The sequence below is a fragment of the Ovis aries genome, chromosome 3 (assembly GCF_016772045.2).
Source record: "Ovis aries strain OAR_USU_Benz2616 breed Rambouillet chromosome 3, ARS-UI_Ramb_v3.0, whole genome shotgun sequence".
NCBI lineage: Eukaryota > Metazoa > Chordata > Mammalia > Artiodactyla > Bovidae > Ovis > Ovis aries.
In genome coordinates, this window is record NC_056056.1 from 128,434,291 (window position 1) to 128,722,648 (window position 288,358).

The 288,358-nt window shown below is 41.1% G+C and overlaps 1 protein-coding gene and 3 long non-coding RNA genes across 14 annotated transcripts; 2 read left to right on the forward strand and 2 right to left on the reverse strand.

Annotated features, from left to right (window-relative positions):
- The first annotated feature begins 17,161 nt into the window (after positions 1-17,161).
- Positions 17,162-25,812, forward strand: LOC132659617 (uncharacterized). Its single transcript, XR_009600217.1, has 2 exons — positions 17,162-20,079; positions 24,858-25,812. It is a non-coding gene; the product is annotated as an uncharacterized LOC132659617 (long non-coding RNA).
- Positions 23,352-101,554, reverse strand: LOC121819090 (uncharacterized). 11 transcript variants are annotated; one of them, XR_009600211.1, is made up of 8 exons: positions 101,459-101,554; positions 88,510-88,586; positions 79,985-87,896; positions 79,500-79,651; positions 75,775-75,880; positions 73,484-73,540; positions 73,275-73,349; positions 32,904-62,415 (listed from the first exon to the last, which is right to left on the reverse strand). It is a non-coding gene; the product is annotated as an uncharacterized LOC121819090 (long non-coding RNA). The 11 variants fall into 11 exon arrangements; XR_009600210.1 differs by having other exon boundaries at positions 73,275-73,397; XR_009600205.1 differs by having other exon boundaries at positions 73,275-73,540.
- Positions 101,555-102,046: 492 nt separating this feature from the next.
- BTG1 (BTG anti-proliferation factor 1) lies at positions 102,047-104,378 on the reverse strand. The gene is given in 2 exon segments (NM_001142887.1): positions 102,047-103,280; positions 104,229-104,378. Coding segments are annotated over 2 exon segments (516 nt in total). The 5' UTR covers positions 104,377-104,378; the 3' UTR covers positions 102,047-102,912.
- Positions 104,379-105,048: 670 nt separating this feature from the next.
- LOC121819091 (uncharacterized) lies at positions 105,049-140,622 on the forward strand. The gene is made up of 2 exons (XR_009600216.1): positions 105,049-105,431; positions 111,971-140,622. It is a non-coding gene; the product is annotated as an uncharacterized LOC121819091 (long non-coding RNA).
- The last annotated feature ends 147,736 nt before the right edge of the window (positions 140,623-288,358 follow it).

The following is a 288,358-nucleotide window of genomic DNA, read 5'->3' on the forward strand; positions in this document are numbered from 1 at the left end:
CCCCTCCGACCTCATTTCCTCTCTCACTCCCTCAAAGTATCTTCTTCCTGAGTCTTTTTTTTTTTAATATAAGCAAATTTATATTCAGACTACCTTATTCTCAGAGCAGCATACCATAAACACTTCTTGCACCATGATTTTTTTTAATTAACAATAAATCGTAGAGATCATTCCATAAGCTTACTAATTTTTGAAAAGTGTGTTATTTTGTAGCCCACGTGAAAAGTTTGGCTATAAAATAGGAGCATTAGTGGCCAGCTGCTGGGAAAAAGAAGATTTAATCCAAATGCTTAAAAATATATATATATGCAGATTTTTGGAGCTTTGTAGTAAACCTTTAAAAAATGACTCACCAGATTCACAGCATCGTGCTGGGAAAAATTAGAGTAGGTGGCTTTGCTTCTGAGAGGCATACACAGTGTACGATTTTACCATGTAAAATGCTTCTGCTACTACAATTTTCCTTTGCTTTGCCTTTTTGAAAAGTAATGTTCCTTCCTATTTTAGCAGCACCATTTGCATGCCTATTATTCACATTGAGCTGGGATTTCCATTTTTATCTTCCTTTTGTTACTTGTTTTCATTCCAGCACTTTCTCTTCTTGCTCTTTGCCTTTCCTTTATCTTGCCCTTAAATGGAGGCCCCATGCTATGGGAAAAGTGCCATGACCTTATCCTCCATCAAGCCAGGCCTTGTCCCAATTTAATAAGATAAGTTCCCCTGAACCACTGCCAGCAAAGCTAGGATGTCCCACACACGTTTGCTATGGAAACACCTTCATGACTAACAGTCTCTCAAATTAAGGTATTTTAAAATCAAAGCAAGAAGTGGTTTTCATTTTTTTAAAAAACATATCCTGCAGCTAAGGAAAAAATATACTAATTTTCTAAAAGTTGAGAGTTGCTATACTAATATATCCAGCTTCTCTGAGAAGTAGAATCTTAAACAACCCTGATTCCAAGGTACATACATAGTAAAAGCAAGAGTTCACGAATACTCCCCTGTGTCTTTGAACAGCCTCTGTTCTCTTCTGTTGTGTGTTCATGCAGTCACATGTTTGAGTTGTGCCAAGGTCTTTCCTTGAACAGAAGTGTGGACATTGAAGACCCTGCGTGATCTGGATGCCGCCAAATCACCAGACGTCCACTTTCCATCTCACACTATAATGGCACGTTATTGATTCGTAGACTTCTGTAGACCCACAGGCCATTTTGCCTTTGTTCAAGCTCTGGGAAGACTGGGTCTATTTCCCAGGTGACTCTCCCTTTCATTCTTATACACCTTCGTCAGGCACTTCCTTCTCTAAGATTTCTCTGGCATACCCTTTTCTCCTGCCCAGGGACAGCTGATCATTTCCTCTTAATTTCTTACATGCCCTTTGAACTGGGGCCATTTAGAGGGAAGAAGAGACTGTGTTTTGTTTATTAAGTTCCCCAACCCCTGCCCCCATACCCATGGGTTCTGCTCAATAAAAGATGCTGAGTTAAATGACTGAATGAGTAAATGGGCATGTGATGTCCTTTGTTTTATTGTTTAGTTGCTAAAGTGAAAGTGAAAGTCACTCAGTCTTGTCTGACTCTTTGTGACCCCATGGACTGTATAGTCCATGGAATTCTCCAGGCCAGAATACTGGAGTGGGTGGCCAGACAGCCAACCATCTCAAGAATCCTCCATGTCCATCTGGGGCCTTCATATGTGATTCTACCATGCTGCTAACATCAGTCCAGTCTTGCTTCTGCCATGTCCCTCTCATCTTCACTTTTCATACCCTGCCCTCCACCCCTAACTGAAAGCTGGCCTGTCCAATAGATGATGCCTACAGATCTCAAATGGCAAGTTTCTAATCTGATTAATTTATCTATCCCAAGGAGGGAAGACCAGAACGGTGGCTCCCTGGCTGATTAAAAGAATCACCCAGAAGAAATTATGAATGGCTTTGTTCTTACCTGGTGCTATTCAGTAGGTCTCAGTTTGACAAGGGATCTCTCTGTCCTTTTTAAAGCATCTTCCTGATTCCAGTGATGAGGCAAATTTTTGAACTGCCCCATGAGACGCACAATCACAAGAATGGATACCATCTTGCTCTCTAATAAAAGCCATTCAGAAAACACACCCACTGTGTTGTCCATCTCCTGGATGGCAAAGCAGTGACTCTGCAACTCAGTGAAGACAGAAGGGGAACAATTTCATTTGTAACTGACTAGCAGAAGTCATTCCTATTCTAGTTATGCCTTCAGAATCTCCAAATACAATGAATGAATTTTGGGTCAGCTCCCTGACCGCAGAAGTGAGATTCTATTCCTTATTCCATTTGTGTCTTTGTAATAGATGTGATTTTTAGGCCCAAGGTCATTTGGAAACTGATAAGTATATTGTGTAAAAAAAAGTCAGCTCTAAGCCCTCCAGTCCCCTACCGAAGAGATGGATCCAAAGGCAGAAATCCCAGTCCCTAGGATGATTGCTCTTACTCTGCTTTTTCTCAGTATCAGGTGGCATCACACCTTTCCCCAGCAGCCACTCTTCCTCTCCTGACTCCATAGCTGCAGGTTTTGACAGAGCAGACTTCTCCTATGCTAAACAAATGACTTTTTTGAGGCACATTTCCCACTCACTAATACTCTGTGGGCTTCCAGTAAAATTTTAAGATTGCCACATATCCCAGAGGCATTAAAGACCTAATTTTAGAGAAGATGGCAAGGGCCACTGGGAAAACCCATCCTTAACCGTAAGAGTAACGGAGGAGGAGGTGGCTGTGGCCCACTTCCTCGGTCTCACAGGGCAGCATCTTTATGAAAAATGAGCTCAGCTGTTAACAGCCCAGGGAGGGACTGCTATCTACCACATCACAGCCAGCAGAGAAGAACAGGATGTTATGAGTACAGCGTGAACCTCACAGCCAGAGTCAAAACCATACTCGGCGCTTCCCAGGCACATGTTTCCCTTGTTTTCTTCAAACTTCAAGAGAAAACTCTTCCGTTCTGTAAAAGCGTAAGAAAACGGTACCCGGGGAATGGGGCAGCGCACAACTGATCCATCTCCTTGTTTTCGTGTCATGATTGAAAAGAAAGCCCACTCTGGTTCATAACGCCGTAGCACCAAAGTGGCCGGTAGCTCCTCCGTGACTCTTAAAGGACTTCGTCTCCAGGTCACTTGTCTGCGGCCCAAGGAGCCCCAAAGCCCTTTTTGCAGACGCACCTGCAGGTCAGTTCATTTCTGCCAGACTCTTTGACTAAAACATGAAGACAGCTAAGAGCCTTCCGTTAAACATTGTTCGGTTTCAGAAAACAAAACGAAGTGATAGCAAGGGGGCACTGACCACCCCACTGAAGGTGAAGAAAGGTTAACCCCCCCACAACTGGCCGTGCTGATTAAATACTCATTTGCTCTCCTCGGTACCTCCCTTTGTAAAAATTGAACAGCCCACTAGCTGTCAGGTCTAACTCATCCAGTGTCCCTGCAAAGTTCAGAGTATGCTCGTTAGGAATGCAAGGCTTTAGAGGAATCTGGGTTTGAATCCCTCTACTACTTGCTGAGGGATCTTGTGCTAGTTACATAACCTTTCTGAGCCTCAGTTTCTTTTCTTAAAAAGACAAAAATCTATCATAAGAATTAAATAGGAGAATCTATATAAAGGATTTACATGAGATCTGCTCTTTGGGGAATTCTAAACAGGAATTATTGCTTCCCAGATGGCATAGTGGTAAAGAATCTGCTGGGCAATGCAAGAGACACAGGTTCAATCCCTGGGTTGGGAAGATCTCCTGGAGTAGGAAATGGCAACCCACTCGAGTATTCTTCCCTGGAAAATCCCATGCACAGAAGAGACTGGTGGGCTACAGTCCACTGAGTCACAGAGTCAGACACAACTGAACACACACACAGTCGATAGGTATTAGTATTATCACACTAGTATGCTGCTGCTGCTGCTAAGTCGCTTCAGTCGTGTCCGACTCTGTGCGACCCCAGAGATGGCAGCCCACCAGGCCCCCCCGTCCCTGGGATTCTCCAGGCAAGAACACTGGAGTGGGTTGCCATTTCCTTCTCCAATGCATGAAAGTGAAAAGGGAAAGTGAAGTTGCTCAGTCGGTCTGACTCTTAGCGACCTCATGGACTGCAGCCTACCAGGCTCCTCCATCCATGGGATTTTCCAGGCAAGAGTACTGGAGTGGGGTGCCATTGCCTTCTCCGATCACACTAGTATATGAATTCACAAGAGGCTGCAAGCGAAATAGCTCTAATACAAGCTGACTTAAACAAAGAAAAAACAAAACAAAATAATTCCCACACACAGTGGCCTCTTTGGTTCAAGTACACGCTGATCTAATGAAGCCCTAAGACTTGATTTCCTACCCTGACCCCTCCCTGCCTTCTATCTGCCCTGCTCTTTGGCCTTGACTCTTCTGCAGGATCATTCCAGGATTCCAGGTTTCCATAAAGAAGCCACAGTGTAGAAATCTCCATCAAGAGCTGCTAATTTGTAATCTCATTGACGGGATGGATCATTTGGGCATCCTTGAAGCCATCAGCCTGAGAGACAGAGAATGCGCTAATTACTCAGGCCTGGGTCACATGCTTGTCTAGGAGAGGAGGGTGATACCCACCCTCCAGCCTCACAGAATCTGCAGCCATTGAGGCTGGGAGAAGGTGCTTCTCCGAAGGAAGATGAAGTCACCCTATCACCCAAGAAAAGGGGCATGGATGTCGAGTAGATACCACTGCAGTCCCCAGACTAATTTCTCTTTCATTAAAGACTCTAGCCTGTGAAGAGGGGATGTGTGAACTTAACCTTCAAATTGTGACAGCAAGGCCAGAGGTAGTAGAACAAGTTCTCTCAGCTGCCTTCTAAGATGCAAGACAAGAACATCAGACCCGTAATCTCTCAAGATATTGACTTGTCCTAGGTCCTCAGGGAGGGCAGATCCTTCATTTGGGGGCTTCCCTGGTAGCGAAGACGATAAAGAATCTGCCTGCAATGAGGGAGACCAGGGTTCGATCCCTGGGTTGGGAAGATCCCCTGGAGAAGGGAATGGCAACTCACTCCAGCATTCTTGCCTGGAGAATCCCGTGGACAGAGGAGCCTGGCGGGCTACAGTCCATGGGGTCGCAGAGTCAGATATGACTCAGTGACTAAGCACAGACCCAGAACAGGTCCCCAAAGGCTACTCTGGGAGTGGAAATGCTGTTGGTGACAAGTTAAAGGTTACCTATAAACTGGCTTTTCTTGCGCACTCTGTGTAAGATTGGAATTTTTTAATTGGTTCTGATTTAAATTTGTTTTATCTGTGGATTTCGTACTGAAAAGAAATTTGTCAATGTGGTATCTTCTTATTTGGCCCTAATTAAATGTCACTTGGAAATTGTGTCCCTTCATCCTAATGTCCCTTCATTCTAGCATTTCATCATTTGCTGAATAAAGAGCAGTGCTAAAAATGTCCCCAGGTTTTTAACACACTTGCCAAAAAAGATTACAGCTTCTTAAAGAAAATTTAAACAAACTTATTATGCCCACAATGCGGGAGACTTGGGTTTGATCCCTAGGTTGGGAAGATCCCCAGGGGAAAGGAAAGGCTACACACTCCAGTATTCTGGCCTGGAGAATTTCATGAACCGTATAGTCCACGGAGTCACAAAGAGTCAGACAAGACTGAGCAAATTTCACTTTCACTTTCACGCAACATATTTCTTCTTATGAAAGCAATTCTGTGGATAATTCTAGAAAGGCAGAAGTTACAAAGAAGCGCACAGAGACCGTATTATCATCCTCCAGAGAAGCTGTGGTTAAGCATCTTTCTGTTTAGCCTGTCAAAGCCTCTGTGATGACACCTTGGCTTCTGGAATAGTTTAAGCTGAAGGAGTTTGCAAACAAATAGCAGAAACTGGAAGGTCACCCTGACCTCTTCCTCCTTCACTTTTCTTCCCCAAAGAGGCCATAAAACCCTCTAGTGAAAGGGCTCCCCCGACACCCAAAGGGAGGGAGCATCCTTATCTCTGGAGGCAAGGGAACACCATGAGGAATCCTAGCAAACTGGCTTTGCTAAGTTTCCCTACTTCATTGCAGGTACCTCATACTCGCTAACTAATCTTGTCCTCCTTATTGAAGCTAGGATAAAATATTCAAGTTTGTTTTTTGCTTGGGTGTTCATTTCCTTATAAAGGCTGCCGTAACATGTAAAGCTTATGTTAAATAAATGTGTTTATTTTTAATAAATGTATTAATAAGTGTGTTAAATAATGTGTTTGCTTTTCTTCTGTTACTCTTTGTCAGTTGAATTTTCAGGCCCAGCAAGGGATCCTAAGAGCGCTGAGAAAAACTTGTTTCTCCCAACACATATGTAGGTGAGTTTTTTTTTTTAATGACAGTTTAGTCTTTTATAAGCTGCTTGTTCCATGACTCCATATATGAATATTACTTCTACTAAATTCTTCATATTGAGTGCTCTTAACCTTCGAGATAGAGAAGTTTATGCTGAAATCCCCTGAAAATATTGAGCATATAGACATTGTTGTCTGAGGAGGTGGTTGATCACTTTTATCAAGCTCTCCAAGCTCATCAGAAATTTAAAATTAAAAACCCACTCTTTTACATCTTCATTTTATATGGTAAAAACAAAAATATCTGCAGGGAAATATACACATAGATATTGTGATCTGTTTAACCCAATTATTCTTGTAAGACATTTAGGTCCATTTCAGGTTTTGGCTGATATAAACAATACACAGTGAATGCAACTATTGCTTTAAAGTTTAACCGCATAACTCTGTATTTTTCCTGTAAGACTGCAAGATATGAAATGGCTGAGAATTTGTTAAGTGTGGAGTAACACAGATGGACAAATTGTCAGAGCTCTTAAGAGATGACTGTCTACCTTAGGGACCCGTCACTGCTAGACCACCACCACCCAATGCCCCAGAACTCTTACAGAGAAAAGCCATCTTCCTGCAAGTACCAGCTACTCGGGGAAAGGAACGTTTCCTGTCTTTGTCTCACTTTGTTTCTTGACTTGAAGTCCTTCCCCTCACCCCAGGGCAGAGCTGCAGCAGCTCTGTTTACATTTTTTTGCGAGGACACGTGGGCAAGCCCAGGCAAAGCCAAATAGCATACTGCTCATTGATCACAGACTGCAGCGTCTGGTGATCCCCTTTGGGGAAAATAGAATGATTCTAAGAGTTGGGTCACCGCCAATGGAAAATTCACACAGAAGGGAGCCACAGGAACCTCGCTCCTAGTAGTTTCAGAGGCGGGGAGGAGGGAGGAGGCGGGGAGGAGGGAGGAGGCGGAGAGCAGGTGAACAAGATGGTGACAGAAAATCAGGGTTTCTGCTGAGTTTGCTCCTAAGCATGGAAAAGTCCCTCCAAAGCAGTGCTCCTAAGCATGGAAAAGTCCCTCCAAAGCAGTGCTCCTAAGCATGGAAAAGTCCCTCCAAAGCAGTGAAACTGCCCAGATGTTAGTGGTGGTTTATAATCTGAAGCTGAGCACACAGGAATCTGCCTTTTCTCATTGTGGAAAGGTTTAGTTCAGCCTCTCAAATGGTATCCTCACAACAAAACAACAGCATGAGCAAGCAAGCCCTCGTCAAAGCCCCTGTCAAAGACTTTCTAATGACCTTCTCTAAGGAATTACCAGGAGTGCCCCCTCCCTTCCTTCAGATCTGAAATTTCCTTGGCAAAGACTTTGGCTCAAACTTGCCATAAAGCTACTGTGCCACCTCCAGATTACAATCACTGGTAAACAGTGATCCAGAGTTTTTGTAAAAGCCTCTCAAGTAACACACCTTCTATATCCTTCCTAAGAGCTCTATCTTTAGAAGCCCACTGTGCGTTATCATGCTTTCACAGATGGGAGAAGCGAAAACACAAAAAGATTAAACGGCCTATCTAAGATGACCTAGCAAGTCATCCACCAAACGCATGACTCCTGATGGCTTGTGACAGACAAAGGCTTCCACTGGCAACTCAACCTCTCCCTTGGGTCTGTGCAGAAAAATAAGGGGAATCGTTTACTGGCCCCAAAAGACCTCACGATGTTCTGTGAGGATGGCAGATTCAATCAGACCCTCATTAACTGGATCCAAATCGGGCCTGACAGAGAGGCTTCATTAGACCCAAAAATCCTGTCTGTTGTAGCTCCGAGTCTCCCAACTTGTTCATATTATGACTGTTCTAGAGTCAGGGAGAGCTCTCCACCAAGTGCTTGCAGATGACAGTCATCCTGGATGACATAAAAAGCTCAAGTTCCAAAGGGGGTGGGAGTGGGGAAAGACAGTGCAGCAATGGCAAGGCCGGTCCAAAGAAAGGGCCTCCCAACCGGCCTGGAGATGGGGAGAGGAAAACCCAGCCATTTAAATGAACGCACAATAATAACAAAAATCACAAAGACACTGTCCTGTCATGGAAACTAAGCTTCTCTTCCGGAGCTGAATTTCACGTCAGCTAAGTTCCATTTCACATGTGTTATATTCCCAGGTCAGAGAAATGGCACCTTCTACATCTGAAAGAGTTCAGCTCACCTCAAATGAGCCATTTTCTTCTTTTCTTCGCCATGGAATCAAATCCATCGTTTTTTTTTCTAACGTGGTGCCAGTGAGACCAGCCTTTCAGATAAGCAGAGTCCATGGCCATTGAGTTAATGCGACTTGAGAGGAGCCAAAAAAACTTGGCTGCCAAGGTGCCTAAGGCTTCCACCATTAAAGTCACCCCAATGAATGGGGCATTGCATTTCCAAAATGCTCCTGTCACAAATACTAATGTAGGTCTCACACAGTGCCCAGACCATCTCAGTCACTCAGTGTTTATGGACGAATAGAAGAATGATTGTTGCCTGCAAAGGATAATAAGCTGTGATTATATTGGTTAGATTCTATGCCAAATATATGTGAGTCTCTGAAACGTATTAACTCATTTGCTCCCACTACCGCGGTCTCCCCTTTACCCCAGGGCATCCATTCCCAAGACCCGCCGTGAATGCATACAACCGTGGATGGTACTGAATCTTCTCCATATTATGTTTTATGTTTTTTCCTTTACATACTCAAAGTTCAATTTACAAATCAAGCACAGTGAGAGGTTAACAACAACAATAATAAATGGAACAATGATAACAATATACTGCGATAAAATTTATGTAAATGTGGTCTCTTTCTCAGAATATCTTATTGGACTAATATAAGGCCTTTTTCCATCTTAACTAAGCACTTATCACACTGTGGCCGTGGCTTTTGCAGTTTAAGATGCTACAGCAAAACCAACACAAATTTCTTTCTCTTTGTCATGATTGCACAGAAAGAAGATAGATCTGAGCAACCTTGGCATAGGATTTTTTTTTTCTTTCCCTATTAAGTGGAGAACTTTCACCCTTTTTCTTAATGGAAGCACTTTACCCACTTTTCTTTGGCATATCCGAATGACATCACTGGTCTTGTGCTTTGGGGCTGTTATTAAGTGGAATAAAAGTGACTTGAACACAACAGTAGATCTGATAACCAAGATGCCTACTAAGTGACTAAGCTGTGGGATGGGCTGGACAAAGGGATGATTCTCATCCTGGGCAGGATGGAGCAAGCCGAGATATGAGGTTGCATCATGCCACTGAGAATGATGGCATGCAATTTAAAACTCATGGTTTATTTCTGGAAACTTCTAATTAATGTGTTCAAACTATGGAGTTTTCCAGGTGGCTGAGTGGGCAAAGAATCTATCCGCTTGCAATGCAGGAGATACAGAAGATGCAGGTTCAATCCCGGGGTGAGGAAGACTCCCTGGAGGAGGGCATGGCAACCCACTCCAGTACTCTTGCCTGGAGAACCCCATGGGCAGAGGAGCCTGGCAGGGTACAGTCCATGAGGTCGCAAAGAGTCGACACAACTGACGCGCCTGAGCACGCACGCACGCCGTGTTTAAACTGCGGTTGACCACAGGTAACTCACACTGTAGAAAGTGAATCTGGATACAGGAGAGACCACCATATATGTAGTTATGAAGCAGATTCTCAAATGGGCCACAGGCTAACAAGCCAGAGGATGCGCTTAGAGACATAGAACATCAGGAAGGAAAGTGGGTGATTGTGGCAATGAGATGTGAGAACAAGGGGCTGGAATGGTCCTGAGGTTCGGTAGAGGGAGAAGAAACCCAACAGATAAGCCCAGTAGCCCAGTGTCTTTGCAACCAGCAGAGCCAGAGGCCCACAGCATTCTCCTGGCCACCAAGCTGAAGAGTTTGTCCAGGCAGAGACACTACTGATCAATGGTTATCACATAAGCTTGGGAGGTCAAACCCGTACTCTCTTATTCCCAAGATTTAGAATAAAGTCCTTAACTTTTGTTGCTCTGAAATGAACATAAGAACTCTCTCCTTGGGCTGTTGTAGGAATTAAATTATATATATAATAAAGCCCTTAGAAAAGTGCCTGGCTTAACCCAGGAAATACTCATTTCATGGTTGTTATTATTGTTTTCATTAACATCTCTATGATGTACTCTTGGTGTAGTATAAGATATTGGGAATGAGCAGTTTATTTCCTACCGTTACAACGTCTATAAATACACAATAGAGAAATTAACCAACTACCGTGGTGGCCTCCAGATCAGATCTGTATGTCACATGAAAGTGATAGATGTGTGATTTTACCTCTATACACCTGCCATAGACCTCCTCCTGCCTCAGCTGCTCAACAGAATACATGAACAATAACAATATATGTCTCATTGTGTTGATGAGGAAAGAAGTTTGATGAGTTACTGTTCAAACAGGTCTGGAACAGTGTTAGTCACTCTTTGTGACTGCATGGATTGCAGCCCATCGGGCTCCTCTGTCCATGGAATTCTCCAGGCAAGAATTCTGAAGTGCATAACCTTTCCCTTCTCGAGGGGATCTTCCCAACCCAGGGTTCAAACCTGGGTCTCCTGCATTCCGGACAGATTCTTTACCATCTGAGCCACCAGGGAAGGGGTTAGAACAGTGTCAAGCATATGATAAATATGAGTATTATGTCACGTGTGCATCTCACGTTTTTCTAGAGATGAGGATGATGTTGATAACCCACTTTCAATTTTAAAAAAATCTACTATCACATGGATATTTCCCATACTTGATTCTTTCATTGTATAAAGTGCAGCCGCAACTATTCTGATAATGTTAGGCAGGCTCTGTATCTTCAGCTTGGCATTCTCACAGAACTGGTCTGAGTAATACGTCCTCATTCAAAGTGTAGCTCTGGTTTGAAACTGCTGTTTAATGCTGCTGTGATGATTACGGTCACTGAAATATATATATAATGCATTATGCTAGGGGGGCTTCCCTGGCAGTCCAGTGGCTTAGACTCTGCACTTCTACTGTGAGGAGGGCAGGTTTGATTTCTGGTGGGGAGCTAAGCACCCACATGCCATGCAGCCAAAAATAAAAGCAATAAATTTCACACACACACACATACACAAACAGTTTGCCAGGGCTTGTCAAAGAGGGTTAGAGATGATCACTCAATTACTTGGTGGTCCTCACTTTCTGGGCATCCATCTAGAATCAGGAAACTGTATCCAACCGCATCGCCCACAGTGACCCTTAGGCAGGAGACTGATGTGCCCATTTATTTCCAAATGGGTAAAATGGAAGGATTCTTTCCAACTCTGGGAAAATGCTTAGGCAGGAACAGGGTGATAAGCAAAGGAAACAAGTTTGGGGTTTTTCCCCCCCACTGAGTTTTAAAGTCAGAGAGTTTCCTGTGTAAATAGCGAGTATTTTAAAAAAAATTATGTAAACCTACCTCATCTAATGTAAACAACTTAAAAAGCCCCCAGTGCTTATTCTGAGCATACTTCTATAAAAGAAATGTACACACGCATGTCCATAAGACAGTGGGGATGGGCTATCTATTTCTAACCCTTACAACTTCTACACACACACAATAGATTAGTTGTGTTAACTCCTTGGCAGCTGCTGCCTGTGCTTAGTGGATGCACGTCTGTATGAAAGAGACAGACGTGTGCATTTCACATTTAAATCCCTCAGTGCAGTTCCCAAGTTAGGGAAACGGCAGGGCTGCGTAATAGCTACAGCAGAGAGACGTCTGCTCATTGATAACGCAGATGACAATAGCAGGCATTCTGCTGTGTTGAAGGAACCCCATGACTGGTTTCACCACAAGCAGGTTATTACAGTGAAACAAGGCTATTTTGTCCATTATGAAAAGCACTATCCTGTCCCAGTGAGTGACACATTCAGGGCTATTTACATTTCTGCAGACAACCAACAATAAATCAATATGAATACTCCTTCAAATCCATTTTCTTTTTTGAACAACAATGGCTGTTCAGAATCACGGGGTTAAACAAGAATCTGAATCAAGCAGAAATAATAAAATATCCAGCATTTGGCCAATCCTATGTATATTAAATCATTCATAAGTAAAGCATCTCAAAGCCCTGGCATAGAGTTCAAAGTAATTTCATTTTGAGGCCCTAGAAATTAAGATTCAACTCTAAGTAATAACAATAACTGCAAGTAGCTACAGTTATCATGTAATATGTTTATAAGTATTTACTACATGATGGAAAATACTGTGTGTACCTACTTATTCTTGTTGTTCAGTCACTCAGTTGTGTCCAACTTTTAACAACCCCATGGACTGCAGGACACCAGGCTTCCCTGTCTTTCACTATCTCCCAGAGTTTGCTCAAACTCATGTCCACTGAGTCGGTGATATCATCCAACCATCTCATCCTCTGTCACCCCCTTCTCCTCTTGCCCTCAATCTTTTCCCAAATCGGGGTCTTTTCCAATGAGTTGGTTCTTCGCACCAGGTGGCAAAAGTATCAGAGTTTCAGCTTCAGCATCAGTCCTTTCAATGAAGATTCAGACTTGATTATTTTTAGGATTGCCTGGCTTGATCTTCTTGCTGTCCGAGGGACTCTCAAGAGTCTTCTCCAGTACCACAGTTTGGAAGCATCAATTCTCTGCTGATCAGCCTTCTCTATGGTCCAGCTCTCACATCCATCCATGACTACTGGAAAAACTGTAGCTTTGACTATTCAGACCTTTGTCAGCAAAGCAATGTCTCTGCTTTTTAATATGCTGTCTAGATTTGTCACTGAATCTTCACAATAACTCTGTGAGGCAGATACCATAATAATCTTCATATTAAAGGTAAACTAAGACTTAAGGAAGTTCAGTAACTTGTCCAAGACCAGAAACTAGTGTATGAAAGACCCAGGTTTCTAATCCAAGATTCCTATCTGCACTAGAATGGAACTCTTTACTATCACCTACACATCCTCTCTACAGAGACTCAGTGATGGGAATCAGATTACAGCTAGTAAAATATCCTGGGGACTCAGAATATTTTGCCTGAGTTGGATCAAAGATTAAAATATATATATATATATAGTTCAATTTATGGGACTATTACTAACTTCAATTTCAAAATCATTGTGAATGATCAAGTTATCTATAATAAATTATATTATTCATTTACGTTTGCAACAAATATTTACTGAACAGTTAATAAAGCTCGGGTACATGCTAGGACCTGGAACTGCAAGCAGTAATGAGACAGACATAGCCCAGATTTTACATGATTTACAGTCCTCTAAATGAAAAAGATAATGGCATGAGACAAGGCTGCACAATCAGGAAGGGCCAGATCATGCAGGGACTTGAGGACCATGTTAAAAATTTTGAACATTTTCCTAAAGTTAATGTAGAGTTTCTGGTGTCTGTCATGAAAAAATTTACATATAAAAATATTCATGTGTAAAAGAAAAAATCATCAAAAATATATGCCTATATATCTTATACATATGTGTATATGCATAGACTATCTCTGCAAAATAAACAGTAAGTTGATGAGTGTGATTGCTTCTTAGGAAGCTAATGGAGTAGAGAGACTGATGAATGCATGCAAATTTGAATTTTTCTCTATGTTTTCTTATCTACATTTATACACTGTATTTAACTTTTTAAAAAAGGCAAATTGTTCTGAGTTATTAGTCTGTCCATTGAATAGAAAGAGACATTGAAGGTGGGAGATAGTACAAGGGGACAAATTAAGAAGCTACTGCAACTGACCAGGCAGGAGACATTGATCACTAGGCTTCTGATGGTACAGAAATAGAATTTGAATCTTGTCTCCTAAGACTGAGGCTCCTGCCCTTTTCCACCACCACAGCAAAGCTTTGTGTTTTTAAGGGAGGCACACAGGGCAGGGCAGAGTGAAATGGCTACAGAGCCCAAGTCATTTCTGAGCATGAGATGCAATGTGGGGAGGTTTGAGAAAGAGCCAGAACCGAAGGAATGGTTATAAGAGGATGATGGGGGCCTGGGGAAAGGGAGCTAGTTTTTATTTGTGCAGAGGCACAAACTTATTTGATTTACCTGAGCTACTGATATCCCCAGATGTAAAATTATGCAAATGTAACACCTTTGAAAATGAGACTCTGCCTCTGAGTTGAACTCTCGAGACCCCAGATTGTGGTGTGGAATGGGAGCCTTGAAACCTTCTGGCAGGCAGCCCACAGCAAGCAAGAAGATGGGAAGCTGCAGCCTACTCTTCCTTTGCAGGCTGACTTTGCATTTGTGCTCTTGAACTGAATACTAGAGAATGTGTCCACATCGCTGGCACAAGTGAAAAAAGAAATCATTATTTAAAAAATGAATGAATGTCAGCAGCAAGAGCTCTCTGAGATGCTTCCCGGGCTGCAGTCCTCATTTTTCCCCAAATAAAACTTAACCCACAACTCTCAAACTGTACATCTTTTTTAGTCGAAAGTTATGGCGACCAACGAAGCCACCCAGTGTGGACTTCCTTCCTGCGACTGGACCCCACGAGGAACCGGAGCTTTGGTAACAGCAGCGGCCCCTTGTGCCCATCTGCCTCCTCGAGGAGTGCAGACGGATTTGGACCAAGAAGAGGTAGCTGCCCGGGCACAGGAGGGCCAAGAGGAGCTACTCCAAGTTCAAGGTCAGGAGGGGCGGCCATGAGGAGATACCCCTCATCCAAGGTAAGGAGCAGCGGTTGCGCTTTGATGGAGCAGCTGTGAAGATACCCCACATCCAAGGTAAGAGAAACTGAAGTAAGATGGTAGGTATTGCCGGAGGGCATCAAGGGCAGACACACTGAACCATAATCACAGATACCTACCCATCTGATCACACGGACCACAGCCTTGTCTAACTCACTGAAACTAAGCCATGCCTGGGGAGCCACCCAAGACAGGTGGGTCATGGTGGAGAGGTCTGACAGAATGCGGTCCACCAGAGAAGGGAATGGAAAACCCCTTCAGTATTCTTGCCTTGAGAACCCCATGAACAGTATGAAAAGGCAAAATGATAGGATACTGAAAGAGGAACTCCCCAGGTCAGTAGGCGCCCAATATGCTACTGGAGATCAATGGAGAAGTAATTCTAGAAAGAATGAAGGGATGGAGCCAAATCAAAAACAATACCCAGCTGTGGATGTGACTGGTGATAGAAGCAAGGTCCGATGCTGTAAAGAACAATATTGCATAGGAACCTGGAATGTCAAGTCCATTAATCAAGGCAAATTGGAAGTGGTCAAACAGGCGACAGCAAGAGTGAACATAAACATTCTAGGAATCAGCAAACTAAAATGGACTGGAATGGGTGAGTTTAACTCAGATGACCATTATATCTACTACTGTGGGCAGGAATCCCTCAGAAGAAATGGAGTAGCCGTCAGGGTCAACAAACGAGTCCAAAATGCAGTACTTGGATGCAATCTCAAAAAAGATAGAATGATCTCTGTTCATCTCCAAGGCAAACCATTCGATATCACGGTAATCCAAGCCTATGCCCCAACCAGTAACACTGAAAAAGCTGAAGCTGAATGGTTCTATGAAGACTTACAAGACCTTTTAGAACTAACACCCAAAAAGATGTCCTTTTCATTATAGAGGACTGGAATGCAAAAATAAGAAGTCAAGAGCTACCTGGAGTAACAGGCAAATTTGGCCGTGGAATACGGAATGGAGCATGGCAAAGGCAAAAAGAGTTTTGCCAAGAGAATGCACTGGTCATAGCAAACACCCTCTTCCAACAACACAAGAGAAGACTCTACACATGGACATCACCAGATGGTCAACACCGAAATCAGATTGATTATATTCTTTGCAGCCAAAGATGGAGAAGCTCTATACAGTTAGCAAAAACAAGATTGGGAGCTGACTGTGGCTCAGATCATGAACTTCCTATTGCCAAATTCAAACTTAAATTGAAGAAAGTAGGGAAAACCACTAGACCATTCAGGTATGACCTAAATCAAATCCCTTAGGATTACACAGTGGAAGTGAGAAATAGATTTAAGGACTTAGATCTGATAGACAGAATACCTGATGAACTATGGATGGAGGTCCGTGACATTGTACAGGAGACAGAGATCAAGACCATCCCCATGGAAAAGAAATGCAAAAAAGCAAAATGGTTGTCTGATGAGGCCTTACAAATAGCTGTGAAAAGAAGAGAACCAAAAAGCAAAGGAGAAAAGGAAAGATATAAGCATCTGAATGCAGAGTTCCAAAGAATAGCAAGAAGAGATAAGAAGGCCTTCTTCAGCGATCAATGCAAAGAAATAGAGGAAAACAACAGAATGGGAAAGACTAGAGATCTCCAAAAAAATTAGAGATATCAAGGGAACATTTCATGCAAAGATGGGCTCAATAAAGGGCAGAAATGGTATGGAACTTGCAGAAGCAGAAGATATTAAGAAGAGGTGGCAAGAATACACAGAACTATACAAAAAAGATCTCCATGACCCAGATAATCACGATGGTGTGATCACTCACCTAGAGCCAGACCTCCTGGAATATGAAGTCAAGTGAGCCTTAGAAAGCATCACTACAAACAAAGCTAGTGGAGGTGATGGAATTCCAGTTGAGCTGTTTCAAATCCTGAAAGATGGTGCTGTGAAAGCGCTGCACTCAATATGCCAGCACGTTTGGAAAACTCAGCAGTGGCCAGAGGACTGGAAGAGGTCAGTTTTCATTCCAATCCCAAAGAAAGGCAATGCCAAAGAATGCTGAAACTACTGCACAATTACACTCATTTCACACACTAGCAAAGTAATGCTCAAAATTCTCCAAACCAGGCTTCAGCAATATGTGAACCGTGAACTTCCTGATGTTCAAGCTGGTTTTAGAAAAGGCAGAGGAACCAGAGATCAAATTGCCAACATCCGCTGGATCATGGAAAAGCAAGAGAGTTCCAGAAAAACATCTATTTCTGCTTTATTGACTATGCAAAGCCTTTGACTGTGTGGATCACAATCAACTGTGGAAAATTCTGAAAGAGATGGGAATACAGACCACCTGACCTGCCTCTTGAGAAACCTAGATGCAGGTCAGGAAACAATAGTTAGAACTGGACATGGGACAACAGACTGGTTCCAAATAGGAAAAGGAGTACGTCAAGGCTGTATATTGTCACCCTGCTTATTTAACTTACATGCAGAGTACATCATGAGAAACGCTGGGCTGGAACAAGCGCAAGCTGGAATCAAGATTGCTGGGAGAAATATCAATAACCTCAGATATGCAGATGACACCACCCTTATGGCAGAAAGTGAAGAGGAACTCAAAAGTCTCTGGATGAAAGTGGAAGAGGAGAGTGAAAAAGCTGGCTTAAAGCTCAACATTCAGAAAACAAAGATCATGGCATCCGGTCCCATCACTTCATGGGAAATAGATGGGAAAACAGTGGAAACAGTGTCAGACTTTATTGTTTTGGGCTCCAAAATCACTGCAGATGGTGACTGCAGCCATGAAATTAAAAGACGCTTACTCCTTGGAAGAAAATTTATGACCACCCTAGATAGCATATTCAAAAGCAGAGACATTACTTTGCCAACTACGGTCCATCTAGTCAAGGCTATGGTTTTTCCTGTGGTCATGTATGGATGTGACAGTTGGACTGTGAAGAAAGCTGAGTGCCAAAGAATTGATGCTTTTGAACTGTGGTGTTGGAGAAGACTCTTCAGAGTCCCTTGGACTGCAAGGAGATCCAACCAGTCCATCCTAAAAGAGATCAGTCCTGGGTGTTCACTGAAAGGACTGATGCTAAACCTGAAACTCCAATACTTTGGCCACCTCATGCAAAGAGTTGACTCATTGGAATAGACTCTGATGCTTGGAGGGACTGGGGGCAGGAGGAGAAGGGGATGACAGAGGATGAGATGGCTGGATGGCATCACTGACTCGATGGACATGAGTTTGGGTGAACTCCGGGAGTGATGGGCAGGGAGGCCTGGTGTGCTGTGATTCATGGGGTCACAAAGACTTGGACACGACTGAGCGACTGAACTGAACTGACTGAGTATTACAATTGTACATAAAACTTAAAGGTGTATTTGCTATATCCCTTATTTGGATTAATGCACTTTAAAATATCTGAGATTCTTTTTGTAGCATAGTGTATTAGTCATCAATTGCTGTGTAACAAACTACCTCAAAACTTATCCATTTAAAATAACAAGCATTTATTATCTCAGTTTCTGTGAGTCAGAAGTCTGGGCATGGCTCAGAGTCTCTGGCAAGGAATGCAGCTGAGACATTTGCCAGGGCTGCAGCCCTTTTAGGGCTCAATTAGGGAGGGATCCACTTCCAAGTTCACACATATGACTCTCGGAGTCCCAGGTCTGCTTGGGGTTATCTGGCAACACTTGTTCTCTGCCACGTGGGCCTCTCCAAAGGATAGCTCACAATTTGGCAGCTGATTTTCCCCCAGAGCAGAGATTCTCAGAGAGAGAGAAAACAAAACAGAAGTTAGGGGGTTTTTTGTAACCTAACTTCAGAAGTGAGCACCCATCACTTCTGCTGTATTCTGCTTGTTAAAGGCAAGTCAATATATCCAGCCTCTGCCAGAGGAAGGAATGACACAGGACTTGGACCCTAGAAGGTAGGGGGTCTCCAGAGTCCGTCTTAGAAGCTGTTTCCACACATAGCAAGAAATCAGGGAAATGTGTGTTTATTAAATATGGGTTAAGGATAACCCTTGTCATTCTTAAATCCAGCCATCCAACTAACTGAACAAGAGACTTGCATAGGCAATTATACCTAGGAGAAACACGCATTTGTTTTTTTCAGTCAGTTTTTTCAGTTTAATAAACACAGGTTGATCCCCAGGGTCATGTCAGACACTGTGTGAACAATTAAGGACACTAAGATTTTTTAAAATGGATTTTAGAGCTGGATAGGATCTGACCCAACTTTCTCATTTAAGGAATAAGGAACATGAGCCTGAGAGAAGAAAAACCAGTTGTCCCAAGTCACACAGTAGCAAAATTGATGTCGAGACACATGTCTCCTGATCTGGGCTTTCCTTTCCTCTGATGGAAATGTGGAGGTCCCCTGCCACACTGTCCTGTGTAACCAGTTCCCCCACTTCTATTTCCATGAATTAAACCAGAAAGAACTGGATCAATGAGACATCGCTTCTCTGTAGATGCTTGTTGCTTAACTGCTGTCACGTTCGATTCTTTGTGACTCCATGGACGGTCAGCAGGTCAGGTCCCTCTGCCCTTCACCATCTCCCAGAGTTTGTTTAGATGCTCATAGTTTCACTCAATTTAGTCATTCATACTAAGACAGTCTTTAAATAAAGACAAACTATAATCCCTGGAGTTCCTACATTCTTAACATAGATCTTCACTGATGCCATTCTTACCCATCTTCCCTTGTGCTGGCATTTCTCTGAAGCTTCACTCCATCACCTGACAGAGATAATGAGGGAGACATTACCTGAGTCAGACAACCTCATGGGAAGGACCAGGTGCCACTCTGCCGGAAACACAAACAGACTGCCCCCCAAACCATCCGAGCTACAGCTCCCGCCTTTCACTTCCTTATTAAGGCTGATGTTCATTTTTTGCTTTGTTTTGCTTCCTTCCATCCAGAAAGCAAAGCTTACATGTGTCAGATTCAATAATGGCAGATCCCCTTGCTGGAAAAAAAATGAAATAACCCCCACCCTCCTCATGCCTGAGAATGGAATTCACTTCAAGAAGCAAATACAAGAATTTCATGTGATATAAATAGGCTCCATCAATTCAAGGAGCGGGAGTTGAAACAGGAACACTGACAGGTAATTATCAAAAGCACCTTAGAAAAGCAAGTTTCTGTGGACAATAGCTGCAATTTATTATTATTATTGTTGCTAGCCTCCCCAATGCTCTCCATTTATGATTCGAGTAATCTTGTCTCTTTTGATGAATATACCTTTTGTTTTTCATTAAGATGTCAATGCATTAGACAAAAGGCCTGCTGAATACGACAAAATCCATGGTCACCTGACAGAGGAAAACAGAGCTTTATACCTGTAAGCTAAAACGCAATTGTCCCTGCAGGGTGGACATGTATGAACCCACAAGCACACAGGCACATACACACGCACACACACGCAAACACACACACACACACACACACACACACACGCACACAAATTGTTCTTGACAGTCCCGGAGATGCCACTGGGAATCTTTTAGCCAGGTTGAAGTGGAATATGTCAGGTCTGAAAGTCTAGACCACATATAGCTGAAATCTGCCACCTCCCACTCCTTTTTTGTGTGTGATTTTGCTAAAACTCTACACTGATCTGAAAAGAGTAAGAATCTCTGTCCTTCAAATCTCAGGCCCCTTCACCCAGCTGGAGATCCTGAGCTACACACGATGTTCCTCCAAGTGTTATTTATTCCTAAAGTGTCTGCCCCAATTCTTGAGCAGCTACTTTTCAAAACCTCCCCATCTTCTTTGGGGTGGGGAGAGGTGGGGCCAGTCAATAGGGGTATGAGGCAGTCCTGTGGTCTGAGCAAAACCAGATCCAGCATTGGGTGTTTAGGGAATCATTTCAATAGGTTCTTAATAAGTCAATCCATGGACTTCCCTGGCAGTGCAGTGGTTAAGATTCTGCCTTTCCAACACAGGGGGCGTGGGTTTGATCTCTGATCAGGGAACTGAGATCCCACATTCTGTGCAGTACAGTCAAAACAAAAAATAGTCAGTCCACTGAGATATGTGAATTTTTTTTTTCTATCAATCTAGTATCATGGGCCAGTGACACTATCTCAGAGAGTTGTCAAAACTAATAAATTTTCACAATAATATCCTGGATGGTGAAGGGGAAACGAGATTTTCCCTGGGCTCAGGGATGAATAACTCAAAAGAATTAACAAATAATAATTTAAAAAACACTTAAAATTGGAAGAAAAGATAGATGTAAATCAAACTACTCCCACCCTCAACCTAGGAAAAATGTTACATTTATGTGTCCCAGAAAGGAAACTTTCAAAAGAAAAGCTCATATTTTAAAATATATGCAAAGTATTAATTTTAAGGTAATTAGGAAAAGCTATTTTCTATTTGTCAGAAATCAAAGGTATGTGCATTCTGAATAAAAATTTTGCTACTAAGCCCTAAATAGCCATGAAGTATTAAGCATGCTGTCCATATTATATAGCACTTTGAATTCTAATTGATCCTAAGAAAAAATGTAAAAGTGGAAAACTGGATTTTTTTAAAGAAGCTATTTTCCCTCTATGTAACCTCCATTCCTCTAGGTATTTTCATTCAGGAAAAGGAAATATTTTAAAACAAAGAGCAAACCTAGAAATCGCATCCACTGTCATATTCTAGCTTTCTTTCTGTTCATTCACTAGCTCATTCATTCACTCCACAAGCATTCACAGCGCTTCCCTTCTGACTAGGCACTATGCTGCTGCTGCTGCTGCTGCTGCTGCTGCTAAGTTGCTTCAGTCGTATCTGACTCTGTGCGACGCCATAGATGGCAGCCCACCAGGCTCCCCCGTCCCTGGGATTCTCCAGGCAAGAACACTGGGGTGGGTTGCCATTTCCTTCTCCAGTGCATGAAAGTGAAAAGTGAAAGTGAAGTCACTCAGTCATGTCCGACTCTTAGCAACCCCATGGACTGCAGCCTACCAGGCTCCTCCATCCATGGGGTTTTCCAGGCAAGAGTACTGGAGTGGGGTGACTAGGCGGTATAGTAGGAAGTAAAAGATAAGTGAGTTACACAGAGCCCCCACTAAGAGCTGCTCATCTGTTCGTGAGAGTGGCACACAGGTAAACAAATGATTATGTTCTATTTGGGAAGGTCATGGACACATTTCTATATTCAAATGGATAACCAATACAGACCTACTGAATAGCACATGGAACTCTACTCAGTGATATATGCCAGCTTGGATAGGAGTGGAGTTTAGGGAAAGAATGGATTCATGCATATTCTTGCTGAGTCCCTTCACTGTTCATCTGAAACTACCACAACATTGTTAATTGGCTATACCCCAACACAAAATAAAAAGTTTAAAGTTTGAAAAAAAAATTATGCTCTAAGTGCTACATAAAGACACAGCATTATTGAAGTTCAAAATCCTGAGTGTCCAACCCAGTGGGACTGAAAACAGGCTTTACAGAGGTGACATTTTAACCTGAGTTTTAAAATACAAGTAAGAGTCGGCCAGCTGGCAGAATGGGAGCTTCAGGTATATTTCAGAGAGGATGAGACATCTCATATGATTAAAGCAGAGTATGTCTGGGATGGATGGAGGAGGTGGTGGGGGAAGAAGCAAAGTGGGAGTCAGATCTCCATGGACTCGTATGTCATGCTGAGGTCTTCAGACCCTACCACACACATAACAGAAAGTCCCCATGGACCCCTAACAAGGAAAGATCTCACTGTTTACAAAGATGTTGAATTTGATTTGCTTGTGTTATTTTTGGCTGCACCGGGTCTTTGTTGCTGCGTGAAGGCTTTCTCTAGTTGCAGTGAGCAGGGGCTGCTCTCTCATTGTGATGTGCGGGCTTCTCATTGTGGTGGCTTCTCTTGTCCCAGAGGCTCTGGGACACACGGGCTCAGTAGCTGTGGCACTCGAGGTTAGCTGCCTGGCAGCACATGGGATCCTCCCCGACCAGGGATCAAACCTGTGTCTCCTGCACTGGCAGGAGGACTCTTAACCGCTGGACCACCAGGGAAGTCCAAGATTTCACTTTTATTCAGATAATTCAGGTGTAGACTTCCCTGGCAGTCCAGCGATTTAGACTCTGCACTTCCAAAGCGGGGGCGGATATTGATTCAACCCCTGGTCGGGAACCAAGATCCCACATGCCATGTGGCCAAAAAATTAAAAAAAAAAAAAAAAAAAGTCAGGTGTTGTCACATTGGAAAGAGAGAAGGTTCAGTGAGAATCAGTATTTTACATGGCGGCTCTCAACATCCCCCCAACCCAGGCCAAAGCCAGTTTCTGTGCAAGCTGGATCCCATGTGTTGCATCTTCCTCTTTTTGTAATCACTATCCCACTCACCCTTATTTATCTGCTGTTAGTCATTCAGTCAGTCAATCATTTCATCATTCAACAAGTATTTATTGAGCCCTTCTAAAATTTCAGGCACCGTGTAGGGGCTGGTGGTTAGTAACACATCAGAAGGACAGCGTCTGCACCCTGGCAAAGCTTATAGTCTAGCAGGGCTGACAGATCTGTTTATTTATTTATTTTATTTGGCTGTGCTGGGTCTTAGTTATGGTCCTCGGGATCATTGATCTTCATTGCGGCATGCATGATCTTTAGTCGAGGCATGTGGGATCTAGTTCTCCAACCAGGGATTGAACCGAGGCCCTCTTCATTGGGAGCAGAGTCTCAGCCACTGGACCACCAGGGAAATCCCCTGACAGATCTGGTTAAACATAAGCAATTGCAATGACGTGTAATGAGTAAGATTGTTGGGAAGCAATGGGGGCTTCCCCGAGGAAGTGATGGGTAACTTGTAACCTGAGGATGAGTAAGCTTTAGCCGAAGTGCATGTTTTGGAAGTAGGAGGAGGAAGAGGCAGACAGAACCCAGCAAATGGGAAACAGCCAAATGCAGGAGGAAGCACAGCACCGGAGAGGAAGTGAAAGGCAGCTCCATGTCTGGAGTGTGCAACCAGCTGGAGCGATGGGCAGGCCTCAAACCTCACCATGCACATGCTCGACCACTCTGTGTGGCCCATGGGCACGGAGGAACACGCGTGCGTGAGGAGGTCTGAAGGAAGATTAGCACTTCCTGTTACCATATTCATCCTGTGCTCAGGCAGGAGCTCTGACATACATTTGTTGCTCATCTACATTCTTAGAATTGGAAAAGGGGAGGGCAGAGCAGGACCTTAGGAACTATCCAGAACAGCTTTGCTCAAGGCATGCCATGTGCACTGACTAGGAATCCCTGAAGACAGGGACAGAAACCTGCCTTTTTAAACAAGCATCTCAGGGGATTCTTCAGCAGTCTCACGATGGAAAACCACTTGTTCCCGTTTCAAAGTGAGGATATTGAGAACTGAAGAAAATCACTAATTTGTCCAAAATGGTATCTTTTCTTTACTGACTTTATTTCATTGGAATATAATTGCTTTATGAGGTTGTGTTACTTTCTTCTGTCAATGAAATAAATCAGCTGTGAGTGTGCATGTAGCTCCTCCCTCACGAGCCTCTTCCTCTATCCCATCAGCGGCACTGGCATTTTGGATTGAGTAGCCCTTTGTTGCTGGGGGGCTGTCCTGTGCACTCTGGGACGTTTAGGAGTGTCCCCAACCATTTCCAGACATGGACAAATATTCCCTGGAGGACAAAGTCACCCCTGATTGAGAACCACTCTGTAAAGTCACACCAATAATCAGAAGCAAAGGCACGACAGCACTCAGGAGTCCTAATTCACAGCTCAGCAATGCCCCCGGCCCCCCATACCTGCTGAATCCTCTTTGGCCGTGGGAAGCAGGGGTAGAGAGAGGGGTGGAGGGGTGCAGTGAGTTAGAACAGGACTCGAGGCTGGTACAGGCTTCAGCAATGTTTGTTTGTTTGTTTGTTTGTTTTGCAGGAACTCGAGACATCCCTACCGGCTTTTTCTATGACTTATTGTGCAGTTAGTCATCCCTATTTCTGTTTCTCCACCTGTTTCAACCTTGATCTTCCAGGAGAACTGGCAAGATTCAGCTTGGCAACATCTTGGAAACCCACACAGAAAGGTGCCATCCAAAAAAACTTTTTAAACTGAGACTGATTTCAAAGTGGGCCTGTGTAAGAACCAAGAGCCTTGTGTTCTAAATTTAGCCAGCAAGAGGAGTGTGGTGGGGAGCGAGGCAAAAGGAATCAGGAAATGCAGCTGCTGGCTCCAGCTCTTTCCGAACTACCTTTGTGGCAAATCACTTGGGCTTTCTGGTCTAGGAGCAGTTTCTCATCAGATGAAGGGATTAAAATACACTGGTCCAAGGTCACTACATCCAGGCTTGGACTCACGCGGCATTTCCTACCCAAGAAGACCTACCACTGGTCATCAAAAACCCAACTCTATCTTTCCTCCAAAATCCAGCTCCATCATGACTCATCCCTTTCTTCAGTGATAGTGATGTTGTGGTTATACCAGAGAAGGTCCTTGTTTTTAAGAGACGCACAGTGATTATTCAGGAATGTTAGCTGCAACTTACTCTCAAATGCTTCTGAAAAATATGTAATATGTATATTATACGTATGTATATAGAGAGACAGCAAACATATCAAAGCAAGACTAAATGTTGAATCTCCCTGAAGGGTACACAGCTATTCATTTTACAATTCTTTCCCTTTTTCTGCCTGTTTTAAAGTTTTCAAGATCCAATTTTGGAGTGAAAAACAACTCCAATTCTATCTCCTCCACAAAGCCTTCCCTGAATTCGCTGAAATAATTCCTCCAAATTCCCAGAGCACTTATGTACTCTATGTGTATCAGTTTCTACCTTGCATTATATTATTTAAGTACTCACATAGTGGGCCATAAAACTGCTAACATAACGCTCAGCTATGCAGAGAACATTTGTTCTAAAACTGATCTTTATTTTGTCTACAACTTAGACTCCATGCTGCTGCAAGCAGTGGGAAAAAATCAAAGTAAATTCTAGTCCAATCTTGTTATCTCAGATTGATCACAGAATTGAAACACTTGCCTTAGATACGTCAGGAACATTTGGATAAAGGCCAGACCTTAGATCTCCCGACTCCTTTTCTTTCTTTTCCCCAGGATGGCATTTGGGTGCAGGAGAGAAACTAACTGTGTTTGGGAGAAGTCACAGGAAGGGGTCCCAAAGATCAGCTTACAAAACTGGCTTGTGACAATATACCTGTTATGCAGACATAAACTCTACACCCGGCAGTAAAGTCCTTGAGGGACGTTTCAGTGTTTCGAGAATCAGCAGGAGGAAGGTTTTTCCTCTGTGTGCCCAGCAGGCCTGGCTCATGCTTTACACTTACAGGTTCTCCACACTCCCTCTGGCCTGTGGCCTCCACCTCCACAGTGGCCTCTGTTAGCATCACTAGCTGAAACATCACAAAGTTAAAAACAACAATTTGATGTGAATAACAACTAATGAACTGAGTGCCTGATATGGGCCAGGCACCAGGCCAAGCTCCTTACAAGTAATACTTCATTTAATCTTCACAACACTCAGATGAGTTAGCACTCTAATTATCCTCAAATAGGGACAATGATCGGTCTCTTCATTGCCCGATGACTAAATTAGCCTTTCTTCAAACTCTCTGCAGGATTCGATCCTACTGAGTATCATGTTATATTTCAAACTCCAATTTTTTGCAATCTCTTATTTTATCCAGCTGTATCACCTTCCTTTTTTGTCTTTGATAAATGCTGAAGGTTTTCTGACCCACCTACCTTTTAAAATCACCTTTTGCTTTCCCCTCCAGTCTCTTTCAGGCTTCCCTGGTAGCTCAGTTGGTAAAGAATCCGCCTGCAATGCAGGAGACTCCAATTTGATTCCTGGGTTGGGAAAATCCCCTGGAGAAGGGAAAGGCTACCTATTCCAGTATTCCGGCCTGTAGAATTCCATGGACTGTATAGTCCATGGGGTCTCAAAGAGTCGGACACAACTGAGTGACTTTCACTTCACTGCCCCTTCAAAATCCATTATCAAGGATCAACTTTCATTCAATCATTCAATACATTTTAAAGGAGTATCCACTTAGTGCTCAAACCTGTTGTCCTCAGCCCTAGAGAAATACTGTGAAGGAAAAGAAAGGCAGGCACAATTTCTACCATTGTGGAATCTGCACTCCTGTGACTGTCTAGGCTTCACTCTTGGACAGTTCTTCAAGCAAGAAATAATCTCTCTTGCACAACCTTTCAAATCTGCATCGTATCTATACCACCCGCTGAACACTCACCCAGTACAGCTTTGTAGAGTGAATCATCCTATTCAGGGCTTCGTTTAAGGACAATAATGGCACCAGTAGCTTTCATTGACGGAAGGGCCTCTATGCCAGGCACTCGGTCTGCTTACACTGTGTCTAGTTTTCTCGCTGACATTGCCAGAAAGGGATGACTTTTCTCTCTTGAGCAATGAAGCCCTTGAGATACAGAGTTGATAAGTAAACTGCTCAAGAGTTCATAGGTAGTAAATGACTTTATCAGCGTGAGAAGCCAGGTTCTCTAGCTCAGATGGCTCTCTCCACAACACACCGTGCTTTCTGAACGTCTTCGTTGCACCATGCATAGAGGTAGGGAGATGTCAGTAAAGAGTGAGGCAAGGTAATGGCCAGGAAAGAACATGATTTTGGAACTAAACAGATTTGTGTTCAATTTTGAGCCATACCACTTACCGACTGTATGACTTTGGGCAGATTCCTGAACCTCTTTGTACTTTGAGGTCCTTGCTTTTAAATCACCATTGAAATACATAAATAAAGCCATTGACTGCAAAGAGCTGCTACCAGGATTACTTGAGTGCTAAATACCTAGGAAGTCATCATGTATGTCGTTGGCTCCTCCTCTCCTCCCTTTTGGTTGATGCGGATCCTTTAAAAGTTTGCCTCGCACCCTATGTTTGCCGATGGAAGTTCCTAAGGACATCTACAGAAGGGCCCTTCAGGGACCTGCAAGTGTGTTAAAGAGGCAGATACCAGGCCCTGAGAGATAAAGGCGGTGCCATAAAGAGATGGAAAACCAATCCAGAAACCAGGCAATAGGAGGCAGTGTGGTTCCTTTTGTTAGGAGAGCTTTTCCAAAGCAGTGCCCTGCAAGCCTTTGCATGTCAAAAGCATTTTAAATGCTTTCCTCAGGTGCACACATATGGTACTGCTTCTGTGGCAAAGAAAGCGTGGTCTTATCAAAATGGAATTGATTTTTTCAAAAGGAATCTCAAGACTTCGTTAATGGAACATAGCAAACAATATCAAAAGCCCACTCTTTTTTCTACAAGCTGGCTACGCACTCTAGGACATAGCATAGCTAATCAACTTAACTTTCATGCTTATTAAATTTTTACTGAGCACTTTGAGAGATCTCATACGTCAACCACTTCATTAATCCTTTAAAAAAAAAAAAGCCCTATAAGGAGATTATTATTTTGTAGGTTGCAAGTGAACAATTGGAAACTCAGAGAGGTTAAATGTCTTGCATAAAATCACATAGCCAGAAATTGCTGATGAGATTTGAACTGATTTGGTCATTTAGTCAATAAATATTTACTGAATGACTACCAAGTGCCAGGTCTATGTTTCTAAAGCTAATGTTCTTTCCACCAATTCTTCCTAGTAAAATAAATATAATAGTGTTCTTATCATTAATAATGTTTTCTCCAAAAGTGAAGCAGTTTGGCCTTGTAATCGGGCTGATCATCTTGGCCAAGCAAGTATCCCCATGGCTCAACATTACTTCAAGTGCGCTCTTTTCAAAGCTGGGCGCTTAAAAAGAATGGTCTTCTATAGTCAGAAGTGCCTTTCTCAGACAGGTATATGGAAGTGTCTGCACTTAATGGTTTATAAAGCCTTGGGTGGATGATACATTTGAGAATGTTTACTTATTTCAAAGTTGGAAAAAAGCTAAGATAATGGACTTCTCTGGTGGTCCAGTGGTTAAGAATCTGCCAGCTAGTGCAGGAGACACAGGTTTGACCCCTGGTCCAGGAAGATCCCACGTGCTTTGGAGCAACTAAGCTCACGCACCACAACTACTGAAGCCCGAGTGCCATAGGGCCCTTGCTTCACAACAAGAAAAGCTACAGCAGCGAGAAGCCCTTGAATCGCAATGAAGAGCCGTCCCAGCTCAAACTAGAGAAAGCCTGCACACAGCATTGAAGACCCACTGTAGCCGTAAATAAACAAAGCAGCAAAGATTAGTACATGCCACTCACGAAAACATGGAAAATCCAGCACTCCGAGTGCCTTGCATTTACAAAGGGCATCATTCTTTTCAGTGTATGATAACATGAACAGTGTCATTTTAGCTTCATATCAATCTCCTGTGAGATCCACAAGGTGATGGTCATTGTACCCACTCCTGAGGAAACTGACGTTCACGTTATGAAGGTCACCGGGGTTTTAGAAATGTTCAGTTCACCTCACTATTTAAAGGCAGAACCAGGATTTGAACCTAGGTTCTCTTCACTCTTTCTGGTATGCAGTCTGCGTGAGTCAGGAGGACCAAGATTACGTTGCAGGAAGAAATAAATGGAAGATCTCAAGGGCTCACAGTATTATGGCTTGGTTTCTTACTCATGTCCCATGTCACCTGGGGCTTTGGTCTACTTTTTGTTTACAGGTGGGTCCAGATGACAGAGCAGCCTCTACCTGGAACACAGGCAGTTATGGGCAGAGTGAACAGCAAGAGTAATGGACCTCACGCTAGCTGGGAAAACCTCTGATAGAAAGTGGCCATCAGTCTCCGTTCATTGGCCAAATCAAGTCACATGCACTTATCCCATATAATAGAGCAGAGATGGTTTCTCTTTCCACAGGGTGGGGCCCCAATCAGGAGTAAAAATGTTCCAATTTATGTTAGGGTAGTGATAGATAAAGTCATTTTATCCATCATCTTCTTGTACCATGAAGGTATTCACTAATCGATACAGTACCGATTAAGGCTCAGCCAAGAAGTCATCTTATAAAATTTTTAAATAAAATAACTAAATAAATTTAATATTTTAAAAAATAAGTTCTAAAATATGCCTATGTGCATGAAACCTCCTGCATTTTCAAATAAAGCAACTTTAGCTCTGGGAATAAACTTCCCATTGCTGGCAGAAAAATTGTATACTAACACTGACATGATCCTGTGAATGGTCATCAGAATGTCATATTTGAATGTGCAATGAATAAACATTGACAGAAATCCCCTTTGCCATGTGACTTCAAAACAGAAACCAGTCAGCAGGGAACTACCGTTGTGCTGAGTAGGGAAAAAAAAAAAAAGTGCTCATACACTCTCCCTCCATGGAGCAAAAATCCCCTGCCAAAAATCACCTTTCCAGAAAACGCAGGGCACAAGTGGATTCTCACATGTGTTTGAGCACACAACCCCACCCCCTGGAAAGTCCTCCTGGCAGAGCCATTCAAACAAAGATCAGAGGAAGACAGAAGTAGAACATGAAACAGAGTCCAGGCATTCACAGAATCTTGCCTTTCCTTGAATCAACTGGGGGCTTTAAAAAAAAAAAAAAGGAAAAGAATCATTCAGCAAGAGTTTAAAGAAGACAATTTCTAAGGTTGCCTGGCTTATAATATCCCTGACAACTCTAACACCCTATGATTCTGTACATTTCTGGGATGAGAAGAAGCAAATCTATTTTCTCATTTAAGTACAAAAAAGAAAGAGGAAAAGGACTGCTTTACATAATAAAATTTAACAAGGAACAACACTGAAAAAGCATGTTCTAGGAACTATAAAGTTGTCTTGGGTTAGACAATCTGCATACAAAATCCTGTTCCTTAAAATTGCTTTGGCATTGAGTCCAGACTTGATTTGTAGAAGTGACACTTCTCTAATACTTGTTTGAGAGAAGTGAGGGGGAGGAGGAATGCCCTGACTTAGAACTTTACCTTAGACTTTTTATAAAGGTCACCGAAGGGAAAACTCATAAAGAATCATTGCCCTTTAGTCACTTTCAAGTATGAGACGCGGTGTCCTTGGATAAAGGAGAACTGTTACAGCGTGTTACATTTTAGGCTAAATAATTAAATTGCCATGTCTTTTCTTTCCCCTGTGACTTTATATAGAATTTATGTTGAAATAAACCTAGATTATTAGGAAATATTTCTAAGTACATCTAATTGTGCTTTTCTGAAATGCTTGGATGTAGCTCTTTGATTTTACTGGCATAACTGTCGCCAGCAAATCTCCAAAATGAATATTCACATTTTAATGTAGCTATAAGCAAAATGGGGTTTCAGGTACCAAAACACCAAAATAGGTTATGTGATGAAAGATGTTAAGGAGGAAAACTATACATTAACTATTTCTTCTCTAACAACCAATCTGAGAGTCTATTGCTTCTCTAGCTGCTTTCTATAGAAAGAATGAGAGGACAGGGGTTGTGTTGGCTCTTTTGAGTCTAACTGGACATGAACAAACTCATTTGATGGCTAACAGAGGTAAGCAGTGGGCTTCCCTGGTGGCTCAGAGGTTAAAGCGTCTGCCTCCAATGCAGAGAGGTAAGTAGTACAAGAATGACATTCATGAAAAAAGAGAGGATGAATTATAGTGTCACAGGGTCAAAAGATTTAAAAGGAAATGTTGGGGTTCTGGGGGGCTTAAACGTAGCTTTCTTCCTTTTCAAACTAATTCAGATTTCTCTTCAAATCCTTAATCAAATGTTTTATGAGGCCTACAGGTAGTAGTAGAATTCAGTGAAACTATACAGAGAATCAAAACATTTTTGTATACGTATACATACCAATATGTGTATACATTTACACACGTATATTTTGAGATATAGTATATATGGATAATGGGCTTCTCAGGAGGTATAGTGGTAAAGAATCCATCTGCCAATGCAGGAGATGCAAGAGATATGGGTTCTATCCCTGGGTCGGGAACATTCCCTGGAGTAATACCCCACTCCAGTATTCTTGCCTGGAAAATCCCATGGACAGAGGACACCACTGAGCACACACACCCACACACCATGGATATATATCTATTGATATACCTATATGGAGATACACACACACACACAATACATACTTATACATATATGGACATAAATATATATATATGTACACACATACATAATGATTTTCCTCAATTTATGATTGGATTACATCCTGAAAAACCCATCATTAGTTGAAAATGCCATAAAAGTCAGAGATGCATTTAATGCACTAAATCTACCAAACATCACAGTTAAGCCTAACCAACCTTAAACGTGCTCAGAACACTTACATTAGCCTTCAGTTGGCAAAATCATCTAACACAAAGCCTGTTTTGTAATAAGGTGTTGGATATCTCATGTGATTTATTGAATACTGTACTGAAAGTGAAAAACAGAATGGTCGTGTGGGTCCAGAATGGCTGTAAGGGTATCGATTGTTCACAGCTGTGTTCACAGAGCTGACTGGGAGCTGCCGTCGCTGCCCAGCATCTTGAGAAAATATCAGATCACATATCACCAGCCCAAGAAAAGATCAAAATTCGAAGTCCAGAGTCTATTGAATGCATATCACTTTTGCACCATCATAAAATCAAACTCTTGTAAGTCAGGACCGTTTGTATATGAATATATATATATGTGCAAATGCATTCATATATGCATTTAACTGGTTATGGCACAGCTATTCAACTGCATTTAAAAAAAATTGAACCCCAGTCTTATATCAACTCCAAAAATAAATGACCAAATTAAAGCCAACTGTACAAAAAAATACTTTCAAGAGAATCTAGCACATTATATGTGCTTATATGTACAAACCACCAGTGAAAGCCAACTTTCTTGACTGACGCATTTCTTGATCTAATACAGAAGCTATAAAGAAAAGATCAGGAAGTTCCCTTGGGGAAGGAAATAGCAACCCACTTCAGTATTCTTGCCTGGAAAATCCCATTGACAGCCTATGGGGTCGTAAAAGAGTCGGACACAGCTTAGCAACATAACAACAACAAATTTGATCATATAAGGATTTAAAATATTTTTTTGACAAAAGAAAGTTTCCCTTACCAGATAAATAGACAAAGGATAGTTTCGGAAATATTTGTACCACAGATGACAACAGTTCTTGTTTTGTTTTTACAAATTGACAAAAGTAGACAAACTCATAGGAAAATGAATAAAGAAATAAGACATTCACAGAGGAATAAACCCACATGGAAAACGAAAACATGCTCCCATTAAATTAGTCAGGGAAATGCACATTAAAATACCAACAATGTATATTTATACCCATCAGACTGGCAAAAAATGAAATGATCAATAAGCTCTACTTGTGATAGCTATATGGAAAAATTGCTGCTTATACATTGCTGTGAAAAATTTACGTTATAACTTTTTGACAAGCCATTTAGCAGCATATATAAAAAATTAAACACATACCTATATGTGCCATTCAACACTGCAATCTCCTCTTGACACTTCAAGATTATCAGAGCACAGGGACAAATGTAAGAAGACACTTATACTATTCATAGCAAGAAAAGGAGAGGGGGACAGGGATCCCAGTAAATGTTCAGCAGTGAGAACATCGAAATAGATTACAGCTCATCCATACCATGAGTTATTACGTAGCCACTCCCAAAAAAAAAGAGTTACAACTGAGCAGTCACTTTGGAGGGAATTTCTACACATACATCATAAATGAGAAAAATGATACTAACAGGATGGTCCAGTGGCTAAGAATCTGTGCTCTCAATGCGGTGGGGGCGGGGGGGTGCGGGGGGCAGGCGGGCGCTGGTTTCAATCTCTGGTCAGGGATCTAGGTCCCACATGCCACAACAAAGATCAAAGATCCCGTGTGCCACAACTAAGACTCAGAGCAGCCAAAGAAATAGTAAAAAATAGCAAGAGAAAGAAAATGTGCATTATTCAATGGTCATGAAACAAAAAATAGACAGATCACCCCCACAAACACATGTAAGTATAATATGCATAGATGTGATCGTATGGGCGAGGGGGAAAATGTGAAGCATGCATCAGGTCACTAACAATAGCTACACGCCAGAGAGGGGTGCAGAGGGGATGCAAAGGAGAAAAGAGACGGAAGACGAGGCTAAACATCAAGAATAAAACAAAACTAACTATACTCAATATATATTTTGTAATAGCCTATAAAAGAAAACAATTTGAAAAAGTATGTAATGATTCAGTTATATATAACTGAAACATTTTGTTGTAGATCTGAAATGAACACAACTTTGTGAATCAACTGTGTTTCAATTAAAAAAGAAAGAAACAAGACTTCTCTAAGTAAGAGATAAATATATGTGTGAAATAATGGATGTATTTATGCAAAACTACACAATGTGTGCACATGAAAAATTATAACCAGAAAAGAAAAACTATTTCAAAAGCAAGATCAAACATGGTAATATAAAACCTAATGCTTACTGAGCCCTCACTATTGACAGTGTCCTAAGCATGTATTGACTTATTAATCCTCACAGCAACCCTACAGTGAAGATATTAATATCTTTCTTTTCAACAAGAGAGGAGTCCCACTTAAACTTCTGTAACGTGAGAGCTGAACATTTGAAAAATTCAAATGAAATCATCCATCTCATTTGCTTCTTAGTGATAGTGCTTTGTTTTCTTTAGTGTCTGGATTTAAAAGTGGAATTCAACAAGTTACCATCAATAAAAGGATAGTTGCCCAACAAGTCAAGGTTGGTGTGAGTCATCTAAATCAAGGGCAACGGCCTTCATCATTAGCCTCTTCCGTCACTTATTTGCTCAACAAGGAACCATTGAGCAACTGTTGCACGGTGGTGGCCCGGACAGCCTCTGAGTGTTTGATAACTTGGGGTGGCTATCAATTCACATCACCTGGAGCACTTTGACCTCTCATTCTGAAACTGGGTGGGAAAACGATCTGGCCTTACTTTGACATTGTTGGACAAGCGTCTGATCATTCCTGAGAAAAGACAGCTTCCAGTGACATAGCCATGTTACCAACTGCTCAGTGGAACTAAACAGTGAAAGTGAGCAAAGTTAGGGACACAGGCTTCACCTGGCAGCCCACCACTGGCACTGAACAATTTCTTCACTGGTGTTTTAGAGAGAAGTCAGGGGTCCTCGGTTCTTCTTCTATTTTTGTATCTAGCTTAAGCATTCTTTGACCTCCGGTCTCGATGCAGCATTGCCAAGCACCAGAGCATGGACAACAATGCCTGATGCTCAAACACACTCCTTCTCTCCTGCTCCCTCCATTCGTCCCCATTCTCTTCCAAAACCCACTGTATGTGATCCCTTACTAAGGTCACAGCATCAAAACAGTGACTGGGATTCAGATAAAGCTGCAGAAAGTCACTAATCAGTTTTATCTATCGAGTAAGTAAACACCACTGAGAAAACCGAGAGCCTTGGTCCACTCTTCTGGATCTGAAATGAGGTCCTGAACCCGTAAACACACAAATGGAGAAAGTGCTTCTGTGTCTCACGGCTCCATCTGTCCAAGAGCCAGGACGTTCGATCACACACGTGTTTTCACAGGCCCCTGGCTTTCTCCTCTCATCCTTCTTTTGGCTGCCTCTCACGCCGTTTCTGGCAAACAACACGTTGGAGAGGCCTGGATAAGTTTCCATCCAGTCACTCCCCTTGGTTAATTATTAACAGCTCTGGCGAAAGTTGCTGGTGGAGCCGCTGGAAACAACTATTTGGAAAGAGCTTTTTCATTTAACCGTAGAGCTCATTCTTCTGGGGATTTCCAAAATCATGTGCTTCTTAGCTGAGGTAACACAGGCAAAGGTAAAACATCCAGCTAAGAAATGATGTCAAGTCCCTCTTCTGGGACTAATTAGCTGAGTAATCCCGGCCTAAGGAGGAAAGGTAGCTCACAAGGTGACACATTAGGAACGCAGACCGTGCTCTCTCATTAAAGGCCCATAACAACCCATCACCTACAGTGTTCACCTATTAGTATCTCCATTTACAAAGTTAGAGACACCGACCCAAGGTCCCAAAACTTTGCGTTAAAGCATACAGCCCCATGCATTTAATTTACCCGAGTGTCAGTTTCCTCGCCTAAGTAAGGCAAGATGGTTGAAGTGGTTGCTCTAATAATAAAGTCCTTCTAACTCTGTAAGCCCAGCAGGCAACGGACAATTTCTCTCTTAAAATTTCCACATACCTTCTCCCCTCTCAGCCTTAATTTCCTAGTAAGTTTTGTGGGCAAGTTAACAAAATGGTATTCCAAGCATAAGGATGCTAAAGCAGCCAATTCACCCACTAGTCGTCAATAGATCTCGGCCCCTTTTGCTCCTGAAGCTATTGCTTCACCCTTGTTTACATTGCTCAGTTCTGTCAGTTTAGAGCACATTAAAAAGCAGAACTGGGCTGGCTGGTTTACGTTGGTGGTGAACTTTGTGCCTCAACTGTATCGTAACCCCAGAGTTTACTCAACCCCACCTGGCAGCTCGGCTCCTTGAGATAAAGCAGGTTTTCTCTGGGGGAAACCAGTAGGGGTTTATCTTTTTCCTCTACTGCCGGCAGACAGCTGGTTGGGCATCTAAGAGACGATCACCTACCAGTGGAGGGTAATAAAACACACGTGCACACGCGCACGTACACACAAAACCAAACAGACAACAGAAAAAAAAAAAGATAAAAGAAATCTTTTACATCAGAGGAATGAAAATGAATACCTTGTTTGGGTAGCCTTGTTTCAGACCAAAGCAAGGTCTTCTTTTGGGAAACCATACTTTCTGTGTGTGTGTGTCTGTCTGTCTGTCTGCACGCAGATGCATGCGTGTGCTTTAGAATTATGTGAATGCCTGCATGGGACGGAGATGGGGAATTGTGAGTGAAAGAACAGCTAGCAAGAATCTAAAAGCAGTTCTTACTTGCTGAAGTACTATATGGTTTGGATCAATTTCTCATACTTGAAATGGAAAATTTCATTCCATTCATCTTTTCCAAAACCATACACAGTCGTTCCCTTGGAGAAAGTTACACTGCTAGTAACAAAGCAATATGCAATCTTATTTAGGAGAACATAAACACAAGACAGGTGGAAAAGAACAGCCTTTGCACTGGTGAGTTGTGACGGTGAGCAACAGGCAACGTTCACGCACAGCCCCGAAACTTCCGTATCGAAGTTCGGTACAGAAGAAGAAAATGGATTTTTCCACCTCCAGTCAATCCAAGTGTTATAAGCTGAATGGTTCTCTCCCAAAGATGTTGAGGTCCTAACCTCCAATACCTGTGAATGTAACCTTATTTGGAAACATGGGGCCGCAGATGATCACGTTAAGGTGAGGTCATGAGGTGGGGCCCTACTCCAATATGACTGTGCCCTCGTGAAAGAGGAGAAATGTGGATACAGAGACAAGGCGGCCCACAGGGCGACAGTTATGTGACTATGAAGGCAGAATTCAGGATGAAGCATGCCTAAGCCCAGGAAGACTATATATGACCAGCAAATCCTCAGAAACCAGGAGGCAGGAGGGGAACAGATTCTCTCACACAGCCTTTGCTGCTGTTGTTGTTTAGTTGCTAAATCATGTCCAACTCTGCGACCCCATGGACTGTGGCCCGCCAGGCTCTTCTGTCCATGGGATTTATTAGGCAAGAATACTGGAGTAAGTTGTCATTTCCTTCTCCAGGGGATCTTCCCAACCCGAGGATCAAACCAGCATCTCCTGCATTGGCAGGCAGATTCTTTACTCAGCCACCGGAGAAGCCCCACCGCTCTTAGAAGAAGTCAACCCTGTTGGCACCTTCAGCTTGGACTCTAGTCTCCAGGTCTGTTGTTTAAACCAACTACTCTCTTATGGCAGTCCTAGCAAATAAATACACTTGGATTTTCTCAAGGTCACCTCCTGCAACCACACATCTTTCCTCTCACTCCTTTATTCACATGGCATCTTCAAAGGATAGAGAAATATTTGAGAATAGGTTTTCCCTCCATCTTCTCCTCCTCCTTGAACCCTGCTGCTGCTGCTAAGTCGCTTCAGTCATGTCCGACCCTGTGCGACCGCAAAAACGGCAGCCCACCAGGCTCCCCCATCCCTGGGATTCTCCAGGCAAGAATACTGGAGTGGGTTGCCATTTCCTTCTCCATCCTTGAATCCAGTCTTTCCTAATTTCCAAAGAGGTGTTCACAAGAAACTTCCAACATAACAGTAAGTGGCTAATTCTACCCAAGAGCCAAGTAGAAAGAAAGTTAAAGAAGAACTATTTTAACTATTTAAAAATAAAGAATAACTTTATTTTTTGATTAATTTTGTTGGAGTATAGTTGCTCTACAATGTTGAGTTAGTTTCTACAAGAATAACTATTGACCTAGGAGCGTTTCTCCCCCAAAGGCTTGCACTAAGGACTTTTATGCCTGGATGATCCAGCAGCAGTTGAAGAAGAGAAAAACAGAATTTGGCTCTAAAGGGTCCTTCAATTCAAGCCTGGTATCAAAGAACCTAACTAGACTCAGATATTCTGTTAGGGATACACACTTCAAGATTGCAGCACTGCTTTTAAGTAACTTATTTGAGCTATACATCCATTGAGACAAGTTGGGTTTCTTTGTTGTGTTGCTGTTGTTTCCTCCTAGAGAGTAGTGGATGGAGCCAATACTTTGTCTCAGGTTGGAGTAAACTGTTGCCTAAAAAAAAAAAACCTAGGCAAAGGACTGGCATTTGGAAGAAAAGATATTAGAATTAATTTAGAAAGGGGAGTGGATTCAAGCAGCTGAGAGGTGAACAGATGGCAGTGCATGCTGGGAGTTCCTGGCAAGGAGTCAATCACTAGGAGGGGTGGTTGAATAAAACACTTTTGTATCCAGGTTGCAGGAGAAACAGGAAGCTGAGACTGGATTTGGCAGCTTCTAATGCAAAATTTATTAAAGGGGAATGAATTTGATGATAAACAAACGACAATTTATTTTTCATATCTCTGCTCAATTTCCTCGGAGAAATTTCCTGTTAAGGGTTGAGCCTCCTAAATCACTATTCTAAGAGAGTAAGAGATACAAATATGACAATGAGGTTTCAACTTATCCATATCAATAAGCTTCGAAAAGATGGCAGAATCTAAGAAAACTATCCAAACACAAAGAAGATTTGTTCCTTTCCAGCTATGACAAAAATCACAGAAAAAAATGCCGTATAGAATGACATTAATAAAAGGTGGGACCTTGGTCTGCCCATGAGAAAACCAGAGGCTCTCCAGTGTTCTAGAAAAAGGGAGCTGGCTCCTTTTGTGATGTTTCTTCTGCCAGATAACATGTGCAATTGAAAAGTCAGTGTTGCCACTTGGCCTATTCCTCCAAGCATACATCTGACAGAGACACTTTAGAGGTAGCAGTGCTTTTGAAACCTAGGCGGTTTCAAACACTTCCTGGACCAGTATTGGACCACATTGCCTTCTTGACTGTGAGAGTTAATTCTTTGTGTCAGTTTGGCTGGGCCATGATGACCAAATATGTGGTCAAAAATTATTTTGGACTTTTCTGTAAAGGTGTCTTTGAAAGAGATGGTCATTTTCAGTGATGGGTTTTAAGTGAAACAGACCATTATAGTGTTGGTGGGCCTCATCTAATCAGGTGAAGGCCCAACTAGAACAAAAGACTGCTGCTGCTGCTAAGTCGCTTTAGTCGTGTCCGACTCTGTGCGACCCCATAGACGGCAGCCCACCAGGCTCCCCCGTCCCTGGGATTCTTCAGGCAAGAACACTGGAGTGGGTTGCCATTTCCTTCTCCAATGCGTGAAAGTGAAAAGTGAAGTCACTCATTAGTGTCCAACTCTTCGGGACCCCATGGACTGCAGCCCACCAGGCTCCTCCGTCCATGGGATTTTCCAGGCAAGAGTACTAGAGTGGGGTGCCATTGCCTTCTCCGAACAAAAGACTGACCCTCTCCAAAGAAGAAGAATTTCTGACAACAGGTAGCCTTTGGACCTCATCTGCAATAGTGTCCCTTCCTTAATCTCCAGCCTGCCAACTTACTCTGCTGACTTTAGACTGGCTAACCTCCATAACCATGGGAGTCAATTCCTTGAAATAAATCTCTTTCTACATGTATGCACATCCTGTTGGTTCTTTTTTCTCTGGAGGATTTAGGGATTAGTCCCCAGAAACTGTCTAATAAACCTTCTGGCAGGTACCAAAGATAATTTAAGTTCAGTTTGAATAATGCTTCAGGCTTAGCTAGTGGTACAATGACACAGTTCAGTTCAGTTACGTCGCTCAGTCGTGTCCAACTCTCTGCAACCCCATGAATCGCAGCACGCCAGGCCTCCCTGTCCATCACCTACTCCCGGAGTTCACTCAGACTCACGTCCATCGAGTCAGTGATGCCATCCAGCCATCTCATCCTCTGTCGTCCCCTTCTCCTCCTGCCCCCAATCCCTCCCAGCATCAGAGTCTTTTCCAATGAGTCAACTCCTCGCATGAGGTGGCCAGAATACTGGGGTTTCAGCTTTATCATCATTCCTTCCAAAGAAATCCCAGGGCTGATCTCCTTCAGAATGGACTGGTTGGATCTCCTTGCAGTCCAAGGGACTCTGAAGAGTCTTCTCCAACACCACAGTTCAAAAGAATCAATTCTTCAGTGTCAGCCTTCCTCACAGTCCAACTCTCACATCCATACATGACTACTGGAAAAACCATAGCCTTGACTAGATGGAACTTTGTTGGCAAAGTAATGTCTCTGCTTTTGAATATGCTATCTAGGGTGGTCATAACTTTTCTTCCAAGGAGTAAGCGTCTTTTAATTTCATGGCTGCAGTCACCATCTGCAGTGATTTTGAAGCCCAAAAAGATAAAGTCTGACACTGCTTCCACTGTTTTCCCATCTATTTCCCATGAAGTGATGGGACCGGATGCCATGATCTTCGTTTTCTGAATGTTGAGCTTTAAGCCAACTTTTTCACTCTCTTCTTCCACTTTCATCAAGAGGGTTTTCAGTTCCTCTTCACTTTCTGCCATAAGGGTGGTGTCATCTGCATATCTGAGGTTATTGATATTTCTCCCAGCAATCTTGATTCCAGCTTGTGCTTGTTCCAGCCCAGAGTTTCTCCCGATGTACTCTGCATATAAGTTAAATATGCAGGGTGACAATATACAGCCTTGACGTACTCCTTTTCCTATTTGGAACCAGTCTGTTGTCCCATGTCCAGTTCTAACTGTTGCTTCCTGACCTGCATACTCATTTCTCAAGAGGCAGGTAAGGTGGTCTGGTTTTCCCATCTCTTTCAGAATTTTCCACCGTTTATTGTGATCCACACAGTCAAAGGCTTTGGCATAGTCAATAAAGCAGAAGTAGATGTTTTTCTGGAACTCTCTTGCTTTTTCCATGATCCTGTGGATGTTGGCAATTTGATCTCTGGTCAAATAGACAAGATGTTTTAGCGAGGCTTGAAAACATCAGTTCTCTTTTCAAGGGAAAGACAAATATGTCTAATGATTTTCTCCAGGGTCGTCACGTAGCTGTACCCAGGGAGAAAACGTTCACAATGTCTATCTACTTCATATTTGTCATCCATCCCTAAATCCCCAGCAGAATGCCTGGCATGAAGCAGCTAATCAATGAAGGGATGGACTTGAATTGGGGGATGGTACATATTGAGTAAATGATCCCCACACTACTCTCCTGATATTTACCAATCACATTCCCAGAAACCAGGCAACTGCAACACACACACACACACACACACACACACACACACACACACACACACAATATTTAACGTGTATTGAGCAATCACTGTATGCCAGACTTCATTAATAATCAAATACATCACTTTACTTTTTCCTCAAAGTCACTTTATGACTCGCATTATCTCCATCCTACAACTAAAAGAAACGGAAAGGCAGAAATTCAGTGACTTGCCAAGGTCTCATGTACGCATTTAGTTACACATCCAGTAAGATGCAGAGCTGGGACTGGAACCCCAATGATGGCTTCTTAGGTGGCATTAGTGGTGAAGAACCCGCCTGCCAATTCAGGAGACGTAAGAGATGTGGGTTCTGTCCCTGGGTCAGGAAGATCCCCTGGAGGAGGGTACAGCAACCCACTCCAGTATTCTTGCCTGGAGAACCCCATGGACAGAGAAGTCTGGCAGGCTACGGTCCATAAGATCGCAAAGAGGCAGACTTGACTGGAGCAACTAAGCACGCATACATGATAGACCTAGAAGATTAGCAATTTTCAGAAGTGCCTAACCTCCTCTGTACCCTGAAACCCTGGAAGACTGGTGTGGAGGATTAAATTCACGGTAGCAAGAAGAACTAGAACAACCCCAGTTCAGCGCTTAGTGTTGGATCAGGTAATCGTGTGGGGCGTGTCCAGTGCACTGTTGCATGTTCAGAAACCTCTCTGGCCTCTACTCACTAGATACCTGATATCTCAAGTTATGAGTTAAAATGATCTTCAGTTTTGCTAGATGTCCCCTGTGGGTGAGGAAGGATCACCCCCATTGAGATCATTGGCTTAATGGACTCTAGCTCACCATCCCCTGCTGCTGCTGCTGCTGCTAAGTCGCTTCAGTCGTGTCCAACTCTGTACGACCCCATAGACAACAGCCCACCAGGCTCCCCCGTCCCTGGGATTCTCCAGGCAAGAACACTGGAATGGGTTGCCATTTCCTTCTCCAATGCACGAAAGTGAAAAGTGAAGTCGCTCAGTCATGTCCAGCTCTTCACAACCCCATGGACTGCAGCCCACCAGTCTCCTCCGCCCATGGGATTTTCCAGGCAAGAGTACTGGACTGGGGTGCCATTGCCTTCTCTGCACCATCCCCTAATGAAGCATTTTATCTAAACCCAGTGTAATTATGGTATCACTTCACACAATTATTTACACAAGTTCCTCAAACACTTTTATTCGGCATTTCCCCGGGGACTGTGTATGCAGCTGCCCTAAAGAAGAGTTTGTTTGTTTGTTGTTTTTTTTTTCTGAAGTGGCTAGAGCTAAAAGGAGAGGTGAAGTTAGTAAAATGAAGAAGTGGACATGGGTGAATTTCCATTGACCTCTTTCCATGGTCTTTGTACTTAGCTGAGGCCAGGCTGCCTGGGGCACTTGTACTTCCCTTGATGTGAAACGACTCACAGGAGGGCCCTGGTGGTGTCCGAACTTCTCCCACTGTTCCCAGAAACCCTTTGAGGCTGATGAATCAAGGATGGAAGTCACTGTTGTCTGCTGTTGGGTTTTTGCATATTCGGTTCCCTCTGCCTGGAATTCCCCCACCTCCACCTCATTCTCATCACTTGCAATCATAACTCCAAGGTCTATTTCCTCGGTAAACATTACCATCAGAAATCACCATATTTGCTTATTGGCTTATCTGCCGCCTGTCCATCTGCGCCACTCCCCACCCACCACTAGGACGTAAGCTTCATGGATAGGGGACCCATTACTATCTCTAGTTCCTAGGAAAAAAAACCAAACAGGGCCAATACATATCAGGTATTCCATACGTGGATGCTGAATGAAGTAACTAACTCTAGAAGCTACCTTGTACTATTCAACCTTCTTGCAAGCCTTTTTCTAAACTATAAACAGTTCAGGAAATGATCTTTATGGGGCAATAATGATCATGAATCAAAAAGAGTCTTAACAGTTGAGTCATGGGATGTGATATTGTTGTGTGATTAGAGGGCGTGGTTTAGGCATCCCAATGACTTCAGAAAACACAGATAAACTCTCGCTAATCTGCCAAGAGCTTCTGATCCCAGTGTGGAACCCTAGTCCCCACATGACTCAGCCACCATGTGCTAGCACCAGGCCCACACTCCACCCCTGTTGTTCCTTCCTGTGTGAACGGCCTTAGAATTTGCCCCGACTGACTCCATGCTCAGCACTTCATTGCTTTGTCCTCTCTTCTTTCCCATTCATGAATTCTCTTGGAGAACGGAATATTTCATGTGGGATAAAGAGAAACACGTATGTAATAGAAAAACAAAACTGTGAAAAGAAAAAAAAAATGTTTTAAATCAACCTATTAAAAGACTATAGGTTGATTCATCAGCAGGAAACACATGGAAACAATTATCCCCAAATTCAAGTTATGAAACCTGAAACTGTCTTCAATATTTTGTTCACAATTATGTATTTGGCCTTCAGGAATTCATGGTAATTGTCTGTTCAGATACCAAGGAAAACATCTAATGGGTTGATTAAAAGACTTATAAATGATCTGCTTTTTTTCTGAAGTAATATTGGAGAAACAAGACGCAGACCTTCTAAAAGGAGGCTTAAGTTGATGCTTCTGCAGCTGGGAAAATTGAAAACCAAGCTTGTTTTATATCTAAGATCTCGAGTGAGGTTAGTAGGGAAGTAGTAGCAGGGAGCAGTTTGCTGTTCTGACCTTGGCCTTCCTTGCCTATTCTAGGTATGGCTGCCACTGTGCAGAAGCTCAGGTCACCTCAGGCAGGCAGAGACTAAATGTTACCTCAATACTTTTCTTTCTAGCTTTGATTTCTAGTTTGCTATTCCCCTCCGGGCATAATGACCATAATGATACCATATGGATAGAGTTGACCTAGTTAACCAGTGACTCTACAAACTATCCCCAAAGGTCACACAGTAACTGTAAGCAAAATCTTTTCACATTAGTTAGTACATCACCTTTCATGCATTGGAGAAGGAAATGGCACCCCACTCCAGTGTTCTTGCCTGGAGAATCCCAGGGACAGGAGCCTGGTGGGCTGCCGTCTATGGGGTCACACAGAGTCGGACACGACTGATGTGATTTAGCAGCAGCAGCAGCAGTACATCACCAGAGCAACAGAATTTCAAACCTCCATGAAACTTCCATGCAGGAATGGTAAAGGAGTAATAGCTTTGCTCTGCAGTTTCCTGGTCAGACAACGACCATACAGTACTTGTTACATTTGGATACTTTCTATGTCTCTCTCTCTCTGTTTTTCTCTCTCATAAAATGAGTAACTCTCATCTCTAAGGTCCTTGGATTCCTTTGCAATCATGAGCTCTTTGCACACAGGCTTTGGGCTCTCTGCTTGAATTCCTCCACCTGGACAGAAAAGAGCAAGAAACTGTCAGCCCATGTTTGTAAAGTAAGCTAGCCTATCTAAGAGAATAAAAGAAGCTGTAAACTTAGACAAAACAGGATCTATCTGGTAACTCTGCTATGCCAAATATTGTTGATAGTACACTCTTTTAAATATAAACATTTTCAGTCACCAAAACTCAAAGGTCTTACCAGATAAGTGAAAATAAGAAAGGGAAAAGTTAAATTTTGGTATAATAAATATCATGGCACAGAAATATTTCCCAGGGGTGAGCTTCAGGGGACTAAGCAGAGATCTAGAAACATGTTTCTGCAGAGGAAGAAACTGGAAAGGAGAGTGCTCAGGTGATGGGTGGAAATGAACACTAAGATTCTTGGCTCCACACAAAGTTAGAGAAAATTCTGTGAGTGATCTGTATGTAGACTTTGTGGAGCAAGGAGTACCCTGCTGAAAGGTGCCCGCCCACCGCACTGCCTGGCCGCTCCCAAGCTATCTAGAATACAGCATGGCACACTAAGGGCATCAGGAAGATTTCAGCAAGATCGCCTGAGTGAGCTTCTCTGATTCACAGGACACAGTGGTCATGAAATCAGGAACAAGTGAATATCTCGACGTGCATCCAGTAAGTATTTATGGAGAGCCCACCATGCTATAAACACTGTTCTCAGTTCTTAAGACTCACCCATGAACAAAACACAGTGAGGAAAAAAAAAAAATCTGCCTGCATAAAGCATGTATTCCAATGGGAAGAAATGGACAATCAAAAGCAATGAATAAATAAGATGTGGTAAGTTATATGGAGGCCACTGAGGAAACCAGATGCCATGGAAAGAGGCTGGGAAGGCTGGGGGCTGTGGTAATATTTTAAGTAGGGTGGTTAGGAAAGACCTTAAGGAGACGTGACATCTGAGTCAACATCTGAATGCAGCTGGGGCCTGGACCTAGTGGCGACCTACGTGAAGAGGGTGGTGCACGCAGCTGACTTATTTCTGAAGCCACTGCTGATTGAAGGCTGGCGGCTATGATTCTGTGGACGTGCTCCCATCTCCCTCATCTGGTTATCTTCTACTCCTCCCTCAGGGTTCAGCTTAACTATGATTTCCTTGAGGAAGAATTTATTTTGTTTTTCTTGTTCAGGTTAGAAACTCTTTCCTCCTGTGTCCCCACAGCATTTCTACTTCCCCTATCAAAATACTTATCACACTTCATGAAACAACTTGTTGAATGTGTTTTCTTTCCATGTCATGCTGAAAGGAGTGAAAAGACCTCCCGTCCTGCCCAGCAATAGGTTATAAAACCCAGCCCGGTGCAGAGCAGACAGCGTCGTGCTGGGAATCAGCCCACTTGGGTCCACATCCTGGCTTTATCACTCACCTACGATGTGCCTTTGGGCAAGTTACTGAACCTGTCTAGGGCCCACTTTTCTCATTCTTCAAATGACAGAATAGATCTAGCAAGTGCCTGGCAAGTAGCAGATGCTTGATAAATGGGTCACGTCCTCCAGGAAGACGAGATCCATAGGGAACACGTCTATGCTGGCACACCAGTGACAGTGCGTCCCAATGAGATGAAGCTGAATTTTCAACTCAAGTGAACCTGAGTCAGTGGGAATACTGAGTTCAATGTTCCAGAATTAAGTAAATGGGGATAATCTCTTTCAAAAGTTTGTTGAGGATAAAGAGGGAAAACATACACAGGGAGCCTGACATTGGTGGGGTACTCGGATGCTGCTACTGCCACCACCATGACCCACACTTCCAGCTATTACTATCCTTCACTGACACTGCCCTGCATGGCACTTTATAAACACCTCTTGTCATTTCACCTTTCCTTAGGCCCATGCTCTCCCCCAGAAGACGGTAAATTGTTGTGGGTGAGACTCTGCATTTATTTCTCAGAGATTCCCATGATGCCTTCACAGAGTCATTCCCAGAGTAGACATTCAATATGAATGGAATAAATGATAAATAGGGGGAAGAGAGAGGGAAGGGGGAACAGGGCAGAGAGAGAGATATCTTGTTAAGTCAAGGGTTATATGGAGAATAGAGACCCAGGAATGGTTCATGGAAATCAACGTAAATGACTCATGCAAATGAACCAGCTGAAATATATTTAGGGCTCCCTTAGGGGGGAAAAAAATTCCATTTACATCCCTAGGATAGATATTTATCTGTTCAAAGTCTCTTAAATACATTTCTGTCTGAAGAAAGAGATGGCCTGTCAAGATCCTTTCTTATTCTCTGTCTCTCCCTCTCCTTCTCTCCTTCTTTCTCTTTCTCCTCTTCCTTAAAATCAATTTATCAATAAATTTTGACAGAGATGAGACAACAATATTATCTGCAAGAGGTGCACATTTTCCCTCTTGTACAAATGAGTTATTCCTAGAGATAACACAATTACATTTCAAGATATTACGAAAAACAACTACTTATATCTGTATTAGATTTAAAAAATATATCACTGCAGATGAACCAAACTGCTATTTCATCCTAAACAGAGTAAATGTGAATCATGCAAAAAAAGGAATGTAGAGCTTCTGGTGAATATAGAATGCATTACTAAGATCTTATTGCTGCTGCTGCTGCTAAGTCACTTCAGTCGTGTCCAACTCTGTGCGACCCCATAGACGGCAGCCCACCAGGCTCCCCCATCATAAATTCATCATCTTCTAGTTTGGAAGGTCAGAAGTTTGGCACAGGTCTCATTGGGCTAAAGTCAGGATGTCAACCAGGTTGGGCTCCTTCCTGAGGGCTTTAGGAAAGAATCCATTTTCTTGCCCTTTCAGCTTTGAGAGGGCATCCACATTCTTTGGCTTATGGTCTCTTTCGTCTGTCTTCAGAGCCAGTGATGTAGCATCTTTGTAACCTTGCTTCTGCTACCACATCTCTTTCCCTAATCACAGCCTGGAAAGATTCTCCAAGTATAAGGAATTCAGGTAATTAGACTGGGCCCAAGTGGAAATCCCCCTACTTCAAAGTCTTAAAACTTAATCACATTTGCAAAGTCCCTTTGATCATATTTACAGGTTTGGGAGATTAAGGTACGGATGTCTTCTTGGGTGGGGGGTGGGGAGGAGAGGCAATATTCTGCCTAACACTAGAATTCTTTTTCATTTATAATTAGCAACTAAAAAACAATTTCTTAGAATAAGATTTTAGCCTGATAAATCAGCACTTTTCAAATTGGAGTGGATGGACATATAATCCTGAAAATCTACATTATTTTCCAGATATATTGTAGTTTCAGAAACCCATTTAGCTTTTCTCCAGCAGTTCAAGACCTATTGTCTAATCAGAGACTGGATTCCCATGGGAACCAGTTAACTCTATTTACCTCTACCATCAAAGACTCCATCAGATGGGCATGTCATGTTGTAAATACGTGTAAATCCTTTGAATTCAAGACAGTCCATGTTCAGAAGTACAGATAGTCATATACAAGATGTCTTACCATTTCAACTCAATAATCATTTTCTACTGTTGTGCATATGTATCACCACCACCAGGTAGAAAGAATGCATTAGACTCCATTTCCAGAATAACATGGGGAAAAGGCTCACACTAAGGGCGTGGAGAACTGGAGAAACTTACACCACCTGCTCTCCTATGATACAAAAGAAACAGCACACCTTTGTTCAACCAACACTAGAAACGGCAATTCGCCACGCTGCAAATGAGAGGCGCTATAAAAGGACAAGAAGGGATTTCCCTGCTAGCCCAGTGGTTAAGAATCTGCCTCCCAATGCAGGGGATCCAGGTCCGCTCCCTAAATGGAGAACTAAGACCCCACATGCCGCAGAGCAGCTAAGCCTGGGCACCTCAGCTAGAGAGCTGGCGCACCCCAGCCAAAGGCCCAGCCTGCCACACTGAAACCTGATGCAGCCGTATATAAGTAAACAAATATTTATGAAATAAAAAAGGACGAGAAGCCAGGGTGTGGTACTACAGACAAATGGGGAGAGGAGGTCACGGGGATGGTGGTTTCAACCAGGGGGTCCACTGGTGAACTTCTGAGGCTCTCTGAACAATATTCTATGTGTGACTTAGGAGCAAGGTCCTACCATTCACAGGATTCTCCGAGGTATGTGACTCCCCAAAGGTTCAAACCCACGCTTCTCACATGGAAGAAACAGTAACCTGAGAATTTTGAGAGAGATGACAACCAATCAGTAAAACTGAGAATTGGAACGAATGACTCGGAAGAAGAGAGGGAGGGCGGCAGTCTTATTTATATCTTCCTATGAGTAAACAGTCAGCAAACAACTGTTTCTAAAATGAACAGCAAAGGAAATGGAAATCTCACCGAGCTTTTGACATCACCAGCTGCATTTCTCTCCTCCTCCCACCACACTGCACAGCCCAACCCTGTCACCTGGTTCTCCTAGCAATGTGGCATCTGGCCTTTGCCTTCAGTTCTTGGCACTGCTTGGGACAGTGGTCTCAAATATGAAGGGACTGCATTTATAAGGCAGTAGAAGCTCAGATGTTCTAAAGACACAATTACAGATACATGGACACATGGCTCTTTGCAAAAGGGGCCATTACTGCACCAAAAAAGTAATATGAAGCTTATTCACAGCTCACCTAAGATCTCTTTCTGATCAATTTAACCCAAAATAGAGAGAGAAAAAGAACCACTCTGAGATGCACTTTTTATTTACAGCCCATTTTTAGCAGTACAGTTTATAACCACCACCACCCCCAAGAGAGAATGCAATACCAGCAAAATGCAGTGGGATGCTACCCTAGAAATAGAAAGGCTGTGGGACCCATCTTCTGGAAATATTTACTCACATTCACCTATGTTTCCTATGTTTAATGCCAAATTCTACAACTGAGTCAGTACACTCTGATCTCTCACTGTGTCTTTTTAATCACTTTCTCTCACATAAATAGTTTGGGTTTCCAAATCTCTGTCGTTTCATTATAAATACAGCTCATTCACATTTTGTTAAAACACTCCATGTTACTTCTTGGATTCCAATTACCCAACAGAAGGTGCATTGAATTTGCCTGGGAAACAAGGACAATGTCTGTTTGTAAAAATTTATGGCATTCCCTCCCTCCCCTCAGAGTGTTTTAGACATCTAAGAAAGTCAAACCCTGAGGGAAAATATAAACAAGCTGCTTGGAATAGACACACAATTACATATCTTATTTGTAAAAAATACAGCCACCATCTTGCCAGGCAGTGCAAAAAGAAAACATTTATCCCCATGTAACTCACACAAACATTTTTTCCTTCATCCTCACCAACGTCTAAATGGTGTAAATGATAAATACATCATTTGACGGAAATATACCACAGTTGCAAATGTCAAGATTCCAAGTGTAAACTGGTGACATTACATCCTACTGTTATTGATAAGTGAGGCAGTAAATATTAGCAGGATCAATAAGCTGCCCAGAAAATAATCACACAAAAAATTTCTAAGAATAGCAGAGCAAGAGAATATTTTTAAACAATCCTTTCCAGTGGTTGGAAAGTGCATTTAATTTTTAGAAAGCAAGAGACGTCATCATATATACATATATATGATATATGCATCTGTATATACATGCGCATATATATATATAAGTATATATAAATGTATATATATATACATTTCATATGGGATTTAGCACCTGTAAGCACCTCAAAGGTTAAATAAATTTGATTACATAGCGTGCCCAGCAGAAAGAATTCAGGATTTGGGATCAAATAGATTTGGGTCAGAATTCTGTATTTACTGCTCATTAGCTGTTCATTCCAGGATGAAATATGTTGCCTTTCTGAGCTATATTGCTTTCCTTGAGTATAAATAAGGGAAATGTTATAAGATTGTTGAGAAGGCTAGTTGTACCTGGCGTGTGGTGGGCACTGGAAAAACAAAATCTGTTAGCATTAATCATTTAATTGCTTAGTTCATTCACCAGACACTGAGTTCTCTCCTTCCCTACCCTTCAGGGGACCCCAGACATACCTTGGTCTTAGTGTACTAGGTATACATTTCAACTGACATATTTTTTTTTCTATTGCTCAATTTATACTTTGAATATTTGAAAGTTATTAAGAGAGTATGTCCTATCATTTTGCAATGTATATCTACGTTGAGTCATTATGCTATACACCTTAAACTTACACAGTGTTGTATGGCAGGTCTATCTCTATATAACTGGAAGAAAATAGAATAAACTAAAATTAAGTACAAAAATTTTTTTTACATTTTGAACCTTCCTTCTGCCCGTTGATAGATACTAAGCTCAGGCAAATCCAGGTACTTCCTGCATCTTTTCTCTGGGGTTCTGCCCTGACTTAGAAGGTATCATAAAGGAAAGGTAGGAGTTTCCCTTTAATGTAATGGATACTATTATCCAAATAAGATGGATACCATGACAGTGAGATAAAGATGTATCTCCAGAACCCCTGGGTTTTGCCCCACTTTAGCATTACGGGATTCACTGCAAAAGGCTGTGATAGCAAAAAACAGGGTAAAAGTTTTTGAGTTTCAAAAGGCTAGGCCTGAGGACATAGAGACAGGATGGGGTTAGAGCGAGACTTCCCACACCCTCCCCCAACCCTCCACCCAACTCACCCACCGACTGGTGAATAACATTTCCTCAGCATGTGGGGAGGAAGAAGAGTCAAAATAAACACAAGAGAACTTACATGCAACCAGGACTGCAAAAAGGGCCCATGGACAGGGAAAGACCAAATGACAGGGCTCCCACACACAACTGAGAGCTCCCGAAATGCGACAATTTGTGCTTCAGTGTCTCAGGGAGCCCAGGAGGAGCATTCAGACCCCACTGAAGAAATGCAAGCTGTAGCTAGGAAAGCCTCACTGAGTTAACAGAATGGGCTTATGTTTCTGAGTGATCCAAAAAGATGCAGGCCTTGGCACCCTAAACTTTCCCATTTCCCGGCACAGCCTAGGAACATACATGTCTGAATGCCCAAGAAAAAGGGCATCAAAACAGGGCATTTGCTAAACCTGAGAGGCCTTCAAAGATGGGAGGGAGAGTGATATCATAGCCACCTGTCTGGGCTGATAGCCAAAGGACATCGGGCATCAAGTGGAGGCCAGCAGGAAGAGGTGATGGCCAAGACCACACTCCCCAACCTAAGGGCTTTGGTTTACATGAGCCATATGAACTCATATGGGTTTAGACATAAGCCCAGAGAAGAGATGGGAGAAGTACACCGCTTTACCATGTATCCAACAAAAGGCAGAGTTCAAAATGTAAGTTAAATTGGTCAGTAGAAAAAAAACAAAACAAAAGCTGTCAGCTGAAATGTGTACCTAGTGCGCTAAGATGAAGGTGTGTCCAAGGTTCCATGGTTTCAAAGAAAAGAGGTCGGAGAAATTGGAATAGCACAGCTTGACTTTAGCACTCAGGATGGAAAGGAGCTCCCTGTGGGACCCGAAGGCTTTGGGCAGAGGGGAAATCTGAGCAGGCGCACAGTTAGGAAGGGTGACGTGGGGGGACAGCAAGTGATTGTGTGTGGCTGGTCTTAGGGGACAAGTTGGGGAGCGGTAGAAGGTCTGGCTGGGAAGGGAAACCTGGGTCCAACTGTGAAGATTATTATCCAGAAGTTCCGGTCCTTTAGAAGGAACATTCTGGCAGTAGTGCATTTCTGGCAGAAGTGATTGGATGGGAGGGTGAAAGGCCTAAAATTAGAGGCCGGCAAGTTCAAACTAGCTCAGATGGAAAATGAAAAGAGAAGCGACTACAGCATAAAGCACATAAGAATGAGGCTAAAGAAGACACCCTAACACCTGGGAGGAATAAACACGGAGGAACAAGCAGAAATAGATCTAAACGGCGCGTGGCAAACTAATAGGGATCCTGGTTGTGTATCGAATTTTGGTTTTGCTTCTCTTCTGGACTTTCACAATCAGTGGGACACAGTCACCTGGGCTGATTAATTAAGCGTGTGCGGTAGAGTTTGTTACACTAGCTCGCACTAGCCATGATCATGCAGAACATCAAAAGCAGGGGAAAAACACATGTGCCCATGGTCATATCAGGGATTCTTAGAGACCCTTTATTTTTAGAAAATATTTTAGAGAGAACAAAATTGTAGTGGAACAACTCTGCACAATTATAAATTAAAAGACTGTTTTAGAGCCCTCAAATTTGATCACTCGGCGGCTGTGTGACACTGGGCAAGTGACACAGTTTCTCTAAGCTTTAGTTTCCTCATCTGTCAAACAGGAAAGATAAGGGAGCCTCCTCTTTAGGGTTCTCATAAAAGTAAATCAGGATAATATGTCTGAACAGTGCCTGACATTTACTAAGTGCTACTGGCTGTTATTCTTCTCAGATTGAGACAATCCATATAAAACACTTAGAGTTAGGCCTGGCACAACACGTGCAATCATTATATGCTGGCCGTCACCATAATTATTAGCTGAAGTCACTCAGTACGTCCTCCTTCTTGTCCAGCTAGCAAGAGGCCGCGAGGGAAGAGCAGGGGAGTGGGCCCTTGCGGCTACAGCAGCTGTGCTGGGAAAACAGATTCAGTTGCAATTGAGCTGTCCTCCCAGATAAGGCAGGACTCGATAGAGCCCAGCTCTGATAAGGGAGGGGAGCTATCTCCCATGAAAGCCTTTTGGAAACTCAGAGTGAGAAGCATACATCTCCACACTCCTTCCTTGGTCCTGTTGGAAGGAGACACTCAGGAATAGGGAGAGGCTGGGAAAGCTTAACCTGCTATCCGAATGGCTCTCAACAGGTGGACACTGCACAGTCCTTACGAGAAGCACTGTCAGTCTCCACAGTCAGGCCTCGTCACCATAGCTGCTTTCCTCTTTCCTTCTTTCCTTTCCCGTGGAGCTGAGTGTTAGCCTTTCTAGGATGTGGTGATGACCCCCTTTATTATATCAAAGAATTTCCACAGGAAGTCACCATAACAATCCATACAAATGGCATATCTTTACAATTTTTTAAATTCTTCTTTATTGTTGGCTGTGCTGGGTCTTCGCTGCTGTGCACAGGCTTCCTCTGCGTGCGGATGGCCAGCTTCTCATTGTGGTGGCTTCTTTTGCTGTGGACCACAGGCTCTAGGTGTGCAGGTATCATTAGTTGCAACACACGGGCTCAGCAGCTGTGGCTCCTGGGCTCTAGAGTGTGGCCTTAGTGGTTGTGGCACATGGACTCAGTTGCCCTGCAGCATGTGGGACCTTCCTAGACCAGGGATCAAACCTGTGTCTCCGGCATTGGCAGGTGGATTCTTAACCACTGGCCCACAACTTGCATTTTTAATAGACTTTATTTTTAGAGCAATTTTAGGGTCTCAGCAAATAGATTGCAAAGTATAGAGATTTCCCATATACTCCCTGTCCTAACAAAGACAGGCACAGCTTCCTCCACTGTCGCCCATGACTGTTCCAATCCACAAACCTACACTAATACATCATTATCACTCAAAGCCCACCGTTTACAGTAGGGTTCATTCTTGGTGGTGGACATCCTATGGGTCTGAACAAATGTATAACAACACACATCCACCATTTTCGTGTCACAGAAAATAGTTTTACTGTGCCCTCAAATGCTTGGTGCTCAGGACCACACACCCCTCCCTCCTCTCTGATCCTTTTTATCTTGTCGATGATTTTGCCTTTCCCAGAACGTCATATAGTTGGAATCATACAGTATGTAGCCTTTTTAGTTTGGCTTCTTTCACTTAGGAATATGCATTTATGTTTCCTCCAAGTCTATTTTAGGACTTGACAGCTCTTTTTTTTTTAGCACTGAATAAATAATATTCCATAGCATCTAGGCATACTACAGATTATTTATCAGTTCACCTCCTGAAGGATATCTTGGTTGTTTCCAAGTTTTGGTAATTAGGAATAAAGCTTCTACAAACATTCTTGTTGAGACTTTTGCATGGACATGATTTTTCAGCTCATTTAGGTAGTTACCAAGGAGTGCCATTGCTGGACTATTTGGTAAGAGTACGCTTACTTTTGTAAGAAATTGTCAAACTGTCTTCCAAAGGGGCTAAACCACTTTGTATTCCCATCAGCAATGAATGAGTTCTTGTTGTTTCCATCCTCACCAGCATTTGATGTCAGTGTTCAAGATTTTGGCCATTCTAATAGGCATGTAGTGACATCTCATTGTTGTTTCGATTTTCAGTTCCCTGATGAATATGGTGTTGAGCATCCTTCCATATGCTTGTTTACCATTTGTATATCTTCTTTGCTGAGGTATCTATCTGGGTCTTTTTCCCACTGTTTAACCAGGTTTTTTTAATTTTCTTATTGTTGAGTTTTAGGGGTTCTTTGCATATGCTAAATAACAGTCTTTATCAGACATGCTTCTTGCAAATATTTTCTCTGCAGTCTGGTTTCTCTTCTCATCTCTTGATAAAACTTACATTTTTCACATCTATTGCAATTTTTCTTTCCAGCCAGCCTATTGCTATTCCTTTTTCTGTAAGCCATGAAAATAACACACGCAAAAAAAGAAATGACAGAAAGGGAGACCACAAGAAAAGAAACAACACGCACTGCAGACGCACTCAGCAAGCACAGAATAGCAACCACTGATCAAACACACACAGTCTAGTTTGCTGGGTCAGCAATATGTGTTCATGCTGTACTGTAATAAATTATTATATATATTTTACTGTAGGAAAATATGTCACAGACAAATATCATTCTGATGAGTCAATCACATAAAAACCACAATAAGAAGAATATTTTGGATGGGTGGGGAGTGAGTTTGCAGGACCCCACTTCCTTCTGAAGTACTGTCCTTCCAAGTTGAAACAAAGCCTGGCGGCAATAAAGCAAATAGTCGTCATGGAACCCTAAAGACCTCATGAAACCAGATAGGAATTTATCTTGATTTGGCTAAGGAAGCCAAGAAGGCCATAAATCCCTGAATCTGTCATAGAGGAAGAAGGATATGCTCGGTCTGATATCGTCTTTGTGCACTGTGCTCAAGCGCATGGAAATTTCCAAGAAAATATTCCCAGAGGCAGGTCTCAGGTTACCTAAGTGCATTGTGTGTGACACATGGAAATTGTACACGGAGGTATTTTAGGTGTTGCCCAAATCGTGCAGAAAGCTTGAAGGAGATACTAGTCTCTATGATGCAATGCCATATGTCAGACACATACATTCACAAATTTAATATAAAATGCTGGGCTCTGATACCCCTCTCATAGGCAAAACAGCTATGAAGACCTCTTATTGGAAATACCAACTTTTAGGAGAGTCTAGGTCTCAAGATGCCTCATGGGGGACAGGCCACTTCTTTGGCCCGTTCTGCCTGCAGTCAAGCACTAAGGAAGGGCTGTGCAATCCTGAAAGTTCAGGAAATGAGTCACAGGGCTTTCCTTTCTTTCGGGGATCTTATGCTCGCATTATCATAATGCCACAAAGGCCAATACAAATAAGTGCATAGACTCTCCATTCTCAGTTTCAAATATAGAAAGCTGTGTGAAATATGCTCCTGGAACTGGTCTTTCAACAGAGTTCCCCAACTCCAGGCTGGAAATTCACCCAGCAGAGAATTCTGATATAATACCCTTTCTTTGTCTCTTTCTTTCAATAGCTTATCAAGCAGAGGAACAGGAAATCAGAGTACAAAGTCATCTGGGACTGATCACACCAACTTTTAAGAAACTTGCATTTTAATCCTGTCCTCAAAAATTCATGGGATTTCTCTGTTGGTCCAGTGGTTAAGACTCTGAGCTTTCACTGTAAGGGTCGTGAGTTTTATCCCTGGTTGGGGAACTAAGATCCCACATGCCACATGGCCAAAAAAAAAAAAAATTCATGTTGGCCCTTATGGCAAATATCAACAGCCATAATAAAGACTAAATTCTCTATTTTTACTTTTTCTTCAACACATTATATTTGTAATACCATACTATAATAATATAATTTAAGACTTTAAGAAATACACTTAATATAAATTATATATGACAAAGTTCAGGGTCTAATCTTTTAATTTTTGAGAAAGAGAAATGAGATATAACAGAGAAGAAGTCACTTTCCCCAGCAAGTCTGTGATAGACACAGCTCTATTAACGATTTCATTTAAGGAGACTTCCCCAGGAATCCAGTGGTTACAACTCCACCTCCCAAGGCAAGCAGTGTGGGTTTGATTCCCCCACCAAGGGGTGCAGCCAAAAATTAAAAAAAAAAAATTCATTAAAGCTTCAAGACAAGGTATAATGGACTCCTTCTGCTTTCGCTCTTCTAAATCCACTCACCGTTCTCTTCGTTCCCGTTTTCCCTAGGGGAACACCCCAGACACTCTCCTTAAAAAAATTAAAAAAGACACATGTTTACTTTTGCAGTCCCTGCCATTCCAGTGGGACAAGTAAAACAAGTATAAAACAATCAGCACACAGCATTTACTCTGATCACAAAAACTGATTCAGAAATCAGCAATGCGCCAATCAGAGCAAGAGGCAGTATAAGATTTTTGCTGGTGATGCTGACACAAAGTCCTTTACTCTTCCCATAGAGTTGAAGTACAAGGATGTACGAACAGGAGACACAACTCTCTTGCCACTATAAAAGACCAATCTATGTAAGAATGAAACCAGCAACTAGAGCATAGAAAAAGAATATGTTTTCCCAATCTCTTTATCAAGGCATGCCTGAACTCTTGAGTTTTCAGATACCATGAGTCAATAAATTGCTTTTCTAACTTAGAATTCATCTTTGAACCTTGCATTCTTCCTCCCGAAACACCCTTCCTCCAAATAACCACACAGGTAAGGCTTCCTTCAGATCTTTACTTAAATGTCACCAAGACAATGAAATATTTCTTGTTGATCATATTTAAAACTGCAACCCTCCTCTTCAACATGTTCATTCTCCTTCCTTCCCCGCCCCTCACCACCCATGTAGCACTTAACAGCATCTAAAAAATTATAGATTTTATTTATTTACTTCACTGTGTGTTTTGCCACTAAAATGCTAGCTCAGCAAAGGCACAGATCATCACTGTGTTCAATACCAGGCTCTGGAAGAACCCCTGGTACAGAGAGGCATTAAAAAAAAATTGATTGAATTAATTCACCATATTTAACAGTTCAGTCAGTTCAGTTCAGTCACTCAGTCGTGTCTGATTCTTTGTGACTCCATGGACTACAGCACACCAGGCCTCTCTGTCCATCACCAACTCCTGCAGTTCACTCAAACTCATGTCCATCACGTCGGTGATGCCATCCAACCATCTCATCCTCTGTCAATCCCTTCTCCTCCTACCTTCAATCTTTCCCCAAGTCAGGGTCTTTTCCAATGAGTCAGTTCTTTGCCTCAGGTGGCCAAAGCATTTGAGTTTCAGCTTTAGCATCATTCCTTCCAATGAATATTAAGGGCTGATTTCTTTTAGGATTGACTGGTTTGATCACCCTGCAGTCCAAGGGACTCTCAAGAGTCTTCTCTAACACCACAGTTCAAAAGCATCAACTCTTCGGCGCTCAGCTTTCTTCACAGTCCAATTCTCACATCCATACATGACTAATGGAAAAACCAAAGCTTTGAATAGATGGACTTTGTTGGTAATGTCTCTGCTTTTTAATATACTGTCTAGGTTGGTCATAACTTTTCTTCCAAGGAGAAAATGTTTTTAATTTCATAGCTGCAGTCACCATCTGCATTGATTTTGGAGCCCCCCAAAAATAAAGTCTCTCACTGTGTCTTTTGTTTCCCCATCTTTTTGCCATGAAGTGATGGGACCGGATGCCATGATCTTCGTTTCCTGAATGTTGAGCTTTAAGCCAGCTTTGTTACTCTGCTCTTTCACTTTCATCAGGAGGCTCTTTTAGTTCCTCTTCACTTTCTGCCATAAGGGTGGTGTCATCTGCATATCTGAGGTTATTGATATTTCTCCCGGCCATCTTGATTCCAGCTTGTGCTTCCAGCCCAGCATTTCTCATGATGTACCTTGCATATAAGTTAAATAAGCAGAGTGACAATATACAGCCTTGATGTACTCCTCTTCCTATTTGGAACCAGTCTGTTGTTCCATGTCCAGTTCTAACTGTTGCTTCTTGACCTGCATACAGACTTCTCAGGAGACAGGTCAGGTGGTCTGGTATTCCCATCTCTTTCAGAATTTTCCACAGTTTGTTGTGATCCACACAGTCAAAGGCTTTGGCATAGTCAATAAAGCAGAAACAGATGTTTTTTTGGAATGCTCTTGCTTTTTTGGTGATCCAACGGATGATGGCAATTTGATCTCTGGTTCCTCTGCACTTTCTGAAACCAGCTTGAACATCAGGAAGTTCACAGTTCACGTATTGCTGAAGCTTGACTTGGAGAATTTTGAGCATTACTTTGCTAGTGTGTGAGATGAGTGCAATTGTGTGATAGTTTGAGTATTCTTTGGCATTGCCTTTCCTTGGGATTGGAATGAAAACTGACCTTTTCCAGTCCTGTGGCCATGACTGAGTTCCCCAGATTTGCTGGCAAACTGAGTGCAGCACTTTTACAGCATCATCTTTTAGGATTTGAAACAGCTCAATTCCAACACTTCCACTAGTTTTGTTTGTAAGGCCCACTTGATTTCATATTTCAGGATGTCTGGTTAGGTGAGTGATCACACCATCATGATTATCTGGGTCATAAAGATCTTCTTTGTATAGTTATTCTGTGTATTCTTGCCACTTCTTAATATCTTCTGCTTCTGAAAGGTCCATACCATTTCTGTCCTTTATTGGGCTCATCTTTGCATGAAGTGTTCCCTTGGTATCTCTAATTTTCTTGAAGAGTTCTCTAGTCTTTCCCATTCTATTGTTTTCCTCTATTTCTTTGCATTGATCACTGAGGAAGGCTTTCTTATCTCTCCTTGTTATTCTTTGGAACTCTGCATTCAAATGGGTATATCTTTGCTTTTATCCTTTGCCTTTAGCTTTTCTTCTTTTCTCAACTATTTGTAAGCCCTTGTCAGACAACTATTTTGCCTTTTTGCATTTTTTCTTGGGGATGGTCTTGATCATTGCCTCCTGTAAATGTCATGAACCTCCATCCATAGTTCTTCAGGCACTCTGTCTCTCAGATCTAATCCCTTGAATCTATTTCTCACTTCCACTGTATAATCATAAGGGATTTGATTTAGGTCATACCTGAATGGTCTAATGGTTTTCCCTAGTTTCTTCAATTTAAGTCTGAATTTGGCAATAAGGAGTTCATGATCCAAGCCACAGTCAGCTCCCGGTCTTTTTTTAATGAGTGTATAGAGTCTCTCCATCTTTGGCTGCAAAGAATATAATCAACCTGATTTTGGTACTGACCATCTGGTGATGTCCATGTGTAGAGTCTTCTCTTGTGTTGTTGAAAGAGGGTGTTTGCTATGACCAGTGCACTCTCTTGGCAAAACTCTGTTAGCCTTTGACCTGCTTCATTCTGTACTCCAAGGCCAAATTTGCCTGTTACTCCAGGTGTTTCTTGACTTCCTATTTTTGCATTCCAGTCCCCTATAATGAAGAGGACATTTTTGTGTGTGTTAGTTCTAGAAAGTCTTGTAGGTCTTCAGAGAACCATTCAACTTCAGCTTCTTCAGCATTACTGGTTGGGGCATAAACTTAGACTACCATGACATTGAATGGTTTGCCTTGGAAATGAACAGAGATCATTCTGTTTTTGTGATTGCATCCAAGAACTGCATTTTGGACTCTTTTGTTGACCATGATGGCTACTCCATTTCTTCTAAGGGATTCTTGCCCACAGAAGTAGATACAATGGTCATCTAAGTTAAATTCACCCATTCCAGTCCATTTTAGTTCTCTGATTCCTAAAATGTCAGTGTTCACTCTTGCCATCTCCTGTTTGACCACCTCTAATTTGCCTTGATTCATGGACCTAACATCCCCGGTTCCTATGCAGTATTGCTCTTTACAGCACTGGACTTTACTTCCATCACCCATCACACCCACAACGGGGTGTTGTTTTTGCTTTGGCTCCATCTCTTCATTCTTTCTGGAGTTATTCCTCCACTCTTCTTCAGCAGCATATTGGGCACCTACTGACCTGGGGAGTTCATCTTTCAGCATCCTATCTTTTTGCCTTTTCATACTATTCACAGGGTTCTCAAGGGAAGAATACTGAAGTGGTTTGCCATTCCCTTCTCCAGGGGACCACGTTTTGTCAGAACTCTCCATCATGACCCATCCATCTTGGGTGGCCCTACACAGCATGATCATAGTTTCGCTGAGTTAGACAAGGCTGTGGTCCATGTGATCAGATTGGTTGGTTTTCCGTGACTGTGGTTTTCATTCTGTCTGCCCTCTGATGGAGAAGGATAAGAGGCTTATGGGAGATATTAACATACTGCCCATGAATAGTTTTCATTTTAAGCATTTTTCTGGTGGCCCAAATGGGGATGGAAAAGGACCACCACGGCAAACCTGGAGGTGACAAAAGTCTCAGAACCTGACAACGATCTCATTGTTCTTCTTTCTGACCTGTAGAATCTGACCTCACCCCCACCCTCATTGAGCAGGTTACCTGAAATCCCAGTGATCTCAGCTTTTTCTTTTAGAGCACTGAAATCTGTCTTCTCCCTCTCCTGGCCCTTATCTTCCAGGAAAGCCCTCCCTTTATCAAGGAAACAATTAAGAAACACACGAGGTGCTATGATCAAAATTGAGGAATTTGCATCCCCAACACCCATGGAGATTGGAAAATACCTTTTCTGACTTTCAGAAAGATATCTCTTAGGAATTTTTCTCACAAGAGCAAGAAAGATAAATGAGTACATTTTCTGTTATTAAAACCTACACACACACACACACACACACACACACACACACACCCTACCTTTCTAATGGTTAAGATAAGAAAAAGACAGAATGCCATACTGAGTGAAGAAAGTCAGAGAAGAAGAAATATCTTATTACATCCCTTATATGTGAAATCTAAAAAGAGATGATATAGATGAACTTATAAAACAGAAAGAGAATGAACTATGGTTGCCAGGGGGAAGGAATAGTTAGGCAGTTTGGGATGGTCATGTACATGCTGTTATATTTTAAATGAATATAAGTAAGGACCTACTGTATAGCATATGGAACTCTTCTCATTGTTATGTGGCAGCCTGGATGGGAGAAGGGTTTGGGGGAGAATTGTTTTTCGTTCAGTCACTAAGTCATGTCAGACTCTTTGCAACCCTATGGACTACAGCACACCAGGCTTCCTTGTCCTTCACTATCTCCTGGAGTTTGCTCAGACTTATGTCCATTGAGTCAATGATGCCATCCAACCGTCTTATCCTCTGTTGCCCTCTTCACCTCTTGTCCTCAATCTTTCCCAGCCTCAGAGTCTTTTCCAATGAGTTGGCTCTTCGCATCAGGTGGCCAAAGTATTGGAACTTCAGCTTCAGTATCAGTCCTTCCAATGAATATTCAGGGTTGATTTCCTTTAGGATTGACTGGTTTGATCTTACTGTCCATGGGACTCCAGTCTTCTCTAGCACCATAGTTCGAAAGCATCAATTCTTCAGCGCTCAGTCTTCTTTATGGTCCAACTCTCACATCCGTACGTGACTACTGGAAAAACCATAGCTCTGATTAGATGGATCTGTGTTGGCAAAGTGACATCTCTGTTTGTGGATACATGTATGTGTATGGCTGAGTCCCTTCACTGTTCACCTGAAACTATCACAACATTGTTAACCGGCTATACCCCAATACAAAATAAAAAGTTCAGAAAGAAAAAAAATAGAATGCAACTTTGCAACACACCATTGCTATCTACCTCCATTGCAGCTGCAGGTTAGAGAATAACTTTTCCTGTCCCTTCCCATTTTCTTTACTGTGACTTCAAACTAATGCGTAGGCCCCAGGAAAGTCGCCAAACTCTCCGTGGCAATCCAAAACCAATGCTGTTACACAATTTTCTGAACATTTCTTGATGGCTTTTTAAAATACATCATCCTATAGTCCAAAATGACCTAGTTGGTGAAAGCAGACTGAAGGACAATTCATTTTGCTGTGAGTAGAATTAAGAGCAATAACCCTGCAGCGTGGGGTTTCCCTTGTGGCTCAGCTGGTAAAGAATCCATCTGCAATGCGGGAGACCTGGGTTTGATCCCTGGAGAAGAGAAAGGCTACCCACTTCAGTATCCTGGCCTAGAGAATTCAATGGACTGTGTATAGTTCGTGGGGTCACAAAGAGTCGGACATGACTGTGCAGCTTTCACTTTCATTTTGGTTAAACTCCAGGACCACCTTTCTTTTGTGAAAACAGACTTAAATAGACAAAGGCCAAATTTTCCCATGAATGTTTAGGTCCTCAGCTAGGGCGAAGTTGATAGCATAAACACAGATTGGTTAACCATCATTTCCTACCATTTCCTGATTATCATTACCCACTAGAATTTGTTAACAAGATTATCAAGTGAGGTATGCAAAAGAAGACCAAATAAAAATGTAAGAAGATATTCTTAACCCACCAGCACCAGGGCATAGGTTTCTACTCGCAGGAATGGATCCCCACTGAACTCATCACATATTCCATTCCACTCTAATCAATATCCTCACACATCTGTGAATTGACTCCTAAGATCGAGGTATAAGTGGAGGACACTGGATCAGACAGACTTCTGACCCTAACTTGATGTCATTAGAAGCATGACGTAATACTCAGAACATTTCAGATGGAACCAATATTTCAACATTTGCAAACCTTTATGGCACATTCCCTTGAACAAAACCTTGTGTTAGTGTTCTTCCTTAAACACAAACTTGATCACTCTTCTGTCTTCCTAGCAGGGTCTATGGTGGAGATAAGACAGATAACTATTCTCTAGAAACTACCACCTACTGGAGAAGAGGTAATGAGAGAGAAAGAGATGAACTCTGGGACTTCCCTGGCAGTCCAGCAGTTAAGACTCCTACCTTCCACTGCAGAGGGCGAGGGTTCCATCTCTGGTTGGGGAACTAAGATCCCGCAAGCTGTGCCATCAAAAAAAATTATTTTTTTTTTAGAAAGAGATGAGAGATGAATTCTAAATGAGGGCTCTCAGATTGTTTCTGAGATGGGTTAAGTAGCAGGCCAAGACTTGTATAGACAGTGTCAGATTCATTCACTAAGAATTTAGTGTGTACTCCTGTGCAGGGTATAAGGGGTGATTCAGTGGTGAGCAGAGTGGTCCAGATCTCTTCATCCAGAGTTTAAAGTAATGTGAGGGAGCCAGTTCTTAGTCAAATAATCCCATGAATGTGCGTATAATAGTGCGTACTTTTTAATACTAGAGCTATGATCTGACCTAGACCTATTTCATCTGACCTAGATTAAGAACGGGAATCAGGGAAGGCTCTCTGAGAAGGGATCATGGAAGGCTGTCCTGTGAAGTGATTTTGGAGTGAGATCTGGGGAATGAATGACAGTTAAACAACCAAGTGCAACTGGCAGACCAGCCAGGGAGGGCACAGCTGGCCAAGTCTACAGTGGGAGAGGCCTTGGAGGCAATTAGCTGAAAAGAGCTCACAGAGATGGAACGCAGATCAGCAGTAGAGATGGTCGGGTTTGTCCACGGAAAGGCAGTACACTGTTGTTATTTAGCCACTAACTTGTGTCCGAGTCTTTGGCAGTCTCATGCACTGTAGCCTGCCAGGCTCCTCTGTCCATGGGATTTCCCAGCTAAGAATACTGGACTGGTTTGCAATTTTCTACTCGAGGGGATCTTCCTGGCCCAGGGATCAAACCTCTTTTTCCTGCATGGTAGATGGATTCTTTACCACTGAGCCGCCAGGGAAGCCCCAACAGTACCCTACCCAGGCTAGAGAGAAATGTGCATGGCAGGAGACAGAGTAAAACTGGAAACAATAATTGGGGTCCTTCACATTGTCGAAGAATATGCAAAGCGGGTTGGAGGGTTTAACTGCATTCTAGAGGCAACAAGAAATCACAGGCATAGAGGGATGGGTTCATACTTGTTTAAGGGTGGTTGTTCTAGAAGCAATATTTAAGCGGATTTTGGTGAAATGAGAGGGAGGAGAGAAGGAAGGGATAATGATTAGAGGGAAATATGAGCAGGCAAGAGAAACAAAGCAATGTCTTGAACTAGGGCAGTGGGCCTCATAAGAATGGAACAGGTGTAGAGATACTGTAACGTAGAATTGACATCTTCTGTGGATGTGAACGCAGGTGGGGAAGAGAGGGGGATCACAACAACTGAAAAGGATGAGCTTCAACACTGTGAGGAGGGCACATCAGAATTTGGGAATAAGAAGAGTCAAAGGCTTGGGGGTGTCAGATTCATTTCAGATATGCCATCATGACATCTGGGGCAGACAAATAGCTAAATGTGATAAGCTGGCTCTTTTCAAAAGTTGTATTTGGAAATAAAAGAACACAGGTCAGTCAACCAACAATATTTTCTGGGTACCTACGATATACCAGGGAGTGTATTTCATACACTGAATAGAACTAAGAATTAGAACTAATTTCTGCCTTCATGGAATACGACTTGTATATGAAAGAGGTTTTGCAAAAAAACAAACAGAAAAAAAAAAAAACCCACAGAAACCCAAAGGTCACATGATGAACCCCCTAATAAACCATAAACAAGCGATATATAAGTGAAACAACAGTTCAAAGAATTGTCCGTTATCTAGTATCACATCTGTAAAGTAGAGCACTGTGAAGGTTAAGGCTCTCCTCTTAGGAGAGACATTAGAATGCAAATTCAAGTCACCAGCTCTCATCAAAGGGGAGGTAGACTTCAAAAGCTACTTGTGAATTTCATCCAAGAATTTAGAGGACACAGCAAAGGACAGGATAAATAATAGATTCTTCTTCTTTGGAAAGGAGAAAGAAGAGAGGGAAATCCCACTCCACTAGCAAGGACACTTACACATCTTAGCCCTTCATCAACACTCAGAGGACGTCCTGAATTTCAGAGAAAAAAATAAACCTTTGCCACTTTTACTTCCAAGTAGATGCCAAAATTATCTCATATTGAAGATCCTAGGGCTCTCAGGCCTTATCATTTTTGGAAATAAACAGATACTGGACAAAATATAATATAGTACCAAAAATTATCTTCAAATGAAATGAACAACAAAGGATCATTAAAGGTTCAAAATGTGAAAACAAGCCTGGGGAACTATACTCAATACTTTGTAATAACCTATAAGGGAAAAGAATCAAAAAAGAATAGCTGTATATGGATAACTAAATCACTTCACTGTGCATTTGAAATTAACACACTGTAAATCAACTATACTCCAATAAATACATAATATATATAGAAAAGAAAACAAGTCTGAAATTAAAATAGAATAAATATATTTGATTAATTTAAGAGCTAAAAACCAAACATATACACACACATTTCTATCTACATATATATATCTCTATGAAGTGAAGTGAAGTGAAGTCGCTCAGTCGTGTCCGACTCTTTGTGACCTCATGGACTGCAGCCTCCCAGGCTCCTCCGTCCATGGGATTTTCCAGGCAAGAGTACTGGAGTGGGTTGCCATTTCCTTCTCCAGGAGATCTTCCTGACTCGGGGATTGAACCCGGGTCTCCTGCATTGCAGGTGGACGCTTTACCCTCTAAGCCACCAGGGAAGCCCATATATCTCTGTATGCAGATGTAAAGATATATAAAGATTAGATATATCTCTGTAGATGTAAAGATATATAAAGATTAGACGTGTCTGCTCAGTTCTGTCTGACTCTTTGCAACCCCATAGATTGTGCCCTGCTCTGTCTGTGGAATTTTCCAGGCAAGAATACTGGAGTGGGTTGTCATTTGTTGCTCCAGAGGATCTTCCTGACCCAGGGGTCAAACCTGAGTCTCCTGCATTGGTAAGGGGCTTCTTTACCATTGCGCCACTTGGGAAGCCCAAAGATTAAATAGATCTAAATACCTATAAAATTAATCCAAGTAGGAGATTAAAGCTAAAATATCTGTATCGTGCAGCTTGTCAAGGGATTCCCTCGTGGCTCCGAGGTGAAGAATCCACCTGCCAAGCAGAAGATGCAGGTTCAACCTCTGGGTCGGGAAGAGCCCCTGGAGAAGGAAACAACGCACTCCAGGAGGAGGAGCCTGGTGGGCCCCAGTCCATAGGGTCACCAAAGAGTCGGATGCGACTTATTGCCTAAACAACAACATGCAGCTTGTCGAGTTATTAAAAATCTGGCTTATTGAGAACCTTCCCTGGTGGTCCAGTGGTTAAGAATTCACCTCGCAATGCAGGAGACACAGGTTCAATTCCTGGTGAGGGAACTAAGATCTCCCATGTTACAGAGCAACTAAGCCCACACTCCACAACTGCTGACCCCACATGGCACACCTAAAGAGTCAGTGCTCCACAGGGAAAGATCCCGCATGATATGTGAAGATCCCAAGTGCTGTAACCAAGACCCGACAGAGCCAGATAAATACATTAAAAAAAAAAAAAAACCGGTCTATTTAATTAACTGATGCTAAAGTTCCTTAGAACAATTAAAGTGAGACAGCAGTTAAGAACATGTTGAAAACTAATTCTATTAGAGGTGCAGAGGAAGCTTACTCACTAGTTCTTAACAGTACTTTAAATCTACAATAATTAAACAGTGCAGATTAGGCAAGCAGACTGATGAAATTAAAGAGTTCAGATCTAGACCCAGGTATGGGAATTCAGTGAATGCAAAAATTTCATTTCAAAGCAGTTCTAAAGACTGATCAGTGCCTACATAAATGGTGTCAGAAAAGTAAGAAATTCATTTAGAAAAATAAAGGATGATCTCCACAAAAAGGAGCATCTTAACACCATTGATATGACCACAAGAGCCTTTTCACTCTGGTTTTATCAATAGAAATAACTTTTTTTAAAAAATAATGATTTTAGGGCTTCCCTGGTGGCTCAGTGGTGAAGAATTCGCCTGCCAGTGAAAGGGACACAGGTGTGACCCTGGTGTGTGAAGATCCCACATGTTACAGAGCAACTAAGCCTGTGCACCACAACTGTTGAGCTCTAGAGAACCACAACTGTGCTCTCGAGCCTGGAACTATTGAGCCCATGAGCCTCAACCACTGAAGGCTGCGTGCCCTAGAGCCCATGCTCCACGGCAAGAGAAGGCACCACAATGTGAAGCCTGCAGACTGCAGTGAAGACTAGCCCCTGCTCACCACAAATAGAGAAAAGCCTTCAATGCACCAAGGCCCAGCAAAGCCAAAAATAAATATACAAATAAACAAAATTATGTTTTTATTAAATAATGATTTTACCAACACTGAATGAATTTCCCTTGGAAAATTTCCTGGAATCAAGTAATTTTAATTTTCCTTGATGAATTTGCTATACAACATACTTAAAACATTTCTCTAATCATCATTTCCATTTTTCTTATCAAAAATGATTTTCATTGAGACCGAAAATTTATGTCATGTGAATCTTATAAATGGCTTACACAACGTGCAACCGCGTAGACGGCAGCCCACCAGGCTCCCCCATCCCTGCGATTCTCCAGGCAAGAACACTGGAGTGGGTTGCCATTTCCTTCTCCAGTGCATGAAAGTGAAAAGTGAAAGTGAAGTCGCTCAGTCATGTCCGACTCTTTGAGACCCCATGGACTGCAGCCTACCAGGCTCCTCTGTCCATGGGGATTTTCCAGGCAAGAGTACTGGAGTGGGGTGCCATTGCCTTCGTTATCTTTACCAGATCTTACTAATTAAAACTTCTGCCACTCTTAGCTTTTCTCTATGACCGCTATTTCTATCAAGTCCAATTTTCCCCAAGTCAAATAACTGCAGATATAAATTTGTCAAGAAGATTTATTCTTCTGGAAGCAACTAGCTAGTACCTGATTTTACCATGTGCTCTTGTAACTGTCAGCTTTAATTTGTGTTGATTACAAAATGGTGGGATCGAAACATCCTACATCAGATTCCTACTTCACAATTTATACACTTATTAAACAAATTCCAGATGGGTCAGAAACTGTACAATAGCACAAATAACAAAGGAAAACATAACTGACTATATATACATAATATAACCTTGGAGTGAAGAGAGTTTTCTATACATAACTCAAAAATCTGAAGCCATAAAGGAAGTCTGATTCCCTTTCCCTTCCCAGATGAGCTATAACACTAGCAGTTTTCAAATGTTCCATGGAGGGTGATTGAGGGGTCTAAGAGTTGGGGTGGGAGGGTGGGAGGGAGGGACTGATTAATAACAGATGTAGGTGGGGACAACAGACATTCAAAGGCTCTGTGCAAAATATATGTAGGATTGGAGTTTTAAAATGATTTTCAAATATTGTTTACCATTCCAAATGCAATACTTTATCACAACTGAAAGTTAAAATAATTCAACAAGTTTAGCATAAACTAAAAGTACCCATCCCCCGTAAACCTATGTACAGAGATACTTGCTGCTGCTAAGTCACTTCAGTCGTGTCTGACTCTGTGTGACCCCATAGACAGCAGCCCACCAGGCTCCTCCGTCCCTGGGATTCTCCAGGCAAGAACACTGGAGTGGGCTACCATTTCCTTCTCTAATGCATGAAAGAGAAAGTGAAGCCACTCAGTCGTGTCCGACCCTCAGCGACCCATGGACTGCAGCCTTCCAGGCTCCTCTGTCCATAGGATTTTCCAGGTAAGAGTACTGGAGTGGGGTGCCATTGCCTTCTCCGACAGAGATACTTGCTGTTGCTAATTCTATGAGAATCATTACAAGTCTCTTTTTCTAGCTTTTTACTTATTGTCCTTGGAAACTAGAAGTCCACATTTGTTTGGTTTATAACGCAAGTGCAACAGTCTCAGATATTCTGTCTCTCTCACACATAACTTTTTTATGAAATCATAATATACAAAGTTGATCCATTTAGTTTTATGGGTTTAAATACTATCTGTACACATCTGAGCACACTTCAAGAAGAGGTGGAAGGAAGAAATTGAGACACTCATCAGTAAGTGGCAATTGTTACCAAATAGTATTTTTAAAACCTTTTCCCTTTTTTTCCTTTTAAAACCTTTTTTTCTCCTGTTTTATATAAAAGAAATACATGTTCCCCTTTAAGAAACACGGAAAAACACAAGAAAGAAATAGTTATCCATAATCTACCATATAGAGCCAACTGCTATATCTTTTCATGAAGAAAGATTCTATGTATTATACATAGAACAGCTGTGGCCCACAATCTTGCAAAGCCAGGGTTCAAGAAGAAGGTCCCAGCGTTGTAAGATAAAGTGGAGTAGGTAGGAAGTTACAGACCACATGCCCAGAACCCTCTGACAAACAGGATGAGGAGGAAACAAAAACATGGTCAGTGACTATTTTTGAAGAAGACACTTTTGAAACTAAGACAGGCAGAGCTCCGAGCAGAAACAGACATTAGTGATGGGACGGGCAGATCCATTTCTGTTGGCTCAGATAAGCTTCCAGCCTTGAGCTGCGAACCCAAGGTTGTAGATTGGCAGAAGGCGTCTGCAAAGCGTAAATGCCACAAGAAGAAGCTTTATCGTCAGATTCCCCCCACACCAACTTTCCCCCACAGATTTCCACTTCAGCTGAACAGACACCCTGGGGACATTTCAGACCTGAAGTATTTGTTTAAAGGCCACACAGTTTGACAGCAGAGAAACAAGAGTACAGAAAGGAAGCTTTAGCAAGAGCTTCAAAAACTGGTTCCATTTGAAGCTAGAAAGGAAGGAAAGTGTCTCAATTGGTGATACTAACAACCTTTGCAGATAAAGGTGATGCAAACACTGGGATTCTGGAGAACTTTTCACCCAGCTAAACTTACTCTCAGACTTCAGAAAGGATCGGAAAGGTGTATTAAGCACCCCCTCTGTGGCTCTGCAGAAAGCTTAAGGCAGGAATCCAGTTTTCTCTGTGAAGGATCAGATAGTAAAGATGTTAGGCTTGGCGGCCCATTCTAGTGTCTCTGAAGCAACTGCTCAGCCTTGCAGCTGTGGTGAAAAGCGGCCACAGCTCATACATACAGTGAGTGAGAGGTGTGGCAGGGTGCCAATCAAACTTTACTTCTCGACATGAACATTTGAATTTCATAGAATGATCTTGTGCCACCAAATATTATTCCTCTGACTTTTCCCAATCTTTTAAAAATATAAAAACTCTTTCTAGCTCTCTGAGCTGTACAAAAACAGGTGGCCAGCTGGAGCTGGTTCCACGGCTGGCCTGTCATTTCCTGACCTTTGGTCTAAAAGGAGAGTTTCTGCCCTGAGTTTATGTTCTAACAACATAGATAAGAGCACAGACTGGAGAATCAGGAGGCATTTGAAATAGGGTTTCTGTTTAGTTGGGGGAAGTCTGGGTGGTAGAAGAAATTTTGGTGGCCAGCAAATGAGTGGGGGGCGGGGGCGTTGTGGGACCAAGGGTACAGGAGGATTTCCCAACGGGGCTGCTACCCACCCGAGGTGTACCTCTGTGGAGCTGGCCTGTAGCATCAGGGGAGAGAGGGGTGAGCAAATGCCTCCCTGTCCAATTATGCATGCTCTACTTTCCCAGTGAATCAGGCCAGTGAAAAGATTAGCAGCAGCAAAGTCAAATTTAATTCAAAAGACTTTTTTTTTTTTTTTTTTTTTTGCATAAAGATGAGGCCCAACTTTGTAGAGAAACAAAAACTAACATTCTCAGGTCACCTCCACTTTGGTCCAACTTTGTTTACCTGTGTGCACCAGACTCTTATGCAAATTCCAGCAGCTGCTTCAAAATCAGCCTGAACTTGGCCTTGATGGATTTATTTCTCATTTGCTGCCGGCACAGACCACATCTATTGAAGGGAGAAAAATACCAGCCACTCCACAGCCGCTCGCCCAGGAGTCCCGGGCCTGCCTGGCAATGAGCCTCTTTACTCCTTGTCCAGCCCCGGTCTGCCGTTACCTTGCCATTGAATAGTCTGGAGGAAGAGTTCAATGCAGGGTTTGCACTTTCCCAGCCATTAGCCAGCTGCCAACGCATTTCATTATCTTAAGAGTGTTTTGTACATCAAAGCGTGTCCCAAACAGTGTGATCAAGTGGAAGTAACAGTGCCTGGTCAACATTATAACTTGCAGCATTTTTTTTTCATGGATATAATGCCATCTGGCACCCAGGAACAGCCAAGGCCAGTGGTGAAAAAAACCCGGCCGCCCTGTTTTGCCTCTTGGTTTAACAGTTAATCCTAACAAAGGCCAAGGCCTTAGAGTAACTGCCCTGTTGCTATCTTGCATATTTATTGTCTTACACAGGGCAAGCCGCCCTGAACCTGTAAAATCCAGGAGATCTGGGGAAAGAACGTTGTCTTTTTGTTTAGCAAACACACACACACGTACACACAAGGAGGAGACCAGGATTTAGAGATGCTCTCCTTTCCAAGCTACAAGACTGTCTGGGAAAACAAAGTACCTGGTCTTGAAACCCCCTATTAATAGTTAAGAATTTAATATCTTCTGCACCTGCCCTGCTTTCAATAATTTTGAAAAATCCCTCCCACCTTGGATTTGATATTATAAACCACCCACCCTCTCCCATATCAGAGATTCCTAAACTGATTTCCAGTAACAAGCTTCTCCATGAGACTTCCATTGCTCTCTTAAAATTAAAAAGATAAAGAATTTTCTGAAGTCACAACTCGCAAAGGTTCTGAATAAAACTCATCTGTAGCACGCACAAAATCCCGCCACCTCAGAAGTGGATTTTCAATTGACAAATTAGGAAAGAAAAGCCCAGGAATAGCTCAGTGCTTTCATTTTGACATCAATCTTCAAAACATAAAAGAACAAGACACACACACACACACACAAAAAGAACAAGACACAAAGTGGACAATCTCCTTCTCTGCTGAAATGAGGACAAATGATTGAGTTTATGGTTTTGTGTCCCCCCAACCCCCACCGGAAAATCTCAGATGCAGTGGCCTCAATGCACTGTGACTGTTTATAAACTCTTCAATGCTTTTTCCACTCATTACACAAAACCCTCCCTTCTTCCACCCTTACAAATATCCCCCATCCCTGCTTCCATCTCTGCAGGAGGGAAAGCCTGAAATTTCAAGTAGTTTTCCTTCTTTGGGTTAAGTTCACATCAAGGGATGGTTTTGCAGTCCGCATAAGCAATTATGTAAGCTTTCCCAAAGCATGGAAACTTTCTAGGGCAATTGTTGCCTATACATAGAATTCATGTGTGCATGACTGCGCGTGCATGCTGAGTCGCTTCAGTCGTGTCCGGCTCTTGTGCAACCCCATGAACTGTAGCCCACCGGGCTCCTCTGTCCATAGGATTCTCCAGGCAAGAACACTGGAGTGGGTTGCCATTTCCTTCTCCAGGGGATCTTCCCGACTCAGGTATCGAACCTGCATCTCCTGCGTCTCCTGTATTATAGGTGGATTCTTTACTCACTGAGCCACCCAGGGAAACCCTAGAATCCAGACGATTTTAAAAAGGAGATATCACCCAATAACCAACCTGTGGTTTGAAATTTTCTCAGGAAATCCAATGTGATCTACCTTCTCCCACTGTGTCTTCTTTCACTGTCATAAACTGTAGAATTACAGCACATGTAAGTGACCAGGTTGCTACTTTAGGCTGCTATGGAGACAACCCAGAGAAATGAAGCCAGTATTAAGAACTACTTTTTTCCAAAAAAAAGAAAGAAAAAACTAAACTTTCCTGACCTTTGATATCTTCAATACAATGACTGTTTTCCTCACTTCTTTTCTTACCCTAAGAATCTGTGGGAAAGAAAGAAAATGAGCCAGAAAGGAGAGTAATTGAAATCTTTGCCAAAATAAGAGGAAAAAAAAAAAAAAAACAGTACACTAGGGATGTCTCTGGTGGTCCGGTGGTTAAGAATTCACCTTGCAATGCAAGGGACAAGGGTTTGATCCCTGGTCTGAGAATTAAGATCCCACCTGCTGTGGGGCAACTAAGCCTGTGTGACCCAATTACTGGACCCACGTTCTAAAGCCCGCACTCCACAGCAAGAGAGAGAGTAGCCGCTGCTCAGCGCAACTAGAGAAAAGCCCAACATGGCCAAAAACAAACAAATAAAAGCATGAAGAAGAGATTCCTGCTTTCAAGGAACTCAAAACCTAACAGTGGAGACAGGCATACACAAACGGGGATTTGCAACAGAGGGTGGCAGGTACTGAGACAGAGGGGTGGTACAGCGGTGGCGAAACGGAAAGGTCTTCATGGTTCTAGCTTGACACTAATGTTAAAATAGTGACCCATTGTTTTGTTGAAGTCAAATAACCTCAGATTATCCTCGAAAGAGAATCTATTACTTGTGACCAGTCTTAAATTCCACTTTAGATGAAAATCTATCTGTTTTGTGTTTCCTCTGATTATTCTCAGTTTGTTGGTGCATAATTTTAAAGAAGTGGAGCTCTGTGGTTTCCCCATTTAGCTTGTTCTAAAGTGACATGCACTGCAGGATTTGGCTGACATGCCAAGCAGCTGAAATTTGGGAAGGACTGGGCAAAAAGAGACGGGTGAAGATGAGAAAAGTACACATCATTTTGTTCCTCTCGTTCTGTAAAACTCTTAAACCCACAGTTGTTAGGGATTAAAAAGAACTTTACGTGAATCCCTGCTTATGCAAGGTTGTTTTTTTTTTCTTCTCTTAAAAATTTTTAATCTAAGTCCAAAATTTAAATTTCTAAATGGACAATTCCATCATAATTTCTCTGCAGAATTAATTACAATCTTAAGGGGCTGTCCATTAATGTCTTCCTAAAAGTACTTTGAGAACCTCAAAAGTCCATTTCTAATTTTTCCCATAACCAGGTAAAAGTTCTGTGTGGAAAGTTAGTGACTGTCTTGAGTTGGCACTTAAGACCCTGATTTTGTGCAAATGCAGTGAGTGGGGAGGAGAATATTGCATTATAGCACTTACTTTGAGTCTAGCTTGATAGGCAAGTATAGAAGACAAACTCTCCATCAGCTTTAAACCCCATGTGTCTTCCAGAATCTCTAATTCAGCACCTAGCTATCTCAACCTAGGCAAAATCAGCAAGACAGAACAATACTCTTATATGATAGCATTGCCTTTTTGTTTTCTCTCTCTCTCTAAATGACTTTTAAAAAGAAAAACAAAACTTAGGGATAATAACTTCACAAAGATCTTCCTTTTCCCCATTTCTCTCTTCTCTCTCCTTGTCTTTGCCTCTTTCCCTCTCCCTCTCCTTCTGTGTTTTTGTCTCTCTTCCTCTCTTTAGCCTATGGCACAAAACTAGAGAAAAGATGTGTATAAGGAAAATAAGAGGCAGGTGAGGTCTACCGTGCATATAAAGAAAATAACATAACCTACCATTACTGCTGGTTTAGTGTTTTCACTGGCTTATAAAGTGTTTTCGGATATACATAACAATAGCATCTGTCTCAAAGTGAGGACTAAATATGCTAATAGAATTAAAAGATTCTGCAGTGATTCCTGATGCACAAAATGCTGCCAATCAATGTTAGATGGCACTATTATTCCTCATGCTATTATTTTCATCACTGTTATTACAGTCATAGCTTGTATGACTTATATTCATCGGGCTTGGGTTCAGAGATTTTTTTAAGAAAATTATCATTCATTGTCTCTTTAAATATTGTTTTTCCCTTATTGTCTCTCTCTTCTCCTTTTGGGAATCTTAACAAATAGGTTAAAACTTTTCCCTAGTTCCCCTATGCTTCTTACATTGTTGTCTCTGTGTGTTAACCTTTTCATACTTCATTCTGTATATTTTTTCACGTTTATCTTCAGCTCACTAATTCTCTCTTCTGTTTGTCTAGCTTCATGTTAAACCTATTCATTGAAGACTTGATTTCCATTTTTCCTGTTCTGGAATTTCCATTGTGTATTTTTTATAATTTACCGTTATCTGTTGAAATTACCAATCTCATGTTTTATTGTATCAGATATATTCATTATATTTAATTTAAAATCCATTGCATGAAAACTCCAATTTTAAGATACCTGGTGGGCTCCTTACACCAACTGCTGTTTCTTTTGATTTTCCATTACACTCTCTTGATGCCTTGTATGTCTGGTTATTTTTGAATGAGTGTCAGATGTGTTGTATCTGAAAAAGAGTAAGAAGTAATTTCTATATAAAAGCTAGTAAGAGGTAATGTTGCCGACAAAGGTCCATCTAGTCAAAGCTATGGTTTTTCCAGTAGTCATGTATGGATGTGAGAGTTGGACTATAAAGAAAGCTGAGTGCCAAAGAATTGACTCTTAAACTGTGGTTTTGGAGAAGACTCTTGAGAGTCCCTTGGACTGAAAGTAGATCCAACTAAGCAATCCTAAAAGAAATCAGTCCTGAATATTCACTGGAAAGACTGATGCTGAAGCTGAAACTCCAATACTTTGGCCACTTGATTCAAAGAGCTAACTCATTGGAAAAGACCCTGATGCTGGGAAAGACTGAAGGCAGGAGGAGAAGGGGACGACAGAGGATGAGATGGTTGGATGGTGTCACCAACTAGATGGATATGAGTTTGAGTAAGCTCCGGGAGTTGGTAATGGACAGGGAAGCCTGGCGTGCTGCAGTCCATGGGGTTGCAAACAGTTGGACACAACTGAGCGACTGAACTGAACTGAACATGAAATGTTACCTTCCTTCAGAGAAGACTTTATTTGTTTCTGACAGGTGGCTAGGGACACTGACAATCCTAAATAATGCTAATTCAATCATAATATAACAAAATCAGTCCCTTCTGGGGAAGATCTATTTAGGACCACCCTTATTCATGGAATGTAGCTCTTTAGTTTGGAGTTCCAACCTAAAACCTATGAGTTTAGGTTTCCCTCCTTGACAGCATTGAACTTCTTTTCCTCCCCTAGATCTTAAAGTTTAGTTCACTAGACTTTAAAGTTTCAGTTCACCTTATCAGCCTCCTGCTTAATTACCAATTTCTAAAAATTGGTAGATACCCCTAGGGTAAAGCAGTCCCAAATGCAAAGCTCAGTTGTCTGGAGTGTGCAGGTTCAGCTGCTCAGTCGTGGCCAACTGTTCGTGGCCCCATGGACTGCAGCCCACCAGGCTCCTCTGTCCATGGGATTTTCCAGGCAAGAATACTGGAGTGGGTTGCCATTTCCTCCTCCACGGGCTCTTCTCAGTTCTCTGGGTTTCCTTTTTCTTTCTTTCTTTTTTTTCACCCCTTTTTTTCTTTGACTTCTTAGCTCACTGGTGATTTAAATGGTTTTTTCCTCTTAAAATTTTGTTCAGATTTTATAGTTTTCTTAGCTAGAGGGAAAGGATTGTTTGATAATATATTTCTTTTCACATATAAAAATTAAAACCTATATAGTCATATTTCTTGATTGGTTCATAGAAAGACCTACTCTACTTCAATTTACAGTTTAATTACATTTGTTACTGATTTTAGTATGAGCTGTGAGATAAGGATCTGGCTCTGTATTTTAACTATCATCTAATTATATATTGAATAATTCATAACTTTTGGATTTATATACACCACATATACATACATACTTAATGTGTTAATGTTCTAAGCCATCTTTACATTACTTTAGTCTTTCTCTGGATTTTTCTTTTGTGTCTAGCTATTTTCTTTATTTGCTTTTACACCAGCACACCATTGTTTTTAATTATTCTAGTTTTATACCATGTTTATGTATCTGGTGACAAAAGGCTTTCTTCTTCCACCCAGGCCCATTACATGTTTTGGTTTTGTGTTTAGAAATTTTCTGGATAGTATAACAATCCATTTTATCCGATGCATTTTTAAATCTCTTATCTCAGCTGCTCTCCCCGCCATCAAACACACACCCAAAAAAGAGTATTTTAAAGAGGACAGACAACTTTATAAAATTAAGTTTCTCAAGGTAGAAACAGCTTAAATCTAAAAGCTCATATGGTTTGATATAAATACTGCATATTTCTAAATAAATATATTCCAATATATTTTTATACTTTTATAAATGAAATACGTTCTTCAATTATATTTTCTAACTGGTTATTCTTTCTAATAGGAAAACTATTATTTTTTTCCTTGTGAATGTTAATAATATTGCAACAACAATCTTGTTTATTATTTTTAATTATTTCTGGGATGTTTTTTCAGTTGACCTTTTGGCTTCTGAAGATATACAATGATTTTGCTATTTCTTAGTGAGAACTGTACTAACTTCTTTCTATACAATACTTACTTACTCTGTTCTCTTGAATAATGGCACATTAGTTTGGCTGGGAATTAGTCTCAAATTTCAGTTTTAGGGTTGAGATTTTTTTCTGACCATGTCATGTGGCAGACAACCAGGGATCAAACCCGTGCCACCTGCAGTGGAAGCTCAGAGTCTTAACCATGGAACCACCAGGGAAGTCCCATAGGTTTGAAGCTTCCACTCCAGTACTCTTGCCTGGAGAATCCCATGGACGGAGGAGCCTGGTGGGCTACAGTCCATGGGGTAGCAAAGAGTCGGACATGACTGAGCGACTTAACTAACTAACTAACCACTTAACATAATACCAATCTCTTCACCAAAGTGATTGGTTCAAGGATGAGTAATACAGGCCCAGACTTAATCGGGCATGGCACACCATTGGTCATAGTGGGGTTTGTTTTGTTTTTTTTTTTTAAAAAAAGGGTTTGACACATGATTGAAGAGTTGTCAAGGTTTTCAGAAGAGTTTTCTCCTCTGAACTGTGAGGTATAAAGACATGGGGGACCTGGGACCTCTCTGGCCATTTTGCTCCCATGAAACAAACAGTTCAATACACAAAGGAACACAGAGCTGAGCTGAAAGAACTCAGAAATCAAGCAGCAAAACCGAAACAAGCCATGCTTGAAATGAAACCTATCTTGCAACTATATAGGACCAAATATATCCTCCTCTATCTTTTGAAACCAGTGCACCTTATTTGCAACCCAAATTACCCTAACAGATATACCAGCCCTGTGTGGTATTCAAGAAACACACCTGAAACAGACTGATGAAAAAAGCTTGAAAACAAAAGCTCGTGGAAAATCATACCAGGCAAATGTACGCAAACAGCAAGCAGAAATGGCAGAATCAAGATCAGATAAGAAGAATTTAAGACCATTAAGCAGGAAAAAGAGGCATATTATGATGTCTACAAGTATAATGAATGAATTCCTGTACACCAAATACTACAGCAGCAAAATATATAAAGCAAAACTCTGGCAAAATCAGGTTTAACCATCAGAGAAACCAAAGCCAGAGTGGGGAATTTTGCATGAGAATTTGATGAATCAAGCAAATAGAAATAAGCAAAGTGGACATCCCTGGTGGTCCAGGGGTTAAGAACCCACTTGCCAATGCAGGATATGTGGGTTTGATCCTTGGGCCAGGAGGATCCTGCATTCCATGTGGCAACCACGCCTGTGTGACACAGCTACTGAGCCCACATGTCCACAATGAGAAGCCTGCACACCACAACTGGAGAAGAAGCCCCCGCTGGCTGCAACTTAGAGAAAGTTGCATGCAGCAATGAAGACCCAGTGAAGCCAAAAAAAAAAAAAAAAAAAGCAAAGACATGGAGATAATAATAATACAAAAGAGAAAATGTAAAACAAAAATAACACTTTCCCTCTCTTCTTTACCGAAGAAGAAATTGGAAACTCATGAACAATTTACCATTAGAAAGTTCATTTTACTGCAGAATTTAACTGGCAAAATAACAAGTAAAAGTTCAGATAGTTCTCTTTACTAACCTCAGCTCTCACTATGCAATTTAGGAGCTGAATATATTCAGAAAACTTTAACAAATTCTTCAGTCTCTCAACATTTAAGAACAGATTATTTGGCTTTCTCATCCAGACTTTAGAAACCAAATATGATCAGATATTGCTGTATTTTTCATGTCCTAGATGGAAAGATTTAATGTCATTAAAATGTTAATCCTTTCAAAGAGAATATAAAATTAATGCAACTATAATTTCAAAAGGTTTTCTTTAAACCTGGTGATAGACTTTATAAACATTTTATAATAGAAAAATGTTAAGATAAAAATAGAAGAAATTCTGAATAAAGAAATTTTTGAATATGAATTTTGAAAATGCTGAGTTCTAGAAATAATTTACTAGAACTTAACTCTTAATCTATAAAGTATGAGGAGGTTTGGTCTACCACATCTTTATGAATATAAAACAAAGAGCTATAAATAATACAGTGAATACCCACCCTCCCACTACCTTACCTGAAAGATAAGACATGACCAGCGCCATCACCCTGTGTACAGTTCAGGTTCCATCTCCCAATCCCTCGAGGTAGTCACTCTTTCAAATTAAGAGTCATTATTTCCACCCATTGCTTTATATTTTCACAACATGTTATACATATAGAAGTATCTTTTTAAGCTTTAAAAACAGCTCATTCTAGATTTTCATCAGCCCTGTGTTGGGTCTCCACTTCTATGAGCTCCAAGTTAATTTCTTTCATTGCCTTCTATTTTTCCACTGCCTTCTGTGTGGTTTTTCTCATGCCTACTACCCTCCATAACTCTGATCTTCTTTCAATGTTGATTCTGCTTCTAAAGCCGTTTTCATTTCAAAACTGATCGTCTTCTTCCCTTCAGTGTCCTTCTTCAGTATGCCAGCTCGCCTATCCATTCACCAGTACTCAAATTCCTCCGAGAAGATGGAGGAAATTTAGCCTGTTTGCAATTCCCTGAAGTAAGCTCTACTTTACCATGTATTATATCTCACCTTCCTTTCACATGTTGCACTCTTTTTCCATTTTTTTTTTTAATGATTTGTAAGGAAATTCCACTTTTCCTACTTATTCAACTTTTATTAGACACAGTCTCATCTGGTCCTGATATTGCCCAATAGCTTTGAGGATTACCATTATATCCGTTCAATGTTTTCCTAGTCCTCTTGAATAGTTCTTGAGGACTCCGGCTGGAAATCTGAACATCTGAGAGAATGTAAAGTGGTTTATTTTCAGTCATTCAGAAAACTGAGGAGAGAAGGGAAGGTAGACATAGGTACCTCTCCAACCAATGTCTTGATTCCCATCCCAGTCAATCCCATTAAGAAAAATACCTCCTAAGTTCTTGTCATTCTCCCCCTTCTTGGCAAAAAGTTAACTGACAGGAAACCAGGTCAGTGAAAGAGCTCTTGGCTCAAAGGCCTTTTGTTAGTTCTTATCTCTGGTCAACTTTCCTCAGTAGATATTTGACTCTTCGGTAATCCTCTTCTCAGACCCCGTGATTCTTTTCTAGGTTGCCCCTTTAAAAAAAAACAAGATCATTTATTAATTTGGCTGTGTTGGGTCTTAGCTGTGGCACATGGGGTCTTCCTAGCTTCACTTGTGATGTCTCATTGCTGGGCTGGGTAGCTGCAGTGTGCAGGCTCAGGAAGCCCCGAGGCATGTCAGATCTTAGCTCCCCAACCAGAAATGGAGCCAGCATCTCCTGCATTGGGAGGCAGATCCCTTTCTTAAACTTTTTATTTTTTATTGGGGCATAGCCAATTAACAATGCTGCGATAGTTTCGGGTAAGTAGTGAAGGGTCTCAGCCACACATATACATGTATCCGTTCTCCCCCAACTCTCCTCCCATCCAGGCTGGGGAGGCAGATTCTTAACCACTGGACCACCAGAGAAGGTCCATAGGTTGCCGCTTTAAGAGCAGGGTAAAGAACACTGCTCCTGGTCACTAGCTTTCTCTTCCCCTCCAGCTCCTCTATTCCTCTGTGGTATGCAACTGTGTTCAAAGTGTGGATCCATTCCTCCTGTTCTCATCTTTCTGGACTTGTTAGGCCTTTAAAACCATGTAGTTTTTTCCACAAGAACTGTACCATCTGAAATAGGGCTAGATTTTTGTTAATTCTGTGTCTTTGCTGAAATTGTCTTTAATTGGCTGATCCTCAATTTGGGATATGAGGCTGTGGCTATTCCATAGTTGGAGCATTGATACAACCAGGAAGTTTTCATGGGGAACAAGGAACTGTGTGCTCTAATGTGGATGGGAATCACTCAGGGATCTTGTTAAAACTGCAAGGTGGGACCTGAGAATTGGTATTCCTAATGAACTAGCGAGCTGATGCTGAGGCTGTTTGCTGCAGACCACACTTTGATTAGAAATGCTGTGGACTAGTCAGGGTTCTCCAGAGAGAAGAGCCAATAGGAATATATATATATATATAAAGAGATTTGCTGTGAAGAATCAGCTTGCACAATTATGGAGGCTGAGAAGCCCCGCGTGGGCTGTCTGAAAGCTGGAGACTCAAGAAAGCCTAGGATGTAGTTTACAGGTTTGATCAACCTCAAGGGCAGAAGCTTGGTTGATCCTCAGCTCAGTCAGCAGAACAAGCTTCCTCAGCCTTTCTGTTCAATTCAGGTCCTCAACAGATAGGACGATGCCCACCCACACTGGAGAGGCCATTGCTTTATTCAGTCCACATTGTTCAGTGGCTCAGTCGTGTCTTTGTGGGCACCTATTCAAATGCTAATCTATTCCAGAGTCACCCTCATGGATACAACCAAAAGCAATGTTTAACCATATATTTGAGCATCCCGTGGCCCAGTCAAGGTGACACAGAAAACATCTAAGGTTCATCAAAGGTTGGCATTATGCCACACACAAAGCAAGAAAGTGCCACAAGGCTCATCGAAAAATTTAAATAATAGCCAGTATTTCTTAAAATGTGACTACATCCTAAGTTCTACACAGTTCTAAATGCTCTCCATGGATTATCTCATTTAATTTTCACAATAACCCTGTAAGGTAGGTACTATATTGTTTCCATTTTACAGAAGAGGAAATTGAGGCACTGACGGTTGAGCACTAGTTTGAGATTAAAGATATAGTAAGTGGCAGAACTGAGCAATCTGCCTTCAGAGCCTCAACTTCAAACACCATCTCTGGGTGCAATCCTAAGAATGTCTCTTATACCACTCTACCACCAAAAGCAAGGGTCCTGCCACGCTTTTGTAATAACTAGGTTTCTTGCTTCATGAAACTGAAGGGATGTTGGGGAAGAGGACCTGAGAGTCTCCCCTGGAAGGTAAGACAGCATGGCTGCTGCCTACAGGGTCCAGGCTGAGAAGCAAACGGACCTTTGCTGAGGAAAAAAAGAGATAAATACCAAAAATAACAGTGAGAGAAAAAAACTGAGACAAATCGGTAAGGAAAGAAAAAGCAGAACTTGGCATCCTTGCACTTCAATTCAGAGAAGGGAGAACTACTGCCTAGCAGAATCTGGGAATAAAATGTCCTTAGAAAGTCCCAGAAAAGTTGTGTCTGTTACAAGTTCAAAGGACAAGGGGAACTTGTATGCACTTTCCCCTTTTTAATATTTCTGTGGACAAAGTACTACTCCTTCAAGTTTCAAATCTCAGTGAAGCTTTCCAACCAACCCCCAGTCTCCATCACAGTTAGGGTTTCTTCTTCAATGTTCCAAAGATCTTTGTGCATAACTCAGAGTGCAAAATGTACTTTTATTCATTCGTTTATTTACATTTCTCCCTCACCAGACTGTTTTTTTTTTTTTTTTTTAAGGACAAGGTCTTAAACACATACCTTGAGCTCTAGGTACACTGGAATACTCTGTTCACTGAACTCAAGCCGCTTCAGTCTTGACATCACTCCCTTTTCACTATCAGCTTCCCTCAACCCATCAGGTTTCTTTAAATGGCACTTCCCTTACAAAACCTTTATCATGACACAAAATACTCTTACTGTGAGATTCTGTCACATCCCTTTTCTGCATTAGATTATAAACCATGTCGTCATGACCTTTGAATTCAACTGAGCGGAATCCTGCGTTGTTGGCTGCTGCTCATAAAATCGCATATTGAACACATATTTACAGGGAAAGGAAGGACTTCCCTGGTGGCTTAAGACTCTGAGCTCCCAATGCAAGGGGCCCGGGTTCAATCCCTGATCAGGGAAATAGATCCCACATGCCAAAACTAAAGATCCCGGTGCTGCCATGAAGACCCAGCACAACCAAATAAATAAATAATTTTTTAATTAAAAAAAAATTTAAAGGAAAGGAAAAGAGGTTTAGATACAATGAGTAGGCCTGGACTGGTTAAAGTGGACCCAACAACAGCTTGAAACAAACCTCAAAGTTTGCTTAACAACCTCAAAGTCCTCTCTCAAGAGACTGTGCAGATCCTTTCATATATATTAGAAACAGTGCAGATCCTAACTTCTTCTTCTACTGAACACACCACTCAAGAATGAGCCATTTTCTCCTTATGCTTTGGAAAGTTATCATGGATGTGTCTTCAGTACAGAAGGAGGAGGACACTGGGAGGTAGATTTTACCTTTTATCAAAAATAAAAATTAAAAACAGTCATTGAATGAAAAAGAAAATTAAGAAACAGAGACTCAGAAATCTTAAAAGGCATTTAAGAAATAACAGATTAAATTCTATTGTGTTTGAGGGGAAGATCAGACTTTGTCTGGTGTGGGACCATAACTGAGGACCGAATATAACTGCAGCCCTGATCACTTTGGGTGGGGGCTGGGGGAGTGGGTAATACTGATTTATTTTCAAGTCGATTCCATGGTCTGTGCGCACCCTTAGAGAAGGCCAACCAAAACATGGTTACCTATGCTCTTCCGTTACAGGAAAAGGAGAGAGCTCTGGTGATTTTCTCCTTTTCCTTAACACCAATTGTGAGTGCTTTAATTTCCAACAAATTCTCTATTTGTCTCGAGGCAATATAACCTAGGGAAGTGGGGGAGCTGTATGCCATTCAGAACTCAGAAAGCCATGACAATTAAAGAGAAAAAATATGGATTCTATGAAAAATTCATAGCAACTGTGCTCAAGACAAATTTATTTCTTTGGCCTCTAAAATAGCTGTCGACATGAAAAGACTTGTAAGCATGTAAACATAAAACATTATTAAAATTTTAAGTTCTCATTGCTGTTTAAATCTCCTTTCCACTTACTATGATTTATTTTGCTCATTTACATTTCTTGTTTTGTTTGTGATGAAGACAACATAGAAATTCAGATCTTAGAATCTGAGAATCCAAAATCTTAACAAAACACAACAAAAACAAAAATACTTTTAACAACTTGAAATATTTGGTAGAATGCATTTTCAGAAAACAGTCTCCATTCAGTAAGTTTGGGACACAGGTTTCAACAGGCAAAATGAATCCACTACTCTCTGCCTGTTTTTCCTTTTGTTTTTTACTAAACACCAACATTTCTCACAATGGAAGGATATTTTGATTATCTTATCACCATGGGACAAAAAGTGCTTAATTTTTTATTTCAATCAAGCAAGCTCTTCCACCTTAGCTCTCTTTATTCTCCCTCATACTCAAGCTCCTAGGTTTACGTGCAGGGAAAAGAATTTTAGCTACCTCAGGCAACAGACTATACCATAGAGAAAACATCAAACAAAATACCAAGTCTCTCCCGCAATCAGCTTATATTTACAGTCAAAGGTTTACATCCTGCGTGTTCATTTTCTGTTTCCCCCACTAATTTGTCCCTGTTGAGAAGTTCTTAGCACCTGCCTCGGGGGAAAATGTCCTGAGAGCTTTTCTGAATTACTGTTTCACATTTAGCATCTCTTGGCCATTCATCACCACTGTCAGAGAAAGGCTCTGCAGCATCACCAGTAATCAGCTTTCTGGTTCCCTGTGATCAGGAAGAAAGGGCATTTAAGTGCTAGAGAGAGAGAAAGGGGGGGAAAAGAGAAAATGCTATTTTTCCTCATAAAAAAAATTGGAGTTAGGAAGCACTGAGAAGCCACCCTCAAAGAAAATCACAAGCAAATTCAACATGCAGGAGCGCTGACATACATACACTATCACGGTAAGATGGCCAGCTAGTGGGATAGCTAGCGGGGAGCTGCTGCATAATATAGGGAGCTCAGCTCGGTGCTCTGTGACGACCTAAAGGGGTGGGATGGAGGCTCAAGAGGCTTATAGATTATACTTATATATATACTTAGAGCTGATTCATGCTGTTCTACGGCAGAAACTAACACAACATCGTAAAGCAATTATACCCAATTAAAAATAAATTTAAAATAAAATAAAAATTCAACACTCAGGATAAATGTAAACAACAGAAATAAAATAAGCCAATGTATAAACTACAAGCTTGCAGGTACTTCCTGAAACAAAATTTTGTAGCTATTCCTTGAGCTAAACATAGCCTCCCACTGTCATTCAAGAGCACAGTGTGATGGCAAAAGTGGCCAGCACTAAATGACCATCCTCTAACCCCCTCACAGCTATTAGCTCTCCCTCCTAATGCCCTCTGAGGGTTTCCCTGGTAGGCTCAGAGGTAAAGAATCCACCTACCGGTGCAGAAGACATAGGTTCGATGCCTGGGTCAGGAAGATTCCCCTGGAGAAGGAAATAGCAACCCACTCCAGTATTCTTGCCTGGGAAATTGCATGGACAGAGGAGCCTGGCGGGCTGCAGTCCAAGGGGTCGCAAAGAGTTGGACGTGACCTAGCGATAAACAACAATACCTTCTGAGTTGGATAACTCTATTCCACACCTAAGGGCCACTTGAGTTTCTGCAATTCAGCACTTTTCAGATGTTGGAGAGTCTATACGGATCATGTATCACATGGTATGAATGCCTTTCCTGGGGACTGGAACTCAACCGCGTGAACATTCCTGCAGTACCATGTGTGGACAGACACAGAAAGAAGAAGCCTGCTTCTTCACATCAGGTCAGGTTTGACTGCCAAAAATGTTTTTGCCAAACCTGGATGGAAGAAAACCCCAAATCTACTTTCAGAGGTTGAATTTCAGAGCTAAAAGGTTGGATGTATTCTCAACTCCATTTTCCAGGCCAGGAACCCGGTGAGGATGAAATGCGCCTTGTCCTTTGGCACTAGCAGCAGGGCTTGGGATCCAGAAGTGACCAAAGCATTGAAAAAAAAAAAAAAAAATTCCTAAGAATTCACAATGTCTTGGCTGCTGCAATGTCAGTCTCCTGCATCTTCTTGTTCCTTTGCTAAAGCCAGATGCACAAAGAGATGCTTCTACTTCTATGAGAGAAGATGCCAAAATGCAGATAAGGCCCAGCTCCAGGGCTGGGTGGCACAGTCCACGCAGGCTACTACAATGCTAACCCAGTAGGCCTCATCCAGCAGAGGTAGGGTTCAAGGGCAGAGCTCAGAGGAGAGGGTGTGCTGCCTAGGGACGTGAGAAAACTTGAGAATGACTCTGGACTTTGTCACACCAGAAGAATGGCGGTCTGCTCGGTCCAGCTCTTGAGCTCTCAGGTGACCCTGGGTGGCATCAAGGCTATAGTAGGTACCGTGGTGTGTGGAGAGTTAACTTCTTTACATACAGAGATAGGCTACTTACAACACCATTACTGTTCCCTCCTAAGTTCTAATATGTTTCTCCCAGGAGAGAACGGAGTGTATCCAAAATTACACACAACCCTGAAATGATCATGGGAACATGTGGTCTGTGATTGCTCTTTGCCAGGGCCTAGAAAAGAAGAAAAGGGTTGAGACCTATCATTGGCATTTTAAATTTGAAAATCCTAATAGCAAAACTTGAGCTTGGTGGCCGAACTAACCCAAAAAATAAATAAATAAATAAATAAACCCAAGCCCACAGAATCAGAGGCTTGCATGGGCACAGCAGCCTTCTGTCCTTGAAATTGGAGCAGCCCATCTTATAATCCGATTCCCACGTTACTATCTTGGGAGTTGAGTTCATAGATGGACATTTCATCTAGGTGTAAGGATAAAAGGGCAGTTCTAACTTCACCTCTTCTTTCTGTAATGGGAGGTTCCACTTGCTAGTCTGTCCCTTTTAATGCTATAGCTTTTGGTCTTTGACTGCCAGCATTGATTAGGACCTTTTGAGTTTGCCAAGTTGTTTCCAACATGGAAAACTCAGTTCTAAGAAGGAGAGTCCCCGCTATAGTAGGCACTTCCTAAAGGTTGGTGGTTTGAAAAGCTTATGAGAGTTCTGTCCTCCTGGTTCACACACTGTCAGGTGCTCCAGTCTCAACCAAACAGGATAAGGTTTTAAGTGGTATGGATCCAGGGGCATACTTTCCTGGTGTGATGACAGACTAGGGTGAAAGAAATATTTTTCTTTCTCTGTTACTTGCTTTTATCAAAATCAGTCGCCAGGCATCAGTATAAACCCTATTAAAAAAAAATTGAAGCTTATCAGCACATTTCTTTCCCTGCATTGCTTTAAGACCATACATAGTCATACACATGACACCCAGAGGATGTAGAAATGTTCCTTTTGTACTATTTCTTGAATTTTACCCTCTCTTTCCAATGCTTACTCTCTACCCACCGCAAACCTCCAGCGAACATATGTAACACACCCACTCACACAAACTTGCTGGGTTTTATTCCCCCAAAATAAATTTCTAATGAAATGAGAGTTTTCACAAAAAAAAATACACTAGGTCAGAGAGGTATACTCAAGATACTGAAATATAGTTTTACTCTAACAACGCCCTAAAGCCTTTTAACTATGAAAGACTCAACTAAGGAACTCCGTCTCAGTTAGCTTTATCAGAACTTTAGTTACTGACTAACACAAAGTATTACACCAAAAGGTTTAAAAATAAGTTTGTCCAACCACACTTTTAAATGTTTTCATTTTATTCTACACGGTAGTGTGTCTTCCTGTCTAAATTGACAAGTTCAGCGTGAGTAGGTGGAAGGAAGAAAAACAAAGGGGACGCTCATTAAGAAATGAAGGCAGGGTTTTTCTCATGGAAACAGAAGGGTAAAAATATACCTTTCATAGCCAGAGACTCAGAGCCAGCATCTTGATAAGACAATGAATGTTAATCCGCACAGACGAATCTGGGAAATCTTTCAGGAGAGAAGTCATAGATTACTGCAATAATTATTATCACAAGATTCACAGGCTCTAATCACTACCTGTATACATACCAAGTTTCAGATAACATGGCTATTTCACTTCTGTCCCCAAATGCAATATAAGGGAACTTTGGTTGTGGGCCTGTCATCATCAGGCCACTACACAGAACTGAGATAATTAGATAGTACAAGATAAGTTAGCATTTGCAAGAACAACAAGTCTGGGGGAGTCTACTTATTTGACCCCCAAAAAGGCCTCATGGCGCTTTTGGTAAATATTTGCTTTGGACAGGGCTTCCCAGGTGGCACTAGTGGTCAAGAATCTGTGCAGGAGACTTAAGAGACGTGGGTTTCGACTCCTGGGTAGGAAAGATCCCTTGGAGGAAGGCACAGCAACTCACTCCGGTATTCTTGCCTGGAGAACCCCATGGACAGGGGAGAGGCTGGCGGGCAGCAGTCTATAGGATCGCAAAGAGTTGGATGCAACTGAAATGACTTACACTTAACACAATGCTTTGGATAAAAAGTTTATAAAGTTCTGCATGAAATCCTACATAAGATCGCCATTGCTTTTCTTTAAAGTGTACTTCCCTTTTTAAATTCCTTCTCTTCCCTTTTCCCCACAATTCCACCCCACCATATTTAATCAAATAGCCAGAATTATCTTGTATTTATCTGGACTCAACAATGCCTAAAGCACTCCAATTTTTATACAGCAAAAGGACGACCACCTTCACTGGATGGATATAGCAAGTTTCAAACTGAAAGAATGTATTACTTCTTGGGCTGGGATCAAGGATGGGGAAAAATTCATGGGGAACATATTTGAGAAAGTACATTTCATTCATCTTTGATAAGGCAAGTGGAACCAAAGAAACATACATATTCATATCCTAAAACCAGGGACTTTCCGTAACTCAAGAATAGACCAGATTCCCCTCCAGAATCTTAAAGAGTAAGTATTCCATGATTTTTAAGTGATTGTATGATGAAGGTAATGTTACCCTTGCTTTTATCACATCTCATAGATGAAAGACCTGGGGCTCTAAATGATAACAAGTCTCTGTAATCTCACATTCTGTAAGAACTAGGCATTTTGGATAACCGAATTTTCCAGTTATCCAAACGCCAGCAAGAAAAACCTTTGTATATTCAGGGCTTGTGTGTTAGCTTGCCTAGCTAAACATCCTAACAAAACCCTGAGCACCTTGCTGTATCATATCGAGCATCAGTTCCCATTTCATATTTATTGTAGATACAGAGTTTAAAGAAACCAGACCCTTTTTGTAAAAGTTCAAGTCTTCTTATCAGCCTGTTTATGATGATTTATAATTCTCTCTAAGATGGAGAGAAGGAAAAAAAAAAAAAACCAGCTGAGTTTTCCAGTAATCAAAGTTGTGCTGACTCCTGGGGGCATACACCAACCAGAAAACTAAGTAACAAGTGATCAGGAAAACACTACCATACACCAGGTGAGCTGACATTAGAACGGCGTCCAAGAATGCCAAATTACGATTATGTACTTGGGGAGAAATGAGCCTAGAAGGATTTGGGAATTCATTCAATTATTTGAATGGAATGTTCTTTTCCCAGATAACTCCTAGGCTGTTTCTCTGGTCTCCTTCAAGTTTCTGCTCAAATGTCACCTTATCAGTAAGGCCTTTCCTGACTATATTACTTAAAATAGCAATTTGCAGCCTCCCCTCCCCAAGCACCCCTTCCCTAGATCACACCCTCTTCTGCTGGGCCCCCACAGAGCAATATCCACATACCAACACAGCAGCCCTGTTCCTAAGCACCAGCAGTCTGAGATACCATACATTTTACTGGCCTCCTTCCCTCCGGCTCTAAGGGTACGATTTTGCTTTGGTTCGCTGCTGTAACTCCAAGTGCCTAGAACAAGGCTGAGCACAGAGTAGGTGCTCAATAAATACTTAGGAATCAGCACATTAACCAATTGTAGCCTCTTCTAAAGCTCTGGCTGAGTTTCCTGACCTTAAGATTTTCCATCTAATGGGAAAATCAGACATGAAGACAAACCATTACAATACTATGGGCTCAGACAGCAAGACACTGGGATGCGGTATCAGTCAGGAGCTGGTGTGTGCTTTCTCAGTTGTGTCCAACTCTTCACAACCCCACGAACTGCAGCCCACCAGGCTCCTCTGTCCATGGAATTTTCCAGGCAAGAATATTACAGTGGGTTGCCAATTCATTCTCTGGGGTGCTTGACCTCAAACAAACCTGGATTCCAGCCTCAAACTGTCCCACAGCTCTGTGAACCTGGGCAAGTTTTATAGCATTGTTATACCACCAGAATCAGAGATGATGACAGTAACAATTTGTCTATCTTACAGGCCAGTGATGAGGAGTCAGTGAAGGGACGTACATAGGTGCACAGTCCTGGCACTCAGGAAGTCTACAGGAAGTGCCTGAAGCTTCAGGTCTGACTTTTATGGAAGCAGAGAAGCAGAGCAGGAAGTCTAAAGCTGTCTGGTGCTCCCGGAAGGCCTGCCAGTAAGAAGGAAGGAAAATTCCTCAATGTACATACAATGGAAATGCTGTATTCAATTTTCCTGTGCTTAATGCACAGAAGTTTTTGAAAATGAGGAATGAAGCTGCTAGTAATATGTGATCAGAGTAGCAGCCTCTCCAACTGGAAGTGTTATTGACAAGCCTCATCCTAACCCAATTTGGCTCTAGCCTTCCATACATCTAAACTCACTCCATTTAAAATGCAGTATAGGTGGGGGGCGGGGTGGGGGGGGGGGGAGACCAACTAGTACTGAAATATTAGGTAGTACTGCCCTGAGAAAGACATGTCTAAGCCACTAACCACCATCACCATCACGACACAGCACTACTTTGGCAGCAGAGGGCTTGCTAAGAAAACACATTATCTTCCTCAGGAAAAATAAAAATAGTTAATTCAAGATCTGCTTTCAGGGACTTCCCTTGTAGTCCAACTGTTAAGAATCTGCCTTGCAATGGAGGGGATGTGGGTTCAATCCCTGGTCAGGGAACTAAGAACCCACGTGCCCCAACTAGAGAGCCTGCGTACCGCAAACTGCAGAGCCCACAGGATGCAACAAAGACTCAGTACAGTTGGAGAAAAAAAAAAAAGGTCTGGTTCCAGATCAGGCTACAAATTAGAACATTAAAGCTATGGGAAAAAAGGGAGTAAAAACTCCCTTTTCAATCACTGATGAATACCCCCTTTCCCCGTCCCTCCATAGATCCCAAACTCATTAACAGTCTCTTCAGAACAAGTCTTTCTATCTCCACATTTAAGAATCTTTAAAGACAGTGACATACAGCTCTTGGGTTCAATCAATTTCACAACTGATTGTGCTATAACTCAGGTCGATAGTCTAACTGCTCCTTGGCAACTGGAGCTGAGAACACTGAGATGGAAGTACTAAAGGCTAGGATTCAGCTCTACACACAGGTTTAACGTCGGCTTGTCTCCTCTCCTTATCTGCAGTCTACTATAGACTGACATCACTGGGCCAAACAAAAAAGGTGGGGACCAGGGGAGAATATTATGCAAATTTGGCATTATCACAATCTTTTTCTGTTGCTCAAGATTCTAAAATTTCAGTCTAATAATAAACACTAGGCAACCCTTAGTAAGTGTGTGAGTCACTGACAGATATGACTCAAATGTTACTACTCACTTTAAAAGACTAAAAAGCCATAACCAGTTGGGCAGGGATGAACCATATTAGTAACCACTAAATCATAACTAGTTGAAAGGCAACGGTTTCTTCTGGGGACAATTTCCTTCATGTTTAAAGAAACCACTACCACATGTTTAGGAAGCAAAAATAACATTATAAAAGGAGAGAGAAAACAACTCATTTCTAATTTGAGGCCTGGCTCCACAACCATATTTCTTAATCAAATTTTAAGTGCCTCAAAAGGGAGTATTCTGGGGTAAAAGAGAGATGTTACATCTCTGGATCTGAGTGTGGATTACATGGGTGTGCAAAATTCACTGGACTCAATGCATTTAACTGTATATAACGTTTTTACAGCAATTTAAAGGAAAAAAATTAAAGCGGCTCACTTATACTCAAAATGTAAACCCAGAATGAAACTTAAAAAAAAAGTTCATTTAAATAAACACTCATTGCAAATGACAAGTGCTATAGTAACAACAAAAATGTGGAAAATACTTGAGAAATGTTTGAATCATATACCATGGAAGTACCTCACTCAAAAACCCAACTTTCCATGCTAAATGTTTATAACATGAAAGTTACTTATGTCCGTACTAAAGCAAATCATAAATCTAGCTGTTCTGAAAAATACTCCTTTGAATTCTATTTGAGTTCCTTTTGGACTGGATAAGGTGTTCTAATTCTCTGACCTGTTCACTAGGAAATAGAGGCACTGTTGGTTGCCCAGCCCTTATTCAAAGAGACGCTATCAACATGGCTCATAAAAGTGAGTATGTTCTGGCCGATGCTCATAGTCTGGGTTTAATTATTAACAGCACCCTGTTTTATTCTAGTCACAGTCTGGTTGATAAACTTATTGATCAAATTACATGGTTACTCCTCTACCTAGAAAACCCCACATGATTTGGCCTCATTGCTTATTTCCTCTCCTGTCTGGACACACTGGTCTTCCTCCGCATACCTGTGCTAAGTTGCCCTCAGTCATGTCCAACTCTGTGAGACGCTATGGACTGTAGCCCACCAGGCTTCTCTGTCCATGGGATTCTCCCAGCAAGAGTACTGGAGTGGGTAGCCATTTCCTCCTCCAGGGGATCTTCGTGACCCAGGGATCGAACCTGTATCTCTTGGGTGTCCCACACTGGGAGGCGGGTTCTCTACCACTAGAGCATCACCTGGTAAAGTATGTGAACCGTGAACTCCCTGATGTTCAAGCTGGATTTAGGAAAGGCAGAGGAACCAGAGATCAAATTGCCAACATCCGCTGGATCATCGAAAAAGCAAGAGAGTTCCAGGAAAACATCGATTTCTGCTTTATTGACTATGCCAAAGCCTTTGACTGTGTGGATCACAACAAACTGTGGAAAATTCTAAAAGAGATGGGAATACCAGACCACCTGACCTGCCTCTTGAGAAACCTATATGCAGGTCAGGAAGCAACGGTTAGAACTGGACATGGAACAACAGACTGGTTCCAAATCAGGAAAGGAGCACATCAAAAGCTGTATATTGTCACCCTGCTTATTTAACTTCTATGCAGAGTCCATCATGAGAAATGCTGGGCTGGAAGAAGCACAAGCTGGAATCAAGATGGCCGGGAGAAATATCAATAACCTCAGATATGTAGATGATACCACCCTTATGGCAGAAAGCAAAGAAGAACTAAAAAGCCTCTTGATGAAAGTGAGAGTGAAAAAGTTGGCTTAAAGCTCAACATTCAGGAAACGAAGATCATGGCATCTGGTCCCATCACTTCATGGCAAATAGATGGGGAAACAATGGAATCAGTGACAGACTTTATTTGGGGCTCCAAAATCATTGCAGATGGTGACCGCAGCCACAAAATTGAAAGACACTTATTCCTTGGAAGAAAAGTTATGCCCAACCTAGACAGCATATTAAAAAGCAGAGACATTACTTTGCCAATAAAGGTCCATCTAGCCAAAGCTATGGTTTTTCCAGTAGTCATGTATGGATGTGAGTTGGACTATAAAGAAAGCTGAGCACTGAAGAATTGATGCTTTTGAACTGTGATTGGGAGAAAACTCTTGCAAGTCCCTTGGACTGCAAGGAAATCCAACCAGTCCATCCTAAGGAAATCAGTCCTGAATATTCATTGGAAGGCATGATGGTGAAGCTGAAACTCCAATACTTTGGCCAACTGATGTGAAGAACTGATTCATTTGAAAAGACCCTGATGCTGGGAAAGATTGAAGGCGGGAGGAGAAGGGGACGACAAACGTTGAGATGGTTGGATGGTATCACCAACTCAATGGACATGAATTTGAGTAAACTCTGGGAGTTGGTGATGGACAGGGAGGCCTGGCATGCTGTAGTCCACGAGGTCGCAAAAAGCTGGACACAACTGAATGAGTGAACTGAACCACCTTGGAATTCAGCCACACACTTAACTCTTCCCTGCCTTCTTCACTGAAAACCCCTACTCATCCTTCAGGTCTCAGCTCAAGTAACCCTTTCTCTGAGAAGGCTTTCTACAGTAGTCCTGTCTCTCAGAACGCCACTCCACCATGTTCCTTCCCTGAGTATCTCTCAGGTCCAATTCTTACATTTGTTAGGTAACTCTCTCTGCCACTAGACTCCAAGCCCCTTGAGAGCAGAGACAGTGACTATTTTTGTATCCTCAGTGCTTATAACACAGTAGCACATAGAAGGGCTCAGTAAGTATTTGTTCAATAAATGTAACAGATACAGGACAAAACACTGATTATTTGTTAACCACTAGAAAGGATCCCAGCAGACTTAAAAGGTCAGGGAAATGAGGAAATGCAAGAATCTGGGAACTAGAAGACAGCAGACATCTATTATTTCAACATTACACAAGTACCCCATCTCTAACTCCACAACCATAACTGCTGTCTCATGGGATAACTGTTCTGACAACACTAGCCACCAAACCTTGTTTGTTAGTTCCCCACTCTTACATTACAATCTTACACATGACAGGAACACAATGACTAATTTACAAAGCTACACACAACTCCAAGCAAGGTCTGAACCACACAGGGACTTTAAGATGCAAGACTTCTGAAAAGGTTTAAGGAATTTTGCCTCTAAGTCTCTTGAAGCCTTTTGTTTCATATATATACACACACACACACACACACACACACACACACACATATATATATATATTTCCAATAGTTTCCAATATATACTATTGCAAAATAAATTAGCAAGCAGCTCTGCTGGCTCAGTGTGCCTCCTTCATAGAGCAGTGTTACACTACCTAGCTCAATGAAGACATCTTCACAGAAAAAGGGACTTGAGATTCAACCAGAAGGAACTCGGTCAGTGAGTCACCAATGGCTGACTAGAAAAAAATCAATTAGACTGTTAGTGATTCAAGCAAACGTTTCATCAGGTTACATCACAAGAAGAAACTCAAACCTAAACTGATGGCTTATTTAAGAAGACTGCTTTTCTTTGAAGTAAAGGAGGTACTCAAGCCACTCTAGATTATGGCGATTGAGAACCACTGAGCTCTGTTTGAAAATCTCTTGCAAAAACACGGCCAAATACATATGGCTCAAAGGACTGCAAACCCTGGGAAAAGTCAATTGATCTTATATAGCAAAGAGCTGTAAGGATTAAACAAGATAATGGATGCAAATATGCAGCTGTGGGTTCCACTGCTATACACTATACACAGCTAGTGGTAATTGACAATTTCACTCCCTGTCCCAACTTAAAGTGTCTTCAATATAAATAGAAGATCTGAGAAATGTCTCCCCCCCACCCCCAACTTTACTGAGAATATAGCTCTGAAAACTGCAATGTTAAGGGAAAGTCTGTAAAATAAATATGCAAGTCCTAGGTTCTCTGTATCTTCACCCTTAAAAGACGGAGTGCAGAGGGATAGTTCATTTTCCTTCCTATATTATTTCAAAAACACATACAGCTATTGGAAAAGCAAGACTTTCAAGAAACTCCAAGCACTGTCAGGTGACACCATCTAATTTTCAAGAAAGCAAGAAAACCATCTTCCATAGTTCATCTGCTCCCATGATATAGAGCATCCATCCCACTGTAGTTCATCTGCTCCCATGATAGAGAGCATCCATCCCACTTCTAGGAATCCAGCCATTCGGTGCTTGGTGTTTTCCTAGGTGTTTGACCTTAACAAGACTGCTTTTTATCTCCAGTTTCACATATGAAGTGAACAGGCCCAGAGAGACTAAGCAATTTGTCCAAAGCCACAAGGTGCAAGCAGTACAGGCTTGGATTCCTATTCATTCTTTGAAGTCCAAGACCGAGTGCTGTGCCTAGTTGGTCAATCATGTCTGACTCTCTGCAACCCCAGGCTCCTCTGTCCATGGGGATTCTCCAGGCGAGAATACTGGAGTGGGTTGCTGTGCCCTCCTCTTCCCAACTCAGGGATTGAACCCAGGTCTCCCACATTTGTAGGTGGATTCTTTACCATCTAAGCCACCAGGTAAGTCCAAGACAAGTGTTCTTTATACTGAATTCTAACTGCCTCCCAAAGAAAGAAGCCTAGTTTAAGACAGTTTTATGCTTCCTGGGCATAGAGAGTAAAAAGATTATGATTTCAAGGCTGAAAATGACCAAAGATGACTAATTAACCATGAGAAGTTAAGGCATGCATGTTCTAACAATGTCAAAACAAGGTAAATCAATCTATATCACAATATACTAAGAGTTAACAACTTGGATTCTGGGTTCAGTAAGGCCTGAGTTCAAATTATGAATTAACCATTTACTAGCTATTTATCTTTGGTGCAAATTTAACTCCCTAAAACTCAAGTTTTCTATCCATAAAATAAAGACTAAAAATACTGACCTACCTACCTGCCAATCTCACCCAGTTGTTGGGTGGTCAAATAAAAATGTACATTGGTAACCTGAAGGCTTACAAGTGCAACTTACAGAAAATACAACTCCATTTAGTCTACTGACTTGAGGGGACAAACTGCCGTAAATCAAGATGGAAAAATGCACTCAGTCTAACTTACAGCATAATTGTTACATATGACCATTTTAGGTTTATGCCCATATATAGAATCTTCTCAAATAAAGTCCAGTTGGTTAGTCATTTTTCTTTCCTAAAAATTTAGGGATTGCTCAGAACAAGAGGGAAAAGAAACAAGATTTCTGGCTAAATCATAATTGCAAAAGCTAAATAAACACTGACCTACTACTACATTAAGTCTGTTCCTTTACAACCACGCAAATAAATGAAATGTTACAAGAACCCTAACGTTTGAAAAGAAAATTTCTAAGAACATAAAATGTGAATTTTAAAACGTATCAATACATAATATATAGGTGCACATGGACTTTGAATTGGTATTAGCACTTAATTTGGGGTACCTGTTGGGTGTTAAAAGATGTCTTAATTTTACAACTAAGCAGTCAAGCAGATTAACGAAAATTCAACAACTTTCTCTGGGTTGCTAAACAGCTTCTTCTTTTAAGACAATATCATCACTTAAAGAACATGATAATCAACTTACTCTCGAGAGAAAAAACACTTGTCTACTTTAGTGATAATCTAGAGAAACTTTCAATTTTTTGTTCATGCACCCCATCAATAAAATTTTTTAGTAATCCCCAATATACATGCGTTTATAAAATGTACCATGTGCTTTTCCATACACACATGAAAACACAAGCAACAATATTTTAAAAGAATGACATAACTTCGGGGATGGCCTATCTAATTACTACAGTATACCAATGAATAAACATGTCTTTATCAATGTACAGTTTGAAATAATTAGTGTTTGATGGAATATTCTCCAAACAGGAATGCAGTTAATGACAGTTTTTCTCCGTTTTGTGGCCCCTGTTATGATGATAGGTGTCTGGCCAACACTCAATTATCCTTCTATCATCAGGAATGCAGTCACAAATGCCTTCACAATTTAAAGGTACCAGGAACAAGGCTATCATCATCAAAGTCTAGTACACAGCTTAAATCTTTTCCCTTTATAAAACACTGGGACAAAGGCATTGAGCACTATATTTGACCTTCTTTAAAAATGCCTGTAGGAATATGCTTTATTTATGCTTCTCGTCACTCTTACCACGAGCTCAGTTCCTGCCTAATACAGGCCATAAACCTCACTACCACTTTGACTTGCTTGTTCACAAACAAACTGAACGTAGACTTTGTCCTAGATTCATGAATTACAGAATCCCTACAGTAGTATTTCCCAAACTCTCTGCCAAAGACCAAGGGGCACAAACTTCTCTTGATGAACACCTATGACCACAGCAAATTCATTTTTATTACTAAACCTTTAAATTCCTCCATTTCAGCTAAGTTTCCTACTTTTCATTCTCTCCATTCTTTCCCTTTTTATCCAACCCTAGACTTGAATCAGTTCTCTCAATATTAATAATCTATAATTACAGAATTCCCAAAAGATCACTGCATCATCCACACTAAAACAACAAATTAACATGAAAAGACTCATATAAAAGTCAGAAATTGAACTTCCAAATGTTCCCTGTAAGATTATTCAACTATGAGATGACAAAGCATTGAGGGGGAAAAAAAAAAGAAAATTGAGTATCCTATGACAGAAGCCTTACCATTTTTCCACTCCTGTTTGACACACTGATCAATGCCAAAAAAAACTGGTATAGCAAGTCAAGATGGCAGTCAAAATAACTGTCAACTATATTCCACAAACTGTTGAGGAAATGGTGTCAACCCTCACTATTAATACAATCTAAGGCTTACTTGCTCAGGAGCATCTCAAAATTACCAAACTTAACATCTTGCTTAATGACTTTCCTTCACTTTCAGAAGAAAACAAAGATTTATAGAAATAACAAGAAGTAATTCAAGCTATGAAATTCCTCTGACCCCTTTGTATTCATGTAAATGAACTAAGGACTCAGTGAGGCAGCTTGGTTTGGATTTGGTTAGTAGCACAAACTACTAACCATTTCACTACAAAAGATTTTTTTCAAACTTACGTTTCAAACATGAAAAAGAAACCACTGCTATACTTTTGGCAGCAGTCATATACAACAGTTTGATTGCAGAGACTGAGAGACGAGAGACAAAATTATTTGCATACCTTCAGATAAGTACAAAATTCAGCATTTCAGACAATCCAAAATACACTTTTTGAAATATATATATATATATATATATAAAACTATGGACAAAATCTCCCCACAAAGCTTATCAATAGCCTCTTATCGTATCACCTGAAATAAGGATGCAAAGAGGAGAGGCAGTATCTTTAAACTTCAATATACTGAAGAAGACTGTTGCAGTTACCTTATTTCTCTTCTGCAAAGAGGAAGGGCTTTTATCAGATATGTTAAAAATCGCCAAAGAAAATGTCAATAGTAGATATATTTGTTTCTAAGATTAAAGGGAGTTTGAAACCTTTGGTCATGAAACTCAAGAAGTCAAGAATACTGCTTATTTTTAATTTGAAGGCCAATTCTGTCATGTGTAACACCTATCTATACAAAACAACATTACTTGCAATTTGAGTTATAGTGACTTAAGGACAGACTTCCCTGGTGGTTCAGAAAAGCGTCTGCCTACAATGTGCGAGAAATCATTTGTGCAATTGTACCAGAAAGCAATTTTCTAGTGGCCTACCCAGTCTATCATTACAAAAATATTGGAAATTAAGGGTGATTAACATGGGACTGTCATTCCAGATTGCAGGGGGAAAGTAAACAGCCCCATTATCCTACAGGAAATAGGGTAACTCTCTCCATACAATCCACTTTAAGCCTTCTTCATTCTTGCATTATAGAACAAGACAGTATTTACATTGGAAAAAAAGAAAGTGATTTAAACACTACCTGTTAAAATTCAAAGTAATTATTTCTAAACTTAGTGCCAATAAATGTGAATCTTGGGGCCAGTGGCAACTAACAATATTGAAAGTAGTTAAAGAGAAAAAAAGCAGATCCTTTTAAGAAAGAATCCCTAAGAAACTCTTAAGCAGTGTAAAATGCCCTTTAAATTCTATCGCAATTAAAGTTTTTTTAAAAAGTACACAACACACTGTTACAAATGTCTGTGTATAGGCCTGACACACACCTGCACATGCATACAAGAGACTCAAATGCTTTTATCAGAATGGCTCGGTAAAACATTCTCAGAAGCAACGAAAAAGATGTATTAAACAGTTACTAAACTGGAGACAATTGTCCGGGGAATGTTAAGGTTAAAGTCACAGGGAACAGCTGGATGCTAGGTCTTAGTGATGTTTGCAAGCCTTTTAAAGAGGAACTTGTACCAGTTCCTTACATGCCTGGCATCACCTGAATTGTTTTCATTAAGTTCTCCTTGCATCAACTCTCTTTAAAGTACCAAAAAGTCTGATGTCAGTATCTTCAAGCATGATTCCCCATCTGAGAAAAGGCTTGACAGAAGTTTCAGGTACTAAAATATATCCCCCTAAACTGCCCGAAAAGTCATCCTTCGCCCCAGATGCCAGTGTGCAAAGCTTTACCAGTTACAGGCTTCTGAACACAAGCACACCCAACTTCAAATGAGTTACCGGATGAAATGTAGCTGGTAAACAGTAGCAGCCAGCACTGGGGGTAAGATCTGTGTTAAAACCATACTACCAGCTATTTTATTGTGAATTTGTTTGAAAAACTAGAAGGGGTGCGGATAGGATTCCGAAGAACAGACTGAAAAATAATACCATTAATAAGTGGCAAAGGTAGTCCATGTGTTATGGTTTTAATTCAAACTCTCAAGGACAGGCTTCTGGTAAAGTACACAAACATCCTTTGTATTTTAAATACCTGCTTGTTTAGTCGGGTATTCCTTTGTCTCTACAAAAATCAGAAGGTACAGGGAGAAATGAAACTCCAAACTTATTTCGGACTACCGATTTCCAAATAACCTAGATTGTGTTATTTCCAGTTTGAACATGTTTACATGAATACCACCCAAAAGACACTATGTTAGTAACATACTTGCGTAGAGAAAAACTCAGAAATTTTTCATTTTCAACTTGCTGAAAAACCATGTTATTCTTCCTACAGCCAAAGAATTATGAAAGAGCTTTATCATACGGGTTAGTGGAGCAATCTACACTCCAGCAAAAAGTATTCATTTGTTTCATTTAGGTTCTTAGTATTTATCTGAAGTCTGAAAATGATGCATCAAGAACTCAGCATTTCAACTTGAGAATAAAAATTCAAACATACCTTTTGTTGAATTCCAGCTTAAGTGATTTTTTATGTAAATCTTGCAGCTGACGAAAGGCAAAAAGCAACCAATCTCTGCAGTGATTAGTCGTCTTTAAGACTATGGGTCACCTGCCCCAGGATTTTCTAAATGAACAAGGAATCCATGGGGCAAAATAACATTTTCAAAGGTGGGCCAGAACGGAAGGTTTATTTCTTCACTTCAACAGGGAAGCAGTGAAATGTAATCCTTTGAGTAACTCTTTGGTTGATGTTACCTTTGTCTCATCCTCATTTCATGCAATTGGATTAGCTTGGGACTGTGTCCAATGTTTCAACTTTAGAACTTTTCTTAGAAAAGTATGTTACCCCTCTAACACCTAAATTTGTATACAAAAATCTTTACTCCGTAACAAGTGTTTTTCAGCATGACCAGTGTGCAACTGACATTCACATGGCTTACAAAACCTAAGTCTTTTGAGAAATGTATTTCTTTTAGCTGAACCTCTATAATCATGACAAGAGATTGATTAAAATGCCAAGATAAGAAACAATTTATTATAGAGAGAAGAAAAATTTCTCATCCAAAATATAGAAATCTGTACAACTTTGCCACAATCAATATACATGAACTGTACAAATTTACACCAGTTCATAATTTACCAAATAAAAGATGACTAACAAAGTTCACAAAATAGATGGTGGTTTGTGGAAAAGACTTTTACCCAATTAAGTACAAGGAGAGTTACAAACCAGACCTCCACTTTCTAAAAATAAGAAGTTTACTCAGTCTTAGAAAACTACAAGCTAGCAAATGTACAGAGAGCTGGCTGGTGCTAACACCACAGTTGAGACAGTGTCTTTTTAAGGGTCTTTTTTTTTTTTTTTTAAGCCTGTTGCCAAGGCAGATTCTGGTCACTTGCTACTTTCAAGGCCAAAAACACAATACAAGGTCTGACCATTTCCCCAGGTCATGCTTACTAGTTTGTCTTATATACATTTATACATATTTAAGTGCTAGGTAAAAGTCTTGTCATAAAATTTCCAGTACTACCATGTTTAAAATGTTGAGCTTTCCTATTGAGCTGCCAAAAAGGATAATAACTTTTAAGTGTAATAGTGCAAATTTTCTCTGCAAGTTCTACTGCAGAGAAATACAAATTTTCATTAAAGGGACTGACGTAAAAATTTAGGTATCATGTCTGGGAGAAACTGAAACCATCCTAGGACTTCACTCCTAGCAAATAAGATGATCATTTACTTGGACTCACAGGCTATTAAAATCATTGAAAGGTACTGTCCAAACTATGGCACTGTCACTTAAAAAAATTTTTTTTTTACCACTCTATCTTGTGCCAGATCTTCACAGCTGTGACATGGTTTAAATTCCATAATCCATCCCCAAGGGGAGCCCACCCAAAGCAAAAATCAAATTTATCCATCCATTATAAGATGATCCATCCACAGACTATATCTTAACCTGATACAGTCATCATATTGTAGTTTTTGGAAGGGCTTGTTCTGCCCAAGAGAAGTTCCTCCTTACAGCTGATTCTGCTGTCTACCATTTGCACGTTGGTGCTGTTTTGGGTGCTACCTCCTGCTGGTGAGGCTTCGTACAGCACACAGATGGAGCCATCCTCGCCAATTCTGTAGGACACTTCGTACGGGTCAACCCAGAGCGTGAGTTCACTTGGGAGAAGCCTGAACAGCTCCTGACTGCTCAGTCCAATCCGCTGCGCTGCCTGTCCAATCAGAGGATCCATTTTATGGTTGATGCGAATACAACGGTAACCTGATCCCTTGCAGGGCTTCTCTGGGAACCAGTGATGTTTATAATGTTCTACACAAGAAAGGAAGAGAGAAAACAATGCTTAGACCCCGTTACTGCCGGCTCCCGCCTTAGTCTCCTTCTTCTGTTGGCTCCTTTAAGTGAAAATGCCGAATATCAACTTTTTTTTAAAAAGCCCCGCAACGCATTCGCGGATGTGCGCGGATGGAAAACGAGCAGGGCAGGGTTTTAGAAACAACAGTTGCACGGGACAAAACAATCTCCGGGAACCAACCGGCTGAGCCGCCAAAACGGGAATCAGGCGCGCAGCCTGCGCCAGCCGGACGGCACCGGCGGCCAGGCGGGAACCTGTTTACTTTCTCCACCCCACCCTGGCCGCACACAATAGGGTTTATGACTTTGGAGGAGAAGCGCCACCGGAGTGTTAACCCCGAAGGGAAGGAAAACAAGCCACCCTAAACCACGCTCTGGGCAGGGCTGTAATTGTGCCGCTGACAAATCCGATGATTAATGGGCAGGGTTAGGAGGCGTGGGGGGACCGCACGTCTGTCCCGAGTGAGCTTCGGGGCAGCCGCGCCGTTTTACCCCCGGGCCCGACCGCCGAGCCCGCAACCGTTGGACCGGAGTGGGGGGAGGGAGCGTCGAACCCACCCCAGCCCGCGGGTCCTTTGTCCCCCCAAATCCGCGGAACGTCCGAAGACCGCAGCTCCCGCCTCGGTCGGCTTTAGTTTCTTTGTTGTGCGTCAGTTTTCTTCTCCCCTCCGTTGGCCAACCGCGGGGGGACAGGGAGCGCCCTCGACCCAAGCCCCAAACCCTCCCCGGGACCCGCCGTTAGCGGCCGCCGGCGCGCCAGCCACCATCCCGCGGTCGGACTCGAGCGCGGTCGCCCGGGGCGCTGCGGACACTCCCGCGGCCCCGACGGCCCGGCCCCTACAAGTGCGGCCGCGTCGCCCCCCGCCCCCGGCGTCCCTCGCCCTCCTGCCACCACGGCCCGCTCACCTGCCAGCAGCTCCTGCAGGCTCTGACTGAAGGTCTGCAGTTGTCGCTCGCTCGTGAGCCCCTTGGTGCGGAGGAACTTAGAGATGAAGGACACGGCGGCGGCGATCTCGCCTATCATGGTGGCGGCCCGACTGTAGAAGGGATGCATGGGGGCGGCGGGCGGGGGCGGCCCGGGGCGGCCGGGGCTCGGCGGCGCGGCCCCGACGGAGGAGCGGCCACCCCGGGCTCCCTCACAAGTCAGAGGGCTGAGAGGGAGAGAGGGCGTGAGCGGCGTAAGGCTACTTTTTTTTCTCCTTTCTTTATAGTAAAAAAAGTTATTTTCGACACAGGAGGCGGCAGGAAAGAGGAAGAGACGAGCGACGGCGGCCTGGTCACATCGCTCGGACCTCCCCAGCCGCCTCCGCCTCCAGCTCCGCAGCCTCCGAAGCTCCCAACAGTTGCATTTCCAGCTCCGACGGGCTAAGAGATAAAGGGGTGGTGCAGCACTTTTTATAGAGCCACGGAAAGGAAGTGGCGTAGCTGGAGCGTGACGGCCCAGTCCAGCCAATCCAGAGATCGCACCATTGTGACGCAAGCAGATTCGGAGTCGGAGGGGGCGGGAAAAAGGGGCCAAGGGGCGGGTCCATAGACTAGGAAGAGAGGGAGGAGCTGACGTAATCCGCTTGTAAACAAATAAACCCTGGAGTGGCAGCGGGAGAACGGGGAGCAAGTGGCGGGGGAAGGAGGAAACTAGGGGTGCGCGTGTGAAAGCCCCGCCTCCCCAGCCCTAGCTCCTCCTTCCCGCTCCAGCAACTCCAGGCACCGCGCCAGCGCATCCTCTGCAAGAGTACTCTGCCCGGGCTAGCCTGCAAGGAGGCTTAATGCTGTGCAGATAAAAGCGGCCCGGCTTAGGCTGTGTACGCCCGCGCCAGCGGCACGAATACGTCTGCATGGCAGTGGCCCGCTGACTGTACTCGGTGTTTACATCCTGTCCCCGACGCCGAGTCTACGTGGCTGGCTCCACGGGCAGGATGAGCAGCGGGGTGTGGGTACCAGTGCTGAGGATACGGGGAGTGTGGAGAAGAGTGGAGCGAACCGGCTCTCGAGGGTTAGTCAGCCTGTTAGGGTTGCTGTTCAGTGGCGTCAAGAGTCAAAAGGAGAGAAGAATGGAGTCCTTACTGAACCCATCTTAAAACTGATAAGAAAGCCTGTAATTGCAGATAAGTATGTTAACCGTAACGTTTAATCTATAAACAGAAAAAAACTATATAATGCGTTTTACACCGTTTACGCACAAAACCGAAGGTTGTTTCTTTTTCTAAACTAAGTAACTGTCTCAGCCTTCGCCTTTTGCTGTTCTTTATAAAACAAGAAAATAAAGATAAAATGTGAAGGCTGTGAAAGTACTAGGGCAGACATTTAAGGTTACTTGAAGTCCTACTTGCCAGGCTGGGGGTAGGGGTGGGGGGCCGGAGGGGACGCGGGAATACGAAGGCAGGAGCCTGCTAAAAACGATTAGGCCTGCGAAAGGGTTAACCCGAACTCCATTAAAGAGGAGGGGGGGAAAAAAAGATGGTGAGCTGGGCAGATGGAGAAAGCAAACAAGAGGCAGAAGTTGAACTCTACCAGATGGAAATAAATATCCTGAACTTAGCTGGTCATCAATATTGCAAAACACTGCTGAGCCAAAGGGTATAGAAATGAAGGGAAAAGTACAATTCACCATAAAGCAGTAGGAGAAAAATATTTGTTGTTTGAATGAAATATGTAAAACTGGGCTTGAAAGAATAGCTTCTAGGTTATTTTTTCATTTGTATACAATAATTATAGGCAGTTACATGTGAAATAAATACTTTAAAAGATAGTAAAACTGAATTATTTAAAAGCATTGACATGAAAGTGTTTTCTTTGAATAAATACATCAGTGCATCAAAAATAATGGTAAATAGATACATTCGTTTCCTTCTAGGACTCTACAGATAGAACTGTGCTTAAAAGTAAATGTCATGGTAATTACTTCCCTAGGGATGTGAAACCTCCTGCACTACTCAAAATGGAGATAGGGAAACAAGTAATCCTTAAAATTACCATAGCCCTAGATCTAGATTTTCTGATATCCTTCTAACCCCCACCACCCTTACTCATCTGCTCTGTTCATTTCCCGTACACCATCAGTCATTCGAGCATTAGATTAGAAATCAGGTGGGTTTTTCTTCTTCAAAAATTTTGAGCTTAAACTGACTCATCTACAAAATAGAAATAATGAAATTAACAAAATATTAGGATCCGAATTAATTCCTGTCTCCCAGCCCATGTTTTCTCCACTACTTTTTTTTTCTTTCATTGAAATGTATTTGAGGTAGAATATCATGCTAGGTTCAAGTGTACTACATAATGATTTAATATTTGCATACATTACGAAATGGCCACTACTTTTTACTGCCTTCCCAGACAGCAGCTGGACCCTTTCTGAATGCTTCTTAAAATCAGTAGAATAGAGTTAACAGAAAGTTGAACTCATATTCTAGAAGGGGTTTTCCTCCCACTGTTTTCTATTGTATGTGTGTGTTTCCCACTTTAAATCGTTCCTTTAAGAGATAAATGGATTTAAGAAATTACTCTTTTACACTAGGGTGATCTAGGGAGTACTCAGGAGGGAAAAAAGGAGGTAAATGTTGGTCCTAAATGCAAGCTTTGGATAGTAGACAATGTTAATAGCTAATGGTTTTCAAATCGGGACATATATATGTTTAATAATATTTTTCCAGAAGTTTGGTAAGGCTGTTCCCATCCAAGAAACTAGGAGGTATTTCTTGACATTTTGAATTTGTAAAGGCACTTTCTCTCATCTTGTTAATATGCTAAACTACAGGGTACTCCCAACTACTTACAAACCCAACTCTTCATTCTGTGTCTTTAGGCAAGTTATTTACTTCTCTGCATCGTAATCTCCAAAAAACGGAAAGGTTGCTATGAGGACTAAGTGGAATAACTGTTGTTTAGTCGCTCAGTCGGGTCTGACTGTTTTTGACCCCATGGACTGGCAGGCTCTTCAGTCCTTGGGATTTCCCAGGCAAGAATACTGGAGTGGGTTGCCATGTCCTCCTTCAGGGGATCCTCCCAACCCAGGGATCAAACCCAGGTCTCCCACTTGGCAGGTGGATTCTTTACTATCTGAGTCAGCAGGGAAGCCACATATATAGACAGAAAACAGACAGAGTGGGACAAGGAGTGAGAACTGTTCTTTCTCCTGCCTTCTGAAAATATCACTCAGGCGCATCTGACTCTTTGCGACCCCATGGCCTGTAGCTTCTATCCATGTAATTCTCTAGGCAAGAATACTGGAGAGGATTGCCTTTCCCTTCTCCAGGAGCTCTTCCCCACCCAAGGATCGAACCTGGGTCTCCCACATTGCAGACAGATTCTTCACTGTCTGAGCCACCAGGAAAGTTCTTAGATAGATAGATAGGTATATTAAATTGCCTGTGATAATATATATAATTATCAAATTAATTTCTAAAACCTATAAAATTTTCAAAGCAGTATTAAAAAAAAAAAAACCTTAAGGGATAAGTCAAAACAATCCAAAAACCTGGTTTCAAAATAAATCTGCAAGTGACAAACGTCAGGTCTTTGGAGTGCTTAAGAATTCAGAATTCTATAGAGGAAGCTATCAGGCAACTAGAATCCTCAAAGGGCTGGATTATATTCCCATCCCTTAGTTCAGTTGTTACCTGAACAGTTTGCTCTGAACTAACAAATCACAGCTCCCTGTAGACTTTTTGAGTAGTTGTGTTAACCAAAAAAGGGAGAGATTAAAAAAAAGAAAATTTTATATAGGGTGAGGGAATGAGCTTCTTTCTCTATTTCATAGACTAGTAAAATTTAGGAATCAACACAAGTTTGAAAATCTTATTTTGCCAAAGATGTTATTTAAAGAATTACATTATCACCTGCTGTCACTATCATTTTGGGGTAAAGATGACGTTTTAACACCCCCAAAGTAAGAAAGGTATCCATATCAGAAAATAAAGCATGGTCTTTTTAAGTGAATAAATTTTTAAGTCACTAAATGTCACCTTTTGCATTTCAGCGTTTGGGAACTCATCAAAACTATTAATCTATGAATAAGAGAGCACTAAATTAATTTTTTATGCTATTCATTGGATATGCTATTCCCACTGCCTGGAATATCCCCTCCCCCTTTTTTTTTTTCCTGGCTAATATCTGCTTATCGTCCAAGAAGACTTCCCTGACTCTCTGGACTTGTGTAAGTGTCTACAGTATTCTGCTTCCCCTTGCCCTCACCCTGGTACTGATCAGACATAACTAGATTTACTATGTTTACTAATCCCTTTTCCTTTCTGGTCTGTAAATTCTCATAGGGCAAGCATCTTCCATCATTCACTATTGTGAATGCCTAAGAAACACACAAACACATAGTAAATGCTGTTGACTGATGTTAAATAGACATCTAAATAAAATGAGTCCATCAAAACCATGACTTGCAAACACACACACACACACACACACACACACCCCACAAAAAAAAACAGTAACAAAAAACAGCGTGACTTGCAGTTTGTCAGCTGACAGATCACACAGAGCAAGCTGTCTTGCTTAAAATCGGACAGTCAGTATTTGAGAAGATAAGTAACTCACCTCTGTGGCACTGTCTTTCTGGCTCCTGTGAGTGTTAGATTACTCCATAGTGTTTTAGATAAATGTTGTTTTGGGATAGGCTGCATTTCCAAAGCAAATGAAATGGAGACCAAAGTCACTTGGATATGCTGCTTAAGAAATACTGTGGAAGTCTCCACATCGCTCCCATTTAAGGCTTCTTATCTTATTTCTCCACGTGTTATGTAGACACATTTTAGTATTTTTATATATCAGATTACACAGGGGTGTCATTTGCCACTCTCACATTGCCCTTCTATCCTGAAGTTGTTCACAAGGAGCCCTTCCTAAACTCCAGGCTTCCACTTCATCCCTGTGATCCTGGCTTCCTGCATTATTGCAAAGGTTTTACTCCTTATCTGGCCCCTCCCTCCCCAAAGGCACCTTTAGGCCCAGAGACTCCCTTGCTGAGCTGGATGAGCCTCTTTGTTGCTGAAGGCATTCACTAAAGTTATTATCTATTGTGTCCTCTGTTGTGAATTTACTTCCAGAGTCCTACGTGTCCTTGGTGCTAGCTTTAGAAAACTGACAGCTGGTTCAAGCAGGAGAGTTCTTTACAGAGTGTTAATAGCAAGTAGAGACAGGGTATTTATTTTGGGGTGTGTATGGGGGCAGAAGGAGATAAGGAAGCCACTGCCCAAAGTGAGTGATCTCTCTGATCAGTGAAGTTGGCCCATAGATAGGTCTCTGGAAGGAAGAAAAAGAGGGGACCTGATCTGGAAGTATTTTAAAGACTTAAACCACTATGAGGAAGATAAATATTGCTGAAAAAACTGGTGAGTAAATAGGGCCATAGTTACCTGGCAGTGAGGGGGAGAGTTGAGTGTTCTGGGCAGGGAAGTGAAATTATCAGATTTATTTTTTGGAGTCCTATGGATGATGAATTAAATTGGGCTCATTTGAAGTGACTTCTATTTTTGTCTCTAATTCTTATTTAAATCTTTAAATAATTTAGCTTTCATCTCTTCAGCTAGAGACTTAATGCCTTTTGTTTATTCTTTTCTTGATTATCCATGGGAAGCAGACCACTTTTAGGAGCCTCCCCACCTGCCAACCTGTTTTGCTTTGCTTAGATATGAATTCAAGGGCACAAACTAAGACCCTTGTACTAGGTTTAGATCAAGAAACATAAGAGAACTAGAAATCAGACAGTGACAAGTATAGATTTGGGGCAAAACTGTTCTTCTTGTTAAAGCAATTGGGAAAAAGGATTAAAGAGTTGCTTCTGAGTAGTAGTAACAATGATCATACAAATTAACATCATTGAAGGTGAACCAGACACTGTAAGTATTTTATTTTATTTTTTTGCATTTGCAAAGTCAATTCAGTCATGTCTGACTATCTGTGACCCTATGGACTGAAGCCTGCCAAGCTCCTCTGTCCGTAGGATTTTACAGGCAAGAATGCTAGAGTGGGTTGCCATGCCCTTCTCCAGGGGATCTTCTCCATCCAGGGATCGAACCTGCATCTCTTATATCTCTTGCATTGGCAGACAGGTTCTTTACCATTAGCACCACCTGGGAAGCCCATTTTATTTTTACTTTTCATTTATTTATGTATCTATTTATTTTTGGCCATGCCACTCCACTTGTGGGATTTTAATTCCCCAACCAGGGAATGAACCTGGGCCCTCAGCAGTAAGACCATATTGTCCTAACCAGTGTACCACCAGAGAATTCCCGTGTACTAAGTATTTTAGAGGCATCCCATTTAATTCTCCCAGAAACACCACCAGGTAAGTATAATTGTCTGCATTTAACAAGTGAGGTTTCAATCCTAAAGAAAATAAGTAATTTACTCGAGGTCTTACAACCAGATTTAAACCCTCAAGTCTACACTATAAAACTTGGAGGTGAATTCCTGATACTACCTTTTCTAAAGGGATCATGAGAAATAAAATCTTATAAAGGTATAAAACATTTTGGAAATTAGTAGAGATGGTAGAAAGGAAAAAAAAAAAAAAAACCAAGGCAGCTTAGAAGCGTTCTCATGGCTGACATATCCTGGAAAATACAGCTATATTTCTTAAAAGGCTCACTGAAAAATGAATCAAAGGACATATTAGAACATTAATCTGCCAAATAAAATAAGTTCACTGGAATGAAAACTATCCCTAGGGGCAGATAAGAGAAAGCAGAAAAAAAAAAATACCTTCTATTTTAGACTATTTAGTATCTTGCTTCTCCTTTGACTTAAATTGGCAGAAGGAACTAGGAAGTGGGTCGGCCCCACAGTCCTTCTCCGACAATTAGTGGAGTCCAGTGAGCTTTGAGGGCGTCAGTGAAAGAGCTGGAGAGCAGCAAGAAGGGTTGCTTTTGTGTCTGTCTCTTTCTCGCCAGCTTCCCTGGTGGCTCAGTGGTAAAGAATCCTCTTGCAATGCAGGAGATGCAAGAGACAGAGGTTCCATCCCTGGGTGGGGAAGATCCCCTGGAGGAGGGCATGGCAACCCACTCCAGTAATCTGGCCTGGAAAATCCCATGGACAAAGAAGCCTGGTGGGCTACAGTCAATAGAGTTGCAAAGAGTCAGACATGACTGAGGGTGTAACATGCTTCTCCTTCTCCTTCTTCCTTTTAGCAGACCCTATGATTTTACTTACTTTTTTTCTTTTTAAAGCTGCCATCATCTACTCTGTCTCCTGGGGCAATCCCCCACTGTTCAGGCTTATTGGATGTTTATCTGCATCTTCTCAGCACCAACAGTCTTCTTCAGTTTTACGGTTTAACAACAGTGTGAGGAAAGAGACAGATGATAAGAATCAACTTTGGAAAATTAAAAGCCTTAAGGAATCATACAAAGTTCTTAAAAGTTATGGCCCTGGCCTAACTAGAGTAGTTATAACTTTCTGAATATGGAAGACACGGACCTCCCTTTCCTGCCAAACCCATAGGGCAGCCAGGTTTCAAAGTGTGAACCCAGGCTAGCCATCTCAACATCACCCCAGGAAACTGATAGAAATGCAAACTTTTGGCTCTAGACCTACTAATAGAGAAACTCGAAGGGTGGGGTTCAACAGTTTAGCACTAATGTTCCAGGACAACTGCTTTAAAAAGTAATGGCAACATTTCTACAATTTAAATTCAGCAAATGGGACTTACTTCCCCCATGGCACAGTGAATGTAGAATCCATCTGCCAATGCAAGGGACATGGATTTGATCCCTGGTCCAGGAAGATTCCACATGCCTTGGAGCAACTGAGCCCGTGTGCCATCACAGCTGCTGAAGCCCATATGCCTAGAGCCTGTGCCCCACAGCAATGAGACGCCTGCGCACTGCAACACAAAGTAGCCTCCCATCACTGCAGCTAGAGAAATCCCACATGCAACAATGGAGACCCAGGTCAGCCCAAAACTAAGTAAATAAATCTCTCTTCTCACTAAAGATAAGTAAATAAAACCAGCAAACAAACTTCATAGCCAGGCATATACTGCCTCAAATAGAAATCTTATCTCTTAAAAGAAAAAAAGTAGCATACTAATTTAATATGTAAAAGCTGCCTTTTAAGTATCAAATATGTTCTAAGTGAGTGGTTATTTGCTTTTCTGAGGTTCTGCAGTCTGGGTAAGATGCATTTTTCTCAGCTTCTGAAACAATAGGCAAGTGAGTATACAGTGATGTCCCTATGTTACTCTCAAAAGAGAAGCTAATACTCAGGAAGCTTGATAAGATAAACATCTAATCAAATGTTGGTATAGTGCCTGCCTTTATTTTCACTTTTAGGAAAAGCAGCAACTTGTCCTTTTTAAGGAACTTGAATTTAAAATAAGTAGGGACTTCCCTGGAGGTCCAGTAGTTAAGACTCCAGGCTTCCACTGCAGGGAGTATGGGTTTGACCCCTGGCCTGGCCCACGTGCAGACCCTACATGCCACTCGATAGGGCCAAAAAGGTTTATATGCATTAAGTAATGTCGCCTCATCCCTTTCAAACGAAATGTCCAGCTAAAACAAAGGAGCATCCAAGTTGCAAAAGTAAGTGTGATAAATAAATATGAAGCCCTATATATATGTAGATATCCAACGTGATTGTGAAAACCATCATCATGCATTTGGATATACTTTAGCAGGAATTCAAGGGTTGAAATCCCATTGGAAAATGCAATTTAGGATGTATTCATCTCTAAGGCATAGCAAATTAGATACAAATTCCTGAAAAAGACTAGAGTCTAGCTATAGAGAAATCCTCTAAAGAAAAAAATGGAATGGGCAGGCTGTGATTAGCATGTCAAATTGCATTATATTTTCTAAAGGGAATAAAGTAAGAAACTTCGTATTATCTTATGTTCTTATCCACTTGGCTAGTAAATTCTTATATATGAAGCTAAACCAATCTTCAGCCTAGATAATATTTATAATACAGTTTGATGTAGTCAAATTGGAAAGCAAAGGGTCCATCATTAGCATTACTGCATGTGCTGAAAACATTCTATATTTGCATGTGTTTTAATAGAAGTCTCTTTAAATCTTTCCATCATTTTCAACAAAATATAGGAAACATTCTCATCTTCTGAAAACTGATTTGAAGTTTGTGATGACTGCCATCAAACTCAAGAAATGGTCTGTCTCCCTGTTGTTTTTAATGTCTGACCTTACTCTTTATTGCACAAGTAGATTTCACACACTGAAACTGTAGTAAGAGATACAGCACTCAGGAATGGATCTCCCTGTAGAAACAAACTTCTCTGTACAATCTTTAGATGGTAGGAGCTGTAAGAGTTAAAATGAGCACTTTTATCTTTATCCTTGAAAATTCTATCCTTAGTCCCCCTTGAATGGATGATCTCACCTTTCTGAAAAAGAGCTTTATTGAGATATATTTTACATAAAATAAAATTCATCCATTTCAAGTGTACCTTTCAATAATTTTGAGATAACTGATCAACTTGTGCAACCATCACCATAATCAGTTTCAGAACATTTTCATCTCCCTCAACAAAATCTCAATCTTAACCCCAGCACTCCCAGTCCCAGGAAACCAATAACCTACTTTCTGTCTATAGATTTGCTCATTCTAGACATTTTATGTATGGAAATCATAGAATCCATGGCCTTGTTGTGGGAAAATAGAACACAGAGAGGATGGTCATGTCCCAGGTCTCAGGCGAGGCCCTGGGACAGGCCACCAAGTGAGGTTCCTTGGTTTCCCTCAGGAAAGAATTCAAAAGGAAACCATAAGGATTTACTTAGAGAGATACACATTCCATAGGCAGAATGTGGTCCATCGCAGAAGGCAAGTGCTTAGTCATTCAGTTGTGTCCAACTTTTTGTGATCCCATGGACTATAGCCCACCAGGCTCCTCTCTCCATGGGATTCTCCAGACAAGAATACTGGAGTAGGTTGCCATTTCCGTCTCCAGGGCATCTTCCTGACCCAGGGATCAAAACCGCGTCTCTTACGTCTGCTGCATTGACAGGCGGGTTCTTTAGCACTAGCACCACCTGGGAGGCTCCTCAGAAGGCAAGTCAGTCAGTCATTCATTCACTCAGTCATGTCTGACTCTGCGACCCCACGGACTGCAGCACTCCAGGCTTCCCTGTCTATCACCAACTCCCAAAGCTTGCTCAAACTCATGTCCATCAAGTCGATGATGGCAGCCAACCATCTCATCCTCTGTCATCCCCTTCTCCTCTTGCCTTCAATCTTCCCCAGCATCAGGGTCTTTTTCAATGAGTCAGTTCTTTGCATCAGGTGGCCAAAGTATTGGAGTTTCAGAAGGCAAGAGTGGCCACCAAATATGGGGTGGTTAATTTTTATGGGCTGGGTAATTTCATAGGCTAACAAATGGCAGGATTATCCCAACTATTTTGAACAAGGAGCAGTGATTTCAAAGAATTTGGCCACTTTTTGGCTTTTTATGGTTGGCCTTGGAACTGTCATGGTGCCTGTGGCTGTGTCATTCAGCATGCTGGTATATTGCAATGCGCATATAATGAGGCTCAAGGTCCACAGGAAGTCGAATCTTCTGCCATCTTGTACCTAGTAGGTTCTAACCAGTTTATGTTGCGTCCTTAACAGCTATGTCTTTCTTTTAATGGATGTGCCCTGTCCTCTTGCCCTCTGTCTCAGACTTGTATCAGACTTCTTCCACTTGGCATAAAGTCTTGAGTTTGATCCACATTCAGCATGTTGTTTCTCTGTTTGCTTGCTTAATTATTTTTCCTGTTGTATCATACCAGAATTTCCTCTTGACTGAAATGCTACATTATATGCTACATTGTTATAGCTGCCTGCTAGGCTGATGGGGGCCAGTGGCGGTGGGGGGGTTCCACATCCCTTTTCCATGGCCCTTCCAAAGGCAATGCCAAAGAATGCTCAAACTACCGCACAATTGCACTCATCTCACATGCTAGTAAAGTAATGCTCAAAATTCTCCAAGCCAGGCTTCAGCAATACGTGAACTCCCTGATGTTCCAGCTGGTTTTAGAAAAGGCAGAGGAACCAGAGATTAAATTGCCAACATCCGCTGGATCATCGAAAAAGCAAGAGAGTTCCAGGAAAACATCGATTTCTGCTTTATTGACTATGCCAAAGCCTTTGACTGTGTGGATCACAGTCAACTGGAAAAATCTGAAAGAGATGGGAATACAGACCACCTGACCTGCCTCTTGAGAAATCTGTATGCAGGTCAGGGAGCACCAGTTAGAACTGGACATGGAACAACAGACTGGTTCCAAATAGGAAATGAAGGACGTCAAGGCTGTATATTGTCACCCTGCTTATTTAACTGATATGCAGAGTACATCGGGAGAAACTCTGGACTGGAAGAAACACAAGCTGGAATCAAGATCACCGGGAGAAATATCAAGAACCTCAGATATGCAGATGACATGACCCTTATGGCAGAAAGTGAAGAGGAACTAAAAGCCTCTTGATGAAAGTGAAAGAGGAGAGTGAAAAAGTTGGCTTAAAGCTTAACATTCAAAAAATGAAGATCATGGCATCTGGTCCCATCACTTCATGGGAAATACATGGGAAACAGTGGAAACAGTGTCAGACTTTATTTTGGGGGGCTCCAAAATCACTGCAGATGGTGACTGCAGCCATGAAATTAAAAGACGCTTACTCCTTGGAAGATAAGTTATGACCAACCTAGATAGTATATTCAAAAGCAGAGACATTACTTTGCCGACTAAGGTCCGTCTAGTCAAGGCTATGGTTTTTCCTGTGGTCATGTATGGATGTGAGAGTTGGACTGTGAAGAAAGCTGAGCGCCAAAGAATTGATGCGTTTGAACTGTGGTGTTGGAGAAGACTCTTGAGGGTCCCTTGGACTGCAAGGAGATCAACCCTGGGATCTCTTTGGAAGGAATGATGCTAAAGCTGAAACTCCAGTACTTCAGCCACCTCATGCGAAGAGTTGACTCATCGGAAAAGACTCTGATACTGGGAGGGATTGGGGGCAGGAGGAGAAGGGGACGACAGAGGATGAGATGGCTGGATGGCATCACGGACTCGATGGACATGAGTCTGAGTGAACTCCGGGAGATGGTGATGGACAGGGAGGCCTGTCGTGCTGCGATTCATGGGGTCGCAAAGAGTCGGACACGACTGAGCGACTGAACTGAACTCACCTCCCCTTTAGACATTTGTCTACCACCTGTAAAGCCTTCGAGATGTCATTTTTTCATGGGTAGATGAGCCACTCCTCTCTTAGGTCATTGCCTGCTCCAGAATTAATGACTTATTCACTTAAGGTGCCTGGCATATTCCCCACACCCACACCACAACATCACACTCCACGCAGAATAAGCCAAATGAATTGAGAGAAAAAGCCCTTTCCTCAAGATATTTACCTCAGAGGAGTCCTCAGGGGAGGCAGACATTGCAGGTCGGAAAGAGGATAATAAGGGCACTCCAGTTACATAACCCAACTAAGAATGAAAATTTTCAGATAATTTAGCTGAGAGGACTTAGCTCAACAGTTAAACTCTTAACAGAAGCTTTATTTAAGCTTATTCTAACAAACAGGATCAGCAGACAAGTTCTTTTTAAAGAAAGTTCTCTTTCATCTGACTAAAAAGAAGGAACACATTTAAACCAAAACAGGAACTACTCTGGCAATATATGTGTAAAAAAAATAAGCACCCTATGGGGCTCTTTTTAAATTAGCCAGAGCGCACAGAGAACTCTTTGAAAAGAAAACTCTGGGGGGAAAATATTTTTCTTGATTTCATAAACACTCATTGTTTAATCATCTGAAGCAAGTGCAGACTTGTGATTAAGTTCCCCCACCTCCTAAAGGGATGAGCTCTTTTAAGTCCCCTCCTCTCCCATCCACCCCCACCCCTTGGCTCTATTTAAGGAGGCAAGAGAAGTAATTTGAAAACCAGCCTATCATAGAAGCAAGAAGTGACCCAGCAGGTCCTAGTTTCAAACTAGATACACAGAGGCAAGGCTATGTCCCACACTTAACAGCTCAAGAAGCTCCGAGTTTTTACTGAATTGCTTCCGCAGTGTACTAATCAATGCTAATAAGTTGTTCGCATTCCATAAGGAGTGGATAACTGACTCCAGTTTAGTTTGCTGCTTTAAAAAAAGAAAAAACAAGTGACTTCAAGGACACCATCCCTCCCCAACCCCTCTTTCCCACATTGAAGGCAGTCATATAATTTAATTCAGGACACTCAGAACCACCAGTTGTAGCTTTTATTCTTAGCATTTTTTCAGATCTGGACTTGCTCTAATGAGAAAAGTTATGAGTCTTAAACAGGATCAAGTTATAATTACTCAAAATGAGGCAACTTGACATGAAGCAAATATCTAACAGATTTTTTTAAGTGAATAAAAGCCTCACACAACATGTAAAGAAAGAAGAAAGAATTTTTACCAGGAATCTGGGTTTGGAGAACATTCTTGTAAATAAGAAATACATTTACTTTTGAACTTCTTGGCGTCCAGGAGAAAGAGAAACACAACAGACTATTTTTCTTTGCTAACTTAAAAGACACTATTCCCTCCAAACTATATTAGCATTAAATTCTGATACATTTATCAATTTACAACATGGAACAATTTTACATAATTTTATAAGAAATTCAGGAAAACATTTAGGTGGTACATTCTTACTTTAACCCTCCTATCAAGAGCTGAGAATAAGTTCACTGTTAAATATCTGATGTATGAGTGTCCTGTGGTGGTCGTAAGTTCATCTCACAGATTTGATTAAGCATTGAAGGTACTAGCTAAGCATGGAAGGTCTAGCCATAAACAGAACAGACTGGTCCCGCACATATGGAATCTGATAGGAAGACAGAAATTAAATAGTGTAAGTGTGACATTTTTATAGCATACTCTTAAAATTACTGTAAAAGAGAAATTTGTTGTTGTTTTTAGGCACTAAGTCCTGTCCAACTCTTTTTGTGACCACCACAGGCAACTCTGTCCATGGGATTCTCCAGGCAAGAATACTGGAATGGCTTGCCATTTCCTTCTCCAGAGGATCTTCCCAACCCAGGGATCCAAACTGCACCTCTTGCATTGCAGGTGGATTTATTACTGCTGAGCCATACAGGTGCTCTGAATGTCTAACTTTTAGAGAGACGGGACAGAAAAAAAAAACAATCAAAAAAATCTTTCCCACAGCAACAAGAAGTCAGAAATCTGAAAATGAGTAGGAATTAACCCATATAACACCTGGGGGGTGAAAATTGCTCTCTGGACTAAGGAAACAAATTTACAAAGAGGACATAGGTTTGCCCAAAGCAGAATCATGTGGTCCTAACGGGGAGTGAGAAGAAACAGACCAAAGTATGTGAGGCTAGAACCGGAGGCACCTTGTAAATTGGATTTAAGGTGCATTTAAGATGTTAATCTTATCCAAAGAATAAGGAAGAAATCACCCAAGAGTTCTAAGTGTATTATTATACCCATTAAACACCAGAGCAATGAGAAGTCTGGTATTAGAAAATTAGAAAGCGACAATTCATTCTTGAGGTTTTATTTCTTATTTGCTTTGTAAGAGAGCTATAGGAAACCAAGGCCGCTTCTCTTAAGAAGCTTCTTTAATGAGTGAGTGAAGTTGGTCAGTCATGTCTGACTCTTTTGCGACCCCATGGATTGTAGCTTACTCTGTCCATGGAATTTTCCAGGCAAGAATACTGGAGTGGGTTGCCATTTCCTTCTCCAGGGGATCTTCCCAACCCAGGAATCAAACCTAGGTCTCCTGCACTGTACATAGACACTTCTTTAGAAGCGTCTTTAAAGAAGCTTCTTTAGATCTGCTCAAATATTCAATAACACTTGCAACTCTAGAAATTTAGGTCAGATGGGCAAACTTGTTGAAATAGAGAGTCAGAATATACCTTGTGACTTTGTGGGCTAGAGGATCTTTGTCACATGTATTCAACTCTTTGCTAGTATAGTGTAGAGGTAGCCATCAGCTATATGAGCTTGGCTGTGATCCCTTGAAATTTTGTTTGAAAACACAGGAGGTAATGGGTTTAGCCCTGGGGCAATACTTTGCCTATCCTTAACCTAGATCAAGTAGCATTAAAGACATGATCTGGATGGAAGATTCTGGAGGCTATGGTAAACATCTAAGTAAACAAACCTTAAACAGAATAATTGTACTTCCTTGGGACTTTGATTTTGAGGAGGACCGTGTTGGGACTTGGGACTATAAAACAGGAACAAACAAATTGCACCTCCTATGAGCTAAACAGATTGACCTTGTGAACAGAATTATCATCTGTGTAGATTGTGAGGAATATGAGTTCCTTAGAGGCAAGTATTTGTGTCTGTTTTGTTCAGTTTTTCTTTTTAACCCCTAGCTGAATCCATGGACCCTCAAGTTTTGTCTATAGTGTCATATGCTAATGGCTAATAAAAGATGTATTTCACCAAATGAATGTTCAGTTAACGACTTTTCAGCAATATAATTCGTAAAAAAGTCTTTTGGCAAACTTCGTTTTATGCCCAATATAAAGAAAACTTTACCCAAAACGCACGAAATATATACAGTATGAGAAACTGTGTCACTATTATGATTGCAGGCAAAGACACACTCATCAAGTCACTCAAAAGAGGTTTTTGTAGTCAGAATATCTTGGGAAACAAATTTATATCAGAACAAATTGCCCTGTTCTGATGAACACAAACATGTTTGCTTTGCCTGTGAATGGACATGAACTTGAGCAAACTCCAGGAGATAGTAGAGGTCATAGGAGCCTGGCGTGCTGCAGTCCATGGGGTCGCAGAGTTGGACACGACTTAGCAATGGAACGACAACAACCAAGCTAGAGATGAAGACATAGCATCTTCATTTCTGACAACCCTTTGGTCTGTTGTGTTTTGCTTTTATTTTTGCTGTAGAGATAAAATGTTAAGCTTATTTTAAGCAAAATTTGACCTCAGTAACAATGAACCTCCAGAAGATTGAAAAGTCTATGAAGAAAATAATGTGCAAAGAATAATGAGATTTCTAATGTCAAACGCCCTCATCTTTCCCTGTACGTACATCATCCATTATCCAGTCTTCACTCCTTCTTTGGGTGAGTACAATAAGCCTTCATTGGATTATTTGTTAGCTTACTTTCAAATTTGTTGTTATTGCTTATACAAAGTTTTATTACATTTGTATGTCTGGTTATATAGGATATATATCTGTATAAATATCCCATATTTAAATCTTTGAAAATTATTTGAATGTCTTAGGTTAAGATGTAAGATGTAATACATAGTAAAATTTCCCATTAAAATTAATAGTTTTTTTAAATTTAAAGACAATATCAGGGCTTAAATAAACGAGTTAACATTGTTAAACAATTGGTTTTCTTTGCAGCAGAATGTATTTTAACTTATGAATTTATAAAAATATTGTTCTGAGAAGGAGTTCATATATTTAAGCTAAAGGAGTCCATGGCAGAAAAAAAAAAAAAAAAGAAAAACAGCCTCTGGGTCTAGATCCTAGAATAGTGTGTCTAACATATAATAAGGACTCAATAAATATTTTTTGAACACCAAATGATCTTTAACCCATATCAACAGTATTAGTTCTGTTAAAAAGACACTAAACTATGCAGACAAAAATCATTTGGAAAGTGCCGTAGTGGTGGTGCCTACAGCATTAAATACCTTCTCTTTTCAATAGGAAAAGATGCTGAGCTTGTTTTTTCTTGTGGCAGGAAGACATAAGGGAGGCTAAATCTGCATCAAATATTTAAATAGATACTTCAAAGGAGAGTTGAGGACAAAGTATGTTTTTAATCACATTTGGGATTAGAATTTGTTCAAAGCAATCCATAACTACCCAGCATTGTGATGATTCTGCTCACCAGTATATACACAATACTTAACACAGGGCTTGGTAAACAGTGGCATCAATACATATTTGAGGAATGAATGAACCCTGCTTGCAATTCTGTGGCAGTAAAAGCTCTGAGGGAAGATTAAAAACCTTGAATCAATATCAAAATCATATGGCTTGGCTAAGTGGTACCTGTCTATGGAATCAAAGATTGATGAGAGATCAATAAATATTGCAGGAGTCTTCAGTTATTTTTAACTATATCTACCCCCAAACCTCCCATAGATTAAAAAGCACCAAAAAAGGTCAGCAGTAGAACAGTGGTGCTTTAAATTCTCCTTTTTCATGCAGGGAGAAGTCAGATCTGCAACTCATTAAGAAAGCCACCACGCACAGAATGTTGAGAGACTGTGGAACTGACTGATGGAAGGTGACCCAATAGCAGGCTGTCCTTTTTTGTAGGGGGCAGGTACTGTGATTCCCTCCTTGGGGAATTGAGTAAAGAACCCTGTAGAGATTTGGGCTCACAACTCAGAGCAGGCATCCCTGTTGGCTCAGTGGTAAGGAATCCGCCTGCAATGCAAGAGATGTAGGTTTGATCTCTGGGTCGGGACGATCCCCTGGAGAAGGAAATTGCAACCCGCTCCAGTATTCTCACCTGGGAAATCCCATGGACAGAGGAACCTGGTCCATGGGGTTTCAAAAGAGTTGAACACAACTTCGAGACTTAACGACAGCAATTCAGAGCAGGACCTAGAAAGCTGGGGCAGCTGAAAATGTTACCGTGGGGACTTCTTCATCTGGGAACAGTTAATTGGCTATGGCTTAATGAGTCAGCTTTGTCAATTCTTAAGACAGCATGCTTTTAAAAGAATGAGGTGGAGCCCTACACTGGAGTTCCTTCTCAGCATTTTAAGCAAAGAAAGCAAACTGAATAATAAAACCATCATGGTAAGCGTGTATATTTGTGTATGTATGTGTGTACATGTAAACATACACACATACACATATCAAAGGATTATATGTGCATAGGAAAAAGTCTAAGGTTAACACCAAACACTGCGGAAAGGTGGAGATTGATTTATTTTATATAGTCCTGAATAATGGGTTTCCGGTTGCAAGTTAGACTGCTATATTATATACAAAATAGAATCCACTTGGACTACATCACTGAAATAAAAACCAGTAGAAGAAAAGTTTTAAAATGTGCAGATAGATCCACAAGAGTAGAGATGGGTGGGAAATTTTTCTCAAGTCTGGAAGATAAGCATCTACAAAGAAAGTGAAAGTCACTCAGTTGTGTCCGACTCTGCGACCCCATGGACTAGACAGTACATGGAATTCTCCAGGCCAGAATACTGGAGTGGGTAGCCTTTCCCTTCTTCAGGGGATTTTCCCAAACCAGGGATCGAACCCAGGTCTCCCACATTGCAGGCAGATTCTTTACCAGCAGAGCCACAAGGGAAGCCCAAGAATACTGGAGTGGGTAGCCTATCCCTTCTGCAGCAGATCTTTGGTGACATGCGAAAAACAAGAGATTTTTTAAAGTTAATTTATCTTTTGGCCATGCCACAGGGCACTTGTGATCTTAGTTCCCCAACAACGGCTTGACCCAGTGTGCCCAGAGGTGGGAGCACGGAGCCCTAACCACAGGACCACCAGGGAGTTTTACCCCAATAAATTATTATTAATATTAAATATATAGTAAAAATTTAATAAATTAGTATCTTTGCACAATGAACTCCTACAAGTTGACAAAAACCAACAAGAGAAAAATAGCCAAAATACAGGAATAGAAATTTATTAAGTAACAAGGAAAGTGGATGATTAATAAAGTAGAAGATAATCTTACTAGCAGTCAGGAAAATGTAAAACAAAACAAGTTGCATTTAATACCTATCAGATTGATGAATATTAAAAAGATTAATGATATTACCTTAGTTCCCAGACCAGGGATTGAACCACAACCCCTGCCTTGGAAGGGCAGAGTCTTTACCACTGGACAGACGGGGACGTCCCCTTTCCACTTGTGCCCTGACATTACCTCTGGAGCACTCCAGCTCCCCAGCGCCCACAATCCTGCCCTGAAGCCCATATCTACTTTGCTCAATTCTACTTCTTTAGCACTGACTTTTTTGAGGAAAAAGGAAGGAAGAGAAAAGGAAGGTTCTTAAGAGTTTCCTATAGAACATCAAGAACACATAATAGGCGGCACGCGGTTAGAGATCAGGCAAGCAAGTCCCTGATTCTGTTAGCCCACTGTCATACTGCTAAACGCTAGGAACCATGGTGCTGGTTTGGGCTATTACAGCTATATGTTACAATTAGGTATACATACAATCATGTACAGATAATATATAGTTATAATATTTAAACTGTTATTAATTGTATATTTTAAGATTTATATTCACAATGGTGTTCAAAGCAGGAACTACAGGAAACTCTTGATGTGGAAATACACTCTAATGAGAAGCATAGATTTGACTGCATGAAACTTTAAAACCTCTAGCCAGCAAACCCCACAAGGAGCAAAAGGAAGGACTAAAGACAACAAAGCAAAAATATTTTTTAAAGCTTTAATAGAGTTGATATTCTTAATGTGTTGGCCTAGACAGAATGAACAAAGAGCTGACATTCTTTTTCCTATTCATCTAAAAGAGCCGGTGTCCAGGGGCGTATATTCTGCATTAGAATTACGTAAAGTGGCAAGAATAGATGCTAGTGGATAAGTGCGCCTGAAAAGAGTCCTTTCGGAGTCTGTCTTCGGCCTGAAGAGATCAATCAGGGAGCTAGCATTGCATTGCAAATGATAAACCACACAGAAAAGCCAATTTAACACATGCAGTGTACATCCACGAAATGGGCAGAGGATACGAACAGATAATTCCCAAACAAAATCGAATGGTGAGGGAGAGAGGAATAAGCAGACAGAGAAGAACAGTAGGGTCAGTGACACTTGCTGGAGGCCTTGCTTTTGGTCCCTGTACAGCCTCTGGGGCATTTCATTCTGGCAGTTTTGAGAGTTTTAGGGCTATTTGCACTTCTCCCCAGAAGTGTAATTTGTGGTCTTCCTAAATTACCTGGATGAATTTTTAAAAAAATATTTACTTATTTTACTCATTTATTGGCTGTGTTGGATCTTAGCTGGAGTAAGCGAAATATTCGTTGGGGCATGTGGGATCTTGCATTGCAGCGCCCAGGCTCTCCAGCTGTGGCACCCAGCCTTAGGTGCCCGGCGACCTGTGGGTTCTTAGTTTCCCCAACCAGGGATGGAACCCTCATCCCTTGCAATGGGAGTTAGATTTTTAACCCAATGGACCACCAGGAAGTCCCTGGATAATTATTTTTTGCAACATGCAGGATCTCAGTTCCCCTACCAGGGATCATATCTGTATCCCTGCAGTGGAAGTGTGGTTTCTTAACCACTGGACCACCAGGGAAATCCCCTGAATGAATGTTTAACCTGGGCCTTTGGGGTTCTCTGGCAGACCTGACAGGAGGCTATAATTTGAAGCACAGGAAGGAAGGCTGCAGAACCACCTTTGGGGCAGACACTATTCTCTGAGGAGCTACTTCCTCTTCCCCATGGTTAAAAGTGCACTGTTAAAGGGAGATTAAAATAAGCTAAAAATTTAATTAACAAAGTAATGAGATCATCAGAACCAGCAGATATAATCAAAATAGTACAGATCCACACCCAGCCAGGCCTAAATCAGAAATAGCTAAAGGCATTGTGACTTATCCTGAGAAACAGATAAGATAGGCAGGCAGGGGCATTTCTTAATCAGGTTACAAGGCAAGGTCCTTAATGCCTCAAGTCTCAGGCCTTAAAACTCTCTTTGACTGCCCTGAGAGCCTGTGCATTCTGATTTACTCATGGGTTTGAACAGCCTTATTTGCAAGTTTTACGCTGTTTGCAAATTCTTTGAACTTTTCCTTAACCCCTAAAAAGTCACATGCAGATTTCAGAACTATAGAGCCCTTGTATGTTTCCCTAAAAAGTGAGGTTTACATACCAGTGGTACAAACAGCCCTCTTATTTTAGACTCTGCTCTTGGGGAATAACTATCTGGACCTACACCCCATTTCTCAGAGCATCCAAAGCCAGGTCCATAAATGACTTCTCTATGGTGTTAGAAGAATAACTTAGGCATATTACAAATGTCGAGTTTATTTGATCAAAAATGTATGAAAACCAGGCAGTAACAAACTGAAAGTGGTTAGAAGTGCTCCAACTACAGGAGCCAGGGGAAAAACAGAGAGAAAAGGAAGGAGCAAAGCAAGGAAGTTCTTTGATTACAGCTTAAACATGATTTGGGATGATCCTAGCTGGCTGTTTGTGATTGGTTGTCCTGAGGTTTCTATTTCTTAATCATGAGGCATTTATAGTCTTAGGTTTTGGTTTGTTCATGTAGGCTATTAAGGTGTGAGAACCACCTCATCTGATGGCCTCCTTGTTTAATTAATCTAACGAGGACCCAGGATATGGGTGTCATGGCATTTTTCAGCCTCTATTACCTGTCTCAGAGATGGTTGTCCTACCTGGAAATATCCCAGGCTCTTCTGTGCATAACATCTCTTTAGAATGTTATAAAAAAAAATTGGTTTGCTACAGTGGGAGGTAATCGTGTTAAAGTTATGAGCAAGAGTAAATGATGTCCCAGAAGACAGCTTTCTTTGAAAGTGGGGCCTGACATTTTGCTAATCTGCAAGCACATTTCAAAGCAGCTGCATATTAAACTACCTTAGAAACGGCTGATTGCAGATATTAGTGATCACATATTTCAATTACGGTTAGGATTCGATTGAAGAAATCATATCTGTTGGCATGGTACTCTACCTGTAAAAGTGCTGCTTTAAATAAATTACGTATTTGGTGTTCACCTCTCTGCGTGATAACTATGGTATCTGTTGTGCTCAAAACAGCCAGCTCTGTCAGAGAGGAGCTCAGGCTTCATTTGAAACCTTCTAAAGCTTACCAGATTGTAAGTGAGCAGGTGAAACAATAGAAATGACATTCAAATCCGTTGTCCTGCCCAATAATTTCTTCTTGGCTTTTTAGAGAAGAAGATTAAAATGTAGCTTTAATTTATTTACAGACTTCAGTCTTTCCTGTATTGTTGTCACACAGAGACTCTGAAGATCTGTGCTTGGTAATTACCAACATTATCCTCATTTAGTTTCCTTTCAGAATGTAAAAGACAAACTAGGATAGGTGATAGGCGAACTAGACCCACAGGATTTGTTTTATAGAAAAAATGAAGTTAAAAAGTCACATCTGTGAGATAAAAGGAAATAATATGTCCTCCGGTCGCTAATAGTATTATGTGCGGTTGCAGTGGCTCAAGTGTCCCATTCAGCAGAGAGGGTCTTTGTCAGAGGGGAGTGAGTGAGTGCAGTCTGGCAGGGGGTGTAGGGAGTTTACCATGTTCCTCTGTGATCAGGATTACAGAATAAAGAAGATGCTCTAAGTGTGTTGATGTCACTAAACTCGAATGCCAGTTTATTCTGTAGAGGTGGGCTGGGGTAAGGGTAAGGTTGCTAAGTAAAATACAAGGTGCCCAGGTAAGTCAGAATCAGATAAACACCATTTTTTTTTTTTTTTTTTTAGTATAAGTGTGTGCCATACAACATTTGGGGCATATTCATACTAAAAAATTGCTTGCTGTTTATCTACAATTCAAATTGAACTGTGTGTTCTGTGGGTTGTTTTTTTTTTTTTTAAATCCCTAAATCAGGCAACCAGAGATAGGGGAGTTATGAAGGAAAAGAATCTAAACAGTGATTTTTACTTAAAAAGGTAGGAAATTTAGAGTGGGAAGCATCTTCTTTTAGAACTCAAAATAATCCAAAAATGCTGAAGAAATACTCCAGTCGAAACACAATGAAGTTGAGTGGGTGAAGAATGTAAGACAGAAAATAGTGGACTCCCCTGGTGGTTCAGCGCTGAAGATTCTGTGCTTTGATGTAGTGGGTGCAGGTTTGATTCCAGGGAACTAAGATCCCACATGCCATGCAGCATGGCCAAAAAATGAAAATATATGAATAACAATAAGATGATAAAATATTATTTAAAATAAGCTGCTCTTTAAAAAAGATAGGAAAACAATGAAAATTTTGATTGTGAGCTCCTTAAGGGTAGTTTTCTTTTTATTTCCAGGCTGCAACATGAACATTAAGTTGTATTTTGACTGAATGAATTCTTTCTTTAAAGATATGTCTCTTTCCAGTGCCCTCATGTGTGTGTGTGTGTGTGTGTGTGTGTGTGTTCGCCAGCCCGTGCATGCTCAGTCATGTCCGATTCTTTGCGGCCTCATGAACTGCAGCCCACCAGGTTCCTTTGTCCGTGGAAGTCCGTGGAACCCACTAGAGTGGGTTGCCATTTCCTACCCCAGGGGACTTACAAGGTTCTTAAAAACCAGTGGCTTTCTTTTATAAGGAATTCATGGGCTTCCCTGATAGCTCAGTTGGTAAAGAATCCGCCTGCAATGCAGGAGACCACGGTTCGATTCCTGGGTCAGGAAGATCCGCTGGAGAAGGGATAGGCTACCCACTCCAGTACCCTTGGGCTTCCCTTGTGGCTCAGCTGGTAAAGAATCCACCTGCATGCAGGAGACCTGGATTTGATCCCTGGGTTGGGAAGATCCCCTGGAGAAGGGAAAGGCTACCTACTCCAGTATTTTGGCGTAGAGAATTCCATGTACTGTATAGTCCTTGGGGTCGCAGAGTCCGACATGACTGAGTGACTTTCACTTTCAAGACACTTATCTATTCCTTAGGGGGAAGATCAAGGAATCTGTGTTCTGAAAAAGTCCCCAGAGCCATTAAGTAGTGGTCACCCAGCCCATAGGAGCTCAGGGATGCCATGTATCTACTTGAGATAAATCTTCTCCCAGGAGTACTTCCAAAACACTCTTGAGTTTTTCCTAGGATGAAGGAGAAAGAATTCAACCAACAAGTTCATCAGAAGAGATCTATCTTGAAAGAAAAAAAATCAGGCAGCAGCGTTCCTATAAGCCTCTCAGCAAGGAGTGAGGGCCTTTTAAGGGCTAAGCTTTTTAACGGCCCTATTATTGTTTTTGGAATCCTCCTGCTATTATTTCTGCACAGTGCTTTTCCATAGGATTGACAGGCAAACCTCTAAAATAAGAAGGATCAGTGGGTCTGTCTGCAGTGACAGCTTGGAAGAAGACACTCAGAAGCTAGTCTGAACTGGGAGAGGAGAAGGATTGATGTTCCTGCCACCCCAGCCCCAATCCCCTGGTGTGTTTGAGTCCTAAAGTGGTAGGAGAATGGGCTTGATCCCTAGAGCGGGGAGATAGGGATCTATTAAAAATCCACTGAAAATATTTTAAAATTGTACTTATGCATTATTTTGATGAAAAAGTCCATATCTTCTATCATATTTGAAAGAAATAGTAAAGATGGCCATGACTAGAGGTTGGATAGGTAAAAATTGGCCTTGAAGGACAGTTGTGAAAAACTCTGCTTGCTCTTGGAAGCAATAAGATGTCATTGTTGCATTTATTTTTTATGGCAGCCATATTGGTTCCTTACCATTTTTTAAATTCTTAAAACAAAAGGTTAATTGCAACTTTAAGTATATTCAAGGCTTATCAACTATCTTTGAAAATCTTGGTATTCCATTTGCCTATTCAGGTACTGAGTGTAGAGCAATGGGAAGCAAGAAGATGATGAAAAATTTTATATACTTCACAATTTCATTCAGTGTCTGTCCTCTCTGTTTAACCACCTCAGATTAAAAAATTACTGTTTAGAACTTCCCTGGTGACGCAGTGGATAAGAATCCACCTGCCAATTCAGAGACACAGGTTCAATCCCTGGTCCAGGAAGATGCCACAGGCCATGTAGCAAGTAAGCCCATGAGCCACAGTTACTGAGCCCTCACCCTAGGGCCTGTGAGCCGTAACTACTGAGCCTATGTGCGGCAACTACTGAAGTCTGCAAACCCTAGAGCCCACAACTACTGAAGCCCATGCGCCTAGACCCTGTGCTCCTCGACAGGAGGAACCACCTCAATGAGAAGCCCTTGCACCACAACGACCAGGAACCCCCGCTTGCTGCAACTAGTGAAAGCCCGTGCACAGCAACGAAGACCCAGCCCAGCCAAGTCAGTTAATTAATTAAAAAATCCCTCAGTAGATGCCAAAGCAAAGAGCATCTTCAGTATGGCTCCAAAGCTTGGTTTTGGAGCGCCATAGCCTAAGGCAGCTGTGAAGCAGTCATTGCAGAAATATAATAGAATCCTTGTGCAATCACACATCGCACATGTGATTTTGTCTGAGGACACATCCTCTATCATAAAAAACATAACACCTACACTGAGAATCTAGGTGGCATGAAGGAAGTGGAGGTGAACTTCACAAAGTCTAGAGAGAACACATTTGGCACATTCCAAGCACTGAAAATAAGTGTTCTTGCACCTCCAAAGTTATTCTCACAAAATTGAGGTGCAATGACAAGTTAACATCTAAGTTACCACTTAGCTGCAGGGGCGTATTTTAAACTATCATATTTATGAAATGATATTTATAAAAAAAAAAGAAACATAAGCATAAAGAGAGTTTGAATATCACTGTGTATTATGGCAATCTGTAATCAATTAAATAACTCAGATATCAGTGACATTCTGTCCCAGTGAAGTAATAATCAGAAATAGATACATTTTACATTATACTTTCCCCTTTTTAAATAAATATGTATTTCTCATGCTTCGAAGATTCAACATCAATGCTCTATTTTAAATTAAATGTCACAATGCAGTGTTCTAATTTGCTCTTCGTTGATATTGATTTGCCTGGAATTTTGGATGCAAGTCTATGTGACATAAGTTGGTTGGGTACTAGTTGTTGCCTAGTTTTGTATTATCCAGAGGGAAAGCGCGGCCTGTCTGATCAAGTCCATTTTTTTCTTTCCTTTCATATACCTTCATCTGACATGTGTACTTCGAGTATAGATGAGCAAAGAACCTGTGACAGCTGCAGGTTTCACTTCCTTCAGGAAGCTCTCTCTAACCACTTGGAGATAAAACACCACTTTTCTCTCTCTTTCACTACAGACTTGTTTAGTGCATCTTTCTCAAAATATTATGAACTCTTTTAAGGAACTGCCTTTGTGTCCCTGGATCTGACGCACAGTAGATACTCCCCAAATGTGTGTTCAGTAAATGGGTTGAAGTAAAAGTAAGATAAATGGCAAAGAGTCAGAGCTGTCTGGAAATGAGTGAACCCCGGGAGTTGATGATGCACAGGGAGGCCTGCCGTGCTGCAATTCATGGGGTCGCAAAGAGTCGGACATGACTGAGCGACTGAACTGAACTGAACTGAGTGAGCTGGATACTACACTGCCCTCCCCCAAATTAATTTCCACCCAGAACCTCAGAATGTGACTTAATTTGAAAATAAAGTCTTAACAGATGTAATCAGTTTAGGATCTCCAGATGAAACTATACTCGATGTCGTGTCTGACTCTGCGACCCCAAGGACTGTAGCCCACCAGGCTCCTCCGTCCATGGAACTCTCCAGGCAAGAATACTGCAGTGGGTTGCCATTTCCTTCTCCAGGGGATCTTCCCAACCCAGGGATCGAATCCAGGTCTCCCACACTTTCAGGCAGACGCTTTAACCTCTGAGCCACCAAGGAAGCCCATACTCGATTTGGGGTGGCATTGGAGAAGGAAACGGCAACCCACTCCAGTGTTCTTGCCTGGAGAATCCCAGGGACAGGGAAGCCTGGTAGGCTGCCGTCTATGGGGTCACACAGAGTCGGACACGACTGAAGTGACTTAGCAGCAGCAGTGTTTTTATAAGACACTAGTGGACAGATTGGAGGTTGGAGACAGGACACAGGGAAGAGGCATCCCTGGTGGCTCAGCGGTAAAGAATCTGCCTGCAGTTCAGGAGATGCAGGTTCAATCCCAGGGTTGGGAAGATCCCCAGAAGGAAATAGCAACCCACTCCAGTATTCTTGCCTGGGAAATTGTAGGGACAGAGGAGCCTGGCAACTGACAGTCCATAGGGTCACACGAGTCAGACATGACTTAGCGACTAAACCATCACTACAACATACAGAGAAAATGGCCATGTGAAGACAGCAACAGAGACGAGTTATTCAGCCAGAGACCAAAGAACTCCAGGAAACCACCAGAAGCTAGAAGAATTGAGGAAGGATTCTCCCCAAAGGCCTCCAGAAGGAACATGGCCCTGCTATAACCTAACCTTGGCTTTGGACTCCTGGCCTCCAGAATTGAGCAAGAATACACTTCTGTTGTTTCAAGCCATCTGGTTTGTGGTTCTTTGTCATGAAAACTAATTCACCACCATGTTGACTGTAGCTGTGACCCTAGATCATTGCAAAGCAACTCTCAGCTCAGTTTCCCATCTCACTTTCAGAGAATTAAGGAAGCATATGAAATGTGTGCATAATATCATATGCTGAGTCTACACGTAACTTTGTGTGTGCCATTGCTACAATCAGTTCCCTGTTTGACAAATGAGGACATTAGGGTTGAGGGAGTTTAAATAACTGATATCCTCAAAAAGTAAGTAATAACATTAGCTAACATTTGAGTGCTTGGTGTATATTAGGCATTGTGCCAGACTCTCTGTATCAATTATCTTACCTCATCTTAACAACAAGAGTGTAAAGGTAGGTACTCTGAAAACTTTCCCTACTTCAAAGATGAAGAAACCAAGGCACAGAATATAAACTATGTGTCTGAAGTCTAGTACTTGGCAAAAGCAGGACTTGAACCCAAGTGGTTCTACAGCCCAGGTGCCTCAGATGTTCGCTGTGTTGTATACGGATGCTGTGTGCTCATCACCCCACCATACCTACCTCTGATTCCAAAGGCAACTCATGCACAAACTAACTGCCCTTCAGCATCATAAACGCATGATTATATAACCTCGGCCATTTCCAACAGGATGCGTTTTGTTTTTCTGGAAACCTCTCACTGTTACTCCTAGTACACCGAAAGTGCAGAAAAATGTGCTGATTTTCTCTGATTTCAGAGCTAATTTTTATAAAACACTTTTTAATATAAATTTTATTTTAATTGGAGGCTAATTACTTTACAATATTGTATTGGTTTTGCCATACATCAACATGAATCTGCCACGGGTGTATTGATACACAAAGCAAGTGTGATGGTCAAAATATAACCCATCTGGGTGTCCCCTCCAAAAAAGAAAAAGTAAGTATATGATACAACCTTGCGTCGTTTATTTTGTTTGGATCCCACTGAGAGAGCAGCAGAGCCACTTTGTTTTGTCTGCATTGCTTGATCATAGTCAGTGTTCTGCTCTTTTACGTACTGGCAGTTCTGAAGGGATCTTTTCATGTGTCACAATTACACAACTGTAACCAGAGAAACACTGTAGCTTGGTAAGTGCTCACCATCCTGGTTTAACAACTCATCGTACATCCCCCCTCCCCCAACCCCACTTTGCTGGAATTTTATCAGTTTTTCTACACATGTAGGACAATAGGCATAGAGTGGAGGCCCAAAGGAGCCTGTGATACAATGGGAGTAAGAACCTTCAGATGGCGTAAATGTCAAACCATATCCATCCCGAATAATCAAGCATGTCAGTGTCTATTACTTTCTACTTCTTGGCATGTACCTTGCACAAATGCCAAGTTTCATATGATGCATTTTCTAGGTGGGAAATGTTTTAAAGGTCTTTTTTCCCTCTTATATTTACTTTTTAGAGTAATGGTGCCTGTTAGATTATTCATTCAAATATAACACATATTGGCAATTCAAATTATTTAAACAATAGGCCAAAGTGAGCAAAACTGTGAAGCAAATTACAAATCTACCTTTTCCAGTCTTCATACCTACTATAAACACTGCTGCATTAGTACACTTGATCCAAGCAAGATCAATCACAATCTCTTCCTTGTATGTTTCCCTCCTGAGAGAGATGATGGGCTTCTGAGCCTAGATCAGCCAGTCTGATTCCTGCCATGAGAGTTTTGAAAATGTACCTGAAAAGACATTGATTTCTCTCTATATGATAGAAACAGAGAGCAGGTAAATGTGGGAACTATTGGTATATTTTGCACTGAGGAGCAAGCAAAGTGGTTTGGTAACAAGAGCTCAGTGAGACAGACAACCAGCAGAAAAGAGAATCAAGGAGCAGAAAAAAGTATTTTATAGATTCCCCCAGTGTTCCTGCATTCTGTTGCTGACTGTATTACCTATTGTCATGTAACACGTTATCTCAAAACGAAGTGACCTAAAACAACAGCATGTATTACCCCGCAATTTCTGTGAGTCAGGAATCTAGACAGGGCTTAATTGGACCCCCCATCTCAGGATCTCTCACAAGGCTACAGTCAAGGTGCTGACCAAGGCTGTGGCTTCATCTGAATTCTCACCTCGGAAAGGATGCTTTCCAAGCTTTCACATGGTTGTTGGCAGGATTCCGTTCCTCGCAGACTGTTACATCAAGAATCTGAGCTCCTCTAAGTTGTGGGTAGAGGCTGTCATCAACTCCTTGCTATATAAGCTTTTCAGAGGGCAGCTCACATCACAGCATCTGCCTTCATCAGAGTGGAAAGAGTAAGAACAAGGTGGAAGCTACAGAATTTTATAACTTGATCTTAGAAAAGACATCCCATCACTTTGCTGTACTCTATTTGTTAGAAGTCACCATTTCCAGTCTACACTCATGGGGAGGAGATCATGCACGGTGTAGATATCAGAAGTCAGGGATCACTGAGACCATTTTAAAAGCACCCTAAAACACTGACGTATCTTAGCTCTTACGTACCATGAAATAATCCCAGTTACTCTGCAATGAAGCTTAATTTTTTGCTTAAACTAACCAAAAATTGGTTTCTATTATTTACAGCCCAAACTTTTTTTCTTCCAGGTTTTTTGAGAAGTAACTGGCATACAGCACTGTATAAATTTAAGATGTACAACGTAATGATTTGACTTACATACAGTACAAAATGATTACCACAAAAATTTAGTGAACATCCATCATCTCATATAGATACAAAGGAAAAACATTCTCTTTGTGATGAGAACTCAGGATTTACTCTCTTAACGACTTTCATACATAATATACAGCGGTACGAGTTCTATTGATCATATTGTACGTTACATCCCTATTTATTTTGTAATTGAAGATGTGTAGCTTTTGACTGCCTTTATCGAGTTTTTTCTCCCCCACCGTCATCTCTGGTAACCATAAGTCTGATCTCTTGGTTTTTTTTTTTTACATTTTTATAAATATTTTAATTTTTTTCTGTTTTCCAGCCACACTGTGTAGCATGCAGGATGTTAGTTCCCCGACCAGGGATTGAACGTTTGTCTCCTGCAAAGGAAATTCAGCAACTTAAGCACTGGACCACCAGGGAAGGTCCTCTGATCTCTTTTTCTACAAATCTGTTTATTTGCTTTTTGAAGTACAGTCAACCTACAGCACTATGTTAGTCCCCCACACCACATACACACACACACACACACACACACACACACACACATCTAACAGGTTATTTAATAGTGATAAAGTCTGAGACATGAGAAAATTATTAAGGACTCTTACCAATGGGAAAATCAATATAAGAAAATAAAAACTCTGAAATCTTCAAGTAGTCGGTATTTATTATTAGTGACTTTTTTTTTAACCCCTAAATGAAGGGCAGTTATTTATTTATTTTGCTTTTGCTCTTTGAAACATCTTAGTTTTCTCTAATATTGTAAAATGGAAAGACAAAAAGTTTGTAGAACACTGTGACTAATTTGAATATTTCAGCTTCAGATTATGGGATATAGTTTTGTGTTCATTATATAAATTGAAAAAAAAATTTGTGAAAACCCCTTATCTTGGGGTTACTACCTCAGTCTGTAGAAAATAGAGCAGCTTTTCAAAAAAAAACCTTTAGCAAAAAGTCCCCTCCCTGGTTTTTCCTGTGAACATTGACCTCAAGCATTCACTTCCTTCCATATTATTTATACATGTAACCTCAAAATTTCACCTAAGAAGTCACAAGCAGATATAAGAAAGATCAAAAATATCAGCCATCCGTAGACCAGACCTGACAAGCTTCATGGTGGAGATGAAAACCTCTCATGTCAATGAACTGAAAAAGGGCTATTGTATCCACCAGAAGCTGGACTGCTGATCTTCTGGGTCTCACCACCCAATCAGGAATTCTATAAATGTGCACCTCAACCACATAAACATTTTCTTTCCAGTTTCTGGATTGGAGTTTATCTTTGCTGTGCAGAATCAATTTAGCTTTGGACAGAAAAATTTGCAAGAAATGAAAGAAGCAGGTTTTAAAAGCAAACAAAAAGACATAATGGGCGTAATTTCCCAAACATGCCTGAGCCGGACCATGTGCTGGATTTTACTTAAGAAAGCAAAGCAATCCCTAAGGGATTACTCAAGTTGGTTTCTTATTTTGGTCATGATTTCTTGTGTCTATTGGTTCTGTCAATTAAAATAGAGCTTGCAGGATACAATGATATTATAAACCATGTCCAAAAAACCTTGGAATTAGGAAAAGAAATTTGATGCCCAATAAGGGTTAGAGGGTCAGGAGAATGCGGTAAATAAAAATTACCCTACCCAGGTGCCCCCTCTGGTGTTTTTGGGTTTTTTTTAAGTCTTTTTAAAAATACATATTTATCTATTTATTTGACTGCACCAGGCCTTAGTTACAACACAGACGCTCCAGAGCCCATAGGGCTCACGAGTTGTGGTGCTCAGGCTTAGCTGCCCTGTGACACGTGGAACCTTAGTTCCCTGACCAGGGATCAGACCAGTGTCCCTTGTATTGGAAGGCAGTTTCTTAACCTCTGGATTAAAAATTAAAACCAGTGGAAAAAGAGAAAAAGTACACAGGCTCCCACTGACGTTTCTTCTCCACTCAGTCAATGAGCTTCCCAAGTAACATACATAAGTAAAAAATCCTTCTTAAAAAGCAAACATTTTCTATACTGCCTGTTTTGCATAGCATGTGAGTATTTATACTACTGATAACTGTGATCTTAACTGATGAAAGCCGCTGAACTGCTAGGGGGTTTAAGAAATCATGTTATGCCAATCATATCTCAAATTTTTAAATTTAAATAAAGGCAAAAAAAATCATTTTTTTTCTTGAAATACAATGTCCACTCACTAATTTAAGGCAATAACGCAAACTTATTGACTCCTTGCTATTTTCTTTCAGGGAACACATTCCACAAAATTCCACAAATTGTAGTAAACATGCCCTTCACTCTTCGGGAAGAATATCCCATCAGGTTCATTGAAGTAAAATGATGGTGCTGCTTTTGATATACTACCAAAGAGAACACTCTAAGAAAAGTATAAATTCATAATTGAGGTAAAAGCACTTTTAATATAACACAGGGACTTCCCTTGCAGTCCAGTGTTTAAGACACTGCACTTCCATTGCACAGGCTCAGGTTTGATCCCTAGCTGGGGAACTAAGATCCCATATGCCTTGCTTTATGGCAAAAATAAATAAATATATAAAATGTCATGAATGTGAGAATTTGTACCATGGAGTTGACCCTAACAAAATAATAGAATACTGAAGTCTGGAAGGAAACTTTTAAGATGTGCAATCAATATTGATCCAAGCCTAGAGAAAAGCAGGACCAGAGATGAGTAATTAGTCTAATGTTTTACTGCTCTTGAGGGGCATTATAAAATTCACCCTTCTCACTCCTAGTTCAGGGATTGTGTTTTAAATGTATAATGAAGCATTTCATTTCCTGCCTCACCCATAGTAAATGCTCAATAAATTGTAGCAATTGGTAGAAGTAATGGTGGTGGTAAGGATCACATTGGTAATAATGTCCTCGAACAACTGTTTTCTGGGTGGATGACATCTCACTTATTTGAAACATGGGAAATAATAAAATAATAATAAATACGGAGGAGTAAAAATAGGTTTTTATTAGAGTTGCAATGAAAACTTAACCTTTTACTATTTAATGACTCATTGGTTGAACATTTTATGCAATTAATTATAAAGTATGTATAATCTGATCTGACTTTATCCTTTATCTAGATGATCCTAGAGTATCGTTTGTCTGACGAAAATGTTACCTATTTGCATACATATCAAAGAGTTAAAAGTACTTTTATATATTAATTTAATTCTCACACAAAGCAAGTATTGGTATTATTACCACTTCTTTACACTTAAAAAAACATAAGCTCAGGGAATGAGAGGAACTAAGCTATGGTGGCTCTGCTAATAAGTGACAGAGCTAGTATTTCATTGCAGGTTTTCTACCTTTGAGTCCTTCATTAGGTTACATACTTGGACAGAGTCACTACAGCCTTTTGAATAATTGACTTTCCAGAGCCACTGTGTAATGCTATGTCCTTGGCTTTCATTGAGCAGAATGTGTATCAGCTCTTTTCAAAAACTTGCTTAAAAAAAAAAAAAAAGTACCACATTATGTTGCTCAGTCTTATTTAAAGGTCTTGGAGACAAGTTCTTTTGAGAATTCAGAGCCAGAAAAGTATCTATATCATCCAGCAAGCTGGGAACTTCCTTTGTTTAGATGAGGTGTTTTCTTTCCATTGAATGTCACTCTGCCTTGGCTTCTAAGAAACTCAGAGCAAAGTTTTGTACTTGATCATTCCGCATTTTCTCAATCCATATTTCTATGACATACCATCTCCCCTGCCTTCCCCTTATTCTCAAGACTGCCTCATTTATACATGACTTCTGCTTTCTAGTGTTTGTCAATGATTCAGTTTATTGTGCTTGGATTGTGGTAGACATCCATAGTGTTCAACTACATTAAGAACATTTCCCTCTTTTGTGATAGTAGAATCTCAGTGCTTCTTGCTTATTGTCTTTATCTCAATCTCAGTCCTTGTGGCTTAGAGGGAATTCATTCTGGTTTAGAGCTGAGGGTGGAAACATAACCCAGGCCAGGCCATTCACCGTGCTCTATTGCCCTGGCCTCAGTAATTGGATCAAGAATGAAGCCATGACATGACACAAATCAGGCCTATTAGAGCTCATTCAAATGTTTTTATCGGCATCCCTGTAAAGGAGGTGTTGATTTTCCAGTAGAATGGCCAACAAGATGGGATGAAAAAACCAGAGCTTCTGACCCCCATCTTATTCCTCAGTAGAATGCCTGAGAATGGGGCCAGCCCAAAGGAAAACAGATCTGAAATATGAAGATAGGGAAACCAAGGCCCGTTGACCTCTTTGAATTCTTGTGTTATATATGGGTTCTACCTCAAGACTTCAACTACATGGGCCAATAAATTCCCTTTTATGCTTAAAGCATTGGGGTTGGGGTTTTCTGGATCATGTAATCCAATATGTGCTGACAAATATAGTGATTTATTTTATTTTATTTTATTTTACCACCACAAATTCTAGTTGAAAGCAGGCAGGACACAAATCAAAATAAATACACACTATATGCAAGGTTTTATCCTTAATATCACAATTAACCAAGACAAGTTTTTGATTATCTGGCGGTTATATTGGTCATCAACATTTGTTTACAAGGCCCAAAATAAAGCAGCATTACAGTATATGCTTTCTTTGGTTGTTATTATTATTTTGGTCTGTGCTGGGTCTTTGTTGCTGCGTGTGGGCTTTCTCTAGTTGTGGTGGACGGGGACGACTCTCTAGTTGTGGTGGATGGGCTTCTCATTGCAGGGCTTCTCTTGTTGCAGAGCACGAGCCCGAGGGGCCCCAGGCTTCAGTAGTTGTGGCGCATGGGGTTAGTTGCCCTGCTGCATGAGGAATCTTCCCAGTTCAGGGGTTGAACCCAAGTCCCCTGCATTGGCAGGCAGATTCTTAACCACTGGACCACCAGGAAAGTCCCTCTTTGTTTGGATTTTGTTAATTAGGTAGAAGACAGCAAAATGTAAAACGTGCTCATTTTTTCCCACTTTGGTAATAGTCAAGACAGTAGTTTTAAATTTCAAACATTATCTATTTCTTATGAATACTATACCCTTTTAAAATAAAGATGGTTCAGTTCTTATAGCTCCAAGATACTCAAGTTAAATTCAAAAGGCTCTTCTGGGCCAGTTATATCAGTGTTTGACTTTCTTGCTGACTTATTTATGTCTGAATATTTCTGATTTCTTTAAAAATAATGTTAAATGCATGATTCATTCCAGTTTAGCTTTCTTTGGTCTTCCATTGTGGACTGTTATTTCAATTATTCAGATGTAGTTCCTCAAGATTAGGTACAATCTCATCCCTGACTTTTCTTGTCAAAGGTGTGGAGTATGACAAAGTCTAGTATGTAGTGTGGGTGTTTGTAAAATAGAACTGGTTTTATTTCTTTTAGTTATACCTCCTATTATGAACTGAATTTTTTTGTCTCCCCTCTGCCTCCCCTGCCCTCCGCTGTGGCCGACTTCCAATTCCTATCTTGAAGCGCTAACTCCCAATGGGATAATATTTGGAGATGTGGATTCTGGGACCTTTGTAGGCAAATCTGGGATAGGAGATGACAGAGTGGAAGGATGCGTGCTGATCTTCTCTTGTGAGAACACCCAAGCTGCAACTAGCTGTTAAACAACCATGAACACAAGAATGCTGGAACCCACCGAAAAGAGATACCCCACGACCAAGGCAAAGGAGAAGCCACAACAAGATGGTACGAGGGGCGCAACTGCGTTAAAATCAAACTTCATATCCCCCAGAGACACCTGGAGGGCACAAACAAAACCTCGTGCGCACCAGGACCCAGGGAAAGGAGCAGTGACCCCCACAAGAGACTGAGGCCGACCTGCCTTTAAGTGTTGAGGCAGAGCATGAGCCAGCAGTGTCCTACAGGGAGGACAGAGGCTCTGGCAACAGCAGTCCAGGGAGGCACCTACAAAGGTCTGTCTAGTCAAAGCTATGGTGTTTCCAGGAGTCATATATGGATGTGAGAGCTGAACAGTAAAAAAGGCTGAGCACCGAAGAACTGATGAGTTCGAACTGTGGTGCTGGAGAAGACTCTTGAGAGTCCCTTGGACAGCAAGAAGATCCAACCAGTCCATCCTAAAGGAAATTAACCTTGAATATTCATTGGAAGGACTGATGCTGAAGCTGAAGCTCCAATACTTTGGGCACCAGATGCAAAGAGGCAGGAGGAGAAGGGGGTGACAGAGGATGGCATCACCCACTTAATGGACATGAGTTTGAGCAAACTCCAGATGGTGAAGGACAGGGAAGCCTGGCGTGCTGCAGTCCATGAGGTGGCAAAGAGTCAGACAGGACTGAGAAACTGAACGATGGCCTTTGGGAGGTAATTAGTGTTAGAGTAGATCACGAGTGTAAGGCCCTAATGATAAGATTAGTGGCTTTAGATGAATAAGAGAAAGACAACTCTCTGCAGCATAATGACACAGCAAGAGAGGCAGCTTTGCAAACCAGGCAAAGAACTCCCACCAGCCAACACTTTGAGCTTGGACTCACCAGTCTCTAGAACTGTGCGAAATAAATTGCTGTTTTTTAAGCTACCAAGTCTCTGGTTCTTGGTCATGGCAAGCTCAAGTTGATGAAGACACCTCCTATGGACATTTCCAGTCTGGCCTCAAATATATTGTAGTCTGCACTGTTTTTTTCTTTTATATACTAAGTTTAGTAGTTTAGGGGGGAAAAAGTCTGCTAAAATTGACAACAAATAACCAAACTTGTGAAGTTTTATTTTACCTCTATGATAGAAAAGAGATTTCCCACTAAAAGGCAAATCGTCTCTTTGAAAAGTTTGAATAGAAGGGCTGTTTAAAAAGAATTACAACTATAGGTTGGGCTTCCCTGGTGGCTCAGAGGTTAAAGAGTCTGCCTGCAATGCGGGAGACCTGGGTTCGATCCCTGGGTCGGGAAGATCCCCTGGAGAAGGAAATGGCAACCCACTCCAGTATTCTTGCATGGAGAATCCCATGGACGGAGGAGCCTGATGGGCTACAGTCCATGGGGTCGCAAAGAGTGGGACACGACTGACCAAGCGACTTCAGTTCAGTTCAGTTCAGTTCAGTCGCTCAGTGGTGTCCAACTCTCTGCGACCCCATGAATCGCAGCACACCAGGCCTCCCTGTCCATCACCATCTCCCGGAGTTCACTCAGACTCACGTCCATTGAGTCCGTGATGCCATCCAGCCATCTCATTCTCGGTCATCCCCTTCTCCTCCTGCCCCCAATCCCTCCCAGCATCAGAGTCTTTTCCAATGAGTCAGCTATTCACATGAGATGGCCAAAGTACTGGAGCTTCAGCTTTAGCATCATTCCTTCCAAAGAAATCCCAGGGTTGATCTCCTTCAGAATGGACAGGTTGGATGTCCTTGCAGTCCAAGGGGCTCTCAAGAGTCTTCTCCAACACCACAGTTCAAAAGCATCAATTCTTCGGTGCTCAGCCTTCTTCACAGTCCAACTCTCACATCCATACATGACCACAGGAAAAACCATAGCCTTGACTAGACGGACCTTAGTCGGCAAAGTAATGTCTCTGCTTTTGAATATGCTATCTAGGTTGGTCATAACTTTCCTTCCAAGGAGTAAGCGTCTTTTAATTTCATGGCTGCAGTCACCATCTGCAGTGATTTTGGAGCCCAAAAAAATAAAGTCTGACCCTGTTTCCGCTGTTTCCCCATCTATTATTTCCCATGAAGTGATGGGACTGGATGCCATGATCTTCGTTTTCTGAATGTTGAGCTATAAGCCAAGTTTTTCGCTCTTCACTTTCACTTTCATCAAGAGGCTTTTAGTTCCTCTTCACTGTCTGCCATAAGGGTGGTGTCATCTGCATATCTGAGGTTATTGATATTTCTCCCAGCAATCTTGATTCCAGCTTGTGTTTCTTCCAGTCCAGCGGTTTCAGAATTCAAAGACCTGGTTTCATTCTGTTTTATTAGCTGAGATAGTTTGAGAAAATCATTTCATTTTTCCTTTGTTTTCTTATCAGTAAAATGAGACCAGCTTCCCCAGTGGCTTAGTGGTAAAGAATCTGCCTATAGGTGATATGGGTTCGATCCTTGAGTCAGGAAGTTCCCCTGGAGAAGGAAATGGCAACCCACTCTAGTATTCTTGCTTGGGAAATCCCATGGACAGAGGAGCCTGATGGGCTACAGTCCATGGGGTCACAAAGAGTCCGGCACAAGGGACTGAACAACAACAAAATAAGATCATTAATACCTGAAAAGGGCTTCCCTGGTGGCTCAGATGGTAAAGAATCTGCCTTCAAGGCAGGAGACCCAGATTCATCCCCTAGGTCTGGAAGACCCCTTGGAGGAGGGCATGGCAGTCCGCTCCAGTATTATTGCCTGGAGAATTCTATGGACAGAGGAGCCTGGTGGGCTCAGTGCAGTCTCAAAGACTCAGACACGACTGAGTAACTAACACTTTCACTTTCAGTACCTGAAATTTAGTTCCTGGGATTTCTGTAAGGATTCCATGAGTAATGCTCTACCCCTGAAGTTGTTCAGTCGTATCCGACTCTTTGCGACCCCATGGACTGTAGCCCACCAGGCTCCTCCATCCATGGGATTTTCTAGGCAAGAGTACTGGGGTGGGTTGCCGTTTCCTTTTCCTCAACAAACACAACTAACCAAATTTACTAAGTGTCTGCCATGTGCCATGCACAGTGCAAGGCTCTGGGAACAGATTGTTAACAAACAGAAGTTTTTAAGCAATTACTTTAAATAACACATTGTTTTGGTCAAGAATCTCATAGACTGATAAGAGAAAGCAGACAAATTAACACGTATACGCAAGGCTTGTAATGCACTCTCTTGGAGTGCTTAGTCTTTCTAGCTTTATCAAGGCTTGTAAGTCTATTATTATCTATGTCCTTCTTCTCCTTCTCAAGTCTGTTTTCCTTGCAAGGTTATGGACTCCATGAGGGCATTGTCTGGCTTTGTTAGCTGCTCTATCTGTGGTGCCTTCGGCATAATTATTTAGGAACCAGGAAATAAAAAAATCTGGGGAGTCCACATGAGAAATTCAGTGTGATATTATTTCCAAAAAGCCTTTCAACATTAAATGATATTTGCAATTTAATCCTGAAAGGAGAGGCAAACCATCCATTCTTGCACCACAAACGGAGAGTTTTGCCTCCTTCTTATCCTTTGCAAATCAGTTAACTACATATCATCTCTATCAACTGGACCCAACTTTTCCTCGGCCCTGATTTTACATAAGTAAATAATAAAGTCAGGTACCCGTTTTCATCCTCTCAGACTAAATTGCATTAAACTAACAACAACAATGAAAAAGAAAAGCAGAATTGATCGGCTTCATTTCCTGGGTATGGGAGGATGCTCCGAAGAAATAATAGCCTTAAGTATTTCACGGTTAGACTCGTTCCACACATTTCTGGTTTCAAGCTGCAGCTGTGCCCGGGTTGTCCTTGCAGTAAATATATCACCGGGGTGCGTAATCTTGTTCTGTAACCTCCTGCAAATCCCAGGGATGTGCAGAATTCATCAGCTCCAAGGTATGTGAGGCTGGAGTTTGAAGAGAAAATCCCCTCTCTCTTACAATTCCAAACATATTAATGAAATGCCCTGAGCAGGGATTTTTACTGATATGTTCCCTTTACTGTAAAGAACTTTATTTTTTTTACCAAAAAGAGTTTGCAGAAACTGGGTCCTGAAGGAACACAAAATTTTGACTAGTATCTGCCATTAATTTATTCTGCTTTCTAAAACCTGATCCCCAGAAAAGAGGTCCATTGGAAATCATAATTGAAAACAGTGAATTCTGGTTGGGTTGAGATTCTATTTTGAAAAGAGATGCATTTACACTTATATTTATTGTGCTGTACAAATTAGAGAATAAAATCAAAAGGATGTTCATAATTTGGAAAAAAAATCTCAGGCATTCTCCAAGTTTATTGATTTTTTAAGGCAAGGTTGATGGGAGTATGTTGTTTTAAAACAAACAGGCTCTTTGGCTCTGAAAATCAGCTCAATAGTAAATAGCTGAGTTTTTCTAGCTATTCTAACCTTATTTGAGAAGATTATATTGCTTTGTCAGGTCAGAATTTGTGTCAGAGAGCCAAGTGTCAACTTTCCCCTTAAATATTAGGCAAGCAGGAGTCAGTGTGTCTGGTCACACAGGACACCATCTGCTCTTGACTTGCAGAATTACACTTTCTTTGCTGCAGAAACAGGTTTCCATGAGATCTCTGAATGGCACTGATGTGTAGGAAAGAAACCTTTATCTCATTATTTCCCCCCCAAGCAGCAGATGCCTCTATGATAATTGGAAAATAAGAATATTATTGAATTTTCCTAATGGCGTCAACTTACTACCCTCAAGTCTGGTATTTTTCAAAGCCCATTAATGGGTGGAACTCCATGTCTCTTTCAGAAGCCCTTTCTCATTTTCCAAAAACACAAAGGAGATCTACTATTGTGTACACTAGAATGACATGTCTTCAAAAGGTTTGAATAATCATTTATTATTGAAGAGTAATCTAATTTCATCACATTATAACTTTCCTTAAGAGCAATTTATGTTGTCTATGAGAGAGAGAGAGAGAAAGAGAGGGAGAGAAAGAAAATAGGATGGGAAAATTACTAAAATCTCTCAACTGTATAAGTTTCTTGGGGTAATTTGATCTTTTCCTCTGGGGCACAAAGGGAATAGTATTTACTGAGACTAATGTCATCAAGATGGTGAAAATTCGCCCTTGATCTATAGGCTTTGAAATGCTAAATGTAAATATCTAATGCTCACTTCTGTTACTCAGCTACTCAGGAAAAACTATAGTCCCTGCCTCCTTCCCCACTAACACTCCTTTCTCAGCACATACCCTCTGCCACACAAAGTATATTTGAAATTTATAATCAAATTACAGGCAGCTGGAGAGCCCAGCCACTGAAGAAAATTGTTTTCCATAAGTCATCTTCGTGATTTGCAAATGCTGGAAAAGCAATGCTAAAACTGTAATTTTTAATGACAGCTCACCATTGAAAGCATTTAATTTAGGAGCAACATACATAATCCCAAATCCTATACCTGGCATGTTTCATTTGGCTGTCTTTTTGAAAAGATCCATTTTCTTTTATACTCAACTCTTAATTCATATCATGAGAAGAACTGGGATCAGTAAAACTTAATTTCAGTGGAATAGTTCTGAAAATGCTTACAAACTGATGTTACCCTTTAATTCACTTAAAGAAATTGAATAGGTTCAGAAACGTTGGTATGAATTCAACTTACCATATGTCCACTTAATGATAATTCGGAAACAACAAGGAACAGACCTCCCACAGACAACTCTTTATTGCTAGATTTCTTCAAAGCATGGGCTTAGAATACAATGTGTTTTGAGCTTGAGAATGGAGAAGTTGGCCTCAATAGACTAGTAAATGAATTTAACTGGTCCCCTGCATAGTTATCCAGGGAGACCTTTTTACGATATATACAATGAATTGTAGCCTTTTATCCATTTGTATTCAAAAGCATTATACATCCACTATTAGAAAACATGGAAGGAAAGGGTTATAATGGCAAGTAGAAGTGGTGAAATCTATCTTGTAAAATTTTTACAGTATCAAAGAATCCTGACTCTGGAGAGAAACGTCTGGACTCAAGTTTGGCAAGTTACTTAAGTTTCAGCATCTTAATTTCTAATACGGTGATATAATAATTGTTTCTTTTGATTCCTGTAAGAATTAAAATAGACGATATATAAAAATGGTGATTTACAAGGCCCTAGACAAATAGGCCGGAGTTCTAGGTGGTGACAGCAGACAGCTGATCAGCAGCGGAGAAAGTAAATAAACTTAGATTTATTGAGTGTTTACTCTGTGCCAAGCACCATACTAGGCACTTCCCTTCCAAGATCAGATTTAATACTTAAAAAAGAAGATATTATCTCTGTTTTCGAAACAAGGTGCAAGGACTTCCCCGGTGGTCCAGCGGATTAGAGGCCACCTTCCAACGTTGAAGGACTTGGGTTTGATCCTTGGTCAGGGAACTGAGATCCCACGTGCCACCAGGCAACTACTGAGTAACAAAGAACCCATGTGCTCTAATGAAGACCCATTGCAGTGGGGGGGAAAAAAAGAAAAGAAATGAGGCTCAGAGAAAAATCTGTTATGAGTGAAGCTAAACATTAAAACTCATGTCTTTTTTAATTCCAAGGATGATCTGGCTCAACACCATGTTGATGAGCGCTATTCCATGTTCCCGCTAACATTAAATAACCCTCTGACCCCATTTCCTTCTCCAAGAGGCTCACCTTCTCCACAACCCTCACACCGCTGCTGAAAGGGAGGAAGGCCCAGAGCACAAAACAGACAGAAGCCTCCAAATTTTCTCATATATTCCCAATCCCCCGTCTCAAAGCTCTGTACTGAGGGAAGAATGAGAAAAGCAAAGCACAGTCACACAAACAATGGTGACAGTGCATTGCAGTCTCTTATTGAATGTCACTGACCTCATCAATTTGACCAATTTAAGGTGAACCAATGGCTGGATGCGTCAATATCAAGGGTGAATAGCCTGAATACTCAGATTAAAACTCAAATTGGTTTTGAAATTCAGAATTATTTTGATATTGGCTATTTTCACAGTTAATGGTACCAAAAGACCTCACTGCATAAATGCTTTGACCTCAGAAGTCTGGTGAGATAGAGGAGATTACCTTTATGTTCTTATTTTTTCGAGCTGTCTGATGGAGAAAGTGGATGGATGATTGACCTCTGCTATAGAGGACATTCCAGCAAGAAAACGGTCATTAGACTCTTCATATAGCTTTTTCAACTAGGCAGCCAAGTTTATCAAAGATTATTATGTTTTCCTTTGAATCTTCAGGAGGCTGCGGTATAAAGTCTGGTCTATTTGGGAAACATTTTACAAGGAGCTTACTCTAGGAGGCTTTCTTGGGGAGAGAAGATGGCCAGGGGTCAGTTTTGGCAGGATATTTTCAGCCCATAGATTAGGTTGTTTATAAGCCCACAAACACATTCCCTTCTGTTAAATAGAGTGAAACAAACTTACATCACTCCCCATAACATTTTCTAACATATACTGTTTCTTTCTTTGACATACAAACTATTTTGTAGGATGGCACACATCCAGCAGGAATTGCAAAATTTAAGCAATTTACTCAGATCTTCTAACCCCCAAATATTTTAATATTCATTTCATTAAAATATTTTGCAAATGGACAGATAATTTGAATTTTTGAGAGACCGCTGTTTTTTGCGGTGGTTTTGCAGCTTTCATTCTAAAAACAATATCATTCAGATGGTGCTTCAACTTAGGGTTGGGTAAGTGGTATTATAATTCTATTTTTTTTTAACAACATCTTGTTTTCAGTAAAAGAGATCAGGAACTTGGTGATAATGGATTGTGAAAACAAAGACACAGCAACAAAAAAACTACGCAATAGTGCCTTTATCCTAGTTTCTCTTGGCTCAAAACATCTTTAAAAGTGGCAAGCATTTCCCCAGGGGGCTCATCCAACCAATAGCTTGAAAAAAAAAAACCTGTTTTTTAGAAGCCTTTGGTTGTGAGGACGAATTGAGGTGATTACTAGGGTGCTTGTTTGGCCAGAGTCTTTGTTCCATGAATAAAATGGCAGCAGTCACTATGGAAGAAAAACACATTTTAATAAAAGGAAAGCAACTCAAAAACACAATGCCCCGGCTCTAGTGGTCCTTAGGTTCTGGTAAATTAGGGCAATTGTCCCCAGTGCCCATGTATAGGGTGTGTGTGTGGCACAGGCGCGTGTGTGGGGGAGGGGCTATACTGCAGCTGGCTATCTGGAGGAGAAAAATCTCTCCAGCTGTTGCTGAACAGGAGTGGGGTCTGATTCATACATAATGCAGGCAGTCAGTTATGCATGCCCACGCATATTATCAGACATATATGTCGCAGAGGGAACAAATAGCCATTTTCAACCTCGAGTCCTTCTAGGGAGGATAGAATGAAAGGCCCTTTTGTTCTTTTGCTCACTGCGAAGGTGGGTGTGCAACTCAGTCTGCAACCAGGGCCTGGAGAGAAACCCTGCTCCTCTGGGGAGCCCCGTTGGCCAGGCTGGAGTGGAAATGGCCTATGTTAATAAAGTATATATCTGATTATTAACTCACTTCCAAGGGAGGCATAAGCTCATTTCTTAATTTCTCTTAGAATTTCATGCACAATACCATCAGAAAAATGTATCTTAAGCTTTTTCATCACCTACTCTTTCTATTCAATCTCCTTCAGTCATCATCATCAAGAAGAAATTAATTTCCGGCTTACGTGAGGCAAGTTTTAGCTTCCCCAATGAACCAGACTTTACTTCCTGCTTTATCTTTTCCATCCTTTTCCTTTGGGTTGCGCACACATGCACACACACACACACTTTCTCTGTCACAGTAAGGTTATAATCTTAGAGCTGCTTTCCAAGCTAAACCTGCCTCCCTTCTTTCACTGAATTGACAAATTGTACAGTGATATGTTTCACAGATATAATGAATCTATATGGTGATATTTTTCTAGAATCTTTACTCTCTTCTTCCTGCTTCTATCCACAGGGTATAGTAAAGACAAACATATTACATTGTAATTCTGATCCCAGGTCAGAGGTGACTGGTTTGGGGTTGGCTAATGAAGTGGGATATTTTTTTCCCCTTGGGACAAAGAAAATAAGCTGGTCTTTCTACTCAGAGCTGTAAAGTTCCAAAGATGTTGGCTATAATGTTTTCCACATGTGGCAAAGGGAAAGTGAATTCTTAAAGTTTCGTTGTCCGTGGTTGCAGTTTTTCTCTGAGATCAAGTAATATCTTTTCTTAGACTCCATGAAACATCTCAGTATCCTCATTCATAATAAATTATCGTCTAAGCTAGTTTCAATTGAGTCTCTGTCCCTTGCTGGGAAAAGAGTCCCAAGTATTACAGTAGCTATCTTTCAAAAGAAAGCCAAACTTTGTTCCTGATGTGGGTCTGGTTCCTCACTGAGAAGAGAGGCAGCACCTTACTTAAAGAAAAGACAACAAGATTTAGTGCTAAAGCTTATTTTAAATTCTTGTTTTGTCTTTTGTCTAGCTCTGTGCCTTGGGTAAATCACTTAAGTTCTCTGATAATATTATCTCTCTTGCAGTATTTTTTTTTTTTAAGGTTCAGAAATAGCACATGTAAAGTAGTAAGTCTATAATTGGTATCCAATGAATGGTAACTATACTCTAAAAATAACTATTGCAACTACTTAAAAAGAATTCTTAAAAGTGTAAAACTGCAAAGCAGACTTTGTTTATTCAGCTCACATCTTTCTTCTTCCCCCTTGCCTCCTTGCAATAAGGAGTTCATGATCTGAGCTTGAGAGTCCCTTGGACTGCAAGGAGATCAAAGCAGTCAATTCTAAAGGAAATCAGTCCTGAGTATTCATTGGAAAGACTGATGCTGAAGCTGAAACTCCAGTACTCTGGCCACCTGACACGAAGACCTGACTCATTAGAAAAGACCCTGATGCTGGGAAAGAGTAAAGGCAGGAGGAGAAGGGGACGACAGAGGACAAGATGGTTGGATGGCATCACTGATTCGGTGGACATGAGTTTGAGCAAGCTCTGGGACATGGTGAAGGACAGGGAGGCCTGGCGTGCTGCAGTCCATGGGGTCACAGAGTCCAATACAACTGAGTGACTGAACAACAGCAACAACTTGTCTCCTTTCCTGCTTATATCCCTTTCCTCTTTTCTTTTCAATTTATTTCCCTTTGAGAGAACCAGAGATTGTGCAAAATTTCAAGCGTTCACTCATTTGGTTGCTGGGAAGTAGCTAGAGAGTTAGTGTAGAGCTCTCTTTGAAAGCACCTTCTTGCCAGAATAATTTTCTCACCTGTTTCAGATCCACGGCTTCTGGGTCCAATATTTTCAATATAATCCTCTGTATTTGGTTGGGGTACTCAAGGAGTCCGAGGCAGTGATGTACATACCAGCGGTAACCTGGGGAGTGCTGTGGGAACAATACCTGTGCGTGCATGAGCAACAGGATGGGGCAGAGGGAGGCTCTGACCTGTGACGCAGGTGCCATTGGGGCCTCTATCCATCCTCCACCCGAGAAGCTCTAGTGCCAGGATGGCCCTTCAGAGTTGTCCAAAGTAGAGGCAAGGCATGTGTGCCTGTGTACTAAGTCATCCAGTCATCCCCAACTCCATGACCCCATGGACTGTAGCTCTCTGGGCTTTTCTGTCCATGGGATTTCCCAGGCAAGAATACTGGAATGGGTTGCCATTTCCTTCTCCAGGGGATCTTCCTGATCCCGGGATCGAACCCAGGTCTCCTGCATTGGAGGCAGATTCTTTACCACTGAGCAATCTGGCAGTGCAGCCTTTGTGCCCTACCATCCAGGATGAATCCAGGCTGCAGACTGCATTCAGAAGAGTATGTAACCTGGGGCAACGCAGGGCCGTTTAAAGTCAGCAGCCAGCATTCTTAGCAACTGAAAGAATGGGTTCCTGGGTCTGAAAGGGTATACCTGATCTGAGCCTCACAGCATCCACCACTCTTTGAGTCAGGAGTCTGTCTTTCAATCCATCACTGTATTAACTGGGCCTCCCTGGTGGCTCAGGGGTAAAGAATCCACCTGCCAATGCAGGAGATGCAGATTCAATCCCTGTGTCCGAAGATCCCCTGGAGAAGGAAATGGCAACCCACTCCAGTATTCTTGCCTGGAAAATCCCATGAATCCCATGGACAGTGGAGCCTGAGGTGGAGTGGAGTTCATGGGGTTGCAAAAGGGTTGAATATGACTTAGAGACTAAACAACAACTAAATATTGACCAAAGGGCTGCTTATGCAATAGAGAAGTCAATTGTGAAAACATACAAATAGCATATTTTTAAAACATTTCCCTTTGCTCCTTTAATCTCAGAGTGTCCACTGGCTCCTATGGCTTGGAAAAGATTCTTAGTCATAGTCCACTACATGGAAAATATTCTTTTTGGCAAAATGTGATTGTAAGATTTACCAATTATAGTCTCACTTCCACTGTCCAAATGAGGTGCTAAAATCCATGTGTTGAGGCCATCACTTCCATTTTAGGATGGTGCATTTTAAATCTCTAAACAGACAGACCCCAGGATATGTATCAGTAATCTCTGTAATCCAATAGGGCACTGAGACAAGAGACCTGTGTTTGTCAGCACAGGTTGGGAAAGGATTTGATGTACTAAAATGGATGAGGCATGAAATTCAGAGCCTTTAAAGACTGGATGTAATGGATTAATAAAAAACAGAGAACTAAATAGAGGAGAATTTAAAAATTTACCCTACTTTATTTTTTATCTCATTCAACAAACGACGACAACATGCTTCATCATTTCTAATCAAGCTGGAAATAGATCTTTTTTGAGGACATTTGAATGATTCATTACAGGCTTTATTTGGATCCCAAAGCTGAGGCATTTACCCCTATATGTTGTGGGATTTCCATACCCAGGATTTTGTTGAAGATTCAATTATTCTTCCACTTATTGGGTCTCTATGACACTAAAAAGTCATTGGGTACTTCTATTTATGTTTTCCAAGACTTTTTTTTTTTTTCTACCACTGCGCCTATCTAAACAACTGGTCAAATAACTAAGTTTAGAGTAGGAAGAAACATTAAGTTGACATCATGCTTTCCAAAAACTGTGTCAATAAGAAAATTAGACTTCTAAGCTAACCATATTGATTTATGTACTATGGTCGATATCTGTAGGCTTAGATGCCCAGAATTTTATTTATTTTTTTCTCCTGGAAATTACTGGCCTTCTAATCTCATCCATATGGTTGTATAAGGAATACAAAGTTTTTACACAACCATGCCCTGCCTGTGCTGTGGTTGACTGTTTTCAGTATAAGCATCTTAGCAAGCAAGGTAGGATCAAAATGTTTCCTCATTCCAGAATCAAAAATACTGGGTTGAGGGCAGAGAAGTCAGACTCTCATTGGCTGTAGGACCCTCCAGATATAAACCTTGGGGGCCATAGATGGCTTGGTTCCTGTCCTATAAGGCAGAGGTCCCCAACCCCCCAGCCATGGTCTACGGTCTGTTTGAAATCAAGCCGCATAGCAGGAGGTGAGCGGCAGGTGAGTGAGCAGAGCTTCATCTGCATTTCCAGCTGCTCCGACCACTTGCATCACCACCCGAGCTCCAGCTCCGCTTTCTGTCAGATCGGCAGTGGGCAGTGACGTTAGATTCTCGTAGGAGCGAGAGCCTCACTATGAACTGCACGTGTGAGTGGTCTAGGTTGTGTGCTCCTTATAAGAATCACCCTGAAACCACATCCCACCCACTCCTGCCCTACTCCACCCCACCTGGCTCTATGGAAAAATCATCTTCCACGAAACCGGGCTCTGGTGCCACACAGGTTGGGGACGGGCCACTGCTGTAGAGCGTGCCTTTGTGCACAGAGAAGGAGAGACGAGAGAAAACAATAGATGGGGATGGAGAAAAAGAGTGGGCGACGTATAAACACCTATTTCTGATTTTTTCTAAAGCTTAAATCAATCCCTAACTTTTGCAAAGTTTGACCAATCAGCTTTTATTTGATTACTTCAAATAGCTCAGTATTCTTCCCATGAATACATTTTGCTGCCAATTCAAATTGTATTCCTATCATCGGTGATTAAATAGCAGTTACATCTAAATAAATATACATACAATATAAACTGAAGTTTCTTTTTACCTGAGACCACTGGTGTGTTAGTATCTTAGGGCTGCAATACCGAATAACCGTACACGTAGTGACTTAAAGCCAAAAACTTATTCTCTCACAATTCTAGGGGCCGGAAGTCCAAAATAAAGCCATGAAAGGAAGAATTCTTTCTTGTCTCTTCCTGCTTCCAGCAGCTGAAGGCTTTCCTTACTTTGTGGTGGTTTACATGTTTCTGCCTGTGTTATTAGTATCGCTCTATCTAAGTTCCTGTGACTCACCTGTCTCTCTCTTAGAAGGACACCAGTCATTGAATTTAGGGCACACTTAAATCCAGGATTATCGTATCTTGTGACCCTTACCTACATTTGTAAAGAGTCTTTTTTCCAAGTAAGATCACATTTATAGGTCACTTCCTGGTGAAACTATGGTTTGAGAAATCACTATTCAACTCAATACAATTGGTTCTCAAAGCAAGGGTAATTTTTCCCTCCAGGGTCATTCTGTCTGGAAACATTTCTGATCCACTCTACTTGTGTGGGTGGTTGTACGGAATATGGGAGACATTCCTGGCCATAGTCAGGAATGCTACTCAGCATCCTAAAATGCACAGGACAGTCCCTTACAACAAAGAATTATCTAGTTCCTAACGTCACAAGAGAGCTTGCCGGGTAGCTTAGTGGTAAAGAATCTGCTTGTCAATGCAGGAGACATGAGTTTGATCCTTGAGTAGCGAAGATCCCCTGGAGAAGGAAATGGCAACCACTCCAGTATTCTTGCCTGGGAAATCCCATGGACAGAGGAGCCTGGCAGATTACAGTTCATGTGGTCACAAAAGAGTCAGCCTTATGGTTCAGCCTAGTGACTAAACAACAGCATCATGAATGGTTGCGAAATCCAGCTTTACACCTATGACCCTTGTGGTGACAAACCAACCTGACTGATATTGACTAAAATAAGTACTAACTAAATACTGAGACTGACGTTACAGAACTGGCTCTCTATCACTGAGGGGAGTCATTATGACATAATGTAATAAAAAAAATTGCACTAACATAAGCACTATGAAGCAGAATAGTCACCTAATTATTTTATGTATAGCTCTCAAAGATCTTTTATATACTTATTACCACAAGCTTAAAGTGAAAAAGTGAAAGTCACTCAGTTGTATCTGACTCTTTGTGAACCCATCAACTATACAGTTCATGGAATTTTCCTCCAGGCCAGAATACTGGAGTGGGTAGCCTTTCCCTTCTCCAGGGGTCTTCCCAACCCAGGATTGAACCCTGATCTCCCCCATTGCAGGTGGATTTTTTTACCAACTGAGCCACCAGGAAAGCCCTCTACAAGCTTAAAATGAGTATTTTTCATATTTCAGTCTTTCTGAAACCTTTATAATGTATTTAATGTATACATTTAAAGTTTGCATTCAATGTGGCACTGACTCATTACTAAATTGATCATGCTTCTTGAAATGTATGTTATCTTAGAATCAAAGACATATTATCATTGCTTATATTTTCCTTCTAAAAAGCACTAAAGTGGATAGATAGAAAGTACTAAGTTCTTTTTTTGGTACAAATTGGAAGGCCTTATGCAATGGCACCCCACTCCAGTACTCTTGCCTGGGAAATCCCATGGACGGAGGAGCCTGGTGGGCTGCAGTCCATGGGGTCGCTGGGAGTTGGACACGACTGAGCGACTTCACTTTCACTTTTCACTTTCATGCTTTGGAGAAGGAAATGGCAACCCACTCCAGTGTTCTTGCCTAGGGAATCCCAGGGGCGGCGGAGCCTGGTGGGCTGCTGTCTATGGGGTTGCACAGAGGCAGACATGACTGAAGCGACTTAGCAGCAGTAGCAGCATGCAAGATGTATTGGATCAGAATCCCTGGAAGCAACACTTTAACAGGCTTTTCAAGTGATTCGCCTTTCAATGATCCAGTAGTTGTTCACTCTTCAGACTCGGAGTAATAAGAAAATAAGAATAAAACACTAGGTTTGGAGAGAGAGTTTTAGTCTTCCACTAATACTCTCATCTTGGGTAATCTAATTAACCTCTCTGGAAATTACTTTCTTCATTCAAAAGTGGTTCTCAAACTTCTGTATGCATTGAGATCAACTTGACTGGTGCAAATATTATCTCCGAAAATCCATGAGTCTATAATGACATAAATTAATAGATGAATAAATAAGTGGGAGAGAAGAAACAGCTCTACCTTACAGTAGAATGCCAGCTACTACATACGGAAGGAACGGTGGTTTAGGTAGTTAGAAGAGGAAAAAGGAGTCCAAAATGGCAGTGGCTAAAAGACTGCTGCTGCTGCTAAGTCGCTTCAGTCGTGTCCGACTCTGCTCGACCCCATAGACAGCAGCCCAACAGGCTCCCCCATCCCTGGGACTCTCCAGGGAAGAACACTAGAGTGGGTGGCCATTTCCTTCTCCAATGCATGAAAGTGAAAAGTGAAAGTGAAGTCACTCAGTCGTGTCCGACCCTCAGTGACCCCATGGACTGCAGCCTACCAGGCTCCTCCGTCCATGGGATTTTCCAAGCAAGAGTACTGGAGTGGGGTGCCATTGCCTTCTCCAGGCTAAAAGACAAAGAAAGGGAAAAGCCTGTGAAAACGGAACAAAAGAAAATCCACAGACGAGTGAGAACCTCAGGTGGAACAAACACACCCCTTTCCTAGCTAGCTCAATTTGCATAGGACAGGCTTAAGGGGAGAGGAGACAAAACTTATAAAAAGAGGGAGCCAAGCCGAACTGGGGCTTCTCCTTTGGGGTCAGCCAGCCCTCACGCCTCGAGGGTGTACTATCCTTTGTTTGTGGAATAAAACTCTGAGCTGCAACTGAGCTGTAACACTGGTCTGCCGTTTCAAATCTTTGCTGACCTGAGATTATTAGAGTAACAAAATCATCAATAAGTGCTGAAACTAGTGGTAAAGATTTGATGAAGAATGGGATATTTATATACTTTCAAATTATTTATTCATTACAAAGGAAAAAATAGTAACTCTGTAGTAAATAAAATCTGGCAGACACCAACTTAGCTGAGTGACCAAAGCTAGTATCACCAAAATCAGGATGAAGCGACATCATGTGCCTCCTGACAGGATGCATCAAGAAAAACACACTGGTGCTTGGGTGATATTCCTCGCAAAACGTACAACCTGAACTTGACTAAGAAATCATCAGACAAACCCACACTGAAGGACATTCTACTAAATAACGAAAAGTGAGGGTCACTTAGTTGTGTCCAACTTTGTGACCCTATGGACTCTACGGTCCATGGATTTCTCCAGGCCAGAAGACTGGAGTGGGTAGCCTTTCCCTTCTCCAGGGCACCTTCCCAACCCAGGGATCAAACCCAGGTCTTCCACACTGCAGGCACATTCTTTACCAGCTGAGCCACAAGGGAAGCCCAAAAATACTGGAGTGGGTAGCCTATCCCTTTTCCAGCGGATCTTCCCAACCCAGGAATTGAACTGGGGTCTCCTGCATTGCAGATGGATTCTTTACCAACTGAGCTATCAGGGAAGCAAAGAAACTAAAATGTATCCTCGAAGAATATCAAGGTCAAGAAACACAATGAAAACTAAGGAAGTCTTCCAGATTAAAGAGACATGAAAACTAAATACAATGTATGACCTTGGATAGGACAAAAGACAAAATGTGAATAGACTTTGTGGATTAGATAATATATAGTAGTGTATTAATATTAAATTTCCTGATTTTGATCACGAAAGTGTAGCTATGTAACAGAATTATCTTATTCTTAAGAAATTCATACCAAAGTATGTAGGGGTGAAGGGATATGATTTCCGCAAGCTACTCAAACAGTCTTGAGAAAGAAAAAAGTTATCTCTCTCTTTATCATCTTCTTTTTACCTAGATGGAGATACTATAATGAAGCAAATGATGCCAAAATGTAAAAATTAATTAATCTGGGCAGAGAGGCATTGCTTATACTGGCCTTGAAACTTTAAAGTGAAAGTGAAGCCACTCAGTCGTGTCCAACTCTTTGCGACCCCGTGGACTGTAGCCCACCAGGCTCCTCCATCCATGGGATTCTTCAGGCAAGAGTTCTGGATTGGGGTGCCATTGCCTTCTCCAGGGGATCTTCCCGACCCAGGGATGAAACTTTAAGTAGATATCAAATAAAAAGTTAAATAATAACCTGATTCCCACTCTTCCCTCATTTTCAGGAGATGAATACTGCCTCTGTAGGTCCTGGAAAGAATAAAGACAAAAAAAGACTAGGGAGAGTAATTGATAGAGTTTAGCTGAAAGGTTTTTTTTCCTGATTAAAGATTTAAAAAAATAATAATTTTATCTATGTATTTATTTTTGGCTGTGCTGGATCTTTGTTGCTTCTCAGGCTTTTCTCTAGTTGTGGCGAGCAGGGGCTACTCTTGCTTGCAGGCGCAGGTTCCTCATTGAGCTGACTTCTGTTGTGGAGCATGGTCTCAGGACTACAGGCTCAGTCGTTGTGGTACAACGGCTTAGTTGCTCTGTGGCCATGTGAGATCTTCTTGGACCAGGGATTGAACCAGTGTCTCCTGCATTGGCGGGTAGATTCTTTATCACTGAGCCATTTTAGGGAAGCCCCTTGACTAAAGATTTTTATTTATTTAAAGTTTTTTGGGAGGTGACCGGCATACTCACTATCAGAAATTGAGTTCACACGCCAGAAAGGATGGACGTCAAAGGCCAAGGGCAGAGCTTTGAGGGGAAGCTCTTCAGAAATGTCCTGCAGCAGGGCTCTCATGCTATCATGTGCATAAAAATGCCTGAGGACCTTGTGAAAAGGAGATTCTGATTCAGTAAGTCTGGAGCAGGCTGAGATTCTATATTTCTAACAAGCTTCCAAGACGCTGCTGTTCTGAACACTTTGAAAAGCAATTCTGAGTCTAGAGTGTCATCAAGTCTACCACTTGATTTTGTCATTTTATTGGACACTCAGCCACGCCCATGTCCTTACCTGCTGTCTCCAGCAGAGTTGAGCCGTTGCAATGGAGACCATTTAGGCGACCACCCCTAAAATGTTTATTACCTGACCGTTTTACAGAAAAAGTTTGAGGACCCCTGGTTTAGCTTGATTAAAAATGACAGAATCTGGAATCAAGATGAATGAGTTTGCATTCTGGCTTTGCCTTACATAAACTTTCTGCCTTGGGCCACTTTCTCAGAGTCAGTTTCCTGTTTAGGGAGGGGATAATAATAATAGTACTGGTTTCACAAAAGCTTTTGAAAGATTAAGCAAAACAATTCAGGTAAAGAATTTAGCATACAAATGTAAGTGTGCCTACAATACCTGGGGAGACTGTTAAAAGTCTAAATTCCTAGGCTCCTCTTCCATTGCTTTGATTCTGGAAGTCTAGGGTGGGGCCTGGGAATATGTGTTTGAAACACGCTTCCCAGGGGATTCTCAGGCAAGTGATTCATAAAGCCACACTTGGAGGAGAACATCCAGCAACTTCTTGTGTTCACCGCATGCTCCTGACCACTCCCCTCATTTTTCCTCCTTCCCCTCCTCCCTCTTCTCATTTCTTGGTCTTGCGCAGGCAAGCGAAGTGCTGCCCTTCATCTCCTATGACTCCAGGAGCTCTAAATCAACCAGCCCTTACAGCCAAGTTTGCTCTGCCACTTGTGCCCACAGTTCCAGCTTTAGACTTTTGTGTCTAACTTATCACTCACTCTCTGGAATGGACCTTTTACTCACTTCATGCTCAGAATTTCTTTTAGATGATTATAATTTTATCTGTTCTTGCCCTCTCTTGACTCTTTTTTTTTTTTTTTTTAATTATTATTTATTTGGCTTTGCCAAGTCTTAGTTGCAGCATGAAGGATCTTTAATTGAAGCATGTGAACTCTTAGTTACACCATGTGGGATCTGGTTTCCTGACCAAGGACTGAAATGGGGTCCTGCCTTGGAAGCACTGAGTCTTAGCCACTGGACTATCGGGGAAGTTCTCCTTGACTCTCTTAACACAGTGCTCTACAAATTCAACCTGGTTGTGACCTAGACTAATTTCTTAGCTGAGACTTGACCATCATTTAGTTGGAGGAATTGGTAGGGACCACTGAGAATGGGTGAGTGGTTCCTATTGTCATTGCCTGAAAACGGTTGATGGAGCAACTGAACATCAGGTCCATAGGGATCTAAGAAGATTATTGTCATTTCCAAACAGTCTCTTCCTTTGAAAGTACTTGACACTGGAAGTAGCATATTGAAAGCATTTTGAAAATCAGTGTTATTCCTATCCTACCGTAAAACATATATTCACTAATTTAACAGTGGACTTGGCAGGTTTCTCAACTGCCTCCTTCGCCCCCACTTAGATCTCACATACAAAAAGGATAAAGCTTCACTAATTTGAACAGATTTTAATATTTCTGAAGAAAGTTATGAAATGAATATTAGAATTCTTATTTATCACAATTTCTTAAGAATGTTTTTACCTGTCAAGAATTCAGGGCAATCTGGTAATTTTTCATTATGTACCAGTAATTAGCTTAGACTTTTTAACAAAATCAGACACAATCTTTCTGAGTAGCCTCGAATTACCCTTTGACATCTCAATTACTGGAAGAACAAAAGGAGTCACTTCTGAAGATATAGTTAAAGAGTGTTAGAGCTCATTTCTGAGCTAATTGAAAGTCATATTTTAATATCTTTTTTACAGTTCAGAAATTCTATTCTTGATTTACCTTTGACCCCTGGTTAGACTATTCTCAGGATGTGATTTTTTTTAATCCCCTCATCTACAAACTATATCAGGTGGAATACTTTGCTTAGTGAAAATCTGAGAAATTTTGGAAATGCTTTGGGAGGTTTTTTTTTTTTCCTCATAAAGTAAAAGAAAAAGTCATATTTATTTCATTTTATTTCCAGTCATAGAGATGGTTGTTGCTTTAGTTTGAGAAAATGTGGCCCTGAATATAGATACAAATTAGTTTTCAATTTCTTAATGAAGCAAAAATGATATCTGGCTGCGATTTTTGTATTATCCCTTTTTAGCATAAGATGTGGTCATTTAGGACTTCCCTGGTGGCGCAGTGGACAAACCGTGAAGCAACGAAGCCTGTGTGCCACAACCTCTAAACCTGGGAGCTGCAACTGCAGGAGCTTGCATGGTCTGGGGCCTAGGAGTGATGACCGATGAATCTCTGTGCCACAACGACCGAAGCCTGTGCACCTAGAGCCTGTTGTCTGCAGCAAGAGAAGCCATCCCAGTGAGAGGCCCAGGCACCACAATGCACCACAATGCCCTGCTCTCCACCACTAGAGCAACGAAGACCCAGCACAGTCAAAAGCAAATAAATGTATACTTTTTAAAATGTGGTCATTTAACTTAAAAAAATTTTTTTTTACTTGCAGCAGCATGTTGAATGGTAAGTTTACTCTCTTCTTTATCTGGATCCCTCTCACCTCATTCTGTAGGTATAGGACACATTCATGCATTGAAGTAGAAGTATAAAGATGAAAAGCTGAAAGAATAGAGAGATCATGTTACAGATGATGAGAGCATAAGGAAGAACTTAGTCTTGTATCTGCATTTTTTTAAATCATGAAAACAAAATAGAGAATAAAATAGGGGGAAAAATCAACATTCTTTCCAATCTAAGAGAAAAACTTTATCTCAGCAACATTACCATTTTTTGATTACTTTTTGCCAGGTGATGTGCTAAGCAGTTCATCTGCTCCCTCATTCATTCACCTTTTCAGTAATTAGAAAAATATTTGTTAAGCCCCTGTTCCATGCATTATTCTTACTACCAAGGAGCTGGGGATGAAACAAAGTTTCATCTCTCATAAGACAAGACTTTTTTTTTAAACTTAGTGGCTTTAAACAAAAAATCATTAATTTAATTTATTTACTCATTTTTGGCCATCCTTCAAAGCTTGCAGGATCTCAGTGCCCCAGTCAGAGATCAAACCCATGCCCTCCACAGTGAAAGTGTGGAGTCCAACCACCGGGCCACCAGGGAATTTCCAAGACATTTGAATCTTGGAAGAGAGACAGTAAGCTTAGAGACAAATATACAGTGAGTTAAGTGAGATATAAAAGGGAGTAGAGAGAAAGGATGGTTAAGAGCATCTTCTTGTTTAGGTCATTCAACACAGGATGTTTAACAAACTGGAGTTTGAACGTAGATCTAAGGCAGTAAGAGACGGAGCCCTGAGAATATCTAAGGGAACAAGTGTTCTAGGCGAAGGGAAGAGGAAATGGGAGAGTGCCTGCATATTGGAGAGCTGGTACGGCAGCCAGCGCGGTTGTAAGGGAGTGAAGAGGACGGACAGTGCTAAGAAATGAATCAAGGAAGTTGGTGGAAGGTAGATCATATAAAGCCTTGATAAGCACTTTGGAATAAACAAGAAAGCAGGAAAGCCATTGGAAGGCTTTGAGCAAAGAATGGACACAATCTGAGTTAAGTTTAAAAGGATCATTAGGTTGAGATACATTGAGAAAAGACTGTAGAAACACAGAAGTGAAAACAGGAAAACTAATTACAAAAGGTTTGTTAATTAAAGTCTAGATTGAAAGTCAGAGATTACCTACCTATTTACCAAATTGTTTTCTCTTCTGTAGTTTTCCCACCTCCCTTGTAGTTAAGGATGACCCTCCCTAGGACTAATGAAATGTAAATAATAGAGATGTATACCACTTCCAGGCCTGACTCACAAAACCTCCATGCTCTTTTGCCTCTGCAGCTTTGATGCCAATGTTGAAGGTCAGAGTCACAAGGGTGAAGGAGGCTGGAACCCAGAATCACTCCGGTGACAGCTGCCCATTGATCAGGAGTGCAAAACAAGCATCTTTGGTGTTAAATTTCTGAGATATTCCGATGTACCATCAGATATTACCTTAACTAAATGGTAGGTCATTTTCCCTTGGATCAAGTTGTGAGAGGTGAAGCCAATGAGGAGTGCTCAGATTCTACATATATTTAGCACAGTAACAGGATTTTCTGAGGATTTAGATGTGGTAAGAAAGTAAGAGAGGAGCCAAGGATGATCTGCATGTTTTTGCCTTGAGCATTTGGAGGAAGGAGCTGCCATTTGTTGAAATGGAAAAATTGGCAGAGAAATAGCTCTGTAGGGTGGAAAATCAGGAGTATAACTTTGGACGTGTAAGACTGTGATGGGACTTCCCTGGCAGTCCAGTGACTAAGATCTGAGCTCCCATTGCAAGGGAGCCTGGGTTCGATCCCTGATCAGGGAACTAGATTACATATACCGCAGCTAAAGTTTCCACAAAGTGTTAGTCACTCAGCCCTGTTTGACTCTTTGCTACCCCATGGACTGCAGCCTGCCAGGCTCCTCTGTCCATGGAATTCTCTAGGCAAGAATACTGGAAAGGATTGCCATTCTTTTCTCCAGGGGATTTTTCTGACCCAGGGATTGAACCCAGGTCACCTGCATTGCAGGCAGATTCTTTACCATTTAGACCAAACTATTAGGCTTAGAGGGCTTCCCAGGTGGCAGTAGTGGTAAAGAACCCACCTGCCAATGCAGGAGACATAAGAGATGTGGGTTCAGTCCCTAGCTTGGGAAGATCTCCTGGAGCATGGCGTGGCAACCCACTCCAGTATTCTCTCTTGGAAAATCCCATGGACAGAGGAGGCTAGCAGGCTACAGTCCATAGGGTCGCAGAGTCAGATCCAGCTGAAGCAACTTAGCATGCACGCACAGGAGGCTTAGAGCCCAAAGGAAGAACTAAGGGGAACTAAGGGGAAGCCCATGCCATGACCTCTGTGTTTGCTGTTTGCTACTAGGCCTATTTTTGGATCTGCCATCAACTCTTTAGTAGGGTTTCATTTTTTACCTTTGTTCTGCATGGAGAGAGACCTTGAGACTACTCTTAAGTGACTGAAAGTTGCTCAGTTGTGTCCTACTCTTTGCAACCCCACGGACTCTATAGTCCATAAAATTCTCTAGGTCAGAATACTGGAGAGGGTAGCCTTTCCCATCTCCAGGGGACCTTCTCCACCCAGGGATCAAACCCAGGTTGCCCACGTTGCAGGCGAATTCTTTACCAGCTGAGCCACCAGGGAAGGCCTGAGACTATTCTTTAGGTGCTCCGGAGAATAGAGTGAGAAGTCACCTGTCCCACACCGCTAGCCTCAGAACCTCTGGAACTTGTCTGCCACAGTGGGGGAAGGCTTTTCAGAGTCAGCTCCAATGGGAGAGGGTTCCAAAATGCACCCTAGAGGTCCCATTTTCTCAGGAGTAGAAGCAACAACAATTAAAATTTAAAAAAAAAGAAAAATGGGAATAGAGACAAGCATCAACTAGATAAAGGAAAACTGACATAAGTGCAAGAAGGAACTTTCAATGTAACATCAGAATGAAAAGACCAAGCAGAAAAAACAGAAGGGAAGATTTTATTTACATAAGGAAAATCAAATTCCATCTAGTCCATCTGACTATAAGCAAAGTTCAGAAGCAGAAAGCTTTTTGTAATAAAAAAATTCTGTTGTGGTGCTATTTACATTTGACACTGACTTTTAAAAATCATCAAACATATGCAAAAGAAGAGAGAAAAGTATAGTAAATCCTCAAGGACCTGCTATTTTTAAAGAAAGAAAGAAAAGACCTTCCACTTTGGAAATGGAAATGTGCCTAGGACTCCTAGATTTGCTAATATTTAGGGGAAATTCCACTTAGATGATCTCTGCAACAAATAATTTGTGGTTGCTAACGGTAGAAATCCTGGCGAAGGATATGGCAACCCAATCCAGTATTCTTGTCTGGAGAATTCCATGAACAGAGAAGGCTGGTGGACTACAGTCCATGGGGTCACAATGATTCAGACACGACTGAGCGACTAACACAATGTTAGAAATACACTTCCTTTCTCATTCTTATCCTCCAAATTTTAAAACTGAAATATAATTGACATAACATTATATTAGCTTCAGGTATACAATATAATAATTTGACATTTGTATATACTGCAAAATGATCCCACAACATGTCTAGTAAACATCCATCACCACACATGGTTACTTTTTTTTTTCTTCTTGTAATAAGAACCTTTAAAATCCACTCTCTTACCAACTTTCAAATATACTATACAGAATTAGCAACTACAGTTACCAGGCTGTACAGCACATCCCCAGGACTTATTTTATAACTGAAGTTTGTACCTTTTGGTTTCCGTCACCCATTTTGCTCCCCTTCAACCCCCCACCTCTGGAAACCACCCCCATTTTCCCCTTTTCTGCAGAGCAAAAGGAAAGCATCCAAGCAGGAAGGACTAACTCTGAAGCTGATGCAAGGTTAGGCTACCATTCTGCATTCAAAGTACAGCTGTTCACTATGGTTCCTCTCCTACCTTATGAGGGCAATTAGCCAAGTCATTCTGGAATTCTAAAAGAATTCTAGTCCTTTCCTCCCAACCCTTCTTTAAGGACTAAACTTTTAAGCAGGTTCTGAGAATCCCTGTTTCAGCTGTGCTCACTCTATTGTATTCTAACACACTGAGCCCTTCTCCTTCTTCCTTTGTTTAAGTAAACTCTTCTTGCTTCTTTGAAGTAGGCAAATTATAATAACAGCTGATAACTACTGAAAATTGACTGCTTGCTGAATTCTTTAGGTGGATTTCCTAATTTAACCCTCACCCTAACTCTATGAAGTACTATTATCAGCTCCATTTTGCTGATGAGGAAAATTGAGACATGGATGGCTGATTATCTTAGCTAAGATTTAAAATTTATGCAAAGTGGCTGGGTTGCATTTTGAACCCAGGCAGGATGACTCCAGAGTTAAGCTCTTAGATATAATATCACAATATCTCCTATATATGAAAGCACATGGCTCCATACTTGATTAAAAGTCAATAATAACTAGTAAACAACAGGTCTATCTACCTTTAATTTGCTTCAGACTTTTTCTTTTTTCTTTTTGTTGGCCAACTCTAAGCTTTTGGTTCTTCTTATTCAAGTTTATAGTCCAGTCCCATATAGGCTATGATAAGTGTGTGTGTGTGAGTGTGTGTTCAATCATATCTCTCTGTGACCCCTTGGACTATAGCCCACCAGGCTCCTCTGTCCGTGGAGTTTTCCAGGCAAGAATACTGGAGAGGGTGGCCATTCCCTTCTCCAGGGGATCCTCTCAATACACTTATAGGCTTCTAATGGATTATAGTTTTGTTGCTGAGGTTTAAAAGTTTTTTAACAACTTTATTGAGATATCTTTAACATATAGTATTCTTGAAATCGAACTAAATGTTAACATTATTTTGAATCTAACAGTCAGAACACTTAAATATAATTCCTAGTGAAAATGAATAATCAGTTGGTGGCTCTCCCTTAACAGATGAAGAAGTTGGTTACCCTTGGGGCATCTGCTTTCATTCATTTGCTGTTTTTGATGTCACATATCTCCAGTTCCAGTTTTGTAAAAATGCTCCTAGTTTGTTAGCTTTGATGACAAAAATACAGACCATTAATTTATCAAATAGTTTTTGATGACTACCTGGTGCTCACTGATCTTTCACTGGCTAGACAGTGATGAATAAGCACAGCCTATGACTCAAACTAATGATTCCAGCTCAGCGTGCAACATGCTGAGGTCCAGACACAGCTCTTAGGGATTAGAGTAGCACAAAGGAGAGAGGGAAGGGAAGGACATAATCTATTCAAGGACAGAAGACTCAAAACAGGGTTTAGAGAAGAGGTGCTTTTAAATTTTTTTTTTAAAATTTTATTTATTTGTTTATTTTTGGCTGTGCTGGGTCTCCATTGCTGCATGGGTTTCCCCCTAGTTGCAGCAAGCAGGGGTTACTCTCTAGTCGAGGTGCATGGGTTTCTCATTGCCATCACTTAGAGATGCCTTCTTTTAAAGGTAGAGGCTTTTCTTTAACTGAAGGATAGTCAAGTACTGATCAAAAGGTGGTGGCTGGTTGTGGGTGTATAATCATGGGGGTACATTCCATGATTGGAAAATGATGAAAAGGCATGGAAACCTAAGGACTTGGTGTGTTTACAGCATCATGAATATTGTAGTTGGGCTGGGACACCACATTCAAGGTCAGAGGTAGTAGGAAGGGGAAACTGGAATGGTAAAGGGAGGTCAGCAAGTGCTTAGGAAAGGTCGTGGGTGAGATGCTGGTGGATACGTGCTTTCCACTGCTGATACTCATAAAGGATTCTAAAATGACACAGTGACATGGTCTTTGATGTTTAAGGACAGTATCAGCAGTGATCCTGGAGTATGGAGAGGTCAGTTATGCCAGATGCCAAGTCTAGGCTTGGCATAATTTTCTGCATTTATGGGCTACACATGATCCTTTTCATAGGACTGATGCTGATGCTGAAGCTCCAGTACTTTAGCCACCTGATGCGAGCAGCCAATTCATTAGAAAGGACTGTGATGCTGGGAAAGATTGAAAGCAAGAGGAGAAGGGGGTGACAGAGGATGAGATGGCTAAATGGCATCACTGACTCAATGGACATGAGTTTGAGCAAACTCCAGGAGACCGTGAAGGACAGGGAAGCTTGGCGTGCTGAAGTTCATGGGGTTGCAAAGAGTTGGACACGACTGAACACCTGAATAACAGCAACTAAGATGATCCTTCGCAAGCTAGTATTTACAGTGGAATCAACATTATGTATTAGATTCATTTCCTCATCACCCAAAACACCACTTTCAGTATGTGTTAACAAACAATATAGGTGTCTTCACATGTGAGAAAAGAGAATCAGACAGATGACTTCGTACGAAAAGTTGAAATGAAAGAATAAGACGTGCCTGAAGAGCTGTATGCCAAACCAAGCCTTGTTTTTAGTAACTCTGTGAAGGGACCATCTCAGGCCCTCAGAGATTATAATTTCAGTTTGGGGAACTTCAGAATCATCTAACACTGTTTAAGAGGTGGATTAATACATTATTCAATATTAAATTCTGTCCTAAGTAATGACACCCTCATGCCATTTAATGCAACTAAGCTATACACACCCCTTCTCATTTCTCTTTAAAGTTATTTATCTAACTAAAGGAAGCCATTATTTCCTGAGCTAAAAGAAAAAAAAAAGATGAATGGGCTTTCATCTTAGGGAAAAGTCCATTCTTATTCTAAATCCTAGCCAAGAAGCCCTAGGAATGGCAAGAAACTGTTTGTGCATCATCTTTCACCTCCACACTAACTTCTCATAGATTTAATGATAAGCCAATTATTTCTTACTGCCAGCTTTTTAACAGAAACATTCATAGTTAGAAGCATTTTATAATGGTGTCAAGGGAGTCCTATGGGTAAGAAAAAATAAGTTTTTCTCTCTTTTGGAATAAAGCTGAACTGTGTTTGTGGAAAATTACACAGAGATAATCCTATACTGCACAGCAGAAAGAGAGATGTAGTCATGTGCCAAGACTGGCATTATGAGATCAGGAATTGAAAAGAGTGAAAAGAACTTAGACAGCTGCAGTAGGCAGCAGTGGGGACTTTGACATTCCGCATGGTACCTACATAATGGAGCTTACAGTAGAATGCGGTTATGCTACAGGGAAGAAGCAAGAAAGGAACAATTAGAAGACCTGTGAGGATGGGGGTAGGATGAGGAAGGGCAGAGATCTTGGCTGAAAATACAGATTTGCACAGCAGGGCTAGAAGAAGCTAGAAATTTAGAAGACAGATCACTGGTAGGTAGCAGAGGGGGAGTATGAAGTGGGTAGGTCTCTTTGGAGAAGGGATTGAATAGGATGAAAAATGTAAGTATGTATGGATCCAAATCCACCCTGGCAGATGAGAGCATGTTTGTGGGCAATGGAGCAGGTTCCTCTTCTAGAGGTGCTTCCAGAGAGCAAAAGAAAAGTTTCCTGGAGGCTGGTTAGCAAAGGGCTTAGATTTAGGATTCAGGTTCAGCTGATGTTTATTGAGAAGACAATGGCACCCCACTCCAGTACTCTTGCCTGGAAAATCCCATGGATAGAGGAGCCTGGTGGGCTGCAGTCCGTGAGTTTGCAAAGAGTCAGACACGACTGAGCGACTTCCCTTTCACACTTCACTTTCATGCATTGGGAAAGGAAATGGCAACCCACTCCAGTGTTCTTGCCTGGAGAATCCCAGGGACCGGGAGCCTGGTGGGCTGCTGTCTATGGGATCACAGAGTCGGACACGACTGAAGTGACTTAGCAGCAGCCTCAGCAGCAGCAGCAGACATCTTGCAACAGGTTTTCAAATAGCTCAACGAACTCATGAAATTTTTGTAATAATCCCATGAGGTACATATCAACTCAAACAGGTTTACAGATTAGGAAACTGAGTCTCAGAGAGGTTAGGGGACTCACTCAAGATTAAAGAGATGATAATTTGAGAACTGGAGGTTCCAACCCAGGACACTTTCCTAGCTGAGCTGGGTGCCTCTCCTATCTGCTCTCTGACGGAACTGCCTCTCCTTGTCCCATTCCTGCCCTGGGATTCAGTAAAAACAGAGGCTGTGAAATGCACATGGTCAGGGTGACTGGGAAGGATGGCTCTCTGTTTGCCAAGTCTCAGGAAGCATGTCAGAGCCAGAAGGTAACTCCCAACAGGGCCAACTTGGGAGCACTCAGGCAGATTAAGGGATGAGTTACAATCCAGGGAGTGTTCAGGTCTCAACTTGGGATAAATGTACTTGCTGGCTCAAATCTTCTCCCACCTCTGCTGCTCTTGGAATCTGAGCTACACTCAGATATAACTCTGAAAGCTCTCTTGCACTTGAGCCCAGAAACTGAATGTCAAGAAACATAATTTAACAAATATTGCTTGCTTAAGAATATATTACATTTAAAACCCTCAGAGTGGGAGAAAATAATAGCGAATGAAACAACTGATAAAGGATTACTTTCCAAAATATACAAGCAGCTCATGCAACTCAATACCAGAAAAACAAATAACCCAATCAAAAAGTGGTATGAAGACCTAAACAGACAGTTCTCCAAAGAAGACATACAGAAGGCTAATAAACAAATGAAAAGATGTTCAACATCATTCATTATTAGAGAAATGAAAATCAAAACTGCAATGAGGTATCACCTCACACTGGTCAAAATGGCCATTATCAAAAAATCTACCAATAATAAATGCTGGAAAGAGCATGGAGAAAAGGAGAACCCCTGCACTGTTGATGGGAATGTAAATTGATGCAGCCAGTTTATTGATGGAAGACATACATACTGATAGAAGAGAGTATGAATATTCCTCAAAAAACTAGGAATAAAACTACCATATGACTCAAATCCCACCAATGGGTATAAACCCTGAGGAAAACATAATTGAAAAGGACATATGTACCCCAATGTTCATTGAAGCACTATTTACAATAGTTAGGACCTGGAAGCAACCTAGATGTCTACGGACAGATGAATGTATAAAGAAGCTGTGGTCCATACACACGATGGCATATTCAGTTCAGTTCAGTCGCTCAGTCGTGTCCGACTCTTTGCAACCCCAGGCCTCCCTGTCCATCACCAGGCCTCCCTGTCCATCACCAACTCCCGGAGTTCACTCAGACTCACGTCCATCGAGTCCGTGATGCCATCCAGCCATCTCATCCTCTGTCGTCCCCTTCTCCTCCTGCCCCCAATCCCTCCCAGCATCAAAGTCTTTTCCAATGAGTCAACTCTTCGCATCAGGTGGCCAAAGTACTGGAGTTTCAGCTTTAGCATCATTCCTTCCAAAGAAATCCCACGGTTGATCTCCTTCAGAATGGACTGGTTGGATCTCCTTGCAGTCCAAGGGACTCTCAAGAGTCTTCTCCAACACCACAGTTCAAAAGCATCAATTCTTCGGAGCTCAGACTTCTTCACAGTCTAACTCTCACATCCATACATGACTACTGGAAAAACCATAGCCTTGACTAGACGGACCTTAGTCGGCAAAGTAATGTCTCTGCTTTTGAATATACTATCGAGGTTGGTCATAACTTTTCTTCCAAGGAGTAAGCATCTTTTAATTTCATGGCTGCAGTCACCATCTGCAGTGATTTTGAAGCCCCCCAAAATAATGTTTCTCTATTTCCCATAGAGTGATGGGACCAGATGCCATGATCTTCATTTTCTGAATGTTGAGCTTTAAGCCAACTTTTTCACTCTCCTCTTTTACTTTCATCGAGAAGCTTTTTAGTTCCTCTTCACTTTCTGCCATAAGTGTGGTGTCATCTGCATATCTGAGTTTATTGATATTTCTCCCGGCAATCTTGATTCCAGCTTGTGTTTCTTCCAGTCCAGCGTTTCTCATGATGTACTCTGCATATTGCTCAGCCATAGAAAGGAACACATTTGAGTCAGTTCCAACGAGGTGGATGAATCTAGAGCTAATTATATAGAATGAAGTAATTAAGAATGAGAAAAACAAATATCATATATTAATGCATATATATACAATTTAGAAAGATGGTACTAATGAACCCATTTGCAGGGCAGCAGTGGAGACGTGGACATAGAGAACAGACTTGTGCATACGGTGGGGAGGAAGGAGGAGGGGGGATGAATGGAGAGAGTAGATAGAAACATATACACTGCTATATGTAAAATAGATAGCCAGTGGGGATTTGGTGTATGACTCAAGGAACTCAGACTGGGACTCTGTGACAACCTAGAGGGGTGGGATGGGATAGGAGGTGAGAGGGAGTTTCAGGACGGAGGGAACATACGTATACCTATGGCTGATTCATATTGATGTATGGCAGAAACCAACACACTATTATAAAGCAATTAGCCTTCAATTAAGTAACTAAAAAAAAAAAAAGACTATTTAACATTTAAGAATTTAGTTTGGCCTGGACCTAGTGGTCCACTGGTTGAGAATCTGCCTGCTAGTGCAGGGGACATGAGTTCAATCCCTGGTCTGGGAAGATGCCATATGCTGTGGAGCAATTAAACCCATAGACCACAACTACTGAGCCTAGGTGCTACAACTACTGAAGCCCGTGTGTCTAGAGCCTGTGCTCTCCAACAAGAGAAGCTACTGCAATGAGAAGCCCGCACACCGCAACTAGTCACAACTAGTGAATAGAACAGCTTGCTGCAGCTGGAGATGGCCCGCACGTAGCAACAAAGACTCAGTTCAACCAAAAGAAAAAAGAAAAAGAATTAGATCTGGCCTAGACCAACCTGAATCAAGTTTGTGTTTTGAAAGCTGCTATTACTATTAATATTACAGTAATAAGGAGGTCAGCCCTGGGATTTCCTTGGAAGGAATGATGCTAAAGCTGAAACTCCAGTACTTTGGCTACCTCATGCAAAGAGTTGACTCATTGGAAAAGACTCTGATGCTGGGAGGGATTGGGGGCAGGAGGAGAAGGGGATGACAGAGGATGAGATGGCTGGATGGCATCACCAACTCCATGGACGTGAGTTTGGGTGAACTCCAGGAGTTGGTGATGGACAGGGAGGCCTGGCGTGCTGCGATTCATGGGGTCCCAAGGAGTCGGACACGACTGAGCGACTGAACTGAACTGCACTGAACAGTAGTAATGGCAGTAATACTTGTAGCAGTAGTACTAGCTCACACACACAGTGCTTATCATATGGAGGCTGCATGTATATTGTTATGACCCTCATAACATTATGAAGTAGGCACAACTATCCCCATTTCTCAGGAAGGAATAATAAGGAAAGAATGAGTAACTGCTCAAGTCACATAGCTAGTCCAGCAGAACGAGGACTCCCACTCAGGCAACTAGAATCTGTACTCTCCATCATTAAGCTGTACTGATGATAATGATTTAAGTAACTTAATAATAATTTTAAATTCCTTAGAATAATAGTTTTAAAATATTAGCAACAATAATAACTAAATTAATTGATGTCTAGCATGGATCAGTTCACTTCAGTTGCTCAGTCGTGTCTGACTTTTTGCAACCCCAAGGACTACAGCAGGCCAGGCTTCCCTGTCCATCACCAACTCCTGGAGTCTACTCAAACTCATGTCCATCATATCAATGATGCCATCTAACCATCTCATCCTCTGTCGTCCCCTTCTCCTCCTGCTTTCAATCTTTCCCAGCATCAGGGTCTTTTCATATGAGTCAGCTCTTCACATCAGGTGGCCAAAGTATTGGAATTTCAGCTTCAGCATCAGTCCTTCCAATGAATATTCAGGACTGATTTCCTTTAGCATGGACTGGCTGGATCTCCTTGCAGTCCAAGGGACTCTCAAGAGTCTTCTCCAACACCACAGTTCAAAAGCATCAATTCTTCGGCGCTCAGCCTTCTTCATAGTCCAACTCTCACATCCATACATGACCACTGGAAAAACCTTAGCTTTGACTAGACAGACCTTTGTTAATAATGTCTCTGCTTTTTAATATGCTGTCTAGGTTGGTCATAGCTATTCTTCCAAGGAGTAAGCGTCTTTTAATTTCATGGCTGCGGTTACCATCTGCAGTGATTTTGGAGCCCAAGAAAATAGTCTGTCACTGTTTCCATTGTTTCCCCATCCATTTGCCATGAAGTGATGGGACCAGAGGCCATGATCTTAGCTTTCTGACAGCTGAGTTTTAAGCAAGCTTTTTCACTCTCCTCTTTTACTTTCATCAAGAGGCTCTTTAGTTCTTCTTCATTTTGTGCCATAAAGGTGGTGTCATCTGCATATCTGAGGTTATTGATATTTCTCCCAGCAATCTTGATTCCAGCTTGTACTTCATACAGCCTGGCATTTCACGTGATGTACTTTTCATGTAAGTTAAATAAGCAGGGTGACAATATACAGCCTTGACGTACTCCTTTCCCTGATTTGGAAACAGTCTGTTGTTCCATGTCCAGTTCTAATTGTTGCTTCTTGACCTGCATACGGATTTCTCAAGAGGCAGTCAGGTGGTCTGGTATCCCATCTCTTTAAGAATTTACCACAGTCGGTTATGATCCACACAGTCAAAGGCCTTGGAGTAGTCAGTAAAGCAAAAGTAGATGTTTCTCTTGAACTCTCTTGCTTTTTTGATGATCCAGTGGATGTTGGAAATTTGATCTCTGCTTCCTCTGCCTTTTCTAAATCCAGTGTGAACATGATTCACACTGAAAGTTCATGGTTCACATATTGCTGAAGTCTGGCTTGGAGAATTTTGAGCATTACTTTACTAGCGAGTGAGATGAGTGCAATTGTGTGGTAGTTTGAGCATTCTTTGGCATTACCTTTCTTTGGAATTGGAATGAAAACTGACCATTTCCAGTTCTGTGGCCACTGCTGAGTTTTCCAAATTTGCTGGCATATTGAGTGCAACACTTTCACTGCATCATCTTTTAGGATTTGAAATAGCTCAACTGGAATTCCATCACCTCCACTAGCTTTGTTCGTAGTGATGCTTTCTAAGGCCCACTTGACCTCACATTCCAGGATGTCTGGCACTAGGTGAGTGATCACACCATCGTGGTTGTCTGGGTTGTGAAGATCTTTTTGTACAGTTCTTCTTTGTGTATTCTTGCCACCTCTTCTTAATATCTTCTGCTTCTGTTCGGTCCATACCATTTCTGCCCTTTACTGTGCCCATCTTTGCATGAAATGTTCCCTTGGTATCTCTAATTTTCTTGAAGAGATCTCTAGTCTTTCCCATTCTATTGTTTTCCTCTATTTCTTTGCATTGATCACTGAGGAAGGCTTTCTTATCTCTCCTTCCTATTTTTTGGATCTCTGCATTCAAATGGGTATATCTTTCCTTTTTCCCTTTGCCTTTCCCTTCTCTTCTTTCCTCAGCTATTTGCAAGGCCTCATCAGACAACCATTTTGCCTTTTTGCATTTCTTTTTCTTGGGGATGGTCTTGATCACTGCCTCCTGTACAATGTTACGAACCTCTTTCCATAGTTCTTCAGGCACTCTGTCTATCAGTCTAATCCTTTGAATCTATTTGTCACTACCACTGTATAATCATAAGAGATTTGATTTAGGTCATACCTGAATGGTCTAGTGGGTTTCCCTAGTTTCTTCAATTTAAGTCTGAATTTGGCAATAAGGAGTTCATGATGAGCCACAGTCAGCTCCCAGTCTTGTTTTTGCTGACTGTATAGAGCTTCTCCATCTTTGGCTGCAAAGAATATAATCAATCTAATTTCAGTACTGACCATCTGGTGATGTCCATGTGTAGAGTCTTCTCTTGTGTTGTTGGATAGAAGTCATTAAATTTCTGGGACTGTGCTTTGCACAGTGTACTTTGTCCAATCCTGTTGGCAATCCTCTAAGCTAGATATTATTATGATCCTCAGTTCTACAGATGAGGAAACTAAATAAATAGACCAAGTGGCTTGGTACGGAGTGTAGAGCCCTAAGGAGGAAGAGTGGGATTTGAACTTCAATAGTGTAAATCTAAAATTTGGACTCTTAAAAATGCCTCTTTTTTAAAAAAAATTATTTATTAATTGAAGGATAATTGCTTTACAGAATTTTGTTGTTTCCTGTCAAACCTCAACATGAATCAGCCATCAGTTCAGTTCAGTTCAGCAGGTCAGTCAAGTCTGACTGTTTGCCACCCCAGGGACTGCAGTACGCCAGGCCTCCCTGTCCATCAACAACTCCCGGAGTTTACACAAACTCATGTTCATTGAGTCGGTGATGCCATCCAACCATCTCATCCTCTATCGTCCCCTTCTCCTCCTGCCTTCAACCTTTCCCAGTATCAGGGTCTTTTCATATGAGTCAGCTCTTTACAACAGTTGGCCAACGTATTGGAATTTCAGCTTCAACATTAGTCCTCCCAATATACACTCAGGACTGATCTCCTTTAGAATGGACTGGTTGGATCTCCTTGCAGTCCAAGGGACTCTCAAGAGTCTTCTCCAACACCACAGTTCAGAAGCATCAATTCTTCAACACTCAGCTTTCTTTATAATCCAACTCTCACATCCACATGTGACCACTGGAAAAACCATAGCCTTGACTAGTCAGACCTTAGTTGGCAAAGTAATGTCTCTGCTTTTTAATATGCTGTGTAGGTTGGTCATAACTTTCCTTCCAAGGAGTCAGCATCTTTTAATTTCATGGCTGAAGTCACCGTCTGCAGTGATTTTGGATCCCCCAAAATAGGTATACATATATCCACTCCCTTTTGAACCTCCTTGCCATCTCCCTCCCCATTTTAACCATAGGTTTTTGAGACACCAGGCTTTGTTATCTGAGAAATAATCCACAAGATGTACTTTGCATGTTATTGCATGTTTAGTATCCCTTCTATGGAAGACAAAGAAGGATCAGCCAATGAAGTATCATATTAATATTTTAATATGATGGGGAAAGCTCCTAAAATAACAGCAATGAGAGACAATGCGCAATGAGAACAGATGCTGGAGTCCTGGAGTCCTAGCAGTAAATCCTATAGGAATAGAGGAAGAGGAGATGGATCGCAGCATGTTAGACCTATGAAGACATGACAGAGGAGGCGGTCAACCTTCTCTATCTCCTGATTCATTCACTTAAACTGGATTAATGCCCAAACTGAATTAACTTCGTCAGAAAAGCAGTGGGACAATCTATTCAGTTCTGGTTTCTCTGTGATGGATCCCAGTTGCCCTGGCTGAAATCTTCAGTCACTGGTAAACTTCTGTGAATGGGCAGTTGGGCAACTGATCCTGAACTCCTGTGACAGCAGTTCAGTTTCTCCCTGAAGCTAAACTGGCTGAAACTTTATTGTACATGGGAACACCTGGGGAACTCATTGCCTGAGAATCTTTCTCAGTCAGTTTGGGATGACTCAGAAAAGCCTAGGTTTCTTCTAGAGTAGTTCAATCAGTTAAGAATCCACCTGCCATGCAGGAGATCAGGGTTCAATCCCTGGGTTGGGAAGATTCCCTGGAGAAGGAAGTGGCATCCCACTCCAGTATTCTTGCCTGGAAAATCCCATGGACGGAGGAGCCTGGCTGGCTACAGTCCATGGGATCACAAGAGTTGGACATGATTGCGTGACTGAATGACCACCAAGAGATAACAATCATGTTTCTGAATCCTCAGGTTGTACTCGGGACACTGAAAAAAATTCAAAGTTATTTTCACATATTGACAGTGAAGAAAACCCTATTCTTAAGGGTTTTGTGTTTTTTTTATTTTTAAATATTTATTTATTTGGCTACATGGCTTGTGGGATCTTAGTTCCCTGACTGGGGATCAAAACCAGGCCTCCAGCATTGGGAGTGTGGAGTCCTAACTACTGGACCCAGGGAAGTCCCCCTTCACATCTTTTTCTAGAACCCTTCTGTGGCAGGTATTGTGCTAGGTGACTGAGATTTAGCGATAAGCAAGTAGGGCAGGTTCCCGCTCTCAGGAAGCAGCAAGATAAATATTTTTACTTAATTTGACTTTGGTTAGTGCTGTGAAGGAAACATTCAGTGCTATGAAAATTTATGAAAGGGGACATCGCCTAGCCTGGAAAATGACACAGCTCTGCATCTCAATTTCTTCACTTAAAACATGGGAAGGATATTTCCTGCTTCACCTAATTGTTGTGAATTGTTGTGATACAATGAGTGAATATATGAGTGAAAATGAGATATAAAAATTAAAAGTACATACTTTTTAAAAAATTAGCACAATTTCTAGGAAATGCTAACATCCCTGATAATCTGCTTCAAATCTGACTTTACCATACACCAGTAATCTGCACAGGTTTGTTACTTTCTAGATACTAAAAATCTTGGTAGGTGGCTGATAATGGCTATTAGGCTTTCTGGTTAGAGGAGAGGCTCTATATAGGAAAGAAGTTGGAATAAAAAGGTAAAAATGATAGTCTTTTCCTTTCTATACCTGAATCCACATTGCTTGAAAAAAAAAACTTGCATTTTATAACTATATTCATGCCATCTAATTGTATTTCATAAGTCATCCAACAGCATACTTACATGTCATCCAATACTTTTTAAAATCTTTTTAAAAATTAATTTAAAAAAATGTGTTTTCACCACCCCGAGAAACATGCATGATCTTAGATCCTCAACCAGGAATCGAACCCACACCCCCTGCAGTGGAAGCTCAATGTCTTAACTACTCTACTGCCAGGGAAGTCCCAATCTTTTAAATCTTTTAACCAGACAGTTTTTCTATTTGATTTCACTTTTCAATTATGTGCATGCATGCTCAGTCGTGTTCGACCCTGCAACCCCATGGACTGTAGCCTGCCAGGCTCCTCTGTCCATGGAATTTTCCAGGCAAGAACACTGGAGTGGGTTGCCATTTCCTTTTCCAGGGGATCTTCCCACCCCTGGGATTGAACCTGTGTCTGCTGCATTGACAGGCAGATTCTTTACCACTGAGCCACCTGGGAAGCCCTTTCAAATTTTATACAAATAAAATTTAAAAGTATATATATGTATTTTAAAAAACATTCTCTGATGAAACATCTTTGATTATACATTTTGAATTCAGGATTTTAACAGGTCTGGCAGTCAGAAATGTCCCAGAAGGCAACAAGATTCATGTCCCTATATTTTACAACCTCATGTTCAAGTTCTGTAGCCAATATAAGTATTTTTTTCTTGAGGGTAATTAAATATTATTACAGTGGCTACTTCTGCCTAAAATAATTTCTTAAACTTGGAATTCATTTACTATGAATTCAGCTAGAGAAACAGAGGGTTCAAGTTCCCCAAAGCCCAGATTTCCACATATGTACTTTATTCTTTTAATGATGAAAGAAATAAAACCCTTTGTACTTTTAAACAGAAGAAGCTTGGGCTTTTAAATTGCAGGGTCCTTTTTATGGCTACATTAAGGCATTCTGCTGAAATCTACCTTAGTTATAGGGCCTGGTTTATGGTTGAGAATAATAACCAGCATAGTAGAAGCAAAAAGAAAGCAAGAGAGACACAGTTTATACTCACATTTAAATGGTTTATTGCAGCAATCTTTCAATTTGGGTTTATGAAAAAAGTTTTTTGCTTAAGCTCTGTTGCTAATGTCTATGTGTATTTGTATCTATAACCATCAGTCAAAGAGATCTTCTTGGGTTTCTATTGAAGTTCTTTTTTTTTTGTTTTTAAATAAATGTATGCATATTTATATATACCTAAAACCAGCTTTCTGGGTATGAGTTCACAAAGGAAAAGTTTGAGCTTTCACAAAGTTTCTCTTCGAGAAAACACAATACTTACATCATTCATCTCATCTTTGGATCCTACACTGCCACTGGGATCCTTTGATAGCAAGTAAGAAAAGGAAATGCTTTAAAAATGCCCAAGGCTCTCCCTCCCTCGGTTTATTTACTTTTTCTCTCCATTTTCTTTCTGGCCCCACTGTGATTTGGTGATGGCTGATTCAGGGCAAGGATGATGTCAAGCTGCTGTCAAGCCAATTGCCTAGACAGAGAAGAATTAACATGTTCTCCCTTCAAAATGATTGATTCCACGGCTCCACATTCATCATCTGGCTCATCATGGCCAGCTCTTCTCAGCCCATTGCAAGGTGACCTTGTTAGCACGGCTGTGCCCTTGCTCCCACAGCGGCTGCCTGGAGGCTCTGTATGTGTGGTGCGGGCTAATGAGGGTCTGAGTCATCCAGTTAGATGCTCACCTTCCCCACCATCAGCCCCGGAAGCCCTGGAGGAAGGCAAAGGGCTCACACTTAGACATGTGTCCACGGGCAAAAGGGGAATGGCCTCATCTTCTCACTGAGATCATCACAAGACCTGTGCTGAATGGTTGTCAGACAGTCAAAAGGCCCTGAGCCGGTGGTAAATTCACCAACTATCTGGGGGTACATTTATCATCAAAGACTGCCTGCTTTGCAGACTGTAATGTGTGCATACCCTTAGCAGGAGACGTAGCCCCAGGAGAACACAGTCTGTGTCCCTGGAGCATCTGTTTTATTATACTGGGAGATTTAAAGCCTTTTAAAGAAAACTAATAGTGTTTGGTGTCTGATGCCAAAGTTGGATAAATCTTACAGGTGAAATAAGGAAACTTAAACAAAATTTTGCTCTTGGGTGAGGCCGTCATATTCCTTCTCTTAAATTTCTCTCCCAACCCCCACCTCCAAAACTTTCCCTCTCCCCTGCTGCCCTGGGTACTTCAATGGGGAAGTCTGAACAGAACATTCTAAGATAGTGTTTGCTAAAGAGTGGGTCATGACCCACTAGTGGATTGTGAAAATAAATGTAGTGGGTCACAAATAACATTTTATAAATGAAATAAAATAGAACCCTTAGGTTGCAGTGAAATGCATTCCTTACTGGGATCATGGTAAAAAATGTTTCAAAGCTGCTGCCGTAAGTGATAAATCTCTGTAACTTCTTCCTGTATATAATATGATCACTGAAAAAATCCTGAAGACATGATTAAAGCAAATATTTTATAATGACTAACATTGGCCATATCTGATGATGAATGGGAGCAATAGGAAATTACAAACTTACCCTAACCTCAGCCTTACTATCTTTTTTTTTTTTCTTCCTTAAAGCAACCTCTAAGCTGTCCATTTCTACATGGTGGAGAATGAAAGTGATTTGGGGCATGGCATGTGTGTGTGTGTAAGACTATTTAATCTGGCTCCCATGGAGAGGAAAACACACTACTAGAGAATGAAATCCTTGGATAGAGTCTTCTATTTTAAGACTTTTCAGTTACATGTCCTCTTTAAAAAGTTTGACATGTAAAATTGTTTGGACATTGGCATCCAAGTCATGTAGTTTTCTTCCAGATGTCCTGCTTATTTATGTATTTCTTTTTAAACCTGTATATACAACCCAAACACCCAGGAATATTGGTGTATGTTCGAATCATCTGTTTCTATGACCTTTGCCTTTATTGATTTATTTTCCTTTTCTTTATTTTTAATGTTGCCTTTGAGAGTAAAGTCATTTTTCTTCTGCAATAGTAGTTGAATGGTGACTTTGCTGTTAAGAAAGAGCAATTTTGCTATGGAAAAAAAAAAAAGATGGGCTCCATAAGGCATTTTAAAAACAAATGCAGAGAGCAATGAGACATACATGTTGTTTACCTCTCTCATGGAAACAAAAGTTAGAGTAGGAACCAAAAATGATATCAATAACAGCTAACATTTATATGCACTTACCATAATGTTGGGCTTCCCTGGTGGCTGAGATAGTAAAGAATCTGCCTGTCAATGCAGGAGACACAGGTTCAATCCCAGGGGCAGGAAGATCCCCTGGAGAAGGAAATGGCAATCCACTCCAGTATTCTTGCCTGGAGAATTCCATGAACTAGGAACCTAGCGGGCTATCCATGGAGTCACAAAGAGCTGGACATGACTGAGTGACTAACACTTTCACATCATAGTGCTAGTTATTGTACCTAGCACTGTTCTAAGCAAGTTAGAGGCATTATCTCATTTAGTTCTCACAACAAACTTTAAGTAAAAGACACTAATATTATCCCAATTTTTCTGAAACTGAACTGAGATTTAGAGGGGTTAAGCAGTTAGACCAAAGCACTGTAAGTAATGAGCAAGGATTTCAGAAAGTTCCAATGACTCCCCTGGCCTCCTTCCCAACTGCTGACTCCTTGCTAAGAGTTAATCACCATACCACACTGCCTCCCATATAGAAGTAAATAATGCAAATAACAGATAATATTTCTCACATTCAGTTCAACAAATATTTGTTGACTGCCTACCAAGTACCAGGATCTATGCTCAAAGCTACGAATATACCAATCAGTTGACTCAGAGATAATAAATCTATAAAATATGCAAAGATATGTATATTTTCTAGGCTCAATTCCAATCATAGTTCTCTGTGAACTATGGAAGTGACTGGGAGGGAGGAATGGGGAGGAAAGGTACATTCTGTGAAGGCAATTTTAAGAACTTTAATGTAGCAGCCGTTTAAAAGTGCATCACAAATTAATTTTACAGCCAGCATCCAGTTACTCCTAGACATTATCTCTCAGAAGAATTATAAGTTGATGGAATTTTACAGCTTATTTGTTTTGCTTTATTACTGTATTGAAGTGGTTAATAAGCTAGCTAATTTTTTTTCTTTTAATAACATCTCGTTCCCTTGTCTGGGGAAACTTGAATGTAGCAGCAGCAAAGAAAGAGACTCCAGTGAGTTTCTTTAATCATCCTTCTAAGCAGCATGGGTTTCTTCGCCATAAAACACAGGCCCACTTCGTTTCCTCCTTTTTACTCCACGCCTATTCAATGGTGCATAGTCCTTTTAATGGTGCGTAGAGTCCTACGGAGGGGGCTTTGCAGGTGGCACAGTGGGAATCCGCCTGCCAATGCAGGAAAGACCCAGGTTTGAACCCTGGGTCGGGAATTTCCCCTGGAGGAGGAAATGGTAACCTCCTCCAGTATTCTTGCCTGGAAAATTCCACGGACAGAGGAGCCTGGCGGGCTGCAGTCTATGGGGTTGCAGAGAGTTGGACAGGACTGAGCACAGTGGTCCTAGGGAGACACTATCGCTTTCTGCATTCCTAGACAAACTGTATTTCCCCATGAACATTTCAGCATCGCCGAGCTGGTGCAAAGGGTAAGACAGAGCAGAGAGAATGCCGTTTCGGGGATCAACAGACTTGGGGTTGAATCCAGTTCTGCTTCCTCTTTAATAGCTGTTAACTTTCAATATTGCTGAACTTTTATTTTAAAATCCTTACAACATATTTCAGCCGACCCCCCTCCCAAAACGTGCAGGGAATGATATAATGATAACCCATATACTCAATTCTTAGATGAAAAATAAAGCATGGCAATGAAATGAAAGCCCTTCTGTGTACTTTCACCCCATTTTCAACTCCACTAGAAGAGAATCATGCTAGTTTATTTATTTATTTGTTTGTTTGATGGCTCGGGGTCTTCCTTGCTGCGCACGGGCTTTCTCTAGTTGTAGCAAGCGGGGGCTACTCTTCGTTGCGGTACATGGGCGTCTCACGGCAGTGGCTCTCGTTTCCGAGCATGGACTCTAGGCCCTACGGCCTCAGTACTTGCGCCACACGGGTTTGAGAGCTCTGGTTCAGTAGCTGGGCACATGGGCTTAGTTGTTCCACAGCATGAGGAAGCTTCCCAGACCAGGGCTTGAACCCATGTCCCCTACACTGGCAGATGGATTCTTATCCACTGTACAATCCAGGAAGTCCAAGAATCATTTTACATTTGGTGCTTGTTATTTCTACTCATATTCTTAAACATTCACTATATCTGCATTTGTGTCTAGGGTGTATGTATATTGTTTGGCAGGATTTGAAATAAAATACTTAGGTTATGTTTTCTTGGGGATATCCTCTGTAATTGCTTTTTTTTAAAAAAAAATAACAATTTTATTTATATTTGGCTATGCTGGGTCTTGTTGCTGCTCAGGCTTTTGTCTAGCTGCAGCAAGCGGGGGCTACTCTTCAGTGTATCGTGCAGGCTTCACACTGCAGTGGCTTCTTTTGTCGTGGCGCACAGGTTCAAGAGCACCGAGCTTCAGCAGTTGTGGCATGCGGGCTCAGCTGTTGCAGTTCCCAGGCTCTAGAGCCTAGGCTCAATAGTTGTGGCCAATAGGCTGAGTTGCTTGGCGGCAAGGGGGATCTTCCTGGATCAGGGATCAAACACAAGCCTCCTGCATTGGTGGATTGATTCTTTACCATCAAGCCAGCAGGGAAGCCCCTGTATTTGCTTTTTTAATTCAACTTTCTGTTTGAAAGATTTATTTATCATCTAAACTCTTTGAATCTTAGTTTCTTCCTCTATACGATGAGCACAGTAGACATATTGCATAAGGTTGCCATGAGATCTTACTAAAATAAAAATTAAAATAAAAAACCAAAGATTTACTATATAGCACACGGAACTACATTCAATATCTTGTAATGTCCTATAATGAAAAAAGAATCTGAAGATATACACCTGAAACTAACAAAATATTGTAAATCAATTATAGCTAAATAAAAAAAAAATTTTTAACTCGAACAGATGAAGGGATTAAGAAGATGTGGTATAGACAAACAATGGACTACTACTCAGCCATCCAAAAGAACGAAATTTTGCCATTTGTAACAACGTGGGTGGACTTGGAGGGTATTATGTAAAGTGAAATAGTTTAGACAGAGAAAGACAAATACTGCATGAGATCACTTATATGTGGAATCTAAACAATATAACCAACTAATGAATATAACAAGAAAGAAGCCAACTCATAGACTTACAGAAAACAAACTAGTGGCTACCATTAGGGAGAGGAAATGGGGTAGGGGAAAATAGGAGTACAGGATTAAGAGGCATAAACTATATACACAAAAGAAGCTACTAGGATATACTGTACAATACCGGGGATCTGGACAAGATTTTACAATAATTATAAATCTTGTATAAGCTTTAAAAACTGTGAATTACTATATTGTGCAGCTGTGACTTCTATTGTTCATCAACTATACTTCAATCAAAAATATTTTAAAAATAACATAGGCTATGAGTGGCAGAGTGTCTGGCACGTGGTACGCACTTAAGAGAATGCCATTTCCTTTTCATTCCTCATGGAACAGTTGTCCTACATCTGACAATCAGAGGAAGCAGCCACTTGGCTTGCTCAGCTATCATGTTCATATTACAGTCGGCCACTAAACATTCCCATTGAGCTCAAAACGGTCCCACAAAGGACAGCCAGGTTGATGAGAAGCATTAACATCTAATGTTTCCTGAGAGGACCCAGCCTAAGCATGCTGCTTTACGTAGCTATGGTAGTCATAATTTTCTTCTGCTTTTCAAAATCAGAGTTAGATATCTGAATATGGAAATTATAAGAGCATCGTACAAGGGCATGTTATATATATGGAACACTCTGAAGAGTCCATGTGAATCATCTCTGATGACAACGTAGAAACACAAACAAACAGGAGTGCAATTTAATATATTTCACTTCTATTTTTCCTCAGTCTATTCTTTCAACACGCTTGTGTACAATTCTCTATTTTTGTTATTTTAATTGCTTCTGCTAAAGCAAACATATTGCAGAATTGCCAGTTGCCTTATAAATTATTCAAATCATGCACTGCTTTCATTGAAATGCTTTCAGTTTTTCTGGAATCGCAACAAATTTCAATCAATCATTCACACTATAAAAATGTGGTAGTTTAGAAGTCTTTGAATAATTTGTCTGAGTTTTAAGGTTTCTTCTATAACATTTGGTCTGTTGGCTGAAGGGATGTCTACACAATGTCAAAACAGGTGGTAATTCAACCATTTCAGTACAAACTGCTGTCGTTTTGCAAGGGAAATACAGGCAGGGTGGGGGAATCAAACTGATTTTTGAGTTTTGTACAGAGTAAGCAACTGATTTATGAATGAAATATTTTGCTTTTCTCCAGATTATTTATTTGTTGTGTAAATGTAGGCACAATTGTGGAGAACACAAACATTTATTTGCAATAAATAGCATTAAAAAAGAGAAATTTTTACAATATCAATATAGCAAAACAAGTTGAATCACATACTGACAGTAAATTTTGGTGGGAGGAATAGAAGTTGTACTTCAAAGGTATTATTTCCTAAGTGAACTTGACCTCCAAGTAAAAGCCAGCACCTAGCGAGAAAAGGAAAGATACACCCATTTGAATGCAGAGTTTCAAAGAGTAGCAAGGAGCTTAAAGAAAGCCTTCCTTAGTGATCAGTGCAAAGAAATAGAGGAAAATAATAGAAAGGGAAAGACTAGAGATCTCTTCAAGAAAATTAGAGATACCGAGGGAACATTTCATGCAAAGATGGGCTCAGTAAAGGACAGAAATGGTATAGACCGACAGAAGCAGAAGATATTAAGAAGAGGTGGCAAGAATATACAGAAGAACTGTACAAAAAAGATCTTCATGACCCAGATAATCATGATGGTGTGATCACTCACCTAGAGCCAGATGTCCTGGAATGTGAAGTCAAGTGGGACTTAGGAAGCATCACTACGAACAAAGCTACTGGAAGTGATGGAATTCCAGTTGAGCTATTTCAAATCCTAAAAGATGATGCCATGAAAGTGTTGCACTCAATATGTCAGTAAATTTGGAAAACTCAGCAGTGGCCACAGGACTGGAAAAGGTCAGTTTTCACTCCAATCCCAAAGAAAGGCAATGCCAAAGAATGCTCAAACTGCTGCACGACTGCACTCATCTCACACGCTAGCAAAGTAATGAATGTTCAAAATTCTCCAAGCCAGGCTTCAGCAATACATGAAATGTGAACTTCTAGATGTTCAAGTTGGATTTAGAAAAGGCAGAGGAACCAGAGATCAAATTGCCAACATCCGCTGGATCATCAAAAAAGCAAGAGAGTTCCAGAAAAACATTTATTTCTGCTTTATTGACTATGCCAAAGCCTTTGACTGTGTGGATCACAATCAACTGTGGAAAATTCTTAAACAGATGGGAATACCAGGCCACCTGACCTGCCTCTTGAGAAATCTATATGCAGGTCAGGAAGCACCAGTTAGAACTGGACATGGAACAACAGACTGGTTCCAAACAGGAAAAGCAGTACGTCAAGGCTGTATATTGTCACCCTGCTTATTTAACGTATATTCAGAGTACATCATGAGAGATGTTGGGCTGGATGAGCACAAGCTGGAATCAAGATTGCCAGGAGAAATATCAATAACCTCAGATATGCAGATGACACCACCTTTATGGCAGAAAGTGAAGAGGAACTAAAGAGCCTCTTGATGAAAGTGAAAGAGGAGAGTGAAAAAGTTGGCTTAAAACTCAAAATTCAGAAAACGAAGATCATGGCATCTGGTCCCATCACTTCATGGCAAATAGATGGGGAAACAATGGAAACAATGGCTGACTTTATTTTTGGGGGCTTCAAAATCACTGCAGATGGTGAGTGCAGCCATGAAATTTAAAGACACTTACTCTTTGGACGGAAAGTTATGACCAACCTAGATAGCATATTCAAAAGCAGAGACATTACTTTGCTGACTAAGGTCCGTCTAGTCAAGGCTATGGTTTTTCCAGTAGTCATGTGTGGATGTGAGTTGGACTGTGAAGAAGGCTGAGCACCGAAGAACTGATGCTTTTGAAGTGTGGTGTTGGAGAAGACTCTTGAGAGTCCCTTGGACTGCAGGGAGATCCAACCATCCCATCCTAAAGGAGATCAGTCCTGAGTGTTCATTGGAAGCACTGATGCTGAAGCTGAAACTCCAATACTTTGGCCACCTATTGCAAAGAGATGACTTATTTGAAAAGACCCTGATGCTGGGAAAGAACTAAGGCGGGAGGAGAAGGGGACGACAGAGGATGAGATGGTTGGATGGCATCACCGATGCAATGGACATGAGTTAGTTGTTGATGGACAAGAAGGCCTGGCGTGCTGTGGTCCATGGGGTGGCAAAGAATCGGACACAACTGAGTGATTGAACTGAACTGAACTGATCCTATAATGTGAAATACCCAGGATGGCAGTTGTGTGTAAATCTAATTAATAACTTATTTAAAAATCCTACTTAATACAACTGATTAAAGATGAAGCTGGTCATCTGATTAAAGGGAAACACTTTTATCTCTAAATTATACAAATAGGCAGAGAAGGTAGTTATTAAGAAGATAATGCGTAAAGCACCTATTGGTAGTACTTTTCTTGAAATGAGCTCAGCCCAAGGTAAATTAGTAATGATTTACAAAACAACCATAAAGAATTACTACCCCAAAGCCATTATTTTTCCTTAATTCTTTTTCCTTTTGGCAATTACGATACAGTATCCTATTGCAAAGGAGATGTTAAACATTTCTCTCTTATCTATATGAGACATGATTATTCACAAGTGGTAAGAATGATCTATAAATTGTGGAACATGTTACTAAGATATTTATTTGAAATACAGGTTTTTAGCCTAAAATTCAGCAAACATTGGTTAGCTTGGTGCTAGGACATCTCATAGCTGATGGGACAGAATTCAGAAACTAGACATCTTTCTTCAGTCGCTTGCTCTCTCCTGTTCCACCAAAACAACTGATTGCCTTAGAGGACTTCAGATGGGATCAGAACTCATGTTTAATTGTTACCTCAGGTATGGGTTAAACAAGTAATTGTATGCCAATGATATCAGTAATTTTGTTATCGGTACAGCTGTGCACTGAGAGAGAATCTTTTATTGATCGATTGACTGACTGGCTGCACTGGGTCTTCATTGTCGTGCACGAGCTTTCCGCGGTGCAGCAAGCAGGGGCTCTTCTCTGGTTGCGGTGCTCGGGTTTCTCATTGCAGTAGCTTCTCTTGCTGTGGACCCGGGGCTCTAGGGCACTCGGGCTCAGCAGTTGTGACTCCCGAGTTCTAGAGCACTCGGGTTCAATAGCTGTGGTGCACAGGCTTAGTTGCTCTACAGCACGTGGGATCTTCCTAGACTAGGGATGAAACCTGTGTCCCCTGCATTTGCAGGGGGATTTTTTGCCACTGGTCCATCAGGGAAGTCTGAGACCACTAAATCTGGATGGATTTTTTTTTTGGCAATAGACAACACAAAATTACCTAGTGTTCTAAAAACAACCTCTTCTTAACACACATTTATTGTTCTTGTCGATAGTCCAGAGATAACTGCAAGTTCACATCTTCCATGGGTTATACAGTCACTCCTCATTTCACACACTGCCGGATGGTAAAAATTAGAGGCAAGCTGAAATGTACAAAGCTATCTTAAAAATCAACTAAGAAATTATTATTGTTATGTGACCTTTAAAGTTGTTTGTTGAAATATTAACATTATTGCTAATGTTACTAGTAACATAACATTAAGCTTTCTAAGTCAAGGCTATGGTTTTTCCAGCGGTCATGTATGGATGTGAAAGCTGGACTGTGAAGAAAGCTGAGCACCGAAGAATTGATGCTTTTGAACTGTGGTGTTGGAGAAGACTCTTGAGAGTCCCTTGGACTGCAAGGAGATTCAACCAGTCCATCCTAAAGGAAATCAGTCCTGGGTGTTCATTGGAAGGATTGATGCTGAAGCTGAAACTCCATACTTTGGCTACCTCATGCGAAGAGTTGACTCATTGGAAAAGACTCTGATGCTGGGAGGGATTGGGGGCAGGAGGAGAAGGGGATGACAGAGGATGAGATGGCTGGATGGCATCACTGACTCGATGGACGTGAGTTTGGGTGAACTCCGGGAGTTGGTGATGGACAGGGAGGCCTGGCGTGCTACGGTCCATGGGGTGGCAGAGTTGGGCATGACTGAGCTACTGAACTCAACTGAACTGAAGTTTACTGGTTATAAATGTAAAAGATAATTTAAAAAGCAGTAAAGTTAATATTTATAGTATAATTGAAAACATTAGAAACGTTGGAACTAAGGTATTTTATTTCTTTGTAAAAACAACATATCAAGAGTCGTTTGAGCAGTACTTCTCTTATTCTCTTTAGATAACTTATTATACGGAGCAAACATCATTTCTATGCCTTAGCTAATTGGGACTTTCCAGGTGGCTCAGTGTAAAGAATCTGCCTGCCAGGTAGGAGACTCGGGTTCGATCCCTGGGTTGGGAAGAGCCTCTGGAGGAGGAAATGGCAACCCACTCCAGTATTCTTATCTGGGAAATCCCATGGACAGAAGAGCCTGGTATGCTACAAATAAAAAATTGTTACACACCTTTTGAAGTTCTCCTTAACTTCCAATATTTTATCTTTCGTAGTGAAATATCTCTGATAGTTTCTGTAATGTGAAGATGTTTGCTGGTGTTTCGTCCTCTGGGACATCTTCATTCTTCTGTCCCAATGCCTTTTCCTATGTCGATAAATTAGCTACACTAAATTCTGGGCTGTGCTGTGCTTAGTTGCTTCAGTCATGTCTGACTCTTTGTGACTCCATAGACTGCAGCCTACCTGGCTCCCCTGTCCATGGGATTCTCCCGTCAAGAATGCTGGAGTGGGTTGCCATGCCCTCTTCCAGGAAATATTCCTGACCCAGGGACCAAACCTGCTTCTCCTGCATTGCAGGTGGATTCTTTACCACTGAGCCACTGGGGAAGCCTTCACCAAATCCTACCTAGATCTTTAGAGACTCTTCCACTGCAGTGGTATCAACCTTCTCAGAGTCAGCTAATTTCTTCTATAACTCTATTTCCTAAATAAGGTCAAAGTTCACATCCAGTGAATAAAACTCTTTCTTTGTTACATCTCTATCACCTTGTTGGCCAATTCCCTCTTTCAATCGTTTGTTTTTGTAAAATGCTCGTTTGGGTTTATCACTGGGAGAGAAGGAGGTAACACGACTATGTGCTTTGCTGTCTAGATGAGAACTAAATAACAAATGTTTGAGGGTCAATAATATGATCAATTAGAAAAAGTGACAAGCTTAGTCACTGATTGTGATATGAATCTGTTATTCACACAGTGATTTTCAGACTGAGGAGCTACTGGTAAAGTTTGAACTTTATATAATTACTCACAGCTAGAATACCATGGTAACTAAAATTTGAACCAAAGCGTTGGGGGACTGGTGTTATTTAACTAGACCATGGTAACTGAAGTATGTGTGTATCAAAACCATGGAAAGTAAGGGCTGCCTATATTTAATTCTTTAACACAATTGTTGCGGGAAAATTTAAATGCCATGGTTGGTATCAGAATCTGAAAACCTAGAAACATATATTGTTATGTATCACAAAGCTTATGTCTCGATTTTTAATCACAAGTAAAAGTGTGATTTCATTCCCCATTTTTTTCCAGTGTGGACGATTAAGAAAAAAGCTAATCTAATGGCCAGTCACTCCTTAGAATTAGTAAATATAAATATCGATCAAACTCACAATCAAAATGTTTTGGATTGATACACAAATTAATTTTCCTGGAATCACATTTGAGTAATGCACTATTACTCCAAAAATGATTCATTGTACATTAGCATAAATAAACATACACACACACACTGTCTCTTACTTGTCCATTCATGCTTAATGTTGTATAGACAACAATAACACTAAACTCATAGGACATACAAAGTCAGCTCTCAGATGCAGGAATAACACTTGCATATGAAATTCATATGTGGAACTATAACATGATACACACATACAGGGTCAAAACTCCCTCTTTTCATAGTGTGTCACTGACAACAATCTGCTATAATGCGTGTTTGAGAATATGAATTTGTTCCATTAGGGAACAATTCGAGCATAATGCAAATTTTGCATTTGCTTAGGTAGTTTCACATGAGAGAAACACTACGTGAATGCAGAAAACTGCACCCAGATGGACTAAGCTACATACGAATACATAAAGTGCACGCACACACCTCCAACATTTACCAGCTATTACTATCCACTTGTGAGCTACAGCCATCCAAACCTAGTGTTACCACTTGCTGTCACATTTCAGACCACTCTCCACTACTTCACAATAACTCACAAGCTACAATTCTTTTGATGATCACTTCAAACTTCAACCCCTTTCAAGACAAAATGCCTTTAGTGCTGTAGTATTTGTGCATTTATTAACTATTTTGGATGGGGGGAAAATGTATTACTGCTTTTATTAGGTCCTTTTCTCTCTCTCTCTTTATTGGGCCATGCCGTGTGGCTCGTGGGATCTTCGTTCTCTGACCAGGGATAGAACCCAGGCCCAGCAGTGAAAGTACCAAGTCCTTACCACTGGATTGTCAGGGAATTCTCTCTTTTTATAATGTGTCACTGACAATGAGTCTAACTTCTTATTGCCTGTGATTTTCATTGCATGGCTTGGCGTAGTGTAGTGATTTTTTAAAAGCATGTATCACAGTATATAGGTAATAATACATATATAGTCACAAGAAGGCATATGACTTTTTCTTCCCAAGATAAAATTCATAAGTATAAAACCATTTAAAGTCTGACTGGTTTGGTCCTTTTTAAGATGTTGCTTTTCAAGGCTTTAAACATTGTCTATGTGATAAAGCCGAATCTGACAAATAGTCAAATGATGACTGTCCATCCTGACCTCTAAAAACAGACCTGTGATGGTGGAGATCATTTGCTTCGCCTGGCAGTAAAATTGGACCTGATAAGGGGAATTTTTAGCTTCTACAGAGTAAGGTTCAAGCTATCCTGCTTTCAATTGTCTAAACCAGGTGTTCTCAAACTTGAGTGTAGTTTGGAATATCCTGGAAGTCATGTCAAAACATACACTGCTGAGTTTCTGGTCATTAACTCAAGGGTAAGACCAAGAATTTTCATTTACATGTTTCCAGATGATGCCAGGACCAACTTCTTCAGTAGGCACAGTAGGCAGAGGGCCTGTGGCTCACTTTACTTTTCAGAGGCCCATGAAAAGCACTTTTTAAAATTCATTTTTTAAAAGCTTTTCATTTTGTATTGGAGTATAGCTGATTAACAATGTTGTGACAGTTTCAGGTGAACAGGAAAGGAACTCAGCCAAACATGTATATCCATTCTCCCCCAAACTCCACTCTTGAAAATAACAATATACAATGATGAATCCAAGCTGGGCTATATTCATCTTTACATCAATGAAGTCTGAAAATATTCCCTCTTATTTATGTATCTTTTTTAAAACAATTGTGTTTATTTATTCAGTTAAGTCAGTTCAGTCGCTCAGTTGTGTTCGACTCTTTGCAGCCCCATGGACTGCAGCACACCAAGCTTCCCTGTCCATCACCAAGTCCCGGAGCTTGCTCAGACTCATGTCCATTGAGTCACTGATGCCATCCAATCATATCTTCTGTTGCCCCCTTATCCTCCTGCCTTCAATCTTTCCCAGCATCAGGATCTTTTCCAGTGAGTCAGTTCTTTGCACCAGGTGACCAAAGTATTGGGGCTTCAGCTTTAGCATCAGTCCTTCCAATGAATATTCAGAACTGATTTCCTTTAGGATGGACTAGTTTGATCTCCTTGCTGTCCAAGGGACTCTTAAGAGTTTATTAAAAAATTATTTATTTATTAAAAATTGTTATTTATTTTCGGCTGTGCTGCATCTTCCTTGAGACAGGTGGGCTTCCTCTAGGTGCAGCGAGGGCGGGGGCTACTCTTTAGCTGTGGTGTGCAGCCTTCTCATTGCGGTGGCTTCTGTTGCGGAGCACAGGCTCTAGGTGTTGGCTCGGTAGTTGGGGCACAGGAGATTAGTTGCTCAGAGGCATGTGCAACCTTCCTGGAAGGGGAATTGAACCTGTGTCCCCTGAATTGGCAGGCGGATTCCCAACCACTGGATCACCAAGAAAGTCCTATTTATCTAAGTATTAGTTTAATGAAGGGATGGGCATATGAGGGCAATAGGGTCCCTTGCCCTCAAAAGTCACGAGGTGGCCCTGAGTGCTGCTGCTGTAGCTGGTAGGAAACACATTGAAACAACTGCACTAAACTAACAGATCTTTTGGGATTTGTTAGCATTCCACTTTTTATTCTGAACTGTTTTGACCCTGTGCTGTTTCTACTCAGAAGAAAGACACAGTCAATTGAACATGCTAATTTAAGTTTGAGAGGAGAGGTGGAGCACAAGAAACAGTTAGTAATGTGTATCTGAAGTGGTTGTTCTATTCCTTACTCAGATGGCATTGGGCATCCATGATTACAAAAGGACCAGTTTAAATATCCCACCAGTGAAGAGGTTAGACTATATGATGGTACCTTAGCAGCACTGTGTGTCTGTACAGAATCACACTGTCCAAAAAGGACTTTCTAATTTCAGGTTCATTCCTTCCTCAAAACCACCTGTTCAATGGGTGTTGCAATATTGTTATATTTGGTAGCAATAAGAATAAACAGAACCATCCCTATTTCATAAATCAATCAAAGATAAAGAGTTGAAACAAGCAACCCTTTATTAATAAGGGGCAACTCCAGTGTTCCTCCTCCTTCCCAAGTACCGTGGTGAGAACTACAGAACTCAAAGATGAAATAAATGTATTAATATTGCACCATGACACTCTGAGTATTCTCAGTATTCTGCCCCACTTAATGTAATCACCAATGAAAAGGTTTTCATTAAAATGAATAACATTTTTATTGTATTTTATTTATATTTCAAATGTTTTAGATCCGTTTTGAAAAAATATAGAACCCACTTATCGACAAGCGAAAGAGAGAAAATAAAAGCAATACATAAGCTCACCCCACAGAAATACCACTGGTAATATTTTGATGCTATGTATCAATGTTTTTAGTTGTTTCCTATTCAGTGCTTTTGAAAACAGATGACAGAATTTTTACTGTTTGCAATTTTACTCTAAGTTTTAAAGCTTCACAGTATAGTACAAGGATAATAAATAGGTCATGGGGTTAAGTTTTCCTGTGGTACTCCACAGGAAATATTCATTAATAATCAAGATTTAGATTGCTTCCTATTTTCTCTGTTGTAAACAATGCCCAGATGAATAACTTGTATGTGTGTGGTTAAAATTTTGTTTCTTTAATTGGTTATAGAATTGGAAGCACTAGGTTAAAGAGAGACGTATTTTTAGGGCTTCTAATTCATATTTTCAAACTGTGCTTTACCTCTAAGACATCCCCAAGTCACACTGAAAAGAGGTACTAACGTAGCGGGGTGGCGCTAGTGGGAAAGAAGCCACCTGCCAGTGCAGGAGACGCAACAGACGCAGGTTCAGTCCCTGAGTGGGGAAGATCCCATGGTGTAGGGCATGGTGATCCACTTCAGTATTCTTGCCTGGAGAATCCCATGGACAGAGGAGCCTAGCAGGCTCAGTCCATAGTGTTGCACAGAGTCGGACACAACTGAAGTGACTTAGCATGCATGCAATGTAGTGAGACTAGTTCCATCATCTAGTAGGGGAAAAAGAAAAAGAAAAAAAGACCAAGCAACTCTAGAGATACATTTAGCAATAACTGGGATCTTGTTGCTCAGTTGCTCAGTCATGTCTGACTCTTTGTGACGTCACGGACTACAGCACACCAGGCTTCCCTGTCCTTCACTATCTCCTGAAGTTTGCTCAAATTCATGGCCATTGAGTCAGTGATGCCATCCAACCATGTCATCATCTTGCTCCCTTCTTCTCCTGACCTCAGTCTTTCCCAGCATCGGGGTCTTTTCAAATGAGTCAGCTCTTCGCATCAGGTGGCCAAAGTATTGGAACTTCAACTTCAGCATCAGTCTTTCCAATGAATATTCAGGACTGATTTCCTTTAGGATTGACTAGTTTGATCTCCTTGCTGTCCAAGGGACTTCTTCTCCAGCACCATGATTCAAAAGCATCAATTGTTCAGCGCTTAACCTTCCTTATGGTCCAACTCTCACATTCATACATGACTACTGGAAAAAACAATAGCTTTGACTATAGGGACCTTTGTCAGCAAGGTGATGTTTCTGCTTTTTAATATGTTGTCTAGGTTTGTCATAGTTTTTCTCCCAGGGAGCAAGAGTCTTCTAATTTCACGGCTACAGTCAATATCCACAGTGAGATTTTGGAGACCAAGCAAGTAAAGTCTGTCACTGTTTCCATTTTTTCCCCCATCTATTTGCCATGAAGTGATGGGACCAGATATCATGATCTTAGTGTTTTGAATGTTGAGTTTTAAGCCAGCCTTTTCACGCTCTGCTTTCACCTTCATCAAGAGGCTCTTTAGTTCCTCTTCACTTTCTGTATTTCTCCCAGGAATCTTGATCTGGGGCAACGCAAACATAGTCTGGAGTAACCTGGGGTATTTCAAAGCAGACTGTGGATGGGAGGGGGCAAGCAGAGGAGGAGACAGGGAACTTGAGCCATGGACAACCTGCCCTTGACTTCTGCTCTCTGGTTCCTTCCATGCAGTACATCAGCTACTGAAGGGTCTGTATATGGCCAAAAGAATCTCTTCCCTATAGCTATGGAGTCAGTAATAGAAAAGGAAAAACTACAGAATCTTTAAAAATTGTATTCATTAAATTTTGGTGTCTTGAGTCAAAGCCCTGACCAGCTCATCCAAGAGAGAACTCTGATGCAATTCCCCAAGGCCAAGGAGACCTACTGCTTCCATCTTAACCTTGTGGTTCTGGAGAAGTGGTACAGCCCAGGCTCAGGGTCAGATGACCGTCAAAGAGATGCTTCCAAGGCAGAATGATAACTAAAGTGAAAGTGAAGTCGCTCAGTCGTGTCTGACTGTTTGCGACCCCACGGACTGTAGCCTATCAGGCTCCTCCATCCATGGGATTTTCCAGGCAAGAGTGCTGGAGTGGATTGCCATTTCCTTCTCCAGGGGATCTTCCCAACCCAGGAATCGAACCTGGGTCTCCCACATTGCAGGCAGACGCTTTACCATTTGAGCCACCAGGGAAGCCTTCACCCTTAATGCCAATGAATGGCTGCCTGAAGTGCTGTGTTGAGAAGGAGCTTGAAATTGCACCCCTGAAGGGGCAAGACAGTGACTGGTTGGCAGTACCTTTTAAGGGCACAGGAATGGAAATCAGCACCACAGGTATCCAATATCAGTTTTCTTCTAAAAGTTCTCTCTTAATTAGTGCCTTCCTGTTAGTCAGCAGAACAAACACCCTGGTGAGGTAGCCACAGTTTCATCCTTGTCCAGTGCACATCTTGCCCTCAGTTACAGTGATAGAAACCCATCTGGGCAAACCTTCATATTCCTTCATGTTAAAAAAATAATAATAAGGGAAAAGCACTTTATTTGTATTTTACAGTGTTTCCCCAATCTTTTTTTTTTTTAAAGAAAGAAGATGAAAAAGTAAAAATCCTATTATACTTCAACTTCCTGTTATGAACATTTGATATGAATTAAACAAAAAGATACATGGGAGAAAGGAAACAGAGGGAGACAGGAGAGGGCCCAAACATGAGAGAGGTGCCATCTGGGATTGGAAGGAAGGAGAGAAATGTGCCACATATGCGGCAAAGGGGAAAAATGAGGGTAAAGATGGAAAGAGGAAAAAAAAAGGCAGTGAGGGAAGAAGGAAGAGATCCTACAGTTCCTGAAAAAAATATCTATTCTCATAAAAAAGAGCAAAGAGTAAGGGAATGAAATCTCGATTTAATCTTATGGAGGTCAGTTGAAGTGAGCTTTGCCGTTTTGTCTCAGTGGGAACCCAGAAGGACTTCAGTTGAATATGCAATAATACACTGAATGAAGACTCTAACAAGTTGTTTTGGCCAATTTCTTCTAACAACTTGCTTCAGGGCATCCTTAGCTTTTATTAAGGCTATTAGTTTGCTTAATGAATCACAATGGTGACATCTCATAATATTCTCATATACAAATTCCCTAAATTCAGTAGAAATAAATGCAAATCCACTGTAGAGGCTACAGCATTTAGGAAGACAAGGGATGTAAGTAATTGCTGTGGGGCTGTCATTGGCATAGCAGGCACTTAAAATGGAACTCTCTGCACTGAGGTTAACACTCAGAATAATCCTGAAATATCAACGTGTAATTTTGATCAAAAATGTCTTGAGTCACTTTCTGTGGAAATACTGTTGCTTTTGGAGAGTTATTTTTAATTTGTTGGCAAATATGAAGTCTCTATACAGTCTTTTGTTTTCTGATTCTTCTTTCAAAAATCAAATGGGTTTAAAATGTTAAAAGCCAGCCCTATCTATGTTAAGATTTTAAAAAATACATCAGTATATAAAATTAAAACTGAAATCTCTAGGACCTACTGTATAACATAGGGAAATAAATTCAATATTTTGTAATAACTTATAAGGGAAAAGAATCTGAAAAAATATATAAATATAGATAGAAAAACTAACTGAATCACTTTGCTATACCCCTGAAACTAGCACAAAACTGTAAATCGACTATAATTCAATTAAAAAACAATCTGACTGCTTTTCCAAAAAGAAGTAATTTTTCCCCCATTCCCCAGAAACAACTACTGTTCAGTTTGGTGGGTACTTTTAGACCTTCTAAGAGCCACATATAAACACATATAGTTAAATAAATATCTAAGTTCTTTTCCTACAAATCTCCTCCTCAACTCACTCTGCTTCGGCCACTCTGCCCTCCTCAACCCCTTCTCTAAGACCTCAGGCACACTGAAGTGTGCTCCTAACCCTAGCCCTGACCCCTGGGCCTTTGCACTTCCTATTTCCTCTACAGAATAGTCTTTTCCCAGTTATGTCCTCTCATCCACATCAGGTCATTACTTACGTGTCACTGCTCAGTGAGCCTTTCCTTAACCACACTCTCCAACACTCTCTACCCCCTTTTCTGCATACTTAACGCTCTTTATACTCTTAACATACTATATGTTTGACTAATTTCCTTCATTGTCTGCCTTCCCTCCAACGGAGGGCAAGCCCCACAAGGACAGGGATTTTTGTCTGTTTTGACTCCTGCTAAATCCCTAGAGCGTAGAACAATGCCTGACACATAGTAGGTACTCAATATATTTGTACCTACACACATGAATTCTCATTTATTTTTAGAAATATTGCAATTTATGTTATGTACAGTTTGACACTTTTTTTTTTCCACTCAAAGGTATGTCACAGATATCTTTCCATTTTGGTATTTCAAGAGAGTCTTCATTCTTTTTAATGACTGTATAGTTTTCCTAATAAAACAAGTACTCTAATCTAATCATATGTCTTTTGATGGACATATACCAGAAAGGTCTTAATGACTTGGAAAACCATGATGGTGTGATCACTCACCTAGAGCCAGACATCCTGGAGTATGAAGTCAAGTGGGCCTTAGGAAGAATTACTGTGAACAAAGCTAGAGGAGGTGATGGAATTCCATGAGCTATTTAAAAATCCTAAAAGATGATGCTATTAAAGTGCTGTGCTCAATATGTCAGCAAATTTGGAAAACTCAGCAGCGGTCACAGGACTGGAAAAGGTCAGTTCTCATTCATCCCAAAGAAGGGCAATGCCAAAGAATGTTCAAACTACTGGACAATTGCACTCATTTCTCATGCTGGCAAGGTAATGCTCAAAATAATTCAAGATAGGCTTTAATAGTATGTGAACTGAGAACTTACAGATGTACAACCTGGATTTAGAAAAGGCAGAGGAACCAGAGAGTAAACTATCAACATTCTTGGATCATGAAGAAAGCGAGGGAGTTTCAGGAAAACATCTACTTCTGCTTCATTGACTACTTTAAAGTCTGTGACTGTATGGATCACAGCAAACTGAAAAATTCTTCAAGAGATGGGAATACCAGACCACCTTTCCTGTCTCCTGAGAAACCTGTATGTGGGTCAAGAAGCAAAAGTTAGAACTGGACATTGAACAACAGCCGGGTTCAAAATTGGGAAAGGAATATGACAAGACTATATATCATCACTCTGCTTATTTAACTTACATGCAGAGTACATCATGTACAATGCCAGGCTAGATGAAGCGCAGCTCAGTTCAGTAGCTCAGTCGTGTCTCACTCTTTGCGACCCCATGAATCGCAGCACACCAGGCCTCCCTGTCCATCACCAAATCTCGGCGTTCACTCAGACTCATGTTCATCGAGTCAGTGATGCCATCCAGCCATCTCATCCTCTGTCGTCCCCTTCTCCTCCTGCCCCCAATCCCTCCCAGCATCAGAGTCTTTTCCAATGAATCAACTGTTCGCATGAGGTGCCCAAAGTACTGGAGTTTCAGCTTTAGCATCATTCCTTCCAAAGAAATCCCAGGGCTGACCTCCTTCAGAATGGACTGGTTGGATCTCCTTGCAGTCCAAGGGACTCTCAAGAGTCTTCTCCAACACCATAGTTCAAAAGCATCAGTTCTTTGGGGCTCAACTTTCTTCACAGTCCAACTCTCACATCCATACATGACCACAGGAAAAACCATAGCCTTGACTAGCCTTGGCAAAGTAACGTCTCTGCTTTTGAATATGCTATCTAGGTTGGTCATAACTTTTCTTCCAAGGAGTAAGCGTCTTTTAATTTCATGGCTGCAGTCACCATCTGCAGTGATTTTGGAGCCCCCCCAAATAAAGTCTGACACTGTTTCCACTGTTTCCCCATCTATTTCCCATGACGTGATGGGACCAGATGCCATGATCTTCGTTTTCTGAACGTTGAGCTTTAAGCCAACTTTTTCACTCTCCACTTTCACTTTCATCAAGAGGCTTTTGAGTTCCTCTTCACTTTCTGCCATAAGGGTGGTGTCATCTGCATATCTGAGGTTATTGATATTTCTCCTGGCAATCTTGATTCCAGCTTGTGTTTCTTCCAGCCCAGAATTTCTCATGATGTACTCTGCATATAAGATAAATAAGCAGGGTGACAATATACAGCCTTGACATACTCCTTTTCCTATTTGGAACCAGTCTGTTGTTCCATGTCCAGTTCTAACTGTTGTTTCCTGACCTGCATATAGGTTTCTCAAGAGGCAGGTCAGGTGGTCTGTATTCCCATCTCTTTCAGAATATTCCACAGTTTATTGTGATCCACACAGTCAAAGGCTTTGGCATAGTTAATAAAGCGGAAATAGATGTTTTTTTTGGAACTCTCTTGCTTTTTCTATCAAAAATTCAGGAATCAAAATTTCCAGGAGAAATATCAACAACCTCAGATATGTAGATGCTGCTGCTGCTGCTGCTAAGTTGCTTCAGTCTTGTCTGACTCTGGGACCTCATAGACGGCAGCCCACCAGGCTCCTCTGTCCCTGGGATTCTCCAGGCAAGAATACTGGAGTGGGTTGCCATTTTCCTTCTCCAATGCATGCATGCTAAGTTAACTTCAGTCGTGTCTGACTTTGTGCAGCCGTATGGACAGCAGTTCTCCAAGCTCCTCTGTCCACAGGATTCTCCAGGCAAGAATACTGGAGTGGGTTGCCATTTCCTTCTCCCAGATATGTAGATGATAACACTCTAATGGTAGAAAGTGAAGAGGAACTAAAGAGCCTCTTGATGAGGGTAAAAGAAGAGAGAGAAAAAAGCTGGCTTAAATCTCAACATTCTAAGACTAAGATCATGGCATCTGGTCCCAACACTTCATGGCAAATGGAAGGGAAAAAGTGGAAGCAGTGACATATTACCTTCTTGGGCTCCAAAATAGCTGCAGATGGTGACTGAAGCCATGAAATTAAAAGATGCTTGCTCCTTGGAAGGAATGCTATGACAAACCTAGACAGCATATTAAAAAGCAGACACATCACTGCCAACAAAAGGTCCATTATAATCAAAGTTATGGTTTTTCCAGTAGTTACATGCAGATGTGAGATTTGGACCATAATGAAGATTGAGTGCCGAAAGATTGATGCTTTTTAATTATGGTGCTGTTGAAGACTCTTTGGAGTCCCTTGGGCAACACTGAGATCAAGCCAGTCTATTCTAAAGGAAATTAACTCTGAATATTCATTGGAAGAAAAGTTATGACCAACTTAGATAGTATATTCAAAAGCAGAGACATTACTTTGCTGACTAAGGTCCATCTAGTCAAGGCTATGGTTTTTCCTGTGGTCATGTATGGATGTGAGAGTTGGACTGTGAAGAAAGCTGAGCCCCAAAGAATTGATGCTTTTGAACTGTGGTGTTGGAGAAGACTCTTGAGAGTCCCTTGGACTGCAAGGAGATCCAACCAGTCCATTCTGAAGGAGATCAACCCTGGGATTTCCTTGGAAGGAATGATGCTAAAGCTGAAGCTCCAGTACTTTGGCCACCTCATGCGAAGAGTTGACTCATTGGAAAAGACTCTGATGCTGGGAGGGATTGGGGGCAGGAGGAGAAGGGGACGACAGATGATGAGATGGCTGGATGGTATCACTGACTCGATGGACATGAGTCTGAGTGAGCTCTGGGATTTGGTGATGGACAGGGAGGCCTGGTGTGCTGCGATTCATGGGGTCACAAAGAGTCGGACACGACTGAGTGACTGAACTGAACTGAACTGAATTCATTGGAAGGACTGTCGCTAAAGCTGAAGCTCCAATACATTGGCCACCTGATGCAAAGAACCGACTCACTGGAAAAGACCGTGATGCTGGGAAAGATTGAAAGCAAAAGGATAAAAGGGCAGCAGAGGATGAGATGGTTAGATAGTATCACTGATTCAAGGGCCATGAATTTGAGCAAACTCCAGGAGATGGTGGAGGACAGAGGAACCTGACATTCAAAAGGGTTGGCAGAAAGGAGTTTAGTAAGGAAATTGTTTGCAAAAGTGTGGGCAGGGTTAAGGAAAACCAACAAGATTCAGTGAAGCACCAGAGGGCTAGCATCAGTGGGAAGCTGTTATGAGTTTTAACTGAAGGGGAAATAGGAGTGATTACTGGATCCCAATGACACCTGCATCTGAGCAGAGATGCACTCACTAGGAGCTGTGCCCTCAAGTAAAATTATATAGCCACTGCTGAACAATGGCCTGGCAGAGAAAGCTGAGAGGAATACAGACTTGGATCTCTTTCTCTCCCTACTCTTCAGGTTCTGAGTAGAGGCTTCCATTGGCTCAACGCAACCAGAAGCCACAGAACAAGGAAGCCCTGTTAAACAGCCCATAGACTGTCAGGCCTCTGGCCCAGAGCCAAGGGGAGAACAGCAGGGTGCAGATCAGGGGGACAAATAGAAAATATCCAGTACCAATAGTTTCCCTTTTAGCTTTACTTCCTACCTTCACATTTGATTAGTTTGATGGATATAACCAGGGGGCTCTATTAACAATACCAAAGTGTCCATAGCAGATGAAACTGCCTGTGAGTACAGCATATTCAGGACAGATTACCAAGGCACCCGAATTTAGGCTCCCAGAGCAGAAAGCAACTGTTTAAGCACTCACTGAAATGCTCTCATGGTGCAAAATGATAGCATCCTTTAGGGTGCCCACTTATTATTCATTTTTAAAAATTTATTTATTTTAATTGAAAGATAATTGCTTTACAGAATTTTGTTGTTTTCTGTCAAACATCAGCAAGAATTACTACTCATTTTTAAAGCATGACTTTGCAACCAGATAATCCCAGGATTGAATCCCTACTTCTGATATTTGCTAGCTACATGAACTTGGTATTAGAACTGTCCGGTCCAGTATGGCAGCCACTAACCACATTGGCTATTTAAATGTATATTTACATAAAATTAAAAAAATTTAATTGTATTTATTTATTTGGCTGTGCTGGGTCTTTGCTGCTGCACTCGGGCTTTCTCTAGTCATGGCAAGTGGGGACTACTCTCTGGTTGTGGTGCGAGGGCTTCTCATTGCAGTGGGTTCTTTTGTTCAGAAGCACAGGCTATAGAGCATAGGCTGAGTAGTTATGGGTGCCTGAGCTCAGTTGCTCCACAGTATGTGGAATCTTCCCAGACCAGGGGTGGAACCCATGTCCCCTACGTTTTCAGGCAGATTCTTAACCACCGGACCACCAGGAAAGTCCAAAACAATGTAAACATTGAAATATAATTTAAATAAATAAACATCAGAATTTAGTTCCTCATTGGCTTTGCCACATTTCAAAAGCTCAATAACTAATGCAGTTACTGAATTGGACACACAGAACATTTGGCTAAGCATCTAACATCCAGTACCGTCAGACAGAACTTTCTACAACGATGGAAATGTCCTACATGTCTAATAGACCGATTTTCACTCATACAATGCATCCGTTATATATGTAACACAAACAACACACACATTGAACTCATCAGACAGTAACATGATGAGTCTGAGACTTGTCTGAGGATTAAACATGACAATATGCATCAAGTTCCCAGTAAACTGGAAGGCATGGAGTAGGCGCTCAATAAGTGGAGCGATAGGAACAGCAGCATTAACGGCAACAGAAGCAGCAGCATAATTGGTGTTGTATCACATCCCTGGTAGATGATTCTGGCACTATCAGTGCACAAGGCGCTTTGCCAACACACTGAGGCTGCCAGGCCTTAACAATGATCACACAGCTGTTGCTGATGAGGGCTGTGTGTCATGGAGCTGAGAGCCTCCTTGTTATGAAAGATGCCCAGCATTGCTAGGAACTGGTTAGCAGGCTTCCATCTTGCAAGTGTGGTCATGTGCGCCTTTGTTGAAAATATGGCTCTATCCCAAGACATTCTGTCCTTAATTTTTTGAATGTGATACGATCCCTAATTTTTTCCGGTGGTTTGGAATGGCATGCTTTGTCAACGTGTTTGTTCTCACAGAATATGTTTTCGTTTTCCTTGCATCTACAAAGGAGATGTGAGGCCATCTTCTGTAGGAATTCTGTCAGCCTAAGCTTATACTCAGCCACCCTCTTGCCTCTCTCTATCATGTCAAATGACCCGTTTGAATTCGTGTTTTAATGCTACTCTTCAGGCATCTTACCGTCTAATCTACAGAATACACTAGTGACTTGAGAGGATTGGTTTTACAGTCTCTAGAATGGATGTTCTATTCCTTAAGTGGAATGAGGAAACTGTTGGTCAGCAACCAAATGTAATCCAGTTCGTCCTAGTTTTCTCCATTTCCAAGTCTCCGTCTCTATATTACAAACCATCATGTTTCATCCTCCCACAATCAATTTTCCACCTGCTTTAAAACATAACAATAGCTTCCTGATGCACTTACAACAGAATCTAAATGCCCATCCATGCTCTTTTATTTTTCTCATAGATCTTATTTCTACCTGTAATTACTTATTTGATCTCCTATTTAAATTATTTTCTTGGGCTCCAAAATCACTGCAGATGATAACTGCAGCCATGAAATTAAAAGATGCTTGCTCCTCGGAAGAAAAGATATGACAAACCTAGACAGCATATTGAAAAGCAGAGACATTACTTTGCTGACAAAGGTTCATCTAGTCAAAGCTATGGTTCTTCCAGTAGTCATGTATGGATGTGAGAGCAGGACTAGAAAGAAAGCTTCACACTGAAGAATTGATGCTTTTGAAGTGTGGTGTTGGAGAAGACTCTTGAGAGTCCCTTGGACTGCAAGGAGATCCAACCAGTCCATCCTAAAGGAGATCAGTCCTGGGTGTACATTGGAAGGTCTGATGCTGAAGCTGAAACTCTAATACTTTGGCCACCTGATGCAAAGAGCTGACTCATTTGAAAAGACCCTGATGCTGGGAAAGATTGAGGGCAGGAGGAGAAGGGGACGACAGAGGATGAGATGGTTGGAGGGCATCACCGACCCAATGGACATGAATTTAAGCAAGCTCTGGGAGTTGGTGATGGACAAGGAAGCCTGAGGTGCTGCAGTCCATGGGGTTGCAAAGAGCTGGACACGACTGAGCAACTGAACTTCCTATCTGCCTTCTGCCCTCCTCATTCCTCTGGACAAAAGCTCCATGCGAGCTCATTGAACTGCTCCTTATCTGTTCACTGAAATCATCATCTCAGCACTTGGTAAAGTACCTGGCACAGAGCAGAGGCTTTCAAAAGGCTTAAAATCCATCCTTGGGCAGAATGTAAAGAGTGAGCAGCAAACTTCAAAATTACAGTCTAGTGTCATATTTGCCACACTCCAGTGTCATTCTCCAAAAGATCCAATACACTTAAAGGGATTCTTAAACATTTCACATTTGAGCCATAGCCCCTGGGGTGGGGGGTAGGGGGAGATGACTGATGAGTCCTATGGATTCCTTTTCTGAATAATGTTTAAATGCACACACACACACACACACACACACAGAGATTACAAAGGAAGCCAGTTATGCTATATATAGTTATCAAAACAGTATTTAAAAACATTGTATTTATGAAATAGTAATGGCTTCCCAGGTGGTGCAATGGTAAAGAATCCACCTGCCAATGCCAGAGACGCAAGAAACGTGGGTTCAGTCCCTGGGTTGGGAAGATCTCCCGTAGAAGGGAATGGCAACTTACTCCAGTGTTCTTGTCTGGAGAACTCCATGGGTGGAGGAGCCTGGCGGGCTACAGTCCATGGGGTCGCAAAGAGTTGGACAAGATTGAGCAACTGAGCACACACAGTACACAAATGGACGTGCTTCTTTATCACTGTGCTAAAGAGCAACATCTTTAATAATGGAGAGTCTGAAATGATTTATTTTGAGGACGGAGACATTCATAAATAATGTTTTGAGATGTCTCTAACAATTGCAGTGAGATATGAAAACAGCTATGATTTCTACTGGTAATGAAGTTGCTAACAATTCTGAGATTTGTCCCACCTTAATTTTAGAAATGGCTACATTTCGATTAGAGGTTAGAAAAAGTATAGATGTGATTTTTTTTTTCCCTTTCAAGTTCACAGACTCCCTTACTTTTACACACCGATCTTTGCAGATCCCTGGGCCCCAAATGAAGATAATGGAATGAGACGATGAGAAATGGCATGCGCTCAGGAGGGCATGCATGTGAATCTTGGCTGTGAGTGTATTCTCAGCCATGGAAGTCACCTTGGATAACATCTGCAGCCTTAAATAAGGTCCTAGGCCTTTTTTCAGCAACTGCACTTATTTATGAACTTTTATTTAAAAATACTGAAAAACACATGAAAAGCATACTCACCTGTTATTACACCATTAAAATATAAATACAAAGCAAGAAGTGAGAATCACCCCCTTCTCTACCAATTCTATCTCCCAAAGATAATCACTGTTAAGAATTCAGTGAGTACCATGCTTAATTTTTAACATTAAAAATTAAGTGTGTGTGTACATGTGTGCTAAACCTATATATTCACAGAAGTGGAATAATCCTGAACAAATTTGTTTGCTCCTGGACTTTTTTTTCACATTTAAAAAAAAAAATCATCTTTCATTGACTTAATGAGACTTTGAAATTCCATTGTATGAATACAACATATTTACTGAAGTTTTCTAGTAAGTTCTTTTATTTGTCATTGCAAATAATGCTACAATGCATACATATTTGTATATATTTTGTCTAATACTAGGGAAGCCCCAGTGGCTCGAGAGGTAGAGAACCTGACTTCAGTGCAGGAGATGTAGGAGACCTGGGTTCGACCCTGGATTGGGAAGATATTATATAAAGTAGGTACTAGATGTGGGATTGTTAGATTAAGTAATACACTTATTTTAGATTTTAGGAGAGATTACAAATGAGTCAGCAAAAAGAAATCTAAATTTTCACACTCCAATAAAATTGTTATTTTTTCACACTCTTGCCAAAACGTGATGAAAGTGTTTTTGTCATTTTTGTCAATTTGATGGGTGAAACTTAGCTTGCTGCTTCAGTTTATTTATTGTTTCTTGAACACTAGTGAAGTTAGCTATCTCTGCATAGCTTTATTTATATTTCTTCTTCTGAATTCATAATTTGGTCTCTGAATTCATGCTCTTCATGGGTATTTTATATGAGGTGTCTATCCTATACATATCAATTTGTAGATGCTCTTTTTATATTAAAGACAATAATTTTTTACCAGTAGTGGGTGCTTCTGATATTTTCCCCCAGTCTTTTTTTATCTTTCTCTCTCCATATATAAGCATGTACATTTATGAATAGGTTGTCTCAAGGAGATCTGATACAATAAGTCTAAATTAAGTGACTTCACTTTAAAAATAGAACAAAATGTCATGGAAAATACATTTTTAAGTTGATTTAGTCTTAACCTTAAAATAAAATGATGATAAGGAATTAAGGTGATATTTTTCTTATATTAAGTTCAATTCTAAAAATTACAAAAAATAATTATTGTTTCACCACACCATGAGGCAAGTGGGATCTTAGTTCCCCGACCAGGGATCAAACCCTAGCCCCCTGCAAGAGCAAGTACAATCTTAATCACTGGACCACCAGGGAAGTCTCCCAATTAGCTAATTTTAAAACATCCAAAGACAATTATTTTATCTTGATAGTAGGTTAGGTGTAAGTCAGATTGTACTCTAGCCCTTTAAAAAGCCCTCCACAGAATAAGTGCTTTCCCACTATGATCATAAAGAGGATCTATTTTTTAGAAATATTAGAGGGTTTTATTCTTTTGCCTAAGAACCTCTAAAGTAGCTGTTAACTGCCCTGAATCTTCTGGATCATCATTTGTCAGCAACATTGCTTATGATTCAAATAATTCTCCAACATCACTATAATCACTTAAGTGAAAATCCTAAAACATTTATAAGATTTGTAACTTCACTTAGCAATCAGTTTGTTTTGAATTGTTTATTCACTGTTTGCAACATCAGACAATAATTAGTTCACCGACATAATGGGTAGAAATAGGTATTAGTATGCTAGTTAGGGAAGGGCTTCCCAGGTGGCGTAGCAGTAAAGAATCTGCCTGCAGTGCAGGAGACACAGGGGACATGGGTTCAATTCCTCGGTCGGGAAGTTTCAATCCCCGGATGGGGAAGATCAATCACATGGAGAAGGACGTGGCAATCCACTCCAGTATTCTTGCTGGGGAAAATCCCATGGACAGAGGGGCCTGGTGGGCTATGGTCCATGGGGTCTCAAAGAGTCGGCCATGACTGAAGCAACAGAACATGAATACTATTCAGGGAAGGAGCAGGGGTGTTAATATTTAATAAACATTTTTGTATTGTGAAAATTTTGACTTCTGCTGAAACTGAAGGGACTTGGGTAATAAACTTCCTGAGAACTAAAACTCTTAAGGTCAAAGCTGTACTTTCACATTTATTTTTCCATTATGGTTTCTGGGTTTCCTGTCTTACTTAGACGTTTTCCTCAGTCTGATGATAATATCTTACTACTTAGTTTTTCCAATGGCTTTCACAATTAGATATTTACCCCATCTGGGATTTAACTGTGAAATACCTATGAAACTTCATTATTTTTTACATTTTATTCAAAGAATAATTTTCTCAACACATTTTTGAATAGCATTTTTGATAGTAAATTTTGAATTTTATAGACCAGCAAAGTCTAGATAGTTGTGGAGTTGACACATAGATGTTAATCCTTCAGTTCAGTTCAGTATCCCAGTCATGTCCGACTCTGCTACCCCATGGACTGAAGCACGCCAGGCCTCCCTGTCCATCACCAACTCCCGGAGTTTACTCAAACTCATGTCCATTGAGTTGGTGATGTCATCTAACCATCTCATCCTCTGCCATCCCCCTTTTCCTGCCTTCAATCTTTCCCAGCTTCAGGGTTTTCCCAATTAGTCAGCTCTTCACATCAGGTGGCCAAAGTATTGGAGTTTCAGCTTCAGCATCAGTCCTTCCAATGAATATTCAGGACTGATTTCCTTTAGGTTGGACTGGTTGGATCTCCTTGTAGTCCAAGGGACTCACAAGAGTCTTCTCTAATACCACAGTTCAAATGCATTAATTCTTCAGCACTCAGCTTTCTTTATAGTCCAACTCTCACATCCATACATGACTACTGGAAAAACCATAGCTTTGACTAGATGGACCTTTGTTGGCAAAGTAACATCTCTGCTTTTTAATATGCTGTCTAGGTTGGTCATAACTTTCCTTCCAAGGAGTAAGCATCTTTTAATTTCATGGCTGAAGTCACCATCTGCAGTGATTTTGGAGCCCAAGAAAATAGAGTCTGTCACTGTTTCCATTGTTTTTCCATCTATTTGCCATAAAGTGATGGGATCGGATGCCATGATCTTAGTTTTCTGAATGTTGAGCTTTAAGCCAACTTTTTCACTCTCCTCTTTCACTTTCATCAAGAGGCTCTTTAGTTCTTCTTTGCTTTCTGCCGTAAGGATGGTGTCATCTGCACATCTGAGGTTATTGATATTTTTCCTGGCAATCTTGATTTCAGCTTGTGCTTCATCCAGCCCAGCGTTTCTCATGATGTACTCTACATATAAGTTAAATAAGCAGGGTGACAATATACAGCCTTGACATACTCTTTTCCTGGTTTGGAACCAGTCTGTTGTTCCATGTCCAGTTCTAATTGTTGCTTCTTGACCTGCATACAGATTTCTCAGGAGGCAGGTTAGGTGGTCTGGTATTCTTATCTCTTTAAGAATTTTCCACAGTTTGCTGTGATCCACACAGTCAAAGGCTTTGGCATAGTTAATGAAGCAGAGGGAGATGCTTTTCTGGAACTCTCTTGCTTTTTCAACGATCCAGTGGACGTTGGCAATTTGATCTCTGGTTCCTCTGCCTTTTCTAAATTCAGCTTGAACATCTGGGAGTTCACAGTTCACGTGCTATTGAAGCCTGGTTTAGGGGAATTTTGAGCATTACCTTGCTAGTGTGTGAGATGAGTGCAATTGTGCGGTAGTTTGACCATTGTTTGGCACTGCCTTTCTTTGGGATTGGAATGAATATTTCAGACTTAAATTGTAAATCCTTAGCTTATCCAAGTAGGAATTTGAACACCAACATGTTAGCATCTACAGCCTCCACTCTTTCATAGAATGACTCTAAGGAGTGGAATTTCAGAATTAAAATAGCTTACAGTTATTGAACCTCCCTGACTTAACCTTATTTTTCTTCATTTCACAACGGATGGGTAAGAATTTGACCACAGAGTGAAATCACTATGGGTACCAGTAAGTAGAATCAACTACTTTAAATAATAACTGAACTCTGTGATTGGTTTAAATTCACAAACATTAATCCTTAGTTAGGGAGGCCATGTAACACCTGCATCTCAGAGCAGACAAATTCCCACCCAGAACAGAGACATGCTGTCATACATGATAATGGCAACACTCCACCGTTTATCGTATTGTAAAGATTCTGAAGCTTTGAGCATGACCAAATTACTGGAAGAAAGGAAAAACTGAAACAGATGGGACTCGTTGGGGAATCATGTAGAAGACACTTTCAATGGAAAGCACCTAGTGCGCAGCACAGTTCACAAAACTCAGTTATGAACAACTGGTTGTGCTGAATGAGGTCAGTCCCACCACTGACTGATGTGATGAGAGGTCATTAGAAATCTCTAGTTGCTCAAATAAAGGACACAGCTAAAACGTTGCAAGAAGAATAAGATGCTGTTAGCATGTGTTTTTGAGGAATCTATTGTTGCAGGATAAATTATTGAAAATTTGTATGTGGTGATTTTTTTATTCTGTGCCTCTATACACATTTATAGAAATTATTTCACCCCATACCTAGGAAGATTACATTAATGCAGTAATGGGGTTTGAATGTCAGTTGACATGTTCCTTTGTTTATCAGTAAGTCTGGCTGTGTAAGCTACTTATTTACATAGTAGTACTGAATAGTACTTGTAAAGCTATCATTTTATTCATCTCGAGTTCTCTGTTATCCAAATAAAAACACATCTCCTCAGGCATCGGTTTGGGAATGTTGCCTTTGAAATCTAATAGTGAACCGGCTGCCTCAGCATCTGTAGAGCCCAATTCATTCCATCACTGTCCAGAATTATAATTCTCCATTTGGATGCTTGGAAATGTAATGATTGGGGGGAAATCACATTTAGAAAAGTGACAACTAATCAGAGCATTCATAGTGCTACGAGAGGAATTTTTATACCTTTGCTCCTTTTAGTCCCTTGGTCTGAACAGGTGTTGCATTTTGCAGAATAGCGTGCTTTTAAAAAAGTTGTCTGTAAGGTGAATTTCAATATAGCAAATCATAGCTGTCTATTGATATCTGTAAAATTAAAGGTTTGTTTGTCAGGTGGGAAAAATCAACCCTCCTTATTAAAACTTATATATGCCTCACACCTGCATTTAAAAAGAAAAACCTAAAAATTTTAAACAAAACATGAGGAATAACTTTAAGAATAAATTATAGAATGAGAACACAAAGGAGCTTGGATTATTTTGCATTTGGAATAAGAAGCATGAAGATTTAAAAGAAAAATAACAACATTGTACTGAATAGAACATGCCAGGGGCAGAGCTGAACAGTCTTATGAAAGACATTTTTCATTCTTAACTAGAGCATGCTTGTGTGTACAAGATGACAAAATAATCGAGTGAAGAGTGAATAATTCATCTCATCAACAGGTTGTTTCGTGTTGAACCAATGCAATGCCAAGCAGTTAGTTTGGCTATTTTCCCCCTTGGAATATTTGTCTAAACAAATACTCTTAAAGGAAGAAAGCAGCTGCATTTCAGTAAAATGAGCCCCGAGCATAGATTCTGAAAGCTTGGGTCCACGTGCCTAGCTGTGTACTTCTGGGCAACTTGCTTGAATTATGCATTTCCTGAACTGGAAATGGAGGACATGACCACTTCAAAGGGCTGTGAGGGTAAAATTAGAGCAGGTGCATTAAAGTATCTGGTAAATAATATACACTCAAAACAGGGCTCAGAGATGGTCCAAGCACTTGTTTTTTATGGTGTGTGCTCTGTATTTCATAAAATTTTGCATAGTTTGTTTTCTGTATTAACAGTTTGTAGATGAACTACAAAGAGAACTATGATATAGTCAGAATACTGAATCTTCTGAGTGATGAGCCAAGGTGTGTCCTTAGAGCAAAAGGAAAGCTTGGATACCACTTAGGATAGATCAACTACCAAATAATTTTTAATCATTCACTAATTCACTCCCCAAAGCACATACTTGTTGTCTACCCTGTGCAATGCACCTGCTGGGGCTGACCAGGCCAGCATCTGTCCTCTATCCCCTTACAATCTCTTTTGGAAGAAGGGTGATATGTAACGAACTTTGATTAAAATGTCATAAAGGCTACAGTAGAGGTTGGAATGAAGCATACGAAGAAGAAATTTGTATCATTTTGGGAAGTGTCACATAGAAGCTGATACTTAATAATTTAATAAATGCTTTCATTTGCAATTTTAAAAATAGATTCATCTATCATGGCTTTTCCATTAGTTATGTATGGATGTGAGAGATGGACCATAAAGAAGGCTGAGTGCTGAAGAACTGATGCTATCAAATTGAAGAACTGATGCTGAAGACTCTTAGATCAAATCAGTCAATCCCGAATATTCATTGGAAGGACTATTGCTAAAGCTCCGATACTTTGGCCACCTGGTGAGAAGAGCTGACTCATTGGAAAAGACTCTGATGCTGGGAAAGATTGAAGGCAAAAGGATAAACAAGGGGCAGAGGATGTAATGGTTAAGTAGATAGCATCACTGACTCAAAGGACATGAATCCGAGCAAACTCCAGGAGATAGTGAAGGACAGGGAGCCTGACGTGCTGCATTCCATGCGGTCTCAAAAAGTCAGACGACTTAGCGACTGAACAACAAAATCATGGAATCATCCTGCTATTCCTGTATGTATGTGTACATGCATGCATGTAAATGTACGTGTGTGTATTTTCATTTTTATAATTTGTTTTTTTACCTTGGATAGTTCATAAAGTCTTTCTGAAAGCTCAGTGCTCACTGACTTAACTCCCACAAGAATAGTGATGCTAGCTTTTGCATCAGTCACAAAAGACAGTAAAAGAGCTAATGGAATCCTTTCTTTCAAATACTATTCTGATATGACTAATCCTGCTATGTGGTCAAATAATGCAGCTCTGTGTTAACTGTACTAGTTAATTCATACAGCTTAGAGGACTGCTGTTCAAGGCAAAGGAAAAAGAAAACAGAGAATTAGCTGTGGTGTCTAATCTGTATATAATCTCTCTTCATATATTTTTATGCCTTGACATTCAGAATAAACCACAACCATCAATTCCCCAGCCTCCTAGATCATAATTACCTGGAATATTTGATTCTCTGAAAGATGTGAGAATTTCTAAGCTTATCTGCTTTTATACAAATTTATCTGCTAAGGAGATTTCATAAAAAGCAATTTAACTCTGGCTCTCTTAAGGAGATATATATATATATATATATATATATATATATATATATATATATATATATATATAATGAAAGAAAAGCATTCAATTTTCAGTTTTCTTCCCTCCACCGACTTCACTCACCTGGTTTTACTTTTTTAATCCACAGAGATTCGGAAGGCAGTGATCTAAGGAAACGATTTTATCATATCATCACATTGTTTGCATCTGGGCTTGCCCTGCACCACAGGTGTGTGAGACCACACGTGGTGTGGAGGAGCAGAGGGTGGTGGGAAGGTCTGGACTGGGTGAGTATCAGAACCATCAGGAAACTTTTCTAAAGTGCACATCCCTCTTCACCTCCCTGCTCAACCTCAACCAGTTGCAGAACCAGTGATCAAATGAGCTAAAATGGCCAGGGAGTATGTTCCTACAGGGAGCAAAGAGCCGTAAATCATTCAGGTACAGACATTATACATTTTGTGCAGAAGCGTACTTACAGGGGGCAGAGGAATGTGAAAGAATAGCTATTAATTTGTTAGTGTGGATTTTTGTCATCAAGGAAAGGTTTTAGTTGTCATTTACATAAGAACCATGAACAGCCAGCCGGGAAACTTCTGAACCACTTGAGTCCTCTTACTTAGCAGTTCACTAAAGTTCCCTTATGAATGCCAAAGAAATGTTTACACAAATATGTTGGTAATACCTTCCATATAGGTATCTATTCACATTGTTATAAAACCACTGTCAAAGCCAAATGAACTAAGTCAGATAAACTGGATTCTTCCTTGTGTACAGTCATACAGACATGTAAGATGCAAAACGATCATGTACAGATTTTTAAAAGGATTAGCTAATTCAGACTAATTAATAGGAAGAGCCAGCCTGGAAACCTCCAGAATCTGATCCTAAGTTAACCTTGTGTGTGTGTAGTTATTTTAGAGAGGTGGTTCCAGGGAGCAGGAGTGAGAGACAAGAGAATTGAAACAAGGAAGGGGGGAACTTGACACAAAAAATGGCTTTTCCAGTTCACCATTGCTAGGGTTAACTGGTGCTTGCTGCTACAGAATCTTCGGAGGAGGTTTAACAGAGGCATCTGGGGGCTGGCCCTGGGTGATGTAAGGAGGATTGGCTCCCATCCCACACTGGTCAAGGGTGAACTCATGGGCATTAGCCCCCAGACACTTCTGGATTGTGCAAGCAGGAGTGCCACGGTTTCCCACAAATGTCCTAAGTATCAGAGAACTGAGGTGACATACTGCCAGCGTGCACCTGCTCAAGCTGGTCAAAGCTTCATGGAACTAGTTATTACATCTGAGGTTAGATAAGAGGGGGAATTGAAAGGACTTCAAATTCACATGAGAGATGTCTGGTGCATTACAAATTGAACATCTTTTTAAAACTAAAACAAAACTTTTTCACAGTGCATATTTTCAGTACCCAGGGAACAATGGAACCCTGAAAGGAGAATCTTTAATAAATAGGAAGCATGGGAAATGGATTTAGAGGAAAATATGACAGGCCCTAAATCTGACACTTTCTGGCAGTATGAACTTAGACCAGTTACATTCTATTTTGCTGAGCCTCAGTTTCCTGATTGCCAAAGACAGGGGTAAATGATATCTTTCTCGTGGGATCCTTGAATGCTAAATGAGATGCTGAATGTAGTAGCATGGTTAGCATTTCAGAAAAGGGGCACTCCTAATAATAATTATTAGCATTCAGTCAAAGTCAGCACACAAGGCAACTAGGAGGGACCCTGCCATTGTTAGGGGCTGTGGATTTCAGTCAGGGGGGACCAGGGGAGAGAGCACCAAGGTGGCAACAGCTGGTGGGAGCTAGTGGAAGAGCTCTTCTGGGCCCTGGGGAACTATAGATTATGCAGAACAATCAAAACGGAGTTGGGAGGGTCAGAGGTCAAGTGTGGTGACCTCTGATCCAAAGCTAGGAAAAAGAATGCTCCGAAGTGGAGGTCAAGTCCTGTCAAGAGTCAAAGACAGGTACACGGTTGTGCCAGCCCACATGTTGCTCTGTTACCGGCCTTCCTTGTCAGGAAGCTTGCCATTGCATTTCCCGCCATGCTAAATACAGATAAGACTTCCAAGGTGTGGTCAGCCAAAAGTCTGAGAGATCAAAGATATCATTCCCACAAATGCCTAGATTATGCAGCAGATAACAGGAAAAGTTCTATACAAAACATCTGTATTACGTACTTATTCCAAGAAGTCATGTACTTTTCCCCAAAGATGTCTATAACTTGATTTCTTAGTTACAAGGTGTGACAACTTTTTCTAATATTCTTTGAACTTCCTATATCCTCCTGCCCTGGCCCGGTGCCTTTAAATGGGTATTGTGAACAGAACTCAGTTAAAAGAAGCTCTTTAATGTCATGCTCGTAAATGTCTTATGTCTTAACATGTTTTATATTGTTCCATACTTCACTGATTTCAAACAACCAACCATCTATCCACCTACACATTCATCTATCCATCCATCTGCCTTAGTCCATTGGGCTTCTATAATAAAATATATACCACAGACTGGATGGTTTAAACAACAAACATTTATTTCTTGTAGCTCTGGTGGCTGACAGATTCCATGTTTGGTGACGGAGGGCCTGTTTCCTAGTTCATAGAAGGCTGCTTTCTTGATATGTCTTCACCTGGCGGAAGGGTCAAGGGAGCTGTCTGGGTCTCTTTTATAAGAACACTAATACCATCATGAGGACTCTACCTCAAGACTATGTGTCTCCCAAACACCTGCAAATACCATCACATTAGGGATTAGTTTCCAACATATGAATGTTGGGGGGACACAGACATTCGGTCTAGGACACCATCCATCTATTCACGGCTTCCCTGGTGGGGCAGAGGTTAAAGCGTCTGCCTGCTCCATCCATTCATACATTCATTTATTCATTCAACTATTCAGTCATCTGACAATTTAATCATTTAACTAGAAAACATTGATTATGCGCTTTCTAAATTACTGTTGCAAAGTGTTGTGAGCGTATCTGACAAATAGTATAAAGGGCAGGGGTGCCTCATGCATTTCTCCCTTAGATTATGCTGTATATTTTATAAATTTTCATACTTTGGTTTCAATATTAAGCCCATAGGTTACATGTGACATTTAAGTAGGTAATTGTGTAGTACTATCTCACCGAGGTTTTCATTTCATTCGAAGGCTAATGATGTCGAACACCTTTTCATGTATTAATTCCTTTCTGTATGCTCTGTGAAATGTCTCTCCATGTCATTTGCTCATTTTCTAACTGGATTGTTGTTTTTTTATTATTGAATTTTGAAAGTTGTTTGCATATTCCGTATACTTGTCCTTTGGATAGGTGGTTTGCAAATATTTTTTGCCAGTCTGTATCCTGTCTTTTCATCCTTTTAATAGGATTTTTCACAGAGCAAAAGATATGATTTTAATCATGTCTAATTAAGTTTACATAATAAATTTTTTTCCTTTTATAATTTTTGCCTTTGATGTCAAAACTAAGCATTTTTTGCCTAGCTCTAGATCCTGAAAATTCTCCCATTGCTTTTCTAAAAGCTTTTACATTTTATTTTTTACATTTAAGTCTATGGTCTATTTGGAGTTAACATTTGGATAAGGTGTCAGACAGGTTGAGGTTCAGTTTTTGTCTGTGTATCTCCAATCGGTCCAGCACTATTGAAAATGCTGTCTTTCCTTCTTTGAACCGCTTTTGCATCTTTCTCAAAAATTGGTTGAGCATATTTGTGTGAATTTACTTCTGGGTTCCTTCTCACTGTCCCAGTGACACATTTATGTGTCTATTCCTCTGCCATGACCAAATATTCTGATTATTGAAGTTTTATGATATGTCTTGAAATCAAGTACATGATTCCTCTTACTTTGTTTGTTTAGGCCGTGCTATACAGTTTGTGAGAGCTTAGTTCCCCAACCAGGGATTAAACTCAGGCTCCAGCAGCAAAACTCCAAGTCCTAACAATCGGACTGCCAGGGAATCCCCCCGCCTCCTCCCACTTTATTCTTCTTCACAATTAGTTTCTCTCTCTTAACTCCCATGCCTTAAAAAAAAAAAAAAAAAAGGAAATAGTCTCGGCTACATCTACAAAACTCTTGCTGGGATTTTGATAGGAATTGGGTTAAAAGCTGTATATCAATTTGGGGAGAACTGACATCTTTCTTAGGTTGAATCTTTTAATACATGAATATGGTAGGCCTCTCCATTTGATTAGGCCTTCTTTGATTTCTTCTGTCAGCACTTTGTAATTTTTAGCATGTAAGTTTCATGCACATTCTATTAGATTTGTACCAAAGTGCATCATTTTTGATTGACTGTGCTTCCCTGATGATTCAGATGGTAAAAAATCCATTTGCAATGCAGGAGACCCAGGTTCAATCCCTAGGGTGGGAAGATCCCCTAGAGAAGGGAATGGCCACCCCCTCTAGTATTCTTGCCTGGAGAATCCCATGCACAGAGAAGCCTGGAGAACTATAGTCCATGGGGTCACAAAGAGTCACACATGACTGAGAGACTAACACACACATGTGCATATAATATTTTATTTTTAGTTTAGTGTTTATGTGTTAATTGCTAATGTACAGAAATACAACTGAATTTTTTATGCTTTTTAAATCCTGCACCTTGAAAAACTCATGTATTAGATCTAGGAGGTCTTTTTTTCCTTTGCAGAAAATCACATCATCTGGAAATAGGGGAAGTTTTATTTCTTTCTTTCTAATTTGTATGCCCTTTATTACCTGTTTAAAATGTAATTAGCTTAAATATTTCCTCAGTAAACATTTAGAACCACATGAGATGTTGTTATAATTTTTGCTCCAATCATCAAACATAATTTAGAAAACTGAAAAGTTTATTGTATTTAATCTGATTGTTGCTACTCATGTTCTTTCTTTTTTCCTAACATTCTAAAGTCCATCTTTTATCATTTCCTTCCCTTAGAGAATTTTCTCTAGCCATTCTTTTTTTAAAAAATTTATTTATTTTAATTAGAGGCTAATTACAATATTGTAGTGGTTTTTGCCATACAGTGACACAAATCAGCCGTGGATGTACGGGTTCCCCATCCTTCTTTTAGGAAGTTCTGCTGGTGATAAATTCTCTTTGGTTTTCTTCATCTGATAATTTCTTGACTTCTCTCTAATTTCTAAAAGGTATTTTCACTGGATATAGGATTTTGCAGTGCCAGTTCTTTTAGCTTTTGAAAAATGATGTACTGCTTCCTTTTGTCATATTTCTGATGTGAAATCCACTTTTATTCAACTTGTCTTTCCCCTGTAGGTATTGTTTCTCTCTCACTGCTTTCAAGATTGTTCTTTGTCTTTAATATTTAGTAATTTGACTAAGCTGTGCCTTTAATGCAGATTTCTGTATTTCTGTGTTTGTGGTTAGCTCAGTTTCTTGAACCTGTAGGTTATGTCTTTTGCCAAATTTTGGAAGTTTCAGCCATGGTATTTGAGCACTTCTTCAGCCCCATGTGTTTCCCCTCTCCTTCCAGAGACTCCAGGACTCCAAGGACACAATATTAGATCTTTTGATATTAGTTTTACATGTTTCCGAGATTTTTACTCATTTGTTCCCAGTATATCATCTCTTTGTTTTTTATACATTTATTTTTCTAAAGAGAGAATTATATTCAAAAGTCTAAAGGTAAAATATTTCAAATGCTTCCTGATGAGATTAGAAAGCCCTTTAGCCTAGGATGGCTATGAATTTCAGCCCGATCACATGCCAAGCAGTAGGATGGGCTTGGATTCCCCATTTTATTGAAGCTGTTGGTACAGTGAGGGTTTAAGCCACACAACAGAGGAAGTACCACTATTATTACCATTTTGCAAATGAGAAAGATGAGGCTTTGAGAGAGGTAGAGTAATTGGCCAAAATAACACAGCTAATTAATGATGGAGCTACAGTTTGAACCATGGGGCACCTATGATCTCCAAGTACAGGATGCGTCACTGACCAGGGTGCCCAGCTACAGCTCACTGAAATCTATTGCAGGCACGCTGTGTGGGGCCATTCCTGGATGACATGGTTTCTCTGACAGCTCACTTTGCCTTAAGAACGCCTTAAGATCCTTGCCATGACTTTCTTGGACTTCACAGCAGATTAAGGTGCTTCCATCCAACTTCCCTCCCTCTCTCTTCATCCAGGGTCAGACATGCATCACTGATAATGGCTCGCCCAGCCTATCCCAGCTCCCTCTCTTGTTTTCTCCAATTCAGGTATTTCCCTTAAGAAAACTCTTGCGTGTTGAATCCATTTTGGCATCTGTTCTCTGGAGGGCCTAAATTACCACAATCGGGTAATCTGATTTAAGAGCCCGAGCTATTGACTACCCCGCCATAAGTAGTGGAAAGAAATAAGTGCTTCTGAGGAATTACTTGAGATTCCACTGGGGCGCTCAAAGAAAATAATATATGCAGAAAGATTTTATAATCTCTTAAATTGAATGCAAATGCAAGTTGTCCTTATTATTTATAGTTCACACAGCATTGTTTGCCTTGGACTCTGCCTGCTCTCAGCCCCTGGCCTTGATGTGGATGATCTTCAATTTATCATATAATCTGATGATTGCTGTCTTATGAGAATTGCAGGCTTATCACTTCAATTTTTATAACACTTACCACAGCCATGATTTATAAGGCATGTATGTGACATTACAACCCTAAGTCAGTTTTTATCCAAATAAACTGAAATTTGACAACAACTTTGTGAAAATTGATATAATGTACACCTAGGAATGATCCCATTCATCACTATCCCCATTTTCTAAATTGTCTTTAAACAAGGGTGTGGTGAGTTCTTGGAAAACTGACAATAACCTCCACAACCTGTTCTATCTGGCCCGCAACAGAGGTAATTGAAAGCTTTACCTGTTATTATCTGGCTTCCTTACCTGGGAAGCAAGATACCGACTATGAGAAGCTCTTATTCATTTATGCCACAAAAATAGGTTTGAATAAATCACTTAGCTATCCTCAATAACTAATATAAAATGCTTCTGTTTTTATTGGTAAACAGACTCTTGACATTGAATCATGTCAGAAAGAATTAGAGTTTGCCAAAATGCCAAGAATATTAAATAGAATATTTCAAAGTGTACGGGAAAGAAGAAGAAAAACATGAGGATAAGCTGACTTGGGGTAGAGAGTACATGATTAATATGCGGCAAAAGCAAGTTAAAGTTCTCCATTCCTTTGTGCTTTCATCTTTGCCATCAAAAAGTAGTAAACTGGAAAACATGGAGAACAGAAATTCTGTTCAAAGGAGAATCAAAGCCCAAGATAGATAAGAAAGCATATCACAATTATATGAACTCGTCTGGATGAACTGCATTCTAAGGCAGTGATAATCATGGAAAATACTGATTATCAGATTTACAGTTCTGCTCTAAGTGCCTGATGTATATCCCATAACTTAATCCTCACAAAAACCTAAAAGGTAGATGGTAGTATATTACACTTTTCAGATGTAAAAACTGAGGCCCAGGGAAGTTAAATAGCTTGTTCACAGCAGGCCTGGAATTTGAACCCAGTCAGTCCGATTCTAGAGCCTTCCAGTCAGCATACAGTTCAAAAATCAGGAGCCTTTTTATTACCCAGATGCGTGTTAGATGTGTGGAATCTCAGACCTATGGAATCAAAATCTGCACTTTAATAAGATCTCCAGGTAATTCTTACACACACTGCATTGCGCTGTGCCATGCTATGCTAAGTCACTTCAGTCATGTCTGACTCTTTGCAACCCTATGGACTGTAGCCCACCAGGCTCTTCTGTCCATGGGATTCTCCAGGCAAGAACACTGGAGTGGGTTGCTGTGCTGTCCTCCAGAGTCACACTGCATTGCACATTACAATCAGAATTACTGCTTCAAAGCCCATACTCTGTCACTCAGTCATACAGTTTGCTATTTCCTTCATGCTGAAGACCAGATAAATATGAGTGTAGGACTCTGTAAATGACCCTTCAGAAGTCATGAAGTATGAGAGGGGTAGGAGAGAGATGATGAACAAACTCCATGGTTTTCAAAAAGATTGTTTGAGGGAAGGGGATCCAACAGAATAAACTCCAGTGCAACTGACAAAAGTTTCTGGAAAATTTAAATTAGAAAGCTAAAGGATGATCTCAAGGAATCAGTGTGGGGTCACTAAGAAAATGTTCTGTCAAATCAACCTGTGTTTCCTTTTGGATGGACACATGGATATCAGGAAAACACCACAGCTGTGTCACACATGAATGTCAGTATCAATAATGAATTTTGGGAAAGTCATTTTTTTGGGCCACCTACATGGCATGTGGGATCTTATTTCCCCAACCAGGGATCAAACCTATGCCCCCTGCAGTGGGAGCAAAGTCAACCACTGGACCTTCAGCGAAGTGCTGGTAGAGGCTTTCTTACTATGCCTGTTGATAACATGGACATACAAGCAGAACTGGTAGCTAACTGAATAACTATATCCAAAGGGGGTTGATTAACAGATCATTGTAAATAAGCAAAAAGGTATTATTCTTTCATTCATTCAAAGAATGTTTATTGAGCATCCCTGTAGTCTAATGTTCTTCCAGGTGCTGGGGATACACTGATGAACAAGACAATATTCTGCTCTCATAAAACAACTAAATGCATAAAGATAATTACAGATGTCAAATAAAGCATAAATCATGCACATTAGTTACAGTGAGGAGAGGAAATTTCTCAGGTGTTGACATTTGACCCAAGACCTGACTATTGAGAGGGAAGCAGCTACAAGGGGACCTATGTAAGAGCACTCTAGACCAAGAGACTAGCAATATATGAAGGCCTGGGACTGGCCATGAGCCTGGCATGTTGGAGGAATGAGGCAGATGAAGTCTGACAGGAAAGGTCAATGCACTCTTGAATGGAGAGGTGTTTTTTTCGCTGCACTGTGAGGCATATGGGATCTTAGTTCCCCAGCCAGGAATTGAACCTGTGCCCCCTGTATTGGAAGCAGAGTCTTAACCACTGGATAACCAGGAAAGTTCCTCAGGGCAGTCTTGAAGCATAGCGAGTGTAAGGAAATTCACTGGAGCATTTTAATTTGAAGCATGATGTGATCTGATTTATGATTGTAAAAGATCATAGAGTTTCATATGGGGAAATGGATTATATTGGGGGGTGGATAAAGGACTCTGTTCTTGATTCAGGACTCACCATCTTTATTAGAAATTTAGATGAAAAGTCTGCAGAGACATAAGATTTCATGACCATATTTGTACATACATCTTAGCTAAGGTCTTCTGTGGTAGGTTATTGATTCACAATGAAATGAGCAGTCCTGAAGTAGCTTCCAAAATTAGCACATAAAATATAAAAGAATAGAAACACAAAGTTACGAACTTAAGAAAGTCTCATAAAAGAAAGTCTCATACAGATTGAGAGAGACCTGGTTTAGCTGAGTTCACAAGGAAAAAGTAGATTTTAAGCTAACTTTTTGATCAGTTTGGGACAGCATATATGGGATTTCAAAATTCGAATGGAGTTTTATTCTGCATGGAAAGAGAAACTAAGGGCAACGATTCTTACATCTGAGTATGTATCAGAATCACCTGTGGAACGAAGCAACATGCACAGATACACGAGTGTGCTAGGTTGCTTTGGCTTGTTTCAGGCTCTGATGATTGTGGTGTCCCAGAGCCGTAGCCCAGAGAGTAAGTCCACAATGTCAGTCATACCGGAAACATACATCACAGAGACACTCGATCCAACAGTCTCGTCTCCAGGAGATCGGTGTCACTGGAGAAGTAGATGTGGGTTATAGAAAAGATGTATAGCTTTTGAGAATGGAGATATTCAAAATCCTTGGGGATTTTCAGATAGGGATGTTCCATGTACAGTAAACTGATATTAGGATGTCTTAGTGAACCAGATAAAGGTATTGGTAGAATTAATAACATTCCATGATTGAGGGTCTAAAAATGCAAAGATATAGGAATAAATAAAAATTTATTTATATTTATTTATTAAAATTTTCAGTGGCCACTGCAGTCCTATTCTAGGAATTTTGAAGGTAAGAATTAAAAAAGACATGTTCTAAAAATCCAGTGAGAAAGACAGACATGGCAGATAATGACAAAGACAGCCACAGAGTCTTAGAGGAAACAGTGGAGAGGAATGGTCCTTGTTCCATCTGGGAGTTCACAAGAGGTTTCCTGGAAGAGATAATGCTTTAGCAGAGTATTAAAGATGAGTCAGACGTAATTAGCCTGTGAAGAAGGGTGGGATGAGTGTTCCAAATTGAAGAAATAACTCCCGCAGAGGCATGGAGCTGGAAGCAGCAGGGCACATGTGGGGAATTAAAAGGATATTACAAGAGGAGAAAGGGACAGGAGGAGTTATTGGGAGATAGCACCGGGAAAGAAGTCAAAGAGGACCTGAATAAGTAATTTAGTGTTTAGTTCTGTAAATGATGGGAAAATTTTAAACATTTTTAAGTATTTTAGATAGATTATTCAAGCTGCTATGTAGCCTTAAATGAGTTGAGGCAAGAGGCAAAGGGACTAGTTATGAGCAAATCAGGATGGCTCTAAGAGCTTGGACTACGGCAATAGTAGTACGAATGGAAAAAGAGATACACTGAAAAAAAATGCTCTTCAGAATATGAAATCAGCATAATTTGGTAATAAATGTGCATGTGTGAGAGTGGGTAGAGATGGAAAAGTTAAGGGTAACTAATTCTAGTAAATGGTCAAGTGTGATACCAATAACAGAGCCAAGAAATAAACGAGAGGAGCAGGTTTGGGGTGAGTTTCAAATATGGTTCAGGTGTCTGAACCATTGCAGGGCTCAGAAGAGGGATATGGTTTACAAGTCATCAACTATAAGTGGTAGCTGAATCCTTGAGATTGGAGGTTACCCAGGGACAGTGGGGAGAGGCCTGGTGAAATTAGTGCACCCACATTTTCCAAATGGATATCTGATGCCAAATTGGAGCAGAGTCGTAATGGACTTAAGCCAGCTGGGTCTACCTAGGGGAGATTGTTATAATAATTGTTACAATAATAATTATAATAATCTCAGAGGCTCAGGACATTGGTTTAGGAAAATGACAAGTTGCTCAAACCCTAAGGAAAATAAGTCAAATACTTAGTCCAAAAGACTGCATTATTTCAGGAAATCCCTGAGTTCTATCTATCAGAGATATAGTTGATTTGTACCCCTACATGGTAGGGTCCTTGTTCCATTAAAGTTATAACGAGATAGGTGGGAAGGTACAATATCAAGCTCTTTCTCAATGGTGAACCATTTGTCTTGGACAGTGTCTAACAACTTGCCCACAGACAGTAAACTGAGAAGCCTCTACAGACATAGATCATTAGAAAGGACTTTCCAGGTGCCAAACAGGTGCTGCTTCTGTTGTTTGTTTCAAGCCCTCAGAAAAGTGCAAATTATCCCAAAGCCACTGGGCAAATGCCATCTTGCCTGTAGGAGTAGCTCTGGAGAAGCATCACTTAGGAAACATCAAATTCCCTGAGCTTCTGCACACATGACAGCTTGTGAAGGCCCCTAAGGAAATCAAGGTTATTGAAGAAAATATCACCGGTTGGCATGCAGGTCTGTTTTTCCCACCTCCTATGCCTTTTGCTGCTAAGCAGATGGTGCTATGCCACTTGTTAGGACGCTGGGCCTTATTCAAGAGGCTATCTTTGCTTTCGCCAAAGCTACTGAATTTGAGGGGACCTGGGGAGAATTAATAACCCTCAGTATTCTTCTAACATCCTTTCCCTGTGTGATATATCCATTCTCGCCTGCTGTTTTCATATTGTACTCCTTTCATGCCTCTGTCTCATACTGAAAGCCTGCTGTGTTGGAACACCGCCTCTATCATTCTTAACTGGCTGCACACACCATCAGAGTCTGCAAATGGCAATGCCCTGCTAGTGGAAATCTCTTCCCAGGGCCTCATCCCCAAATGTTCCAGGCCAGCAGGGGTTAACTAGAGTCCTGCCCATGAGCCCTTCTCTGGGAAGCCAACGTGTTCCTGCTTGTCTGGCTTGGAACTTCTGCAGCCTGTTTCAACAATGCCATGTTTGATTGAGCGAGATTCATGGGGTAACTGTGAGGGTCATTGCTAGGGAGAAAGTCAAAGCAAGAGGAGCAATTAGATGATTAAATTGAAAGATGTTCTTTATGAAACCATTTACCACAGTTCCCAATGATATGTACACTCCGCCCCTCTTTCAAACTCACTTACAGATCCTCTCCTGCCCTTAGAGCAATTATTCCCCTCAATTCAAATGTCTGGAAGGAGGCTGGATGGAAAGCAGAGCTCCATTCCTGCCTAGAGATGCTGGATTCTTAACTGGCCCCACCTCCAAAAGACTCTTCATGGTCCAATTCAAACACTCTTCATTAGGTAAAAACCCAATCACCACCTTTATTTGTGAGTCACAAATTCTTTGTACCTCAGTCTAGATTTGAAGATGATAGATAGAATAATGTTTACGTTTACATGTCAACTTGGCTGGGCCATGATGCCCAGATATTTGGTCAAACATTACTCTGTATGTTTCTGTGAAGATACTTTTTCGAATGAAATTAGCCTTAATGAGATTAGCCAGAGATTAGTCTGTCAGTGGACTTTGGTTAAAGCAGATCACCCTCCACGATGTAGGTAGTCCTTATCTAACCAGTTGAGAGCCTTAATGGAACAAAGACTATCGTCCCTTGAACAAGAAGCCAGCAGACTGCCTTTGAACTAGAACTGCAGCTCTTTCCTGAGTCTCCAGCCTGCTGGCTCACTCCATTAGATTTTGAACGCTCCAAGCATCCACAATCACATGAGCCAATTCACTAAGATAAATCTCTTTTTCTCTTTCTCTATACAAATCCTGCTGGTTCAGTTTCTCTGGAGAACTCTGACTACACAAAAAAATTGTTGGCTGGCTAGATTTACAGATATGTACATACACACACGCATGCACAGAGAGATGACTGTTAATATGCTTTTAAAGTATTGCTGCAACAAAATTTCCCCAGATAGATATACACATATATACATACCTAGATACACAAATAGTTGATAGTTAACATGCTTTATATAACCAAGTTGTCTCAGATAGATAGATACTATAGATAGATAGATAGCATGTTATAGGGGTTGGGGGATGGAATGGAAAGTTTGAGGTTGGTTATTTTTTGAGCACAGACTCAATGAAAGCCTAGCTCCCTCCCTGACAGATAAAGCTAGGGTTCCATGGGAATAGACATTTGTCTTATGATATACTTAATTCATTGTTTTCCCTTCAGTTCTTATAAGAACACACTGAATACTTCAGATAAGCCATTCCATCCCAGCACTGTAGGACAGCCCCTGATTGAGGAACATGAACCAAACCCTCTTCAAAAGAAATTACCTCTCTGCCTTTCTGGGACATAATAGCCTCCCTTTAACCACTCGCCTTCTTTTGGCCTCTATATATCTGTTTGAATAATTATTATTCATCTGCTTGGCCTTTCACAGAATTCCAGCTGTAAATAGCACTCATCATCACCCCCATCACCACAGCTGGTAATGAAGAGAAATGTGTCAGCTAATGAGAAGAGTGTCCACCATTACAGTAATGAAGAAAAATGGACAGAAAGGCTGCAGGAATGGCACCTCCACTATTTCCCAGTGTAATTGGCACAAGGTAATTGCTTTTTTTATCCTCCCCGCCTTCATCTTTGCAAACTACTTCCAAATTCTTTACATGCATCACAAAATAGACAATTGAAGTAGTGTAATAAATTAAAAAGGCAAAAGAGCTCAGCTTTGTGGTACCAGTCTTAAAACAAAGAAATAAAAGCATTTACAGGATTAATACAAAGGATAATTATGGGGGGGGGTGGAGGGATCATTTCTTTGTTGCTCTTTTTACTTCTTTCAACCGCATACAAAGACAGACTCAAACAGGAATAACTCTGAACGTGCTCAAAAAACATATGCCACGGTCACTACTACTTAAATGGTTCCCATGAAATAAAATGAAACATGAGGCAGACCTACTTTGATTCCTCCTGCTGGTTTATCCAGGCCTAAGAGCAGCACAGAAATTAGGTCTGTATTTGTTCGGTATCTCATGTATCAAAATGTACCTTATGAGGGCAATTTATATACAGCATGTCATTCTTCTGGTTTGTCCATTTTCAGCACTTTGCTCTGTGAGGCTACTCCAGGTACAGCCCTTGGAAAGATTCTCAAACTCAGCATTTTACAAAACCAACAAGAGAATTAAGAACAATGACCAAACCCCATGAAAAAACATCATGTGCAATCAGTAAAATTAACTTAAGTATTTTTTTTTTTATTCTTTTAGAAATACACCTACAAATTCTTTGATATTCCTCTCCTACCCTTTCACTTGAGAATGGGCTCAATTCAGTGACTTGCTTCCAGGGACTAGATCACAATGGAAGTGATGGTGTGTCACTGCCATATTAGATTTTTAAAAGATGCAGCAAAGGTGGAGACAACCCAAATGTCCCTCTACACATGAATGGATAAAGAAAATGTGTATATACACACAGTGGAATATTATTCAGCAGAAAAAGAAGTGAAATTCTGATACATGATACAACATGGATGAATCTTGAAAACACTGTGTTAAGTGAAATAAGCCAGACACGAAGAGACAAATACTATATGAATCCACTTATATGAGGTGCCTAGGATAGGCAAATTCGTAGAGAAAGAAAGTAGAATAGAGCTGACCAGAGGTTGGGCGTAGGTGGACAGAGAATTGTTGTTAATGGGTATATAAAGCTTCTGTTTGAGATGATGAGAAGATCTGGAAATGGATAGTGGTCACGGCTGTACAACAACTGAATGTCCTTAATGCCACTGAATTATACACTTAAAAATGGTTAAAATGATAAATCTATGTTATATATTTTTTACCAAAATAAAAAATGTTCTCCCAAAAGACTGCACCTTCCATGCTGAGTGTTCTGTCTCTCTCTCCTTCTGTCGCTTGGACCATTTCACTCTAGGGGAGCCAGCTACTATGTCTTGAGGCCACCAAAGCAGCTCTGTGCAGATGCCCACATGGCAAATTTGTAAGACTTCTGGACGTACTAGTGAGGAACTAGTGACTCCAAAGAGTGAGCCTTCTTGGAAGCAGATCCTCCAGCCTATCCAAGTCTAGAGATGATGCAGCCCTGGCTGGTATCTTGACCTCATAAGAGACCCTGAGCCAGAACTACCCAGCTAAGTCGCTCTGGGATTCCTGACTCTCAGAAGCTGTGAGATAATAAAAGATGGTTGTTTTAAGCCACCAAATCTTGGGGTAACTCATTATATGGCAATAGATATTGAATATAGTATAACTACATATGAGCTTCCCCAGCGGCATAGTCATAAAGAACCTGCCTGCCAAAGCAGGACAAGCTAGAGATGTGGGTTTCATACCTGGGTCAGGAAGATCTCCTGGAGTAGGAAATGGTAACCCATTTCAGGATTCTTGCCTGGAAAATTCCATGGACAGAAGAACTTGGTGGGCTACAGTCCATGAGGCCACAGAGTCGGACACACCTGAGTGACTGAGCAAACACATAACTACATATATACAAATTTAGGACAATATTGAATGAGATAAATTCACAATAATATTAGATGATAATAATAATCTAAAACAAGCTTCTACTTCTTTCTACAAAGCAAACGGGGGTGGGGGGTAGGGGGAAAGGTTTTCTACAAAGCTTAAGCCAAAGCTACTGGGGTTAAGAAAATGTCTATATCCTGATGCCATTTGTATCTTTTCTTTGCATTTCATTTGCAATACGGCCATTCCTTCTCAGGTTCCATATGGATCCCTCTGCCACATTTGTCTGTGTGGGAATGGGTATTTTTATATCAACTGAAGAACATTCTTGGTCTCTGTCTACAGTAATTCAAAATGCATAGTTCAAGTACAGAATCTGTATTTCAACTCTATATCTAGCACTGCAGATACTACTTTGTTTTTGCAAAGACACACACTAACTGGGAACTCCGTGAACTAACCCCCACCATCTGTTCTCTTCTCTCTCTCATTCTTCTTAAGTTCTGTCTATCTTTACCAGAGTGACAACAAAAGCAATTTGTATGTAGTTCTGGAGTTAGTAATTACAATACCGATCACCAGAAAAGGTCTTCACCACTCACCAATGTCTCTTATAGACTGGGTGGGGACTGTCCACAGCAGCATATAGGAGGTAAGACCTGGGAACCTGGTTGACACAGGAATAGTGTTACCTATCTGACTTTTGAAGAATCACTCAGCTATTGAGGAAAGACCTAAGAAAAAGCAAAAAACCAAGTAGAGGTGGCAAGTCATGAGGCAAATGGGGGAAGGATAGGAGGAGACTTTAACAGAGGACCAGTATGGAATAAAGTTAACAAAAATAGAATAAGAAACAACATGTGATACTATTAAGTCAGGCACCTAAAGCATTAATCCATAAACACTGACTATGCAACAGGGCACTACTTTGATTGAGTTTGGACCAGATTCTTAAAGGAGTCAAACTAGACTAGGAATCAGAAGGGACTGATATCATAAGACTTCCTATATTGCATTGTTGGGAGAGTGTGTCATTTCCTCGGTTCTGTCTCACCACAGCAAGGATTTGAAACGGCAGACCAGTGTTACAGCTCGGTTACAGCTCAGAGTTGTCTTCGGCAAACAAAGGATAGTACACCAGGAGGTGTGAGGGTGGGCTGACCCCAAAAGGGAGGTCTCAACACGTCTTGGCTCCCTCTTTTTATATGTTTTGTCTCCTCCCCCGCCAACGCCTGCCCTGTGCAAATTAGGGCTAGACAGGAAGGGGGCATGTTTGTTTGACCTGAGGTTCTTACTCTGGTCCGAAGATTTTTGCTTTGTCCCCTTTTCATGGACTTTTCCCTTTCTTTGTCTTTTAGCCATCACCATTTTGGACTCCGTTTTCCTATTCTAACTACCTAACAGCTTTATTAAGTATTTCATTCTTTTTCTCTCCAATGCAAACAACACATGTACCTAAGTCATTACATGTTGGCATCACAGGCCCCTTTAAATATCTATAAAGTAGCATAAAGTAGGAGGCAGAAGATAAGGGCCCTCAGCACTCTTAGAAGATAACCAGGTAACTTCAGATATGACCCCTAGTTCTCTCCAGGCCTCTATGTCATCTGTAAAATAAGGCCACTGTATATAAGATATTCAGACTGGATCAAAGGATCTACTGAAATTCCTTCTAACTATAAAATTCAAAATTCTGTGGGTTGAATTCTGATGCCCGTACTCTCCTCCATAAGGTATTCCTAGGGAATCATCCTAGCATGGCTACTTGGACAATTCAGTTTCTCCATGTCCATAGTACATATCCTCCAACTCAGAATAGAAGCATAGTTTGTACCCAAAACCTCAAGAAATATGAATGGTTTAAGGGTAATCAGTGGGGATTGTGAGCACCTATAGTCAGAGATCCATTTCCAAGGAAGTTCTTACTGTAAGACTTTAGAAGGAAGACGACACCACAGTGGGTGAAAATCTGGCTGAAGGTCCCATTCAACCAGGATGGTAAGCCTGGAATTCAATTTAGGGCAACAAGAGAATGAAACTTGAAACCTGGTCTGGGATACACACAAGGATGGTAGGAAGCTAAGAAATTATAGAAGCCAAACTGTATCAACTTCAACAATCTGGAAGGAAATGAGTTTAGCTGGTTCTCAGAACATGCTCTGGGAAAGTGAAAGAACAAGTTATATGCCCCACCCCCCTACCCCGCCAGTTTTTTAAAAAGAGTTTTCCATGTCTCATCCAGTGGAAGAATCCGTGTACGTGAGTTCTCAACCAGTCAATGAGAATCTGCTAGTAGATCTTGAAGTCTGATCCGATAGAGCTTAAGACAGTGGCCTGGGGGTTGACAGCTTGCCCAGAGAGGAGTAAAACATTTGCAGAAATCTCCCCACCCCCACTGCTTGACATTAAAGCTTTGAAAATGAAACTGAAAGTCACTCAGTCGTGTCTGACTCTTTGCGACCCCATGGACTATAAAATCCAGGGAATTCTCCAGGCCAGAATACTGGAGTGGGTAGCCTTTCTCTTCTCCAGGGGATCTTCCGAACCCAGGGATTGAATCCAGATCTCCCGTACTGCAGGCAGATTCTTTACCAGCTGAGCCACAAGGGAAGCCCAAGAATACTGGAGTGGGTAACCTATCTCTTCTCCAGTGGATCTTCCTGACCCAGGAATAGAACCGGGGTCTCCTGCATTGCAGGCAGATTCTTTATCAACTGAGCTATAAAGCTTTCAGGGAAATGAAAAACTGCTTCTCTTAACAAAAAGATTGGGAATCCCTGCTGCCATGTCTTACTGTTACCTTAAGCCATGAAACAAAGATGAAAGATGTTCACAAGCAAAGATGGGTCAAATATATTAAGAGAGTGGGCTGGGCATTTTCCTCCTGAAACCTGGAAAAAAACAGAAAATAATCTTTTCAGACAAAATGAATATTTCGGTTTCCTTATTTGATTTTGTTTCACATTTATTTACTGAACAATAGGGAGAAATAATCTGAGTATGAAAATAACTAGCTATTAGAAGAAGGGAGAATTTCAGATGATGCCCCATAGTCTATACAGTCTTGTAAGCTTGCTGCCCTTTCCCTCAGCCCTTCCCACCTCCCTTCAGCAATTCTTTTTCCATTCTCTCAGCTCCCAGAGAACCCTCGAGAAGCTGAGTTCTAGTAGCACTTCTAAAGCACAGTTCATTCTTTATCCAGCCCCCAAATGGACCATCATCCCAGAACTCCTTCTATCATTAGAGGGGAGAAGATAAGTTGAGCAAGTCTTTCTGCAAACTATAACCACATTTTTGTATGAATCCAACACCTGCCATCTGCTTTACTTCCAGGAAGTTCTTCTTAGGGGGAAGGTGGCCCTCCAAGGGGTAAACAGATAAACACTTGGCTGAATGTCTGCAAGAACTCATTAGATAATATCCAAAAAGCCCTTCAGAGAACCTTGCTAAATACAACCAAATCTGGTTCCTTGATTTCCTAAACCCAAGATTTTAGGTTTACTTTTGATGTTCCCTGGATACTTAGCAGTGTTTGGCTATATAGAGGAAGGAGAAATATTAACCAATTTTTATTTCAGCTGACCTTTTATAGAGACAAGAAGTAATTTTGCTTGAATTCTCCATTTCAGTCTAGGACAGTAACAGTTGGGCAGGGACTTTGCCCAACACTTGTGAGGTTTACACTCAATCACCTTTGTCAAATGGGCATTTTATATTAAAACAGTAGAGCTCTGTTATTAAGACACCAGACTGCCACAACTTCAGGAAGGTCCTAAACCAAGAAACTTTCTCTGGACCACAAGAGTCTCTACGACTGTAAAAGTCTGGCTGAAAAAATCTATTATAGTCCAGGGGGCATTATAGTAGAAAGATCTGGAATCAGACTATATTTGCAGATTTTTTTAAACTTTTAATTTTGTATTGGGATATAGCTGTTTAGCAAACAATGTTGCAATACTTTCATGGGAACAGCAAGGGACTCAGCCACACATATACATGCATCCATTCTCTCCCCTCTCATCCAGGCTGCCACATATCGTTGAGCAGAGTTCCATATGCTATGTTGGTCCTTGCTGGTTACCAATTTTAAATATAGCAGTGTGTCTATCAGTTCAGTTCAGTTCAGTTCAGTTCAGTCGCTCAGTCGTGTCCGACTCTTTGCGACCCCATGAATCGCAGCATGCCAGGCCTCCCTGTCCATCACCATCTCCCGGAGTTCACTCAAACTCACGTCCATCGAGTCCGTGATGCCATCCAGCCATCTCATCCTCTGTCGTCTCCTTCTCCTCCTGCCCCCAGTCCCTCCCAGCATCAGAGTCTTTTCCAACGAGTCAACTCTTCGCATGAGGTGGCCAAAGTACTGGAGTTTCAGCTTTAGCATCATTCCTTCCAAAGAACACCTAGGACTGATCTCCTTCAGAATGGACTGGTTGGATCTCCTTGCAGTCCAAGGGACTCTCAAGAGTCTTCTCCAACACCACAGTTCAAAAGCATCAATTCTTTGGTGCTCAGCTTTCTTCACAGTCCAAATTCCCTAACTATCCCTTCCTTCATCGAAGATTATTTGAAGATTCACTCTACCATTTGCTTACAAATGCTGTGATTTTCAGGCATTCCCTGGCAGTCCAGTGATTAGAACTGGTGCTTTCATTACCTGGTTCAATCTCTGGTCAGGGAATTAAGATGCCACAAGACATGTGATGTGGCCAAAAATAAAAAAAAAATACATAAAAATTAAAAATAAAACAAATGCAGTGAATTTGGAGAGAGTGGATCACAGGGGTTAAGAATATAGGCCTTGGGGGCAGACTACTTGGGTTGGCACCTTGATTCCACTGTTTACTTGCTGGATGATCTTAAAGTAGTTCTCCAAGCCTTTGGCCTCAGTGTCCTTATTTGTGAAATGGACTGTTAATGGCACCTCCAAATGTTGTGGGGGAGGATGAAATAACTTGATATTATTATTATTCCCAAATTTTCAGCATTTTAGCCAATGCCAGGCAAAATCAATAAAGAAAGTGAGCTAACCAAGGAAAACATTGGCGAAAATGTTGTATTCGGCAAAATTGGGAATTAAGCAGAACTTATTCTTTGGCACTGTCTCCAATTCTGTCTCTCCTGGTAGTAATGTCAATGTCCTGGTTTTCTATAGCACTGCACCCAAGCTCTAGGTTGTTTGCTCTGCCCTGCTCTATATCCACCCGTCCTCAATCAACTTTTATTCACACTGGTTCTATTTCTTTAGGACTTCACGCTGAACCAGGTGATAATATAAGAAGAAAAAAATCAAACCTGGTTTAAGATCTTAATGAATGCTGATAAGTAAACATTATGCTTTCAAGATGTCACATTTACATTTTACAAATGTAAAATTGATTACATTTTTAAAATTGATTGCCTTCATTGATAAGGCAATGAATTTTGCCTTATCACTAGGAGGAGAGACCAAAACCAAGAACTTCAGGTATTGTGAGAGGGAGGTAAGGACAAAAATTTGGGGCAGGTTGACCATTGGTTTTCTTTGAATCACAAATAAGCTGCTATTTAGATAACCTTCAGAGCTTGTCCTAAAGTTAACCTGCTTAATATAAAGCATCACAGACTGACTCTGAGGCAAAAGCAGAACATGTGTTTAAACACAGCATTCTAAAGTTGACAGGCATGGCACTGAGGTCCCAGCATTACTGTCCCACAGCTCCCAGGGTTGCTGTCAACAAATCATGACAAATAGGACTAGCCAAATTTTTCAGTCATATTTGATTTTACAGAAGACGCAGATATACCTGCTGAAGATGTTCCAAACAGAGGAAAGCCAAGATTGCAGAACAGAGCTAGCAGATGGAGGAAAATGGCAACAGCCCAGCACTGGCTTCTATCACCAATTATTACAGCCCTGGGATAGGCAGTTTTCTGAATTCAAAAAAGGGGCCAAGGGTAAGGGGATCTGAGGTCGAGATCCATCTTGGCCATTAACTGATTGTGCCTGTAAACAAGTTGAGTCACTCTACCTTGGAGGGTGCGGTAGCAAAACTAGGAGAGAGAGAGATTCCGGGACACTTTCCTTTCATCCTCCCCCAGTCAAAGAACTCTTAATGTCCTGCAGAGCAGTTTAAGTGCCTCTTCCCTGGTGGCTCAGACGGTAAAGCGTCTGTCTACAATGCGGCAGACCTGGGTTCAATCCCTGGGTTGGGAAGTTCCCTGGAGAAGGAAAAGGCAAGCCACTCCAGTACTCTTGCCTAGAAAATCCCATGGACGGAGGAGCCTGGTGTCCACGGGGTTGCAGAGTCGGGCACGACTGAGTGACTTCACTACAGACATGCAATGGAAGGTAAACAGGTTTCCTGATTAAAACAAACAAAAAAATATCTAGGACTTCCCTGATGGTCCAGTGGCTAGGACTCCATGCTCCCAAGGCCAGGGGGGAAGTGTCTAATTCTGGTTGGGGGAGAAGATCTCACATGCCACATCAAAAGATTCCACATGCTGCAACTAAGATCCAAAGCAGCCAAATAAATAATTAAAATCAAAGCATTTTAAAAAATCATAAGGAAATTAAGATGCTGAGATGATTAATCTGGGGGAGCGGAAAGTAATGTGTAGTAAGACAGACAGTAGCAAGATTGGACAGGATCACCAGCTAGGTCAAATAGCTAGAATAGTTAAAACACACGTGTGTGTGTGTGTGTGTGTGTGTGTGTGTGTGTGTGTGTGTGTGTGTAGTCAAATAAGATCCCTGGACCAGAAACGGCAACCCATTCCAAAATTCTGGCCTGGAGAACTCCATGGACAGAGAAGCCTGGCGGGCTATAGTCCATGGGGTCACAAAGAGTTGGAGGCAACTGAGCATGCACAGAGTCAAATAAGATAGGTTAGGCAAGTGGATCTCAGCACTGGCTGCACCTTAAGGAGTTTTCAAAAATTTCAAATGCCCAGGTGCTATCCCTAAGGAGTCATATGGAACACTCTGCGTCTAGGGTCTAAGCTTCAGTATAAAGAAAAAGCTTTCTATGTAATCCTCAGGTTTAGTCAGTGGTAAAAATCACTGAGGTTAGACTACGCTGGTTTTTAACAACTCAAGGAAGAGGTGTGCGTAAGAGACTTCTGAAGGTGACCTGAAAGGGTTGACAAGTGATTAGACAGAGAGAGAAAGATCAGGAAGGATTCCCAGGAAGCTTTGATCTCAAGCAATGGTGCTTAAGAGGAGCAGGTTGCGGTACCCTGTTAAAGTGGAAATGCTTTTGGAAGGAAGATAAACTTGAACTGAAGTGGTTAGCAGGGTATCTGCGCAATTCTATCTTTCTACAATACTCCAAGTAATGAGCAGCACCACGTCTTTTCTGACCAGAAAATTTAACTTCGATTTGACTTTATCAAAAGTCCAGCTGAAACAACTGGCAGTACAAGAGAGATGCACTAAGAGAAGGGAACCCTGTATTTCTTCAGTGTTTGCCTTTTTTTTTTTTTTTTTTTTTGGTCTTAACTTCTTTGGGAGGGATGTAAGTACTTTGCATGTTTGCAAAAGCTATGAACCTAATTTCCAGGGGGAAAAGTACCATTAAAAGAATATATATATAGAAGTTAATATGGAGCCCAGGTTAAAAATCTGTTTTTTTAGATACAGATGAAAGGGCTCACCAGGCCAAACAAAGTTTTGTTGTTGTTATTATTATGATTATAGTTGCTATTTTATGATGAAGAACTACGGGTAGAAGAGAAATATCAATAGAGGAGAAGAGATAGGGCTTCCCAGGTAGATCAGCTGGAAAAGAGTCCACCTGTAATGCAGGAGACCTTGGTTTGATTCCTCGGTCAGGGAGATCCCCTGGAGAAGGGATAGGCTACCCACTCTAGTATTCACGGGTTTCCTTGGTGGCTCAGATGGTAAAGAATCGGCCTGCATTGTAGGAGACCAGGGTTGGGAAGATCCCCTGGAGAAGGGACTAGCTTACCCACTCCAGTACTCTGGCCTGGAGAAGTCCATGGAGAGAGGACCAGTAGGCTACAGTCCATGGGGTCACATAGAGTCAGACATGACTGAGTTTGACTTAAGTCAAACTTCACTTCAAGAAGAGATAATAAAGAAATAGATGTGTTTTAGACAGCCTTTTCCTGACAATGAGTCACAGCCAAGTGTCCAGAGGAAGCCTTATTTTTCCTGCATGCTTTGAAGCCGTTCACATCTTCTCCCTTTTCTTTGTTCTTTGATTAAAATGCTGATGTATTATCACGTGCACCTGTCCTTAGCTTTGTCGTTAAAACATCCTGGCAACCACAAGAAAACATGCCAGCTTGTGATAACTATCTGCATTTTTAATAATGCCTAGCATTTCCAACAAATAGGATTTTAGCATCTAGAACTTTGGATTTGGAAAGTGAAACAGCTTTTGTTAGTTCTAATAGAAAAAGGCAGCTTGATTTCCAATGCTCTGCTTTAATTTGGGTCTTACCAGCCAGTGATTTTATTGAAAGTGAAATCCATATTCGTGTTTAGCTTTAGTATCTCAACTCTAAAATGGAAAAATCACAGCTTCAGTAACAGAATTGAGAATGAGGTCTTGGCATCTTTCTTAAAAGGAATTTGGATAAGGCTTCTCAGTAAATGCTCACAAATTACTTACGCCATATGTCTAAACACACACAAACAGGTTTAGAAAACCTGGTTGAATTCAATGAAATCATTAGGTATGAAAAAAAAAAAATAACACCCCAGGCTTCTTTGCTAGATGTTTATCAACAAGGACCATCCTTGGTCTAAGGCAATAAATGGGGTAGGGCGGTGTCAAGCCATGACCAGGAAGGAAATTTGTGTGTCCAAGCTCTCTTCATCTTCATGAAAAAGTTATACACTTTCCACTACTACCTAGAGAGGGGTCCATAATGCATTGTTCTGGGTTCCCCTTGTAACTTAAACAGAAGTGTTTATAATGTCTGAAGCCTTCGATGTCCTGCAAACGAAGGAGGAGAATGTCCCAAAATCCTTGCAGGAGGAACCCGTTAAGGTGGCACCAAACTTGACTACCAAATGCAACAGTACATCTATGAAAGGAAAAGTGGTGGGGTTACCTCTTACACCCACGGAGAGCCCAGGAGAAGCCTCCACTGGCAGCTCGAGCCATTGTTGCCACTGGAAACTAGGCTGATGTCAGTGTCTCGCCCTCCAGGGATACTGGCCAGCAATCTGTGCTGAAGTTTGCTGCTGCCACTGGAGTCACTCCTATTGCTGGCCGCTTCTCTTCTGGAAACTTCCCTGACCCAATCCAGGCTGCCTTCCCAGAGCTGAGACTTGCCCTGGTGACTGACCCAGGGCTGATGTGGGAGTCGTCTTCTGCTAACCCGCCTGCCGTCACTGTGTCTCAGCGACTCTCCTCTGTGCTGCGTGGACATCGCCACCCCTGAGCCACAAGCAGAGAGCTCCCTTCGTGGCTCTGCTGTGGCAGAGATGGCACCAGCTCCCATGAGCACCTGATCTCTACTCTGCAGAGATGCTGAAGACCTTGAAAAGCAGGTGTGGACTACTGTCGGAAAGGCTGTGACAGAAGAGGAATTTCTGGCTTTAGCGATGAAACGGTATTACTCTCCAAAGTTTCCCCTGTCTTTGAGGCCTAAAATTATGTGGCTCGCAGTGAAGACTCTCATGAGTCTACTTCATTTGAAAGAGAGTTCAGTTCAGTTCAGTCACTTAGTCATGCCCAACTTTTTGTGAACCCATGGATTGCAGCATGCCAAGCTTCCCTGTCCATCAACAACTCCCAGAGCTTACTCAAGCTCATGTCCATTGAATCAGGGATACCATCCAACCATCTCATCCTCTGTTGTCCCCTTATCCTCTCGCCTTCAATCTTTCCCAGCAACAGGGTCTTTTCCAGGGAGTCAGTTCTTTGCATCAGGTGGCCAAAGTATTGGAGTTTCAGCTTCAGCATTAGTCCTTCCAATGAATATTCAGGACTTATTTTCTTTAGGATGGACTGGTTGGATCTCCTTGAAGTCCAGGGGACTTTCAAGAGTCTTCTCCAACACCACAGTTCAAAAGCATCAATTCTTTGGTGTTCAGCTTTCTTTATAATCCAACTCTCACATCCATACATGACTACTAGAAAAACCATAGTTTGACTAGACGGACCTTTTTTGGCAAAGTATCATCTCTGCTTTTTAATATGCTGTCTAGTTGGTCATAAGGTAGAGAGGGCATAGAAATATTAGCCTCCTGCTAATATTGTGCATAGGTAAGAGATCATCTGGAGTACTGGTTCACCCTACACTGCTGATGGCCCCTCCGAGCCCTGTCCTAGCTGAATCCTTCCTAAGAAGGCCATACAGAAAGGACACAAAAGCAGGGGTCTTGCAAGTGGGTTTCAGTTCAATTCAGTTCAGTCACTAAGTCATGTCTGACTGTTTGCAACCCCATGGACTGCAGCATGCCAAGCTTCCCTGTCCTTCATCATCTCCCCAAATTTGCTCAAATGCATGTCCATTGAGTCGGTGATGCCATCCAACCATCTTATCCTGTGTCATCCCCTTCTCCTGACTTCAATCTTACCCAGCATCAGGGTCTTTTCCAATGAGTCAGTTCTTTGCATCAGGTGGCCAAAGTATTGAAACTTCAGCCTCAGCACCAGTCCTCCCTTCCAGTGAACATTCGGGGTTGATGTCCTTTAGGATTGACTGGTTTGATTTCCTTGCTGTCCAAGGGACTTTCAAGAGTCTTCTCCAGCACTAAATCCCAGCAACATCAATGACTGGCTGAATATAAATAGACTTGAAAAGTCACTTAACTTTCCTAAACCCTGTTTTCTTTTACTGTAAAATGGAAGTAATAATATTCAACTAATGAATTAAATGCAATGAAAATGCACGGCCTAGCCAAGGTCTTCAATACACTGTAGTTCCTCTTTTTTCATGCTTCCTCCCTTCCCCTCTCCTTCCTTCTTGGGTCATAGCCAAGAAGTGCCATGCCTTTTCTAAGTCAAGTAGTGAGAATTCGGTTTGTCTTGTACAAACTCAAGGTAAAGCGTACCCTCACTTCAAAGGAAGCTGGAAATTCACACTCACTGGAAGCTTAGGCTTTAGATGTTTTGTTTGCTCTTTTATTTTTTAATTTTACTTTTCCTCCCTTTTACAACATGGGCACTGTTCCCTTGGCATTTGCAAATTTACTTTTTTATTTCTACAGGTGTAGGTGGATTGATTCAAGAAGAGAAATGGTGATACAAAAAAGATTTTTTTCCAGGTGCAGAATTCATTTCAAAAGGGGGAGTGTTTTTCACGATTAGCTGATATGTGAATGCCTGCTAAGTGCCAGGCACCACTCCATGTATCAATCACCTTCATCCTCACAACACCAGGAAGTGAGAACTTGGATTAGTAGGCAAGGAAACTGAGGCGGAGAGAGGTTAAGTAAATTATGCAAGAATCACACAACTAATACATGACGATGGATTTGGACCCAGGTAAACGTCCTGTCGGGCTTCCCTGGTGGCTCAGATGGTAAGGAATCTGCCTGCCAATGCAGGAGACAGGGTTTGATTCCTGGGTCGGGAAGATGCCCTGGAGAAGGAAATGGCAACCCACTACAGTATTCTTGCCTGGGAAATCCCAAGGACAGAGGAGCCTGATGGGCCACAGTCCATGGGGTGGCAAGGGCTACAGTCCATGGGGGCGCAAAAGAGACAGACCCGATTTAGTGACTAAACAGCAACAACGACAAACGTACTGTCAGAATACATGCTCTCTACCATTTCTGAAGCTTATTCATCTCCTTTCCCTGCTGCTGCTGCTGCTGCTGCTGCTGCTGCTGCTAAGTCGCTTCAGTCGTGTCCGACTCTGTGCGACCCCATAGACGGCAGCTCAATATATAGAAAACTGAGGGAAGATGGATGTGGAAAACAGAGATTAGAAGAAAATGAATCATGAAGGACATTTGAAATAGGTATTGAGCTTATGTAATTAAAATTTGATGCTGTTTCCAAATATTCATAATAGAAGCACTAACATTTTATAAAAGGGCAGGTATCTCTATCTGCTCAGCTTTAATGTTCTAAGTAATGACGTCAGAAAGCCAGTGGAGACTCCTGAGAAAGTGTTTGGTATCTGCTTTATTTCCCTGTGCTAATATTCCTTGACCAAAAACAATCTCAAGGTTTCTAAGGGTAGCCACGCTCCCCAGCCTGCTTTCTTTGAAGGAAGAAATATTTCCATTTTGAAGAGATGAAATGAGCATTTTTTTGACTATGTATTTGATGATGTTTCTTTACTGGAAATATCTCCATTTTTTCTTCCTGAATCAGACTTTCAGAATTAAAAAAAATTTTTTTTCACTTAGAAGAGACCACGGATACCATTTTATTTCCTCTCCTTTCTCTGGTAATGAAGAAGTGAAGGTCAAATAATTTCAGTTCTCTCACTGATCTAGAAGCCAGTCTAGGATGGGAATCCAGTTCTGACCCCTCATCCAGTCCTACCCCTCAACCACATGTGTTTCTTTCTCTCACACACAGGCTCTTTTTGGCCACCAGTAAACACACTGACCTTTGAAATATGGAAAGAAAAGCGCTTTGAAATAAAACTGGCACAAACAGCAGTTAGACAGCCGTCATCTGGAGTCCGAAACAAAGAGGGGCATAGTTTTCGAGCTGTCTTCGTAATTACACGAAGCAGTTATCACTCATGCCCCAGTCTGAGCATTACCCCTCAAACAAACAGCCGGGGGTTTGAGAAAGCACATAGGCTACTTTGTTGCTCTAGCATCCTGGGGGGTGGGAAGCCCCCAGGACGCTAAAAATCAGCTAAAAATCACATGTGGCTGGGGCTGTTTTCCAGAGCTCCAGGCTCTTTCCTTTCTTCCTTTCCATTAAAACCCTCTGCTCTTCTTGGCAAAAGCCTTCAGGTGAGGTAAGTGCCAATTAACAACAAAGAGCTTGATGTATTTCAAGTTTATGACTTAGAGCTGGGTTCTCGAGAAATACATTCTTCTTTTCTAGCCCAGAAGCCTCGATGTGCAAGAGAGCAAAGATTCTACATGTGGTTGAAATTTGGTTCATTTTTTGCTATGGCCCTAAAAGTGATTTCTCTTTCTGGGGTTTGCTCAACTTAGGAAACCAGGTAAATGAACCCCAGAAAAGGGGAAAACCAATTCTGACAACGTCAACTGCAGAGATAACTGGAGCAGAAGGCTCAGCAAATTGGGGTTTTGGAAAAAGTGCTCTTAAATGTCTCATCAGTTCTTTGAAAATCGATATGGTCAGATCTCTGAATGAGTAGGAGAAATGGGAATAAACGAATCCCCAGGCTCTCTACAGCCTTTTCCAGCTTTCAGATTTGGATATGAAAATTTTCTACCATAGGACTGATTTTAGTCATCGTGCCAATGATTATCTGAGTGTTATCACGTCAGTTTATGGAAAATACTTTGGTGAGTAGTTCTTAGGTCACAGTGATCTGACCAATAAGATGATCTGATTTGACATCTCAGAGCCATTAAAGACCAAGAGGTTTGGCGACAGGAACATAAACAGGTTGAAATATATTTCAAAACAATTCCTCTAATTATTAAGTATACTCAGTTGCTTAATATTTTCAGTGCCTACTGAATTTAGCAAAGGGAATGACAGATGCATATTAAAATGCATGCAAATACCACACACAAGCCACATTTTAATATATTGTTTTGCATCCATAATTTTAGTCTTGTGATTTGTATTTTCATTTGCTTGGGAACAAAGACTTTCTTCTTTCCCCACTTGGGAAACAAGGCAAGACTTGTTTCTGCCAGCATCCTAATAGTATTCCTGAAAAAGCAGCAAACTTAATGGTTCAGGAACCGCTCTCCACCACCTGCTTTCAGGCCCCTTAAAGAGGGGCTGCGTTTACAATGCATTGAAAAGGTGAAAATATGCAATCAATCAGCTGCTTTGTCGCAGAGTGTCAGGCAATCATATTTTTTTGTCCTTGTGTTAAAACTAAACAGACTGTTTTTTTTTTTTTTAAATTAAGCTGTTTAAATGTATAATCTCTTTTCAAATAAAGGGTGTGGCAGAGTGCCGGCTAGGCATTTGCCAAATCCCATTTCCTTTAACCCAGGGTCACAGAGAGAACACATTTCCCAGTCTCCCCTGCAATTAGGTGATTTCTGGCTGAAGGACTGTGGGCCAACGTGATTTACACAATGTCCAAGTCTGGCCACTAGGATCTACTGTGCAACCTTTACACTAGCGTGTATTCCTTATCTGGATCTCCTGGCAAGATGCAGAGGATCAGGTGGAGAACACTAAGGGCATAAGGAGGAGCCTCAGAATAGAAGGAGGTGGGGGTCCTCGAATAAAACCATGGGGAGCAAACTCTGCGCCTGTCCATCTCCCTTGACCAGAGACTCACAAACGACTAGGACACACCTTCATTGTGTGGTGGCCAGGCCCCACTGGCCGCATCTTCCGGTATTCATACCCTTGTGTATTCATCTCCAATAGTGTATGGCAGAAGTGATGGTGTGCCACTTCTGAGATTAGATTATGAAGGACTGTAACTTCTGCCTTGGGCAATTTCTCGATTGTTTTCATTCTATCTCGGGGACACCAAAGGGCTACATCTGTGAAGATGCCCACTTAGTAATGAACGAAAACCTCCTCCACCAAACAGCAAGGAGTTGAGGCTTGCCAGTAATCAGGTGAGTGAGTTGGGAAAAGAATTCTAACTCCAGATGATCCTTCAAATGAGGGCAACTCCAGGAGATAGTCTGAATACGGTGTTGTGACAGACGCTGAGCTACCATCACCGTGAAGCTGCTCCTGGAGTCTCAAATCTCAAAAACTGTATGAGAAAACTCCTCCTTTTATAAACTGAAGTGGAGTTAATGTGTTTGTTGTTGTGAACTGTTACGTTTTAGAGTCATTTGCTGCCAAGCAGTAAATAACTAATACAATGTGGATAAGAAGTAAACTTCCACTGAGCCACTGGGATTGTTTGTTACAGTATTTAAACACTGACTAATACAGCAGGGTGTGTGGACATACAATGAGCGGCACTCTAAGGTTTCTAAGGGTAAAGGCTTTGGTTTGTTCCTCTTTGATATTTCACTGCCTAACACAGTGCTTGGACAAGGGTAGGCATAGCACAAATGATAAATAATGCATGTGGGATGCAACGTGTGGTCCTATGTATGGGATGTATAACTTTACAGTTAGATGGCATTAAATGCACTTTATTCAGGGTCAGAAAAATTCTAGGATTGTATTCCTACCAAATATGTAGATTGTAGTTGATCAAACATTCATGCAAAGAAGAGAACTCAGTCATCTAGTTATGTACGTATTATTTCCAGACCAAATACTCTAATAGGTATTAATACATCTGTTAATTTCATCTTTATAAAAACTTGATAAAGAGTGTGCTATTGCTCTTCTGGGTTTACTAATAAGAAGACAAACTCAAGAAAGTTAAGCACTTCATCCCAGATTTCAGAGCAATTCAGTAGCAGAGCCTGTGCTTGATCTGTGAATTGCAAATGCCAAGGGTCATGTGTGCACGCTAAATCGCTTCGGTTGTGTCCGACTCTGGAGTGGGTTGCCGTAGCTTCCTCCAGGGGATCTTCCCGACCCAAGGATCAAACCCATGGCTCTTAGGCCTCCTGCATTGGCAGGTGGTTCTTTACCACTAGTGCCGTGTTATGCTAGGTTGCTCCCTGAATTGAATTCTCAAAAGAAACAGTTCAGAGCTCCAAAATCTAAGAAAAGGCTATTAAATTGATGGAGTGGATTAAGAGATAACCCTGTGAAGACAGAATAGAATAATCAAGACAGGCCTTGAGAGATTCCTATCAAGAGGTGCTAAGATCAAAGTTTCTAAAGTCCTGGAGGATGTGGACTGAGTCCCTTAAACTGATACACATGCCAAGGATGGGACCTCACTTGAAGCTTATCAGAGATTGTTTAAGAGAACTGAAACACCTTCTGCTTGTAGATAATTAGATGCTTTCTCTCTGCCTCGTGTCAGCTGCACAGAGACGTGGGTCACCACCCCAGAGGCCACCATGGAGAGAGAGGTAAAGAATACCCAGAAAGTGAAGTGACGTTAGTTGTTCAGTCGTGTCCAGCTCTTAGCGACCTCATGGACTGTAGCCCTCCAGGCTCCTCTGTCCATGGAATTCTCCAGGCAAGAGTACTGGAGTGGGTTGCCATGCCCTTCTCCAGGGGATCTTCCCTACCTAGGCATTGATCACAGGTCTCTGGCATTGCAGGCGGATTCTTTACCATCTGAACCACCAGGGAAGTCCAAAGAATATCCAGAACCACAGGGCAACCAGCTCCACTGGAGCGGCAGAGACAGGGAGGCTTGGCTTCCCTCTAATTGACAAAACCCTTCATAACACATTCCTTCCAAGGCTTGCAAATCAGCACTAGCCTCAGAGAAATCAGGTATGAACCAAAGAAGCACAGGGAATAGATAGTTATCTGTGTTTGCCTCTCCTGTTGGTCCTGTTTTTGCTTGTTTTTCATGGGAACTTGTGTGTGGTAAGGAGGCCGGGTATATATTTACTTCGGGCAGTAAGTTCTCTTAGCCCAGCCTTGTGGGAAGAAGTGGAAGTCGCTGTTTACAAGGAACACTGCCAATGGGCTAATAAGAATTTTTCATGACTTTTGGATGTTTGTAGAACTGAAGGCTTTTGAAGTCAGAATCCAAGGCTGACCTAGAGTCTTGGAGACCAGGATAATGACCTCTGGAAAGCTGCTGTAGCTAACGCAGAAATATCTTACTTATTCTGACATTTCCAAACTTTGGTTGCCTAAGTATGCTCCTCTCCATCTTAGATAGTGAGACGGGTTTTTAATCTGTAACTGTTGGTGGTATGTCAGAGTTTTAAATTTATCTTTCACTTCATGGGGCAGTGGATTTTTCTAAAGAAATGAATGATGCGTTCACCTTTAGCAAGGAGAATATATTAAAGTTGTGCAAAATAACATACCATTTAAAAATGTGGAAAATCTGTTTACATAAAAAGCAATTGATATGTACATTATGAATCACTCTAAATAATTTATTTAAGGAGGCCCTCAAAGGTGTAATTGTAACAGGAACTAAGTTTAAATTCTTACACTTGAAAATAAAACTGACTGCTTTATAATGATTCACAGTTTAGAATATATTTATGCCAGTAATTGTTTTCTCCCAATCATTTTGAATTAGCAACGTCTTGCAAGAAAAATTTAAAAAAAACCCCACATTTATGCATCTTCATGCGCCTTTGCAGCTGTGGCTCACAAAATCAATTACTTGGCATTAATTCAACACAGTTTTTTCCACTAGGAAAAAATATAATTAAAAAAAGCCAATGATTGTCATTGTATGAATGAATTCAGGGTCCACTAACAAATGGATCACTGGTGTGTGAAAGGCTTTGTCAAAGCCACCTGCTAAGCGAAGGGGCAACTTGGGGAGATTCCAAGGATCCTCCTACAGTCACCCTATCTGTCACTGTGTTCAATCTGCATCTTTCCCCTTTACTCCTAAACTAGCATAAATGAGGAGTCAGAAGAAGGTCTGAGCCAGATACCACACAGAGGAAGCCAGTGACAGGAGAGAAAGGTGATCAGGTACCAGGACAGTGCCTGCCTAATGCTAACAGCACAGCTCCCAAGGGAAGGTTCTGGCAGTCGGCTCCTCTGTGATTCCTGCTCTTCCTGTGGCTGGTGGGTTGCTTCTTTACATATATGTCTTTACTGCCAAAGAATACTTTGTGTGTATGTCCTGACAACAGCCCTATTGTTTTTACACTCACATTGGTGTTGAGTCACTAAGTCATGTCCGACTCTTTGAGACCCCTTGGACTGCAGTACACCAGGCTTCCCTGTCCTTCACTATCTCCTGGAGTTTGCTCAAACTTATGTCCATTAAGTCCATTGAGTCGGTGATGCCATCCAGCCATCTCATCCTCTGTCGTCCCCTCCTCCTCCTGCCTTCAATCTTTCCCAGCATCGGGGTCTTTTCTGTTGAGTTGGCTCTTCGCATCAGGTGCTCAAAGTACTGGAGCTTCAGCTTCAGCCTCAGTAGTTCCAGTGAATATTCAGGACTGATTTCCTTCAGGAGAGCGCCTAACTGCTCCCCGTCTCCTACATTGTTCCCCATCCAACACCACACTGCCCCCTGACTACTCTGTCTGACATGCAAATTTGATCATGTTATTTCCCTATAACAGAACTGTTTCTCACTCACGGTTTCTCAACCTAACACTGGCTTTCAAGATCTTGCATGACCTGCCTCCAGCCTACTTTCCGGCACCACAGTCCCTCACTCTCCCTGCCAGTTCTGTGCTCACAAAGCACCTAAAAGGGTCTACCCTCTCCACCTTGGTATGCTTCACCTGCTCTCCTCTCTACCTGGAATCCTCTCTTGCTCCCACCTGTCCCCACCTGTGGCATCGTCTGCCTGATAAGCCCCTCCGTCATGCTGTAAGACCTAGATCTTCATCTTCGAAGCCTTCTCTGGCCTCCCTACCAACCAGGGCTGTGCTCTCCCATCTTGTAGCCTCCACTGTGACAGATGCAGCATTTACTACTCTATTTTCACATTGTTTTTTTTTTTTTTTTACATCTCTTCTATCAGTATTTTTCTATGTATGGCCTGAAGAACAAGTGCCTCAAAAATATTTGCCTCTGAGGCTTCCCTGGTGGCTCGGTGGTAAAATAATCTGCATGCCAACGCAGGAGACACGGGTTTGATCCCTAATATGGGAAGTTCCCACACGCCTTGGAGCAATTAATTGAGCCTGTGCTCCAGAGCCCAGGAGCTGCAACTACTGAAGCCCGTGATGCACAACCAGAGAACCCATCTCAGTGAGACACCCACGCAAAACAAGGAAGAATTGCCCCTGCTTGAGAAAAGGCCAAGCAACAAAGCCACAAACCACAACAACAAAGATCCAGAACGGCCGTAATCAAATAAATAAAAATATCTGCCTCTGAGAAATGCAGAAGGCTCGTTTCCATTTGAAATAGGCCTGCCCAGGGCTGCTTAGGTGACTTAAGCTGCGAACCACTTGGACTTGACTTTAAACTCTGCAAGGGCAGGCATCGTCTATTAAGGACATGGTTGGTGATGAATGACTAAAAAGAGTTGATTGCTCTTCTGCCACAGGTGGAGCTTCTGTAGCTCCTACTCTCTGTCGTGTTTATGAATGCAACTCAGAGTACAAGTTAGTCTTGTTTACTATTGCACCTATCCTCGCCCAGGGCCCCAGGACGTGATAGACACTAAATAAACACTTTTTCATAGATGGAACGAAACTATGGCCTGAAGAAGCTCTGAGTGCTGTGCAGCAGGGCAAAGATGCGGCCAAAGCATGAAGAAGATTAGCACAAGGCCTGCTCGATTACCCAGGAGGAGGCACTAAGTCCGAGCAAGAGCATAGCTGGCAATGCTCTGATGTTCCTTTGTAGAAATCCTTCATGTGGGCTGTGAAATGGCAAATCCAGATTTGATTAAGCCCAACTCCAAATCCCCAAGGCAAGTGTACATCCACGGTCTTAATGTAATTATTGGAGCCACCTCTGTCTGTTACTTTCAAAGGGCTGAGCTAGCACCCCATCCATTGATACCGACTCCTACAAAATGAAGCCTGCAACTAATTCAGCACATCCCAGGTGGATCATGCCTAGAAAGCTTGATCTGGCTCCTTCCTGGAAATTGAAATATTAAATTAATACCACTACCCCCCCCCCCCAAAAAAAAGGTTGTGATCTACTGTAAAGCCAAAAGGAAGGGTGGGCTCCAAAGGCTACAGTCCAGTTCAGTCGCTCAGTCGTGTCCGACTCTTTGTGACCCCATGAATTGCAGCATGCCAGGCCTCCCTGTCCATCACCAACTCCCGGAGTTCACTCAGACTCACGTCCATCAAGTCTGTGATGCCATCCAGCCATCTCATCCTCAGTCATCCCCTTCTCCTCCTGCCCCCAATCCCTCCCAGCATCAGAGTCTTTCCAATGAGTCAACTCTTCGCATGAGGTGGCCAAAGTACTGGAGCTTCAGCTTTAGCATCATTCCTTCCAAGGAAATCCCAGGGTTGATCTCCTTCAGAATGGACTGGTTAGATCTCCTTGCAGTCCAAGGGACTCTCAAGAGTCTTCTCCAACACCACAGTTCAAAAGCATCAATTTTTCAGCGCTCAGCCTTCTTAACAGTCCAACTCTCACATCCATACATGACCACAGGAAAAACCATAGCCTTAACTAGACAGACCTTAGTCGGCAAAGTAATGTCTCTGCTTTTGAATATGCTATCTAGGTTGGTCATAACTTTTCTTCCAAGGAGTAAGCGTCTTTTAATTTCATGGCTGCAGTCACCATCTGCAGTGATTTTGGAGCCCCCCAAAATAAAGTCAGCCACTGTTTCCCCATCTATTTCCCATGAAGTGATGAGACCAGATGCCATGATCTTCGTTTTCTGAATGTTGAACTTCAAGCCAAGTTTTTCACTCTCCACTTTCGCTTTCATCAAGAGGCTTTTGAGTTCCTCTTCACTTTCTGCCATAAGGGTGGTGTCATCTGCATATCTGAGGTTATTGATATGTCTCCCGGCAATCTTGATTCCAGCTTGTGTTTCTTCCAGTCCAGCGTTTCTCATGATGCACTCTGCATAGAAGTTAAATAAGCAGGGTGACAATATACAGCCTTGATGTACTCCTTTTCCTATTTGGAACCAGTCTGTTGCTCCATGTCCAGTTCTAACTGTTGCTTCCTGACCTGCATACACATTTCTCAAGAGGTAGGTCAGGTGGTCTGTATTCCCATCTCTTTCAGAATTTTCCACAGTTTAGTGTGATCCACACAATCAAATGCTTTGGCATAGTCAACAAAGCAGAAATTGATGTTTTTCTGGAACTCTCTTGCTTTTTCCATGATCCAGCAGATGTTGGCAATTTGCTCTCTGGTTCCTCTGCCTTTTCTAAAACCAGCTTGAACATCAGGAAGTTCACAGTTCACATATTGCTGAAGCCTGGCTTGGAGAATTTTGAGCATTACTTTACTAGCATGTGAGCTGAGTGCAATTGTGCGGTAGTTTGAGCATTCTTTTGCATTGCCTTTCTTTGGGATTGGAATGAAAACTGACCTTTTCCAATCCTGTGGCCACTGCTGAGTTTTCCAAATTTGCTGGCATATTGAGTGCAGCACTTTCATAGCATCATCTTTCAGGATTTCAAATAGCTCAACTGGAATTCCATCACCTCCACTAGCTTTGTTCGTAATGATGCTTTGATGTCTGGCTCTAGATGAGTGATCACACTATCGTGATTATCCGGGTCATGAGGATCTTTTTTGTACAGTTCTTCTGTGTATTCTTGCCACCTCTTCTTAATATCTTCTGCTTCTGTTAGGTCCATACCATTTCTGTCCTTTATCGAGCCCATCTTTGCATGAAAGGCTACAGTAGAAATCAAAGTTCTGTTTCTTTTGCTTAGGGCTAGACTGGTGTCTATTTGGCACTTTCCACCTCCTCCTTCAAATGATAACCTATCAATTTTCAGATAATCCATGCTTTGAATTTCTAAAGACAAGCCAGCTATTTTAAAAGACAACACCATTAGCTATTGTAAGGGCTATACACTTCTAATTGAATGATCAGTGTATACAAGTGGAAACTTGGCTTTCCCTGCTTAGGCACACTTTGAGGGATGGACCAAAAAAAAAAAAAAAGTCAGAACAGAATCAAGTCTCCTACCAAAGTAGGCACATTGGGATCTATCAAATTAAAGCCAAATGCCACAGTTTCACTGGAGCAGACCTGATTTCACCACTGCATTCTCAGAGGGAAGAGGGGAGGAAGGGCATCCACTCACAAGCTCCACCACAAGCCAGAGCTCCACTTTGTTCTGTGAAATTCAGAACATATTTAATTCTTTTTTCCTAAAATTTACTCTTGCCCTCAATTAGGGTCTGGCTGGAGCTAAAATCATAAGAGCCAAAGACAGCAGGGGAGAGGCTGCTTTATTGTGAAATCCAATCTGAGTAAAAGCAAAATGGATCAGCAATCTTTTGACCTCACCTAGAGGCACAGTCTGACTGATCCACATGGTTTAGAGAGCTTGGAAAAGGTCTGATGAGCTGTCAAACCACTGAAAATTTAAAGCTTTGTTTGTCACCCTCTATAGAAATGATTCCACAGTTTCTCAAATTCCAGAAGCTTCCTAAAGCAGGACCAACAAGTTTGAGGAGACATAAGTCTCTTATGACCCTAAAGAACTATCCTCATGTGTCTGGGACTCTGGAGATCAGCCCAGGCCAGTTATCTAGAGGCGATAATGGATTCTGCTGGAGCCGTCTGCACTAGACTTACCCCAAGAGATAGATCATTTCCAAACAAGCATCAAGTGTAGGAGGGTGGGGGAAGCACACGGATTTTCACCACTTTTTGGTTCCTGCGTCAAGAGCTAATCCCAGACATGGCAATGACGTTAAGGCAGGAGTCCTGGCAGCAGCTGCCACTGGGTCAACAGGTTTAAATTGCAAGCAGTCTTTAATGCACAGATTTTATCAGACAGAGTTCCTGCCTTTCAGGGACTCCCTTGCCTCAAGTAAGTAAGTAAACGTCAGTCACTCAGTCGTGTCTGACTCTTTGCAACCCCATGGACTGTAGCCCGCCAGTCTCCTCTGTCCATGGGATTCTTCAGGCAAGAATACTGGAGTGGGTAGCCATTCCCTTCTCCAGGGCATCTTCCCGACCCAGGGTTCACACCCAGGTCTCCTGCATTGCAGGTGGATTCTTTACCGTCTGAGCCACTCCCTTGCCTAAAAGCACCCATTATCTCACTCTCTCTTGACCTATATGTGACACCCAAACTCATGTAAACCCCTTCCGGCTTGTCCTCATGGACTCGTCCATCTTCCCACCATGTCCGCCATACATTCTTACCCTTTAGACTGATGACTGGCAACCATTTTCTGTGAAGAGTCATAGAGTAAATATTTCAAGGTTTTGGGCTCTATGGTCTCTTTCATAATTATTCAACTCTGCTATTGTAGAACAAAATCATTTGTAAGGAGTAATGTAAATGGATGAGTCTGGCTATATTTCAAAAACTCTTTAAAATACACCTATTTATCTATGACTGTGCTGGGTCTTGCTGCTGCTTGAGGGCTTTCTCTAGTTGCGGTGCATGGGCCTCTTGCTGCGGTGATTTCTCCTGTTGCAGAGCACATCCTCTAGAGCGCGAGCTCAGGATTTGTGGCACATGGGCTTAGTTGCCCTGTGGCACACAGAATCTTCCTGGACCAGGGCTTGAACCCATGTCCGCCGCATTGGCAGGTGGATTCTTAACCCCTGAACCACCAGGGATGTCCTCAACAAAACTTTACTGACAAATACAGGTGGCAGGCTCGATTTGGTCCCCAAGCTGTCAGTTTGCTCACTTTTGTTTTAAATAGACCCAACTTATTCCTTTGTAGGTGCTGGTTCTTCTGCCTGGGATCCTTTGTCCTTTTATCTCAGCTCCAATATATTAATTCATCAAAATTCCTTCTTTATTGCAAGATTATTAGATGCCAGAGACTGTTCTAAGATCTAGAGATGCAACCGTGAAAAAACAGACATTTTCAACAGTGATAGATGTTAAATTCTAGTGGAAGCAAATGAACAATGAACAAGTAGCAAACAACAGCATTCACGCCAGGTGGAACCAGGATAAAGAAAAATAAGGGCGGGTAGGTGAGTGAGTACGTTAATTTATTTTTTTAATATTTATTTATTTGGCTGTGCTGGGTCTTAGTTGCAGTATGTGGGATCTTTAGCTGTGGCATGTGAGATCCAGTTCCCTGACCACGGATTGAACCTGGGCCCGCTGCACTGGGAGTGTGGAGTCTTAGCCACTGGACCACCCGGTAAGTCCTGAGGATGTTATTTTAAATAGTGGTTGAGGAAGGCCACTCGGATGAAGTAACATGAGAGCAGAGATGAAAATAAAGCATGAATTCAGTTAATGTGGATATAGAAGGGGGGTGGGGTAGTGGTAGGAAAAGCATTTCAGGCAGAGGGAATAGCAAGTACAGGACTCAAGGCAGAGCCTTCTTGGTGTCTTAGAGGAAGTGATAGGAGGCCAGTGTGATTGGAGTGAGGTGAATGAGGGGGGGATGAGCTCAGAGAGGCGGCGATGGGCAAAATTTTGTAGGGCCTCGTGGGGCCATGGAAAGGATTATAATTTTCATTTAGAATAAGGCTAGAATCCACTGAAGGGTAGAGACCGGAAGACTGCAATAATCTGCCTTGTATTTTAACAAGATCTCTCCCATAGCCACGTGTAGGATAGAGTACAGGGAGGCCAGAATAAAAGCAGAAAGACCTGATAAGAGCATTTTACAATAATCCAGGTGACATAAGTTTCCCAGGGTGACAAGAGGGGACGTGTTAAGAGTTTTTAGGTTTTGCATATATTTTAAGCTGCAAGGTAAAATGTGAAGGAAATAGTCAGGGATGATGCCAAGAACTTTTGACCTGAGGAACTGGAAGGATGAAGTTTCCATTTATCGAGATGGCAAAGACGATAGAAGGAACAGATTGGGTGGGAATAATCAAGATTTTAAAAAAATTATGTTATGTGCAAGATACCTGCTAAACCCGTAAGTGGAAATTTCAGGTAGCCTGTTATAGGACATAACTGCTTTGGAATTCAATGGGAACATCATGGTAGGGGTGGGTATTGGGGAGTTATCTGAAGTAGATGATATTTAAAGCCCTGAAATGAGGTAGGAAAGCTTAGAGAAAAGGGAGAAGAGAACAGTTCAAGGACGGAGTTCTGAAGTACACCATGTTCAAAGTTTGGGAAGATGAAGAAGAGTCAGCACAGAGGACTTAAAAGCAGTGACCGTGAGACAGGAAGTGAAGCAAGAGTGGCCTCCCAGGAGCCAAGTGAAGAAAGCCTTCCAATAAGGAGGAAATGAGCAACTGTGTGAAATATCACTGACATATTGAGCAAGATGAAGACTAAGACACGACCCAGATTCAGCAATGTGGGAGTCACTGTTGTCCTGGATGAGAACAGTGTGAGGCCTGGTAAGTATGAAAGCTTGTGAGGAGCGAGTCAACAGAGAATGGGAGAGGCCCAAATGGTACCTTCCTTATCCTGGGACCCCATAACACTGCATTCTCTCATAACATTTTTTCACAGTTACAATTATTAGCTTATATTTCTATCTCTGCAACTACTCAGTGAGCAATCTGAATGCTGAGCCATGTTCATCATCCTCTACACAACCCAGCAAGAGGTACTCATTAACTATTTGTCAAAAGAATGTGAAACTGTAATCTAAGAAAGCTTTCATATAGATGAATATGAGACCCATTTAGACTGGGCTTTCCTGGTTGCTGAGTGGGTAAAGAATCCACGTGCAATGCAGGAGATTCAGGAGATGTGGGTTCGATCCCTAGGTCGGGAAGATCCCCTATAGGAGGGCACAGCAACCCACTCCAGTATTCTTGCCTGGAGAATCCCATGGAGAGGAGCCTAGTGGGCTACAGTCCATGGGGTCACAAAGAGTTGGACATGACTGAAGTGACTGATCATGCAAGCATGCCATTTAGACCAGAAAAAGTAACACTAATAAATGGGATTTTAAAAGGAAAGGTGATGGATGCTGTATATTATACATGGTGTTGTGACACTGTAGATATTTGGGTTTATTCCCTGAATATTTTTTACTATTTTTGTGTTTACATTATACATAAATTATTCTCCATAGTGTATGGTGAGATCCCTCAACTAATTCAATTTTGTTAAAGAGTAGAGTGAAGATCTATAGAAATTAGGAGCTTTATCCTCTTCCTGTAAAGTTTATGTACTTGTAAGAGTAAGTAAAATGTCTCTTACCTCCTTTCAAATTTTCAAAGTTACCAACTCACCATTGTTGTAGGAAGTCTCCAAAAATGCCTAGTTCCTTATTTTCTCTCTTTAAGATTACATTAAAAAAAAATAAGAATCACTAAAGTGAGTTACTTTGGGGTCTGAATAACACTGAGTTTGTTATTTCTCTTTTTGTTGGAATAATTATCTGAACATTGAGTTCTTAGAGCCATAACAACTATTAAGGTCCAGAAGCACAAATTATTACATGATGATTCAAGTGACTTTCTGATTATACTGCTTAATAAAATTAACACTGGAATCTGAAACACTGTGTCCAGAAGTCAAATGGTGACTTTCCAAGGGCCCATTAAAAAAAAATAGATTCATTTTAGAGCATAAAATTTTGCAATCTTTATATTTCCAAGTGAGAGCTAGTTAGTACAGTTAGTTACTACAAATTAGTGATTCAGTTACATTTTATTTATTCAATATGTGGGGAGAAGTTTTAAAAAGTGTTAAGTGAGTCATTTCATAAGACCAAAGCCAAGCAAAATTAGAGCAGCCCCTGGTTGAAGCTATTTTTATCACAATGAGAAGGTTTCTCACTGCACCCTAGGTACACAGGTGTGGTCAAACTTCAGCATGGAAAGTAAGAAGTCATGAATTCTAAGGCAATGATTACGAATGCTTTGAATATGTAATGCCACAGACACATTTGCTATAAGAAGCCAAAAACATGTGACAGAGGAAATTAGGTAGAAACAGTTGAAAAAATTTCCCCTTTATATTCCACTTATCAATGGCTCAAAGACCCAAATTCCGACTTTACATAAAGGCTTTCTTTTTTCTATTTTATAGAGAAATAACTTTATGAAAAACTGTTCTTACGAATTACTCTTTTGTGTCTATCTAGCTCCTTATTTTCTGGGTTGTGGATTTAATAGGCTATAATGCTATTTAAACACCACAGATACTTAATGCAGCATGAAAACCCCTTAAGCTACAGGTAATTGAAAAAAAAAAAAAAAGTCTCAGTGCCCTGGTCACAAAGTGAAAGATCTTCTTGACATGAACCTCAAAAGTAAAACAAAATTACGTTTCCCTTAGGTTTCTGTGTGTCCCTTGATCAGTAACCATGGTCTCCCGTGATTTCATTCACGTACCTCTTAGGGATTCTGTTCCAGCCAGCTAGCTAACTCTCAGCTCTAGGTGCTCTGGAAACTCAGCTCTGGAAAATAGCAGGAGCTAAATCAATGATAAAGCCAGGAGGTTGCAACCATAAATGTCTTTTGAACACTCAAAATAATTACCGTATGCACTTCAGGGAGCAAGTTCCTGGTACTCTTGGTGCCAGTGTAACGGGCTGTTCAACCAGGAGTCCTTGATCTAAAGAGAGTCATGTGCTAAGTCGCTTCAGTCATGTCTGACTAAAGAGAGTACCTGTCAATAATGCAATAATAGCCAGTGCCCATTATCGTCATCATCAATTTAGATAAACTAATACAAATCACCAGAGACGTTTAAAATCAGTATCTAATAATTATACAGATATTATAGAATATAATAGAATTTGAAAAATATATAAAAGAATAAAATATGATGGTCTCAGCATGCAGTGGGGAATGCGTAACCATGATGAAGTAGGCCTCTATCTTTACATTTCTTGTTTTTATCCTTATTAAAGGGTCAAGAGAAAGTGTATGAAAGTTTATGCTAGCAGACTAGAATCTTATGCTTTCTTTATTAAGAGGGAGAAGACAATATCTTCTCCAAAGACTACCAATTGATAAAGGAGATTATACTTCAGTTCAGTGATTTTTTTGTTTATTAGAGTTAGGTGGAGTTTGCATCAAATTCAGCAACCGGTTTTTCAACACAGTTTTACAGGCATTGCCGGTAACTATTCTTGGAAACTGGGTACCTAGATAACATGCTTTCTTGTATTAAATCAGCTTTGTGTAAACCAAAGTGTTTTTGCCCTGCCCTATTCTGGGTTTAAACAGCCACTCCTTCGTTCTCCCTACTATTACCCTCCTACTATGCTCAAACAGGGAACTTTTTCATTTCTTTTACTTTCTTTCCTATTCTTACAATGAAAATTATTTTTCTCTTCTTCTTCAACAGTTTTCAAGCTGGTCATGCATGTATTTGAAAGGCAGTTGAACGTAGTGGTTAGTATAAAGGTTTGGAGCTAAAGAGTCCTGGGTTTGAAACTCAGGTCTGACACTAACTGTGCCCCTTTGGCAAATTATTATATACTTAGCTCTAAGCTTCAGACCTTCATCTGTAAAATGGGGATATTGATAACTACTTTCACAGTTATTGGGGTGACTGTTCGAGAAAAAGTAGTTCAAAAGCTGAACAGAGCACAGCGTGCAGAAATCATAGCTATTATGATTTTTAAAATATGACAAACTGACTTGTGAAAACATAGGAAAGATAATTTTTTCACAGAAAAACATCTGTTTCTGCTTTATTGACTATGCCAAAGCCTTTGACTGTGTGGATCACAACAAACTGTGGAAAATCCTGAGAGAGATGGGAATACCAGACCACCTGACCTGCCTCTTGAGAAATCTGTATGCAGGTCAGGAAGCAACAGTTAGAATTGGACATGGAACAACAGACTGGTTTCAAATAGGAAAAGGAGTACGTCAAGGCTGTATATTGTCATCCTGCTTATTTAACTTCTATGCAGAGTACATCATGAGAAACTCTGGACTGGAAGAAGCACAGGCTGGAATCAAGATTGCCGGGAGACATATCAATAACCTCAGATATGCAGATGACACCACCCTTATGGCAGAAAGTGAAGAGGAACTCAAAAGCCTCTTGATGAAAGTGAAAGTGGAGAGTAAAAAACTTGGCCTAAAGCTCAACATTCAGAAAAGGAAGATCATGGCATCCGGTCCCATAACTTCATGGGAAATAGATGGGGAAACAGTGGAAACAGTGTCAGACTTTATTTTGGGGGGCTCCAAAATCACTGCAGATGGTGATTGCAGCCATGAAATTAAAAGACACTTACTCCTTGGAAGGAAAATTATGACCAACTTAGACAGTATATTCAAAAGCAGAGACATTACTTTGCCGACTAAGGTCCATCTAGTCAAAGCTATGGGTTTTCCAGTGGTCATGTATGGATGTGATAGTTGGACTGTGAAGAAGGCTGAGCGCCGAAAAATTGATGCTTTTGAAATGTGGTGTTGGAGAAGACTCTTGAGAGTCCCTTGGACTGCAAGGAGATCCAACCAGTCCATTCTGAAGGAGATCAGCCCTGGGATTTCTTTGGAAGGAATGATGCTAAAGCTGAAACTCCAGTACTTTGGGCAACTCATGAGAAGAGTTGACTCATTGGAAAAGACTTTGATGCTGGGAGGGATTGGGGGCAGGAGGAGAAGGGACAACTGAGGATGAGATGGCTGGATGGCATCACTGAGTCGCTGGACGTGAGTCTGAGTGAACTGCAGGAGTTGGTGATGGACAGGGAGGCCTGGCGTGCTGCAATTCATGGGGTCACAAAGAGTCGGACATGACTGCGTGACTGAACTGAATGGAATGGGCCCACGAACACACTGCAAAATTAGTGCCAGATGACATTAGTGGGAATTAAATGAAGAGCTTTGTCACCAAACTCCAGGCAAGCTTCATTTAGAATAGACACACAGGAAAGACAGATAGAAAAAAAACAGAAAGCTGTTTTCACTTGAGAATTGTACATTTCTGCTCTTTACTTTGTCCAGAAAAGTATTTTAGAAGGTATATCTTTCCTAGCAAGTTAAGAATGGGTGGTGTGGATCATTTAATGTTATAAAGTAACAGAGACAATAGGCCCTCATCAGAGTTTGGTGCTTTACAATAGATAAAAAAAGCAAAGAGCAGTTTAATCAGCTTCCATAGGTCTGCATTTCTCTTCTTGAATCTTAGAAGAAGGAATCTTGCTTTATTTCAGCTATTTCCCATAGAGAGCCCTCCCCTCCTTCCTCCAGTATTCAGGCTAATTACAACTGGTGAGGTAGTTTCCAGGCTGAATAAGAAATCAAAAGGGAAGGGAGGAGAGGTGGTGTGGATTTCAGAGAAAAAATAACTTAAGAAAAAGTATGTTCTCAGAGGGGGGAAAATGAGAGAATCAGGTCACTGAGCTGGAGCCAGGAAAAATCCACATGAGTGGAAATTGGAGCGATGAAAGTATTTCATATTAACACATCCAAAGACTGAATGTGCCTGGCCCAGAGCATGTTCTTCCCCTCCTGGAAAGTGGCCGGGGGCTGAAAGACCTCTAGGCTTTCCTCTGTCATATTCATTCACTAATCAGCGCTATTCAGCCAATGGACACGTGGTCTTAAGAGAGGTGCCCTGGAAAGCTGGAGGACACGTAGCAACGGTTATAATCAAAACCACGGGAGACTCTTATTTCAGCTTCTGAAATAGGAAGCTTCAAAGGCAGACAGGCCTCCAATGCAAACAGCACTTTCTTTTCTTGCTTTCCTCCTTTCTTCTATGTTTACAGTTTTAGATTCAAGTACTTGCTAATTATCTATCAATAGGGACAGAATGCATTTGGCCTAAAGCAAAGATATAAATGGTTTAAAGGGCAGGCAAAGTGTCATATGTCAGTAGACATTAGTTGAGGTTAAACTCTGCTGATGTGACCAGAATATTGACATCTCTGTTAGAGTCAATATCTTGAAATTGATGGTGTGGTCTGGCATACGTACTTCCTTAATGACTTGCCAGTGTAATTCAAATATACCTAATAGCACTCCACACATCGGAGGGCCTTAAGCTCCTTCCTCTCGTGTTTTCACCAAAAACTCTCAAACCTTTTTGCTATACAAGTCTCAGTTGACAATGTGATATGAAATCCTGAAAATCTTGGCAAAAAATATATCTGTCTGTCTCTCATCTATATATCTTGCTTGTGTGGCTAATTTTGTTGCAATTCAGGTGATACTGGGCCTGAGTTTGAGGATAAGGACCTAGAGGACCCCTGAACACACTGCAAACTTAGCTTAAGATGACATTAACGGGAATGCAATGCAGACCTTTGTCACCCAACTCCAGGTAAGTTTCATTTAGTACAGACACAGAAAAAAAAATGAGATAGAAAAAAAAAATAGAAAAATTATATTTGTTCAGAAAAAAAAGAGGAATGTTCTTTTATCTTTCTCTTTCCTCCTTTATCTCTAATTGCTGTGTTCTTCTCAGTTTGTACCTTTGCAGCTTCCCCAACATAATGAGGCTTGTTGTCAATGACTAAGGAGTTTTTGTTTTATTTTGTTTATCTAGCTAATCCTAGATGTTCATGACTTCTGAATTTTACCCCTCTGTTTCAGCTCAGTTTGACTTTCTAATTCAGGGTATCCACTTACAATACCTGGACCAGTGATTCTGAACTCTAATTCTACATGAGAGTCTGATGGAGAGGTTTAAAATATACCAGTATCTAAGCAATTGAATTAGATTACCTGGATTAGGGGTCTGGGAGCTAACAAGTACCCTTTAATTTAGAAATGGTAAAACTCTGGTCCAAACTACGGCATTTCATTTACCTATTGATATGCAATAAACCATCCCAATATGTAAATAACTTAAAAGTGAAAAAAAAAGTGTTAGTTGCTCAGTAGTGTCTTGACTTTTTTGCTTCCATGGACTGTAGCCCACCAGGCTTTTCTGTCCATGGAATTCTCCAGGCAAGAATAATAGAGTGGATGCCATTCCTTGCTCCAGGGGATCTTCCCAACCCAGGGATGGAACCTGGGTCTCCTGCATTGCAGACAGATTGTTTGCCATTTTTTGATAACTCTGTGGGGCAGAAATCCAGGCAAGGCACATCTGGCTGGCTCTTCAGTCCCACAGAGTGTCACCTAGAGTCATTCAGCTGCATTCAATGGGCCCGAAGGTCCAATAACGCTTCACTCACATGACAGGCACCTCAGTGATCGTCAGCATGGCCCCTCTCTCGCCCCAGGGCTATCTTGGGCTTCCTTATAACATGGTGGCCTCAGGTTAGTCAGACTTCTGAGACGGCATCTGGCTTCTAAAAGAGAGGAAGCAAAAACTGTTCATCTCTTTCAAGGCTTAGCGTCTGAAGTCCCATATCACTATTTCCAAAGTCAGTCAAAGCAAGTTACAAGGTGAGCCCAGATTCAAGGGGCGAGGAAATCAATTCTTCTCCCTGATGTGAGAAGTAGCATACGTGCTCAGGGGCTGAGTAACCGCTGGTGGCAATGTTTTGAGATTACAGATCACGCACCATCAGTTCCCAATCCTAAAGTCATGGCAGACATTTCTATCTCATCATGGCAGTCTCTCCCCTTGGTCCTAGAATTGTTCTCGGTGCTGTACCTCAGAGGTCAGAGGTCAGGATATTGGAATGAGCATGCAGGTTGAAATGTATTGACTAAACCTGCTCTATTGGGAAAAGAGAAAGTTCTAAACTCTCCCTGCCATGGCTTATGAAGCAGAGGGATTGACATTCTCAGGGAAAATTAGGGAAAGTGCCAGTGGTCTCCTGGCCCTGCCTGGGGGACAGGACAGTCTCACCAGCTCTCACAATAATCTGCGAAGAAGGAATTTCAGGTTTTGTTACTCTCCTCTATTTTTTTTTTTTAAATGTTACTTGGCTGCTCTGGGTCTTGGTTGTGGCACATGGCATTTTTGATCTCCGTGGTAGCATGAGGGATCTTTAGCTGAGGTGTACAGACTGCTAGTTGCAGCACGCGGAATCCAGTTCCCGGAGCCAGGCATGAAGCCTGGGCCCCCTGCACTGGAGCACAGTCTCAGCCACTGGGCAGCCAGGGAAGACCCTCCTCTAGTCTATAAAGGGGGAAACTGAGGCTGGCTGAACACAAGGTACTGCTCTAGGTGCTGTAGAGAACGTAAAGCTTGCCTAGACATTGTTGCAGTTCTTAATATCATTTTCTGGCAAAGGAAAGGCATTTAAACAACTAACTATAATACCCAACATAATGAAATGAAGTTAATCAGAGAAGCAGGGAGGGAAAAAAACGCCCTGGAAGTCAAAGGCAGAAAAAGAATAAGTGAGGTGATCTAAGTTGGATTTCATGAGGGACAAGGATGGGGACAGGACAGTTTCTTCAGAAGAGAATGACTTGAACATCAGAAGACAAGGGAAATATTGGGAAAATTAAGCAAGTCATAAATTGTTTTTGATTGTAAAAATATCCTCTTGAAGACCAAGCTTTTACGATGCCATTTCATGACATCATACATTTTGGTTGCAAAAACGATGCTAAAACAAACCCAAGTTGATTTGTTACTTGTTTATTCAAAGAACTCCCATATGAATATACATGCATACTATGCATTTTTTAAAAGTGCATTTTAATAAAGTTAATTTCATAATTTTAGTTTTGTTTTTCAAAAGGGTTTTACTCCTCATTATGAAACTTAAGACCTTAGTTTTGGTTGATTCATTATAAGTGGCATCTTATTCTGGTACCTGTTATTTTGGAGTTATGAAGTTAATGAGTAGAAAGTACCTATCATGTAATGAGTGGTTCATAAATTTTACTCTTTGTGCCATAAATTTGTATGACTTTGACAAATGCATTGTGTCAAATACCTACTATGCCATTGTTATCTCTACTTTAACAAAGATGTATATGGTACTTGCTATGTGATAGGCACTAACTTATTTACTTCTTTTATAACCTTATTAGATGCTATTAGCACATCATCTCTGGTATAGGTAACAAAATTAAGATAGAAAGGCTAAGTAATTTCTTTAAAAATCACACAGCTAACATGGGTAGATCTCCACTGAGAACCTAGGGCATCCGCCACTCTAATACCTTTCGGGTGTTATAATTATTAAAAAAATTTTTTAATTGGAAGATAATTGCTTTACAATGTTGTGCTGGTTGCTACCATACAAAAATGTGAATCAGATGCAGCTGTATAGAACAGTCTTTTGGACTCTGTGGGAGAGGGAGAGGATGGGCTGATTTGGGAGAATGGCATTGAAACATGTATAATATCATATAAGAAAAGAATCGCCAGTCCAGGTTTGATGCAGGATACAGGATGCTTGGGGCTGGTGCACTGGAATGACCCAGAGGGATGGTAAAGGGAGGGAGGAGGGAGGAGGGTTCAGGATGGGGAACACGTGTACACCCGTGGTGGATTCATGTTGATGTATGGCAAAACCAGTACAATATTGTAATTAGCCTCCAATTAAAATAAATAAATTTAAATTTAAAAAAACAAAAATGTGAATCAACTATAAAGTATGTATGTATATATATCTCCTCCCTCATGTGCCTCCCTCCACCCACCCCATCCCACCCTTCTAGGACGTCACAGTGCACCAGGTTGAGTTCCCTGTGTTATGCAGCAACTTTCCACCGTCTATTTTCTGTGTGGTTCTGTATATGTTTCCATGCTACTCTCTCAAGCTGTCCCACCCTCTCTTTCCCCACTGTGTCTACAGTCCATTCTCTACTTCTGCATCTCCATTCCTGCCCTGCAAATAGGTTCATCAGAACCATTTTTTAGATTCCATATATATGTGTTAATACACAATATTTGTTTTTTATTCTGTATTTTTTTTTACTTTTATGACATTCTTCTCTTCCTCTTCTTCATCCTAAAACAATTTCCCTTTTACCACATATTGAATTTAACTTTTACCTGCTATGTCTCATTACCTGCCTTTTCATTTTTTAAAAATTTTACTATGTTTTTCCTTCATTCAAAACCTAATCATTATTCTAACAAAAATTTTCAAACACATTAAAATATGATTTATTCTATAAGCTGAATAGAGACCAGAGTACAATATAAAAACTGTAAAACAATCACTATAATAAGTCTAGTTAGCATTTCATCAATTGCTGTTCAGTTCAGAAATTTGAAGAGAACAGACAGGAGCTCCATGGTAAAGTTATCACACAAAAAAATGATGCCACTAACATGCTGTCCGAGAAGAACAACAGCTTCTGACCCTTGTCTGCCTTGGAACCAAGGTACTTAAGAATCAATAAAACATGAAATTTTAAAGAAAAGGCAGTCTGAAAAGTTAATACAATCATTTTGTCATTTGTAAATGGTTTCTGTCTCCCTGTCATTCTCCAAAATATATAAAAGCAGACTTTCTATCTCCTTTAGAAATTTTAGGAGCTGCTAAAGAAATGGATAATATTTAGGAGAAGCGGATTCTAATCATCTCTATTTCTTTCTTTTGGAAAAGAAGATGCATATCTTGAAGATAATCATAAAAAGCTTTTCAGGAGACATAAGATCTCAACCAAGATGCATTTACTATTCTCTTTTCAGTGGATTTAGAGTGAAACTATACATGGAAAAGTTGAAAAATTATTCAAGCAAATATCAAAGAAAGAAGTTCCTTCAATTCACTAATTACTTCCTATATACCCTGATATAAAAATCAAAATCAGTTGCTGTCAAAAAAGTCTGAGCTCAGAGAGCAGACAATTCAAATTTGATATTCACTTGAATTTTTAAAAAAATCTCAAAAGGCAATGTTTCTTGGAATTCTAAGACAATTCACTTTTTCCACTGTGCTATGAGCAAGGCCAAAATTTAGGCCAATGACAGTGAAAATTATGTTACCCATCCCTGGGTATTTTCCTAAAGTTCCCCAGTGGATAATAAGGGGAATGTAAGTAGTATCAATAACCTCAGATACACAGATGATACCACCCTTATGGCAGAAAGTGAAGAAGAACTAAAGAGCCCTTTGATGAAAGTGAAAAAGGAGAGTGAAAAGGTTGGCTTAAAACTCAACATTCAGAAAACTAAGGTCATGCCATCCAGTCCCATCACTTCATGGCAAGTAGATGGGGAAACAATGGAAACAGTGACAGACTTTATTTGGGGGGGGGGGGGCTCCAAAATCACTGCAGATGGTGACTGCATCCATGAAATTAAAAGACGCTTGCTCCCTGGAGTAAAAGCTATGACCAACCTAGACAGTATATTAAAAACTAGAGACATTACTTTACCAACAAAGTTCTGTCTAGTCAAAGCTATGGTTTTTCCAGTAGTCATGTATGGATGTGAGAGTTGGACTATAAAGAAAGCTGAGCACCGAAGAACTGCTGCTTTTGAACTGTGGTGTTGGAGAAGACTCTTGAGAGTCCCTTGGACTGCAAGGAGATCCAACCAGTCTATCCTAAAAGAAATCAGTCGTATATAGTCATTGGAAGGACTGATGCTGAAGCTGAAACTCCAATACTTTGGCCACCTGATGCAAAGAACTGACTCATTGGAAAAGACCCTGTTGCTGGGAAAGATTGAAGGCAAGAGGAGAAGGGGACAACACAGGATGAGTTGGTTGGATGGCGTCACTGACACAATGGAAATGAGTTTGAGTAGGTTCCAGGAGTTGGTGATGGATAGGGAAGCCTGGAGTGCTGCAGTCCACGGGGTTGTAAAGAGTTGGACGCAACTGAGTGACTGAATTGAACTGAACTGAATTAATGTTGATTGAATGCCTGCAAGGTACTAGATGCTTTTCATGTTGTTTCATTTAAACCCCACAACAATCACATATGGAAATTACAGACCAAGAGAGGAATTTGTTATTTTTAATGCAAAGGAAGCTATTCAATGTGAAAAAACTGGAATGGTGAGAGATGTTCATTCCCTTTTTTTGCATAAGCAAGTGGTGGAGTTAGGATCAGAACTCAGGTCTGGAGTCTCTAAGCTCAGTGTTTATTTGTTCCACTGTATCTGTCATTAGCTTCTGAGATCCTAAGTTGGGCAGGGGGTGGGGGGGGGGGGAGGATATAGTCTAGAGGAGGGGGATGTAAGTGGTGGGAAGGCAGCTTCATTGAGGAATGATAGGACAGAGAGGAGGTGGGGTCCAAGGTGATGACGTGTAAGGCAGGACCCTGGCCAGCTAGGGAACACTTGAACAGGACCCTCTACCTGGATGTGCTAGCTTCAAGTCCCAGGTTTGATTTTAGCTTCTCTTCACCTACTAAATCCAGCTCATGGGCAGTTTCCCACAGCCCATTAAGACCTATCTCCTTCCACTGGTGGCGTCATGCTCACCATAAAGCTGAGGTGTTGCAGGCATCCTCCAGCATGGCAGTATTTCCTGTCATTAGAATATTTTCCTCAGGGCCCAGCTCGAGAGAGGTCTTGGCTTCTCAGCCAAAAAGACCTGGGATCGTCAGGCAGTAATTCTTCAATTTATTGCCCCTGTTTCACATTCCTGACCTGTGAGTATTTGCAGACAGCGACCAGCTTTCTGAAGCCCAGCCTAAGCTGCTTTAATTTTGTCATTGTCCTATAATTTCATGGAAATGGCTGCTCTGATGCCAACAAATGACTAATAAAATCCCTCTGCCACTCATTTTTAATGTCATTCTGGAACTCCAGAACAGGGACCATCTGGTCATGGTGCTTACTTTAATATAAAAGAGGGGCTGAGCTGAAAATCATATTTCTGAGAGAAGGCTGGACGAACCTTCTGTTTGTGAACCCAAAGCACAGCAAAACAAGTGTAGTGTTTCATCTGGGGTGCTGATGAGATACGCCGAGTGCCGTGTAGGCAGCTCTGTCCATGGAGAGGTTAAATTCTGACATACACACATATGATATACAGATATCAATCAGTACTACTAACTGTCACATGAAGAGCACTATCCATGTGTCAGGCAATGTGCAAAGCACCCTGGATTATTTTGTAACAGGCAGGTATTAGTGTACTCACTTTATAGGTGAAATAAATAGAGACTTACGGAAGTTAAGGAAACTTGCTCCAACTCACACAGCTAGTAAATAACAGAGCCAGGCTTGGAACTGAGGTCCGTCAGTCTCTACTTATGTGCCCTGAGCAACTGACTGACTCATTGCAGTAAGGGCTTTTGGAAGAAAAACCAGCCTAAGCAGTGACTAATCTTTCAGCTCTGTAAATGGTGGATCCAGGAAGCTATGTGGAGATTTTTTTTTTCCTTTTTAATTTTGGAATTATTTTAGATTTTACAGAGAAGTTACAAAGACAGCAACAGAGTGCTCCTGTCTACCTTCATTCGGCTTCTTCTAATGTTAATATCTTACCTAACCATACTGTATTTGTCAGAACTAAGAAAGTACCTTTTTTACAATACTAATAACTAAACTACAGACTTTGTTCAGATTGTAGTATAATTTTTATTTATAAGTTTTTCTTGTAACTTTTGATTTTATCATCCTTTTTAGGATCTTTTTTGTTGTTCTTCTTTTAGTAAATTTGATTTTTTTTAAAAATTTATTAAGGCTTTGGTTTTTTAGAGGAGTTTCAGGTTCACAACAAAACTGAGAGGAAGGTACGGTGATTTCCCATATACTCTCTGTTGCCTCACATGAATAGCCTCACCCATTATCAGCAATCATTAACATAATGGTACATTTGTTATAGTTGATGAATCTATTTTGACACGTCATCACCCAAAGTCCCTAGTTTATATTAGGATTCACTCTTGGTGCTGTATATTCTATGAGTTTGGACAAATGTGTAATGTCACGTATCCCCCACTGTATTATCACATAAAATAGTTACACTTCCTTGAAATTCCTCTGTGCTCTTCCTATTTAACCCCAGCTCTCCCTGCCAACCCCTGGCAACCACGGATATTTCTTGCTATCGCCATAGTTTTGCTTTTTCCAGAATGTCATATAGTTGGAATCACATAGTATGTAGCCTTTTCAGATTCGCTTCTTTCACTTTTAAGAAAATTAAACATGTGTTTAAAGTTCTCCCATGTCTTTTCATAGCTTAACAGCTCATTTGATTTTAGTGGTGAATCATATTTCATGGTCTGGATGTACCACCCCACATAGCATTTATCCATTCTTCTAAGGAGGAACATCTTGGTTGCTTCCAAATTTGCTCTAAACATCCACATGCAGATTTCAGGGTGGACAAAATTTTCAACACCTTTGGGTAAACACCAAGAAGCACAATTGCTGAATCATATGGTAAGAATATGTTTACTTTTATAAGACTACCACACTGTCCTCCAAAGTGGCTGTACCATTTTGCATTCTTATCAGCAATGGATGAGAGTTCCTGTTGCCAACACTTGGTGTTGTCACTGTTCGAGGTTTTGGCCTTTCTATTAGTTGTATAGCGGTGGATCTATCTATATATTTTTAAATGTTATAGGGAGTTGAAAGTAGTTTTCCATTTGAAGTTGTATACTTCACCACCACTGCTGTTGCCTGACATCAAGGGCTCCGAATACTGTGGCACTGGGCTGAGTATACACCTCCTGGCTGCTCATGGTCAGTTAAGATCCAGACATTCTCCCTTCTGCTGCTCTTCTCCACTTTCAGCCTCACCTGGTTTCTATGTGTGAATCTCAACCGTGTGACTTGACTTAGTCATTCTGACTCTGCTCTCAGATGCTTCTTACCAAGATTTTGCAACCCGACTCAGAATGTGCAAGTTGCTGACCTCAGTTTCTACGTGCCACAACAATTATCCTTCGGGACATGTTCCAAATTGACTGGAATTCAATTTCAATTGTCTCTCAAGCTTGACATTTAGGTTTTTGTGTTCTTATTGGGCTGTACTGTGACTCTGCTTATCTCAATAATCACAGTGCATACAGAAAGACCTAAATCCCCACCAAGCATGTGTGGGTGCTCAGTTGCTAAGTCGTGTCTGACTCTTTTCTACCTTAAGGATGGTACCCTGCCTGGTTCCTCTGTCCATGAGATTTTTTCAGGCAAGAATACTGGAGTGGGTTGCCATTTCCTTTTCAGGGGATCTTCCTGACCCAGGGATTGAATTCATGTCTCCATTAATTTATCCCATTATATGGAGAAAATGTGAACCTAAAGTGAATGGTCTGAGTTACATAGCACATTACTGGAAAATTAGAAGACACGGGGTAGGAGAGAAAACTCTAAGTATTCTTTAGTTGTTAGGAGAAGTGGAGCTTAAAATAAAAATTAAACAGAGATTAAACATCATGGAAAGGTATATTTTGGAAAAAACTTATAAGTCTTTTCCCTGCCAAAGGGCAGAAATATTTTAATCCAGTTTTGGAAAGGAATGCTATTGTAATTCACAGAATTTAAACTTGGGCTTTGACCAGGCAAAACAAGTATTGAACTCAGACTTAACATGTCTGAAACAAATTGATTATTTCTTTTTTTCTGAAGTCTGTTCTTCCTCTTGCCCTTCCTTGTTTTATTACTGAGTCTACTGTGTTCCCAGGCACCAGGCTAGAAAAGGCATCTTTTATTCTCTTCAAGCTGATGTGAAATCAGTCACCAATTCCTGCAGACTTTGCCTCTGCCACTCTCACATTCGCCCATATTTTTCCATTTTCACTGTTGCTAGTCCTTTGCTTAGACTGTTTTACAAATGTCTCGATCTATGTGTGTCTAGTACATGTGTGGGCAGTTTAATTTCTAATGTTTAGTCACTGCAGGTCATCAATCTGTTCAAAAACTTCAATGGCATTCCCATACCTACTGGATTTAGAATAGACTTTACTCTAGCTTTTGAAGCTCTCCATAGGTTTACCCCACTTGCCCACATGTATCTATTATGACTCCCTTCTTTGCACGCCATAAACTAGCCTTACTGGTCTTTGTTTCTCCCTGAATGGATACTGCCACAGGGCATTTGCACATGCTACTTATCCCACTTGGGAAGGCCTTGTCTATTCCCACTCCTAATATCAGTTTGATGGCATACAGTACATCAAGGGTTAGCAAACTACAGCCTGAATGCCAAATCTGGGCTATCAGATTGCTTTTATTGATAAAGTCTTATTGGAACACAGTCACATTGATTTCACAGCTCATTCATTTCAGAATGCTTTCTAAGGCTGTTTTTGCACTGAAACAGCAGTGTAGAGTAATTGTGACAGAGACCTTATAGCCTGCAAAGCTTAAAATATTTATTTTCTGGTCCTTTAAAAAAATTATAATTCTAATCCCCAATACTAATTCCCTTAACTGAATATCCAATTCAATGTGTTTTAGCAAAAATTTGTTGAGTTCCTACCATGTGCTAAATATATAAACGCAAAAGATATGAACCATCCCTCAAAGATTTTGCTGTCTAAAATTGATGACAAATTTATAAGTGAATTCTTCTACAATATGATAAGTGGGTAACAGCATATACAGGACATATCTGGAAGCAGAGAATAGATAATTATTAATCTCTTGGAGGGCTGAAGAGGTAGGTTAAAAAGAGTTAATAGCTGAGTTGGATTTGAAATTATGTATAGGAGTTTACCCTGGAGACAAGAGATTAAAGTTGTTCTAGACAGAGGAAGAACAGATGCAAAGGTGTAGAGGAACATAACCTCATGGTCTCTTTGGGGAAACTTGGGAAGGCTCTTACAGAAACAAATGGAAAGAGACTAATTGGTCTATGCACTCAGATTAACCTAGGTTTGAATTCTGACTCTGATACTCACTAGTTGTACAACTTTGAGTAGGTCCTTAGCTTCTAATAGTCCATTTTTTTAATCCTAGCAGTATTTACATAAATCAACTGATGTGATATAGGTGAAAGTTTCTGGCATCGTTTGATGCAGTTTATGTGCCCCCCAAAAACATAGTTCCTAGGATGTAGCAAAATGAAAGTGTTTCTGTAGGAGAGAATAGGACAGGAAGGGTAAAGAGAAAGACATGTGCGTGCTCAGTTACTCTGTCACATCTGACTCTTTGCAATCCCACGGACTATAGTCCACCAGGCTCCTTTGTCCATGGGATTTTCCAGGCAAGAATACTAGAGTAGGTTGCCATTTCCTACTCCAAGGGATCTTCTTGACCCAGGGATTGAACTCATGTCTCCTGAGTCTCCAGGCAAATTCTTTGCCACTGGGAAGCCCTAGAGAAAGACATACCTCAGCTCAAAATACAAAGATGCCTGCTCTTTTCTCTGTATCTTAGTCTCTGTTCTTCCCAGAGCACTTTTTCTTTCCTGCCTTATATGTGGCAGGTGTTGATCTCATCCTTTCTTCCAAATGGGCAGGGATATTTGAGGGCAGAGATACTTCTTTATTCCTTTTTGTGTCTCCCAAAGTGCCTAGCACCATGTCACACATAGAACAAGTCACTGATGAATGCTTGTTGAATTTTTGAATCTTAGACTGTGAAGGTTTTCTTTAGAATAATCAACCTATTGTTTTACATGAAATTGAGACTGATGAGTTAGATGTTCGATTTGCTCAAGCTTGTCCACTTTGATGACCACAAGTCTAACACATAGCCAGCTTCCAAGAAGGTGGGATTTGTTTTTGTCCTTTCCTCTACTCTTCCCTCATGTGTTCAATCCAGGACACTTTTCTCTTTCAGGAACATCCTCCACTCCACCTTCCACTGCAGATACTTCCTCTGTCTGTTGTTACATTCACACTGAGATGCTCAGGTTTTGTGTTATACCTTTTCTGGGTAGGCACATAGAAAAGAGAGTTAGAATAATCAGGAGTGGATTGGTGGTGGGATTTCGGGCATCAGGAGAAAATCAGTATGTCTTCAAATCCTTTCTCTAAAGCAATCCTTAATCTGCCATATATAAGGACCATCCTATGGGTTCCAGAAATAACAGAACCTTTATAGCTGTGTTAATAACTATTATATATTAAGAGCTTACCATGTAGTAGACACTTTGCATGAGTTACATCTAGCCCTCAAGCACCCATGCATGTTACTTTCCACTTTCACAGATGGAGAAATGGAGGCTCAGAAAGTTTAAGCAACTTTCAGAAGACCACATAGCTAAGGAGCAGAGCCCAGATCTGCCTATTTCATCAGAGTTCCTGACAATGCCCTCTAAGTGCCCGGCGATTGGGAAGGGTGTTAGATAAATTTTCCAGGCTCCAGTTCCCGGCTGTACATTCCTCCTTTCCAAAATTTTCCAAGATGATGATCCTTGGAAAACTTGCCTGAGAGCAAGGCTAGCTATATAATATGCAGGCCCAGTGCAAAATGAAAATGCACAACTCTTTGTTGAAAAATACTTAGGAATAAATCTACCTAAAGAAACAAAAGACCTATATATAGAAAACTATAAAACACTGATGAAAGAAATCAAAGATGACACAAATATATGGAGAAATATACCATGTTCATGGATTGGAAGAATCAATATAGTGAAAATGAGTATACTACCCAAAGTATCTGTAGATTCAATGCAATCCCTATCAAGCTACCAATGGTATTTTTCAGAGAACCAGAACAAATAATTTCATAATTTGTATGGAAATACAGAAAACCTCAAATAGCCAAAGCAATCTTGAGAAAGAAGAATGGAACTGGAGGAATCAACCTGCCTGACTTCAGTCTATACTACAGAGCAACAGTCATCAAGACAGTATGGTACTAGCGCAAAGACAGAAACATAGATCAATGGAACAAAATAGAAAGCCCAGAGATAAATCCATACGCCTATGGACACCTTATCTTTGACAAAGGAGGCAAGAATATACAATGGAGAAAAGACTTTAATCTTTTTAACAAGTGGTGTTGGGAAAACTGGTCAACCATGTGTAAAAGAATGAAACTAGAACACTTTCTAACACCATACACAAAAATAAATGCAAAATGGATTAAACATCTAAATGTAAGACCAGAAACTATAAAACTCCTAGAGGAAAACATAGGCAAAACCCTCTCTGACATAAATCATAGCAGGATCCTCTATGACCCAGCTCCCAGAGTAATGGAAATAAAAGCAAAAATAAGCAAATGGGGCCTAGTTAAACTTAAAAGCTTTTGTACAATGAAGGAAACTATAAGCAAGGTGAAAAGACAGCCTTCAGAATGGGAGAAAATAATAGCAAATGAAGCAAATAACAAAGAATTAATCTCAAAAATATACGAGTAACTCCTGCAGCTCAATTCCAGAAAAATAAGCGACCCAATCAAAAAATGGGCCAAAGAACTAAACAGACATTTCTCCAAAGAAGACATACGGATGGCTAACAAACACATGAAAAGATGCTCAACCTAACTCATTATCAGAGAAATGCAAATCAAAACCACAATGAGGTACCATATAATGCCAGTTGGAATGGTTGCTATCCAAAAGTCTACAAACAACAAATGCTGGAGAGGGTGCAGAGAAAAGGGAACCCTCTTACACTGTTGGTGGGAAGGCAAACTAGTACAGCCACTATGAAGAACAGTGTGGAGATTCCTTTAAAAACTGGAAATAGAACTGCCATATGACCCAGAAATCCCACTGCTGGGCATACACACTGAGGAAACAGTATTGTAAAGTAAAAAAATTAAATTAAAAAAAAGAGAAAGAGACATGTGTACCCCAATGTTAATCGCAGCACTGTTTATAATAGCCAGGACATGGAAGCAACCTAGATGTCCATCGGAAGATAAATGGATAAGAAATTTGTGGTACATATACACAATGGAATATTACTCAGCTATTAAAAAGAAAGCATTTGAATCAGTTCTAATGAAGTGGCTGAAACTGGAGCCTATTATACAGAGTGAAGTAAGTCAGAAAGAAAAAAACCAATACAGTATATTAACACATATATATGGAATTTAGAAAGATGGTAACAATGACCCTATACGATGCGAGATAGCAAAAGAGACACAGATGTAAAGAACAGACTTTTGGACTCTGTGGGAGAAGGTGAGGGTGGGATGATTTGGGAGAATAGCACTGAAACATGTATAATAGCATATGTGAAACAGATCGCCAGTCCAGGTTCAATGCATGAGACAGGGTGCTCAGGGCTGGTGCACTGGAATGACCCTGAAGGATGGGATGGGGAGGGAGTTGGGAGGGGAGTTCAGGATAGGGAACACATGTACACCTGTGGCAGATTCATGTCAACGTATGGCACAAACCACTACAGTATTGTAAAGTAATTAGCCTCCAGTTAAAATAAATTTTAAAAAAAGAAGAAGAAAAAGCAGTGGGGAGAACTATACTCAATATTTTGTAATAACCAACAAGGGGAAAAAATTGAAAAAGTATATAAATATATATATAACTGCTATATACCTGAAACTAACACTACATTGTCAGTCAACTATACTTCAGCTAAAAAAAAAAAGAAAGCAAGAAAGAGCAGGGGTAAAATGCTATTAAAGGTATTAAAAGACATTTTTTTTTTCCTTCTGTGGCTTTTTTCTTGATTTGTTATGCCTTTTCTAAGTTTTTATTTAATGTCAATTCTAAGTAGAAAGATATTAAATTTTTAAATTATTTGCATGAATTTTATCATTCATTTTTATATCATGCAATGTCAGTTTTAAGCATAAATACAAGAGCATATTCAGAATCATTGGAATGGCACAATTTATAATCTGTAGATTGTACATGCATATATCTGGAGGAAGGCAGGACAACCCACTCTGATATTGTTGCCTGGAGAATCCCCATGGACAGAGGAGCCTGGTGAGCTACAGCCCATAGGGTCACAGTTGGACATGACTGAAGCGACTCAGCACGCACGCACACACTTATATATTTTGCTCTTATCAGAAGAATGGAAATGCTGCGCTGTGTTTACATCATGTCTGGATATATACACATTGTACCCGCACTCTCTACCTTTCAGCTGAGTAAAGAGGAACTGAAAGAAGGAACTATGTGTTGCTTATCTCTCCCTTTCCTCCTAAGTCATCATTTTTGGTGAAAGTGTTTGGCTAGAGCAGGAGAATAACATGAGTGAAAAACGGTGGGATTCTTAAATTGCTGATGCTTCTTTTAGAATCCCATTGCTTTTTTTTTTTTTTTTTCTGTTCAAAGCATGTTCTGGTTCAGGCTGAAAGTGTAGACTGGGGCTGTCAGCACCCTTGGATTACTCAGTTTTAATGTTACTTGTGCTCACTTTCAGTCTTGCTGAACTTGCCTGTGTCATGGGTCCCTCAGAAGTCTATGCTTATGGGGCACGTTAAACACTGTATGCAAATGAGGTGACAGACATGCTGCTTGTGGGTATCCTCTCTGCTCATGTGCATACTCCATTGTCCCACAGAGCCTTGCTTATAAAATAAAAGTTCTAAAATAAAATTCTGGAGAATTTCAAGATGGCAATAGCAGAGCACTGAAGCAAGTAGAGAGCCCCTCAAGCTGTATAAGGTTGTATGCCCATGAATCTGGCCCTTCCTGGGAGTTATTAATCTGGGTGTGGAAAGAGGAATGTTCTACAAGTCAAACTGTAAGCTCTCTTATGTCTTAGTCCCTTTAAACACTTGCCAACCTTCTTCAGCAAGGATTCAAATCCCACTTGAAAATCTTCAACTCAGCCAGTCCCTTAGACGAGGAAGTGAAGTCTCAGGCCATTATCTCAGAGGCAACTCTACTTGTTTCTGATCTCAGCAACTGTACTTGTCTTCCCAGTGGCCAGTCTCCCACCCTACACTCTGGCAGCTTCAGACCCTGCCTGGGCTTGTCCATATTCACCTTTCTCACCCCAACTGGGTCTGTAGTTTAGTATAGGCAATTTTAGCGTCAGTCTAGAATTTAGTATAATAGTCAAGAGGAAATTTCAATGATAGAAAGATCAGCTACTTAAAATTCTCTATTCTTTGTTCTATGTGAGTTTTCTTTTTGTTTGTATTCAATATTCAACAGACCTTGACCAAGTAGCTCCTGCCTTGAATGAGCAAGAGCTCTTGGGGGTGGGGAGGGGGCGCTAAGGTAGAGATGCTATGGTCACTGACTTCCAGACAGCCATGCTCTAGGCTTCTGAGCCTGGAACATTGTTACTAAATGTATCATTTAAATTAAGAAGTGTTCTAGGCATCTCCCTCTCTGGACTCTTTCCTATCCCAGAAGGGTGGTTTATGTATAAATGTAAGGGCAGGTGCACTAGGGTCATTTTCCCAGATCAGCCCTCCATTCCATTTTTGTTTTGTTTTCCTTCTATTTTTTTGTTCATGCTGCATGGCATGTGGGATCTTAGTTCCCTGACCATGGTTGGAACCTGCACCCTGCAACGGAACCCAGTGTCTTAACCCCTGGATCACGAGGCAAGTCCCTTCATGCTCTCACTTTAAGGGATGATGCTTTTAACACAAACTTTACTCTATATTCAAGCAAATAAAATATGCCCCTTAATCTTGATGGCTTGGCCAAAAATTTTCAAAACTCTCTCTATGGTTTTCTAACTGATTTCCAGACTTAACCTCAAATAATTTATACAATGTTTCTAGTGTCTGTGAAACAAAATTAAAACAAAGTCACTCAGTTGTGTCTGACTCTTTGTGACCTCATGGACTGTATAGCCCATGGAATTCTCCAGGCCAGAATACTGGAGTGGGTTGCCTTTCCCTTCTCCAGGGGATCTTCCCAACCCAGCAATTGAACCCAGGTCTCCCGCATTGCAGGTTGATTCTTTACCAGCTGAGCCAAAAGGGAAGCCCCCTAGTGTCTGCGGCTTCTTCCATTTCCCTTAACCCTTAATCAAGGACGTCACTGTATGGAACTTCTCTTGTCTTGCACTTTTAACTCCTTCTCTTAAGAGCATTCTTGATTTCAATGCCAATGGTGTAGGAAACTTTCTGTTTTAAACCCGAATTAGCAAAAACATTTGGCATGAATGACTGTAGAGATGTAGACATGCTTCAATATCTGAAGCTGACATGACAGTTCAGTTTTAAAGGTGGCGGGTTGGAAAGTTATAGTTAAAAGAACACTCTCCTCTCCAAAGGGCTGGTGATATAAGTGGTGGGAGAGGGAAGGAATCACTACTTATTTAAAATCATTTTTGTCTGTGACTTGGGAAATGGAATTATCATCAAGAGTTCTGCTTCACTGTGGCCAGCATTCTATATTATATTAATTAGTCATTTACTTATTCAACAAAGAGTTTCTTATTTACCATGTGTCAGTTACTGTGCTAAGCTTTGAGAACACAGCAGAGAAGACACAGCCCTTGCTGTCTCAGCAGTAATGATGATGTAAATATTATAAAGTGAAAGAAAAATACAGTTACCTGATTTTGAGGATTAGGGAAGACTTTTAAAATTTATTTTTAAAAAAATGAAGTATTGTTAATTTACAGTGTCATGTTAGTTTTAGTTGTACAGCACAGTGATTCAGTTATGTGCATATACATATATGTGTGTATGTGTATATATATATATATATATATATATATATATATAGGAGGAGGCAATGGCGCCCCACTCCAGTACTCTTGCCTGGAAAATCCCATGGATGGAGGAGCCTGGTAGGCTGCGGTCCATGGGGTCTTGAAGAGTCGGACACAACTGAGCGACTTCACTTTCACTTTTCACTTTAATGCATTGGAGAAAGAAATGGCAACCCACTCCAGTATTCTCGCCTGGAGAATCCCAGGGGCAGGGGAGCCTGGTGGGCTGCCTTCTATGGGGTCACACAGAGTCGGACACGACTGAAGCGACTTAGCAGCAGTAGCAACGTGTAAATTTAATTAGCAGCACACACACACACATACACACACATCTTTTTTTTTTTTTTAATAAAGATATAGTTAAGCATCTCAATCACTGGTCTTCAAATTTTAGAGAACCCTCTGATTCCATAGGTCTGAGACTAGCCAATAATTTGCATTCTTAAATGATAGGTAAGTCTAATGTAGAAGTCTTCAGAGTACTCTTCAAAAGATATTTAACAGAGATACATACATGTGGACATGGAGGGGGAGGGGAAGGTGGGTCAAATTGGGAGATTAGGATCGACATATCTGCACTAATGTTTGTAAAATAGCTAGCTAGTGGGAAGCTGCTGTATGGCAGAGGGAGTTCAGATTGGTGCTCTGTGATGACCTGGAGAGGTGGGATACGGGTAGGAGGGAGGCTGAAGAGGGAAGGGATATATGTATACTTGTAGCTGATTCACTTCGTTCACAGCAGAAACTAACACAACATCGTAAAGCAATTATACTCCAATTTTTAAAAAAGATATTTAACTAAGCTGCTTTATATTTCCATTTGTGTTACTCCCAGAAAAAAAATGCAGTTTTTTGTTTCACAAAAACAAGCACAATTTGATAACCTGCTGCAGAGAGAGCTATTCATCACTTTCATTTTTCTCCTGTAAAGAGATTTGTGTTTTGTCATGATGTTCGATCATTTGTTAGAAGAGACTGAGCTATCATGAAGTTTGCTTCAAGACCCACCATTATTGCAGATTTGAACCATGTTAGGTAAACAAATATTTTTGTAAAACAGAATCATGTATTTTTCTTGAGAATATGAAAATGGGCTATCAATGTGAGTGCACATAAATATAATAAGAAGCAATATATGGATTAGTCCATTTTCACTTTAATAGAATATTTTATAGAATATTTTATTTAGAATACTTTATTTCCTTAGCTTAGTAATTATTTTTCAAAGATGTAGCTGTTTTGTAATATTTTAAGGACATGTTTTTTTTTAAAACACTGAAGTTGACATTTTTGAATTTGCGTTTTATTAGAACACAATCTAATTTCTAAATCCCAACCATGAAGGACTCAGCTGATAATTATAGTCTCGAAGGGGCTTCACCACCTTAATGGTACTGTATCAACCAACCAACCAGAGGCCACACTTCAATTTTTAAATAACATAGTAAATAATTAAACAGCGTATCAAATTATGTTTTGGATAACTGTCACAGCCTAATTTTTGAAGCACTCTTAAAAAAATTGTAAATGGTTCATTAGAGGTACTTTTGAAGCCAAAAATGTTAATACATGTCACGTGGAAATCCTAAAAGGCACTTGTCATGAAACAAAGTATGAACTTGCTGCTGAAAATAGAAGATTAAACAAAAACTCTATCAATATGGCTATAATTGAAACATATGTACATGTACGTAGATGCAATAAATGTTTATGGTAGACACACTGATGATCTCACTTTCTCTCTTTGCATCAATTTTGCATGCGTTCATAAATGCCTTTGTTTAAACAATTTTATGATTGATTCCATTATACCTTGCTATGGCTGTGAATGAAAAATACACTTCTTGACTTTTAAAACACCAGGCCAGAAGCTACAGAAAAAAGTATCAGTCTTTATATCCAATATCCCATCTTTGTTGACACAAATTTCTTTGTCTTACAACTGAAAGAAATCTATTATTTTAGGATGATTATCAGAATGCTTGTTAACTGCATTTTTCCCTGAGATACGCTTGAGAAAAATTTTAAGGTGGTACTGGATTATTTCCTTCACGGATTCCTTATTCTGAGTTCCAAAGAACACTCTTAGTCAAAACCCAATATTTATGTGATGTAGATGTTATCACATTCTTTACAGTGGTGGTTCTTTCTTGATGTTTTTAAAAAACTGTTTTCCATTTACATGACTCCAATTCAGTTCTACATAATAAAATCATCTTTTGCTGAGAGGATATAATGGCAAAATTCCTATAATCACACAAGACTATACATTTTACATGGCATGCCTAATTGCATTTTTTAAGGAATAAAATGTTCTGGGGCTCAGATGAGAGAATGGCCCAAGGAATCCATAAAGAATTGAATCAAAAATGCTTAATCAGCTTCAAGTCTGTTCACCAGCATTGTAGTTCAACTGAAAAATAAACCCTAGTTGCAGGAATTTTAATTGATTATACCATTTCAATCAAAACAACTGCTGACCACCTCAGCTCAGTCACTCATTTGCCTGGACATGGAAGGCGGAGTTTAAAGCAAAAGGGTGGCAATAAACACTTCCCGGCTCAGTCGTCACTACTAGTTATACGGCCTTGGGAAAAGCATGTCACATCTCTGGGCCTTTCATTTCCATAAAATGATAGAGATGACATTCAATAATCCCTAAGCTCGTCCCAGGCTGGAAAATTCAATAAGTCGTTTAAAGCAGTTGTTCTACCAGCATCATTAAAAGGCAACTCGGAAAGGACGGAATTGATGAAGGGTGTCTAAGAACTTGACCTGATGCCATGCACCTACTGCTCCTTACACAAAATGACTGACTCATCCTCGACCACCCAGCTGACTCCCTCAGGGCTGACGTCTTCACATCTTTCGGGGAGGGGAGATGAGACCCACTCTAACTTTTCTGAACCCAAAGGCAGCTGATTCCAAACAACAGGGGAGACAGAGTCAGACCTGAGAATGTGCCAGTACAGCAGCCTCTTCTTCCTCCCTGTGAGCTCTGCAAAGATAAGCAAAAGAGGAAGATACTGAGAGAGGTGGTGGTGGGGTAAGGCTCCAATTACCATCTGCAAACGTGCATATATCTGCAGGTGTCAGGGTCTGTGAATTCAAAATCTCCATAACCAACCAACCAACCAAAAGGAGAACATTTTCTCACATAACATGTGAAAACTATATTACACTTCCATTTCTTAGCCTGTCTGGATAGATACACATACACTCCAATTTAACAAGTCATAAGTTTCAGAATGTGACTGAGTATGTCTGATGCAATAAATGTTACTCATAGAAATTTTAGGGCTAGGCTGGGTTTAAATTTCAGCCTTAATTCCATCCTGAAGAGTTACTGCTATCAATATTTTCTGTAGTATATTAGTATAGAGTCTAATTCTAAAACATCTCCTTATGTGAAATGAATATTTTATAGATACAACTCATTCGTCATTTCCTTTCTAAATGATTTTTGTCTTAGGATATCACAAGGCTTTTCACAGTTCAGAGATTAACTATTCAGCACATTTGTTGTCCTTGCTGTTTAGTCGCTAGGTCATGTTCCACTGTTTTACGACCCCACAGACTGTAGCTTGCCAGGCTCCTCTCCATGGGATTCTCCAGGCAAGAATACTGGAGTGGGTTGCCATTTCCTTCTCCAGGGGATCTTCCCAACCCAGGGATCAAACCCGCGTCTCCTGTGTCTCCTGCACTGCTGGCAAATTCTTTACCTGCTGAGTCATCGGTTTCCTTACGTACTTACAAAGGTAATATTGAGATTGAAGACACAAATTGGTATGAAATATAACTTAGCACACCCAGATTTGATTAAACCCTATGAAAACAACGTTTTACTAAAATGGGGAGTCTACTGAGCTTGGACTGTCCATCCTAAGACTGACATTAAAATGTCATTTGGGGGGTTCAGCTATTCCAGGTGTCATTAACAGTAACAGAAGGGGCTTTTTAATGAAAGGAATCATTGAGGATGATTGAATGTACTACAATATGAGAACTCACTGTAAGTTAATGGTGTAACACATGATGAAAGGTTGGACGTAGTATTAACATCCAGTTCCTCCTCTTTGGGGATTCGGTCATTTCTCTGCCTCATGTGGTCTGGGATCCCTTATCTGTCCATCTCCAGATTTTGTGTCTCCTAACACAGTTAGAACTGGACATGGAACAACAGACTGATTCCAAATAGGAAAAGGAGTACGTCAAGGCTGTATATTGTCACCCTGCTTATTTAACTTCTATGCAGAGTACACCATGAGAAACGCTGGGCTGGATGAAGCACAAGCTGGAATCAAGATTGCCGGGAGAAATATCAATGACCTCAGACATGCAGATGACACCACCCTTGTGGCAGAAAGTGAAGAGGAACTAAAAAGCCTCTTATGAAAGTGAAAGAGGAGAGTGAAAAGGTTGGCTTAAAGCTCAACATTCAGAAAACGAAGATCATGGCATCTGGTCCCATCACTTTATGTGAAATAGATGGGGAAACAGTGGCTGACTTTATTTTGGGGGGCTCCAAAATCACTGCAGACAATGATTGCAGCCATGAAATTAAAAGACGCTTACTCCTTGGAAGGAAAGTTATGACCCACCTAGATAGTATATTCAAAAGCAGAGCCATTACTTTGCCGACTAAGGTCCGTCTAGTCAAGGCTATGGTTTTTCCAGTGGTTATGTATGGATGTAAGAGTTGGACTGTGAAGAAAGCTGAGCACGAAAGAATTGATGCTTTTGAACTGTGGTGTTGGAGAAGACTCTTGAGAGTCCCTTAGACTGCAAGGAGATCCAACCAGTCCATTCTGAAGGAGATCAGTCCTGGGTATTCATTGAAAGAAATGATGCTAAAGCTGAAACTCCAGTACTTTGGCCACCTCATGCGAAGAGTTGACTCATTGGAAAAGACTCTGATGCTGGGAGGGATTAGGGGCAGGAGGAAAAGGGGCCGACAGATGAGATGGCTGGATGGCATCACTGACTCGATGGTCGTGAGTCTGAGTGAACTCAGGGAGTTGGTGATGGACAGGAAGGCCTTGCGTGCTGCGATTCATGGGGTCGCAAAGAGTCAGACACGACTGAGCGACTCAACTGAACTGAACTGAATGTTTGTCATCTGTGTTTCTGGTAATCATCCAGACTCATTGAAATGGTTAGTTTCCCTTTGCACATTAACTAGGGATAATTTCCAAATTCCATGGAATTTGCATCAGTGACTTTCACATCCCTGTTGTCCTCTGGGAAACTTAGAAACACTGATTATTTCCTACAGGGAATGCTGTTAATGCTACATGTGGTTCCCATTCTGCTGTTCTGTTTATTGAGGTATTGCTTACATGAGGAATGCTTAATGTACCTCTCTATTTTTCTTTGGTTGTTGTTGTAGTGTAGTCACTCAGTTGCGTCTGACTCTGTGACCCCATGGACTTCAGCCTGCCAAGCTCTTCTCTCCATGGGAGTCTCCAGGCAAGAATACTGGAGTGGGTTGCCATTGCCTTCTCCAGGGGATCTTCCCGACCCAGGGATCAAGCCTGTATCTCCTACATTACAGGCAGATTCTTTACTTCTGAAAAGCTCTTTACCACCTGGGAAGCTCTTTCTTGTACGGGATAGCATTTTTCTGAGCTGTTTAGTGAGGATAGGAGAGGTTAGACATGCTTGAAATTTTGGCAAAATGAGAAAACTGTTTATGGTAAGTGACTTGAAATTTTCTCCTCTGTTATTCAGAATTTATGAAGTTTAAGGTACTTTCTGGGTCTCCTCATCCTCCTTTATTTTTTCATTAAGACTGTCACTTATTTAGTATCTAATATCTGCTGAGTGTTTTATACATGTAGTCTCATGTAATCCCCATAAAGATTCTTTGAAGTATCTCATTCTACTGACTCAAAAGCACACATGTAAGGGGATGATTTCACCTCTTTCTCAAGATCACACCACTAGCTGGACTCATCTTTGTCCTATTTGCCTGTACCAAAGCCATGATTTAATCACACTCTTCTATCAAGCCCCTTGTCCGCCCCAACTCTAGCCACTCAGGACTGTAATGCTGAACTTTTTAGTGTCTATTTTTAAGGCAATCATTTTCAAAGTTAAAGGTTTTAGTTAAATATAGGGTTTCATTAAAATTTACTTCCAAAATGTACACTTAGAAATAGAGTCTTTACTTTAATCCTTTAATAACGTTATCAACATGTATTCTTAACATCATAAACTCTCAGAGTAAAACATGGTATCAAAGGGCATTTAGTCTGATGCCGGAATTTCCTCTGTAACATCTTTGCTATCAAGCTTCACCTCTTTTTGAACAAAGTGTTCCCACTGTCTGCCCCAGCATCCCATCCCCTCCTTGGACACTTGAGGCTTTGAGATTTAAGGTCTGGTCCCTGAGCAAAAATGTCGGTGTTAGACAGGGGAGGCAGTGGCCCAGGGAAGTCACATGTAATCAATTCCTGGATACAGGATGTACTTCAGGAACAAGGACCGGTATTGAAAAACTTCTTTTGTCTTGCCCTCACTTGTTTAGATTACTGACCACCAAAGTAGGGAAATGTAAACTTGCATGAGAGTTTGTCATTCTACCACTTGCCTTCTTTCCTCAGCGGAAAAGGTCTGCCTTGAATGGCAGGATTTTAAAAGACTCAGCTTTATAATCACAACACATCGATGCATCTGTATTGATGCCTAGTGAAGACAGTAAACTGTCCTTAAGCATTTTCAGACATTGTGTTAAGTGTTTAGGGCCTTCTTTTGTTTAATCTCATGAAAAGGAAATACCACCTACGGATATGATGAGGACTAAATGAGATAAGACAGAAAAAGCACTTAAACCCAGCCTGTCTGGACCCCCTATAATCCTTGGTGAATGTATTGTGATTATGATCAGTTACTTTCTTACTCTTACAGGAGAGGCTGGAGTAGGCTGGTAATGGATAAGCACCCTCAATATCAACTCACATTTTTTACTTGACACCATTTTCAACCTGTTGTGAAACTCCATCCAGATCCTAAAGTGACCCTATATCTACTCTGCTGCCAATTTCAACCTGAAGTGTTCTACTATTCACCGCTGATCAAGTCTGTTTGGGACAAAGGCTGATCTGAGGTCTGATCACAGTGAAAGAGATTCTATTGCCAATAATAAACAGTGAGCCTGGCCAGCCGTGATCAGAGACTTGACCTTAAAGTGTTGACACGACAGCTGGCAGATTTGAATACTGGGAATGAGCAAGTCACAACAGCTCCAGCAGGCCTCTGGACAATCATATAGACAATGACATGCATTTCAGTAATTAGAGTCCAGACAAGCTATTGCAGGGAAACCAAGGGACCAGCCCACAACACTTAGCATTCTTAACTTGTTTACCCAGAAACTAGAGGAAGGAGAAGTCAGTGATTAGTAAAACAAACGTTTCATGAACAAGCTTAGTCTTGGGTACAACTTCTTTTTCTGAATCCTAGAATTTCCACCCACCGCTGACCTTGATGTGTAATAATGCATCCATAAGTCTCATTTCCAGCAAGAGAAACTAGAGGAGGGTGCTCTCTGTTTTCTTTTAACATGGTGACAAGAATATCTGGGAGCAGGAAGTAACCTTTCAAATTAATTAATTATAATGTATGACATTGAAAATGCCAAATAAGAACATCAAAAAGCTCATTATTACTTTCCAGATTCCAATCAACTGTGTATTTGTAAAAGTGCTCTGAGTTAACAAAATTTTGAGTGGAAAAGTGTTTGAAACTTACCCAATAGATAATCTTTCATAATGGTTTAGCAATTCTAAGATTATCTAGGTCAGACTGCATGGCCTCAAGATCATGGTGAATTAGTAACTTCTTATACAGAAATTGCCAGAAAACAGGAGGAAATTAGATGCATAAGTAGAGATTTGTGAAAATTGGGAATGATAGGAAAAGAAAAATTCAATTTCTTACTATGTATATCAGGCACTTCATTAAAAACTTAACCTTGTTTGCTTTTTAAAAATCAAGAAAATACATGTTCAAAATTTTAAAACACAGATACAGTAACAAAACTTTTACTACCAACTTATCTCTCCCTCAGTCCCAAATCCATTCCCACTTTCAACCATTTTAGAACTATCTCTTATTTCCATATTAATACATACATTGGACTTCCCTGGTGGCTCAGACGGTAAAGCGTCTATCTACAATGCGGGAGACCCGGGTTTAATCCCTGGGTCGGGAAGATCCCCTGGAGAAGGAAATGGCAATCCACTCCAGTACTATTGCCTGGAAAATCCCATGGACAGAGGAGCCTGGTAGGCTACAGTCCATGGGGTCGCAAAGAGTTGGACATAACTGAGGGACTTCACTCACTCACTCACAATACATTTATAATGCTTTTTGATTATTTTTAAAACTTTTAGACATTGCCTACTGAATAATGATTTTCTGTATGGAAAATGAGGATTCTCTCTCTTAGCTCAACCCCTTCCTCCATAGACCTAATATGATTCTGTTCAAATTTTATTAAACCAAGAACGTGAGGACAGATCAAAAGACTGAAAAAAAGGGGGGGGGAATTGAATGGAATGATGTTTTTTAAAAAATTGGCTACTCATTTTTGCTTGAAATTACTGTATAAGCAGCAAATTAGAAATGCAAAATATGTACCTAAGCATCAAGCTACAATTCTATGGACAACTGGTCTTCCTGGCCTCTCTTTGTTTCTCTCTGAAGTACAGACTGAGTTCAAGGTTTCAATTGTCGACACAGTGTCCAGACTCCTCCAGGTCAGATGAAGCAGGACATGAAGGTCATAGCTGTTGAGCTTGCCTTTGGTGATGGCGGTGGGCATTGGGGCTATGTTAGCACTCTCACTTCAATCATGTCTGACTCTCTGGGACCCTAAGGATGGCAGCCTGCCAGGCTCTTCTGTCCATGGGGATTCTCTAGGCAAGAATACTGGAGTGGGTTGCCGTGCCCTACTCCAGGGGATCTTCTCAACCCAGGGATCAAACCCACAACTCTTATGTCTACCTGCATTTGCAAGCAGGTTCTTTTACCCCTAGTGCTACCTTGGAAGCTCCATGTCAGTACTCCAGGCCTACACAATTATTTTATATACATATATATATTGCTTGTTCTAGAAAATAATTCTATTCAAAAGATATTTTTAAAATTTTGTCTAAAAATTCAAAATAATAAGTATTCATGTAAAGCTTAAAAACTCTTTTATGATTATATAAATATTAAAAATAGTATGAGAATAATTATTCTTGGTACCTAGTTCTGTAGTTTTATCATTTAAAGTTATACCTAGATCTAATATCAAGACACTGGAAACTTTATGAAGAGTGTAATTTTTAATGGTCTTATTATTTTAGTTTTTGTCCACAAAATTGCCTGCAGTCTTCCTTAAAGTTGCATGTTTTAGTGGTTAATAAGTTTGACATTTTGAAAACCTTAATTGACTTTTCTCTGTTGACCATAAAGTTTTTACTGAGAAAATACTCTCTCTAAAGCTGCTGAGATATTTTGTAATTTCAGAGTAAATTCTGCTGAATGAAGGATAGTGTTTAGGGAGTTTATTGAATTTTATAAATATTTTACTCTAACTATTTTAAACATACTGCCTTCTACCCTTCATTCAGAGTGCTTCTTTTTTCAACTATTTTTAGGAATCCAGACACATCAAATAAGTTTTCTCTATTTTTGCAATTATTTTAATCCTTTGCCACATTTAGATGCTGCAGTGTCACAGGTCTTCTTAATTTTATTGCATTCCATTCTGAAGAAGAAGTCCATAAAAAGGTTCTGCTCACAAGTTGAAATATTTCAAAACACAACTACAGAATTTCAGACTTAAAGTCTGTTTACCATGCTACCATCATCCAATATGTTCAATTCCTTCCTTACTTTTGTGGAAATAAATTATAATGTATTTTCATCGGCAGAGTTTATTCTTAAGAACTATAATTACCAAAAGTTTCAAGTCAGTTGGAAGCTCCTTTACTTTTTAAGATTTTAATAAAAGTTTTCCAACTACCTCTGAACATAATCTAGAATTCTCATTTTCAGAACAGAAGCTTAATGCCGAGGCAGAATATTTACAATGGTACAAAAAGTAGTCTGTGTGTGTGTGTGTGTGTGTGTGTGTGTACATAGAGTAAAGTGAAGTGCTCAGTCCTGTCTGATTCTTTGCGACCCCATGGACTAGGTCCCCTAGGGGGGCAGAGTCAGACATGACTAAAGCGACGTAGCACAATGTTATACTACAGTACTGCTAGTGTATATACAAATGAAACATTGTGCTAAGTTGCTTTAGCTGTGTCCGACATTGTCCCCCTAGGAACCACAGCCCACCAGGCTCCTCTCTCCATGGGATTCTCCAGGCAAGAATACTGGAGTGGGTTGCCATTCCTTTCTCCAGGGGATCTTCCTGACCCAGGTCTCAAACCTGTCTCTTATGTCTCCTTCATTGGCACGTGGGTGCTTTACCACTAGTGCCACCTTATTATTTAGCCATAAAAAGAAAATCCTGCTATTTGTGACAACATGGATGGACCTTGAGGGTATTATGCCAGTGAACGCCAGACCAAAAAAGATGAATATTGCATGATCTCACTTATATGCAGAATCTTTAAAAAAGCTCAACTCATATAGATTGCTGCAAATGTAATTTCAGATTTTGCATTATTGAAATTTGCATTTGATATTGAAATACATTCTTAATAAATGTGGTTATATTATACATCATTTTAATGCACATTTTTCACTTTATGCTTTTTGCTAATAACTTATTCAGTTCAGTTCAGTTCAGTCACTCACTCTTGTCCGACTCTTTGCAACCCCATGGACCGCAGCACGCTAGGCCTTCCTGTCCATCACCAACTCTCATAGCTTACTCAGACTCATGTCTATTGAGTCAGTGATGCCATCCAACCATATTATTCTGTGTCATCCCCTTCTCCTCCTGCCTTCAATCTTTCCCAGCAGCAGGGTCTTTTCAAATGAGTCAGCTCTTCTCATCAGGTGGCCAAAGTATTGAAGTTCAGCTTCAACATCAGACGTTCCAATGAACACTCAGGATTGATCTCCTTTAGGATGGACTGGTTGGATCTCCTTGCAGTCCAAGGGATTCTCAAGAGTCTTCTCCAACACCACACTTCAAAGGCATCAGTTCTTTGGTGCTCAGCTTTCTTCACAGTCCAACTCTCACATCCATACATGACTACTGGAAAAACCATAGCCTTGACTAGATGGGCCTTTGTTGGCAAAGTAATGTCTCTGCTTTTTAACATGCTGTCTAGGTTGGTCATAACTTTCTTTCCAAGGAGGAAGCATCTTTTAATTTCATGGCTGCAGTCACCATCTGCAGTGATTTTGGAGCCCCCGAAAATAAAAGTCTGACACTGTTTCCACTGTTTCCCCATCTATTTGCCATGAAGTGATGGGAATGGATGCCATGATCTTAGTTTTCTGAATGTTGAGCTTTAAGCCATTTTTTTCATTCTCCTCTATCATTTTCATCAAGAGGCTCTTTAGTTCTCCTTCACTTTCTGCCATATTTGGTGTCATCTGCATATCTGAGGTTATTGATATTTCTCCTTGCAATTCTTGATTCCAGCTTGTGCTTCTTCCAGCCCAGCGTTTCTCATGATGTACTCAGCATATAAGTTAAATAAGCAGAGTGACAATATACAGCCTTAACATACTCCTTTTCCTATTTGGAACCAGTCTGTTGTTCCATGTCCAGTTCTAACTGTTGCTTTCTGAGCTGCATACAGATTTCTCAAGAGGCAAGTCAGGTGGTCTGGTATTCCCATCTCTCTCAGAATTTTCCACAGTTTATTGTGATCCATACAATCAAAGGCTTTGGCATAGTCAATAAAGCAAAAATTGATGTTTTTCTGGAACTCTCTTGCTTTTTCCATGATCCAGCAGATGCTGGCAATATGATCTCTGGTTCCTCTGTCTTCTCTAATACCAGCTTGAACATCTGGGAGCTCATGGTTCACGTACTGCTGAAGCCTGGCTTGGAGAATTTTGAGCATTACTTTACTAGTGTGGGAGATGAGTGCAATTGTGCAGTAGTTTGAGCATTCTTTGGCATTGCCTTTCTTTGGGATTTGAATGAAAACTGACTTTTTCCAGTCCTGTGGCCACTGCTGAGTTTTCCAAATTTGCTGGCATATTGACTGCAGCACTTTTACAGCTTTTTCTTTTTTTTTTTTTAGGACTTGAAATAGCTCAACTGGAATTCCATCACCTCCACTAGCTTTGTTCATACTGATGCTTCCTAAGGCCCACTTGACTTCACATTCCAGGATGTCTGGCTCTAGGTGAGTGATCACACCATTGTGATTATCTGGGTCATGAAGATCTTTTTGTACAGTTCTTCCATGTATTCTTGCCACCTCTTCTTAATATCTTCTGCTTCTGTGAGGTCCATACCATTTCTGTCCTTTACTGAGCCCATCTTTGCATGAAATGTTCCCTTGGTATCTCTCATTTTCTTGGAGAGATCTCTAGTCTTTCCCATTATATTATTTTCCTCTATTTCTTTGCACTGATCACTGAGGAAGGCTTTCTTATCTCTCCTTGCTATTCTTTGGAATGACTACTTGCTATTTATTTCATATTTATTTTAGACTATGGAAATGATGCTGCACAAAAAGCAAATTAAAGGAATTTTCTTATTCGAGTTTAAAATGGGTCGTAAAGCAGCAGAGACAACTCACAATATCAACAATGCATTTGGCCCAGGAACTGCTAACAAACATACAGTGCAGTAGTGGTTCAAGAATTTTTGCAAAAGGAGATGAGAGCCTTGACGATGATGAGGAGCATAGTGGCCTGTGATTGGAAGTTGACAATGACTGATTGAGCGCAATCATCAGAGCTGGAGCTGATCCTCTTACAACTACACAAGAAGACACTGAAGAACTC